The sequence below is a fragment of the Numenius arquata genome, chromosome 11 (genome assembly GCF_964106895.1).
Source record: "Numenius arquata chromosome 11, bNumArq3.hap1.1, whole genome shotgun sequence".
In the NCBI taxonomy this organism is placed as follows: domain Eukaryota; kingdom Metazoa; phylum Chordata; class Aves; order Charadriiformes; family Scolopacidae; genus Numenius; species Numenius arquata.
The window spans coordinates 39,833,071-40,121,428 of record NC_133586.1 but is presented as its reverse complement, the minus strand read 5'-3'; the positions used below and the strand labels follow the sequence as shown (position 1 = coordinate 40,121,428).

At 42.6% G+C, this 288,358-nt stretch overlaps 2 protein-coding genes across 4 annotated transcripts; one reads left to right on the top strand and one right to left on the bottom strand.

Annotated features, from left to right (window-relative positions):
- The first annotated feature begins 37,913 nt into the window (after positions 1 to 37,913).
- Positions 37,914 to 71,288, top strand: CNOT6 (CCR4-NOT transcription complex subunit 6). 3 transcript variants are annotated; one of them, XM_074155479.1, is made up of 12 exons: positions 37,914 to 38,120; positions 52,961 to 53,074; positions 55,373 to 55,559; positions 58,943 to 59,028; positions 60,146 to 60,250; positions 60,334 to 60,402; positions 61,847 to 62,004; positions 62,516 to 62,670; positions 63,633 to 63,787; positions 64,766 to 64,996; positions 66,292 to 66,494; positions 67,178 to 71,288. In XM_074155479.1, the coding sequence occupies exons 2-12, from the start codon at positions 52,963 to 52,965 to the stop codon at positions 67,388 to 67,390; spliced, it is 1,674 nt and encodes a 557-aa protein (XP_074011580.1). In that variant the 5' UTR covers positions 37,914 to 38,120; positions 52,961 to 52,962; the 3' UTR covers positions 67,391 to 71,288. The 3 variants fall into 3 exon arrangements, with proteins under 3 accessions (XP_074011580.1, XP_074011581.1, XP_074011579.1); XM_074155480.1 differs by lacking the exon at positions 37,914 to 38,120 and having other exon boundaries at positions 52,963 to 53,074; positions 60,146 to 60,235; XM_074155478.1 differs by lacking the exon at positions 37,914 to 38,120 and having other exon boundaries at positions 52,963 to 53,074; positions 60,146 to 60,235; positions 61,847 to 62,046.
- Positions 71,289 to 93,897: 22,609 nt separating this feature from the next.
- On the bottom strand, positions 93,898 to 283,194 carry ADAMTS2 (ADAM metallopeptidase with thrombospondin type 1 motif 2). Its single transcript, XM_074155475.1, has 22 exons — positions 283,107 to 283,194; positions 281,767 to 282,128; positions 213,432 to 213,591; positions 154,431 to 154,633; positions 143,180 to 143,263; positions 132,569 to 132,725; positions 131,568 to 131,673; positions 129,764 to 129,907; positions 127,693 to 127,825; positions 126,074 to 126,187; positions 119,021 to 119,166; positions 117,436 to 117,611; positions 113,329 to 113,462; positions 112,376 to 112,499; positions 111,683 to 111,763; positions 110,066 to 110,229; positions 108,732 to 108,891; positions 107,920 to 108,052; positions 105,421 to 105,628; positions 104,519 to 104,648; positions 103,379 to 103,468; positions 93,898 to 99,077 (listed from the first exon to the last, which is right to left on the bottom strand). Exons 1-22 carry the CDS (start codon positions 283,192 to 283,194, stop codon positions 98,614 to 98,616), a joined length of 3,561 nt encoding a protein of 1,186 aa, XP_074011576.1. The 3' UTR covers positions 93,898 to 98,613.
- Positions 283,195 to 288,358: the final 5,164 nt, after the last annotated feature.

Below are 288,358 nucleotides of genomic sequence, written 5' to 3'. Positions count from 1 at the left end.
ACATGTTACACAGATGGAGATTCTTTCAAAAACAAATTAGCCATCCTAAGCTAACCAAGCTTTAATAGTGCCCATTATACTGTGAGATACAAAATAAACTATTCAGCAATATTAGTTATATTTTCCCTTTTTTGTTGAAGTATTGCTTGCCAGTTAATTTTGTTTCATATGGACGTAATTGTTAGAGAAACAATACTATAAGGCAAAGTTCAGCCTACAAGTTTCTGAAAATGTTCATTTCCACTATTTGCAGTACAATATTTGGGGCAAATGGATTCTGTGCTGTGCCTTTTGAATAAATTTCAAAGTGTTAGAATACAGAAGCAATGTGCTTGTTCCCTCTGTGAATTTTCTGATGAAATATTGTTTGTAACTCTTTGAGGAATCATAAACTTTTCCAGAAATCAATGTTCAACTGTTCCAGTTCTGGTCTTACTCATGCTAGTAACAACCGAGTGAATTAATCTTTTCTGTTTGATAAGACTTTGTTATGTTCATTCAGCTCTAGCCTTATGGGTATGGAAATAGTTAGGTTCCTCCGCTTTCCTTATTTTGATTCAGGAAAAGAAAGAAGCTGGTCTTTTGATCCTGTACTGCTCTAAATGAAGCTAAACCCACAGGACATTTTGCCAGATCTTTTGTGGTAAAGCAGTATCCTAACTGCTTGCAACAAGCCTTTCTGCTTCCTTCCACAAAGTGAGACATCAGAAGAACACCATTGGGAGAGGAAGCTAACAAAAGGAAAGTATCTTTAGTGAAAATTATTTCCTTTTTCAGACTGTATTTAGATATCTAAAAGGTTTCCAAGAAAATGGCTTAGCATATGCATTTTATTCCCCAGCACCCCAGCTGTTAGCAGCTGGGTGCAGTGTTTCAGCAGTTACTCTTGTAGGAAATATAACAGTAATTTGAAATAATAGACAATAAGTATCCATGGACGTAGACAGGGAGCCTAATTTTGCAATATAGCCCCCCTCCACGACTTCCCTTTGAAGCACGATCCCACTAGCCAAGATGCTGAAGCTCCCAGTCTGCAAACCCTTTGGAACAGGCTCTGAGCAGCTGATTTCATGACCTTCAGAAAGTGCTATTAAGGCAGAATGTACCCCTTAAGGGGCACGAAATGCCTATCAAGTCTGCTTTCTACTTAGAGCTGTCTCCAAGGTGAACCCTAGAACTAAGCTTGTGGCATTTTCCTGTAGCTCTAAAGCACCAATTAGACCAGGGGAAGATGGTTCAGGGGTTAAATGGGCTTTAGCAAATCCTATCTCAATCTCATGCTCCAACACTGAGTTTTTAATATAAATGTAGCTAAGTCACTTAAATCTGGACCATTAAAAGTACCTGGGTACTGCCTTGCTTGGTATCATAACGCCTTGTACTGTGGCAACTTGGGAATCTTAAGTCCTGAGCCTCTAAAAACAATTCAGCAGCACTCTCAGCCCGCGGTAGCAGTGCTTTCAAATTACACACGGGAGGAGAGCAGTTAGGGAGGGAAGGATGTCCTTGGGGAACTGGGAAATAAACCCCACTAAAACATCAAAGCTACCCACGAATATGGTACATCTTTCTGATATGAAAGATGTTCAGATGATAAATCAAGCTGCCCGATACGTCTGTCTGACCTGATACGTGTCTCTGGCAGAAGAAAGAGGCAGTTCCTTCTGTCAGAAGAGCTGTGACCCCTCTCCCAGATGCCTGTGTGTCCATACCATAACCCATCCTCTCCCACCCCAACCCGTCTCATGCTCATGCTCTCCTGTAGTGCCTCCAGCTCTTCCTTGTGTGGATGCTCTCTGTTACCCCATCACCACATAGAAGAACAGATTCAACTTTCTGGTCCCTGCCGGTGACTATTTCCCTGACACGCTCTGCATGAGCCATGAGTTCAGATAATGAGGATCCGTCTGTACAAAATGCGTTGGGCTTTATTCTACTCTTGCTAGGAGTTACTTCAGCTGTGAAGCAAGGCTGAATTAATGTTCCTCACAAAATCATCTAAATATCAAATTTACGTTCCTGGCCCTTTTTGAAGTGTCTTGATGAAATCTAGTCTGGAAAACACTTCCCATGACTATGCCAATAACAGCTCTAAACGTTCTCGCTAGTGAAAGGACTGACAGAAAAAATGTAATTCCTTCCTAACTACTCACGCTGCTGTCTGCCTTTCCCCTTACGCGTAGAAACACAGAGAAGTAACGGGATCACACGTGTCTTAGTGACACATACAACTGAGCTAATTCAGGAAGAGGTTGTAGTCAAGATGGAAATGACCCATTGAAGTTGTAGCGTCAGGTCTTGCACTATTGGGAATTACATCTCATAGTCTTTTCCAATAAATATAAGCTCAACAGTGGAGTCAGCTAAGCAAGAGGTAGGGAAAAATTACCTACAGAAAGTCCAAACCATGTTCTAGCTAACAAATTTACATTTAAGTTGGCAGATTTGAAGATATGTATGGAAAGATAGGTATGCAACTACCAAAGAGCTGTAGAAGAACCACAGGAATATGCAGTCTCCTATGTGCGTTCACTGGAAAATTGCTTGTAATTGTGTTGCTGAATTGCCTATAGATCCTTACAGCAGAATCCATCTGATTATACAGAGAGGATGAACTGTCTTCTAGTACTGAACTGACTTCTAGTGGCCGTGATTTGATTGGGTTTGTGCTGTCTACGTCCATACTTTGGGTAACCTGGCTCATCTTCCGAGTCCTCCCTTTACTGGGTTATAAACCTGTCTAAACAGACAAACTCTAAGTGCAGCTGGGCTGGACTAGCAGCATAGATTCAGCCTGGTATTTGAAGGAAGGGTCTGCAAGGAAACTCATGAAATAGCACAATTTGGGAAAGAGCTAAAGCTGAACGTTCAGTTTTGTTCTCGGTGTTCCCAGTGAAGACCCATGGCAGAAGACTTAGAATTGTTTGAATCATCTGGGACTCTTTAGCCTGGAGAAGAGAAGGCTGAGGAGAGACCTTATCAATGCTTATAAGTATCTAAAGGGTGGGTTGAAGGAGGAGCGAGTCAGACTCTTTTCAGTGGTTCCCAGTGACAGGACGAGGGGCAACGGGCACAAGTTGGAACATAGGAAGTTCCATTCAAATAGGAGGAAAAACTTCTTTACGGTGAGGGTGCCAGAGCCCTGGAACAGGCTGCCCAGGGAGGGTGTGGAGTCCCCTTCTCTGGAGATTTTCAAGACCCGCCTGGATGCAGCCCTGAGTAACATGCTCTGACATGCTCTGGGCAATCCTGCTTCGGCAGGGGAGTTGGACTAGATGATCTTTATGGTCCCTTCCAACTCTAAAAAAAAATTCAGTGAAATTCAGTGAAATCCCAGTAGGGAATAATGGGAAGTTTTAGGATTCTGCAGCAGAAACAGATCCTAGAACACAGCTAGAAAGGTGATTTCAAGTAACACTGTTTTTAGATACTGAGTTTGAATCACTATCCAGAGGAAAACACCTCTGTAATATGTGGTGTTTCGTTATAACACCAACTACGTAAGGTCATCACTGCCTTTGCAGAAAAAGGTCTTTAACATAACAATGAGGATACACTTTTTAGACAAGATGGCAGACAATAGCACTAGGTCTGAAAAGCTTCTCATACAGACACCAGGTTTACAGCAGAGCAAGCCATCTTACCAGACACTAATTGTAGGAGGTAATGACTTCTTCCATGACATTATACATGGGGCTAGATTTGGAGGGTGGGAGAACTTGCATTATGACAGCTCAATAGCCTTTATGTGCAAATGCAAAATCTATCCGAATTGTTTTTTTTAATCTGACACCGCAGATTACACAGCAGTTTTGACCCTCATAAAAAGAGTTTTCTTCTTGATCTTCACCATTCGACTGAGCCAGTCTTAAACTTCCCCAGCAGGGCACACTGATGAAAACAGGATGAGATAGTAGGTTCTGCTTTCTGTACAAATCCAGACTTGCACATTAGCTAAACCATATTTGCTGCAGGGGAAGAACTGTTGATTTTTTTTTCTCTTCTTCTTCCCCATCTGTTTTTTCTTTTCTCCAGGGCATCCATTCTAACATCTAATCCTAACACTCTGAGCAACAACATCAGTGCGCGCGTGACGCCACCAGTGAGGTAGGATACTTATCAGGAACATCAGCAGCAGCCAGAACTTTAGCCTCTGAGCAAAGTTACTCGGTGGCCATCTGAACATTTACACTGAATGTTTTCTTTTTCGACTTCCACCAAAGGGTGTTTGTTTTTGTCCACTCCTTTTATTTCCTCAGTAGCAGCAGAGACGTTTTGAATAAAGCAAGGGGAATACTTCTGATTGTTTGGATTCTGTTCAAGAAGGACAGATTTATATGTTTACCCTGGAAATGACTTACTGAATCATACTTGTGAGCAGAGCCAGGGAGCCCCCCTTGCCTCCACCTCCCCCAGCCAGTCCTCAGGGCTCTGCCACAATGTGGTTTTAATTATAAGCAGGAGCCGCTGCAGCATTTTCTTCCTTACTACAGTATTTTTCATTATGCGGGCTGGAGAACAACTAGGAAAATCAACCTCTGTTAAGGAAAGAGTTGATTAAACCTATTGAGGGACAGAAGAGCTTTTAGACTCATATACGTGTAGTTGTGTTAAAGATGCAATGATGGATGAGTGTATAGTGCTGCAACGTGATATCATAAGGATTCATTGACAATGGACCTCAAGGCTCAGTTTGGATCTCTGGTGTCCCCCAGGTTATTGCCTGCAGTTCAGGCATATTTATTCAATTTGATTACTTAGGTGGTGATCCTACCAAGGAATGCTGCTTCGTGGCCACCTCAGAGCAAAAATGATAAAGTCCTTCTAGAAAGATGAAGATGTTGAAGAAATTCATCTTCCATTTAATCTTTCCTTTGACTTTATTTTTTCATGCCTTTAGTACATGAGGGTTAATCAACTCCAAGATATCTCTCTTGTTTCTGTCATGTCACTATAATGCACTCTGGAGGAATACCAGAACGTAAACGTTCACTCTATTGCCTGGAGGGGGAGAAGACAGAGATCCCATGAGTGAAGAAATAATTGCCACTTTTTGGTGACAAAAATAGTCATCCCAGTAACTTGCCGAGCAATTGTGCTTTCGCAAGGCTTTTTTTGCCAGCTGCATTCGTGTCACATTTGCTCTGCCATAAGGGATTGGAGCCCAACTGCCTCCTCAGCAAACTGTTCTTGTAGTTATATTATCTACCAAAAAAAAGCTGTGACACCGACAGTGAGATCAACCTCCTGCATTTCAGCCCCGTTCACCCCAGTTCCCATCCGTGCTTGGCACAACAGCGGCCAGGCCAATGAGTCCCCTTGCCGGAAAACCCCGGGAGTCTGTGGGTTGCTGTGAGCATTCCAGCACTGCCTTTCGCCCCATGGAAATGTCCTAATAAATCCCCCAAATAGTATCAAAGCTTGGAGGGATTTCTACCTCTGTAGCCCCTCAATATATATCAGTTTCAGAGGTTGATATATATCGAATTACTAGTGTTAGCATCACGGTAGAAGAGAAATTTCACGGGATGACAGAAAGATCTCCTGTTACCCTCTTAAGGGGAGAAAAAGTGAAGGGTTGTAGGGCAGAACTGCTCTTTGACATGTCAAATTACAGCCACAAGAGGTTTTCTAAAACATCCACTGTTGATTTGTGTGACCCTGGAAGCAGACATGTTTCACACAGCAGCTTTATTTGTGCCTTTCTTCAGCGTTCTCCTTTTCTTTTTTGTCTCTCACTCCTTCAGTATGAGTTAATTTAGAGGACGCTTTGCTGAGCGATATCCTGTTTTATATGATATTTTTACTTTAATGAGGATGAGAGATGATGAAGCTGAGCAGTGAACGAGTCTGTCTGAACTTTTGAGGTTTCCATGGGGATTCCTGGTCCAGGGCTCACGCACCCCTCCCAAGCAGTCAGTCATGAGGTGGTCTTTGATGCGTGAGACATGACAGAGTCGCCTTTCCACAAAACAAGACATGCCCAAATTCATACATTTTCTCTTCCGCTACTTCCTTTTCAGCTGCGGCTTTGCATGAGATAACCCAGTTCTGTTGGTTTCTAAAGAAAACACAAGAACTAGTAGATATAATGACTTGGGATATTGAGCAAGGAACCATTTACCCAATCGTAACCACTTGAATCATTCTCCAGATGTGCCTAGAGCATCCCTACCATGTTACATGAAATTTTCTGGGGCAGAGAAGATCAGCTGCCATGTCTCTGACAGAAACAGTGCTGCAGGAGCTCTTCTAGAGACACATTTTCAGTCTAATAGCAAAGCTTGGAGCAGTGTGACATTTCTTGCACTGGGTGGGACGAATGATATTTCATTAATCATTGCTCGTTTTGGAGTTACATCACTGTCTATGAAATTGAAAAACAGGGTATGTTGCGTAGTTTCAATAGGTTTGACCATCAAATTACGCAAGTCATCAGTAGCTGGGGAGTGGAACAGGCCACCCTTCTGGGTCATAACGCCCAGTGCGGTTTTTTGCCCTACCTAATATTTTTTGTGTCTGAAAAGGGCTGTGTCTAAGTCACACTGAAAACGACACAACTGAAAAATCGTGTCATTGGCTTCAACTTTACCAACGATGATGTTGAATATGCAATCTGTCCCAGCAAAAAGTCTTCTATTTTTCATGCGTTAAAAATCAGACGTGGAACTGCCAGAGTGAGGCCTGTTAAAATTTGTCAGTGATGTTTCAAATAACCAACATTAGGGGCTTCTGAAACTTGCCGTGTTTGTGAATGGGAAATACAGAACTAACGCTCTGCAAATTGCCATCACCTTTCAGCGTTACAGGGAAAAACTGGCCATTTTCAGTTGTGACCTTTGCCCGCTCCTGTATATTGCTCAAGTACAGTAAAATTAATACCAAAAGTCCGGATGAATTCTTTGAGAGATCCAAGCTATGCACCGCTGGGTACCCGGATCCAGCTGGCTGCCCCTTTGCAGCAGGGGGTCGTCGGAGATGTGGGCTATTGTGGAAGGAGCAACTTTGTACACACAGCAGAAGACAGGATCCTGCAGCAGATGCTGGAAGTTTCTTGCCAACCCTTAGCCCGGAGAGGCCGGCTGAGCACTTGGAGATTTGGCCAGTTCTTGTTCCTGTTGAAGTTAATAGATTTTGGCATCATTCTCGACGGGCAGCATAATCAGTCTTCCAGGGGGGTTTCTCCCACAGGTGTGATTAAGTCTGCGTACAAGCTCCTGAGTCAGTATTTCATTGGTCAGTCCTTTAATTGAGTTTGTACTTTTCAGACATACAAAATAAACATTGATTTCCTTTGTTAAATGGAGGGCAATAAACTGGGGTTGCATTCTTTTATTATCAGGAAATAGTATAATGCTCAAAAGTCAAAAGCGTGCGGTTTAGTATGCTACATCTAACCCTGGGATGAAAACAGCCCATTATTGATATCAGAAAAAGACTTTGCACAATAGTATTCATTTACATACATATTTACATTCATACATGAAGCAAGATGTGGCTAGCCCATAAAAATGTAGAGAATGATAAAGCAAGAGAAACAATATATAAAACTATAATCTTCCCCATCTACAATATTCAACTACATCTGTGTTGGATCAGAGTTTGGCTGCTGAGGATGAACTTTCAGAATATGTTGTTCCCATTTTTGTTTCTTTGGGGAATTGGGGAGCTTTTCCTCTGCATTTTCATGAGCTCTTCATTTTATATTGCAAAAAGCTGAGCAATTACAGAGTTATAATGTGGTAGCTGTTTAGGCAGGAGAAAATGCTATATGGCATTTTCTTTTTCACATATTTGCAAACTTCATGTGCCCACAAAGACTTGGGCAGAAAGCTCCTCAGCACATAACCATTAGATGGCTGGGAGGCAGATCCCCTCCCATCTCTAAAGTGGAAGAACTCAAGATGTTAAAGCCCGATATGTCACTGCAGCAGCCAAAATCATTAATTAATAGTTCCAACCCTGAAACTCCAGTATCCAAACATAGGCAGTCGGAGACTTTACTGTCACACCAGGAATGAAGCTGGGCAGTCCCTCTAGTAGCTTTTAGAAGAAATGTCTATCAAGAGGCAAGGGTTGAATTAATTATAGAAAATACAAAAAGCCAAGAGTACAAATAGCTGGCTGCATTTTGAGATTTTAAGACCCAAGACTCAGAATACATTGTCTGTTGTATAATGCTTTTTAATGAATTTCTGTATAGTCCAGTTCTCATCCCACTTTGAAGAGCAATCATTCACCAGGTACAGTGTCGAAGAGCTCCTTCCCTGGCTTTTGTTTGCCATTGACAAGACTTCATGGCTAACAGCTGACCGCGTCCGCTCAAGCCTTTCAAAGAGCGATCCTGTAGTTGAGAGATGGCAAATTTCTGTGTGCTCGAGGGCCCACTTCATTTCTAGTCACACATTCACTGGCAGTTCATGTAACCTAATAACCCCTGCCCAGATCTGCAACAGGCAATGTTCCCTGTGGCCAGATTAAAAGCCATGGGGTTCTCAATTCCAGGTCTAGCTCCTTCTCCTAGACCATAACTATATGGTTGATTAGAAAGCTGGATTTTAGTAACTGGGGCAGTTCGCTGAAGACTGTATCTAGGAGACCCTACTTTGTATGGTGAAACCAGCCTGCGGTAAGCACAGGCTCACAGCAGTGACGCTGGAAGTACCACACTGCAGTGCCGCTAGTGACAGTGTCAGAGTGGTTTAATCAGTAAATGTTTTCATCATGACACCGGGGGATTTTAGATCTGATCGTGCAGCCCAGGTAATGCTGTCTGCCCTGTCCTTTTTGCCCTGTTATTTTTACTTCTTTTATTGCTGTGGGAGGTCTTGCTGGGATGTTCCTGATTTGGAGATTGGTGTTTGCATCATTTCCCTTCCAAAACAGATTTGCTCTCTCTGTTGTGGTAACCAGTGAGACATTATAGTAGTTCACATTTGTTTAGGTTTGTGGATTTTTTTGATGGTAACTACTTACACATCCCCTTTTTGTAGCAGCTGTTTTTCTGTAACTTGCATCTGTGGCATGTTTTTGAGGCCAGGAGATAACAGATTTGTTGCTGAATGTAGACATAATGTACGTTGTCAAGACTCATATGCAGTGAAAATCTGCACCCCTTCAGAATGCACCAGGGTTTATTTGTTTTCTCAGTTTAAACACCCCTCACTGATCACTTGCTGGCTGGAGTTTGGCACCAATTCTGTGGCAGGATCAAGGGAGCTGATAGCTCAGGAATATCTGAATCACTAAGTCAGTTTTGGGGGTCGAGGATGGGGGTGCGTTTTACTCCTACGACTTTTTTAAGGCAATAAAGTAAAAAATTGTAGCAGGCTGTTATTCTCTTTCTTATGACACAATGTTCGGTCTTAGTCAATCTATCCCGGTAAACTGCAGCACAGGGGTTTGGATACATTCACGTGGCAAAGCCACAGGACAAACCAGCCAAATTCAGACTTCACTTCAGAACTGCCTCCCCCTGCCTCTCTGAAAAAGAGTGACATTCGGGCCTGACACCTGAGCAGCCCCTGCTATTCATTTGTCATATGAGGTTGTCCTCAAGAGCAGTACACAAGAGGATGTGAGAGCAAACCTCAGTTTGTATCTACAGAGAATAGATCCAGAGATAGCTTGCTGTGCTCCAGGTGACTTGCTTTGGAGATGTCCAAAGTGACTGGCACGGAAAGCAGCATGTGAGAGAACCAGAAGACATTCCCATGTAACTTACACTATTTGATCCACTATGAGCTTGGATATCCCAGTTGACAAAACTGCGCTGAGCTCTTGAAGTCCCACATTGAACCCAACGTGGTTCCTGGGGGCTTGGATCCAAAACTCTCCCATCTCATTGGCACAAGGTGGCTCTGATGAGGGATGGGCAGATCAAGTCCTGTGTCCCTTCCACCCCTAAAGGTGAATCATACATGGACAGAGCCTCCTCCTGCTTATTTTAGTGTTTTGAAATAAGAGCATTCATGGGTTTCATTGCAGAAGCCTTCCTTGCTCTCCACCAGCTCAGGAGAGAGGGGAAGGAAAGGTCATCAGAAAGTATGAGAAAGGCAGAAATAATGGATTTTAGGGGAGGGTCTCCTTCACTAGGTCTACAGTTTCATTTACCCTGTCAAGATCCAAAGCCTTCCAAGTGTCATGCATCAAAAGGAAACCTACAAGGAGAAACACACATATTTTTATTTTGCTTGGAATGGAGGATTTTCTTAAATATAACAGTCCACAACACTTTCATTTTGCTCTGAACCTGATTTCCTGATATTTTGTCTATTTTCTGGAAGATGATCATATTTATTTCCTTCAAAACTCTCCTTTAAATTTAATCGCTGCATTTCATACATGGAATAACTGTTATAGCACCTGAGTGTGACTGAAGTCTCATTCCATATTCAGATGTCAAAAACCAGGATAAACCCATATTGCAAGTTATCAAAGGTAACACCAATTACACTAACAGAATCTTTCCTTGATACGTGATTTTCTAAACAACAGGAATGTGGTAGATACCAGCTACCAGGGCTTCAGTAAAGCCTTTGGTTAAGTATCACCAGGAAAATCTAAGAAATTGGAGGAAATGGGTATTTATAAGGAACTGTTGATTAAGTAATTTCCCCAGCTAAAGAGAAAATACTGATTTTGCATTGAAAAGGGAAATACCAAACCAGCAGCACAAAAAGGAACTGCTGACTGCCCACGTCACATGGGGAGTTCCTCAAAGATGGATTTTGAGAAATGACATCTTCAGTCTAATTGAGTGAGAATGGACACTGATGGCTTTCTATAAATACTTGGAAAGATAATGCCTGTGAGAGAGAAGAGCTATGTAAAAGCAATTTTGGCAGGGGAACAGATGAGGTTAACTGACCACAGGCTGGGAATCAGGGGCTTTCTCACCATCTGAGCAGTGCGGTTCTGGAATAGCCTCTAACAGGCGAAAAACCCAGCTAACCGCACCACATATCGTGGCATTACCCAGGAGGGGGCTGTGCCATGGAGGAAATTATTTATTCCCAGATTTATGCCACTGTAAACCCTTGCAGCGTGTGCCACAGAGGTGGCAGCTGTTTTTTAGCCCTACAGGTATCACAGACGGAGGCACAGTGGGGTGATGCTCCAGCTCCTCTCCCAGTGCCCTGTTGTGTGCACCAGCCTCTGGGCATGGCCACTGAATCCACCCTCTGGCTCCTGCCTCCTGCAGCACAGACACATCATGTTGCAGCCTCTCAAAACCTCAGAGAGAAACCTCTCTCTAAAATAGGGCAAAACTGAGCTCCGTAGTGCCAAAGGGGTAAAAATCCTTGTGTGCTGCTGGCACTCTGGAGGCAGTGAAGGGCTGGCATGGTCCCCAGGGTAACCCAGAGCAGTCCCATGGCTGCTTCATGAGGATCTGCACAATGGCAGCCCACCATCCACCCTTTCTACCTTCTTCCTCTCTCTGCTCTCCATCTTTCTTCCCCAGGGTGTATTCACCAAAGGGGACGAGGATGCCCAGCACAGGGATGATGCCTATCACGGAGAGAGACAAGGGATTCTGGAGGGGCCGTTTTCAGCCTCCTTTGTGGTCCTTTCGTCACCACAGGAGTGGTGCAGAGAGATGAAATGCAGCTGCACATCCTTCCCTGGCCGTGTGGAGGTAGGGCCAGCACTCTCCCAGGCTGGCTTTCTGTGGGTGCTGTGTGCCTGGGAATGTTGGGTGCTGTTAAAAAGGGCAAGAGGAGGGAGCTTTCCCCAGCCCCTGCGCAAGGGTTACAATTTGACCCCGAAAACCAAAGAATGTGAAGTCAACTCGTGAGGATTAGAGATGTTAGGATTTGGATGTTTTTGAGTTTGCTCTACGCTTTAAAAATCCCACAAGCATGGAGGAAAAAAATGCACCCATGCAGTCTGGAGCTCTTCTGGCTTCCAGCTCAGCTCAGGATGACTGTGGCACAATCGATTCCAGATGCTGAATTTCCGGCAGTGGCTGACACACACACACACACACACACACAATTCCTCATCTCTGAAGGCTCAGACATAATCCCAGACTACTACAGACGGCAGAGACTGGCAGCATGAGAAAGAGAGACATTACGAACTCCCAAACTCATTCCCCCTGGACCTGACTAGCGCACAGGCTAGTAAATATTTAGGGTATTTTTAGGAGAGCATTAGCGGGATGATGTTCCCTGGCTGTGGTAGCCACGGAGGAGCCCAGCACGTTGCACCAGGAGCACCGGTTCACAGAGTGCTCAGCAACGTCATTTCTAGCCCCGTGGGACTGCAAACAGGATCAGGATCAGGCCTCCAGAGGTGGAGCTCAGTGACAGAGGTGGCTGGTTAACCTGTTGCTGGCTGTAGGCAGAAAATTAATGATCTGATTCCAATTATAAATATTCCAGAGAGGGCTAATGATGATTAATCTGTTGTTACAGAGTTGGTCTTTTATGACTTGTTATTTATTGCTCGTATGACTGTACTCACTCGTGACACCTGTTCCTCATGGAATCATCTATCACCTATTAAATCTTTGTGAGTAATTTAGTAGGGTAACCATCATGTATAAATAATACTTATGTTGCTTTTTAATATGATGAATGACACAAGATCAATTGACAGTGCATAACCAAAATTTACAGGATCAAAACCCCCAGATACATTTTACATCTTGCATTTTCTAAGGCTGCTGCCCACTATCAATAACAAGAAGCTATTAAACCGTAGCATCTCTCTGGCATGATGAGGCAGATCGTCTCTACTCCTCCCGTGCAACACAAATCAGAGCCTCTGCTGCAGACAATAGACTCCAGGAATACCCACAGGCAAAGGCTCTTGCTGGGACTCAGCACAAGGTCAGAGGAAAGCTAATTTTATTAAGAATTTTTACTAGGAAGATATAAACTTGCAATAAAATGTTAGCAACTGCTTTAGGCTGGGATTTTGCAGAACCTTAAAGGGCAAATAGGTCCCCAAATCCCACCAAACTGGTACCCGGTTCTTACAGGCTGCTCAGCCCAAACTTCACTCTGACTCATTACCCATTCCACTGCCATTATTTCTTCATAAGCTTTTGTTTAAGTTATTGTGCTCTTAATTTCCTGTTGCACAATCCTTTAGTGATGCCAGCAAAATATATTAATTCAGATTTCTGGATTTGCACTGGAACATTTAAAGGATTAAAATTAATCACAGCTTCTCATTGGCTAAAGGCGATCAGAGGTTTACTGCACACATTTCAGATTAATATTTCTCCCGACGACTGTCATTTGCCAGAGTCCAAGTGAAAATAAAAGGCAACAGGATCTTTACCAGACACGTAAATACTGGGGCAAACCCAAATCTAGCACCAACAGGTGAACCTCCGTTAATTGCAGTGAAGATATACTGGCTGCGTAGATGTTCGGCTCGATCCTGAGCAAGGAAATGTACTGACAAAAGTGAGACGGTACTCACTATGAGTAATGAACTCCCGCAGCTCAGGTCTCTGACTAAGGGCTGCATCACCAGCACCGTCACTATTTCATCATATCTGAACCTTTCTTTTTTTTTTTTTTTCAGCAAGAAACCATTTCTCCCAATAGATGTATAAAAGCAGGTTAAGTGGGCGTAAAACTGGGCAGGAGCAAAGGATCTGTCAGCAGAAGTATCAGGTTTGTGGGAAAGGCTTGGAGACACTTCGACATCAGGATTTACTTCTGACTTGACTCTGCCCCCAGAGCCTCTGTTATGCAAGATTTCTCTATAGGCTGCCCAGGAGTGTGCAGGAAAAAAAAACCCCAATAGCTGTGAAGCATCTGGACTGCCAGGAACATCTCTTTGCAGAGTAATTCAAGTGCCTCCAATGAGCCACACAGAACAAAGGTGACTTGCCCAGATCACCCAGTGGGCCCATGGCCAAACTGGAGCAAGGATTCCAGCCTCCTAAGCCCCAGCCAGCTATATGTATCTCCCGCTAAAAGATTTCTGTGGGCAAGGTGGATTTATGTAGAGTTCTTCAAACAGATTTTTGCCCCTGATTTATGCACAGTCCACCCTCACCAGTTTAGCAATGGAATCTGGCCCTTTTAGTCTCATTTCCATTGCAGACTAGCAAACATCTTAGAAAAAAGTCTGGTGTCAAGATGTTTGTTGGGGTTGGTGGTTGGTCAGATGGGAATAAGGGAAGTTAATTCCCTAGGGGGGGATGTGTGTAGTCCTAATTCTTTCTTCTAACCATATGTCCGGCCAGACAAATCCACAAACATGCAAGATGGTAACAACTTCAGCCAACAAAATTTTTCTAATTATTTTTCTGTGCACAAGATCTAGTGTTTCTGTACCTCAGATTCCATCCCAAGTGTGTTTAAGTTGATGGAAAGCCTCCCGTTGGCTGCAGTGGGCTCTGGGTCAGGGCCCTGGGACAAGCGGCTCCAATGGTTCCATTTACTTTAGAAATTCCACCCGTGAGTGCAACTCTTGTTGGAGGAGTCCCATTCCCTCAACATGAAACAGCTCTCAGTGCTCTGGTCTGTTGTTCCAATCAGTGCTCCAGCCAGTGACATTTTGGATACATAAATAATTACCCTTTGGATTCTGGAGGCATGGCTTTCCCTGCCAGCCATCTCCTGCCCCCTTCTCTTGTGTCTAGCGCTGGTCTATAGACCTTGTGTGAGCCTCAGGTGTGAAAAACAGGTCAGTTCCAAGGCCTGAAGTGGAAACTGGAAAACAAACCAAGCTAAATAAAATATCCAAGCCAGGCATTTTGTGTGTATGTAGCAACATGTGCTGTAATCCAGAAAGTCTGAAGTCTCTCCCAGACTCTAAACAACGAGCATCTTTACTGATGATGGGAGTCATTCAGGTCATTTTCTGTTACTGTACCCAGCACTGAAGAATGGGGATCAAACACAAAAGAACCACTTGTTTTCCAACCCAGTCAATATTTATAACCTCTGTTTTCTTCGTGGTGCTGCATATCTTTTTCTCCATTTTAGGGAATGCCCTGGAAGGCAGTGAGTGTTGACTCCTGAAGAGGGGAAGGAACTCTTTTAGCTACTGCAGTTTGATGAAACCAGCATTGCTGGAAGCTATGAGTAAGTCCAAGATGGATAGCTAATACCTGTCAAGATAGCCCAGGCAGCTCAGGGTGAGTCAACTCTTGTACTGGAACCAGTCAGCTGCAGGGCAGAAGGATAGGAGGGAGGGAGAGGTGGGGGCCGTGGTACTGGCAAGGGATGGGGGAACGTATCCTGCACCAGCAGATGCTGTGCTACAGCTGAAGATCTTCCTGCCCACCTTAGTAAATTGGTGGTTGTGTTACTGCCAAGCTTCAGGCAGCCTAATTTACTTTGCTTAGACACTGAAATGGCAATGCTGATCTCTGCCGGGTGCAGATGTAGCCTCAGACCTGAGTCCTGCCTGCATTTAATCTGGCTTCAGCCCAGGCAGGTGGCCCGAAGACTGCTTTGGGTTGCACTTGCCTTCAGCAAAGCAACAGGGAGGAAAGCAGATGGTGGTGGTATAGGTGGAAAGGAAGCGATGGCCTGGCCAGCCTGGTTTAGGTCCAGGTGGCATCAGGGGACAGGTATCGTCCCCATGGTGAGGAAAGAAATGACGGCTGAAAGCGACCAGAGGGAAAAGCTGACTCCAGCAAAGTGAATGGTAAAATTTCTAGTGATTGCACTGCATTTCATAAAAATTTCACTGCATTTCATAAAGATTTCTCTTCCGTGGCTAACATCCATGGTTATTAAAAGCCAGGTGTTCCACTAATTTTGAATAAAATGTGGCAGATATTTAAATTGATACAATTTGTTGCATTTATAGTATTAATAAAGCTAAAGCCTGTAAAAAGGAGGCATTTGGGGGAAATAAAATCCTTCTGAAAGTTTAGTTAACACAGGACAGATGTTTCTTCTCCTACTGACAGTCAGCAGTTCATAATAATGGAATTTGCTCCGTTTTTAATTAAAAAGGCTAGTGTTTGTTGAAAGGTGAATAATAATAGATGTTTGGCAAAGGAATATTAAAGTATATTTTTAAAGAGGTCTGTTTTATTTTCACACTCACAGCTGCTCATAAGTCTAAATCTCTGAACTGACTCTGCTGCTTTCGTAACTAAATATGATATATCCCCTTATCTTCTCACTCTGGAAATGGCTCAGCGTTGAACACCCCGTTATGCAACTTCATCTGCTCGCGGATGGACAAATGTGGGTAACGGGGGCTGGTTTGGGTTGGATTCACTTCACTTGCTGGAAAGCAACTGGAAACAATTTTCTATTCGAGTGCTACGCTTTGCCGTTTGACATCAGGCAGAATCGTGCCACTTTCCCTCCGAAACGTCATACAACAAACGAGACCGATGCTTTCCAGCTTCAGGCTGAAAGAGCCTATTCAGTGGCCCCTTCCCCAGCAGATCTGCCTCACGGGAAGGAGTCAAGGCAAGCTGCTCCTCAATGTGTGTGGTCACTTTTCTCATGCGCTGGAGCAGAAGGAGCATCTCAGAAGTTTGAAAAAAGAGAAGCCAAGCCAGGCTTGGCCAGTGCGGGGGGAGAGGGAAGAAGATAAATCTCCCAAGCCCGTGTGAAGAAGCTTGGCTGGTAACTGGTGAGAAAACCAAGGGGGAACCAGTCCCTTGACAGAGAAGACAGGGGCCGAAGGGCTTGCGGAAGGGACAGGCACTTGGCTGGGGACTGAGAGTCTGAATTATTGGTTGGATAAAGGGAAGAGATCCAGGGCTGATGGGCCTCCCATCAAGTTTTCCTGGAGAAGAAAAGAATCTCTCCAGAAATCCTGCCCTGACCTCTCCCTGTGCTCCTGCGCCCACCCGGAGCGGATCAGTCTCTTACCCAGGTCAGAAAGGGTTTTCCTTGGCACCCAGGATTTGATCCCGTTAGTTTTTGTTTGGGTTTCTTTTTAGACTTAGGGTTGGCCAGAAAACAGCATTACGTTTAGTGAAAAAAAAAGAGGTTTCAAATTTATTTTCTTTCAGCTTAGAAATGAAATTGAAACTGTTCAAGAAAATTAGCTCCCCCCGACTGACCCTAATAAATCTTCCAGCCAGCTGGAGCCGAGGGGTTTTCTTTGCCTGGTTGGGTTTTTTTAGTAAAAAGCATAATCAAAACATTCCCAGTCTTTTTTCTTTTTTGGGGGTAGAGGGGAGAAGATGCTTTCAAACTTTTTTAGCCACCTCTAAAGAATTCAGAGGTCTGGAAGTTAACACATTTCCTTGGTGAGGGTCAGCTTTCACCCCAGCCGGAACCAGCTGTGACTGCAGTTAGAGACAACAGATTGTGACAGAAATGCCCGTGACAGATGGCCCATATCTCTCTCTCTCTGTATATATGTATGTATACATACCAACCCTTACATTCAACCACCTTTGCAAAATGTTTCGTGACCCCCAGATGAATGTCAATGTTTTAAGAGCAAAATATTACTATTGCTTCGATGTGGCAGGAAAACAGCTTTCCATCTTGAGAGCTTTCTTAGGTAATGTGGAGCAAAAATAATTTAACTGCTTGCTAGAAACGCGGAAAATAATTACACTCAATTTCACCAAATTCCTAGAGAAAAAATATTTGGGTATTTTAACAGCTTTTAAATAAATGGACTGCCAACTGCAAACAGCTGAGCTCTAGAACAGAGAGCTTGGCTCACAGTGGCAACAAGCCCAGGGCTAACTGCTAATGTGGCTTTTATTCACTGCTTTTTTTCCAGGTATGGCTGTCATCCAGGATGATGATAAACTCTAACACCTTATAATTATTTCAGCAAAAACAACTTGGAACAACGCATCTGAAATTAAAGGGTACCGAAAAGATGGAAAGCGTGGTGAATGTACTTTCAATACCTCTTTCTATTGTTCTTCGAGGATAAAATTCTCTCTTCTCTACAATTTATATGAAGTGAGAGCAAATCTGACAACTCCCACAGCTACTGGACACCTCGTGTGTCAGCAGTCACTTGGGCTGGGATGTGCACAACAGACTCTGAACCGTTCTTCTCCCAGGATTATTGCTGGAGCTGGGCTAGCTCTCCAAAAAACTTTCTATTTACACTTCAATCCTCAGCTGCACATCAGAGAGCCTCTCACAAGGCCTGGGATGTTCCAGCAACTGCAGTCCATCACATGCATTTAAGAATGCAAAAAAAAAAAAAGATAAGAAAAGTTGCGGATGAGATGCTGGGCTGGGAATCGGGAGGCTTTGGTGCTGCTCCAGCACAGCCAGAGACCTGCCAGGAGGGGTGGGGAAGCGCTTCCTCTGCCCCACGCTCCCCTTCCACTCTTTGCTTCATATGTTTAAGAGCATGAAGCCTTTGGGAAAGCAGCGTGTCTGCGAGGCCGTATGCAGTACGGACCACTAAGCAGCTATGCTCTCACATCAAGCTTTTAGACACCAGTGAAATATCAACAAGAATAACTTGGCTTAGACAGCAACCCTCTCCTCCTCTTCATTGCCGCCAGCTGTGTAGCAAAAGCAACCTTAAATCTCTGCAGCACCTTCCCAGACCCAAAAGTCCCCCTGAGCCACCCTGAGCCCCGTGGGAGCTGGCTCTGGCAGAGGGCTCTGCAGCTGCGCCGGGAAGGTCAACAAATTCTGACATTTGTTCAAATAAAGGCTCCAATTCATTTGACTGCTGTGGTCTCTTATGGCTTCCTGAAATGGTGTGGGGGGCTATGTACATGCGTGTGCGTGTGTGTTTGTGAAAACATGCTGGTAAAAAGCTGTATAACATGCTTGCATTGTGCAGAGGGGGTATTCAGCATAAGTATTATTCCTTGAGGGGCTGCTGTACTGCAGAGAGCAAGGGATTGAGAGAGAGGAATTTAAGAGATACCTCTATTCATTTCTGAAAGAGGAAAGGAATTAGGATACGAAATGAAAGCTGAAGACAGGATTACGGCGGATGGAAATAAAGGGTAGGCACGTTGAGTCAGATGCCTTATTCCTAAAATCTTCTCCAATATTTTTAAAACAAAGTTAATGAAAATTTTTCTCTTCGGATCTGTTTTTGCTTCTCCCATGAGCTGTAGCATGCCCCATGGCAGACCTTGTTGTTTTTGAGAAATGTGAAGGCAAAGTGATGTATTAGGTACATTAGGAGCACTAAACGTCAAACCTTTACAGGACTTTTCTTGTAGCAGAACCTCAGGACATCTGTTTATTTCATCACGTCCAATTGCCATGGAGATGTGAACACCCTGTGTTATTCACAGGAAGATGACATAGCTATTCTTCTGCAAAACAGAAATTGCTTTTTAAGTATTTCCAATCATAAATCAGGAAAACACCCTAAAATCCCCGTTCCACCCATGGCCCATACTACCACACCCTATTCTGTCAATTTAAAATAAATGCCTGTGATAACCTTAAACGCAATTCGGACGTGTCCCACACTGAGAACGTCAGCAGGACAGCTTGCCTTCAGACCCCCGTTGCTGCCACAGTCTTTCTCGGAGTAAAGCAAGGATTTGCACAGGCAGCCCAGCTGCAGAAGCAACACTCATCCTGGCAGAAAGCATTTCTGCCTGAAATTCAGATATCGACCGTTCACGGTGAATACGCCAGAGCGACCCACCAGACCATGACTCTTCTTGGACAACCTGTCTGGGAGACAATTAATGCGTTTTAAGGAAGACCATTATGATTGCTCTCCAAGCAGAAAGCTGCTAATGGAACAAAATACATGCAGTCAGATGAGCCAGTGTCTAGGCTCTACCCTGCATTAAATCTTTCAGATCTGTCACCGACTGGTTATTTTAGCAATAATGTCATGTTAAATGCCAGAGGCCCAGGAATTTCAGCCCCAAAGTGTAGTCATTGAGTAACCCCAGCGCAGATGAGAGGTGAAAGGACAACTGAGACACCATCAGCAAGTGACACGTAAACCCTCAGATCACAAACTATTGGCTTTGTCCTTTTGGGAACATAGCTCCTTCAAAATACATGGAAATTTGTCTAAAGATTGCAAGCTTTTCTGCAGAAGCCTCCTTTTTCTGGTTTCCTTTTGTACCCCACTCTCCGTTATCTCAGCATGAGTTATGTTGTCCTACTTGCATTATCTAAATAAGTGGATGTCCCATTTTTATTTAAAAGCCACAAAATTATGCATCTCTCAGTCTGCCATTGAGGTATGAGATGATGTTGACTGAGGCACTACCAGTGGTGGCTGCACACACAACAGCATCTCAGGGAACACCAACACACTGCTCTGAAGTGGCTTTGTGAGCTTTAGTGGGGGATGTATCACTGCTGGGTCCCCCGATCTATTTGGATAATTAGAACTCAGCCATATTGGGAATTAATTCAACGCCTCCGGCTCTTGCAACATTACAAGGACAATTGCCAGGCACAAGGTTTTCCTTTATAAAACATAGCTTTAGTCTTATAATCCCAGCCTGATATTTCACCCTCCAGCTATTTCCCACATTTTACGATTAAAGTAGGCTTTCAATTAACTTGTCTTATGGATCAGATGCCACCTGCAGATACAAATACAAACAAGCAAAATGGAAGGTTGCTCAGAGGCTAGAGAAAAATCCCACACTTTATCACTTGTTCAAACCCTGCCTGGATGGAGGCTGTCGCTGATGGCTCTGGAGGAGGTGACGTTTAGTTTTATGTTCTTCCACCATTTAGCACATCTTCCAGAAGCACCGGCACTGCTGACTTCTATAGTACTATGGGACACAAAAGGGATCATCCTACAGACAAGTGACTTGTTCAATGGAAGAAGACTACAACCATGTATGATTATTCATTCTAAAGATATTTTAATAAATAAGCTTGAGTCTCATATTATTTTTCTGCAGGATCTTAGCAAGCATTGGCCTTCTTGTGCTCCCTTCCTGTACGTGTTGGCAAATGAGAGGGGACTCCACTCTCCTACACCTTCACACCATTGGGAAAGCAACTGTTAAAGTCTAAAATTGCTGGCTAATAATCTCAGAATAAAAACACACATTCAAGCAACTCCAGCTGATATGAATTCCAGCTGATATGACATGAAGCTGATCTATCTCACTGCAGTTTCCACTGGGAAGACTGCAGTGAGATACAGTGGGGTTTGCACAGCGTTAGCTCTTCCTCTGGCAGATGCGGCCAGGGGCATTGCCAGCTGAGCTCATTAGAGCCTTCAGCGGTGATGCAGAAGAAGAATTGCATAAGTCCATGAGATAACTTATCTATTCTTCTGGGAGGGAGAGCAGGAAGGTTTTAGAGGCAATGTAATATTTTCTAGTGGAGTTCAATCAGCGGCTCACAAATTTTTAACCTTGTATAGACTATTAAGCGGTCTGGAAGTTGTAAATGTCTGTATTCTGTTTTGCAACCTACATATGCAAAAATTGTATAATTAGGGAATCACTAAGTTAAAAAGGGTTGAATCCCATTCTCTCCGTGCCTTAACTGCCGGTTACCACCACAATGCAAAGGAGCACATGGATTTCAGCCCCGGTCTGCAACTATGCCAAGTAACCTGCCATGAAAAGATGATCGCAGTCAAATGAGGGATCTGTGTGTGAGGGAGCATTTAAGGTCAATCCCAACGGGATTCTTAAAGTGGAGAAATACCCTAATTACCCCAGAACTACCTTCACACACAAGGTTTCAAGCTATTTATAACATAGTTGAGCCTTTATTCATGTAACTTTCTGGCAGAGACTGCAGGAGAGCATCAGGTAATTTGCCTTCAAGACAAATGTGTGGACGATTTTCACACCTTGGCTTTGCTTTCCAAGATTCCCAAGAAGCAGGAGGAAGAAGATGGGCCCTCAGGGGCAGCTCAGCCTTGCCAAGCCCTGCACCGCTCCGGCCAGGCTGCTCTTGGTGCAGGAGCTGGCCACCCTGAGACATCTCCAGGGCTACCAAGGGCTCTTCACCCGCTTATGTCCACAGGGACCTGGGTGAGGCTTTGCCCCATACAGAAATGGGTTTGCAGGTGACAGGGGCTGGCTGGCACCTCTAGTGGCACCACTGGGTCCCTGCAGAGCTTTGCTCAGCTTAGTCCTGAGTTTAACCCAGCAAAATTTGGCCTTCTTGGCTCTGAAAGTTTTGTGAACAAACAGGTTTGGTGCCTGCCTGTCCCTGCCCTCCCTTCGTGGGTGAGTCAGGGTCCCACAGGGTGTGGGGCAGGGAGGTGACGGCTGCCAGATGATCCAGTTACCCGTCTTAGGGTCGCTTGTGTTTGCCGCTGCGTGCATGTTTTGATTATAAACAGCATATTCAGGCTCAGTAGTCACAATTAGGATCAAATCAGGATCCCACTGTGCTAAGGAGTGTGTTTGTCTGGAGACCTCTAAATTTATAAATGATGAGAGCTGGGAGGATGGATAGCATACAGTATAATAATGTTTTTAAAACATCCAGCATTTATGGGGTGTTTTTTTCCCCAATTAATACTAACTCTCCTTCTTTGGCTTTTTGCTAGACAACCACTAGCTAGTCAGTCAACCGACATTGCAGCAAAAATAAAAATCAGAATGGGATCTGAGGGTAAGGAGTCCTGGTCTTCTGAGTGAAGCCAGGGCAGGGGATCAAGATACAAGAGTCAGGAGAGAGGCAGGGGAAGGAGCTGCCACATTGATGGGAAAGGGCTGTATCACTTTTGGAGCAGGCACAGGGCAGGGGACAGGACGGCAACAGAAGACGCAGGTGCTGGTTTACAAAAGCCCTGGCAGGTGGGTAGGTACATACACAAATCAAAACACCTCCAAAGATCTATTAAGAACCTAAGGAAAGCCTGTTAGTTGAAAAGGAGGTATTTACCCCCAAATCGTCTTACTTTCAAATGAGATGGAAACAAAAGAAGAGCTTCGGAATTACTAGTAAGTAATAAAATGCTTGTAACAGGGTCATAAAAGTCACCCAGCTTGCCTACAAAGGCAGCTGTGATAACAGAGTTGCTTTTACTTTCCATTTCTTACAAGTGACTGAATGACTGTAGAGAATCAAGTGCTCTGTGTAATGCTCCGCTTTGTGGTTGGCACAGTCGAGCTGAACTTTTTATGGAGCGTAATGTCCTCTGTGGGGAAGCTCTGCAGTGCCTCACCGCCAGTGAAGCCAAACCGCAGGGCACGCCAGCCGCCTTCCTGCTGGTGGTGGTTATTGGGAATCAGACTCCACTATGCTCAGGACACTGCAGGAAATATCACACTGCGCATCTGTCCTGTGCCACTTCGCAAAAGTCATGGGCAACCTGATTTCTAAAAGACAAATAGTTTTACACCATTTGTTTTTAAATTGCTTGTTGTCTGAATCAGCTTCTACACTGTCTTCCAGTGATACCTTCTCCTAGATGCTGGGAAGTGAGGAGTAGTCCCTTGGAGTTACTATAGCTGTCTTGGGGAGTGGTGTCAAAGAGACACAGCACATTATAGTGCCCTTTCTAATGTTGCTAAATGCACAAGAACCACCTGTAACAGAGCTATCAGCATTTCAATTGATTGAAATGATGCCGTAAGGGCAGCTATCGATTAGAGGGAAGAAACAGGTTTATATGAGCAAAGGCAAAACCAATGATGACTTTGAGTTGGAATTCAGTGTGTGTCTTTGTTCAGACTAGACCACTACCACCCCTGGGAGCACCCAAGACTCCTGCTTTTTGGGTGCAGTTATGCCTACTGAAGCTCAGAGATCTTTACCCCACAGCTGGCTGCTGGACTAGAGCATCTGGGCTGATGCAGAAATCTTTTGATGAATTCTGTGGTTTGGGTTACAAAGCAGGCAAAAATGACAATTGCTTATTTCCCTGTAACATTTTCAAATCAACTTTCTATATATTACTAAGCTACATATGAGGCAACCGATCAGTTCTGTCTGGGAAAGGCTGGGATTTGTGTGTTCAGCTGTTACTAGTGATGCAAGAAGGAAAACGTCTGCATCAGTTCAGTCACCTCCATGAGCAACAGCGTAAATCAGACACTACGGAGCGGGCAAAACTTGTATTAAAAATCTGAGGATTAGGTCATATTTTACACAACCTTTTTTATCTTTTAGTGCATTTAAAAATATGAAGTAATCCTTTTAATCATTAATCTTTCAGGAAAAAAAAAAGCAACTATTTTATATCTCTCTATACTGGAAATCAGTTAGAGCTAGAAACAGAAATGCCATTTTTTTTTAGCAGCTTGGATATACGGAACATATACGGAACATCACTTTTCCTGTGCATAGCAGTACAGCAGTTGAAAAACAAAGGTCTCTAATGGACGCACTACAGGCCCTTCAAAATACTGTCAAACATTTCTCCTGCCAAATGAGAATAATTTTACACCATATAATATAGTGTAATACACCCAACAAACACACCCTATGACGCATCAAGTAATACTGCGTCATTAACAAAGTTACTGGAACCGATGCTTGAAGAATTAATTTATTTTAAAAATATGTTTTTTTACCCTGCACTATCTGCTTTTTCAATCTGACCTGAAGAGGCAGTCTGATAAATCTCATTTGAATTCAGCCAGCCCAGCACTAAAGAGGACTTTCTTTTTCAGAAGGACTTGAATGTTTCCATTAAATCACTTTTTTTCTTTCCTAGAGGCCTTTATAGCCGCACAGAGCACTCCAACACCTAATTTTAAGTACACAAGCACTTTCAATGAGATCAATGAAATTATTCACATCTATTGCGTAGGCACTGAAATGCTTTGTAGGGCCATGACGAGCAGCTACAAAGTAGGTATGAAGCAGATCCTTTGATCTGAAGCTACACATCCTCACACTTGAAGAAAGCAGGATTGAGATTGCAGTCTGGTTTTCAGCGATAACTGACAGAGTTCCTGAAATCTCCCATCAAAAAAGGGTATTTTTGCAGCTTGACTTTATTACTGCTGGGGTCTGGAGCAGATCTCCCCTCTGCATTCCTGCATGATAATCGCCTCCGTTCCCCCTTGACGTCTGCAGACTGGGCTGCTCCTCCTTTGCTTCCAACTCTTTCGTGGTGTTGAGCCAGAAGGTTACTTTACCTGCTGCATTATATTATGATTTTCTTCATTCAGTTCTGCATTGGAAGCATGCAGAATTCAGCAGAGCATTGGAGAGATACAGTTTGCAGCAGGGCCAGTTGTGTTCCTTAGTGGCCGTACAAGCCCCCAGGGATGTACACTAGAAAAATGCACAGAATAAAATCCCCTGAACCATTCTGACCTCCACAAGCATCACCTAAGCATCTCAAACACTTAAATGAAAGCTATTTAATATGAAAAAATGGCCTGAATTAGCTCTCTGGCTGAGAAGCTTTTTTTCTAACAAAACAAGACTTACAGGATCTGGCCTCTGTAGGGGAACTGGTAACAGAACCTCTCAGAAAGGAAAACCTTTTTCTTCTGGCTGGACCATACTAACCCCACAAATCTATAGTAAAAGCTCTAAATACATTTTCAGCTTGCCCTCGTTCAGATTCACTTGGGAAGACAGCAGATTTACAGTTTCCTTAGGTTAAACGTTTTTCAGCTGGAACCTGCAGACATCAAAGGTCAGTTGATGGATTCTTATCAGGCTTAATGGAGTTTTCCATGGGAATCTCCCAGCAGGTTACTATATCTCCACCATGTAGGGTGGAGTTGCTCTGTTTACTAATGTTCTCCTTAGCCCCCATCTATATCTAATAGCAGGACACTGTTTGTGAGATATCGGCTGCCTTGGGCAACAGCCAGAGAACTAACCTGAGACATCCCCAGTGAGAAGCCAGAGCAGCATGAGCCAGAGCTGATGTACAACTTTGCTAAGCAAGTGAAGGAGACAGCCTTTAACCTGCTCACCCCTCAGTCATGTTATGAGCACCATGTTCTTTGCCAAAATTAAGTGAAGCATCCCTTTAGTCTCTAGGCATGCACACTTTCTCACTTTGGCTAGAAAACAATGTGAAATGGCAGTCAAGGGAGACAGTGAATTATTGCACAAGGGAACCACCAGGGTGGGGGGTTGAATGGCAAAGCTTCCCAAATCAGAGAAAAACATGTATGAGCTCAGCTGGACTTTTAGACTGAAGTGCCTCTGTTCCTGAATGAGGCTCTGTGACTTGTCACTGGGCAATTCGTTTGGTTTTTTTTTTTGAAAAGACACAGCTTAGGAAAAAAGTTAAAATCATTTACGCCACAAAGCAAAACCAGAAAGATTGTCCCAGTCCCACCTTCATGCCAGTGTTTATTCACAACTCAGGTTCTTCTGCTGCGAGCCATAAAGGACACCTTACAAGGGAAGGATTTTGTTTAGTAGACCCTGGTCCAGCCCCCAATGTCACCAGCCCCAAGCATGAGAAGACGGAGGGGAGATTCAGGTTTTAGGTCCTGTTTACAGAGCTGGGCACCATCCTGCACATCTGCATCCCTTCTGCAATTAATAGTGTGTTCCCTGTTGCACTGAAATGAAATAAGAAAGAGCTGACCAGCCTGTCAGGGACATCTCTAATAGAGTGAGCCATCTGTACTCCTACAACGGGTGGTTCCTCTCACGTCACCACAGTGAAGGTTACTGGCAGGACACCCAGTCTACATTAGGACTTGTTCTGAGAGCTTTCCTATCATCCTGTCCTGAAGGGAATTTTACTTAAAAGCGCTGATATTTCAGCAAGCACCACCCTTCAGAAGAAGAATGTTGCAATTACATGTCAGTATCTGGCTAAGTTTGACCAGTAACTTCATATCAGGTGCTACTTCTATATTCACTTACTTAAAAACAAATTAAGTCATCACTAGGAACCCCCCTTCTCCTCCACTTAAAATGCCTTTCACAGGATCACTTACTCGCTAGTAATTTTTTGTTCTGTAAACTTTACAAAAAATAACTTAGAAACATGCAATCTCATTGAGGAACCATTCCTGCTATTGACATTTACCGTGTGATTTACCAGCTGACTGGGACAGAAAATTAATACCCACTTTTCTGAAAAAGTTAGGGTTTGGCTCAACTACAACTCTGGAAAACAGGATGACTGCAGTTATAATTCATCTTCTAGATTATCCAGATGAGAATTAATGCGGTTTTACCAGTAAAAGTTTAATGAAAGAAAAGGTAATATTACCACATACTGTAATAAGCACCTGCCTGAGACAGGTTTGCACTGAAAAACAGATGACACAGTGACTACAGAGTATCGAGAACTATTTTAAACTACACAGAACAAATTTCTGGAAGATTGGAAGTCTAGCTAGTTTCTTGGTGAATTCTTACTTTTTCTACATTTAAGTTGGGAACAGGATCCCAGCCTGCTGCTGCAGAAGAAAAGTTCTGGCCTGTCAGAATCAAGACATAAAGACCTCAAATACAATTTAATTACAGTAGGCTTATAGTTCAATCCTGAAAGAAATCTAAACAGTTCAGAATAAGCAGGGTGAAGTTGGGTCACGTATTCTTGTGACAGCATCCATTTCCTATAGCATAAAATGCTGGCATTTCTGCTCTCCCAACTATAAGTAGATACAGACAAACATAATAGATTAGATGTATAATGTTTTTTAAACGACTAGCCACACCTGAAAATACATGCCATGAAGGAGGGTTAAGCCTCCTGGTACACGTCAGCTGTGCTCTGGCCAGGTCTGACGAGGAAAGAAGCCAGTCGTTATCCCAGTGGCCAAACTGCAGATGTTCTTGTCCAGATGTGGGCACTTTTAAGGGCAACCTGAAAGCAATTATAAACCCAGTCAAATGAGAAACCTGAGGTTAGATCACCTTATTTTCATTTAAGACATTTCATTGAAGCTCTGCTTTTGAGGCTACAGCAGACTGTTATAACATGTAAGTTAATTATGGAAGTCCAGTTATTAAACAAAGAAAAAACAAGTTTGCGCCTTTATTGGAGATGAAAAATTTCCAAAGTGAGCAGTAAACAAAGTGTCTGTACTAAATAAAATCACGGGATGAATGTATTATGGGCATATGGGCTGAACGCTTCAAGACCGCGTCTGCTTCTTTGTCCAGTCCCATGCAGACGTTCTCACCAGGCCAACACAATGCACCACCTAATCACAAAATTTACAGGAATACTTGTCTGAAATAATTTGCATTGCTCTCGGTGGTGTACAGCTTGGAGGGAAGAAGGCCCTTTGCATTTTACCTGCTGGCTGGAGGGCAGACTCAACCAAGTCTGTTTGAATCGCTGCCCTGGCTATCGGCACACCTCTCGGGAAGGATTTTGGGCTGAAAGAGGCTCTTTCCTTCCAGCAGCACTGCTGGCTCATGAAACTGGTTTAATTCGGCGTTCCTGTGCCGGTACACACAGTGTCAGAGCTCGCTGCTTTTCCCAGCCCGGTGTCCTGCTTGCTCAGCATGACCTGTGCTTCCACAGAAAAATTATCCTGCACGGAATTACGGAGTCAAGCCAAGACAAGCTCTTTTAGTAGCAGGGCGAAGGAGCTCACGGAGAAGAGGTGTCTCTAGAAATGTCAGGGTGGAAGGGGAGGGCTTTAGCTTTCGTGGAAAACCAGCACGATTTGGAAGCCAGCCAGGCGCTCATCCTCTCTGGAAGCGATCTTCCCGCCCCCTGCACCTTTTTACAAAATAAGATGAAGCTTTGCAAAGCCTAATTCTTAAAAAAAAATAAAAAAGTAATGAAATGAACGTGTGCTACCACCTGCTGACCGTTGTTTGGAAGAGCAGCCTCCTCAGCAGGCTCTGGGCCGGGCGGTCTCCACAGCTCGAGGCCTGGTGTCCCGCTCCACACAGCTCCAGGCCGTGCAGGCACAGGGAATGGCCACCCTCAGGAGAAAGGAGTCGAGGTTTTGTTGAATTTGTGAGTATGTTTAATAAAGAGCAACATCCAGGACAGAATTAGGAGACGAGGTTGAAGGGAAGGTCAAAAAGGTGGCCACAGTGGAGCAGTTTCATGCGAGTGTCAGCTCCATGGCCGCACGTGGAGGCACCAAGACGGAGAAAGCAGCTCCGCAGAGCCAGTCCTGGGCTCTCCTGGGGCCCACCATCACCCACCGGCACACCACTGGTGTCCCGCTGCCCTTGCAGCCAGCCATTATGGCAAAAAAAGCACCAAAGTTTCACCAAATAAATACGGGTTTAAATAAACACATTTCTGTACAGGTCACTTCACTTCCACACATCCCCACCAGGTCATCGACTCCGAACTAGCAACGCAGATCTGAAGCAATAAATCACCTCAGGCTGGCAAGAATAACAGCCCAGAGCTCACAAATACAAAGAATGTATTTAATCTTTTTCCGTTGCTGTTGTGAGCAAACAGAGCGCGCCTGGCACATTAAGCAGCAAAGGTCCGGGCTCTTCTTCTGTTAACGTATTACCCATAATTATTTGTAAAATCAAATGGAGACCAGTGGAGTCAGTCTAGGTACTTAGCCATTCACCGCAGCCAAAGGACTCCCAGGAATCGTTACCCTCCTAAAGTCTTGAGGAATACTGAATTAAAGGAGAAAAAAAGATCTGGCCCCAATTGTCGTAACCAGAACCACATATGTCCTGAACCCGTAGTTACATGTGAGATATTACAGGAGAAAAAGAATGGAAAAAACTTCTGGACACGCCAAAAATCCACCTTTATCCTCCTCAGCCTGTGCAGAGGCTTCTGTGTTTGCAAGGGCCCTGGGCATCAAAGTTACACATCTCAAAGTCTTTACATCTGCTTTTTTTGCAACGTGTCACTGGTGCCACTGGTCTATGGTGCCTCTCGTCCGACACCCTCAAAACACCTCTACAACTAATTAATCAAGTACACTGTTTTACAAAGTTTAAACAAACTAATCCCTCACATACAACGTTATATAGCTGAGCAGCGAACTTCAAACACCAGCTCAGTGCAGAACATGTTATGGATTTGTCTCGAACAGCCAATGCTCAATCAGCTGTGCTGGCAGAGATCACACATGGAGTGTTTATGAACAAGAAACTGGGACGGATGTTGCCTTTTCCAAGCGCATGTATGAAAATAAAGTGTGGCTAAATTTAATTAATAAATTAATCAGATGTAATATTTTGATCAACTGCAACAGAAGGTTTGATTGCAGTTTCATCAGTTTCATCAGTAACTTCCCTGGCCTTCCCAAGCTCGTTGCAGTTTGCTCTGAAAGCAAACCTCCGCTAGATTGGTTTGGAAGTGATCATTTCTATAAACATGTTTAGCCTAGTTTAATCTGAAACCGTTCGTGGTCAGCCAGCGTGCTGGAACAGTAACTACCAAGGAATAAAAAGGCCAATCCAGCATCAGTGTAAAATAGAAAGCCAAAAGGTACACAGAGGAAAAGCAAAAAGGGGAATAAGGTAATGGCAATCCAGGCTTTACAAATACGTTTCAAGGGCTCTTCTCTTACTTTCCTTCTGCCATAAAGAGAAGAAAGAACAATCTACGGTGAAATAAAAATGAGCAAAGGAAGAAAATAACATGTGTGCTAAACCCATTTTTTTTCAAAACCTCGATGGCATTTCTCTCCACAGCACTCCACATCTCTCCATAGGCTTGAGCCAGCGAGCGGATGCTGGGTTACTTCGCTCTCATAGCATGAACTCGTACTCCTTGCTATTCTCAATCTGTCACATTCAACAATCACATGCGAAAATGACTCAAGCTGCCAGTTGTCTGCATGTCGTGCTCGTTGAGCATTTGCCAGTTCCTCAGGAGCAGGTTTGATATTGAAAGCCACACTTTTGGAAACGTGATTTACCCTGAGGCTGCTGCATTAGGCTCAAACATTTTGATTTTTATCCTACAACTTTTTGGGTTTTCTTTTAATCTTGCAGCCCAATATTTCTGGACACAGAGGAAACAACGGCAGGTCAGATCAGTGGCTTGTTCAACCTGGCATTTCTCCCCAACTGAAGGCATTTATTCAAAGTGCCTAATATTTTGGAAGGAGTGGAAAAACCCCTAATGCACCACACCAATCACCAGCTGTAAATGTTGGACAAATTTTCTTCCTGTCTCTTGCAGTGATCACCTGAGAAGCAGGCAATGATTTCCATCTTTTTCTGAGCAAACGTCGTTTCATTGTGCAGCCTTTGAGTCAGCATGGCTACAGAGACTGAGCCAGCCCCCTCCCCTTTGCAGCAGTGAATACCCTGCGTCCATTCAGCCCACCGAGGTCTCCCTGCCCTTGGAAACAAACTTCTCTTCATACTCTCAGCTCCAGTGCCTGCCCTCAAAAAGAAATTACAACGCCAAGGACGCATACTGTAGCCTCCCCTGACTATAGGAGCAGCCTACAGTGAGGAGCTCACAGATGTGTACTGTACAAAATATGCCCACACTTATTTAGGTGAATCCCATCCCAGGGTGTCCCAGAGCAACGGACCCAGCTCTGCAGCAGGGAAATGATGTGGCTCCATGAGAAGCTGCTGAGTTTTAGTATTTAATTATTTTGTCTGTGTTGGTGTTTCGCCCGCTACTATGTTGTCCCCCCACTCTCCAAAGCTGGTGTCCTAAGGAAACTATTTTGTTGATTCAGAGAATATGGAAATATCCACACTTAACTACTAGCTAAATTTATTCAATCATTCTGTATTTTTTTGTAACTACCAAATAAATAATAAGAAAGAATATTAGCACCTATAGTAGCCTCGTGATTAAAGTGTACTTTATAAATTCAGTGGAAAGTGGGTTTTTTCCCACACTAGAGACTGTCCTTAGCCAAAACTCTTCAGATAAATAATGTTCTCCTGTACAAAATATTCAGCAATGAGGACACAACATCTTGGAAATGTGTGACAGGTAGCAAAAGGAAGACTGTGTACAACTGTAATTGGAAATTGTATGAAGTCATTTACTGTTATATAAGTACAATTTGTGCCTAAGGTTTGATGCAAGATGTAAGAAAACTACAAAGATTGAATCTAAAAGCTTCATGCAACCATTTTATTGTTGTTCAAAGTAATTAAACTGAGTTACTAATTTACAAAAAGTAAACAATAAATCACTCATTCTGTCTCACAAATATCAAAAGTAAGGTCATGGGAATGATAAACAAAGTTTGCAATGTCTTCCAATAACGTAGCAAATGGACTTTTTGTTCAAGAAGCCTCCATAACTTCTCCCAATTACACAGATAGCTCTCTGAAAGCATACGGTTTGTGTAAAGCCTGCACATACCATATGCACATATCACTTCACTTGCCACTGAAACAGTTGTGTCATGGGTGGAATGTGGCAACTCTACCCACACACAGTAATGTGATACAACAGATGAAGATAGTGGAAAGCCGTGAAACTGCATGGAGAAATTTAAGTAGATTGAGTCCATCGCTACTTCAATGGGAATTAGATCAGGCCCCAAATGAGAATTTATGCATGACAGCTGGATTAACGTATATATTTCCTCAAAGATAGCACCTTTATAAGCTGAAGAGCTCCATAGTGTCACACTGGAGAATGAGTTCATTTTTTATTAAGAGAGAAACCATCATTTTGTAATTCATGGTAATTTCCTCCAGGACATAGGTCTCCTTAGCTATCTCTTTTGAGTCTGAATCCTCCTTAATTTGCAAGGTATGAGGCTGCAGCAGGGACAGGTTAGTGTATATTTGAGTTACAGTCCCCACATATTCTGGTTCATGAGTAGGAAACCGTGCAAGCGTAAGAGACCCAATTAAGTTAGAAGTTCAGCAGTCTTCCATTTCAGTGAACTATCAGGCATCAAATGATTATAGTATTATTGCATTTTTTTACACATGAACAACTGCACACCCTCTTTTTTTTTAAAGCCATGTCTGATCTGCGGTGTGAAATCCTGGCACTCCCGAAGGCTGGAGCTTCCGAGCCGTCGTATGAAACTACATCAGACATGCAGTGCCACGGCAGGGGGAAGCTTTACAACGCAGGAGCACAGATGGGATCAGCTTGCAAGTAAATATGTTTCTGTTGCTAGAGAAAAGCGTAGAGAGCAACAATGAATAAAGATGAAAAATAAGATGCTGACAGAAGGGAAAAATCCCCCCAGAAGGGGTACAAAGAGAAGAGGATGTGGTAGAAAGGACCAAAAAGCTGCACAGGTAGTTTGGGCAGCTGGCTTTCCACTAATGAGAATCCTCCTGTCTTACATCAATAATGCCATTATTTGGCATTTAACCTCTCGGTTGTGACTCCATAACTGGGCATTCAAGTATTTCATAGCAATTTTCACTATTCACTCACATACATAAAAGTGCTTCCCATGAAAGGCAAAGCCTTGTGCTCCTTTTGCAGTACTTTGAATGCAGCCAGGAGCTCTGCCAGTGTAATGAATGCATGCAGGTCACACCTTTTACTTTTTCTTTCACATCATTAACTTATTTTTAATATGAAAAGAAGGTCATCTTCTAGGAGAAAGGTAGCCAAGAGTTGGAGAGATGATTCTAGAGACAAAGATTTGTAAGAATCAGTCTGTAACTATAAAATTACAATGAGGAAAACAACATCATGGTTCATAATTCCACTTTCTTAATAGTGTTCAGATTTTAATATTTGATAAGGACAAGTAAGAATTATGGTATTCTTAGACCTGTTACTTCACTACTACAGTATAGCACAAATGCACACACTAAAAAATATTAATGACTAAATGCTCCACAGACCTGCAAGCTCGAGGCAGAGAACAAGATTCAATACACATTTTAAACTATTACAATCCTGACAACAAATCGAGTATCTAAATAATTATAACAGTCATCATGGCATACAAACACCTCAGGTGGTGTCAGCGTTAAGTAGTAGTATGCATAACTGGCAAAAAGGAGTTAGAAATTCTTCTCTCACTACGGCAGTCTTCATACTAAATGCAGATATTTCTAGAAAGAAAGATTTTGATAATATTCAACTTCTTTTTAAGTACTTAGACCATTTTTGTGTAACAATGCATATTAAAGTAACGCTAAGGCTTCAAGGCCCTCACCTATAAATTGTGCCATCCCAGGATTCAAATTCCTTAATTCAGCTCTGTTGTGGATATGGATAAGGGGAGTTTTCAATTAGCTTTTTACATATAAGTTTTCTGGAAACCACTGAACTTCATTCCATGCAGAGGAAAGCAGGAATATTAATTGCCTCAATGCTTTTTGTATGGGGCTTTCACTGTAGCTTTAATGCTCAATAAACATCAAAGATTTATCTTTACTATCCAACTGTGACAGAAGATGCTCTTACATTCACTCAGTAGATGGAGAACAGGCCATAAAACTTAAGGCTGAAATCATTAAGCATGCAATGATTTCAGATGTACAATAGGAGTGCTCCAAGTCCTCATTTGTCAGAGCACCTGTCATTTTAGGAATATCCCATGTTCAGAGCAGTGATCCCACTGATCTCAATAGTCATGGAAGCCATCCTGCAGTTCAGATCCCCGTCTCTCCGCCTGGATAGATTAGAAATGTAGACCATAATTGAGCTCTGCCCCCCTGTTTGGGATCCCTCTCCTCCTCACAGTTACTCCCTTCTTTCCGTCCCATAATTTCCCTGCTTTCCCATAACTCTTGCTCCCCTCCCCAGCTTCATTTCTTGCCTCCAGTTACATTGTTTTTTTCACATTTCCTGGGCACGGAAAGTAGGGGAGCGGTTTGCCTCTTCTGCAACCCCAGACACAAGAGCTTTCATAAGCCACAACAGCTCTGTACCTGCTCTCCCTCAGGATGGGGAGATGTCTCTTCAGCTCCCCCATCACGTACGAGCCACGCAGGATGAAGGGATACCTCTTTTACTACAAAGAATTTAGAAGTCAAACAAGCCTCTACTGTGCAACTGTATATAGATATTTCAAAAGAGCACAGCTTCACCAAATTTGGTGATTTAAACAAAGCAAAAAGTACCACAGCTCAGCCACAAAGACAACTCTCTACCGCAAGTTTCACATCCCTTTGTCAGTGCACGGAGGCAACATGACCTCAAACCAGCTGTGAGCGTTGGTGAGATGGACCAAGCAGCCCTCCCCAAGTCCTTCCAGCTTCGGCCTGGGATGCCTCCATAAAGGGGGGAGAGGGCAGGGGTGCTACGAGTTTTTAAACTACTCACAGCAAATATTTCTGGCTCCGGGTATATGGTCAGAAAAGTTGTATGGCATTCACCTTTGTTTTGTGGGACACGTGGTTGTGTGTCACAAGCAAGGTTTGGCCCAACTGGAGCCTCATTCCACAGCACAACTAGGTATTTTTGTTTAAGGGCTAGCGAATGAAAACTTAAGCTCACAGTATGGTAAATTTAACATCAGGTGTTTAAAAAGTGACTAATTTCTGCTCTAATCTGATTGTCTTTCACAGCAGTACTGTCCCGAACTCAGGACAACGGCACTCCATGAGACATAGCAGCTCCCGAGACGTATGGAAACTGCCATGGGCAGGTAAAAGATTAATGGGAAGGGCTCTCTTTTGACGGATGAATCTGTGACCTTGAGCAACAAGAGCGCTTGCACCAAGTATATCTGCCATGCGAGACAGACAAAATGAAAGAGGCTCATTTTACACTCTCAGATCTCATTAAGCACCCAGACCAGAAACACCGATACTGGCACTGGCCATCTGCTCCGCTGTTTGCCTGGTTACAGGTCTGATAACACTTACAGGGAGCAAAAGTTAATCATACGTACAGATGAGCAACAGCACTTCTGCACAGGAAATCCAGTGGAGCATAACAGCTTCTAAAAAAAAACCACCCACATACCTGTTTTTTACTTCGTTCTGTTGTTTCAAACCACACAGGCAAGCTGGCAGTTCAAAGAAAAAATGTTGACATAAAAGGCCGTAACTTTAGACTCTTCAAATATTGTTGGTTTTTTTAATAAATAAACTGAAAAGTTATCAGAAAGTTAATTACATTGAAATCTGCCAAATTGCAGGGATGCCCTCTTAGTTTATATAACTGGCAACGATATAGAATTATCTTTTAATTGCTTTTAAATTATTTCCTCTAATGCTCTTTTTTTTGCTTATCTCAGTTATTTGAGAATTACTAGTATTTTCTGCCATTCATTCTCCACTTGCAGCGATGAAGGCCCTCACCGTTAGATCTTTCCAAGTCTGCTGTAATGTTACCCCAGCATCCGTCCCCGAGGAATGAAGTTTCCCTGTGAGCGTTTTCCGAGAGACTTAGGACCAGCTGAATTTTCTTTGCTGAGCAGCAATTCCTGGAAAATCCTGCAACGTATTCAAAGACTTTTCCTACTGCTTTTGGAGAATTAGCTCTGAGCAAAATGATACAGTCTGTTGGGGCCATATCTGACCTAGAAAGTATTAACTGAAGAATGTGCAGGACAGCTGGTTATCGGAAAGAAAAGACACGCAGCCCGGGGGAGTGACATGGGGAGCTACTCGAGTTCGTCCTGAATGACTGTCAGCTCTCCAGCGCCGGCCAAGCCCGGGAAGCAGATACAGAGCCTCTGCCAGAGCCGTGCCGCATCCCGTAACGGAGCTGGCTCAGATATCCCTACCACAGGCCCGCGCCATGCGGCGAGGAGATAGTTTATCATCTGAGAGCATTTCAGATACGCCATATGATAAGGCTGAACAGAAATCTGAAGTATAGTAGGATTATTTCCAACAAAGTGCGAAAGGGCTCAGCTTTTCAACGAAGGACATTCTGTGATCAGCTCTGGTACACAGCGTGCCAGGGTCATCTTCTTCAAAACACTGCTCTTGATGGTCATTCCTGTTGGTGTTCCTCAGAAGCGTGACCAGGTACCACCCTCCTTTAAATCGTGTTAATTTACTGTGAGGGCGGTGAGACAGTGGCCCAGGTTGCCCAGAGAAGCCGTGGATGCCTCATCCCTGGAGGGGTTCAAGGCCAGGCTGGATGGGGCTTTGAGCAACCTGGTCTGGTGGGAGGTGTCCCTGCCAAGGGTAGGGGGTTGGAACTCAATGATCTTTAATGTCTCTTCCAACATAACCATTCTACGATTCTATGAAAAGAGAATGCCTTGTTGCACAACAAAGTGAGTGCCATTTATTTCCAGCTAAACATCCAGTTACACCTAAAGAGATGACTTCAACTCTTTCTCAGCTTTCCCAGTTCAGAAATTGGGTTGTGTATCCGGGATAACATCTTTTTCTTTACTACTCCTTTCGATGAGGCGGTACATACTGAACATGCGTTTGCTGCCACATCACCGATGCTTGGAACATTTTAACCCTCTGAAAATCAGAGGAAATCCTTCATTTGGAAGTTATTTACAATTTCGGCCAGTACCACACCATGGATGGCATCTCCCCACCATCACTTCACCTAGTGTCTCTCATCTTACCGAAAAGTCTTGTCGCCCAGGGGCAGTAGTAACACCAGTTAACCAGAACATCCTTTATTTTCCCAAATATCTTGGGACGCATCCATTAATTGGTTCAAAGGAGAAAAACGATGTGAGCCGTAACTGGAGTTTCACAAAGGTGCTGCTGGCAATGCCGGTGGCCATTCCACGGTAAACACTGCTCGTGCAAACGATCCAGGGCTTTTTGTTATTAGATTTTGCTATTAAAGACTAAAAGATACCCGTTCTTAAAAAAACAGCGTTCGGCACACCATCCACATTTTGCCCGAGCGCATCCGCTGCAAGTTTTGAGCTCCTGATTTGGACTTTTGCGGGACAATTTAAAGTTGGTGTGCTTATTTTTTATTTCTTTTTTTTTTTTTTTTTTTAAAAATAAAACCAAAACAAAACCCACAAGTGACTATTTTAATTAGGCTCACAAGTCACTGCTTTAATTAGGTGTCCCGGACTCCCTGCTTAGAAAGCGTTTACACCATTTCCACCACGGGTTTTACCAGACTGTCACCCACTTCTCTGCCTTCCTCCCCCCTCCCCCCCCCTCCAAAATCCATCCCCTGCCTCCGTTCCCACGGGGACACCCCAAAACCCTCCTCCAACTCCCCCTGCCCCCCCCACCCACCCGCGGGTACCCCCCGACTTCTCCCCTTCCTCCTGCCCAGGCCGCCCGCACTCCGCGCACGCTCCGCGGCCGCGGAGCGTGCGCGGAGTGCGGGCGGCCTGGGCAGGAGGGGCGGAGGGAAAGGAGGAGGAGGAGGAGGAGGAGGAGGAGGAGGAGGGCCGGCCCGGCCCGGCCCGCCCGCAGCCGCCGCCGCCGCCAGCGCCGCCATGATGCTTGTTTGCTTTCAATGAGTGTGAGGAGGAGGAGGCGGGGGGGAGCCGCTCTCCCGTCCGGCCCGCGGCAGGAAACAAAGAGCCAGGCAGGCGGCGGAGCGAGGGCGGCGGGGGGACGGGGATGCTGCAGCCACAGGTAGGAGGGTATTCGGGGAAAGAATGGGGGGGGTGTCTGTTATTTTTATTTATTTTTTTTTTTGGGGGGGGGGAAGTAGTACTTCGCCGGGGGGGGGGGGGGGGGGGGGGATGTACCGCTATGGCGGGGGGGGGGGGAGCCTCCCCTCAGAGTTTGGGGGTGTCACGGAGGGGGGGAGACGGGCCGCACCGTGTGGTTTGGGGGTGTCATGGAGGGGGGAGGACAGGCCCCTCTAGGCGTGAGGGGGCTCCGCTAGGGGGGAGGAGGAAGGGGGGGAGCGTTGGGCCCCGGGCGGTTTGTTGCTGCGGGGACGCCCCCCGGGCGGGGGGGCGGCGGGGGCGCTCCGCGGCCCTGGGGAGGTGGTGGTGGTGGGGGGAAATGTCTGGTATGAAGGCGGGGAAAGGGGGGGGGGGCGCTCCGCCGCCGGAGGCCGGTAAACACCCACCCGGTGTGCGGGAGGGAGCCGGGCCGGGCGGCGCCGCGCAGGGAGCCCGGGCGCGTTTGCATCGGGAAGGCAATTAAGCGAAATTAGTATAATGGCATCTGGAAGCCTGAAGTTTTTTTTTTGTTGTTGTTGTTGGTTGTGTGCCTTTTTTTTTTTTTTTTTTTTATTATTATTATTTTTTTTTTCTCACTGTGCAATCGAGTTTAAAATAATTAAACAAAGGCAGAGGGAAATGACATCAATCTGGTAATTGCCCGTCCAGCCTCAGCGCACGGTTTCCCCCCTGCCGCCGCCTCCCCGGAGGCCGCCTTGCGCGCACCGAGGGCCGGCAGCGCTGCCTGTCAGCGGGAGCGCCCCTCCGGAGCGGCCGGGACCCGCCCGCCCCCGCTCCGCCCCCCCGGCAGCGGCAGCCGCGGCCTCCTCAGCTCCGGGGCCCGGAGCGGCCCTGGCTCGTTCCGGCGGAGGGAAACGGCGAGGCCGGAGCGGGGGGGGGGGGGGGGGGGGGAGTGATTGGCAGCCCCGGCGGCCAATGGGGAAGCGCGGGGGGCGGGCCGCGCGCCGGCACGTGAGGCCGGGGGCCAGGCGCATGCAGGGATAAACAGAGGGGAATTGGGGCGGGCGGGCCCCGCGGGGAGGGGGGGAGGAGGGGGCTGGGAAACTCTGCCGTCCGAACAGCAATTACTCTTTAATTGAGCTGATTAGGAGGGGATTTCTTTTATTGCGTGTGTTGGGCAGGTGTAGAGGGACTGAGCACCTGAGCTGCGTGCAGGACATGGCCTGGAGGAGTGGGGTGGAAGCTCCTGGACCCCATGGTCTGCCATCGACCCTGCGGGGCAGCTCCCCTCGGTCACCCTTCTGTAGAGAGTTTCAAGCTTGGGGTCAGGCAGGGCTTTAGGAAAGCACGTATCTGTACACCTCTCTCTGTCTCGGTACACAAGTATATTGTGAACACGTATTTTATCACCAATTTTTCCACCGACATTAAAAATCAATATGAAACCTACTTTGCTTTGTGTAATATAATACCTTGAACAAATACAGTAATGCTTTGTGTAATATAAGAAATATACTCAGAACAAATACAGTAAAACAGGGTTTTGTTGTGTTTTTTTTTTTTTAAATTTTTAATACAGGTATTTGTATTTCCACAAACGCATAGAAAATTGTATTACTGAAAACGTAACTTCACAGACAGGTATTTACTTTGTAACTAGAGTTGCAGATCTGCCGGTCCTTCGTTTTGATTTCTGGGGCTTATTTTCTTAATCTAGATTTCTCCGCAATGGGTAACTAATTCAAAATTCAAGGGATTAAGAAATACCTGTGGTATTTGTCTGGCTTAAATACAAAGATGTGCAAGTGTCGACTGGTAATTGTATTGTATCTCGCATTTTTTTTTCATTCTAGAGCAGGTCTCGTAATTGGGAATTTATCAACATTTCCACTGGGGTAATTTTACAGGATTATCCGCCCTCTGTTCTTCCTGCTGGTTCATCTGGACTCTGTGGAGTTTGCTGCTAGCAATGAAGCCTTCTGTGGGGGTTTATTCATGCTATTACTGAAATGGAGCCCTTCGCATTTGGATTAACTCTTTGTTCACTTTTCACCTGAACCGCTTGGATCAGTCCATTTATAAAAAGGATACTACCATGCATCTCTTTTCTGTTTGCATTGTGAAGTTGAACTCTGAATACAGTCTTGATGTGTTCAGGCTGTTTACTTTGCTTGAATTTTAGAGGAAGAACTGAAATATAAAGATAGATGAGACTGTAATACTGCATGGGCAGGTAAATACTTCTGACGTTTTATATATGAAGACTTGAAAGCATGTTATGAAGGGTCACAAATCGAACGAGCGTGGTACCTTTCAAGGTAAAAAACCATTAAGGTCAGGCTCTCCTAGATATTAGGAAGGCATTTTTCTAAGCAAGTGCAGTGTTCATGATGGAGAACACCGTCTTTAAAATGGGATAGAGTGCTCCCAAAATCAAGCAAACTACAAATTGTTTCCCAACTGACAAAGAAAAGCATCCCTTTTTTTTTTTTTTTTAAAGCATGGCAGTGTAAATAAAAATGGTCCTGTTAATCGATCACCAGAAAGCTAAGTATTCTTGATTGTGGTGCAGTGTGTCTAATTATTTGGATGACCACTGCCCAGGAGGCTGGGTGGTGAACCAGAATCCCTCCTTCCAGTTGTGCAGCACCTGCTGCAACAGGCAGTCCCTGCTGCAGAGGCCCTGGTTCTGTTTGCTAACAGAATATTGAGGTTTAAAATTATTCTTGTGTTTCTTCATGCAGATTTGGCTGTACACATATATATGTGCGGTCTGTAACATTACATCCCTGGCTCAAGTGGGGCCGCATTAAGTGAAGATTGTACACGGTCTGTTTTTTTTTGTGCATGAAGATGCCTTTAGAATTGACAGAATATACAAGAATTGTCACTTATTTCCATAAGACTTTTTGCTAGGAGAAATGTGTAGTACTGAAAGGTTACAATTGTGTACGATGAGCTTGGAAAACTACCACTGACCTTAAAACCCCACAAGAATAATCTCAACAGACCCTACCTCTAGATTTTAATCCTAGTTGCAGGGGTGGAGGTTGACCCTTGCCCTGTTGCACACCATATATCTGGTTTGGTTTTTTTCTGTCTGTATATTGAGATTTTTGCACATTTTCTGGTGCCAGAATACTTTACTGGTACAATACTGAATCCAGTCTAAATTCAGACGACTTCTTCATGGTGTAATTTTGAAAGCTGTCCACATGAATTGCTCAAACTGAGTCACTGCAGGGTTTCATCTGTTTTGTATTCCCTCTTCAGTGTTGCTGCTTCACACTTGGAAGTGTGATTATTGTACAATATCCTGCAGGATTATTAGCATTGTATTAAGTGTCATAATTTATGCTCCTGCATTGAAATTGGACTGTAGAAGTCCACTCTCCAGGGAAGCTTGGCATCAGCCTGGGGACCCGCACTCACAATTTCTACATTGAGCAATTTCTGCAGTTGAGGTCTTGAAAAGTTTACAAATGCTTAGGCAGGTCCTGTAGAAAAAAAGCTGTTTAAATGCTTAACATGTACTTTTGAGCTACTAATTACACTTCCAAGATGGTGCTTATTTAAAAAAAAAAAAAAATTGGCAACAACTCAGATTTTCTCTTTTGTAAGACTGCAACACGAATCCTTTTGTTAATGCCTCCGAGGGCTTTTTTTAAGTGAAGGAATCAAGGAGGGACTAGGAGCAGAAAATATATACATGGTTGTTTACTTTAGAAGTAAAATACTTGCTGTTAGTATTCCAATTTATGCTATAATGGGGTGTTGCAGGAAGAGATATATTTTTTTTTAGCCTGGGAAAGCCGTTAGGTGTGTTACTGAGGCTGCCATCAAGATGTTGTGATCAGAGCCCAGGTATTTTGATGGCTCTCTTGAGCATCTTAGTTCATGTCCCTGATATGCAACCTTTGTTTTGCAAGTTAAGCAGCTTCCTACGTTAAGCCTCTCCTAAAGATGTTGTACCATTTATAATACCAGTATCTCCAAGGCCTCTTCGAGCTCCCCCCTTTCCTTAGCAAGGCAGCAGTTTCACTCTGAAGACTGGGGGTTTCTAGAATGTACTGAAGCAATCTGTGTGGTAGTTCATGCCATTAGGGGACGGCGTCTTGCCACAGTTAAGAGATGAAGTATATCCCATAATCTGTATACTGCATATCACAAATAATCTGTGCAGCTTTGCTGCTTGAGCTATTTTAGAGTATATTGATAAGCGAGGCATGAATGCTGCAAGTTGATGTGACTTAAATGGTGCTCCACAAAAGTACCTCTCTGAATACATCAGTTTGCAGAGTCGGGATCAGAAAAAAAACTCCCAGCACTAGTTGCACTTCACAGACAGATCCTTTCATGTGCTTTTTGGAACAAAACCCACGTTGAAATGACACCTACAAAGACAGGAAGGCTCAAAACTAAACTAAAACACAGCTAGTCTCACGTGTCTCACCTGTTGGAACAGCAGCGTCAAAATGGCTAAACAATAAAAAGTATTATGATGTTTTATGCCCAACTTTGACCATTAACACTTTTTAATGTTCTTTTAAGGAAGTTTTAGCAGTTGTCCACCCAACAGAAGAGCTTTGCCTGGCAAAAGCAAAGGTCCTGTGGACTCAGATTGAGGAGTTCCAGTGCTGCCTGTTAGTCTGCGAATAGAGGAGTACTTTCAGGGAGTTTTTAGGAACAAGTGATCTGTATGAAGAATAATTAAAACTAGGAAGGAATCCTGGCTTTGCTGAGGATTGTCATCAAAGATCCACCTCTGGAGGTCTGAGAACCAGTTTTACAGTAATTTTTGGTCATGGCATATGTGCTTTCTGTGTAGGGAGCTTGGGGCTTGATCACCCCATGGCTTCTTTTGGTGTAGTAAGTCAGGACTTTTCTCCAGTGGCAGAACTTGGAAAGCTGCTACTTTGGTTGCTCATTAACTCCGCATAATCTGCGTCAGTACAACCGTCGCTGGAGTAATGCTGGAAACCAACCAGTGATGTTGGCTGGAGTGGTGATTATTTTTTTTTTTTTTTCCAAACCACCAACAATAAACCCCAATTTTTTTTATCTGGGTATCATTGTTGGTTTTCAGCAGTGTCTCACAAGCAGCTGCACCAAAACAAGGAAGGGGAATGATGAAGTGGAACATGGGGACAGGACAGAAATCTCAAATTGGCTTTGCTGGGCGAGAGCATGGCTGTGGAACAACATTCTCGGGCTTGTTGGTTTAATTTGAAGTAAAAACAACCTATGAATAGTCTGGTTGCTTCTATCAGGATGTGGCTAGATGGGTAGAGCGGGAGCTGCATGAACAAGTTTAGTAACATCCTGAACTTCAGTTAGTTTAGCAACTCTAACATTAACAAGCATTTAAATATCTAGAAATTGGTTTTTTTATGAAAGCAAAGATTTTTGGATCGAGATACTCACATCTCTTGTCAAGCTCTCTTTCAGCTCTGTAGCAGGAATGCTGAAAATGAGCTCGCGTCCAAGCTTCATTTAAAATAACTAGGTTGTCTCTTACTCTGAAGTTCTATTGCAAGGCTAAGAAAGAGAATAATGTTTTGTGGGTGAAAACATGAAGTCACTGCACAAGACAGCAGAAACATGGTAATTATTCTGCAGATGCATAAAGGAAAATGCGATAAGGAACATTGTGGTATACATGCCAGTATCTAGAATAGCTTACCGAGTTGGACAAAGATAAGAAATTGTGCAGTAGTTCCTCTAAATGAGAATTAATGTCCCACATGTTGTGAGGAATCATAACTAAATTGCCAAATATGACTGTTTCGACAGAACCAGTGGAGTAAGAGTTGGTATTGTATAAACGTTTTGAAGTGTAAGACCATTCTCATTAGCTTTCTGAAGTCGTTTTTAGGTGAAGCTTTTAAGCCCTGATCTTACTGCCTATTTGCATTTTTAAATCTTGAAGCTAAATGTTTTAAGATGGAGCTCTTCCTTTTAAAGTTGATCTTTTCGGTTCCATCTTATTTGTACAGTATATAATTATGCAATGTAACTAAATTCTTAGAGTAATTAGTGAACCTGACTGATCTTTTAATGTATTGACATTTCAGAATACACTAAAATAGCAAATGCAAAAATCTGAATGTTGTATAGTACTCATTAGTCAGCCAGAGTGTTTCTAGGGATACCAGTTAAAGGTCAGCCTTTGCTTTGCAATTTGGTTTTGTGTTAATGTTTGTTTTGCATACAGCAGCCTTCTACTATAGGCATAATTACATACACTTGCTGATAATTAAGAACTATTCTAATCATCTGGACTACATCTATGCCACGCTGAGAAAATTTGGACGTAGTATTTCTAATCATTAGATGTTATGCAGGGTAAGGGGTGGGAATTTTGAGTTCTTTGTCACGAGTCAGATAAAATAGGTCTGTCTTGTAGGTTTGTCTAGGAGATGGGCCCCCTGTGCTTAACTGTGCCTTTTGTATTCTGACCATTTTGGAGTTATCTTTTTAACCCAGATGGGTTTTTATAGCAACTGGACATGGAAGTGAAAATTGCTTCTTTGCATTAGTGAAACTAGGGTAAATAAGTTTTTTTTTTTTTATGCCTTCCAAGGTTTAGGGGGTTACATGTACATTAAATGTTAAAATATGGAGCTGCAGGTTGGTTGTTTGGTAGGAAATTGCGATTGTAAATGGAGGGGAGGTATCAGGTTGGGCAGGAGGAGGAGGAGAGGTTTGGAAAATGGCAACCTCCCTACCCCCACCAGCCAGTTTGTGTTGTATGTAAGGACAAAAGAAACCTTAATTAAACTTGAAATACCTGCAGGTCAAAACTTAATAATGTGGTCATCTTAAAAATGTAAATTGACTGATTTTTGGACTTAAAATATAAAGCCTGATCTAGTCCTATATATAGCCGTGTAGTCTAATCAAGTCTTCCTGATTTGAAAACAGTGAATACATCCTTTGATATTTATGGCCCAGTTGATCTGAATCCAGGATGCTTTGCCTTTAAGTTTCAGGAGGGCTATGTCTCATGTTAGTCAGCTTCAGCTAGATTAAGGGGTTTGCAGGAATTTACAGCTTTATAGATTTTTTGAAAGACTATTAAAGCATTTGTCATCTTCTGAGTTTTCTGGAGTAGACCTTATATCTGCAAAATCAAATAACTCATCTGGTTTAGTCATATTCCAGATATACTCACATGAACTAATGAGTATTGACTTAATCAGTATCTTGTGTTTAGTATTACATAGTTGTAATGCATATTCACATCCCACTGCATTATCTAAGTCTGAAAAAGAGGAAGGGTAACTTGTGGTTTTGTATTGGCAGTCATGTAAAATTCTAGTTTTAGAAGCCCTCAAAATATGAGGAAGCAGCATTACTTCCCTGATGAAGCCATTAAATCTTAATATGCTAACGGCCACTAAAATGTGATCCTACCAAGTGAAAAAGCACTTGGAATGAGTCAATTGACTTTGTGTTGACTCAATGGCATTTATATATATATTTTTTTTTTAATTTAGATTATTCCAACATTAAGCTATAAATTGAGTTAAAAGGGTCTTGACACTTTCCCACACATTGTAGTTGAGTCTCTTGGGGGTATTTCAGGAGTCACTCCTGTGCTGCTCCTGTACACACAGCTGCTACGTGCCATCCCTCCCCACACTAGGGAAATTTTTGATTCACAGCATATATTCTGAAAGATTCAGGTGTTACCCTGTAACTTATTTCCCAATCAGATTTTTCTCAGTCTTATTTTTTCAATACTATATACTTACTGTAAAAAAGTAAATTACTTGAACAGCCTTTTTAAAATAAAATGCCAAGAGTGTTCGCACTAGTCAACAAATAATAGGTGTTTACACAACAGGCTTGATATTTACCTAAAAGTAGCATACTAGTAGAAAAAAATATCTGTGTTTCCTTGCAATGCTGATGTTTTCTTTGTGTATATTTCAATAGAGCAACCTTGTTCACTCCTGCAAAGTTAAACATAAGGTTGTATTTCAATAGCTAGGCAAGACATCAAATTTATTCAGCATCAAAATATTTGTAATTTTAGTTCTAGTGTGCTTTAGTATAGATTCCTCAAATTTCAGGATGCTTTAATTCCTTCAAATTTTTTTCTTTTACACCTGCATTTCGGAACTTTGGTTTAACTACTTTCACAATTGTGTATTGTAGCAAAATCTAGCCAGAAGCTGTATTCCATCGCAGGATGCACATATCCTTCCATATTATGGTGTATCCCTGCCAGTAGTTGGTGTATGTACACTCCAGGTGTATGGTAAGATTTATTTTTAAAAAACAAAGTTTCGATTTAGCATGTTCTAAATAAGACACTGATAGAAATAAGACTGACATGAAATTTAGAAGGCTTTGTAGGGACAGTATCAGGCATACAGGAAAAACATTTCATTCCCTAGGTTAAGTTTTGTGTCTCAGGGGTGGTGGTAGTCCCAAATAATTTTAAATAAGAGCTTAGCTGAAGTACATAAGTTTACTTCACGTGACACTTAGCTTTAGCTGGGAGGCGTTAGGCACTTGCTTGCTTCCTTTCTTTCCTCATCGTGGTATCTTGCCTATGAATATTTTTTCCATCATTTTTCAGTATTAAAGATCACTATCTATTTTGTTCCGTGTGCATGGTATAGACCGAGGGTAAATAGACTCATTGACTCGGCTCATCAAGTGTGTAAATTCTGCAGGGACTGACCTTTCTCATAAGCCTGTTGCAGCTTCTGTTGCTTTTCTGTGAGGAGAAGACAGATGTTGTACCCTGTCATCCCGGCCAGGGACAGTGTCTGTTTACACAGTGGTGTTGCTTCATTTGCCTGTACTTCAAGCTGAAATGTAATTAAGTTCCCATAGGAAGTCATAACTTGCCGAATAAAGTGCCACCGGTGACAGGAAGGTGAGAGCAGTAATCTTGATTCATTTTGGAAAATCACTTGCTTAAAGAATGGGTAGTAGGTCTTTTGAGTGGGAATGACCAAATCTTAAGTTTTGTAGTAAAAACTGAAATAGACCACTATGAAATTACCTTAAAGAATTTTTTCCAAAGCATAGTAGTTATCTTCGGAATGTATTCCTGTTCCCTTTGAAGAGGGTCACTGTTTGGAGTTTAAAGCAGCAATTTCTGTTCATTCTATTAAAGCCTAAGAGTAGCGATTAACCCTTTAAATACGAGTTAACATTTCTGATTAGCCTATATATTGCTACAACTTTAAGTTATCTAAAAAGCGGTGTACTTTGCCTTCAGTTAGGATTTCAGACTTTGCTCAGCGTTACTATTTAACTGATGCAGGGGTGAGGGTAGTTGGAAGCAAGATTTTGCTTCCTGCTGTGGGAGAAGAGATTTCGGGGAGGTGTGGCCAGAGACAATTATATTGTTGTCCCGATTCCAATCCCGCGAAGAGCTGTGCTGCAAACCCACACGTACATTACTGCTATTCAGGAATAATAATACGGGAAGCTTGGCTTCCTCAAATATATTTTTTTCCTCCTTCCCCTTAGATTTTGGGCAATTAATTCTCTTAACCATCTCCTTTTGTTACCAGACAAAAGGTTAGTGCTGGTGCAGGAGTGAAGTGGAAATACGTGGTCCTGGGGAGGAAGGAACTGCAGCAGGACCAGCTTCATGCCTTGTAAACCACAGTGCAAGTGGCTGGCGTGAGGGGGAGCCCAAATTAACTTCGAATTCAAGACATATCAGTTAATTTAAGAAACGCTTCTATTTATGGGGAAGGTCATTGGAACCCATTTTCAAATGAAACTTCGGTTTGCATGCAAGAGTTGCAAGGTTAAAGGCACAAGGTTACGATTGAATGATCTTGGATGAGCTTCCAATACTAGGGTTTGGAGAGAGAAAGAGAAGTCTCCCATAAGTGCTACCATTTTCCTACAAAAAGCTTTGAGCAACTTACTGGTTTATAATTAATAGGAAGTACTGGAGAGTGCATTCTATCTTGCTGTTTTTCTGCCGTGCAAGAGTCATTTGTTTGGCAAGTACTGTACCGCATTGATAAATGGAAAATTACTTAATTTATCTTGTTACATATCTAGATCTAGATTTGTATAGTTTATTCACCATTTTTAATTAAAGTAGCAATACGTTTGAGTGATTCTGCACTTGATCGGGTGTGGTGCTACTTTGTTTACTTCCCCCTGCTGTCTGTCTTCTGATCTACATCAGCTTATTAGTGATAAGTAATATCAAGAAAAGGGGGTGGGAAAAAAAAAATAAAATCAAAAGAAGTCATCAATATGCATCAAGAAGTTTCAGAAGGGGAGTTGTAATGCTTCAGCAAAGTCATCTTGAGATATTTCTATAAATACTCACATGTTTGTAAATGGGATTTGTAGATGCTGCTTAGTAAGTATTGAAATAGTTATTTCAGAATAGTTGATTAGATCAGATGAATTTGTATCTGAACATTAACCCACACTGCTCTCACTTGTGCCTTGTTTTCTATGAAGTTTTAGAATTCATTTTTTCTTTGCCTAATTTAAATCTTGATATAGAAGAAGCAGAGGTTTCCAGGAGAGTTTTTATAGCAAACTTTTATATTTATGTATAAATATAATGTTGATGATAAGGTTGGCCTACAGTAGTTATCTAATGTATTTAGTTTTGAAATGGAGTTAACTTACCTGTGGTATTATAGAAAGCACTCCAGGAAACGAAGAACTGCTGGTTTTTCTGTTGGTGTTTGGTTGTTGGTTTTCAGTTTTGTTTTTTTTGTTTTTTTTTTTTTTAAATACGCAAAAATACTTATTGCTTACTCTCAAGAAAACAGCTCACCTACCTGTTTTGGTTAAATCAGTCTCCCCACCATCTTCCAATTTCATAAAAATGGCAGAAGGGAAGTTCAGGAAAAAAGTCACTGTCTTTCCTGCCCTGTCCCTCAAAGCAGGTTCCTCAGACTGTCACCTCTCTATTTCAGAGGTGTTATTTATTGGTAGTTTACATAGTCACCGGAAGCATTAACTGCCTCATAGCCTGGCATCTACCTTCCACACGCCTATAGCCCAAGAGACTTACCATTTCAAAAGTCTTGTTGGGGCAATGGGCTGACCTCTCTTCATCCTTCTCCACCTGGCAGTGCAGCTAAAACACCATGGTCTTCAGGTACCTCCTTCTCTTCTAGGCTACCATCTCCTCCTGACACCATCCCCTGAGTGGTGCTGGGCTATAAGTGCTCCTCAGGAGCGGAGCAGCAGCTGCTGGTAATCACGGTATCCCTTGTCCAGGACAGCTCTCTGAACACCACCCAGCCTGGGCTCTCCACCTGGCTGCACTCATTGCTTTAACCTGGAGGGACAGGCAGCAGTTGGTCCAGGTGCACCTCAACCTGGGAGCTTATGGCTTTTGTCTCCAGTGGTCCCGAGTGAAGCCAGAGCCAGTGTTCCGTCGTTCTCCTGCTGTAATTAGCCAGTGTTGTCAGCTCTTCTTCTAACAGGTTGCCCTCCCTTGACTTTACAACCTTCCAGGTTTTTCTCCTCCTCTTTCCAATCCTCATCATCCTTGCCCTGCCCCTTTCCCCGAAGGGGCTTGTGAGCCCTGCTCTCCCTTGCCCTGGCCTTTCCCTCAGTGCCTCTGTGCCAACACAGGCTTAAAACCGTGTCTGCACTGCAGACTCGGAGCTAATTCCCCGTGTCAGACCCTTGGCGCTGTTGACCTCATCGGCCTGGTTCAGCCCAGTTTCTTTGGGGTAAGGGGTGTTAATTCTGCGTTGGGACTAAGTGTTCAGTGGGACTTTCCACCCTCTGTGTTGGCGTAACTGAAAATTACAGGTGGTGTAAGCTCTTCTGAAAATGATCGTCACGATAGCTTAAAGCTGCCGTTATCAGTGGCTTTGAGGTTGTTCAACATCATTTTATGGCTCTTACTTAAAATTGCTTTATTCTGACAAAACTATATCACTTAATCTGACGTTTGCCTCGGCTTTTACAGTTAACTGTAGCATCTCAGCAGGCTCTAAATTTGGATCTGGGGAGGTGAAGATAAGAGGAGAGACAATGATTCGTAAGAGAGACTGATTTTCTTGAACTGCTCTTGTGCTGTGAAATTTTGAAATGCAGTTCCAGGTATTGTGCTTGTGTTTTATGACGTCCTGTGAAATACGACCCAAATTTAGCCTTGCTGTCAGCTCCTGAGAAACCTTGAGCTCTACGAAATGGATAAAGGTGCGCTCTCGCTTCGTGTGACGGTGTCCTTGGTGTTCCGGTCCGATGTCCGTGATGCTGTTGGGCAGCAGCGGCTCCTTCAGCCAGGAGGCTCAAGAGCATTTGCTGCTTTTTTTTTTTTTTTTTTTGCTCCTGATAATCCTAAACAGCAGAGGATCATCTACTGGGAAACGCAGCAGTGAGAAAGGGAAAAACCATCAGGGGAACTTTAATGAGAGAGAGAGAGAGCAGTGCCGTGGAGGGACCGGGAGCACGGGGTCACCAGGATTCAGTGTTAAAACCTCCAGTTCTTAAGTTTCTAATTGTTTTAACGCACATTAACAAAACCCACTGAAAAAGTGTGTCATCCTCCTCCGGTGGTGAGGAGCGATACGCGGCTGGTACCGGCAAGGCTGTTAATTAGTGCGTGTGATTGAATGTGCTCTGGGGAACGTTGGTGTTTCTGTACTGAATGAAATTTCTGTCTCTAGTAATACCTGCTTCGTTTCTAGAGAAATTGGAACGTATTTATTAATTCAGGGAGCTGCAGGAAGGGAAAGCATCAAGTGACCGAGGAAGGTAAATGTTTCCTGACAAATTGGAGCACTCCTACATGGCATCGGTCTTCGTGAATTATATATAATTACATATAGCAATTTCAGAAGAGATGCTCCATACATTACTTTGCCCCATATATTATTGCACTCGTTGCATAGTTAATTGTAGGGAGAAGTTATGCTTTTACCTTTCCGGGGGTCATAATCCAGTCTTATCTCCTTTAATTAGCTTAGTTTGAAGAAGAAAGTGTTACACTTGGTGATTCCAGTACCCTGGGCACTCGAGTGCCTTCATTCTTCGAGGAGCTCCACCCAGCTGCTATTTATAATTTCATCCTTTTACCCACAATTCACTTTTTAAAGGGGAATTGCTTTTCACTGCAGAAAGCTGTTTTTGACCAGTAGTGGGAGTGGGAAAGGGAAGGAGGAGTGTGAATTAGTAAAAGAGCTGTTGTCTTAAAGTAAGCGTGTGGTGTCTGAAAGCTTTATTTTAATTTATATGCATAATTAACTGAGAGTTAAGGAGGGGGGGGGGAGGAAGAGGTATGTTGGGTTTTTTTTAACATGTGGAGTAAACATTATCCAGTAAATTCAATAAACAGATAATAAGTCTTGTTGATAGTCTAATTTACTACCAGTAATTCCTTGTTTATTCCCTATATAATTACAACACTTTTCTGATGTATTCACTTTATCCAAGATATGAAAAAATTAGAAAGCCTTAAAAGACCTGGTAGGTAGGTGTGCTTATGATTTTGACCAGTGTAGCTTCTTCTTTATTGAGTGTTTTTTGGCTATTGTTATAGTATTGTTGTAATGTATTTTATTTAATAATTGCATAATATTGCTTTTAATCTGTTTGTAAATGTGATTTGAGCCAGCATGGTTTAATTTCTCTATTTCATATAAATAATTATATAGATTGTTGTTTGTGCCTTTCTGTATGGATTTTGGATGTGGCAGTTTAAGATGCTAAAATCTTTGCTGTAAAAGCTCTTAGGTATATGTAGGGCAATGCAAAAAGCTTTAATCTTATTTGTGATAAATGCGATTTATATTGGAAGTCCTATATAACTTGAAAACATGGAGCTAATTTTTAAATTAATCTAGTATTGATTTATTTATTTAAAATCCACAAAAGCTGGTTTTCCTCCTAAACTGACTAAAACCCAGATGTGTTTCTCCTGGGACAGAGGAGAGCTGGCTCATGGTGTGGGAAGGGTTATGGCACAGGGTTTTAGGAGGGAGCCAGGAATGCCTTTTTTAATTTTTCTTCCTCTTCTTTGCAGTGAAACAGAACGAGTATGTTGATGTACAGGAAAGCGAGAAGGAGGGTTTTTTTGGAGAGGAATTTTTGCCACTTTTCTCTCACAGTCTGTGATTGGGTAGGGTAAAAAGAGACAAGAAACTTAATATTTCATGTAAAGTTATTAGGAATGACCTGAGAGAGAGTGAGAGAAATGGACTTAAATTTGTGTTAAACACCTGGCTGAAGAAAATATACCTGAGGTAGACATTTCTATCAGTGCTTTCCAATTGAAAAGAGTAGGATGAGGGTTGGATTAAAAGCTGTAGCTTTGCAGCCTTAAAGAATTGAGGATCTTTTTGAAACCTTAATTCTCTTCTTGGATGCTGAATTGTGTGAAGGGTTGAGAATTGCAGTAAACCTGGAACTGATAGATAGTCAAGGTTATTAGCAAATGTTTTCTTTATAGTTTGTATGTGGGAGAATCAGGTGGTGGTGATTGTCGCTTTTTGGAGTGTCATTGTTGAAGTACCCAGAGCCTGCAGTAGGATGGATTGATTTGAAGGACACAGTGACGTACCCATGAAAGGTGGCAGGACATGATGTTTATGTCGGTTTACACATTTTGTGAAATTACTGGGTGGGGGCGTTAGGCTGTTGTCTGCCATTCTAGGAGCGTGGTGAATCTATTCTATCTGTGTTCTTTTATCTTATAGCAGTCTTTCCCATGCAGTGCAGTTTGTAAATGGGCATGAGTTATCTTTATCTGAAGTTTTGAAAAGCATTTGCAGCGAACATCCAATATGAAATCTAACTGAAACGGAATTACCTTGTAAAGAATTCTCAGTATATAATATCATAATTAATTATTTGCCTTTTTTGTCTCAACAGGAATGCCCAAGGAAAAGTACGATCCACCTGATCCACGGAGGATGTACACAATTATGTCCTCAGAGGAAGCAGCCAACGGAAAGAAATCACACTGGGCAGAGTTGGAAATAAGTGGTAAGAAACTGAGGAATGGTCCTGAGTGATGAACTCTGATTTGTCAAAGAGAAGAGGGTGAAGGTGGGGATGATACATAGACATACGCTGTTACTTTAAGCATTGAACAATAATGTTGTATTAGTCCATGACAGTATAGTTTCTACTGAAGCAGAAGTTTTCAGTTTAAAAGCAGTTGTAAATCTTTGCTCTGTTCTTGATATTTTAAAAAAATAAAAAAAAAAAAAAGATGAAAAAGTTTCTCTGAGAACTCTGCTAGCTTTGAGATACTGTTTGACTTTTGGATCTTTTCTTGAAAACAAGGTAATCCTCAGAATTCGTAAACATGAATTCCAGCTGGTGTGGGACCATTCTCTCTTGATTTGTAGAGTAAATTCTGATTTTGCCACACAAAGCGTATTTACAAGGAAATTCAAGCAAATATTTTAAGAACTTAAAATTATTTTATGATGGTGTAAATTTAGGCTGAAATTTTGCTTAATTATGGATGTTCTTTAAGTGACTGCTATGTGATATTTCGAAATGACTGTCCAATAGAGAAATTCATGGAAGGAAGGATACAAAAGAGAGTTCTTTGAATTGCAAAGAGTCGTTCCATCCAGATCATTGAATCTGTGTCTTGCTTCAAGTGCCACGTGCCTTAACATGTGAACAGCTTTCTGTACTTGAAGGTTACAGATGCAGAAACCTAGTTAAATGCCGCTCCAGGAATCAGCATTATACATCAGCATTAGGCTTGGATATCCACTTGGACATCTGCTGCCTCGGCATAAGGAAGTGCATTAAGTGATGGCTCTTTGCTTTCATGCCTGGTAATCTCACTATAGGCTGATGCCAGCCAAGAGAGGTGCAGGCAGCGAAGAGGATGGATCAGTGCTGTTGATTGGAAATCCTTTCAGCTACAAGGGCTTTTTTGATCACAGTCACCTGTTTGCAGTGGGGGGAAAGAATAGGTGTTAATTAAACTTTAAAAATGCAAAGAACTATTGATTTCTATTTAAAACCTTTCAAAAGACTTCTTAATGAGTATTACAGTAGCATGAATCCTTTAAGAACTGTATGCGTTTGCCTTGCAAAATCAAATGTGACAATGTTTTTGTTTTATTGATGTTCACGCTGTCTTTTCCTTGCAAAATACTTGGTCATCTAATACAGAAAGCCACAAATGTTTTAACTGGTCTCATTTAAATCACTGAGCTTTTTCACTGCAGGCTCTTTTGTGCTGTTTGCTTTCTTATAACCCACTGGAAGTGATACCTGTATTAAACCTTTTTTTACCCGGAACTGAGTCCCAGATACACGTGTATCAGTGTAGCTTTCCCCTGGCACTAAATACAAGTTCTTTTATTTCGAGGAAAATCATTTAAGGAAAGGAATTATAATGTGTGTATGTTGGTATATTAACCAGACTGTTCTTAATATTGGTGAGTCATGGTGGGTTTTCAAAGGCTGTCACAAGTAACTTTTTGCCTTGGACAAACTGGTGTTGGTACTCTCCTTCTAACGCTTTCTGTGCAGTGAGATGACTTCTGTAAATAAAAAAGAAGCCATTCCTGGTGGGGAAAAAAATATCTTGGAGAGAAGAAATGTTTGAGACCTTCTGATGATATCTCACATTCCTTGCATGCGGCAATGTAAAAATCTTGATTCTGTCACACAAATCCGTGTTTCCACCCTTCAGTTTATACAAAAGTCATGCCGTTTTTTTAAATATCTGGCAGTAGTTTTTGCAGCTTTTAGTTGAATGCCAGATGGAAATCCATGTTCTCAACTAAGCATTTTAGTCACCCTAAATATAGTGCTTCTATCTGTTCTTGGCTGGATTAATGCCATAGAATAAAGATTTTTGGTTTGAAAGATGTTGTGCAGAAATAAGGGGCAAACCAAAGAAGCATCTTTCATTTCAAACATAAACTAAAATTGAAAAAAAACCTGTTTCTTACAGCTCTGCTAGTTATTGAGTTCGTGGTCAATTAGTAAATATGTCTTGTTTTTTATGGAACTTGAGAAAGACAGGTGTTTAAACCTCAGCTACTGATAAAAAACAAAAACAAAAAAACCACCAAATCTAAGCGTCCCTGGCAATACCTTATTCTGTTATGCATCGCTGAATTTTTTTGATGTATAGAATTGGCAATTAATGGAATTTGCATTGAATAAAATAATAATACTAATAAAAAACACAACAAAAACCAAACAAAGCTCACCTCTGCCCCATACATATTTACAAAATGTGTAACTATTGCTAAAGCTCTATATTTTAAATGTTCTCTTTTCTTTTGTACCTTCCTTCCACAGGGAAAGTGAGAAGCTTGAGTTCATCATTGTGGACACTGACCCATTTGACAGCTTTGCATCTCAGTGACAATTCCTTATCCCGTATTCCTTCAGACATTGCCAAGCTTCACAATCTGGTATATCTGGACCTGTCCTCTAATAAAATTCGCAGTTTACCAGCAGAGCTCGGAAACATGGTGTCACTCAGGTACGCATATTTTAACAGGAGTTAAAATTGTTTTCTTATTATCTTTGTATCAACGGTTCAAATTTCAGCATAATTTTTATGTTGTAGTAAATGAAAAGCATAAATTAATTCCCCTTTCCTCACTTCTTTTTATCTGTCTCCCTGAATGCTTGGTATAGTCTGTGGAGTTATAGCCATGCTGGGTCTTCTGTGATCTCCTATTCTGATGTATGACAGTACGGAATGAGCTTCAAAACTGCCCAGCTTGATAGTGATCGCCCGTTTTATATTTTTCCAAGTCAGGTTTCCTCTCTCACGTATCTCTTTTACAAATCTTTATGTGGTGTTTTTCTCTAAGAAATACTGATACACACAAAAATTGCTTTTAACAAATAGGTAGGAAGAAGGTCAGAGTAAACATTCATAATCACGCAAATGACAATTTTTTCCCCTTTATTCATCTTAAGAACTATTGTTAAGAATATTACTAATTCTGTTTACTTTATAACAACTGTAACTTGTCTAACATCATCTCTTTCCCACCTTTGCTATCATGTAACTGCATTCCTGTGCAAACTGGGGAGGAAAAAAATGTTCTAAAGGCACTTTTTCCCCTCAATTTTCTAATGCCAAGATGTGCATGGAATGATACCACATTTTGGAAGTGAAATGTGAATAGCAATGCCTATTTAGATTATAACTAAGACTGCAGTATTTCACTTTATGAAAACACTGTTATATAAGTATTTAAACGATTTATATCATTTAAATATTTACAGTCAATGTTCTTTTGCCCTTGACCCAAAGGAAGAGCCTGATCCTAGGTTTATTAGACAGTTACCAGTAGTTGCCTTCATTGCTTTTAATTTTGAAGATGTTTATGGACAGCTTTCTCAAATCCAGAAGACTCTGAGTCTAAAAGTAACGAGAATGTTATTAGAAGTGTAGAAGAAGACAATAGAGGAACAGACTGCCAGCACAGCTTTAATGAAACTGGAAGCAGAGCAAGTTTGCACATAGAAATATCAGTCATTGCATTTTCTTCTACTTTAGAAAAGTCCACTCTGTTGGGGAGGATTAAACTAGCTGATTAAATTGGTACTAAAAGCTCAAATTCCAAAGCAGTTAAAGTCTCAACCTTGGAGGCTGAGCAAAGGAACCTTGTTTTTTAAAGCATAATTGGCAGCTCGGTTTTGTAGTGTGCTGTATGGTTGTTTTTTTAAGCTGTGAAGTAGTAACACAAAGCTTTCTTTAGAACAGACTATTTCAATTAAAAGCAGTTATTAGTAATAGGTTTCTTCCCTCCTTTATCCATTTCTCAGTATTGTGAGTTAGCAATCCTAAATTTACTGGAATATTCTCAAATTCATCTGTGTACTTCATTAGCATCCTTTCATTTTCATCTGTCTTTTTCTTTTTTAAAATATTGCTGTAAACTTAATACTCATCACATGGAGTTAGCTTAGCACTGTGTAGTCATCAGTAGTGTCAAAATATTTTGCCTTCTTCCCAATACTTTTCCCAGTTTATTGGGGCCGATTCTATGAAGCTTCAGCTCTTCCAAGTCTTAAGTCTGTTCTGAGTAGAGAAGGCTAAATCTAGTGAATGTGAAATGTGTGGCTGAGGTCTAGGATCACACTAGTTTTTTGTTTGTGACTTAAACACTTGAATCCAGATCTCTAGATCTGAAGAGCTGGTGCATTAATCCACTGCACGCTTTCCGTCCTCAGTAATTGCAGCTGATCCCTCATTTCTTTTCACTGGGGTGAAAGTGAAGAAAAAACCCTAAGTGCATCCTACATGATGGCGCTTCGTAGATCTCTACTGCGCTGGAGTTCTACGTTCTGGGCTGGCTCTTGCTGCAGACACTTCCCATAGCTTTTGGGAAGTTGTTCAAACTGACGGTAATTCAACACTGGGCATTGCCACTGTCCTGAGCCACAGAAATCATTTGTGCTCTCACGCTTGAGGATTCATAACGAGTCTTCCAGCTCCCACGTCTGAAGCTCTGGGTTTGGTCTGTGCAGCAAAGCTCACCCAAGCCTGCCTGCATCTCCCTTTTTACTGCAGGTACCTGAAGAAAGAGGTGTCAGAGCAGAGAGCAGTTAAGATTTTTGATCTTTGTGGAAAGAGGAGGAAAAATAAACACCGTAGCATGTTATCTTGGAAAGCTGAGATGTAAACCAGATTCTCTTGATAATGCTTGAAAGAGCTGGTGGGATTTGCCGTGATCCCCTTTGTAGAGGGGGCGGGTTCTGCAGAGGCAAGGATCATTAGAGAAAATAATGCTTTCATCCAAGTGCGAAAGTGTAATGATACCTGCTACTGTGCCGTTCTTTCTGCTTGGTGTTTTTCTTTGAGAAGAATTGGGTAATTTTGTTTTGTAATTCATACATAACTTTTTCTAGATTTCAGCAGTGCTTTGAAAAACCCTCAGAGGAAAAAGTAGCTTCCTAAAGAATAAACTAGTAGCTTTATATTGTCATATAGAATATCATCCCTAAAAATAATAGCCATTTAAATCTCAAATGTCTGTGCAAGTGCTGAGAACTAATAGAGATGTTGCCTTCTTTTTTTTTAAACACCCCGTTCTCTTTTGTACCTGCTACATGCCTCACTCACACTTGCAAATCCTAGAATGACACACTGGGCTTCTGAGTTTCTTTCTAAAACAGGTGCTTTTGTCTATGGGATTTTATATTGAAAAAAAAACCAAAACAAAAACCACCCTGGATGTGTGTCTGGTGAGGACATAAGAATGTGGTGAGGAAAGTCTTCACTGCTTAGATGGGAGTGTGTTTAAGCAAGTGAAAAGCTCCTAGAAACTCCATTTTCTCTGCTCAGTTCATTGGGAAATCAGAATTCAGGACATGAATTCTGTTCCTGTCTGCATATTGTTTTTGTAAGTTAAAAAGCACATATTTTGTCTTAACACTGAAATTATGAAAACAAACAACAGAAAATTACTATTTTATATTACTGTTACGTGGTAATACCATGTTCTTACTGTCCTGGTCCTGGATTTTTTGCTTATTTGTTTTCTGGCATATAATTTCCGTTTATTTGACCTTTCATCATAGCCAGTTTCACAGTCTGGTTTGTCAGAGCTGTTACTGTTCATCACTTGTAGTTATTAAAGTACTTAATTATTGCTAATGTTTACAAAATGCCTCACAAAATTTTTAAGATGAACTCGCCAAACAGCTACTTTTATTTTGTCTATGTGTGTATACGTTTGAATACAGCAGATTTCCATAACTATTGCTGTTTTATCTTTGAGATTTTTCTATGTCATGCTTTGCTAGTATATTGTTTCTCTTTTAAAGTTAAACTTTTTGTACTATACTGCTGAAGACAAGTGCTGTTCTGTTTTCAGCCCTATATGATTCTTGCTCTGTCTACAGGGAACTACATTTAAATAACAACCTGTTACGAGTTTTACCTTTTGAGCTGGGAAAACTGTTCCAGTTACAGACTTTGGGTCTGAAAGGTATTACTGCTTTTTCTTGATATCCGTGCTTGATTAATGATCACTGCTTCCGAGATGTAATGGCTGTGGACTGCTAGTTCCTAAAACGTTACTGAATAGTAATCCCAGATGTAGCTGCTTACTCCGCGTTTATAATTATCATTATCAAAAAAAAAAAAGGAAAAAAACTAGTTTGGCAAAGCACTTGACATAAAAAGTGGTTCATTCCTCTCTCTGCAGAGTGAGCGGGAACTTTCTGTTGCTTGCACAGGGGTTGGATACGGTGATGCTTTAACTAAGAAATAGCCTGCAGTCAACTGTAGGTATTCAACCAAAAAGGGAACGTGCTTTACAAAGCTGCTGTAGGGTATTGTGCTCTTTATGCAAGCAGCAATATAAATATTTTTCCAATTTTTTTTTTTAAGTGTATAGATTGTAGCTATAAAATTGTTGACCTTGGGGGAACTTGTATCGCAATGTCAGGAGCACTGAGTGATGCAATACCTCTAAACACTGTTAAGTCTCAAAACTCTGTTTTTCTCCCCCTTAAAAGCAGATAATTGCAATGTGCATTGCCCATGAAAACTTCACAATTTGCTTATGCTTTTGGCAGATGATGGGGGCTCTACTCGGGTGTGACTGGTAAATAAAATATGCTGGATGTTTCACTCGGGTCGAGCAAAGTGAGCGTAGGTGGCTGCTGTGTTTGGCCTCAGCAGCTCTCATGGTGGTGTACCAGTTCTTCCCTACTGTCAGATCCAGCGACCGTCCTTGGGGTCCTCAGGCAGAAGACAGATGCAGTAGGGAATGTGGTTCACTTCACTAAAGCTATTCATAGAATCACAGAATGGTTTGGAAGGGACCTTAAAGATCATCCAGTTCCAACCCCCTGCCATGGGTAGGGACACCTCCCACTAGACCAGGTTACTCAAAGCCCCATCCAGCCTGGCCTTGAACACTTCCAGCGATGAGGATTCACACGTCTAGTGTTTTGTGGGATTGAAGACAGGAGATCTGAAACCTCTCCCTCATAGTAGATGCAGTATCTTTTTTTAGAGATGCCGGCTTTAAACACTGATAGGTAAGCTCAGAATGGTTCTGTATATTTTATTTAGTATTTCTGTAAATCTGTTTGCAGGAAATCCACTTACACAGGATATTCTGAACCTTTATCAGGAACCAGATGGGACACGAAGGCTACTGAACTATTTGCTTGATAATTTGGCAGGTACTGCAAAAAGAAGTAAGTGATCATTCTTGAAACATTTATTTCTGCTGTGTAAAATAAATGTGATTATCACTTGTGTCTCTTAAATGTTCCCATAGTTTCAACAGAACAACCACCTCCAAGATCTTGGATTATGTTGCAAGAACCAGACCGTACAAGACCAACAGGTACTGTAACATTTTTCTTTTTCTTTTTTTTTTTTTTTTTCTGTCATAGAAGCTGTGGTTCTTTACTATCTGTTTAAAAATTTCTGATGCTTAAATTAACCAATGATCTGTGCAGTGCTGACTAGCCAGCTAAAGTGGTTCTATCTCAATTGGAACACCTGTTCCAGATTTACTCATCTTTTACTATAAAGTAATTTCTTTTTAATTAATGTCCTCCTCACAGGAATTGAAACTGTTGTCCACAATTTAGTTAAATAGTTGAATTATAACAGGCTTAATTGAACGTTTCTTGAAGAGTAAAAAAAATGGAAGAACGTGAGCAGAATTTCCCAAAAATGTAGAAGTTTTTCCTTTTAAGTAACCAGTGTATCATCTTTGTCTCAGCACCTTTCTTGCTGTTGGGATTCTGGACATGTTTAATTGTTTACTTTTTTTTTCTGCATGAATTGTCTAAAATACAACCTTTTCTATTTACCTGCACACCAAAAATCTTACCAATTACTGCAGTGTCCTCTCTTTCAGGACTGATGTACATTACTTTCCCCTATTGATTTTGCTTCAGAGATCATGATGTTAATGCAGCTTGTCTTTTGCTGCCACCTGTTTATTTTCAAAATGATGGGCTTTGACCCCCAACAAGCCCAATATCGTTGCCTCAACTTGCTAAATCTTCAAACAATTGTCTTGTTTCTTTTTCCTGAGTTGTACTCCACATTTGAGAGGAACTCCCAATAAGCTTCCAAGTATCTCATTATTGTACTGCAAATTCCTTAGCGTTTCTTAAAAACAACCAACCAGCAAAACAAACCCAAAGATCCCTGCCACTGGATTACCTGTCAAGTTACCCCAAACTGTCTCGTTATCACTCCAGTTCCAAATGAAAACAGAGAGTAGATGTTTCTTGTCTTTACACCTGAATTGTAAGCTTTTAGAGGTGGAAACATTTGGGGTTTTATTTTGCCTGTCCTTTTTCATTGTGCGAAGGGATCCTTACCCTGCCTGTGGATCTGTTATACTTCGTGCTGGTAATAATTAAGGTAGATTTTAAATAATCTATTTTAAGAGTTTGCAAACCTCTGTATAGCTGGCAAATATGTGTGTTCAAATACACTTAACCTTGTTTTAGGCTTTTCACAAATAGAGCACCACTTAGCATAAAGTACATTTGGCTGCTATTTACTGCATTAACCATTTAAAGAGGGGGTTTGGCTTTTGTTTTCTAATTGAATGCTTGAAAACAGCTGCCATAAGTCCACACTTGTAATTGATCTTCTTAGAAGGACTAGCAATTCTTTTTAGTATAGATATATGTGCTGTGTTTTGGTTGAAGCAAATGAAGCATGAATTGATAAATTTGCAGAAGACAAAAGCGAAGAACAAAAAAAAAAAAATATGTATTTCTTGTTGAATGTATCGGTATGTAAGTAAAATTATTGTTCTGCAGCCTTGTTCTCTGTCATGTGTTACAACGTACTCTGTGATAAATACGCGACCCGGCAGCTGTATGGCTATTGTCCATCTTGGGCATTGAACTGGGAATACAGAAAAAAAGCCATTATGCAGGAAATCCTGAGCTGCAATGCTGACATCATAAGTCTTCAGGTAAAATATATACTGTTCTTTCTTTTCCTTTTCTATTCCCATGTGCTGGTTTCTCTAGATTAAATGTATTTACAGTAAATGGTCTGTTTTCAAAACCTTCTGGAAACAAAAGAAAAAAAGAGGTGGTGTTTAGTACGTTATTTGTTGCTTGACATCAAAAGAATGCTTTTCAGCCCACACAGTTGGAATGTGAACCAGCAGCTGCTGATCAAAGAAATGCATGTGGGGGTGTCTTTGTGCCTGTGTGTGTATGTGGGGCTATAATTGACACATTTTCAAATAAAGGGCTTGAGATAATCATAACTCTGGGGATTACAGAAATTCATTTATATTTTCTTAAAATAGGGATATTGCTCTCAAAGTTGCATTCTCTGAGGTACTTAATTCTTACAATTTTTTTCCCTTAAATCTAATTTGAAAGTGATTTACACTTCTGAAGATTCTAAATAATATCAATCTTCTGTATTTTGCTAATAGTACATTCTCGCTATATTGTCTTATAACTTTATAGGAGGTTGAAACGGAACAGTACTACAGTTTTTTCCTGGTAGAACTGAAAGAACGCGGCTACAATGGATTCTTCAGTCCAAAATCTAGAGCTAGGACAATGTCAGAACAGGAAAGAAAACATGTTGATGGTTGTGCAATATTTTTCAAAACAGAAAAGTAAGTGATGTGTTTTGGCCAAGCCTTCTGTTGTGTCTCACTCTCTTTCACACCATTTCTCAGGTCCATCTATAGCTCAGTTTGGCATTACTCGCCCTTTTTGTAGCCATTCAGTGTTTCTTAGAGAGCGTTCCGATCGTTAGAAAGAAATGGTTTGTACAAGAGAAATCATCCTGTGTGTAAGTAGCAATAGAAAATTTTACCCTGAAGTTCTGTTTAAGTTGGAGTTTCATTCTGTTGGAGCAATGCAGGTTAGGAGCTCACTAAATTGCGCTTCAGTTGTTGGGTGTGTGTCCCCCAACCATTAACAATGAGAAATGGAGTAAATGTCTTATTTTCTTGCTTTTTTTTTTTGAGTAAAGGAATTGATAATCCCCAGAATTGCTGAAATAAGGCCTCAGATGACACCAACTTTTTGATACTTTAGTTTTCTGATAAAGCAAAAGACAAGGTACTAAATGTCACTGCTCGCTTCTGAAAAATAGCCGTTATTTAAGAGTTGCAACACTTAACTCGTTGTGTCAAATTGTACTTGTACAGCTGTTCAGATATGAGGGTAATAATTTCCCTTCCTCCTCTTCCTTCCAGTCCTTTGTGTTCACAGGGAAATGTAGGTGCCAGGTTTGATACCTTTTGGCTTAGAAAAATTTAGTCCCTCTCTCTCTTAAACCTGCATCTTTGAACTAGAAACTGATGCAGATCTAGAAACAAGCACTCCTTTTCTATAGTTTCTCAATCTTTCTCTCTGGAAGTAAAATAATTTAAATGAAACTAAGGTAGTAGAAAATATATAAAAATTGGTAGGAAAAGTGTATCCTTTGATTTCAGTTTAAGATTTTATAAAATTATGCGATTGAGATTTTTACATTATAAATGTGTTTGAGCTTTAATTAAAAGGAGAATTATCTATAACACTTCTTTTGTATATGGCTGCTGAAAAAGATATGGTATTTCTCTTTCAGATTTACTTTGGTTCAAAAACATACTGTTGAGTTTAATCAACTAGCTATGGCAAACTCGGAAGGGTCAGAAGCGATGCTGAACAGAGTTATGACAAAAGATAACATTGGAGTTGCTGTATTGTTAGAACTGCGAAAGGAATTGATAGAAATGTCATGTAAGTCCTGTTTAGTTGAATTTTTTAATAGAGTGTATTTTGTAAATGAAAAAAAAAGACTTTTGTTATACTAAATCAGAGAAACTAGGTTCTGCAGATGAATATAACTTTGCATATTGTATGCTCAGAGAAGTTTATTTTCAAAGAGGTTTTGGGGAGAAGTCATATTGCTCCTTATTGCTTGAGGATTTTTTTTCTGCTTATACCTTTTTGCTTAAAAAACACAAAGACTTGAGTTTAACTGATTTTTTTTTTTTTTTTTTTTTTTGTTGCTTGAAGTTATGTACAGGTATCAAAGAATCAGTTGGTGGTGTGTGTTTCTGGATCATGTATCTGCATCATTTTAGCTTGTTATTTCCTTCACTGTCACACTTATAAACCTGTTTGTTCTGCCCTGTCATTCTTAATTTAGCAAAAGTAAATTGGCTTTATAAGTATCTCAGTGGGTACCTACTCAACTTGTGTTACATTTATCCAAATTATATTTTATTAATTCCGATTCTAACAAGCCAGCCTTTTAAGAAGCACTTCTAGCAAGAGAGGTAACTTAAAACGTGGATAACTTAAAATTCAGAGCTCATTGCCTGATGAGATACGAGCAGTGCCTGTTTACCATCACAACCTCAGGAAAACTGCTGTAATTTTTTAGAACGACACTGTTTGCCTGTAATTAGGATAATCTGCGTTAATTCATAGTATTCTTAGATACAGAAGCATTACCTATAACAAGGTGTCTGTCTGTTAATGGTCTTGAACGTGAAACACAATTTTTCCTAATGCTTTATATCAACTAAAACACTTAGGAGATGTAAGAGGAATTGTATGACCCTCTTAAATTAAATGATATTAACCTTCTCCAAGTTACACTGGTATTTTATTTTATTTTTTCATTCCCTGAAACATCTTGTTTAAAATTCAATAATAGTATTTTAAACTGTTGTTGATCATGTAAGGTAAATAATTGATCTTAAATTTTAGCTGGAAAGCCACATCTTGGGATGGAAAAGCAGCTAGTTCTTGTAGCTAATGCACATATGCATTGGGACCCAGATTATTCTGATGTGAAGCTGGTTCAGACTATGATGTTCCTGTCCGAAGTAAAGAACATTATTGATAAAGCTTCTCGTAGTCTCAAGCCTGGTGTTTCGGGAGAACTTGGAACCATTCCACTTGTACTGTGTGCGGATCTCAATTCTCTGCCAGATTCTGGTAAGAGTTCTTTGTATTTATTTATTTATTTTTGACTGTTTCAAGTGGGTAACAATTTAAATCTTAAGGTCTCACTTCTTTAAAGGAGTTTTCAACTTGGAGAATATGTTGTTTGATAGCATAAGCTCTAAAGGTACTAAGAGAATAGAAGGAAGAGAGAAAAGAGAGAATAGTTTCTTTTGTGAGCAACTTTAGTGCCTGTGCAGTAGTATAGCTATGTCTGGTCTTTCAGAAGCATTTTCATTGTTACCTTACAATACAGGAATGGAAAAGAAGAAAATATCATGATAACTGGGTTTTCTTACTTTTAAGTGTGAGAAGATGGTTCTTCTCTTTAAAGTTGCCACCACGTAATAATTTTCTGCAGCTCGAAATGTTTTTGGACTTCTGAAATTCACTACGTCTTCTGCCAGAAAGGGATTCCTCAGACCTCTTTACTAACATATAACTTTTTTTTTTGACTTGGTGGCAACTTTGTAAAATGCAAGAAAAGAACAGATTCAGTGATTGCCTTTTTGGCTTCCTCAGGTACCCAGCTGAAGTGCTGAACTCAAGAGCCATCCTTCCTTCGTAGTGATAGTTGTTCAATACAGTAATCTCCATTCCTGTCCCCCTTCCTTCTGGCTTCTGCTTGGCAGCTCCTAACATCTGTTGGGGTTGACAGGAGCAGTTACTGCTCAGCAGTACTGGAAATCTCATTCTTTTTGATCCCAGGAAGGCGAGTATGGCTAAGTGATACTGCAATAGCCAGTTCACGTGTCTGATTGTGTCTTCAGAGCAACTAATTGCTCCTTTTACCTTCTGGAACCTTAACACAGCTATTCTGAAATTGAGGCATGATCGTGGTGTTGCAAGACACAAACCATGTCAATTTGACTTTGCAGACTCTTTAAAGTTAACTTCAGTTAACTATTTGTGTTGTTACAAAAGTTGACTTTTTTGCAACATTTTAGCTGAAGAAGGTGAGGAGAGGAGGAAGCTGCCTACATAGCATCTGTGGAATATTACTTCCCCTTTTTCTGTCTTCCCCCTGTCAGTTCCTTATTAACCTTCTCTTTTTTTTTTTTTTTTTCCCTAGTCAAAGCATGTCTCTTTATTCTAGGTCACTTTGCTCTGGATATAAATATACGTTGTCCTGCAATATTTTAAAAGAACTACTGCTGACTATATTGTATATGCGTTAGGTTTAGCTTATATAGTGCATAATGTTGCATGTATGACTCAAAGCACCTACACACTCTTATTTGCTGGAGGCTTGTTAATACCTTCTTGTGTGTATATGTCTCCCCTAATAGGTGTTGTTGAGTACTTGAGCACTGGTGGAGTGGAAACAAACCACAAAGATTTTAAGGAACTGAGATATAATGAAAGTCTTACTAACTTCAGCTGTAATGGGAAAAATGGAACAACAAATGGAAGAATTACACATGGTTTCAAGTTGAAGAGTGCCTATGAGAATGGTCTCATGCCTTATACAAATTACACATTTGACTTCAAGGTAAGGACTTGGCTGGTATTTTGGAAGTTTTCCGTTTTGAAGTTCAACGAATGTGATTTGCTGTATGAAGTTGTTTAACAAAGAAGTTAATCTGGGTAGCTAACAATAAATTCACCCAGTTTATATATAAACCATAGCAAACTAGAGCACAACACTTCAGTCTCCTAGAAACCAAATTTTCCTTTTTCTTGTTAGTAACTTGTAATAGATTTGTGAGAGTTGGGATGCTGTTAACCTTCCGTGTAAATAAGAATTTTTCCATATTTTAATACTCCAAGCTAAATGGAATAGTACAAGAGGGGCACTGTCAACTGCAAGGAAATAACCCATGTTGCTACTGAAAACTCTCAGTGCTCCGTTGCCCAGGGAAGCAAAGATGGTTCTTTTCCTCTTCAAAACGAGAGGAATGTGATTTGAAGCTTTGTAGGAGGTTGGAAATTACAACCCACAAAAGCAGAGCAGAAGTGATATATTTTCTTTTGTTCTCCTAATTTATATTGAGCTACCCATGGGATGTAGGAAGCAGAAGTCTCCTCAGTGGATGATGTGCTGTGGAGAAGGAATGGTAGCCTTTCACTTACTCGTAATACTGAGCTCACCTTTTGTTTGGAACTTGAGTCAAGATTATATATTAATAATTGATTTTTTTGTTTTGTGGTTTTTTTTTTTCCTTCTCATTTTAGGGTATTATTGACTACATCTTCTACTCTAAACCTCAGCTAAACATACTTGGCATTCTTGGACCTTTGGATCATCATTGGTTAATAGAGAACAATATAAGTGGTTGTCCACATCCACTCATCCCTTCTGACCACTTCTCACTTTTTGCACAACTGGAGCTTTTGCTGCCTTTCCTGCCTCCTGTAAATGGAATCCATCTCCCTGGCAGGAGGTAGTCAGTACATTTTAGAGGGCAACCTCAATCTAACTTGTACAATTGTAAAATCTGAATATAGAGGAGTGAGGTATGGCCAACAGGGATTTTTTTTTTTTTCTTAATAATCTTAATCTTAAATCTAATTGTTTGCTAAAGACATAGTAAAAGCCAGGTGCTATCAACAGACACAATTCTGAGCCCAATATACTTTGTATACTGTTCGACAGCGATTGGTGCGTTTGCACCTTTCTTTAATACGTTACAATTAACCTTCCTGTTTCTTTTATCCAACGTGACATTTTCATGCCTTGAAATAGGGAATTGTAATACAGTATATTCTCTTTGCACAGTTATCTGTAGCACTACTTTTTTGAGGCCAGTAGGAACATCCACAGAACATTCTTCCGTACTTCACTCCCTCCTTTTTCAGACTTGTTTGTAAAATATAGAATTTGAATTTAGCCTTTATTGATTGTATATGAACAACAGAAAACCTGATTTATGAGATTTTGTACTTTAAAAAAAAAGAAAAATCAGATTTGGAAAATGATTGTATTGTAAACTAAGGCTAAATTTTTATCTGTTTTCATGTGTTATAAAGGCCAGCTTGTAAAAGAGGTTGTCACAGGTTTTCTCTGCTAATGATTTGCACTGTTAGGGTTTCGTTAGCCCTTTTGTACTACTTTTTATGTTCAATTGAGAACGTTGCTTTTAAAATCCAAACCTATAAAATCTTAATATCTTACAGAGAGAACTAAATACATTCTATCTATTTCTGATTTATAAAAAAAGAAAAAAGAGAAAAGCATAGAGTTCTCGCAGAACAGATAAGCTAAGCAGTGAATATAAGTAGACCTGTATGGATTGGAAGTTATTGCTGATGTGTATACACTCAGATATTTTTCTCATCTCTAACTTTTGAAGTAAAAATTTAGGGATACTTGTGTACAGCTTCTCCATTTCTGTTTTAAATACTTGTCCTATCTCCACTGTGCCTGCTTAAATTTGTTCTCAACTAGCACTGCCTGTGCATGCAGAGAGATCCTGTGCATCCTCTTTTATTTTTTTAAATAATGTTAACACTTGTGAAAATTTTATGAAGATACTTTTGTATAAGCTGTGGCATCTTTTTTTTCCTTTGTGAAGCATTGAATATCACACTTTTTGAACATGTTCAGGTTATGGGTACACAGTTTCTAGCTTCTAATACCCATGCACTGCTTCTCTCAGTGTCATTGCACAGTGCTGTCTTTCCCACTAAGAATTACTATCATGTGAATTCTCTTTCGTTTAAGTGTGTTCCTCAGTTTCAGAAAGTATAATTCCTTGAAGAAAAAAAAAACCCCAACCCTACATTTTCTATTGATGAAGCAGTGTAAAAATAAATGCATTTTCAATACAGGTCCCAAAGACAATTCTTCAGATCATTTTTTTAAAGTGACCAAGTCTTTATTTTAAAGTGTCAAGCAAGACTAAATTTATAGTGTACCCTCAGTGCCATTTGTGTCATGGAGCCAAGTATGTAACAGCTTACAAATTTAACTTGTCTATTTGTATCCTAAAAGGGGAGACTTTATCATCTCCTTAAACTAATACAACTTGAATAATCAATGTAAAAAAAATTAAAATGGAGCTAGAGAGCTTGGTCGTAAACAGCTTTTGTTTCAGCTGCGGGCAGGGAAGCAAAAGGACACTGAGCATTAAGAAAAAACTTTCTAAATATTGTGAATTTTTATATATAAGAGAGCGGATTGGTAATAATGATTCAAAATTTTATTGAAAAGTAGTCAGCACTTAAGTGTGCTCAAACTGTTCTGTTTGTAAGCTGAAAGTAAAAACTGCAAACAGTTCGGTTATGTAAAATGTACATTTTTAAAATTTCAATAGGAGGAACTTTGATCTTGAATCCTTGTCTGGGACCTGATCTCTTGGGGTTATTTTGTTTTGGTTTTAGTTGTGAAAACACCAAACATGTCCAGTTTATAATCAGTACATTGAAATGCTGGTAGTATTGCTGTAGTAGACTTAATGCGTAGTGTTACTTTTTTTCTGTTTGTTTTTTTGGGTTTTTTTTGTAAAGTGTGAATAAAAGGTGTTTTACTCATGTTTCCTTAATGATGTCTTGGTAATGTACATCATGACAATTTCCAGTGGTGATGAGCCAATTTAGCTTGTCAAACTGAGCAAACTATTTTTCTTTTCTGATTATCTGGATGGTGTAATGAGTCCAGAAAGCTTTACAGAAGGGGAAGGGAAGCACTTACTCATTTTGTATTTCTTAGAGGGGGATAATTTACTTTAATAGATGCTGGAGCTTGAGTGCACTTGTTAGATTCTAAAGGTTTGAGCTTTATCCAATACGTGTTCTCCTGTATTGCTTAGTCTTAAAAAAATATTTGAATTTATGACAGCATGTTAAAATAACGGCCCCTTGTGCTTCTGGAGACACAACTGTTCCTGCTTAGTCACCTTTCAGTCTAAGGGTCCATTTAAATAACCCGTTCCCTCCAGCTTTATACTAGTCCATCAGGTCCCAATTGAAAACCCACTGAATAGATTGAAGACACTCCTTTGACTTCACTGGGTTTTAGCTGGACTGCAGTGATCGCTCGGGGGCTGAAGGAAGGAGGAACATTTTGAGTATAGGGAAAGACCAGGTGGCACCAAAACAGAGCTGAGATAAACTTTGTGAAACAATCTTTCAAAGAAAATTTATTCCTGTGTCAAACAAATCTAACTCAAAAGTCTCAGTTTCCAGCTATAACATAGAATAAGGCAATAAACTGTGTCTTCACAAAATCAAAATGTTTGCTTCATAGTTTTTAACACAAAATGGTTATTTGCAATATTTTTATTCGAGGTGGTTTTGGGTGTTGCCATAACGTACCTTCAGTGTTCTTGTTGTAAAAGCACATACAGCAAAAGTCACAGAACATCCTTGGGTTTGGAAGGATTTATTTAGGTTAGACCAGGCTTTTTTCCACTTAAAGTACAGTCAGCCATATCTTGTCTAGTTTTATTTACATTTACCAAGAATTCTGGGTGTCAAAGTGTAAATTGAAATATACCTTTAACTAAAAGAATTGATTAGACTACAAGACTAATACCACAAGTTACTGCTTTTACCATAACACAAGTAGGGGGAGGGAAAGAGCATATGTTAGTGTGTGTTGTAATTATTTTGTCCTTTTAGCAGCTTTAAGGAAAAAAAGAGGTAAATTTGGCCAGCATCTGAGAAAACTCACTTTAAGTACATTGTACGTATGCATCTTTGATGCAACTTTAGCAAATCTCCCAAGTTTTTTTAGAGCAGAGTTAAAAAGTAGCTTATGGTTTGCTCTTTCAACCACACAAAACCTGTGTGAAAGACACAATAATTACAACACCATTGGGGAAAAAAAAAAACCCAACTAATTACACTGTAAAACTTTAAAAAATTCAGTTAACCGCTTAAGTAGCAAGCCTTTTTCATCCAGCCGGACACAGTATTTTTTAGTATGTTAACTGCTATTCTTTTCTTTTGGTTGCATAAATTTGTAATAATTAAGTGTCTTGGTATGTTTAAGTAGTGTCTAAAATAGAATATCTTAGTCTTTATTCACAGTACTTCTGTATAATGTGTAATGCACTGGACTAACTCTTGTTTACCATTCATGTAACAAAAACCAGCACATTATCTGCACTAAGCTCAAAGAATGTTGCATTTGTCTATAGGCAGCTCTTCAATAAGATAAATGGGAAACTGAATATGGTCTGATGGTAAACAAGGGCTTTTACTGTTCTCTTCAGTGGAACTTTCTTCTTGGTCAAATTTTAACTAGTTAGTATTATATTTATATACAGGGTCTTCTTTTTCTTTACCAATGTATTTTCCTACTCATAGCTGACCAATAAATCCAATATCTGTTTCAAACCTTCTTGAAGTCTAATTCATATTTTAACTTAATTCCTGAAGCTTTTCCTGAGGAGTTGCCCGTACAGCCAGAGTGAGTGAAGTGTGTTAGGGGGAAGATGGATACACGTAAGAAACTTGATAATCCCGGGAAGACTTGCCTGTACTTACTGTAACTTTCTAGATCTGCAGACTCAACGCTTGGGTTTGGATTGCAAAGTGAAGACCCGGTTAGAAATGTCTCCAGCGTTTGTGGAAAACCTGTGTCCAAACCTACTCAGGTCTCAACCCCGTGTCTTCACATCTGGCCGTCTTCTGACCTTCCTAAGTCGATAGGTAAGGTCAGTCGTCCAGTTGGAGGGTCCACAGGTTTGGTCTGTGGCCAGTAGAACCTCCTCCTTCCTTCCTCTTCCCTCACAACCCCAGAAAGCCCAAACTAGACTTGGAATCTGGCAGTGGGAAGGGATTCAAAGATTCCATTAATTTACCATAGAAGGGGAACAAAGTGAAAAATACCACGTTCTTTCTGGGGCTGTTCTTCTGTATCAGAGTGTGTGCATAACAATGCAGACTCTTACGTTTTATATGATGTTCCCATCACAAGCAGCAGAAAACATAAAAAAGTCTGAGTACACTTGCTGTGTAAAGTGCTGAAGCACACAAGACATCTCACTGGCACCCCAGTGTCTCTTCAGAGCTCGCGTTCGCTACATTGGCACCGCTTTGCTTTGAAATAAATGGTCTAGTTCAGCGTTTCCATGAAAACCACCCGCCCCAGAGCCTTCAGCTTGTTTGTAGTTTTAAAATTTGCTCTCTCGAAGCAGCTGTAAGTCCCCAACGGGGCGATGAGTCCATTGCAGGCTTCAGCAATGATTTCTCTTCGGTTCTGTCTCAGGGGTGAGATGTTCATTCCCACCATCACATTCCCGGTCTTGCCACTAGATGGTGCGTGTAACACAGGCTTCCTGCGTGAACGTATTTGAGAGCGCCCTCCGGAAAGCGGGGCTTGTAGAATTTATTCTTAAAGAGTATTTGTGGGAATCCAGGCCCAGGAAAGAACTTTTTCCAGTGGCAGCAGTTGGTCCATGCCAATTAAATACTGCCTTTAGAAACCCAGCTATCACGATGGGGATGAAATGACCTACTTGGTCCTCAATGGTAAAATCATTCTAGGGCCTTCGCTTCCTGCATTTAATCTACTTAATGTTACATTTTAAAATTAGTACAGTTGTCACACGATTCCAAATTGGGGATTTTGAGCTCTTAAATAATATTTGCTAACCTGGCATGTAAGCATTGGGACATCTGTAGGGAAACTGTGCTGAAATTCATGGAGAGCCTGATTATATGGAAAACAGCATCTCTCGCTCAAAGACAAAGATGTGAGTTGAGTTTGTGCCCTGTGGTGCTAAGTCAGGTAGGATAAGATTTGTCTTTCCTTAACTTGCAGTAGAAAAACTACAGCTATTTTAATATAATTGAATACGAAATCACTCTGGCCAGACTCCTGGTTCCTGTTCCTTCATGCCCCCCCATCCAGTGGCTCTTCGGTGATAGTACAAAGTTGGGTTTGTGCCTTGTAGGGTGGGAATGTCCCAGATCGGTGCAGGTGACTGTGTGGCATTTCTTTTGTACTAACACGGGTAGAGCAGAAGAACCTTAAAACATCTGGAATTGAGTCCGAGGAGAGAGAGAGAGAGAAGGAGGAGAAACTGAGAAAAAAGGTAAGTGGAAAGGGCAAGATTATGCGAGGTACATCAGGTGACATTTTGGGAGAAGCTGTACTTCATTAAAGGTGAGCGTCCTGGCCGCTTTCTTGCTTTTCATCTTCCCCTCCTAACCCAGAGGCTCTAATTGTTCGCTCTCTAAACGTTCACTTACTCTGTTTGCATGGAAAGCAGTAAAGCTAATTAAGCTATAGGGACCTTTGGTGCATTTGAATATTTTCTTACTCCAAAATAAGCCTTGTATTCTCACAGATTATCAATTTTTAAAAGGTAAGAAGGTATAATGTGGTGTGGATATTCCTGGTGTGGGAGTGGACAGTATTCATTTCTTTTAAAAATGCTAAATGTTTATTGTAAAAAATACGCATTAGAGAAAATAAAACCATATATACACTCTTGCTGGGTTTTAATGACCACAAAGATTTAAGCTTCAGCTTATTGTTCATAGCACACTATTTTTTTTCTAGTTAGTTAGTTTAGTTTAGTTTTTCTAGTTGGGTTTTTTTTCTATCTTTTTTTTTTTTTTCCTAGATTTTCTATTTCAAGGTACAGACTTCTCCCTTTAGGTGCCAATAGTGAATTAATTGCAGTTTTTCACTGTGGCTGTTGGTATGGATAGCTCTTCAGAGGCTGGATTTATTTCCCTTCATCCTTTTCAAAAAACAGCATACCGGCTAATAGTCTGCTTTTCGGCAACTGCATTCAGTAAGAAGTCTGAATTGGGTGTGTTGTCCGGTGGGAGAGGAGCAGGACAAACATGATTATCCTTCAAAGTGTGTTTTGATTTTCAGCTTCTCAGTTCATGAGTGTTCCCGTTCCCTTCGCAGTGTTTTAAGACAGTGTGTAAAACAGCTGAAGGTTTATACTTAGCTGCTCCCTGAGAGGCTGCGCCCCTCTATTAATGTGGGCTATTCCTGCAAACACTTGCATGTGCTAAACTAGAAGTATTTCTCGTGTAATTTTAGGTAATAGACGACAGGAAGGGCTGGGATTACTCTGGGTAACAATTTCTGCCTTAGGTGGAATCCTTCATCCAGGGACCAGTGAGGGAGGAGGGAGATGAACAAAAGGTAGAAATTTGGGTCTTGGCCCAAGATGGCCAAGAGGAAATTTTCCATTAACTCCACTGGGCTTTCACTGGGAAAACAGATATTCCAGGAGTACGAAAAATGAAGTTATCACATATGCATGTAGAACAGACTCTCCTCCCTGAGATGGATCCTAACCCACCGGACCCCGCAGGCGGGGAGGGCGAGTGCCTGACCTGCAGCACCGAGCACGGGAATTCACGGTCCGCTGAGCCGGGTCCAGTTCCCGGCTCTGGTAGGGTTGTACAATTCAATTAAGCTTTCGCATTTGACAGTGTGAAAACTGTGGTTTCATCATCTTCAGCAAACAGCCAGCCTTGTCGTTACATTGTCTTTGTATTACTCATGTCCTGTAGGAACTACTGAAATGAGTAGAGAGAAAGAGCCCACCCAGTGCCGCAGCACGTGCTCCTCATTCACCTCTGCAATTCTTTGCTGCTGTGAAAAATCTCTTTCTGTACAATTATTTTTTCTTACAGGTTTGGCTGGTGTCACAAATCCTCCTCCTTCCCCTGAGTAAGAATGATTGCCGTTCTACAGAATGCAAAAATAACTCCAAAAGCCAGTAACTTGCTGAAGGTCCTGGGTGTCCGGACTAGGGAGCAGATGACTCCTGTGGGTCACAGTTCAGGCTCCTCAGCCCTTTCTGCTCCCTCGTGTCCTGCAGAACCATCACCTCCTGGGAGCCTGAGCGTGTTGGGGGAGCATCACGAAGGAGCAATTGCTCCACATTCAGGTAGATCAAAAGGTATGAGAAGGGCAGGTGGCCATGTCCTGCCTGGAGTACCTCTCACAGCAGGTTAAACAATGTGCCTTCAGGTTCTCAGGTGGCTTGGTTCCTTCCTCTGTCTCCAGTGGGAGAAATGGGTGCAGTGCGGCACTTTGTTTTCATAGTGATTTTAAAAATACTCAGATATTCTGAAAGCAGTGGCTCCTTAAATATGTCTGCAAAGACCCTGATCCGTTGCACAAATCCGTGTTTTCTGTTTTAAGTACAACGGAGCTGAAATAGCTTGGGAGCTCGTGTGGCTCAGGATGTAAGTGCTTGTACCAGGAGCAGGAAAATCTCTACAATCCGACTGGTTTATTATGATCCAAGCGAGGAAACTACTCTAGAAAAAGAAAAGAAAAAAGATACGTGTGACAAAGTGCTGTGTAAATGTAGCCCTTGATACTGTTAATGAGAAAGAAAAGGATTCTAATAAATCCTAAATAGAGAGTTCTGTCTGATAGCTGGGTCTTTGCGGCCCCACCATGTCTCAGAGTCTGACAAAGTTGTGACCGATTGTATTAAGTGTTGCTATTCCTGGAGAGCAGGCATTGAGGAAAACGGAAAATGCAATACAGTTTTGCAAAACTGTTTGAGCTTCATTTTGGCATGAAGTTGCTAGAATCGACCAAACAGGATGGGATGCGACAGAATTTGGTGGGGAGGTTTGGGGTGGGTTTTGTTCCCTTGGCAATTTTGGCAGGAGTTGTTTTCATCTTTATTTTCAAATACCAAAATTTCCAAAGGCAACGGGCTTCCGAAATTTCTGCCGTGCCTGATGGGATGATATTTAACAGTTGATATATTTTCCTTTCTATCCCATACCATTTGCAATGGACTGTAGGAAGAAGGTTTTGTCTCTTTGGGTGCAGAATCCAAAGATTTGCACTGCTGGACTGAGATTACCTGGTAATTTTCTGTTGCCAGCGTTAGGCTTAGTGAGACGTTTCTCTCAGAATCCTTTTGTTGAAGACAGTGAAATTTAATCAAGTGAACGGATGAGCTTGGAGTGGGTTTTACTACCCTTGCTGTCACAGGCGGTGCTCCATGCCTTCTGGCATATTGTGCCAGGAGCATTTTTACAGTGTCAGAAAAATGTTCAAAGACTACAGATTTTTGTCAACATCTTTCTAATGAAAAAAAAGATTTTGGACAAGTTTATACTGGGCTGCCCCAGCTGCCAGCTACAACCTCCATGGTAGCTACCTCCAGGAGCTACCTCCATGGAGCTGCCAGTGTGTATTTGCCCACTTGAAGAGCGACATCCATGTTCCACTGGGGTTTTTGCTTTCCTTACCTGCAGCAAGAACCAATTTCTTCTCCTCTCTTCAGTGCTTGAAACCATTGTCCCCCCGACACTTCCCTACGATGCTGCTAGTATTGGCTTTTGGATTCAGCTATTACCCCTGCATGTTCTTCTGGTTGATGCTATCATATTCTTAAATAATTAATTTTGTTAATTATGCTTAGAAAAGGGTTTCAGTGTGGAGACCCAACCAGCTCATGTGCAGCCAGTTCATTGTGCAGCTTATTCTCTTCTTGATAAATGATTTGATCTGAAGCACAGGGGCAGCAGAGAAGTTAAAACTTCAATTTCCCATCTTTCAAATCACAAGGGGAGGGTCTCACCACACGCCGTAGTATGGACCGGTCATCACTGTGGCTCTCGGGGACCTCCTAGGGCAGGCGATGCTTTATTATTCTAAGGAAAGAGAAGAGACTTTGCCATAGATCCTGCTATTTGCTTGTTGCTATAAAAAGATTGGGAAGGGGAGGTGGGGAGGAATGTGTTTTAAATCCAGCTGGTACCAGCTCAGCCCTTCAGGGAAGCACAACACTTAATTTCTCTTGTATTTCTTTGACCCAGTTAGCATTGCACAAATGTTCCTGATCACAGGACTGTCTAATCCTCTCTCGAATCCTGCTAAATTTTATCTTGTTGACATCCTGCAGCAATTAATTCCAGGAGTGACCCTGCACAGCAAGAAGGCCTGATGCTTTCTCTCTGAACAGTCTACTTTTGATTTTCCATCTCTGTACCCTTGTTCCAACAAACTGGTTTCGAGCAGAGGCAGTGTTGAGCGTGATCACAGCAACCAGCATCTGAGGGGCGGGTTGTGCTGCCATCCCTTGAGAGTGGCACCTCATGTGCCTCACCTGCACGTCTACCGAGAAGCTTGGACATCATGGCATCTTGGCCATGCTGTGTGTCACCTCATAGCACCTCGCAGAAGCGGCACTGGGATGTTTCAGGGAGTCCTTGGGCTGAACCGGGTCTGGGCTCAGCAGCAGAGCCCCAGCTGCAGCTTCTCCAGCTCAGCTGTACCTGCTTCAAGGAGCCCAGACTCGTTTTGCCATCACTGCCAAATTGCTGCTACCTGCGGTGTCAGCTGCTCAGACATCCTTAAATTGGGGTCTTGAGTAAGGCCTGGGTGTTTCTGAGTTCTAAACTGGGTACGATCAAACCTGTGCTTATATGTGCTTGCCCTAAAGACCTGGCTCTGCTCTGAGCAAGGACCATGCTCAGGTTCCTTTGCTCTTCGTGCAAATCAGCCTTAATCTGAAGTACCCGGCTAATCTCGCTAATGAGGTTTGAAAGGCTCAAAGGCTCAGCAAGTCAGGGACGGCCGCTCGCCGTGTGTTCAGCACCCAGCTGACCAGGACCCGGCGGGCAGTTGGCTTTCCTAACCCACAAAAGCCATCTGTGAGCAAACGTCACAATGTTTTCTGTGCAGCTGGATGCTTCTGTAGCATGAGCTGAGGGGGAATGTGAAGAGCATCTCGAGCAAAGTTGGTGTTTCTTGTGTAATTGCTTTGGAGTCTGGACACTCGAGATGTGGCATCTGCCTTTCCTGAAGCTGAGCCACGAGCCAGTTTTTAACTCCACCTGCTGCTCCATCGAGTGAGTTGGAAAGGTATAAAACTTGCAGCCCAGCACGGCTGGTATAAACCAGAAGCCATTTTTCTCTCCTGCGTATTTGTGACCAAGGGAAAAATAACCAGACGTTCAGCTAAGCTCAACTGACTCGTAGATGTCATCTTCCACCATCAGATGAGATGTGGCAGGCTCCCTGCTGGCTACTTCTGCTTTCACCTTGCGTGACCACCCCGCTTCGCAGAACAGAGACTTGCTGATGGCAGGGGGGAAAAGTCACTGCGAGTTGTGTGAAGTGCAGGCAGATAAAACGTTGCGGTTAACACAGGGTTTTTGCTAAGCTCACAGCCGGCCGATGGGCTTTCAGATGGACTAATTTAAAAGCAAAGACAAAAAACAGTTGACAAAATGCTAACGCACACAAATAAGTAAACTAATAATTTGATTTCCCGCATCAGCTGCTGTTAAAAATCTGTGCTTTAAATGCAGCAGAAAATTATTCCCATTACAGGCCCATTCCAAAGCACTTAGGGACTCCCTTTGATTTTAAATGGCATTTGGTCAAACATTATGTAGCAACTAGATGGCATTTCAAAAATGCCCAGTTTTCCTACAGCTCCTCACAACAGTCCTCGGAATTGTTGCCTCCAGGAGCATTAATTCCAGGAAAGCTGTGATTACCAGGAATGTTATATCTGTATTTACACAACATGTATTTTGCATCGGCTCTAGCTCCTGCCAGGCAAATTAAGTTATACTTGAGAATCCCAGAGCACGGGAAAAGCCCACGAGCCCAAGATGTGCTGCTTCAGGAGTCATCACTGCTGTCAACTGTGGCCCACATAAGTGATGCCACCCACAAAAACACATGTGGGCTCTGGTGAGCAAGGCCAAGAGCTGTGCTTGAATGATCTGACTCTTCAAATCCAAGCAAAAAAGCTTTCAGCCATCATTTCAGATCTCTCTTCTGCCTGTGGTTACAGCTGCAAACGCAAACCGCTTTGCCATTAATCACGTTGCTGATGGGACATGCGAGCTTTTCATTCAAAGCTAAGGGATTCCTGCTTAGTCACTAAATGCAGTTTAACTTCACTGTGCACCATTTATCATTACTCTCCACCTAGGAAGGCTCAAAGTTAATTAAAATATGCCCTCAACAAGCAATTAGGCCCAATTGCAGGCACTTCAGGGCACAGGGAAAGCCTGATGCACTATCCACAAAGACTCTGCTTGAGCAGAGGGACCCTGTGTTCTGCCTCGGGCTGGGGTTTGATCCCCTTAAATTAGAGACTGTGTTTTTTCTTGGAGCTTTTAGAGTGGGATTTTTTTCTTAGAACATAAATAGCTGCTTTTATCCTAACTTCAGAGCTCACATTTAAAGACCTTTTTAGAAGCTGCTTTTCCTAACCTCGCTCACACACCTCCCGCATCTCCCTGTTCTTGCGCAGCCCTTAAAGCTGCTCCCGCTTGTCTCTGGTCATTATGTTCCCTCACTGAGAGAGACCGGCTCGTGACCCATCCCTGTCTGCAATCACGTTGCTGGCTCGTATTTTAGCTTCTGATCAACATCTGTCTTCCCGGCTGTCCGTGCTGGCACGGGGAGGCCCCTGCTGCGGTGGGGGTGTGTGTGTGTGTGTGTGTGTGTGTGTGTCTCCCTGTGCTGTGGCTGCTGGAAGAGTTTCTGAGCTGCTTCTGCATTGCACAGGGCTAATCATCAGAACCCATTAGCGAGCCACTGCTCCCTCCCCTCTGGTTTGAGCTGATCAGCATCTTTGCCATTTGAAAGACAAGCACTTGAGGAAAGAGCGGGACAGTTTTGTTTCTACCTCGCCGTCTCTGGTTTATAAATTCTGGTCGTGGTTTTCTGTGTCCAAATGTATTTACTGTTTGCAGCAGTAAAAAGCTGCATGATCATGCAAGCAAAATTGCATGTTACCCGGTAGAAAGCTTGTGAGCTGGTTGCGAAGGCTGAGACTGAAAGCTGCCGGTGGGATTTGGATACCAATTCCCCATTCAAATTAATCCAAATCCCTTTGGCAGTTCTGATGATCTCAATAAATGAGGTTTTTCTGCCAGTGACTTCAAATGCAGAGGCTGCCATGAGATTGGCCGTGGAAGCAGCATGGCTTTTATCTCACTCTGTGACCTAAATTCCTCGATAAGGTATTCTTTCTTGTCTGGGAGCACTTCTGAACAGGCTGTGACTTCTGCAGGTTTATCCCAGCTGGCGATTCCCCAGCCACTCTTTTGTACGGAGGACAAGAGGGAGAGCACTTCCCAATGGCCCCAGGGGTACATCCATGGGGAACTATGGTCACCAAGGGGGGGAGCGGGGAGAAAAGTGCTGTATAACTACACGCCATGTCACCTCATCCTGTTTATTTCCCTCTGGTAGGACTGCAGGCTCCCTCGGCAGCTCTTGGTCACCTCCTGGAGAGCCCTCGGTGGCAGGGGACCAGCGGGGCTGTTGCAGCAGCCGATGGCAGCAGCAGTGGGGCGAGGGGCTGCCCCACACACCAGCTCCTCGCCGAGGTGGCCCGGCACAGCCAGGGGAGATGGATGATGTTACACGGCTGCAAAACCACCTCATCCCGGGAGCTGCTGCAGCAGTTAATTGCCCAGCGGTTTCATAGGGGCGGATGTGCTCATTCCCCACAAAGGCGGTGGTGGAGAAGGTGAGGGCTGTGCTTTTCACAACAGGATTTGTCAAGTCTGGGGCCAGACTCTTTTCAGTGGTGCCCAGCGACAGGACAAGGGGCAATGGGCACAAACTGGAACACAGGAAATTTCATCTCAACATGAGGAAAAACTTTACTTTGGGGGTGGCAGAGCACTGGAACAGGCTGCCCAGGGAGGGTGTGGGGTCTCCTTCTCTGGAGACGTTCAAAACTCACCCAGATGCGTTCCTGTCCAACCTGCTCTGGGTGACCCTGCTTTGGCAGGGGGGTTGGACTAGATGATCTCCAGGGGTCCCTTCCAATCCTACCATTCTGTTATTCTGTGATTGCCTGGGTCCTGGGCACAGAAGGCCTGACCCTGACAAGGCAGAAAAGCTTTACAAGGCATCAAATGTGTGGGGAAAGAGCCTGGGAGCTGGCTCTGTCAATGACCTGGTGGGGCGAGAGGGTGTTTGGGTGGCGAGTCATAAGCTCAGGTGCTGTGGACCAGCCCTGCACTGGAAATAATCACCTGTGGTTCTGCAGTAACGGAAACAGCAGCTCAGTGGAACGGTTTTATTTGTTTTCTCTGTCAAAAGCATCGATACACGCAGTTGGCACAAGACTTGCTAGGCATTAGTGTCATAAATACTCAGAAAGAAATTAAAATGTCAGCAGGGCAATGAGGACAAGCATCTCTTAAATCCCAGCGTTGACCTGAGAAGGAAGGGAAAGATGCGGAGGAGGCAGAGCGGGCTGGCACCTCCCCGACCCAGCTCTCTCCATCGGCTCTAATAAATGCTGGAGCCGCCTTCGCTTTTGTTCTTGCTGGGTGGTTAGTTCAAAACCGAAGACGAGCAGCAGTTCAGCTCCACAGCGCTAATGAGTTCCAACAGGAGAAAAAATATTTGAGGTAAGAGATGTGAGAATGAGAAGCTCAAATATGCTCACCTTCGGATCCTCGAGCGTATTTACACTCATGTTGGTGCTGAGCAGAAGTTGCCTTCAGATTTAATCTGCTCGAGGGTGGTTTAGAAACCGCTTGTGAGCATTTTTATAATTGCAGCTTTCCAATGGTATTTCCCATCTTAGCTGCAGTTGGACAAACAGCCCGGTCCCTCTGCTCTCCTCTGTGCCAAAAAGATTTATTCCTAGTAGTAGTAATAATAATTAGGCTAGTATTGCTTTGCAGTTTTCTCACCTACTTCTCTTGGCCGGCTTGGAGAGTGCTCTACCAAAGGCGTGAGGTTCTCCTGACTGCAGCAGACAGTTTCTCTGGATGGAGGTGTCTCCGCGCAGCCACGAGGGATGACCATGGCCATGTGCTCACCACACCGCGCCGGGATCTCACAGCAGTCCGGGAATTATTCTCTTCCTACAGACATCCCATGCCAGCACTAACATCAACGGTGTTGGTTTATGTATGTGATGTGCTGGATGGTTGTAACATGAACGTGTGGTTTTTCCCCTGTTTCGGTCTGACAGCAGCAGGGAAAGCACGGTCAGGTAGGTGAGAACACAGAAGCACAGACATGAAGGGAAACCCAGAAATGATTATTTTACACTCGGGTCCTGTGAAGGCCAGCCCGGCATCCCCAGGCTGCCCCTCCGCCAAAGCCGCTCTCCTCGTCGTGCCGCTGAGTCTGCAGAGCTCCTGCGAGATCCCGGGGCTCCTGCACCCCAGCAGCAAACCCTGTGGGTGCCCGTGGTGTGCAGCCCGGCTGGTGTGGGGGCAACGGGGCAGACACCAGCGTGACATCTGGGTTTTTTAGAGCTGGCACGGCAGGTTGTTACAGCTCCAGGACAGCCGCAGCACTGGCTCCTCTCTTTCCTCCTGCCAAGGGTAAATCAAGGAGTAACGGTAACAGAGTTGTGCCAGGGGTAAGCAAGGGGAAAATCCCCACCCAGAAGAGTTTTAATATTCTCCATGTTGCCCTCTAGCAAATCCTCATAAAAGACTTCTTACATTTTTTTAAAGCTATTTCTTTATGGTACTGCACTAACAGGTGACCTATCTGGTGGCACCCTGGTCTTGACAGAATGATCTACAACAGGTCTCCTGGTAAATGTGTATGTCAGAGAGAGCACAGTTAGTCCTGTCCACGCATCGATCAAACTGTTCCTTTCAGAATAACTGTACCCAGGTGTGAGCAACATCTGGCTGTTTGGCATTTGCCAGAAAACACCAGTAGTTTGATGTTCCTGCAGATTTCTTCTACTCCTGAACAGACGGGGTTTATGTTCTCCAGCTCTTCTCCGTGCTCAGGGCAGTTCTGGGCAATAGGTGGGGGGAGATGCTTTACGAACTGTTGCCTTTCCAGAATGAGAATTACTTGCTGTTTCCTTAGTAGATGAGACTCTGAATCGTCCCTTTGCCCACTGATGAGGGATACGATGGGTCACAAAACTCTGCCTGACTTGCATGCACATTTCAAGCCATGTTTTCTGTGTAAGGACTCCAGGGAGAGCTTCTAGGGCACAGGGTGGTTATTTCTTGTGAATAAAATTATTCTGAGCAGCTACTTCTTCATACTTCAGCAATGGCTGGGAGCAAACAAGCTTTTACCTTTGCTTCTTTCCAGATGCATCTGTGCTCTGAAATCCAGTTACGACTCATGGCTTTTTTAGCTACCTGGAAGGACTCAGGGTATCTCTGCTTAGTGGGGACACCTCCCACTAGGTTTTGGTCACATTGAGTAGTTTCTCTCCCTTCTTTTTCATCGGTGCCTGTTGTATTGAGCAAACAACTCTGCTTTCTTACAGAGCAGCGCAAGACCGGGTTTCCCAGCAGCTTCCCTCTGGCTGAGCGCAGCGATGGCTCTTCACCGGTAATGAACATGGAGCTGTTTTCTTTCTGACTCTGGTTACTCCCTAGAACTGCTCCCTCACCTCTTCTGAGATACCTCAGCTCTGAGCAGACCCCTTCTTTCTGCAGTGGTCTTGGGGAGGGAAGCCTTGGAAAACTGAGCACTCGCGGCAAATTGGGGTTTCCTGTGGCTTTTCCTTTCATGGTTGGGGAATGAACTTCACTGTTTGGGGAGGAAGAGTTGCACTGTGAGTAACCAGCGCTGGAGCTTTTACCGTACAAAGAAGCCTTGGAGGAGCAGAGCTTTCCTGCATGGGTGTAAATCTGTGCCAGGGGGTCCTCTCTGGACCAGAAGTCGGCTTCTGCAGGTGTGACTTTTCCCAGCGGCACCACATTTGAGATGAAATTGGACAGTTTACATTTTGAGATTTCCTGCTGTGATGGGGACCATGACCTATCGTCAAGGGTCTTAAGGGTTTTTCTGTCCTGAACCTTACGGATGCTTTCAGGAAGGCCTGGGAAGGTGGGTCTGGCGAGGTGGCAGATGGATTGAACATAATCGTCACTGGAGTATGAGTCTGGGCTGGCTGCAGTGCTTCCAGGGCGCTTCAGGTTGCTGGTTGAATCTTCCATCGCTTCCTCATGGGTTTCACGTATGGTTGGGAGAGGCTTTGAAAGACTCAGTCTTATCCGGGGTGCCATGGCTGCAAAGAACAGACCAGACATGATCGGCATGTAAAAGCCAGGTAAAGAAATTCTGGGTTTGTTTCTGTAAAGTCCATGCTACCTGAGCCACCTCGTGTTTTCTTCTAGCAAACAGTGGTGTTTACAGAAACTCCGTTTTAAAAGTTTGCTGGTGGTACTTTTATACCCGTGGCTTCATAAAGAGCCCATATATACAAAAGAAGCCAAGTGATTAGGTGCAGTAGAAAACAGAAGGTTCATTAAAGAGATCAGCAACGGTGCTCCCTTCGGAAGCCATGCACGGGGCCAGCAGCTGGAGCAGTGTGGTGCAGGGACACTAGCTCGTCTCAGTGTCTGGGTTGTAACAACAAAGGACAAACTACTCTCCTTATTTAATATTTCTCTGCTGGTCTGTTCAGTCTGACAGGGCTCTGACTTCAGGTGGTGTCCGAACAGGCAAGAGCTGATCTCAACAGGAGAAGAGCTGACCCACCCCCATGGGGAGCATCACGGAAAGAGTGACGTTACAGCTGATCTCTTCTGGAAGCCACAGGTGACAATGTGCAAACACGTTCATTTTCATCTCTGCCAGCGGTTTATAAATGTAGTTATGGAGTGGGAGATCCTTCCCTAAATGCTTATGTAGAGTCAAAGGGATTTAATTCACGTCCTTTATATTCAAACAGCTATCCTCAACTCTTTTTAGGATGGATTGCCATCAAACTGCTCCCACTAGTCAGGTAAACCTTTTTTACAAATATTGCAAACACTGTGAACTGTACTGATTTTTTTTTTTTTTAATATATTTTTTTCCTCTCAAAATACTCTCCTCTGTGCTTTGCTTATCTCCCCCCTGGCAGAAATGACCACATAGCCTGGATCTTAATTTTTTTTTTTACTATCCCCCTCCAATGGAATTTGTATGTGAATAATCCGCTGACACAGTATAGCTTTGTTGTGTGATTAAACACAAAAGTGCTTTGCTAGCTATTTTAATGCCTTGCTTGTCATTGCTGAAAATAAATCTGGCTTTGTTGAACCTCCCTGCGACGCTGCAGATCACACACAGAGCACAAGTGAGCAGCTCACACCGAGCCCAGGGCAGAGCTCGCAGGGTGCCCGTCCCTCCCCCGGCGGCTGCTGGCTTTTACTGGTTTCCATCTCAGGTGCTACTGGTAAAGTCAACCAAGCTGGGATTTGCTGGACTGAGAGCAGGAGATGCTTGTTTTAAACCTTATGGCCTTTTTGTTTCCCTTTCTTTACCCTGCCTGCTCCTTTCTTCTCGTTTCTGTAAGGGCTTGCTCCTCTGCCTTTCCTCCCACCCTTTGCCCGAGCTCGGCTCGGCCCCCGGGCCTGCTCTGACCCCGGCATCGAGGGGGCAGCCGGATGCTTCAGATAATGTCACGTTGACTTACGATAGCGCTAATTGTTAACTAAGTCCTGTTAACGTGCCCTTCCTCCGGAAGGAAATTAAATTACCCATTTACAGTAAAACTCTTCCGATGGGATGGATCGGTTCCAGCCCAGATGCCATCCCCTTCCCCAAGCACTGCACCGTGCCGAGGTCACCTTCCCACCCACCATCCTCCCCTCCCGGCCACGCCTGGAGCATCCTGGACCCATCCTGCATCCTTCCCAGCAATATTTGGGATGCAGCCTGCCTCCGGACCCCAGCTTTTGCCATGCCCTCCCCTTACCTGCGCTGCTGCCGGGTGCGGAGGGATGGGCGGCTTTCAGCTCCCACGTCTCTTCCCTCCCTGTTTTGAGGACAGAATATGTGCTGTCTAAAACTAACCCGAGCATCAGGCTCCCTGCCTCCAGTCAGCTGATCCGGCTGCCTGTTTTGTTGCTGTTGCTAAATATAGCCCGCTGGCTGCCTGCCCTGCCCAGAGCCCGCATCTGGCAAACGCCGTGCGGCATCAGGGCGGCAAACGGGCACCGGGGAGGGCAGGGCCGTCCTGTCCCCCATGGGATGGTCCACCCCAAATCCCTGCTGCTCCCCTGCCTTATTATATGTCCTCCCCCCCCCCCCGTATGAAAGGTGAATGCGATGCCGTGGCCATGCTGCAGCAGGAGGGGCTGCTGATGCTCTGAGCTGGGAGGGGGGTGGTGGTGAAAAAAGGAGCTGTGGCACCACCGTATTTCATTGCTGAACGATGAATCCCTTACATTTTGAGATGCTTTTGCTCCTTCTCTGCCTTGTCCCATGAGCAAATTCATGTTGCTTTGCCAGGTTTGCCCAAGGGAGGGGTTGGGGGGGCTTACAGCATCGTTATCACCGCTCCTAGTGTTGTGCCGAGCTGTGCACCCACTGCGGAGACGTGGCGGCAGCAGCATCCCTGTGTCCCCCCCATCGTCTCTGCTCCCCTGACCCCTCTCTCCTCGCTGCCCCCAGCATCGCCCCGTGGTGTTTGGCTGAGCTGGCTCCCACCGAGCCCGACCACACAAGTGTGTTATGGCTTTGCCAGGGGGAGCGGGCAGCCTTGCGGGTCTCTGGGCAGCAGGGATTTGTCTTTGTTTTCTGGCTTATTAACATGCTGCAAACTGATTGCAATCCCAGGATAACGCCAGCATCCCTCCCCTAGCCTCTCTTGCAGCATCATGTTGGGTGGGGAGGCGAATCATTATTTTTGCAGCAGAATCTTTCTTCTGCTTTTATTTCCCAGTACTGGTCTCGGAGGGACCCTCAATAGCTGTTTGTTAGTAGGGAATAGCCACGCTGCACAGCATCCCTGTATGACCACGGACAAGAGCCTGACTCTGTTTCTGACCCTTGCTGCTCCTCATACTACCTGTCCTGAGCTGCTTGGAGGGATGGAGAGAAAAGCAGAATCCTAGATTTAAAATCATTGCTTTTGTTTTAATGCAAATATTCTCGGTGTTACCAGCGTTCGGGCTGGACTTGGCTTTGGCTGCTGATTTGGTTCCCCAAGACCACGCTCATCATCCAAGTTCTTTATTTCCAGTGGAAAGAAATAGCTCAAAAGACTTGTGCATCCCTTCAGGATATGGTTGAAAGCAGAGGTTAATTGCTTTCTGGACTTATCCATTTCTTGATCTTTAAATATAAAAGGTGTGCAAGCTTAAGCTGTTTGTCTGGACTTCTGATGCCAAACAGCTGAACTTGGCTGAAATGACCCTCAACCTTCACGCATTACATTTGCTAACAGCAATGATCAGCTGGGATCATGCAGTAGTCACAATCTACAGCTTAGATTTCTTCTTCTTGCTTGCAGGCACCAAAATTACCATCAAATGGAAAATAAAACCTCAAACCCCCGCTGCTCTAAGCAGCTGCAGTATGAAGCTTGGGAAGCCATTTCATGAGGAAAATCATTGATCTGGCAAAAAAATTCCACATGTGAAGATATGCATGGATACGTTCTCTTTATAAAAGTCTTTGAGATCGTTCCCTTCCCCTGGAAACTCCCTGCTCCTGGCTGGAGACCTTCCTCAAAGGCCATGTGGTCCGATGGAGCAAGTAGCACTGGGGCCGTGCAAGGTGCCAGGCTGGTTGTGGCCACCCCACCTGCGATGGCAGCGGCTCCAAGAGCAGCAGAATTAGGAAAACATCATCTCTAGGGGAATTTCAGGCTCGGTGTTGGGTTATCAGGTGTCTAACATGGTCGGAGCCTCTCTTAAAGCTTTCCCATATCATCATCCCTCTGCGTGGTTTTGGTGGTGTCGCAGCAGCCTCCCCTGGGAGGACGGGGCTGTGGAGACCTCACACCCACCCACGAATCTCTGAAGTGATCAAGGCCCTCACAGAGTGTGGTTAGGTAAGATGTTTCTTTATGAAACTACACTAAAAATCTGGGTTTGCCATAAAAATCCCTTCTATCTATTGAAATTAGTTTCTTCTAGAAATCTGGTGTTACTGTAGGAAAATCACACTTATTTGAATCCCTGTTATTGGAATTACTCAGTAATTAATACTATAAATGATTTGTTTTCTATCATCTTTTTTACACTGTTGATGATATGAAGATTAAAATATAAATTTAAAAATACCAGATACCGCTTAGAAGTAGCTATCATTAACCAAATATAAATTACAGCAATACCTCTTTTTTTTTATCCCAACCACAGCCATTCAGTTCATCAAGTGTTTGCTCAGAAAATGTTGCTTATAAAAACAAAAAAAAAAAAAAAAAAAGAAGATGCACCTTTGAACGCTTGTTTGTCTCTTCGCAAAACTCCCGTAGGTTTCTTGCAAGCACTTCTGAGGATGGCTCTGCTTAAACCATCCCGGTCTCCGGTACTTATACTGCCCCGAGAGAGCGCGGTGAATCAGCATTCCCGAGTGCATGAAAACCGTGACCAAATGAGATTAATAGCAAAAGAAAACAGCAACAGCAGCGGTGCCCGAGCTGCCAAGGAAAACAGGAGTTATTAGTTCTGCAAGGCTTGGGTGAGTGTCTGAGATCGGAACGCTGTAGAGTTGGGTTTTGGTTTTTTTTTTTCGTTTGGTTTTCTGTTTGTTAGTTTGTTGGTTTGATGTTTTTTTTTTTTTTTTTTTTTTTTGAATGCTTCCAGTTTTGGGGGAAGCCTTGTATCCAAACAGCTGAGCGGAGTTGCACAAGTGTAACAGGCAGTTCTCCTTTGGGCATTTTTGAAGCTTGTTGATGTTGGGATAAACAAACCAATTAATCTTTGGGAGCCCTAAATAGATACCAAAGTCAATTCCCATTTTGAGTTTTCTCAGGAAAAATGCCCCTTAATGCCAAACAGGGGCTCTGGGATGGTGGCAGGCAAAAGGCAGCGTCCACCTGATGGGGCACGAGTGTTGCCAAGGCTGCGTCATAAATAACTTTTGCTTTGGAATATTGCAAGGAATATTTATTTGGGGGTGGCGGGGGGGAGATCACCTTACGCTTTCCAAAGTGATGAATCTGTACCGGAAAGATAAAAGAGTAAAAGCCCCTCCAAGCCTGGTTCCCAAACCGGTACCCCTGCAGGAGCTGGGGAGCTGGGCAGCCCCGTTGGCTTCACTACCTGGATCGGGGTCAGACCCGATGGCACCAATGTGACAGCTCAGAGATGCCACGTTGCTGCTCTGCTTGTGCCAGCTGAGCCCTGGGCTGTGGGCAGCAAAATCCCAGTTTGAAAGAAATCCCAGTTTTCGAGGTCCTGTGCTGGGAGGCAGTGCCTGCTGCCAAAACCGGGTCAAAAAGACACTAAACAGAAGGTCCCTTCCCTTCACTTTCTGATTATGAGGTCTCCAAAGGGACATTTAGGGTGCCAATTTCAAGTGTTCTCAGTAACCAGTAGAACTGTAAATTCACATTTTTAAACTCTTTTTTTCTTTTCTTTTTATTAAGGCGTTTTTAGCCTGGTTGGAAGTCCTCTGCCTCTGCTCCTCTCTGTCCAAACCCTCCTCCCGGAGTAGCCTCAGCACCCAAAGGTACCAGCATCCCAAAGGGACCGCCACCAGCCCACACACCCTGTCCTGCCACTCTCCTGCCTGCAGGAACGAGGCTTTTTTGGTAAACTAGCAAATATTGTGATTGGAAAATGCTGCCACATTGCTCCCATGCTGCGAGACAGTGTCTAAACCCACGTCAGAGCGTGCCAGGAAGGGAGCGGTGTCAGTGCCGGGCTTTGCCGCAGCGTCAACTCTTGCCAGGGATGGGGGACGGGGTTAGAGTGACCCTGAGCATCTCCACGCCTCGGTGCAGTGAGCTGCTTCTCCCCTGCCTGTTTGTCATTAAAAGTTCAGGAAAGGAAAACAGTTTGACCCACTTTCTGCCAGATTCCACATGATTTGTGTCCTCTAATTATATCCCCCAGCCCGTTAACCTCCCGTGCATTACAGCGAGCAGCCGCCACGGTACGCGGGGAAGATATTCCCGTGAAACATTAATGAGCTGTTTTCATATTAACTAGACAGAGCTGGGTTAGAAACGTCGCACCCACAGCTGTTGCCTTGACTGCAGCTCACATGGTAACTGGGTTTTTGCAAGCCAGGACCCGGTTGCTGTGCAGACTGGAAACCCCAGTTGAGCACAAGGTTTGTTTGCAGAAGCTGAGCTCTCCATCCAGCTGGGAGCACTGGTGGAGTCCTCCAGAGAGGCTCGGAGTGATTTAGGCACTCTGTTTCCTTGGGATTTCAATTAAGATCGGAAAAATGACTCCAGGGACCGTGGCTGGGAGTTCCTAAGCCATGCTGGTGTCGTGGGTCTGCCAGCCTGGCTCCCATCGGCGCCCGTGGGGGCTTCGTTTTTAAAGTATTTTGGAGTCTCAGAAAGTGTTTGGTGTTTTCTCCCTGGGGACTTCCCCTGGGAATCCAGCCCAGGATATTTATTTGAAATAATACAAATATTTTTATATTTATACCGTTACTTTTCTGCACAAGGTTACATTGCACCTTTGTATGCCTGCGTTTTTCCGTACATCACCATAGATTATAGAAATGTCCATCTGGGCTCCAACCAAACACCTGACACCCCCCAAAGGGCCTGAACATTGATGCAGAGTCGTCCTTTGTGGACATGCCCCACAGAGAGACTGGGAAGCCGAGTGCTGGTCATTGTGGCAGGGCTCGGTGAGGACACCGTGCTGCCATCACCTGAGAGTCTTCTCCTGCCTAGGGTCCCATGAAAACCCCCGTCCCACCAGCAGCCTGGAGGGGCCGAGTTGCTCTCAGTGCTGCCTGACACCAGAGCCTGGCAGGGTGGCCCGGGGATGCCAGCGGTGGCCGGAAAATCTGGGGAAATCTGTACCAAGGGAAGCAGCGAGCCGTGCAAATGCTGTTAAATATTACAAGCAACAAGCCGTTCCCTCCGGTCAGGCCTTGCGGAATAATTGCACCTCACTTGTGCAGCTCCTTTCCAAACCCCCTCAGGAAAGGGGTCTAAACACATGGAGTTACGGATCCACCGCTCCTCGTGCTGACAATAAACCCAGAGGGACCAGGGCCAGAGCACAAACAGGCCGTGCAGAGGAACAGGTGGCTGCTCAGCTCCTGGGAAACCCGCGTTTGCTTCCCTTTGCTCTGAAGCCCTCAACTGCACAGAAGTCCGGCTTTCATTTTTCAGGCCCTGGGATCTCCATCCTTTACATACAGAGATCAATTTTCCTTTGGAAGCTGTCCCGGTCAGTCCCGGAGACACCCCCTCACCCCTGGCACAGCTCATAAAGGACCCGAACAATTCAAATACACCTGCCATAAATGACTTCTGTGCCATGAGAGGGTCTTTGATGCCAAACAGCTGCAGGAACATCCCCGTCACTTGCAAATGGAAAACGGACCCCATTTTGCTAAATAAGTGATTTATTACAAACTGCTCAGCATTTGGCTGCTAATCCAAGCTGCGGCTCACCCAAGGCAGGTTCATCTGCCCATAGCTGATGCATTTCTTTTATTAAAGAGCTTTGCCTGATTAAAAAAATTGCAAGATCAGTTTATGATAACCATCAATGGAAAACTCTGCAATGTTACTGCCCTCTAAACTTTCTGTTATCAGCTGGGGCTGTGCTGTGCTAAGGTGGCCTAAGCGCTTCCATAAAATAACTTAATTCTGGAACTATTTTTCTGTGGTTTGGGTGGTGGGGCTGATCACGGCTCTGTTTCTCCATTGCTGATGTCTGTATTTCTCTCCTGCAGGCTTCAGGCTTGTTCTTCACACCTGGCTGCTGGTAAGGCAGGGACAGCAGTACACCAGCGTCTTCCAGTACATCCACGCTGCACTGAGGACTGAGCTGAGCAGCTTTTACTCCATCCGGCCCTTCCTTCCACCCTGGGATGCAGAGAGCCCCGATCACCAGACGGAGGGATTTTTTTTTCACCCTGGTACCAAAGTCCAGCGGCTGTTTCATAACCGTACTTCTTGTACCCTGCCACCATCTAGTGGTAACTCAACTAGAAACTCTGCGTCCGGAGAGGAGAAGGAGCCTGAGCAGGTCCTCCGTCGCCAGCCTGATGGGAACCCAAGCTCTGCTCGGGGTAGCAGGGGTGCAAACCGCCATTTCATGGTGTCAGGCTGGTGGGAGCACTCTGCTGATGAAGCATAAAACCCCACAGATTAACTACGATGAGGTTTCTCCCCCATGTGTCAGCCTGCTCTGCTTCTGGCTGTAACGAGTTTTTTTTTAGAAGTGCGCTCGCACTTGATGTGGTTCCACGGCTCCGTCGCTTCCGTCCCAGCTCGGCTTTGGAAAGCTGCGAATGAGGGAGGGATGGTGGAAGGGTGGTGGGGGAGAGACCGCAGGAGAGCAACACACACACAGCCAGATGCACACACACACGCGGCTCCCATGGCGTTTCCAGGCATCCAGCCCCCAGGAGGGCTCTGAACCATTTTTTGACCCCCGTGAGCAACGCCAAGTGCTGAGACATCACCCCCCCGGGAGGGTGGCTGGAAATCACCCTGTGCCCCCCAGGCTGTGTGAAGGGGCAGTCAGATTGGCACGGCGCTTTGGAGGAGCTACCTTCTGCCTGGTGTTATTGCAAATAACCTGAGTAACTACTTTCCTGGCCTGGAATTGCTCCCTGAGCTGCTTTTATTATTTTTTACTTTTTTTTTTCCAGAGAGCGCTCGGCAGAGACGACTGTGAGATTTCCTCAACTGTTTGCTCATTTCTGCACCACAAGCTGTAAGTCCTTCTCCCAAAACATGAATATTTGCCCAGAAAGGCTCTGATTTACCAGCACAGGCTCTTTGCTCTGCCCACGCTACTTCTCACTGGTGTTAGTGGAATCGCAAGCAGGTTTTGGGGGGGGGGTGTTCTGCTGGGAAACTCCATCCCTAGCCCATTCCTCCTGTCTTTGCTGAACCAGCTGCGCTCCAGGTAACCCTGCAGCGCCTGTGACTGCCTGGGCACAAGCAAGGGCTCCCCTGGCACAGGAGGAAGGAGAGTGTATGCACACACCATACATTAACTCATGCCATATGCACGGGTTTGGCGTTTAGCTTGGGGCTTGCTGCCCACATATCACACGTGGTGGGTTTGCTTTTGTGCGGATGCACGGAGCCAGGCACGGCTTCGTGTTCGGGAACAGGCAAAACTGGTGTTTGTGGATGCCGCGGGAGTAGGATGCTGTACGGACACCGTCTGTGTGAACGAGACAGAGCAGTCTCCTTGCAACTTCTGTCTTTTAGGATAACGTTTCCTTTCCTTCCACTGCAAAAGAGCTTCTCCTGTAACGCACACACTGCACTGAGCTGGTGTTTGGACGTGTTTTACCCCACCTTCTCGTGTCTGGGTATGGATGTGAGACCCTTTCCCATGGCCACTCTAAAAATCTCTAAATTTGGGGGTTGGGAAGGCAAAAGCCAATTAAATATAACCCTTGTCACAGCTGTAAATTAGATACTACACCAATCGTCACAGTAAATGAAATCCAGGTTTTGGCTGCTCCGCTGTTTTATCAGGGCATTTAAGTAAGTAAATGTCTTTTCCATATTGAAAATGCTGAGGTGGTTCGTTAACTGATTAAAAGAACATGTTGGACTTGAATGCACTGCCTGGTGCTAACTGAATAATCAAGGTAAGCGGGGATCTTTCAAATCCTCAAGCAACAAAATTCAATTAGATGGGAGAGATTCAATTATGCTTTAAAGGGAACCTGGCCACGAGCGTGCAGGGTACGGCAGGAAAACGTATGCACAATAATTTCATGGAAAAGAGCAATTACTTTATCAATAGGACACGCAAAATGAAATTTGCTCATCAGTCCTGAAAAGAAGCCCAAATAACCGAGCCTTTTAAGGAGATGACACATGGACCAGGACAGGCTTCAGCTGAACGGAAAGGCTGAGAGCATCAAGCAGGTTTGAGTGGGTTTGATTGATTTCTGCGCAGTTATCAACCGAGGCTTTGGTCCACTGACTTCATATTGGGCCTCGGATAACGGTTGTTGTAACAAAGATGTAGGACTTTGGCAGCAAGTGTATCCCAATCCCTCTTCGTTAAGATAAAGTTTTTAGAAATTGAATTGGTTTTGAGTCTGAAGACGCTGGTTCTTCCTCCCCCAGCATCTCTGCATAACGTTACTTCAACGAAAAAAGCACAGGGAAAAGTCAAACACTTTGCAAAAGAACACAGACATTTGAATTTAATAAATTATAAAATTAAAGATTCTAATTTGTATATACATTTTTAATATACAAGAAACGGCTATTTATTGCAATTTCTGTTAAGGCATATGTAAGTGAATGGAAGTTGCATATAGATATTCAGATGAACATAGCTAATACTGTGCATTGTAGGTGAGTAAATAAGACATTAAATGCATTACGTAATAAAATAAAACATAAAACCCTTTGAGTACTGGTAAAGCACCATTTCTAGAATTCTCAAAATATCTGAAAGCATTCTATGGAGATGTTGTGAGACTCTAAATATTGAATGGATATATGAATATAAAAAGTGATGCATTCATAATAGATTACAGAAATCTTTAAAGGAATGTTGGTGAAAAAAATGGCAGCAGATTGGAGCCAAAGGAACCAGAATTGGTTTGGGATCTTTTTCCTGAGGGGCTGTCACTTGGATTTTAAGTTTAGAACACCAGAAAAATGACAATTTAGAAAGCTGCGTACTTGCATGGTTAGATTCCAAAACGCATTGCTTAATGGGAGCACATTGCTTTAGCTCTCAGACCACTGAGACGGTCTCTGCAGGAATATATTTACTTATAAACCTGCTTTAGTTTCTGAGGATTAGGTTACATTAAACTGCCACTCTCTGCTCATTATATCTCAAAATGCAGTACCTGGGCAACAGCAAAATGGTTACAGGAGACACACTACGATGATGCTCTTGCCCAATTACAGTATTGTAGAAAAGAGGAAAGAGTTGTCGGAGTCCAACCAACCAAAAAATGACCAGAATTTCTGCTGCATGACAAGGAACGAAGATCAGCTGAGAGCAAAACCCCACCTATTGCCTTGGGCTACTTTTTCTTTATCAGTAGAGCTCTGCTCTGTGTTTTCCAGTAGAAGTGAGGTACATGTTCTTAGGAAACCACCATCATGTGGAACTGCTGAAAAAAAAAAAAACCTTCTGAAAAACTGATGCCAACTTGAAAAGAAGGCATCTTTCCTGGTCTGAAGAACCTTTTTCTTTCTTCCCTCATGCAGCAAGACTGCAAAGAAAAGGCAGCTGGTGGCTCTGCTCTGTAAGGAGATGGACCAGACTGTATCCATCAGCGTCTCACTGTCTTGAGCAATCTAAACTGAAGCTGAATCACTTCAGTATTCCCCAAATAACAGCTAGAGAAATAGTCAGTAGAATTAAAACCAGCGAGAAAGAAATTAAATTAAATCTCCCAAAAGGTGAGACTGAGAAGGGAGCAAGCCCTTCCTAAATGCAGATGCCGCTAGGCATCGCACCGGGTCCCAAATGAACACCAGACCTAGCGTAGTACCACATCAGCCTTCTGGGAGGCTGCTCCTGCTCCAAGGTGCAGCAGAAGTTGCCACCTTATCTGGAAAAACGCTTTTGGTTTGTTTGATTGCAAACTGACTTACTCTGGAGAAAGAACAAAGTGGTCAAGTTTTTGAACTCCGAACCAGCTTTCCAAGTTCAGCCAGGGTGTCCATGCCGTGTGTGAGCGAGCACCCCCTGCGACTGACCTTGCCCAGCCTGCAGCAGTCCTGGCCGCTGGAAATGCTCCACGCAGAACTGCCCAGTCCTTTCCAAACGTTGGGTCTCCGCACTGGAACAGGCCTTTCCTCGTGCTGTTTGCAGAAAGGTCACTTGAAGTTGCACCCAATAAATTCCTGCCCCACTTGCTATTGGGACACAACTGAGAAGTCCTTTGGACAGAAGAGGCTATTTGTAAGATGGCATTTGAGCCGTGGGCATTTCTTCACATTCCCTTGTTGACTAAGCCTATTCCTGATGCTAAGGAAGAACAGAAGCTATTAGATGAGTTATCTCAGGCTTCCGGAGGTCGGAGAAATGGGTCTCCACAAACTCCAAGACAGTCAGGCTGGTACCATTCAGGCAACAAACTTTGACCTGCCCACCCACATAACGTCAAGCCCCAACCTCTCTCTATCCTTGGGTTTGTGAGGGTTTTTCCTAAGTTTACCATAGGCTTGGATGTGCTTCCAGGCTATGAAAAAGCCGGGGGTTGTGGTTTATTTTTTATTGTCCACAGAGCTAAAAGCAGAATAATAACTTGAAGGGGAAACAATGAGTTTTACACAAACCACGTCTGGGTAAAGGAAGCGTGGAGGCAACAAATACTCTGTCCACAGGCTGGGAGCCTGGCTACAGCTTGTGTCTCCCATGGCACAGCAGCTGGGATGATGTTAATTTAGACATGTCTTCCTCGCTTATAAGTAGCATGGTGGGGTTTTTTTCCCCCTTCAGTGCTCACTACTACGTTGCTCTGTTTTGCACAGACGTGACCTGACCCTGTGCTGTTACTGAAGCTTGTCCTGTCTTTAGGCGGCCACAAATCCCTTGGCATAAAGCTCTTGGGGCCGTCGCCGGGTTTGCCCAGGGCTCTGTAACGGCAGGCAGGCCATGGAGCGGGGCTGGGGCAAGCGAAGGCTACCATGTGGGCAACTAAAGACAAGCAACCTTCGACTGCAGGAAAATGCTCGGTGTCTCACAAGTTAAAGTCTGGGGTGAGACTCCTGCCGCTGCCCCCGCCAACTGCTGCTCGGCGCTGCCAGACTGCGGAGCTTTGGTTTTACTTTTCAAAACCAGAACAGATTACTTTGTTGCTTGCGCTGGCTGCTGCTTTCACATCTGCAGCCACGTCTGCTTGGCCCAGGAGATGTTTCCTAGTGCTCTGGACCTTTACCAGGACTTTATGCTTCCCAGTCTTCATGGTCTTCAGTGTAACTCCCACCCTTGTACCATCTGAGCTGGTCCTAAACACTCCCTCAAGTGTATCACCTTGGTTCTCTGTAAAAAGGCATGTTTGATGGCATCACACCAGCCGAAAACATTTCTTCTCTGCTTTGGCTAGTATCTCCATAAAGTATTTTTCTTAAACGAGGTCTTGTCCTTCAAAGACTTCTGGCCACAGTTCAGGCCAGAACAGTTCGACATCTCAGTGCTCCTTGCAGGCTCTCACCTCCTTTCCAGCAGGACCGGCTTGTTCCGAAGAGACTGGGCAGCTCATTCCGCCGTGGTGGTGGAGGGCAGAAGGCAGGGTCGCAGGTTGCCACACGTGGTTCACCTTGCAATACTTCTGAAGCTCTTTTCCAGCAGCCAGGCCACAGAAGAGCTTACACATTGCTGGAAACTCAGCACATTTCCCATCATTAGGTGTCTGTATACACAGGCTTACGACTGGCGCCGCTTCAAACTAAGACCAGCTCAGGCTGGAGGATGAGATCTTATTCTCAGACTGGAAAATCTGAATTAGTAGCCATCAGACCTACCTACTGGTAAAAGGAGGATTTCAGGGAAGCCCTGCTCTCTGCAGGAGGTTTACCAGCAAAGAGGAAGCAAATGGAAGAGTCCAAGCCAGGAGACAGAAGGAAAACTGCTCAGATGCCACCCGCAGCAGGAACCAGTGCAGGCCAATCTGTGGTGTTAGGGCCAAGCTGAACTCATCTTCTGATCTCCAACCAGGAACTCAAAATGAGCTATGAAAACCACAATGACCCTGAGGGGAAAGGAAGTACTCAAAGGGTTATCAGGTTACACCTCCTAAAGTTTCTAGCAGACCTGGTACTGTGCGTACACACGTATGTGTGTGGATGTATGTGTATATGTAAGGGCAATTGTTCACTTCCGCACCAATAAAGATGTCCTAAGGAAAGGAAAATAATACAAAATTATTTCCTCCGAAGTAACCTCATCCTATGGAAGTAAAAAAAAAAATTTCTCGACAAAGCACCAAAGAAAAGACAACAAGAATCCAGTCATCTTTAAGTTAAACAGTATGTGGGTAGAAAAAAAAAATCAGACCAACAAAAAAAGCACCAACCAACAAAGATCACTGAGGCTGTTGCATTACAGGAACTTAAAGACTATCAAAAATATGGATAATTGTAAACAGAAAGACTAGGATGGTGTCAAGTCCAAGTTGGCTGGATCTACCCTACTGAATGTCTTGCAATTATTCCAAAGTTTTGGAGAATCCTTTGAAACTGTTTATGGAAATATGTAAACTACTGTTTGCCAGTTTGGTTTTTTTTTTTAATTTACACATAAATATACGGCTACAGAATTTTCTATATATTTTTCTTACGCAGTACCGGTTAAGAAAGCTATGAAAGCACATGCCTGGCTGTGACCACAGGAACAGCTCTGCTAAAGTCAGCGAAACTCAGTCTGGCACGTCCTTAAGTACCTTCCTGAACCGGGGGCTGAGTTAGTGCCCGGGTTTATGCAACGCACAGAAACATCACAGGATCCATGACCGCCTGCTTGTCGGTGTTAAAGGGATTTATTATGTCTTGGGACTGTTTTCCTCCATCCTAAGTGTAACTCCCATTACCACTCCCAAGCATAGAAGACTTTAAAGAGCCCATAAACAAGAAACCTGCTAACCTGGCCTAGGTATTACGGTTTGTTTGGATTCGATGAAACGCTGTAATGATATTGCACTAATACTCTACCATACCCTGTAAACCTAGCCATCAAAGTGTTCAGATTAGCACTTATGAAACAATCTGTCATTTCCATTTATAGTAGGCTTTAGAATTTGGCATCTCTGCCATAGCACCACTTTGATTTTTCCCCATTTTTAGTCTCTACGACATGGGCAATATTATAATGTTGGTAACATCTCTATAAGAGAAAAATGTCGCTTGTGCCATATTTCCATTTTAGTTTATTTTCCTAAGAGTCTCTCTTTTCCTTTTCTCAGCAATCAGCTCCTGAATTCTTTGATTCCTTGTCCTTTCATAAGGTATCCTCCTCCGTGTAATGATGTTGTGCTGTGACACTTCGTTATCCAGCCCATCGATTTTATAGGGAACATCCACCGCATTGATTTCTGGGTGCTCCTCGGTTGCATTGGAAGGAGGTGCACGTGGTTTGGAAACAGGAGGAGGGCTGGTGGCAGACTCTGTGGTGGACACTCCCGTGGGAGGGCTGAGGGTTGTCAGGAGCTCCTCCTCAATGACATTATTCTTATTTACGTTAGAATCAGTTACATTGCCATCCTCTGTTATGTTGCTGTACATATTACAGGACTTGCAACACAGCTTATTGTAACCGGGAATGGAGCAGTAACGGGAGAGAACCTCCATGCGACAAAACATTGACTTGTCTCCTTGACAATGATCTTCTGAAAGAGAAAAAGGGAACAGATAAATAAAGAGCATCTTCACATTAATCAGAAAAAGAAACACAGCTGAAGCTTTGGCAGTGGGCAGAGGGTTTGGTATTTAAAGTGAGACAGGAAACTGGGAAATGAGCCTTCTATAAGCAGAAGCAGGCTTGATATTAAACCTAAAACTCAACTCACTTCAAGGGGTGCAAAGGCTGATCTGAAGTCTTTGTACCAGCCCCATCCATGCTATAGACCATAACACTAATTTCTGGCTTCACATTCTGCAAGTAGTACCACAAAGACCACGATGTGTGATCCTGCCATGGCTTAGGGTTCAAAATACACCAATAGTGCTTTCTCGTTGCTAAAGCTACATTAAGCCCTCCCAAAAGTCATCAAGGTTTATATTGAGAAACCTTTTCCCCCTCTCTCACTCCTTTTAATGCTTTTCTGCAATCTGACAGTGAGTAACCACGGTCGGGGTAATTTATATTATATTTATAGTCTTATTTCTACGTGTACCATGTAACTCTCAGAATTAATCCATCTCCCATTGGAGTGATTTTTTTCACCAGGTACCTCTACTCTGAAAACAGCAGCGTTGCCTGAGCACGCCCCTTGCTCGAGAGAAAAGGGGTGCATTTTGCGTAAGGCTTTTCTCCTCCCTCCTAAAGGGGAGCTGATATCCAAACTCCGGAGCGATGGAGCCAAGCCAGTCCACTGATGGCTGGGAGACCCAGTAACAAGTCCTGATTTTTGTGTCACTGACTGAAAAACTGTAATAAAAGCGACAGGGTGATAACTGATAGGGTTTAAGCTGTCAATAGCTGTTACGACAATCTGCACTATGATACAGGCGGCAGAACCTGATCTTCCTGAAATACAGGTGGCAAAAGGTAGGTTAAGGGGTTAAAGGGAGCTGGTCAAACTGCTTTACTGTCTGAGAAACATTAACAGAGGTCTGCTCAGAAATTACTCAAGCCCTTGTGATTTCTGCTCAGAGGAGGTACAGGACCGCATGAATTGGCAGCGGATGGATGGAGAAGGGCTAGCAAGCTTGGAGGGAGGGCTACCTGTCCTCTGTCCTACATACACGCTCTACAGCTCCTGTGCCTCCAGGCTGAAGTGATGGGGCCAGGAACTACTGGGAACTGCAGTGAAGGAAAAATCCCAACAGAGCCCATGCTGAAAGAAAGAGGAGTCGGAGGGATTGCAGGAGAGGAGGGGGCGAGGAGAAAGGCTGCCTGACCAACACTTGGCATAATCGGTAACAAAATATTTTTCTCTGTGGCCAGAGTGCTGAGACAGAGATGAAATCACTTCTGCCTCTCTCCCTGCTCTGACTACATTTCCACCTTACTCTTACAGTAAAGGATGAGTAACTCCAATTACTCGCCTTTATTTAGCGCGTACCCGATGGCAGACAGCGTGCTCCAGTCAGCCTGTTATTGGGGCTCATCCCGCTGCCAACACTGACTTACCCTGTCAGCAACCTCACAGCAAAGTAGAGAACCAGAGCAGATTCAGAGATACCAAGTGAGCTCAGACAGTGTAGGTGTCGCCTCTCCACTCATCCTCAGTTAACAAAATAGGGCATTATAGGTGTTTAATTGGCAAACATATCAGTCTAAAATAAACGAGTAACTGTTGCTGCTGCTATAAAAATGCTAGTGGTGGCTGAGGAAGGTGGAAACACCTTCCATCCATTGTATTTATGCCCCAGTTGTTGCATTTGTTTCAGAAAAGCAAAATTCTGGTTCCTATTTTCAAATGTGTCAATTCGTTTTCGTATTTTTCAAAGGCTAAACTGAGATGCTGCTGGACAGAAAGAACCAACTCCTGCCTTAGGAACCTAAGAATAGTGCCTTGGTTTTGGAGACATATTCAAACCAGTCTTAAAGAGCTGGAATTGTTCATACCTGCATGCACAACTCTATACAAAGGACTGCATGTGCATATAGAGCCTTATATACTTTTTACGTACCAGGTAGGGTCCCCTTTGAACATTTTGCCTGGTGTTGCACGACCTTAATGCAAGCTTCTCCAAATGGCTTGCAAAATAAAAGCCAAAAGATATAATATTTAAAAGTAGTTTAAACAAAGCAGATCTGTTCTTGGCTTTGTAAGAATCACTAAAAGGCCCTTTAGAAAAATGCCTTTTTTTTTTCCTATCAAAAATATGTAACGTCAAGCTTAAAACCACATGAAAATAAACCTGCATTATGTAATATGTTTGGTGACATCTGATAAGTTATATAAATAAACTCTCTAACTTATGAATGTCAAAATGAAATTCTTATCCTCTATCCAAGCCAAAATATCCAGATTTACTGAACTTTTATTTATTTTTACTTGCAGTATGCATGACAGACTGGAAGTATATCTTCAAAACATCAGTAAGAAAAAAATAAATCAGTTTCACAGTCACTTTGGTACACATTAGTCTCATAAAAAAATATTGAAAAGCAAACTGAATTGGCACATCTTTAATATTATGTTAAATACATACAAAACACTAATAAAATATCCCTGATAAACCAAAGTGCATATAGACATAGTGCACAATGCCCAGATACCTTATTGCACCATTCTCTATAGCCACCCATCTCTTGAAACATCACTAAACATTGTCTATTTAAAGGTAACAGTCATGAATATATTTATACAGTTAAACACCAATTATTTTACATAACAGTATTCAGTGCCAGATACGTGTCTTTGCTTTTTCACCTTGTCATGTAAATTGTTAACATGTTTCAGGAAATTATCATATTAACAGCAAAATTTAAATATGTGATCACATGATAATGACAAGTTTGAAGTGCTACACTGTTGAAGACCCAAAGATTCAAAAATGCCACTTTTCCAAAGAACATGATCAATGCAATAAGGTAGTAATTTGCTCCAAGACTGCGGTTTTAAAGTTGATACGCTTCTACTATTGGTACTGACTGTCACAAACAGGTTTATGACTTGTGAATTCCAAATCTCCAACACAAACACAGAAGGTGAAGCAAGAATTCCAGTTAAATTTCAGTAGGTTAGGTCACAATCCTGTCTTGATGAAGATATGGATATGCACTGTGCAAATTAACCTCGGATTAAATTTACTGCCTTCCAATAGTTATCATTCAAGTAAAAACACTCCATATGAAGATTAACTCAAGGTACCAGTGTACTGTTTATATTTAAAGCTGGATCTGGTAAATTAATGCCATTTACATTTCAACATTAAGGCATTTTTCTAAAATTCTTCTTCTAAGCAAAAAAAGCAATAAAAATTGAGGTAATTCTGTAGTAATTCACACTGTTATGTTTGCCAGTTGACACATCTATAGAGCATACACACACACGCACACATACAACCGTACCAGTCAAGTCAGACATGCACATGGTGAAAAAAGACCAAAGATGTAATGAGTATAAACAGCTCCGTGCTGAGCAGCTGGAGACATCGTAGTCGATGAAAACATCGTATTGCCTCCGCCAGGTTAAGAAAAACACCACCACGCAACCTTCAACACGAACCACGCCTGTTCTGCTTCGGTTTTGTTTCTAAAGTGAATGTTCGCAAAACTGGCAAAAAATTGTGCAACGGGAAAAACAAATGCGGCTTTTCACAAGGAAAAATATTTCAAACCATCGCCAGGAGTTTGGCGAGAGCAGATGGTGTCATAGCAGCATGGAAAGTACCGACAGAAAGCGAGCTTCTGCTTCCCAGTGAGCCCTCCACGGGTTACAAACATAAATGTGAGGGTCAAGAATAAAAAATGAGCAGCAAGGGTGAGGAAAGCAATGGCACCGCAAAGGAAAATGGAATGAAAAAATTCTTTCACTCATCAGACTACCCTGTCGGCGAACTGAAACTAGAGAGTTATGAGATTTAGGACTTTTAGATAAAGGAGAACTTTAGCACTACAAGGTGTCATTATTGTGATGTGATCACATTCACAATAAGTTCTCAGTTTTGCTATCAAACTGAACATCATGAACCAGTAAGAGCCTTTTTTCACCATCACCAAGCAACAAGCAAACCGATCCCAGCTCCCTTTCGGAGGACTGCAACATACCGTGGAGATCCAACTTCACACATCCAACACTTCAAGACCTCCACCACCAGTGCTACGCAAGCTCCAGAGAAGAAAGACACCGAGCACCAAGTGCCTGGTGTGAAAAAAAGATTCAGCCCAAGATTTAAACTTGGCAAAGTCAAGGGAACTTTCCGCATAGAGAGAAGAAGAGAGCAAAAGGCAAAGTCCACATTCGATGTGGCATGCATTTAAGGGCAAAGGCAGAGTTATAAATGGGTCTTTTACTTGAAGATATTTTCTGGATGGGGTAGTCTGGATCAGGTCTTGACAGCCATTGTATCATGTAGGTTTTCTTCAAAGGATCAGAAACGTTTCCTTGAATAGAGGCAAAAAAAAAAAAAGATGTGACACAACATTTATTAGCAGCAAGTAGTTGCCCTGTCAGAAGGGGATAAGCCAAGAGAGCGAGTGGGCTCCGATGGCGAAGGAGCTGGGGAAGGATTATGACCAGGCTGTGTAGTTTTGGGCAGAGGGTGCTGTTTTGCCAGTTTGCTACAACTTGTGCCTGAGACTTGAAAGCCAACACTGAAGACAGCCCGAAGGCCAATTTTCCAGCAGTATTTCTCACAGCAGCGTTAAGTATGTCCTAAGATACATCCCGTCTAATTTAGTTATAATACCTCTATAAAAACTTTGTATTGGAGACCATAATTAACAGCTTGGTTCTAATTAATTAGGAATCAAAAGCTACTCTGAGAAATACATCTGGAATAAAAGAAAAATATGAATTACTTAGTAATAGGAATACGTAAAATGATCTCACAAGTATCATTTGCAAATAGCTGAAAAGCTAACAAGGATAAAGGCATTAGTGTCCTGGATTAACTAGGGACAAATTTATTATAGCTTAAAAAATTTGAGTTAGATAACCCCTGAAGATAACTTGTGCTTGACAGAATGGAAAAGAGGTCTGGGACTGTCGCTGGAGGCGGGGAAAGCAAAAAGGCATCTTTAACATGATGCCATTGATTAGCCACAAGCCACCAGCCTCCTGCCGAGCCCAGCACGTCGCAGAGGCGCAGGGTCAGACTCGGGCAGTGCTTCTCACGCAGAGGAGTTGTCATCTGCTGGCTGGATACAGCCACCACCACTGGGTTGAGGTCTGCCCCAGCCTCTCATGCTGCCCTGGGGCAAGTGGTGCTCCCCACCACGAGAAGAGAACAACCATGTGCCCAAGAAGCCCATCAGCCACACAACAGCTCTACATTGGGAAAGTCTGCTCAAAACCAGGGCTGTGGAAAACCGTCACCACCAGGCAGATGTAGCACACAAGTATGAATTCAATGAAGGCATTTCAAATAAAGGCAATAAATACAATTATTTTTTTTCAGCAAGTAATATATGCTAGAGAAGACAAGCACTTACTTGGACATGGAGGTAGTCTGCAAATCCTTACAGTCTCTGGTTTATTGTCCTTACAAAGGCCAATAGCATTGTCCCTGGTCCGGCACAGGACTGGGCGATCCTGCGTCCCATTGCCACAGCTGACAGAGCACTGAAAAGAGATGCACCAGTTAGACCCCAGTCACCACTTGGAAACAATGGAGTAGAAATTATGTTTTAAATTTTAAACCACTGCCCTTGATTCAAGCTGACACGGTACATTATTTAAACCACTGCAGTACCTATGGTAACTAAATAAGAAGGAGCACCACTGCTTTTGGGTGGTTGGACTGGATGATCTCCAGAGGTCCCTTCCAACCCCATGTGATTCTGTGATTCTGCTTTTTGTGATATACCAGTAATTCCAAGACAGAGTTTACAATCTGAGCAGTAGAGAAACAATTGCAAATGTGAGGCGTTAATTCAGTGTGCATCAGGGGTGGCCTTTACAACGAAGATGCTTGCACCTTTGAATCTCCATGAGTGTTGGTGCCTAACTTTCTTAGTGCCCTTAATCACAGTGTCTGAAGACGTTAAAGTCTTCTTTACTTGAAAGAAAATAAAAGTGATAAAAAGAGTTAATTGCCCTTCTCTCAAGCTTAAGTCAAGAGGTCAGTGATTGTGAGCAGAATAAAGAGCAGGTAGAATTCAGCTTTCCTGATGCTGCCGCCTCAGATGGGTGGCTCACAGGGTCTGGATCACCCAGCATCACTGCAGGATGGCTTTACTGGCTCTTTCACCACCACCATCTCTCCATCGAACTCACTTTCTGTGGCATTAGTAGCAGTGAAAGCATTTGAATAGAAAGCATAGAACAATTGCCAAGATTTTCTCCCCTGAATTATAAGAAATTAGTTGCTTGAGACCTCCAGCAAGAGACCGACCTGTGACCAGGGTCCTATTCTCCACTGCGCTGGGCAAAGCTCCCGGTTGCAAGGCCTCCTGCCTTCTGGACGGTCATTGTTGCAGTACTTGGTATGAACAGACCGATTTGTATTATCGTGTAGGGGTTGGATGCATCGGACAGATCGTACTTGATATCCTGTTTTCCCACAACTTTTGCTGCAAGGCTCCCATTCTCCTGTAACCCATCTGGGGTAGTGAAAAGAGAAAAAGTTGAGTAAAATGTTCTCTCTCCTAAATTAGGCGAGTTCAGACTGTCTGTTGAACTGTAAGTCTTAAACAAAGGTTTAACCGGATGTTAATACTAGTTCTGATATGGAAAATAAAGAAGATATGAAAAACCACAAGCAGTTATAGTGAGGGGTTTTTGACCATGTCCTGTTTCTCATTATCTCGGAGATTAGCGTTATTCTTACTTTGCTTCGTTTGCTTTGATTTTAAGCTGGCCCTTCTGAGACTGCACATAAAAATACGGTAGTTTTTATGTCAAAAGCAGCCACCCAAGGGTGCTGCTGAGCTTTCCAGGTCTTGGTGCATGAGCTGTGCCTTGTGTCACAATGTAGGGAGACCTGAGCTACAGCTGGCTCCCACAGGAGTGAATCCAAAACATCTGGGCTAGAAATGGAGCTCCAGCCTGGCCCATATATGGATATTCCATGGACCACATGCCTGGCCATGCTACGCATCATCTTCTGAAGCACTGGGAAACCCAGCTATGCCGTTGGTGCTGTGTGTCCTGAGCTTGGGCAAATCGGGGTCCTCAGCGTCATAAATGTTTGGTCTAGGGGAAAGCAACACTCCACTGAAAATCAGAAGGTCTGAGTTCATAATGTCTAAATCAGTTTGGCCACTGAAAAATGAAACCCATGGTTTGTAATTTGGTATCGTTGAAAACTTTGCTGATCATCCGAACAGGCTCAAGAATTACAGCTACAAATTGTAAGGAACTTCGAGAAGAGCAACAAGGACAGACAGGACCAAAAGAAATTTATGTAGACTGCTGAAAGCTTGGTTATAATCAAGTAAGTGAAGATATACAGCAATCTATAAATATTTACAGAATGCAGAGATCTGCAAGAATGAAATACTGTTCAATGTAAACAGTATTCATGGGACAGACTTTAACAAAAGATATATACAAAAATATACATAGTCTGAAGAAATACCCTGATTTGAAGCAATTGTCCTAAAGTACTGATAAAATCCTGGGTTTAGAAATAGTCAAGGCACAAGGCAATGCACTAAATGCTCAAGTTAAATAAAAAGTGAAGTGGCAATTTCACCCAACTTTCTCTTTGTAGCCTATTGAAACTACACAGCTGCAGAGGAAGGCGAGCGCTAGGGAGCACAAAGCCATGAATCCCAAGGTGATTTCTGAGACAAATACAATTTTTTTCCCAACAGTGAAGAAGTAGCATATTAGTGTAGTGGGTGTCACAGAGCTTCATAAAATCTCTTAAATAATTGCCTCTCCTCTCTACAAGTGCAAAATGCTCCAACGCCATTCTATGGAAACAGAGGTGATTGAAACATTCAGGAATCCAAGTACTATTTAGGATCCTATTGAGTCTTTGTGGTACCTGGGACCAATTATATTTGCAGCTGAAAGAAGAATACAGTCCCTTTCCAGAAAGCCCGAGATACAGTTAGGTCATTACTTCAGTCTTCCAATAAATAAATGTTAAACCCTGACCCATGCTGAGTTTATGGGGCACAGCTTCTTGACTTTTCTCTATTTCAAATGTTTTTTTGTAAGGAAGTTAGGAAATATTGTGTGGTATGTTCTACTTATTTGCTGTGCTTCCTGGAATCTCGACTTGGTCCCCAGAGATAAAAGCTGTGATCAACATACTCCTTCCCTGTTGCAGTAGCAACATGAGGAATACGAGTCCCACATGCGGCAGGAGTAACCTGCTGCCAGTCAAAAAAAGCACCTGTAAAATGTGAATTTAAATACTTATAACACTTGACTGGATAGCAAAGGTGAAGGAACAACAGGCATACCATGCTGTATGAGGGCATCCAGAGAAATCTAACGGGTCAAATTTTTTTCCCTGTGTTTAAATGTCAAAAAGTACGCAGTGAACTTTAGGAGGATTTGTATTTGAGAGGCTGCACGACATTGGTTTCCTTATGTAGCACTCTGTAAATTTGTTCTTACATGGTTAATTCGTACTGTGTAAAATCAACTGGCATAAATTGAATTTATGTCTATTTTTTATTACCTCAAGATGTCCTAAACACAAATGTCTGGATCAAGACAGCACTTCTTTTCCAATACAACTTATTTCAGAAGTAATAGGAACCAGCAGTCCTAGAAGTAGTACTTCTACAAGCAGAATATAGCATCACATTCTCACAGTCCTGTGTCTCTAATGATGGATGGAGGTGAAGCTTAAGCCACCTTCTTTCAGGTGACAAGTGCTAGCTGGGTATAATGCCTGCTGCCGCCCAGCAGTGCTGCTGGGAGCGATGCTTACATGGGCTGGGAGCACTCCTGGAGGTTGCACACCCTGCGAATGGGCTTCGGCTTTTGGATCAACTCGCAGTAACTCCGATGAACCATCTTGTGGTCTGCCTTCCTCCGGCAGCCGTATTTCGTGAACTGGTAGCCTGGAGAAAGAGACTCCTCTTATTTTCAGTACTGGTAGATCTTACACAGGGCTCAGATTTCAAACAAAACGCAAAGGTTACAGTTGGAACTACAGCTTAACACACTACAAGAGGAACTGTAAATTGCACCGACTAAACACTTACTCATGTTGATTTAGCACCCAGGATTGCTCATACCCTTTATGTTTCACTACAGGCCATAACGAGAAAAACAACAACATCTAGTATTTAAAAAACCTTCTGCAAACCTGCACAGCCCCACTCACCGGCTGCAGCTTGCCCCTCAGCCTGGTGAACAGCATCAGGGTCTACATGTGGCCCCAAAAGCAGGGAGCTCACACTGCAAGATCCACACCACGGGATGCAGATTTACTAAGGGCTGCCCCATGGCACCCTCGCAGCTTGGAGACCCTCATCCAAATCTTGCACATTTGTATAATTTTTCAGTTTCATAAACATAAATCAGAAATGAGCCACCCCAGATCTGCCTCCAAAAACATTTAAGTCAGATTTTAAACTCCATTTGCTATTTATTTATCTATCTATTTTTTTAACCTAAATAATAGCCTCTCGTACTCCTGGTCTCCCTAATGTCTTGTGGCAACGAATTCCACACATGGTGTTCATTCTTTCAGTTTTCTCTCAATCAATTTCGAACGCTCTGGGGTTTTGTTTTTACCTCCTCCACAAGGTTTTGAACATTGGGACCATTTCTTTAAAGCCCATTCATATGACACCGAGTCCTCTTCCAAGACATTATTGTTATCTACATTCAAGGAATCTTCATGGATCATGTACTTGTAAGTCAAAGATATCTTGGCACCACCGTGAGGAATCACCTAGTAAGCAAAACAGATGTAAGGAAGAAAGATATGAAAGACTGATATCAGAAGCTAAGTGAGACGACGCGAAATAGAAGTCATCATGGCTCAGATATAAAAACATCCCCGGAGGGATTTAAGCTGCACTCAACACATTTTTTTTTTCCCCTGATGAAAAAGTATCTCTGTCCTTATGACACAGAGTTTCTAAATGGCGTATTAAGACAGACTGTTGTTGATTTAGACTGATTTTTCTTGCCAGCATTGGACTGACTTCACGATACTAAATTTTTTCCATATCCCATCATAAAGGAAGGAAATGTTGTACTAAAATGAAAATGGATAGTTCCACTAAAAGACAAGGCAAATTCAAATGCACAGATAACTGAAAGCAGTGAAGAAAATTGCTTATATTTCTGATAAAACACAAATATTCTTATGATAATCCTGGGAATTCTGTGAAACTTATTACTTAATCCTGACAGAAATATAAACTATTTAGAAAGAGTTTTTGCTATCACACTGCACTAAGACAAATGCACAAAACCAGGACTCAATGCAAGTAAAGTACAAAATATTGGTGCTTTGAAAACATAATATTTATTCCTCCTTTGACATTCAGCTGGTGTAGATCAACACGTCACAGCTGCTTTCAGAAGGATTCCAAATCAACATACCCCTACTCATTGTAGTCTCTCGGTTGCTGGCTTACAATGAAAAAAGAATATAGTTGTGTGGGTTTGGGAAGTGAAGAACTGGCTGTGTCCTGACAAAGTCAGCCTGGAAACACAAGAATCCTGCGTCTGCCTTTGCAGGATATATTTTCAAAACGTGGATGGGAGGAGGAGCTATTAGATCTATCTGATACAAACTATTTTGACCTTTTGTTAACTAATGCTCACATGTCAGATATGATTAGTAAGCTGGAGAGTCTCTACACAGTGGCCATGTGCTAGGCCATCCACAGGAAATAATCAGGAGAGCTGGTTGCTCAACACATAACCCTGAGTTGTAACAGCTCTTGTACAGAGCAATGAATTAGAAGGGAATTAAAATGCATCTTTTATTGTCTTATAATTGAAGCAGATGTCTTCTTGTAACCCACAAGAGGAATCTCAAATATTTTATAGCACATTATGGCTCTGTACCCCTGACATTGTGTTCTGTGGAAGACGGTTTTCATTTGACTTACCAGAATAACTATTCCATGACGCAGCGGCCCCATGGTCTGCACTGTTTCCCTATCGTCGTCATTCCGATATTCCCACTCCACACCCATGTCAATAAATACTTTAGAGTCTGGCACATAGTTGTCTTCGCTTAGAATGAATTTCCCCGTTTCACGGTTTTTAATTGCTAGGAACAACACAAGAAAAGTGAATACAAGAAATTCGCTTCTCATCTCGAGTTTTGTTCTGCTCTTGTCCCGCTGGAAGAAGCAGAAAAGGCCAGTGTGCACTTTCCCTCTTTTCCCTCACAGGTTTGCAAAGACTTTTTCAGGTGTTTCACTGAACTGCCAACGCTTTCCTGCTCAGCTCCAGGAACATCAATCGTCCTTTTTTTTCTTTTTCATAGCCTGCCTTGCCAGAGAAATGAGGCCAGCGCGACTGCACCGCATGCGTCCGTCTGCTGCTCCCGTCTAACAACTTCTGAATCCACTGGCCAAATCCGAGCCAATTTGACAGCCAGTGGGGGGGCCCACGGCTACTCAGCCCTTCGACATGTTGTAAGGCAGCTCAGAGGGCTGTTACTGCTCCACGAGAGAAAGGCTACTGGGCTAACCCCCAGCGGGTCCCCACAGTGAAAGCGAGACGCCAGACACTGTATTAATTCTCCTGCTCAGACCCAGCCCTGACACCGACACAGCCCTGCTTCACCTCCCGTGGCTTTGCAGGCGCCTGTCATCGCAGGCAGCGCCCGATTCCTCCGGTTCAGATATCATCAGTGCCCCATCCTTCACCTGGAGAGACTTCAGCCACCTTTGTGTCAGGACTCTTGGTTTTCTCCCCAGATGGAAAATTTGCTCTCCTCGTTAGAAGAAGCAGGGACCGTTTATTTACCACCAGATTTTAACTCCCTTCTCTCTCTAGCAGCTTCCCAAGCATCCTGCTCCCTCAGTGCTGGCCTCGACAGAGCAAGGTGTCCATGTCCCCCATGTATCGCTTGCCCCACACCAAAAGAAGAACCTCATCGGAATCAGCGAGCGATGGCTCTCCCGATCCCTGGGGCCAGGCTGCACTGAGCAGCGAGGGAAGCGTTCGCTGGTGAGAAGTTGGGATGACTCACGATACAATTAGCAGGCCATTCGCTGTGAATCTACTTCCAATTAGTAACAGCCTACTAGACACTGCTTCGCATTGATTACTGGGCACTGCGAGGAGCGGATTTCAATTACTTTCTAAGCTGCGGGATTGATCAGGCAGCCTTGTGTCAATTCTGTTAGCAATGGGGCAGAATCTGAAACGGATTTGGATGTAGCTGGGAAATGCCTGAGGATGGGAAGCACGTTACGAGAGATGCACGTGAAGATAATGCATTGCACCCCATAATGTAATTCAGCTCCTCTTCCAGCAGCTCTCACACATGCACATGCCATTGCAGGGATCTTCTGGCTAGGACACCAGGGAATACAGCAGGGAAATCAAATTGTCAAACAAGTTTCCTAATTTAACATACTTAAGGGAGGTACATGGTGTGGGAGGATAATGGGTAAACAAATGCATAAACACATTGTCAGGCTCCAGAGACAAAAATAGAGAGTAGAAAAAAAGTATTCTGACTGAAATTTTCCTACTTGTTACATACTTACCAAGATTATGACTGGTGGCGTCTGTTTCCTGTATAAGTAAATGTCTTGCACCAACAGGAATTTCAAACATCTTAATGTGACCTTTATTGTAGTATTTGAAAAGATAGTAACTGGTTAGTATGCATAAACAGGAAGAGTCTGTCTTAGGTTTTTAAATAAATCTAAGTTTCTAAAAGCAGGGTGTATTGCAGCAAGCTGAACCTAATCCAGCATCATTCCCATCCCTGTTTCTGTGCCAGGTGATGGAAAATAACAGGACAAAGGGCTTTGGGTCAGAAGAAAAATGCCTTAAGTATCATCAAGTGACTTTGCTTCAGACTAAAATGGGCTTTGAGTGCCATATGCACCCACAGAGCTCCTGTCTGACAGTGAGAGATGATGACATTTTATTGCAGCGCTCCAGTGGCTCGGACAGAGCAGCTGAGTGACATCAGTGGCACAAATAAGCTCCAACAAGGAGCACTGAAGCCCTCCTCTACGCATGCACAGGCCCTGAGATCAGCAGACTTAACTGACCACTGGACAAAAGCCTTACTTTCAAATTCTAGACACATCTCAAAGTAAAGTCCAGAGAGTTTACTGGAATTAGGGATGCTGTAAATGATTTGTGATTGCTCTGGTACTTTCCATGAAACAGAAGAGATCAAACAAAAATCCCCTGAATTCCCCAGAACAGACACCGAAAGCACTGACCTTGTTTCTTTGGTACTCTTGAAAATGTTCCTTTCACCACTTTGCAGTGGGAATTGTCTCCTCCACAAACACCACACTTGTCTTCCTGCTTCGTGGAACCTATGACCCTGTCACACCCGACTTTCTGTGCACAAAAGAGAAAACCAGTCATTCTTATTTATCCACACTTCAAGTCAAATGAGCCTTCACTTCAGATACCAGACACCAGACTTCTGCTTCAGCAAAGAAGTAGAAACTGTAGTTTTTTCCTGGAAGATCAACAGCTAAACAGATTTTAAAACTTCCAGTTCCTATAATAGCTGACAATCAGGTGATTATATTCTTATATTATGTTTCACAGTCGTCGTCTTACTGAAGGAGAGCAGCACAGTTAAGGAAAAGCTCTTAAGCCTCAGCTTATCTCAAAGCAGATGCTTAAATTCCAGGAGAATCAAGGCATCTATGTGAGGATAAACACCTCCACCAGTGCTTTGCTAAGTCAGAGCCTCTAATTCCGCTGAAAGATGACCTGCGGCAGATCCCAACTTGAAGGAACTGTCATTGATTTTTTTAAAAAATAGCACGATCAAATACAGAGAGAACACACATCAGCCATATCTTAACACTGCTTTCCTTGAAAGCTGCTGCGTATTCCTATTTCATTGTACATTCCACCCCCACTAAACCTCAGCAGGAAAAGCTTTCTTTGAAACCTAATTGTAATAGCTCATCTCAAAATACTGCATTAAATATTACTTGTGTAGGTAGGTGCTGTTGGAATTGAGTCACATGCAATGTGATGGCAACTGCGAATATCACACATAATATAGTGACAATAATCCTAAAGAAATCTCCTCATTGCCCAAAGCGTTATTATACTTACTTAAATAGTCGTTCTTGGAGAGAAACACTTGAGCTACCATTATAAGTGTTTTCACAATAATAAACTCTGAAAGGAGCCATCAGAAGCTTACCAAGCAGTCTCCCCGCACGCAGATGCTGTAAGCATCTTTGTAGGAGCAGCGGGTCCCATCGTGTACCATCCTTTTCATGTACACCACATCCCCTGTCTCCTTTGATTCGCAATACAGGTGGCACCTTTCCTTGGCTGAAAAATAAAATAACCCAAATTGTGCGTGTTCAGCTCTAAGGGTAGTTGCTGACTTTGTGAACAGCACTTTCAATAGCATTAGCAATCTCTTCTTCCTTGCATACATCACAGAACACAATACGGTACCCCATAAATCACCAATGCTTATCCCCTTTGAAAGGCTACGTGATCATTTGGAAACTGCTGAATCATAAAGCACCCATGTGTCATCATTAGCAGACAGTCTGAAAAATAACAGGTCATTTACTTTGATCGGGGGGCTTCTATTTAATCCTTTGTCGGATGATGCAATCTGGCAGAGGTTTCTGCAATCTGCTGCATGAGTACCTGGGAGAGATGCAGGTTTCTGCATCAGTTTCTCCTGCAGTGCACTTAAATCTGAAAAAAGCAGAAGTCCTTTTGCCATTAAAAGCTGCTGTTTGACACCAAGTGAATCTGGCATCCAAAATGTCTTCAGAGGCAGCCAGGCCACACCATTTCCACCTACAGATGAAGTTAATTCTCCCTCATTGTTGTATTTGTTTTTATGATAGTTTACATCATTAAACAAGATGAGATGTCAAAGAGATTCAGAAAAAAAAATGTTTTTTACTACTAACGTGCACAAACAGCCAGACAAGGGTACCTCTTTCTCCTAACCTGGTCCAAAGAGCTAAGAACAAAAAATAAAGCTGAAATGACTGGTCAGTGGCTGAACAAAGTTGTATTCCACCAGTGTATTTCGTTTTACCCACATCTCATGCTGTCCCCAGCCCCATAATAGGATTCACTATGCTTTCCTTGGCAGTGAAGAGCAGATGGTTTGTTCTGTTAGATGAAACAAATAAAGATTCTGCTATTTTAACATGAATAAAAGTTGGGACACTTTTCCCACCATTTAAAACAATGAAGGCCTTTCTGTTATCACAGTTGAATTAAAATAAATCTTCACAGGCCCTTTGCGTTCTTGCCCTGTACAGTTCCATGGCCTCTGCCCTCTTTTAATAAAGTCCTTGTTATTGCTGTTGACGTCCTCATGGCCACTGGGTATTGGTACATCAGAGACCTTTGTTACTGCTCCTGAACAACGCAGAGATGTTACGCTAAAAATGTAGGGTCGAAATATTAAAAGAGGTACTTTACTTCTTTTGTGCAGATTCTTAATAGGGTACTATTAAGATCATAATAACCACAGTATTTGTATATCTTAGAAATATTTAACTCTGCACAACACACAGACGTGTACACACACACACACACCCCTGGGTATGTACCCACACCCACCCCACACATACCATACATTCACTGCACACGACTAAATGAGCATATCAGAAGGTCTGACTGGGTGCCAATAACTCTGTGCAGGGCTTTATTTTAGAGAGGGTTCTTTTCCTATTGCCTCATGGGAACAGTAAATGTGCAAGCACCGTTAAATTGGACCCTGTTAATTGCGAAGAATTATTTTCTTTCTATTCACTGCTGTTGGGCACAGTAGAGGTACAGGAGCGTGGACATGACCATGTCGATTCCCTGCTTCCCATATGTTTCCTACTCATTTAACTGAGGCTGGGAGCTAACAGCCAGTGTCACTCTCCACTGCCCTGGCAGACACATGGCACAGGGGTACCTGAGCCCAGCGCCTGGGAGATGGGGTGCTCAGGGGGCTTGGAGCAGGAGAGGGGCCATGGCACAACGTGGCACCGGGGTGCTCAAATAACCCAGCTCGGCATCTTTTCTCTGGCCACGGGATGAGATGCTCCTCCCTGTCCCCATCACACACACAATGTGTCAGACACGTCCAGCTGAGCTGCGCGTCAAGCGTATGGGTTTATGTCACCTTTGAGCCACGACTGCCTTATCGGCACAAAGTGTGTCACTGATATGCCTTATCTTTACAAAAGGGAATTTCACATACATTAGAGTTCAAGCATAAGCCACCCTCTGACTTTGTTTTCACACAAAAGCTGTTCTCTCCAATAACCCCGCACAGGTAAATGTCCCTCTCACAAAGGGGGCTGCAGTTATACCACAGTTACATGGGACACCAGCGGTGCCCAGCGATCAGCGCTCAGACATCAGAGAGCTGGTTTCTGACCCAGAAGCCACTGAATTTAATGGAAAAAACATCTGATTAGTTTCAGTGGTCTTTGCAGCAGACTGCTCCAAAGGCTACAGCAGAAGCAAAGGTCCTGTGGGCCACAGCCTTCGTCCCCTCTCCCTTGTGCCAGCAAAGCTATTTCATGAAATTAAGCTGTGAGGCTGTGTCTGCGCCTCTGAAAATCCCAGATTGCACAAGAAGATGTGAAAAGAATGAGAGAACCCTGAGAACTGTTTGGGAAGAAAGTCGGGGAAATTAATTACACGGAATTTGCTATTAACTTCTGGCAAAGTATCCTTTCCCTGGAATGCAAAACGGTTCACCCAAAGTGACCCTTCCCCTCCCAGCGATGGGTGCCTGGCTGAGGACAGCTCGGGTACCTGCTCCTCTCCAGGCCAACCCTGCCCTGAAGGACTTGTCATTCAAACGATGTGACCAGGCGTAAAAACAACGGGCAGCCCGCGCTCCTCCTCAATTGTTGCCCTTCACCTTTTTATTTGCTAAAACCCCTTCTCGGCACGGTTTCATGCAACAGCACGGCAACAGCCTTCATGGCCCAAATGAACCAGCTGCACTTTCATTGCCAGTTAAGCAGAGGCGTTAACAGGAGTAGGAACATTTTTGTTCTGAGAAGCAATCTCTGCTGAGATCCCGGAACATCCGACCGACCGCGCTGGTTCAGACCCAGCACCCGTCCAACCCAACACCTGTCTCCGACAGTGCCAGCAGCGTTTGCAGGAAGATGTGAGAGCAAACCTCATACTTTTCTCAGAATATTCCCCAAGTAAACTGCAGCTTGGGGACTTCCTAGTTATGGCTGGAGCTTGGTGTTTCATAGCTCTTAATGGATTATGGAACTTTCAAGAATTTTTCTAAATCACTTTTAAAACTTTCTGGCACCTGCAGCTTCCTGTGGCAATGAATTCCAGTTTATATGCTGTGTAGAAATGTACTTCCTCTTATTTGCTTTAAATCTGCCACCTGATAATTTTATTTGATGCGCCCAGTCTTGTGCTATGAGAAACAGTGAATAACCATTCCGTGTTCAGTCTCTTCATGCCACTCATAATTCTGTAACTCTATCTTTTTAATCTAAATCATCACTTTTTCAGGGTGAAAAGTCCTAGTTTATCTAAACTCTCCCTAATTAGAAATCACTGCTTCTGTTTGCTTTATTCAAGCCTTTCTGAGTTCAACTGCGGGTTTTTTAGCAATGGGGGCAGCAGTGAGATGGGCACAACTTGAGTTACATTGGCGGAGCATTTAAAACGCAGAGGCAGATCAGTGCTCTCCATCCCTTTCTCCACACTCACTGAACAGATGTTTTCCTAAAGCTATCCCCAACTCCCACACCTTTCTCTTCAGAGCCCCCCTTGTGTACAGACCCATACACACTTACCATTTTTTATCCCCATATCCATTATTGACATTTATCGACGCCAAACTCCATTAGCCACATTCAGTCACATAGTGTCACAAGGTCCTTCTGCAGCTCTCACCGTGGGCCTTCTTATTCTAATTAGCCTGAATAACGAGCCTGTCACCTCGTTCGCTCCCTTTCCCAGCTCACTGCCACACACGCTCGGCAGCACCCATGCTCCCAGCACCCGTCCTTGTGGGACATGCCCCCTCGATGCAAAACCATTCCCTTTTATCTCATGATAACTCAGTTTAAGAGCAGTTACCGGGGAACAGGGTCCAAAGCTTTTTGAAAATCCAACTCCATTATATGAATCACATCACTCATACACTGACCTTCACCGACCACTCCAATCAACTCGTAACAGATTTGCGAGGCATCGTTTCCCCAGAAATAGTTTTATCCCTCCTCATATAATTTTCACTTGTGTTTGCAACCGATTTTACTTCTCATAGGAAAAAGGGTCCTCTCACCATCGACGTGTTCATAGGGGAGCCAGTGGTGTTTCGTGTTCTGGTACTCAAAGTAGGGGTCCCACTGCCGGCACTGCTCCTCTCTGAAATCTTCAAAGTCCTTGGGACAGTCCTGAGTGTTGCACAGCTGGAACTCGTAGCTCGGCCCCACGCATGTGCGGCCTCCGTTGGCAGGACTGTGGGGAGGAGAGAAACCCACGGTCAGTTTTGCCGTTTAATGCACGAATCAAGCGTTTGTCAAATCCTTTGAGGAGTAATTTAATTCCCAGTCATGTCAGTAGGCATTTGACGAAGCCAGCGATGTATTTCTGGTACGGAAAACATGCGTTTCCTTTAAAAACCTGCTGTTACTATTTAGCTCTTAAAAAGCAATTTCTGCAAGTAGAGCCTCAAACCACTTGATAAAGGCAAGAAAAGCCATTTTCTTGGTGCAGCCCAGGAAAGGCAAACACGAGCAGATGATGCAGCTCATTCACATTCACCCCCTAAGCCAGCAGCAAATCCAGAAACAGAGCCCAGCTCCGGCTGCATCCCCCGGCAGACATCCATCAGCTCACGGTCAGATCCGGCAACACACAGCTCAGGAGCTGTAGCTGGGTGTGCAACCTCTTCCAGGAACACAGAAAACATTTTAAACAGTACATTAGGCCTTTCCTATGTGAAAATAGATTTTACCACTGAAACTGTGCCCACAATTATAAGGGTCACTTTCATGTCGCCAGTGTAATAAAGGCTGAAATGAGAACTGGTAGATTTTTTGCTAACAGAACAATTTCCACCAGAAGATGCCGCTTTATGAAAGTTGAGGTTTTTTTCTTAATCAATGATGATTTTTAATACTAGTCAAGTTCAATCACTTTATCAGCAAAAACTGAGAAAGTCGATGTTAAAAATATTATGTCTGGTAAAATAATTTAATGCCGACAATTGTTTCAGTTCCTGCTGTTAGGATCTTGACATTTTATGGTATCACAATAAGGTAGCAATAATTATACATTTCATATCATTTGTACATACCAATCTATATTAAATATATTATACTCCCAGTGTTACTGAAATTAAGTCATTCTACATTATCTAGATGAGCCATATATAAGTTATCGTATTGCAATTCAATATAACTAAAATTAATTTTGGGGAAGGTTCTGATCTCTGAAGCTTTGTTCCAACTTGGTTTGAAAATATTTTTAGACCTTCTTGAAATATCAAAAAAGATGAAAAAAAAATTATTAAGGTATATGAATTAAAGGAAATCCAGGAAATCATTGCTATTATTTCATACTCACATATTAAAATAAGACGTAAGTAGGGCCCTGAACTTTTATTTATGCTTTATGCAATAGTGTAATAGCACTTTCAAGATCCTTGTAGCTACATTAACAGCTTAATGGATGGATAAACTGAGAAATAAAGAAGATTCATGACTTGCTAAGGGCCAAAAGTAGAATTCCTGACAACATGTACTACAGGTCAGATGTAACGAGCGCCACTCGACATCCTTTAGTGTATTACTGCACTAGTAATTTACCAAGGATTCTCATCATTCGTTTGCCCCAGAAGAACACACGGGTGTATGTATACTCACTGTGGGTTGTCACACTGCCGTGTCCTGTACTTCACCCCGGTGCCACAGGTGCGAGAACAAGAGCCAAACTTACTCCATGCCCCCCAGTGTCCATCCTGCTTCAGGATGTCCGGTGTTAGCCAGATGCAGTGACCTTTAAAGCAATGCTAAAAGAGAAAATCAGATGTCAAAACGACCAGATGATTAAACTATATCATATGAGAAGCTGTGGTACAACAGATTTCATTTTAGGCACACATTCTGGATTTTTTTTCACCAGGAGAAAGTAGTGAGATTCACTGTCAGATCGTGGCCATCATCCCTAACTTGGATTTTATGAACTTACACGTTAAATATGCACATACATCCTTGCAGGACTCAATCCTACCACGTTCGTTAAACTGCCCTCAGCATTACATGCCTTCACCACGTGTCTGCAGTGGTGGTTTCAACATAACTACATCTCGGAGGCTAAAGGTAAAACTCTGCCTCTGCCCCTGTACAGAGCCCGTTTCGGGCAGTCCTAGTAAGAGCTGCCACTGCAGCACCGTCCTTCCCGCAGCTCCGAATTCAGCACACATATTCCTGCAATAAATGTGACCAGTGAAACGGCATGAAATTAAAGCCAGCTCACATTTTAGACATTATTGCTATTAAATGAAGAACTCTTGCAGTCTCCCTGGAGATCTCATGGTAAAACTGACCAACACACCAGAGAACAGCCCTGGATGGTCCCACTTCTGCGCAGTTAATCATGCCCTACTAGGCTTTCTCTTTTCTTTTACCTGATTTTTAATACAGTCATTCCACAGAGGTTGAAAAACACAATTTGCTACATTCCCCAAACCCATAAGGTATTTACACATTTTTTAAAGGGCCTTCGTAGCTTCAGTACTGATACCCTCTACCGTCTCCTCTCGTTAAAGAAACCCGCTGATGCCTTTCCACCAATTTCTTCAGTCCCTAATCAAGGCATGTTTTCTTAGCTGAAGTCAAGAAGAATTTTTCGTTTTCTTAGCTGAAGTCAAGATGAATTTTTCTCAAGGCTCACAGATTCTGGCCCTTCCTGGTACTATTTTTGCTTTCTTAAAAGTCTACTGATGAAGTGTGGGTACTGGAAAATATCTCCAGCCCAACAAACGACTTTGCGTTAGACTGTCGCGGTTTGTCTGCGTTAACGGTGACTGTCGGGATAAGAGCTCTGGCTCAGGCGCACAGATGGCTATAACAACAAGTGCAATCAGTCATTTACTTTCCTTAACATTCAAGTCAACAACAACATTTTACACAGCTTAACAAGCCCTGGAACGCAGGAATTTGGCAGGCGACACAAGCTGAGCATATGGCTAACTGCAGGCTGCCAGCAAAAACAAAATCAGAAGATATATAACAGGAGAGCGTTCTTAAGCATAGAGCGATTAGTGATCTGGAAGACAAATTTAAAAGTGATGGCTAATCATTAATAATGCTGAATTTAAAGAGAGAATCATTAGTAAAACGGTGACAAGACACAGCTTACTGATTCGCTAATCTGCTCAATGACTGGTGCTTTATTCATGTAATTTATTTTGGTGCTGATTTGGTTGGACAAGGAGTAGAAGAGAGAGTAGAAATTAGGTTTCAACTATTCGTTCTTTCTCATGACTTCAAATATTCAAAGTCAAAACCTATGAAATAGATGAGTTACCACAAAGCCAATTATACCAATCCTGCTCCGGAGCTGTAATGGGTAGATTTTTCTTAGCTGTTTGACAGAACAAGAGATAATTCAGTAAAGCATGAAAGAAATGCAAAATGCTAATACGTCCTTTGCTTTCTTCAGTTTCGAAGCTCAGTGCTGTACCCTTCAGGGACTGTTTACTTATGGCTTTAGAGAGGTTGGTTTGAGCGAACAGTTGGAGTCGTCGGGCCCTGTGTGGCAACGGGACCATCCAGAGATGCAGGGGAAGCTGGCAATGCATCAGCTTGTCAATACAAATTTCAGCTGGGCTTGGAAGCAGATGAGATGTGACAGCTCCTGATTTGTTCTTGCTTAAACATCCTTTTATCAGGGTTCTGCATCCCTCAGGTGTGAGTTCCACAGCAATCACTGAATCTGTTTCAAGAGCCACGTAGCGTATGTTCATTATGTGATGATCCAGCACTTGGAATCCACGAAGGAGAGGGAGAGACATATGATGTTGTGTTTTCCAATCTCTTTTCCCTACCTTAGCCAGGACGTGGGTTTGCTACAACCACAAATAAACCACCTATTTGACACTGTGACTGGTCCCTGAACTGGAAGGCAAACATGGAGAAGCATTATTGACTTTGCTGTGTAAAGGAAAGAGCAGCACTGATTTTTACTGGAGAAGCTGGTCATATGCCGATTGGCGGGAAGCTGGGGCAGAGCTATTAGGAGACAAGCATTTGTGTAAAATGAGTCATCCCCAGCTCTGCCTTTTTGTTTGTGGATTAAAAGAAAGGAGCCTACATAAAACAAAATGATTCACAACCGAGTCTTACTCTGTGCAGTCCCATGCAAGAAAACGCGCGAGAAGGTAAGATCAGAGATGGAACAATCTCCAGTGTAATAAAGGCAGCTACAGCCAACCCTTCCTATTGCTACTACATTAACTACATAATGAGGTGGAAAAGAGCCAATTTCAACCACTATTCCCTTCATAAACATTTAAAGAGTGAAGCATATTAAAGCAATTTTTTTTTTTAAATGAGAAAAAAAAATCTGTGGGTAAATGCAAATTGTTTTCTTAGTGGAAGACAAGATGACTTCTTGCAGTCTTGCCTATTTTTCTGGCAAACAGGACAGTCCAAAACAAGTGCAATTTCCAATTTCCAGGAGAGGAAGCTTAAATCTCTTGCAGTAAAACATTCCACTGCTGTTTTCAGAAGTTCTTTGAAACAACTGCTGCGAATGCCAAAAAAAGAGGCAGTGTGTTCCTGTGGGCTTAGTGCATCTGCAAGTTAATTTTTCAAGAAAAGACTTGCAGATCTTCTGTGGGTATCTCCACCTATTTTATATCAGGCAGCAACTGGCAACTCTCCTATCTCCTCGCTTGACACCCCCGTTACCTGCCAGCAGTCCCTCACGCTGCGTCACGGTTGGTGGCCCTCAGCTCTCCCCGCTCTCCTGAGATCGTATCAGGAGAGAGTTACTTCTTTATTTGTATTTCCCATCACACGCAGCCTGGCCCGCTCTGCTCCATCTGTTTGAGAATAATTAGTTGCAAGGGATAAACTGAAAGCTCTAGCACTAAAGTCTACCCCGAGCCAGTAAAAGTTTCTTCAGGGGAGAATCAAGTATTCTCACTGTTTCTGTGGTGACTAACACAGCATACACTTACCCATCTGTCTCCTGTCTCCGAGAGAAGCTGAGGTCAGCTTTCTCAGTGGGAAATTATCTGGATTGCTTTGAGTACACATTAATGTTTTCAGAAACCTTTTTTCTCAGTCCATTTTTCTTCTCAATAATATCTATTTATTTCAATATTTAATCATTCCCTTCCTTTCCTGACAGACTAAAAAAAAAAATCATTCCAAGTTTGACTCGGATCATCTCATTAGCATGGTGCAAGCAAAGAGAAGACCTGCTAGGTTTGTGCCGGCTCCCTGGCACAGAAGCCAAATCCAAGAGCAACATCAGCTCGGTTGGCAGGGGCAGGCACCGGGCTCTTACCTCTCTCCAAGAGAAGAAAGGAAGGAGGCTCAGGTGGTGCAGACCTTTGTGTTAGTCACTGCAGCAAGCAGATGGACTCCAGCACGCAATCTCCTTGCATGAATGACTTTGGGTTTTATTTCTATCCTGTGGAGAGCAGTTAGCTACTTCAGCCAATATAAATGTCTCCCCAGAAGAATAATAGTTTAAAAAAATGGAACAACAAAAACCGAGGAAATATTTCTGAAGGTTGCATGGCTTCAGAAGCCTGAGGCTAACGGTGGAGCTGACAGAATTGTATACAAGTAAAGAGATTATCAGCTGAAAGCATTTTTTTTTAACCCACAGAATGCCATGCAGAGTTAAGCTTTGCACAGTTGTGCAAACCATGCATCTGCATGGTTTCATATAGCAATTTATGGAGTGTCTTTGACTTCACGTTAAGAGTCTGACCCTCCATGTGCTTAACTTTACACACTGGAGTTATCTGATGCAAGTTAATGTGACCGTTCAGATGCAGAAGTAACTCCAATTACAAAATTGACAGAATCTTCCCTCTTGCTGTTGAAAACTAAATCTAGTTTTAAAAAAAATCAGGCTGAGAGCAATATAAAATATTCTATTTCCTTTAGGATTCTATAAAAATAGTAGTTCGCTTCTCTGGCTGGGAAGCTCCAAAAGGATAATTTATGTTTCTATCCCTAAACCCAGCAAATGATTAGTTTGCTGCCAATTAACATAATGGTTGTTCAGTGTCTCCATTTGCACAAGGAGACTTATTAAGTTTTTGAAATGGCAGAGCCTCACTCTTCTGGCAACTTATTTCAAATAATCACATGCACAGAAGAGCTTACATACATTTACATATATTTACTTAAATATACATCTATATGTCTGCATACATACACACATATAGAAGCATTTGAAAGTCTAATCTTCCTTCCATTTCTGAGGGTCAGTGCCTAGGTCCAAGGCACAGCCTGGCCATGCAGAGACACAACCCTTATCAGCGTCCTTGCTGAAAATGTGCTACGGATCTCGTGTCTCCCACAGGTATCCTTGCCCCTTGATCATCAGTTAGGAAGAAGGCAGCTGGACAGGATTCTCAATCGCATCTGCTCAGTTTGGGAAGGCGAAGAGTCCCATTATCAGTTATGTGAACGCCAGGCTTATGTGAGAACATCCCCGCGCCATACGCCGCGTTAGTCTCCCGAACATCACTTTCGTTTCTGGCATTCGGTCCCCTCAGCTGCTGCAAAGCCAGGATGTTTCTTTGACACATCAGCAGTGTTGTGATTGGTTTGAGTTTAAAATAGGCCCTGGGAATTAGTGGTATGAAATCATGAAAACTGCAAGTCTCTAAAGTGGGAAACAAATGGATCTTTCTGAATCAACATCTTTAATTGCTTATGTTTCTGTTCTTTTCCTTTTCTGGCATTATTCCAAAGAAAATAGTGGATCAAGTTTGAAGTTACTTTCCTCTTCCTCATGTGCTGATGAGGTATCAAGGGAGATGTATGTTAAAGGAAGCTGCCGCACTGCAACTGAGTCCCAGCTTTGGGCAATATATATATTTTACGGTCCCTGTCCTTTCAGGTGAGAGTCTCTGGTGTTGTCCAAATTGATGAAGACAGTGAACAGGGAAAGGCCAAATCAAAGGCAGGGATGAAAAGGAAAGGAACAGATGGAAAAGGACTGATCTGATGTGCCTGTACTAAAACCACCGACAACTAATAAATACACTGGTCAAATGCTGAGCTCAGATATACTAAGTCAGTTGTATAACCTTCATAACTCATGCTACTTTTAAAAAAACTTTTAGCTCAGACTGCTGAGCCTTATCTAACAAAATGGTTTTCATTTTATATCATTTTTTCAGGTTCTCCTGGAAGGTTGCAATAAGTTTATTTATCAAAAAACTGGGACAACTCCTCTGGGAATAAAACAGTCATAGTCCTATCATCTACTGAAACTTCAGAATGTGCACATACTCTCTTGCATCTCCACTGAACTACAAAACCTGGCTGTCTGCACAGTTTGCTGAAGCCTTGGATCCCAAGTTTCAGTCCAGAGAAAATTTTTACAGCTGAGTTGCATAATATCCTGACAAACTGTTTATAATGGAAGCACTGACAGATCCTTAACTGTATGGTTACAAGTTCTTTTTTTTTTCTTCTCATTTCTGTTCAAATACTAATAGGAATGAACGGCTTGGGGGAAGAGGATGATGCAACAAGTTGGAATATAACTGTACATTTCTAGGCGTTTCATGAATATTTCTAACATAAAAATCAAGATATAGAAAAATGAATCCAAAGAAACTGTCTAAGATTTTTGATTGTAATTTAAAAATAGATACATTTTTAAACAAGAAATAAAGCTGTTATAACAGGAATAATCTAAAGAAGAGAAAACCAGAAGGGAGTAGTTTACATACAGCGTGACTTGCTAGGGAATTAATTTAGCATTACACTATGTTTTTCATAAAAAAGACATTTAAAACCATAACAGCAGCTGCTAATACGGTTCATTTATCGCATAAATGATGTCATCCATTGGGTTTTACAAAACCTCTTTCCAAGTAGCGACACCTTCCTCTCCCACTCAGCCACTGCATCCAAAGCCCAGGGAAGCCAGACTTTTTCAGGAGACTTCAAAGGACTTGGAGTTCAGATCCGCTATGAGCACAGCATGACCTCCACCTCCACAGAAGGATGACTGAGACCTGGAGCAGGTCCAGCATGGTGGCTGAGGGGTTGGAGCTGTCTGAGCCCTTGCCACCTCACACCTTCCCTCTGCAGTCCCTCGTGCCTCCCTTGAATCTCACCAAGCCAGCAAATCCACCTCCGCAAATCTGCCCTTCTCTCCTCACAATCCCTCTCTGCCGTCATGTTGGCTCTCTTGAGCTGGCACTCGACTCCCACATCCATCCTTTCCTTTGTGGCAGCCACAGCAGCCTTGGCTTGGCTGTCATCTCCAGGACCTCACTGCTCTCTGCAACCCCAGTGCCAGGGAGGCCAGCCAGCATCACTACAACATCACTGATACAAACACAACCACCCCCACCCTCACACAAGTCATGGGTGAGTGGAAATGGCCCCATTTTTGGCTCTATTGCAAAGACTTGCCAAGAAGAACAGGGCCATCTGCAGATACTTCCATGACTCTCATGAGTACAGGGTTCGATGGTCACAGAGCTGTCATGCAGGACACACCAGCCCTGGCCCCTGCCTCCTCCCCTCACATTGCTCAACAGCCTTACTTGCATTCATGAGTTTGCTCCACATCTTAGCGGATTTCAAGTCCTCCAGATTGGTTCTTCTCTTGTTCCCCTTGATTTTAAGGGGAACACCCCCAACTGCACACAAACACATGTGAACACACGTGAGAGTGTGCGTACATGCAGCACCCGCTCTCACCTTTCCTGGTGCACACATGGTCCCGTCCAGCGGAGGCCCTTTCTTTGTTTTGCAGAAGTAGGGGTTCTCAGGGTGGCTACACCACAGCTGCTTGCAGGGATCAAACGTACGGAACTGAAACACAAGGGAAAATCAGAGCGGACGATGCTTCGAGAGAGCTCCCACTGGAAACTGCAATAGAAGCTGCAGCAAGGTGTGGGGGGTGTTCCTTTCCTGGCTGTAAAATGCCAGCTGTTATCACTGATTTCTGAGGAACACCATGGTGTCTGTGGATTGAGCACTTCTGAGCTTCCACGCAAAATCGTTGGTGACTCTGAAGTGAGATCCCACCTGCATTCGATGGAATAGGGTTGGGTGAAAACAGTTTTACACTAGTGACCGAAGGCAGACTGGGGCAAGGGGGAAAGCAGTTCCTGTAGATGTTAAGACCCACACTGCCTTTTCTTACAGCTTCTCCAAATGGCGCTGCTTCATTTGGCAAACAAAATAAAAAAATCCTTGAGTGCTCCTGGGAGAGGGAAACAAACTGCTCAGACTGTGGCCAGCTGTGGCGATCACCCCCTCAGGAGAATGGAAGTTTGAGCTCCGGACCCTGATCCAATGAACAAATGGGCATTTTACCTACAATGCAAGAGCTTGTACGGGAGAGGATGAGAACCACCCTCCAGACAATATACTCAAACATGATGTCTGGACATGCTTTTGGCTATTCTGAACAAAGAAGAACAGAAAGCCTCTGTCTCCCAGGCTCCAGAGAGCAGCTCTAAGAAAAGACCCTCTTTGACTGGGACATTCTTCCAAGGCAGCATCAGTGGGAACTGTGTCAAGAGCTGATGCTTTAAAGGTTCTCATCCATTATCTAGAGACACCACTCAGCACACATATTCCTGCAGATGGGAATGAAAGCAGAAATGTTATGGGCTAGTAGCTGCCACACCGGCTGAAAATGTCTCTTTCCATTTATTATTTGTCCTACTTTGTTCCACTTATTATATTTTGTCCTGCTTGAGGAGCTGGAGGTGGCAGGCACAGCCCTGCTGCAGAAGACTCTGCTTTCTGAGGCCAATCCTCAGAGAACTGCACAAATCTTGCCTTGCCTTAAATTTAGTCTTTATCTCTTGTTTTCCTGGTACAAGAGTGCCAGCCATGTCATCAAGAGTCCTTGAGAGTTGCTCTACTCGCTGTCACGGTTATTTTGTCATGCTAGGCATCAAAATGCATCACACTTTCCACAGAATTGGATCATAAAAGCATGCTGCCCCATGTTAGCACTACAAGATGTGCCACCGAATCTATCTCCTTCACATCTGGGTGGGAGTTTTGTAGCAAAATAAGCAGCTGCCAGCAATGGGAGGCTCAATAATGCAGCAAGTTTGTTTGCTTGAAGTCTACAGCTATTTATGAAACTATAGAATAATTATTTCTGTAACTGCAGTTTAAAAAAATAAGACAGAGATACTTAAAATAACATATTTGTCAACATTCAGTTGTTATTCCTTGCCTACAGCTAAGCGGCACAGCATCTTTCCTTCCTCTACTCTGTCCCTATTGAGGACATTTCAGAGACACTTACAACGCTCCTAGATGAGAAATAGCAGAAGCCAAACTTAAGTACTCACAGCTGTGCACATCATGTAGCCCAAACCAAAATCAAAACGGCACTGCTCATTCATGGAGTAGTGAATTCCTGGCAGCTGGGGAAGGGAAGGCCAGTCGTGTTCGAAGGGATCATCACGCAGACAATCATAGGAACTGCAACAGGCAAAAATTACAGTAACAGATGGGGCTGTGAGACTTGCACAGTGTTTGTGGTTTCAGTGCCTTTTTGTTCCAAACAAAACAGAGCCTACGCTTTCTCAGGCACTGGTCGTGAAGAGCAGCTAATATTGCAATTACTCTCACGTTAACTTTATCATGTTGTATCCACCTTTAATGGATTCTATATACATTTTTTCTGAAGCCCTTCCATTGTAATTTCCATTCAGCTCGCAGGTAAATTCCTAGCAGTCTCCAGCCTCCCTATGTGAAAGGAATCAAAGGAAGAATCCACATGAGACCAAGAAGAAAAGAAAGTTTAATTAATTTTCCATTTGTGGAATTTCTTGCTGCCTGCAACTGTCTTTCAAGTGAAGTTTTAGAAGCAGAAGCCAGGGTAACCATCCAAGATTACCACTAGGCTTGCAGTTTTCCTGTGTCCTTGCTGAGAAGCAGCAACTTGTTTACAAGCATGTGTACTTTCCTGCCTGCATTAAACACTCAGGTTCCTTCCCTCTCTGGTTCTCCTGATAGCTCTCAGCTCCATCCGTAATTCGTACAAAGTTTCCTCTCTGTGTGATGAACACGGGAGTTTCTCCTCTTGTCCTAAAGCATGAGGACAGCCTGTAACGTACCAGAATCATGCTTGACTAAGTCACGTGGAGAACAGAAGACCGATGCTACTATCACTGAACGGTTAACGTGGTCTAATCGTTGGTTAATTCACCAGACCAACATGACCAACAGTATCTCTGAAATGTCTCCGAGTTATTTAACAGACATGAGGACACCATACACGAGTCTGTTCTGGCAATCATTCAGGTTGCCTGGAAGATACCAAGAGCTGAAAGCAGAATTTTGAGGTTAGATTTACTTCAAAGCAAACCATCGTTCTGCTTTGTTATAAGATATTTAAAAATAGCTGTATTTAAAAGAATGTAAAGCAGCCCTGTAGGCCAGATGATTTTTATTTAATGGCTAAAGCTCTAAAGGATCTTACTAATTGAAACAATCACACTTCCCTCACAGTATTTTTATTCTTTATTGGCATACCTAAGATATCTAAGGATAATAAAAATATTGACAAAAAGACTGTCTCATGTTTACTTCATGTAGTTTGCTGCATTTTTTCCTGCTCATTTTCAGTTTTTGCTAGCATCCTCGTAGTTTACCCATATTTTTCCATACAACTTGCACATAACAACAAGAAGTGTTTTTTTTCCTATAAGGAGCAAACACATGGTCATAAATGTGAAAATTTGTCAGGGAACTCCAGCATGAGTCTAGTGCTCAAAGCGGCAGGTTCAAAGGGAAGACAAGGGACACGGACAAAGCTGTTTAAATAGCTTTTGCACATAGGGTGAAGGAAAAGTAACAACTGAAGAATTAATTCTAGAACCACGCTCTTTTTTTAGATCTGTTAAAGTCAAGGAAACCCCTGAGCACTTAAAGGGAACAATTTCCTCTTAAGACAGCACCTTCTTATCATCTAACACAAGCAATAAATGGCCCTTGAAGCCAAATTTGGTATCTGTAAGACAGACACCATACTACTGGGTGGCACAGGCACTCCTCCAAGCTAGAGGCTACATCAGGGAGGGAGGAAAGTTAGCAATGAGGTTAGTAATAGTGTCTTCTCATAACCCCTGAGAGGACAGCATATATACTATCAACATGCAGAAAACAGAGAGATGCAAATTAAACGAACTGAGAAGAATTCAAAACAGACTGAAATCAAACTAATTGAGAACTTGCATTATTATTTGCAACTGATGGGAAAACATCTCACTCCCGATAGGATGGGGAGGATTCTTTCTTTGTTTTATTCAGCCCCATTTGAGTAACTAACAACAGGAGAAAGCACAAATGCTAGATGCGGAATTATTCTTGCATGCTTCCTAATCAAAGGAGAGAGGCTGCTTAACAGCTACTCACTGGAGATATCGATTCAGCTCTTGCTGGCTGCAACGAGACCAGTGGAAGCGATGAAACGCGGCTTGCACGAGGGGGGCCATGATGCTCCCCAGGCGGACTTCGTCCCCACATCTGTTCCCTTGACCGTCGTGCTCCATGCCTAAACTGCCCCGCACAGGAGAGAGCCAGCACAGTTACATCGCAGGTGAACTCTGAGAGCCCAAGTGCTTCCCACATCCCAGATGTCACCAGTGGTTGACTGCAACAAGGTTCTTAAGTCCCATGACCCTTGTCCACATGAGCAAGGTCATGAGAAATAAGACAGGGTGAGACTGAAGCTAAAGAGCTACTCTCTAGTAGCTCTGACACAGAACCATTGACCCTCGAGAGTACTTTCACGTGATCAGCTTAATCCACTTTTAAAATAGGCTAAAAATGCCTTCTTTGGACTGCTGTGCACATCCACATTTGTGAATTACAGCTCAATGAATCCATTTCTGGATTAAGGATCTAGTCCTCCCCCCCTCCAGAGTACTAACAGAAATTTATTCATACTCGAATCTGGAGTTTATCTAACTTTTAAAAAATCACAATTTAGCTTAATCTGAAGTAATTTGCAATTGTAGACAAGTCCTTTGTGTGGAAAAAAACAAAAGAAGCCACAGTGCAAGCTAGTTTAGACTGGCTGCTGCCATTGCCCAGTAGCAATCCCACATTGCTTAAATGTGAAAAAGCCTGGAAAGTGTTGGGTGATTTCTAGAAAATTACCCCAAGTTACACATATTTTAAAATTTCTTTTTGGCTTTATTATGAATATGTTTTCTCCTTCTTTTTCTTAGGATCTTATACTGCATTTTTTAATGAGCATTGTTTGACTAACATAGGCGATACCCGTCCATAATTTAAACCAAATTAACAGATGGGGGCTGAACATGATTTGAGGGATTACAAACATTCTTCAGTGGTATCTCTTTTTAGGCTCACTGTGTACTCTTTTTAATCATAATTCAAAAATTCTGGAATCAAATATCATCTGGGTATCAATTCTATGTCCCTGTCTAATTAAGATACGCTTACAGTGAGATTCAATAAACTTGGGCAATTTTTTTCATTTAAAGCCCGTAATAACTTCTGCTACAACAAAGAGAAAAGGGCCTGCAGGCTTTCTTAGGGAAAACAGAATAGATTGAAACTGTTCTGAAAAAGCCTTCTGGAAACTGTTGTTCTATCGAAGAGAAAATGGGAATCAGTGGGTGTTCTCTGAGAACAGGGAAACTGAAATGCTTTGGGAGAAACCACAGCTCTGACAACTGCTGCCCGGTCGGTCATTGGTTCTAATCACATCATTAAAGTAAAATGATTGCGCTTTTTATATGAAATATATAGAACAGTTGTAACCTCAGTGCTTGGCACCTTGTTTTGATACACTATTGTATTCTTTACCAGCAGTAACATATACAGACGATGTGCTTATTCAATAAGGATTGCTTTCAAGAATGATGTACTTCACTGACTCAATTAATTCATATTTCATCATTATGAGTACTTTACGTTTCCACCAGGACACTATAATACATCATTCAATCTACTCTCACAGCAGCTCTGGAAGGTATTTTGGTATTAGTTCCTTTTTCCATTTGAAAGTACCAAAATATAAAGCTTACTTAAGATCATAAAGAAAGCCCTGAGAGAGCCGAGACCCAAAGCCACAGCTAACCCTGAATATCGTTTCTTAACAGAAATCACATCTTTCCAATAACATCGGTATTCGTCAGTACCACAGACATTAGGATGTAGGACGCAGGATGTCTACAGTTCTACTCACACATGTCCAGTTTCATGAGCCACCACAAATGCAGATGAAAAACCATCTTCATGGTTGAGAGTGCAGCTTCGAACAGGATGACACATTCCAGTGACTGGAGCGTAGCCTGTGAGAAATACCGCGTGTTCCAGAAAATGAACAAGTATGGAAAGGCAATGTGGTGAGAAACTCTAGGACAAACATCTGTCTTCTGTTGTGACACAAATACAGTTGAAGAGGTCCTCTCAAGAGACCTCTGCCCCCCAATATTCAATTATGTGCTCCATCATCTACGGAACAGATGGAACCAGCCTGCTGAACAAATTAAAGCTATATTCGTAGCTCACGAAGAAACTGTTGCCACCTATAGGACCATCCTGCAATTGCCTTCTCCAAGTGCATGAAGAAACAGGGGAAAAGGACACCAATGCTTCTGTGTGACAGCTCACGAGGAGCTCGGTTCCAGCCCTCAGGGAACATGCGAGCAAAGCCCCAGCCATGTGCTGACAACCCTGATCTGGCCAACCCAAAAGGAACGGGAAAGCTCTGAGATTTATCCCCTCCAGAGAACAAACCCATCTCACGGGAGGCAGAGCCCTGAAAAAGGGAGAAAGTGGACAGCACTTGGCCCTGCTATTCCAGACCTCTCTGAAACAATATTTCTTGGCAATCCTGCTGGAACACGGCAACAGCTTTGGAGACTTTTTAAACACACAATCTATTCTTTAATCTCTGGGCATTTTTCAGGACTGTTTATACAGGGATCTCATTTGCTTGGCTTCAGTAAGAGCAAAGAAATAATCCAATAAATTATCCCACCAGTAAGAAAGGACAAAATAATAAGTGAAACAGTTACAACTGAAAATGGCCACATGCAGAGCTCCTGGGGAAAGAGAAGGTTGACCAAAACCAAGCAAAAGATAAACAATTAAACTTTGCATAACTAGCCTTGCTAAGTCATGAACAATAACGCTGCTCAGAAGTCTTGACATTTACAAAACAAAACCTGACAAACACCTTACCTTGCATGCCAGATGGACCAAAATCCTGCCTTGTGAGGAAGATCGCATGGTCGTGATATTCTGCGTGTCCAGTGTCAGGTTTCTGCTGCAAGTAGGCCCAGCGACACACATTTTCCAGGCTTTGCGAAGGGTTCCCAATCTCTATCAGACTCATAGACTGCATGTGCACAGGTAAAAAAAGACACCAAGAGTTATTTATTAAAAGCGTCGCAATGTTCTCCCCCAAATTGTTCAGGCACTTGAACGAGCATTCCATGTCCATTAAAAGTCTGTTCTTAATAAAGAGACAATTACACTTCAGAAACAAATTTCAGTAGAACAAGAAAGCAAGAAAATAGCTAAAATTCACAGATTAAATGCAATTTCTGCTTTTAATGGGGTCTAAGATATAATAAAAGAAAGAAAAAAGATATAATGAAGATAAATAAAAATATGGGTATTTTAATGGCAAAACTGATACTGTCTTGTGCTCTGTATGTTATTATTCCTATGCCACCCTGGCACCAGCTTGCAGCATCACTTCCAGTCTGGATATAGAGTTTCCTTTGGAGCCTGTGCCCCTGTTGGAACTGGAGCGGCTGCTGGCCAGTGGAGACTAACCCAGCGTGGAGAAGGGTAATGCCAAGGGAAGCAAATGGCAACGATGGATGGCCAGCACCCAACTCTGGTTCATCAGCCACTTTTGCCATGAAACCAAGCTGCTAGGGCTGTTTTGTCAGACGTTTGAACACTACTGGATGTTTTAAGTGTAAAAACTAAGTGTACTTTTTTCAGCCGTGTACTTTCAGCAACGGACTTTCCCAATGAATGTCTTCTAAAGTCCATTTCCTTTATCCCGTTCCATATCTGAAAATCGTTCAGAAGGTAGCACATGTGGTACGCCATTCTCCCTATAAAGTGCACAGGGTGGTGGACCAAGATCTTACTCAAATGAGCTAACGTGTGTTAGGTGCAGTACAAAGGATAATTCTCTTGAACAAGAAAGAGAAAGTATTTGAAAAATCCAACTACTACATTTGCCTTTTTTTGAAATACTGCTTTCTAAAGAATTTCCAGCTAATTCTACTTAATACTATGCATTGCTAAGACTTAGGAAAACTTATTGAATGTGGGATGCTATAAAATGTATGACTAATTGACCCATCCCAGGCCTTCCAGGATTTGTAAGAACTACATATGTGAACCCTGGCTTTTCATTTGCAAAAATTATATTACCATGACAACACTGTAATCATAACACAAACCACTACAATTTAGATGCTATACTGTACTGTAAGCCTTTGTCGTTCCAAAATACTTAACGTACAGCAAAATCTAGCCTGGGCCAAAAATAAGAGAGAAGTCATATAGTTTGTGTTTAAATACAGATGTATTTGACATGTCCTCTAATTGAGTGCATGATGGAGTACACAGAGTATTGACTACATGAAAAAGAAAATCCTCAAAGGGTTGTGGAAGAACAACTGGAATTGATAAAAGAAAAGTCTGCCAAACTGAGGTCTGATTTTGGCAAAACTGGGATATTACAATTCTGCAAATGTTCACAAAAACAAATTAATAAACCAAATAGAGGCACAGTTTGGATTCTGATACCACTGTGGAATGAAAAAGTTGTAATATAATCCCACGCTGGAGCATACTGCTTCCAGCCATAATTCCCTTGGAAATTGAACTAATAACCATATTTAAATGGTGGGATAGTTGTGGTGCCTTTATTGCATCTTCATATATTTATAAGAACAGACTTAAACAAACTTTGAGTGACTATTACAGGGTAAGATCCTGGCTCTTCAATCAAAAATACTCTTCAATCGAACAAGGTTTGACCATTATCGAGGTCTTTAGTAACATCAACCAGTCGTAAAAAAAAAAAACCCAAGCAAACAAAGAAATTATTTACATCATCTCTACCTTGTTCTCGTTTCTCCAAAGCTGCACAAAACAAATCAATCCCTTCAAGAAGCTCAGTGAGAAATCTTACTGGCAGATTCAAAAAGTGCAGAATGTTGTAAAATGAAGTTGAAAAATCTCAAGTTGTGTATCGTTTGCTAATAGTTCGTTGTCTCACAATGACCTCTTTCTTTACATTCTACCAAACGACAATCATCATTTTTGTATAAGATGCACTGATCAGAAAGCAAACAAAAAATACATGTTATCAACACTTGCTCTGTTTAAGGGTATCTCAATAGTCGCAAAGAAATCTCTGCATGATCAACAAACAAGAATGGAATACAAAAAAGGCACTAATTTCCAAATAACCTCTATTTTATAGGTTTCCTCTGTCATGTCACCTCTTCCCTATCCCCTAAACTGAAACCTTTACAGTGGACCCCAGCACAAAAGCAAAATACGAGTCTCCGAATGAACTAACACAGCAGCTTGCAGCACTTTTTTGATGAACATCGAGTCTGCCAGAGACTAGATCTGCCGCAGCGCACTCAGCAGCTCCCATGGTTCGGGCACTGCGTTGGCATCTGGCACGAGTCAACAACTGTTTTCACTGGGTACTGAAGTCCACTCTGAGAGCAAAATCACAGTCCAAGAGCATTCTCAATGCTTACTTATCAATACAGTGATTTCAGAGTTTGTGTTCAAGCAGGCAAAAGGAGAACTAACCGGTTATTGTGAAGCACTGAGGGGTTTTTTTGCATCCAATACACTGGGGAAAATGAAGAAAATCCCTTTGGCATAAGAAGGGAAACTGAGAACACACAAGTCTCTAAAACACGTTTCAACTGATGGCCTGATTTCTTTGCCAATGGCACAATTTTACATCAAAAAAGTGACACATGTAAAATTGAGCCTTACTGCTCTTTAAGTTGGGAAACGAGGCATCCAGTAGGAAATCAATTCTTTTAAGCGTCCATGTGCTACAGACATAAATAGCAAGTCGAGGTCCTGTGTCGGTGAGGAGGACTTCCAAAAAGTAAGAGGAAAAACTCAAGTCTACCTGCTGAGTACTCAAAGTCCACTGAGCACTCAAACCATCTGGCCACTAATTCCTTGCCTTTCGTCACTGTAATGTAGCAGCCTGGAAAGAGAAACTCACTAGATTCCTAGCAAATTTTCACCTGAATTCACACTTTCTGCAAGTTCTTAAAGACTTTCCAGTCAGAAAGGCTCCAGTAGTACTAACAGTGAGTACTGCACGGCCAGGGAACCGCTGACCTAGGGTCCGAGTCAATCCCACTGTGCTGCACAGTTGCACTGGTTCAGACCAAAGAACCACGTATGCCACAGTCCTCTCCTGATAGTAGACCATGGGATACTCAGGGAAGGGAATTAGAGGAGTGCAAGCATAGAGTAGTATTTGCCTCCAACGAACCTTTGGATCAGAGATTTCCTGACCAGACATATCTTTGTATTGCATTATTATTCACTTTTTCAGCTGCCTCACCTTTAAAGATAAATGTTGCTGTCCTGCAAGAAAGGAGCTTAGGAAATCATGGGATCAGGCAGAGCTTGTTACTAGACAGGGCACATGTAATATGTTTTGGAAGGACATTGTCCAAAAATTTACTCTTGTAGAGATATCAGATAACACTTGACAATATTTTCTGTTGGAAGTCAACGGGGAGCTTTCATCAGACTCAGAAAAGCCCAGCCCCTTATTAAATGGACAAAGCCAAAGGAAAAAGAGGAAAGGAGATTAACTGCATGCAGTAATAAGGACTATAAGTAAAGGTAAAATCCCTCTTTGTCAGACTGCAAACAGAGAAAGTTTGGGGGTTAGCAGGCTGTGTATGGAGAAGAGGTGTAGGTGTTACTGTTGGCCAGCAAAGGACCCACACTGCCAGGAACATGCAGGTCCTGCAGCTGGCTGGGAGCTCAGACCTGGCTGGGAAGGACCTCTTTCCAAACAGGACAGCAGGCCTGTGGAGAGCATTACTCAGCTGATCAGCAGGAAAACTGCCAATGGAAAGAGAAACTTTCCTTCTCACAGCAAGAAAAGCAAAAAATCTGTGGGCATTTCAGAGAATTGCTGATGGAAACAGATGGAGATGTTGGCCAAGAAGTGGAAAGACCTCAGCTCAGAGAACATCCCCCATGTGAGGAAACACCACAGAGGGTTACGAGGACAGACTGCCCTAGAGAACCAGATGAGATCCTTGTTCTGGGATACTCAAGATCTGCTAATGCCTTCCATTTTCCTTCTTTTTGATTCTGCCTTCATTTCTTCTTTACTCTATTCCATCTTAGATGGAAGCAGAAGAAAATATTAACCAAAAATAGAAGACAACCGAGTTGCAACTACCGTTCACACAAAGAGGCAAAGCAGGGCAGTAAAAAATGGTTGAAAGTCGTTACTACATAGATCCAGAGGCCTTCAAGCTTTCTTTGCTACCTGTCCTGTCTTTTGGGAAGTTACCAGTGTGATGTTCTGTTCTCCGTTATAAAGACACTGAAGAACAAGTCACTTATGAAGCTGACTATGAGGTCCTTCAAATACTTGTGGAGATTGTTTAGAAAGGAAGAAGTATGTCAAACTTTTTCTTTAACAATTTCAAATACAAAGTTATCTTAGAAGAAAACTGCAAATTTTGTCTATAGCCTACCCAAACTTTTAAAGAAAGTTCAAGTTGCCAGTACGTGTGAAAGGCGCACTGGTATTGCACATAGAATGGCAGCTTTCCTTAACCCACTGCTTTATTTGTCTGCCATTTGGCATAACGGGGTACAATTTTGCAATGGTGTTGATGAGCAGGTACTTGATGCTAAGAACACAAGAAATTTAGGTTGGTCAGAAGCTTGCAGGAAAAGGACCTTTCCTAACTCATCCATTAGGTGGTGCTCCAAGAGTACCAACGGAGAAGGCTTTGCTGCTCTTCAGTAGCTCCAGAAGGAGCAGAAACATGCTTAACTTGATAGGCTTCAAACTATGGTAGCAAAAGTTGGACCATAGCAGTGCACACATTCAGGAAACAATTTAACATATGACTTTCCCTTCTTGAATGTGTAACATCTCTGCAAAACACACTGTTTACATTGCTTCTACTTGGCACTTCTAGTGTTCATTGTATATTGGATTAGATCATCTATATTCTTCTCTCATCCTGAACACGACAAGCAAAAAGTAAATACATACAATTATTGAGTGTCCATGGTAACCAAACTAACAAAAATAGCTCATTCAGCAAACTGTCATTTTGCATTCAAAGGATTTGTAAAGCCTTCTTATGGCAGCAGTTTGTAAACATTTTTCAGTCTCTAGATCTGTATAAATGTAAGCAGATCAGGAATACAAAGTACTGTTTATGCTATCAGTCAGCTCTCCACTCTTCCAGGTCCCAATAAAACATACTGGGAAATTATAAGCTACGAGTCCAATATAATAAATTAGGCAATTCAACAGTTTCCCCAGATAAAAAATAAGAGGGACAATATCTCCTCTCATCTTTATCCCAACTCTAAACATAGGAAAACAGTGCAAAAACATGAACAGCAGCCAAAATGCTATATAATACGTAGGTTCTGGCTTTGCAACTCAGTCTGTGCAGAATTGGTTACAGGAGATGGCCAAAGGCTGGGGTCAAGAACTCCATCTTCAGACATGTTTGTACAGCACACTGCAAGATCAGGGCTTGATTCCGATCCTTGACCTGGTATTTTCAGGTCTTCTGCATCTGCCAATGTCAGTGGAAAAACTAAGGTACTCAACTCACATTGGTGACCTTCTAAGCCTGGGGGGAATCTTGTCAATGTATATAAACACCTGTTGGGAGGGGAGTAAAGACAACTGAGCCAGATTCTTCTCAGTGGTATCCAGAGAAAAGACAAGAGGCAACAGGCATAAACTGAAATATAAGAAATTCCATTTAAATGCAAGAAAAAGGTTCTGAGCAACCTGCTCTAGGTCACCATGCTTTCAGCAGGGGGTTTTGGACTAGATTGATGCCCTGAGGTCCCTTCTGAGCACAGCTATTCTGTGACCCTAATGTACAGCGAACCCTTGCCTTGCCAGGCACTACTGCTCTCAGCCAGAATCTTCGTCTCTTCCCAGGAAGAGATGAGTGGAGCACTCATCCCTTTCCCTCCAGCCAGGGCCAACAGCAAAGTGGTAAGGATGGACATCAGCTTCAAGGGATAAACTTGGATTGTCCTTCCATCTCAGCTGTGTCACCTGTGTCACCCTCTGGGAAATAGAGAGAAGAACCTGGCTCAGACCAAACCACCACGTTCCATCCTGGATGAACCAAGAACATCTTCCCTGCTTGCATCAAGCTTAGACATGAAAAGGTCAAATGGCAGAGAGAGAGAGCGCGCCATTTTATGAAAAGATCGAAGGTAGCAGGAGTTCTGCTAACATCTCAGGCATACACAATTGAAAAATCCTTCTCAGCTGAACAGTTCTGTCCTATGAGATTGTAGGCATCCACCCCATACTATCTTCTTCCTGAACTTAAAGCCATTTGGGTTTTCTTCCCGCTCCTAATCTTTTTGGAAGGCTTTCTGCCTTGGTGGTCAGGTTCTTCTTTTAATTTGACCAAGTTAACACATGGCCAGAGCACAACCACTTGTTCCGAGTCCAACAGTGGTTTATAGCCAACACGGGTTTTCTCTCCCTACTGGTTGCCATCCAGACGGGTACAGAGCAGCCACAGCACCCCTCAGCATATCCCACCCTGTTCCAGTCCGAATACGGGTGACTCGAGCTGTGCATGTTGCTCCAAAGGAGAGTTCAGTCGTGTCCTGCACTGCCACGTTCACATTTCCCCAGAAATAACCCTCACAAATCCTCAGGCGGCTGCATTTATTGAAACCCCTGCAGTTCCTGCAGAAGTCTTTTTGACTTTTTTTTTTTTTCATTTTTTCATTAATAACTGTCTTAATTACACCCACCCCAGCTAATGTGTGTGCTTTTCTCTGCCGCTGCGCGAGGGCAGCTCATCTGCAGACAAAGTCACCATTGTCGATGGACAGAGCGTGGGGCTGGAGCCAGGAATTTATGAGGTCTTATCCCCAGCCTGCCAGTGGCCTTCCGTGTGGCCTTGGAAAATAACACTTAACGTCTTTGTTTTTTTAGCTGTAAAATGGGAATAATAATCTTTATTCATCCACCTCAAAGAGGCGATGAGAGGATTTTATGCAGTGCTCAGGATTTAAATGTTTCCAAACAAATTTTATAATAACCAGCCAGGGTTTTTAAATCCATTCTCAGCTCATCTCTTGCCACCTCCTCTGCACTTGGTGATAGTGGTTGCTTTGCTTATTCCCCTGAGCGAGCTGGATTACAGAGCCGTTACAACCAAAATAGGTCTAAATGGAATAATTTGCCCAAACGTTGAATTATATTCATTGCAAATGTATCCGCAGTTTCCAAAATTTAGAACCAATCTTCCTACTACTGAAGGCAAAAAGGCAGAAGCGAGCCAGCTCATCTTTTTCCCATTTAAAGAAAAACGCACCGCACATACCCTGTTTACTTATTTGCAGTATCCCATCACATCACAAAAACCTGTGACTTTGGGGGGTCAGTGTAAGGAAAATGCAGAGAAATGCATGACAGCTTCTGAAGCCACCACAGATACGGAGCAGTCTTTGCAGGAATTATTTTTCTATCCTATTGAAGGAGTTGGTACATGAGTGGGCAGCAGCCAGGTCAAAGCCTTCACATCAGCCCCTCTGGTATCTTCATTTGTTTGAAGGACTCAAAGTGGGGAGTCAGGAAAGGGCTGGAAGCTTCAGCCTGCCTACCCCAGCCACAGCACAGCCACATGCTGCCCTCCCTTCGAACACAACACCCAGTGTCCAGTTAAGAGGTGATAACTTGCACAAAGCGTTAACTCAGTAAAACCATGTCAGAGCTTTTGAATTTGCCCCTGAAGTGATTTAAACATCACCAAGGAATGTCTTCCGTTTCTTCATCTTAGCAAGGCAATTAATGCAATTACTGAAATTATTGAAACTTTTGAATGTACAGCTGCCTGTGTTTGAAAATATTAAAAAATAAGTATGGAGTAGCTTCAAGCAAGATTCACTGGAAAGCTGGTTGCTATGCAACTCAGAGTATTGTCCATATTATTCTTATCAACAGATGACATATTGTATAAAATAACATAATCCTCTAAAAAAAAACCTACAATGCAGTAGAAGGCTGTTCAAGGGTGGAGAATTGGCAATAGCTCAGAGTGCTGTCATAAACCTGACATTGATGGTACATACTTCATCAATTACAGAAGCATAATGTAATTATTATGATTATTTAAATGGCACCCTTGATAATATATATAAATTGCCTACAATGAAGCAAATGAATCTGAAGAGATCAGCTACATGCTTTCAAAAGAAATGCTTACTCAAACAAGACTTGGATAACATTTTCATATTGTGAAGCCAACGAGGCTCCTTCATTCATGCACTGCCTTAACTTGTACATGTGCCCTTCCTTTTATTATGTACTTTGAATATGTATTCCTAAAAATTATTAGTGCTGGTATGTTTCAGTGGGATAGTAAAATATTGAGGGCTTTGCTCTAATTCCTCAGAACAAATTCAGAAAGTAAGAGCGATGCATCTTCTCTCTCTGCGCTTTTCTACTGCTAAATAATCCCAACCCTCTGAAGAGAAACCTCCTCACCTTCTGCTCCCTGGTACTAGTCCTCTGATCAGGAGCTTTAGAAATCTGAACATTAAAAAATGTATTCTTATACAGCCAGGGCTCCCACACCATCAGGTGGAGGAGCTCTGAAATGATACCTTTTACATTCATTTTACTTTTTTTCAGAAAGCCATAAATTGTCTTTCATGTAAATAAGAATCAGATAGAGAAATGCAAGAAAAATTATCTCACGGTTATTTAGGGCATGCTTGTGATAGCAGAATTTCTTCTTTTTATGCCCTGCTGAAACCAGCAGGATAACTCAGGGACTGAAACATTGTCCAGTGCAGATTATGGATCTAGAATCCAGAAGTAGAGTATCCACAAGCGGATTCCATAGCACTACCTGCAATGGCTATTGTTGTGATGTGGCCAAAGACCCACCAAGAAGTAAAGGTTCCCCTGGTCCATCCCACTCTCCTCTCTGAAGAAGATTAATATGAAACAAATAACTTTCAAATTATCAATGGACAACACTTTATGCTTTGCAAGAAAATAAAGATTCTTAAGGTGAAGACTCTATTGTCTGCCATCAGAAAAATGGCAGAAGTTATCAGAGTCCAGACTGGTGCAGATCTATAGAGCTAAGGATGACACACACGACAATTATGAAATACTTATGAAATAAGGACAGTAAGGAAGCGACTAGCCCATGTGCTAATTCTGCTGGCTTCTACCACTACTGCAATATCAGATTTTTATGAGAATTATTAGTCAATCTGCAATCCCTCAAATTGCTGTCATTACAGCAATCACGAGGGTATTTCATTTATTTTGTAATGGACTGTTAACTACACACACCATGAACTTTCGGTCACAAAATGGCAAATGTGACCTTTTATACCTTTTATTTTAGGACACACATCTGATTAAGCTTATCCAAAACATGTAACTACATCATCATCTACATCACTGCAGGAAGAGCGGAGATGGATCAATGTATTTAGTTCTCAGATGAGGAAGCAACAGAACAATTTATCCCAAATCCAGGTAACTGGTCTCCAACAGAGTCCAGACTAAAACTCAGAGGTCCCTCATTTGCCTCAGGGAGGAAAATTCATAGCTGGTGCCGAGTAGGGTAACGGGTGAACGTCAGCAGAGCTTCGCCACTGACACCACCTGTGCTGGCTCTTCACTGACAATGTTTCACCAACTCGCATGAACGTACACAGAGTCTTCGTCTCGCATGAACATACACAGAGTCACAGAAAAAGGGACGTTAGGTTGTAACACTCTGCTTCGGGCATGCTGCTGTACTAGAGAGCACTAAAACTGCATGCCCTTAACCACAGCATTTATCAACATACTTGAAACACCCTGTTCCCGTTTCCACGGAATTTGATGCTGATTTGGCAAAAATGAGACACGGGTACTCAGCAGTTCAATACTTTTGAAAACCATTTACCATTTCATTCCTCTTTACCCCAGTTTTGCCTGTAGTTGTAGTTTTGCCGTTACGTAGAAACAGCGAGAGAACACGCGGTATTCTTAATTACAGATCTGATCTCCAGAGCTCTTGCCTTCTGGCCCCTGTTCCACAGAATTTGCACTTAACATTAAGCACACGTGTAGTCCCACTAATGTTAAGCACAAGTTTAAATGAGTTCTTGGAATGAGGCTGTAGCCCTCAGCATCCTGCAGAACCGATCTTGTCTTTATTGTTACTTACACACCGTTCTACCACATCACCTCATGTTTTCTTCAGGAACCAAAATGTTCTCTACATTTCATGGATTATTCCAAACAAATCTAAAAAGACAGACTGCCAGAGCTAAGCAATAACTTAAAATGACACAGGGAAAACTCAGAAGAAATTGAAATTCTTTGAAATGTGAAGTTCAAATACATACAAACGTAAAAGTTCTTTATATTCATAGACAATGTATGAATAAAGGATGATGTATGAATTAAAATACAAAACCGATACATGTCACCAGTAACTACATTGTTCACAAAAGAATGAAGTTCAGAGATATTGATATCCTCCATTTCAATTAACCTTTACTTACCTTGCCGTAGCTCAGCAGGATTATCCTCACCAAGACAACGTTAATGTGAGCACCCAGGGACTCATCATGATAAATTTCATTAACCTGCAAAAGAGTTCAGCACTTTAACCACGGTGCTGGCAACAAGTAATGATGAAAGCAGTGATACAGCAGTACCTTTTATGCACTGTCATTAAGCCAAAGATCACTTCGTGATCATATATTAAAGGGGAAAATTCCACTGATGTGAGAGGGAATGTTTTCTTTTCTAAACTCTGGTGTAGCCTCCCAACAGGCTATAACTCAGGAAATCATTTCAAATCGACATATCATCAGAGACTTCATATTAGCAGGTATTTAAGTGCCAGCCCAAATGGATTTATATGTATCATGGTGCACCCACACGATGCAGCTGAGCTGATCTAACAGCTACTGCTGCTAAGAAGGAAGATTCCCAACTCCTCTCTACCTCATCCCAGCTGTGTGTGCCCGCTGGAGCCCAGAGCACAGAAATCCAAGCAAAATCCTGAATAGCTCTGCTGGCCAAGACCATGCATAGGGAAGGGGACAAGGGAGAAGAGAGAGAGGACCTCTCTCCGGAGAGCCATTCGCTGGATCGGCTCAGCTGCACCCTGTAACTCTCCCATCTGGGACCCATCACATCACACCCTGACAAGGGGATACACCTCCCCCTAAAAGCATGGTCAGCCACATGGGTTGCCCTTATTGTGTGTCAAAACTAATCAATGTTAAACTTTGCGAGCAGAACAAAAGCTACAAAATGCCAGCAAATTAAAAACTGTCTTCTTTTTTATAGTAGAGCTACATAACAGAACATGTACACGGGGAAATCACCCCAGGAACACTGAAAAGAAAACTCTTAAATATTTAGAATAGATAACGAAATGAGGATGTATAAAGATTACTTAAGAAACACCGCTACAAGCAACCTGGGCTAACATTAACTGTTAAAGAGGCTGATTTAGATATTCGGTGATGAAGACTGCACGAGACTCAGCCAAATGGCAGGGGTTTAGCTTTACAAATTAGAAGAGGCAGATGAGATTCCCTGCAAGGAATTCCCTTGGTAAAGGTTGCACCAAACTGGACTGCTTTGCTGGCTGGACCTAAATTGAATTTATTCCTACAAAACAGATTCATTACTACAAGCTAATAAGTAACTTTTAGAAAACCTTTCATTAGAAACATAGTAAATAATGTCCTGTTTCTTCAATCAGCCCCAGTTTTAATGGCCCATCTTTTATCTCTGTAAAAATCATTAAAACTAAATACATCAGTGTAGGTTTTGCTAAGCAATCCCCGTTGACATTTTAAAGTGAATTTTAATTCATTGTATCAGTAATTTTTGGAAATAAGAGCCTCATTTTATGCCTGGTAAAAGTCCAAGTTTTCAGAAGTCCCGAGCACCCTGCGGCGATGGTAAGGAGGAGCGGGGCTGAACCGTGGCTCCAGGAGCAGACTCAGACCCTGCAGGGCATCTGTCCGGGCACCTGGGGAACACGCTGGGGGATGCTCAGGATCCAGGCTCATTACCAGCGGATAAACAGATCCTTGGCTGGATGATGGTGGGTGAGAAGCCCGTGGCTATGACCGGCTTCGGGGGCCGCTGTTTTCATTGCAGTGTAAGTAGCTGATGTGTTCAGATCTGCTTTGTAAACAATACCTCTGGAAATTAGATTTGCACATCTAAATAAGACTTTAGAAGACTAACTTTATATTCCTGCATCAAAAAAAATCTTTTCCTTCTACTTTGCGGACCATTACTGAATACAGATCATGAAGAGGTAAGATATAAACACGCATTTTGCTTTACAAAAATTCTTTCACCCAGGAAAAAGACACTTGGGTGTTGTCAAGGGAGGCAAGGATATTAATCTGCCTCACTCTGTGTAGTGGGAAGAGAGAACACACATCAAGGATACGAGGCTGAAATAAGCTGTAAATTACCTATACATGAAATGCGTACTCAACAAAGCCTCCTGTGTATAGAGGACAGTAAACACAGCATGTAAATAAGTACTTAATTAGTTCATAAAGCATAATCCAAATAGCTGCACACCGCTCTCTCATTAACTTCCAGAATTTAACCTAAGCCTCCTTTAACAATAGCCGAGTAGCAGAACAACTGTATCGCTGTGGCGTGCCAAAAGGAAACTTGGCTTGAAAACGTTGATGGAACAGAATTGAAAGACTGTTTGACTGTTCATGCAAATGACATCTAACAAACAAACTGTGAATGAACAGAAAAGCACAAGCACTGTAAAGAGCTGCTTGGTTCTCTTGGGATACTGGATTTTCTGCAAGACAGTGGGTCAATTCAAAGCTCCGGGTCTTGGTTTCATTAATAAGGATGAGTCCAGCCCCTCTTCACGCAGGAGCTGAATCGAACCCTCTGCGCCTTTCTCTAAGCTAAACCCTGGTTTTACTAGTAGTGTCTCTCTGCACTTAGATAATACGCTGAAATAGATGCTTTTCTTTTTTTCAGCATGGCCTAAATTACACCCGTTTGTTTCAGGAAGTTATTAAAGAAATGAGATCCAAGCGACTGAATGTTGTACTCTCAAACGTTCATGAAAAGTGCACACACAGCAAGGGCCTCCACAATCCCTATCTCAGAGTCTCCAGATTTCCACCTGCCATTTCAACAGGAAAGTTGAAAATTAAGTTAATGCAGTTCGTATAGGGCACAAAATGACCAACCAGCCTGTGGAATCAGAAAGCTCCAGGCTCTCATCCAACACAACTGCTGAATTAGGTGCTGCAATGTTTGTTTCACAGCACAGATAATCAAACAATGGGTATATACTGTGTTCAGATGTCTATGTAATAAATACACGCTGGTGTGAGAATGATTACATAGTACTTTTACAGCACTGCACCTCCATGTACTTCAGTAGGACATCCTGGTTCATATCAACACAATTAAAAATCAGAGTGGATCTCCTGTTTCTTCCTAGTTTGGTAGGTCTAAAATTATGTTGCTGTGCAGGAAAAGAGAGTGCACAAAGACCATCCCAAAATCACAGCTCCTGAGCTGAAGGCAGTGAAGATTCCGCATTAAATCTTGCTAGATGTCCTACAGTGATTCAGCATTTATAGAGGGCAATGAAGAAGGCTGGGTAAATCTCAAGGAATTCAAAGCATGGTGAAATACTGTAAAGAGACTTTCATCAAGCTATTGTAGTTCACAAACTATTTTGGGATAACTTTGGTTTATTTTTCTGGGATATTTCAATCAAAGCAAAACATGCATTTCTATTTAAAGTCTCTGTTTAGAAATCAGGCTGGCAGAGATTGGTGCTACATCAGAAAAACAAAGACTTTCTTTCTTTCTTTCTTCTGTCCTTCTCTGCTCATTTTATAACTCTTCTGCCCTGAGCGAGTTTGAAGTCAGCACAGCAAGCACATAGAACACATCAAAAAACTCCAATTAAAGACAAGCTAAGCATCTGTGAGAGGCATCATGCTTTGTAAAAGAAGCACTGCAAAGTTTTTATTATTGAGCGGGGCCCAATCCTAAAAGGGAATTTTGAAAAATGCTGTAACACAAATAGTAATAAACAGCCTGCGGTTTTGCTAGTTTTGGTGCAGAGCATCTTACTTGCTGATGTAGCTGGTAGGATTTATAGGGAAAGTCAGGTGGTTCCCTGAATCTCTCATTAAACCAATGCGCAATAGCAGGAAGAATAATCCACGTATTTTGGCAAGTCATTGGCAAACTCATTCATGCAGTTGGAAGGAGTTCCCAGCTTGCAAAGTTTGTTAGTATCTGCTATGCAAAAGACAGCCCACTTCATCACAACTCATCCCCGTCCTGCTGAACCATAAATCATCGCAGCTGAGTCCATCCCGAGGCGCACCCTCTGCACTGCACCGTACGGTTGGGTGAGCATCACATCCTTGGGCTCCCCGAGCACACATCCCTGACGGACTTCTCATAGTTTCAACCCCTGGCTACCATCAACCTCAAACGGATCTGACCCAGCTACAGCGGCCATCAGAGGGCTTATCTAACCATTTGGAGAGGGCACAATACAGGATGCAGTTTACACATCTGGCTTTTCAGCCACCACAAATTGCTGATCCATGCAACCCAATTAGGCTGCTCTTTGATCACCCCACATCTTTATGTAACTACTGTTGCAGAAACTCCCGATGGCTACATGCTCTTGGGCAGAGCGAGGACCACGTGCGGATGTCTGCCGGAGCGATAGCAGAGGAGCTGGAAAGCATCAGTGCCTTCCCCGTGGGATGGCAGAGCTCCTGGCAAGTCATTGTTTGAGCCCAGCCTGAGATGCAGCTCATTCACCAGATCGTAATTATCTGCAGCAAAGCCTCAGTGCCTGGTGGGCATCCAGTGATTGTCTATTTCTGTAAGAAACGGCTGGTTTGAATTACAGAATAGGAACCAGAAATGTCATGGTGGATACTGAGAACAAACTTTTGTAATCTGACCCTCCCAAAAGCGTTCCCCTCTCACTTTATTTTTCTGTGTTCCCACTTCAAACGCCACTATCCTCTTCGATTTTCATCACCTCCTTTATGCTTTTGAAGATCCCAAACTAACATTTCTAACATTCCCAAAGCTTCATTCTAATCCCACAGGAATAACATTACATCCATTCCTTGGGTGCATAAACTATGGTCACATAGAAAGTCATCAGGCAAAATCCAGGGCTCCCAGTCTCCCTTTCTAGTCCTTACAAGGCATTTCCTCATTTCCTCAGAGAGGAACTCTTTTTTTTTTTTCTGAAATCTTTGTTGAGCATCACAAGGAAAAAAGAATAATGAAAGCACACAACACACATGAAACTTAAAGGTCAAACTGTGATCTCAGATTTGGAAAACATCTATCATTCTGCTCAAAACCACGGGCAGCAGGCAGTTTTAGAAGAGCTTGGCAATGTACACTATGAAATGGAGATAAGAATCTGGCATTTTGTATGCAAATACAAGTCCGAGCCCTGATTTACCTTCCCTGGTGTGAGAGTCAGTAGACGTTACCAAGTCCAAGTTAGCTGCTTCTGATCAAAATGAAAAACATTCCCCAGAGCAGATGTGTTGGCAAGGCACTAGGTAGCTTCATGTTACGGGTCTCTATCTCATCTTCGACTGTAACATTGGCTTTAGAAAGGTCATAGACTTTGTTTTCTGACTTCATGACTAATTTATTTTCCTTAGTTCCTCCCTCAGGCTCTTGGAACTCCTCATTCTTGCCCACAAACCACTGCTCTGAGAAGTTTCTCTAAACACTATAAATTACCTTTGCACCAAAAGACTTATTATTTGTTTGAATTACTGTCTCAAGATTACTTTAATAAAATCAACTATAGTATCATGAAATAATTAAGCAGATTCATTTATTATGTTAATACAAGAGACAGAGGTCAATGGAATAAATACGGTGACCTCTTCAAATCTACGTGGTTTGGTTAAGAAAAGCATCCAACGTTTGAAAGCTGATACTAATTATCCATACTCCATCACACAAACCACACTGCCACAACTCCAAAGACCCTGACTGCAACCTTTATGGTTCAAGTTCATGTTGGTATTTGGAGTAAAGGAAAAATCTTTTAACAGTAATTACACTCCACCTCCAGGATGGTACCATTACCTGTGTGATACTCTGTACTATGTCCAACAGGGCAGCAAGGTACATTCCAGTTAGTAATAATGATAATGCTCATCTAATTGACACTGGAAATAATACCCCTGTGAAAATGAAGTCAACCTGTAAGAGTTCAGAGAGGGTATTTCCTGTGGTATCTCCTGAACGCTCAATCACAAGTATAGCTTCCACTGTAGTGTGGCAACCAAGATAATGAACAAAAATAATCTCCTGAGGCCTTGTCATAAACTGTTCTTCTCACTAGTCACAGTTACTGGTTTATAATGAACAGTCTAAACGTGGAGTTGACTCACATACATAGATTTAAATTTTCAAACAAGCTGAAGTTCCTCAGATGAATAGAGCCTGGACTTGCATTTGTTATTTGTGGAACTTCTTAGAGTTAGTTCAGATCTGAAGTGTACATATTGAAATAAACTGATTTGAAATAATGAGTATTGGTGCCTATGAATTATTTAATTTTTGAAAATCCAGTCAATTCTATATTACTGAAATATTCTTCCCGTCTACAAAAACGCTTTTTAGTTTAAAAAGCACGATTCTGAATACAGGGTGCACCGTTATTTCAAAGTATTCAATCATCACTTTCTTTTTAACAGCTTGTATTAGACATGCTTTCAGGTTTTCATCCAACTGCCAGTTAGAAACCGATGGCATTTCTGCCCTTTCCTCTCATTAGGGACTTGCTGTTCTGTACCTGCAAATCTTCATCCCTCATCAGCCAGAGATACGAAAGCAGAAATCTCATCTATAATAGTAGTATCATGTACATCCTATTAAAGAGGACGGATAACATATTCAAAAGTGCCTCAGGGCCACAATTTCAAAGACATGTGTAGCACTGAAAGATGCAGGTGAAAGACTCCGGGGACTTTCCAAAGCCCCCAGCTGCATAACTCCTATTGATTTCAGTTATTCAAATGAAAAGTTATTTAATGTATTTGTTCCAGAGCTGAAGTTTCACTTAAAGTCTGGGAGAGACATAATCCCATGGGCTCATTTTTAAAACTGATTTCAAAGGCAGGTAAATGACTAAATACTCAGATAAATCTAGCCCAGAGTGAGGTGTAAATCCTACTGAGGGTCTATCTCCCTTTGAAATAATGGCAGTTGGGCACCTATCTACTTTGAGGAGACGGGTTCTAGCATCACTAACATTTTGGCCATATATCCATTACGCAGATGTAACAGAGGCTAACCCCTAAATACTGCAATATCACATCGATTACTGTAAAGGAATGGAAAGGAAATTAAAGACTCTTGCCCCTGAAAATTGTCCAAAAATTAAAAAACGTACATACTTTGTAAGCAAATTCTTCCAAAAAATATACAAGGATGGCAATTGCCAGCATTAGAAAATGAGGTAATTGAGGAATTAGGAATACTATGGAGGAAGACAGACAAAAGATACAAGAAAAAGGTAAAACGGGCCTCACCAGGAAAAAAACCCACAATTTGAAGAGAAGCATGAAAGTCAAAGACTTGAAGTGAAGACAGATGGAGACAATAGATTCAAAACCATTTGCAACTGAGCTTATTTCAGGAGTCTTTGCTACTTGGAATGGCTGAAATATTCTAAGTTCACATATTCTACCTCTGCCTGTTTAGGAAGTCTGTTTTCAAGATATCCATCCTGGATGTGACCCCAAACACAGGATTATAGAGGCTGAAATATTCACTCCAGTCAATACTGCAAGCCCACTCAGGTAAAGGTACTGGTGACTGCCAGGTCTGCTGCTCTTCTACCGCAGGCAGCAAATGTCCTGCTTAATCCTGAAAACTACTTTAAAGAGGGTTATGAAACGATCAGAGAATTTCAGCCCCAGGGCTGGCTACCACCAACGCCCACTTTAGCTCACTAACACCCATTCAGCACCCTGCTCCTCCTCCCAGAGCATCCTGCAGTGAAATCTTTTTGTTTCCCAAGGAACTAGATAATTCTCCAATTCTTCTAGCCTTGTGCTTTTCTAATATTTCCCAAACACTGGTACGAGCAAATAAAATCCCTGGGATTTTAAAATCCCTGGGATTTTTAGCCGCCTTCTTGCTGAAATTAAATTACCTTCCCTGTTCTTGAGTAAACTACAGAGCTGCAAGATATCGCCCAAGTATCTCTCCTCTCTTGCAATGCTCCTGCATGCTATAAATACAAAGTTAATTTGTGCAATGTGTGGGCTCACGCTTGGAAATGCAGAGGACTGTGCGAGCTAATATCCTTCCCAGGAAAAAACACAGCATGACGTACGAAAGAAAACGGTACAAGCGAGAGGCAGCCGAGGGTCTCTAAAGCGAAAACAATGGCATTTTTTCCAAAGATGGACTGAAGGTCCCGACGGTGCCGAGCAGAGAAAAGAGGGGATGTCAAGAGAAAGCAGAGTTTTTGTCTGAGGAAATAACTGGAGGATGAAAAGGGGATGGCAAGAGGCCGAGCTCACTGCGGTGAAACGGCTGGCGTACAGTCAGGCGATACGTGGCTGCAGCCCAAAGTGTTAAAAATCCTCTGGCGTCTATCACCATTCGTTTGGGACTGACTTCATTTCCAAACTTTGGGATAAATACTAGCACAGCTATTCAAGATAGCCAGGACACCCGGCCCCTGTTTTTTCTCACTTTATGGCTTTTAGGTGTGGACTGTAACACATCGCTTAAGTAGCACAAAACAGATTTACTGCGTAAGTCATTGCACTGGGCTTGAAAAAAAGATATTGTTTTGATTGGGTTGGTGGTAGGGTTCCACCCAAGATCCCTGGGAAAAGTTAATTAAGGACAACTGCTCATACCATCACACACAGTGAAATCAAGCAAAGTGGGGAGAAGCAGCCATGCTGGGAGTTGCTTCTGGGAAAGTGATTTCATGCCTCCAGGGCCTTGGGCATAACGGAGGGAGGATTCACCTGGGATTTATTTCATTTTTGGAACCACAGAAATTCAACTATTTGATCACCCTCTTATCTCCAGTAAATACTTCCACTACTTTATTTAGTTACTACTCATTCTTTGATTTTATGCTTACTGCCTTGTTACTGTACAAAGCTAATTGATTACATCCATAAAACCAGCAGGGTTCACACAATCTGATGGCTATGGTAGGGTCTTCCACCAGATTTAAAAAGACAGCTGGAATTTTTTGGAGCCGTCTCTTCTTTTTCAGCTACTCTTGGACCTCCACATCTCATTAGAAACATACTGTCTACATGTGAACCCTGACAGCTAGAGACCCCAAGGCTTTTTATATTATAAAATATACTTATATTTTTCTACAAAAGAAAATAAATACTCAAAGAGGTAGAAGAAAAATACTCAAGGAGGTAGAAGAGAGGACAAAGGGGGAGTCACTGTGTGAATTTCAGCAAAAGAGACCAAAGCAATGGTCTATACAGAAATTCACCTTGCATCCATCTAGCAACGAGGGCAAGAGCTGGAGGAGCTGCCAGCTGAAGTTACACTGCCAAGAAGTTCTGTGTTGTGATGTCCCTCAACACAATACAGGTCCCCAGCATCACCTGGTATCTGCAGTAACAACCCCTCCTCTTGCCTCTCTGTACTGGAGCAAAGCTTGGACAGCTGGAAACAGAACTGGTTACCAGCACCCACCCCTCTGCTAAAATACAGACTCTAACAACCAGCTGTGTTTTGAAGAAGGAAAGAACAGGACAAGACTGATGACTGTCAAAGACTACCCAGAGCCTCCTCGAGAGGCCTGGTGGATTTCAAACAGCTCTTCAGATCTTGGACACAAGGTAAGGGACACATCCTCAGTCCCCAAAAGAGATGTTTCCACCTCAGATCTCCCAACAGAACAACTACTGCCTATGCCAAGAGCTGCTACAGCCCTCTGGGTATGGTTACACAGGCTGCACTTTCTAAACCGCTTGCAGAGACAGAATGCTTAAGAGTTGTTATTTCTTACAATTTGTGTGTTGGATGGTTTGCTAAAATTAGGAAAAAGTATATTCCAGAGCTGGAACATTTACGGCTTCCTTACCGTTACTGTATATTTTAATTCTTAAAAATAGATTTAAGTGACATGATAAGTAAAGAGTCCAGTTTAATCTATTTCAGCCTGTTCGCCACATTCCTGGTTTGGCCTGTTTGGTTTGGTAATTTAGAGATGTATAAAAGCATCTGTTTCACTGTAGACTTTGTTTTAAGTCTCAGAGGAAACAAACCACACAAATAAATGAAATTCACTATGTCATTTCTGTTAGAATATATGTATTTACATTCATCAGAGCAGACACTAAGTATCCTATAACTCTAATGTTAGTGCAGACTTTTAACTATTTACGAAACTGTTATAAAAAATCAGTGCAACTGAATTTATATCACACCAGGGATTTTCTTAAATTGTATTCCACCTCTCATTTAAAATGAAAAACAGTGACATTCTACACATTGTTAAAAGAACATAATAAAAAAAGGAAAAAAACAAGCTTCATAATTAAAAAAATACATCTTGGGAAAAATACAACCCAGGCAAATATACCTAATAGCCTGGATTTCTGTCCATGTATCTGCCTCTGCGGTTTGTAATGCCAAGAAGTCAGCTACAGACACTCATCCTCTTGACATGATGGTAAACTTCAGCAGTCCTACTCTATTTGTCAAAACCAGAGCAGACGTACATTTTTTTACTCAACAATATTTCACTTAGAACTTACATTTACTGAACCTAATGTTTTTACAGAAGTGTGTTTTATTGAGAAGAGACTCCTGTTCCAGATGAGAGTGAGAAGGAAGAAAGTCATCCCCAAATGTTTTGCCTATGAAGGGGGCTACCACTCACTTCCATTTTTTGGCCAGAAGAATAAAACATATTTTGATTTTGATTTATAATAGAGATGATTTTTCAAAACTTGATTCTTTTCCCACAAAACAGAGTCCTTGCTTACTGACTGGGGTACTAGAGGGCTACTGTCTCTCCTGTGCTGATATTTAGAAAGAAAAAAGTGGTTCTTCCAAATATAATATTCCCTACTGTCTTTTTCATCACTACTACACTATATAGTCCGTTGCACAGACAATGGTTCTGAAGGGTAAATATTTAACTAAGGAGACCTAAAGATGTCAGTCATGGAATAAATACTAAATCAATTTAAGAAAGTTCCGTGATATACTGCATAACATTTTACTGTGAGGTGAACAAGGAGTAGGTAGGTGGCCTGGGACCTAAAGTGGTTATTGAAGAATCAAAGAATTTAACTGAGTAGTTTTAAAAATGTATAAGCCAATCGAAGTTTCTAATAGAACTTTATTTGAAGACAGTTCTCCAAACCATGTTTTTCAGCAGGGAGCTTAGGTTAAGGGAATATACATCTAAAACGTAATGACTTCCAAGAACCTGAGCCCCTGACCCTGTGCCCCCATCCACCAAAGCATACAATCAGGACTTTGAACATTTTAAGAGTCCCACAGTCAGCTTCTTCCTTGCCCCCTTTTTCTTCTTTTCCTTCTCCCCTTTTTGGCTTTTTTTGAAAGTGGCCTGGATTTTCCTCCTAGAATTATTTTATCCCCTGCCATGAGAAAAATCTGTTATGTCTTATTCAAATGGCTAAACCAACCTACACCCGCTGCCCCTTCAGTGCCTTCCCACAGCGCAGTTAGCGGGGTTGTACTCACAATGTTCATCAGGGTCAGCAGGTACTTCTGAACATGTTCTTTCCCATGGAATTGAACAACTGAGTCATCAACCCCCAGAAGGACTTCAATGTTGTAATCATCGTCCGTCGCATGCCTTCGATAGCGCTGCCTCGATCTATGCACCCGGTCTTCGATAAAGCTCACCGCGCCGTCGAGACTATCCAAATTAGTGAGGTTGGCGGCTGAAATCAAACAGACAAACGAGTTATCAGCCAAGAAAGGTTCAGGCTCAGGTCCCAGCTAAGCTGGTAAAAATTTGAAGTAGCAGCATTTGTTATGTTCTCTGGGTTATATAACAGCATTAGTTTCACGCAATGTCAATTAAAAATGACCTAAATGAGGGAGAAATCTGACCCAAAGGATTTTCATTTTGCAGAGTAAAAGCAGTATCTTCTACAAAGTAATATTGTGTAATAAATACAAGGCCAAAAGGATAGCAAGTCATACCAATGTCTTGATGAGAAGAATGGAGCTGTTTGCAGTAAAATACTTGTTGCTTAAAAGTACTTGGAACAAAAATACACCGTTCAGGGGTCTTGTGCTACCAAGGAGATCCTCCATTTCAGAACCACAATTAAAGGCAGACATCACACTTCAAAATCTGATCTTGCTGCCCACAGAATCCTATTCCAAAGCAAGTGCAGTTGCCAATATAGCCTTTTCCTATCCTGGTGGGTAGTAACAAACCAATCCCTCCCGCTTCAACACACTAGCTCCTTTCCTAGATACACACATGTATTTCAACATTAGAGACATGGATCCTCTTTATCACATTTTAGATAAGAAATTAATTTATAGCTACATTCACAATTTTTTAAACAACTTTTCATCCTTCATTCCCAATTTGTCATGTCACTTTGCATTGTTGTATGTCAAAGACCAATCCATCAGGCACAATAGCAGCCAACTTTATTACTAATGATTTCTAATAGTCCCTGTGATATGAAAAGCACGTTCTCTGACAGGACAGGATACAGCACCTACATACTGAAAATTAACATGAAAATATGGAATCTTGACATTTCGCCCTATAGAATAACAATGATTAGCATTAATACCATTATTATCATTTGCATTACAAGACCCCTGGAAGCCCCAGTGAGAACCTCTTGATTTCAGAGAATGTCAGGAAAAGACTTGCTCGGAGAGGTGAAGAAAGGCAGCCAGAGCACTGTGGATTGATTAAAGGCTCCCAGTGCTTAGTTCAGAGAAACTTAATAGGAAGCGAAGGGAGGAAGCTAAAGCCATCACCTTCAAAGCAGAAATAAGAAACAAGTCTTGGAAATGTTACAAAAGTGGATTCTCCATCTTCATTTATTGAAGTTTTCACATCAAAACCGGCTGCTTGGGAAGGGATGAATGAGTCACCAGATCACTGGGCTCATTACAAGAACATCTGTGCCCTTGCCTTGAGACTGCCGCCTCGGGCTGCCATTTCAGCAGGTCCCAAGCAATGTGCAGCCCAAGCAGAAACCCCCACAGCTCCTTGCTGTGGTGACAACAACGTACCAACCTGTACAGCCTCCAGCTGCCAGGATGGATGCACACCCAGCCTCCCTGGCCCCCAGCACCGCGTTCCTTACTGCCCCGTGCTTCAGGCTGTGCCTTGTGCGTGCAATGCCCAAGTTGGAGAGATGCTTGTGTCTGTGCCTCCTAGAAGAGACCTCCAGTCAAAGGACAGTCCCCAAAAGACACATTTGCCTGGGCAACTTTTTACCATTTCTCCACCGAGCTCCAAGGACATGCTTGAGACCCACAGCTGAAGGCAACCACGCTGTACTGGCAGAGCTCCCCTCGCTCACTGGACAGACAGAACGCCCCATGCAGTGGTCCTACATCCCCATGGAGTCACAACGTCCTTCTCCCGGGAGAGCAGGATTTAATGCAGCTAATAAGCACAACCACCATGTTCTTATTGCCAGCCTCAAGGCTCTCAGCAGCTTCTGCTCCTGGGGCCACAAGTTTTTAAAATTAGTCTGGTCAGAATCCATGATTCAGCATGAAAACTCACTCTTCACGCAGAGCCCAGCTGTCATTCCCAGGTTTACCGTGGAGGGAAAACAGGTCTGGGCTTGCAGTGATGGAGACAGCTCTTTATCAGGGCTCAAATCCTGCCAGGCAGCCAGCTCCAGCCCTACCTCGTGATTTGCTCCACTGGGAAAACCAGTGTTAATCCCTGCTGGTGCCCGGGATTAACTACCCAGCTACCACAGTGGTCTCAGGAGATTCGCTATGGGATCGTGGTGCAACCATACATTCATGATCCCTAAGGCAAATCACAGTTACTCTAAAATTTGAACATAAATCTTAAAAGCTCTCTAGAAAAGTAAAGGCTAGGCTGGTAAGGGCTGCAGGTCGTGTCCTCTCTCTGCTGCTCACAAAAACCTACAGTAATCAGCAGCCAGACAAAGCTATCAGAGCTGCTATTGCAGACCAGCGGTGCTGGGCAGGCAGGGAGAGCCTGAGCCCTTCAGACAGGCAGCGCTGCTGGCTGGGGGTGCTGTTATTTGGTGGATTTCGGTCGGCTGTTAAGGTATCTAGAGCTTTTGTGCTTTCATTTCTTTCCCTTATGTGTCAAAGTCAAACTAACTCCTTGTGCGGCATCTTTATTCCTGCTGTGAGTAAATCAGCCAGAGGCAAAATGTGATCCTACCACCCCGCATTTACCATGCTGCAGTGAAAACTGCCTGTCCTCCCTCTTTGCTCCTCAGCTCATCACTGTCACTCTATAGCCCTTACAGTTCCGCCAGCTCCTGAGAAAAGTTATCAGGAGGTTCCCTAGGAGTCATCTCACTGCCAGTGGGTGCCAACCAACTACTTTAAACTTTGCTTGGAGCATAAAAAAATCCCCACACCCACATTTACCTTCACGCTTCAAGTGTCACCCCCTCAAGACAACATGCCCAGTGGGCTCTGGTACCTCTGAGGCACCGACCCAATGTGCTTCCCAGCACAGAGTGAGCTGCACCGGCTCCAGCTGGCACTGGAATCATCCCAAGACCAGCAGCACAGCTCAAAACACTTTTATCAGTAGCTGCAAGATTTTTGATTCATATCCCAAGTTCCCACCAGGCATCCTTTCCTGGGAGGCTCTCCGGGGACAGGCAGGGATGTCTCCACACATGGCCTGACCACACATCGCACGGATTCCTCCAGTGCTGCTCTGCCTCTCAGTCTCTGGGATGATGACTTGTTGGATTTGGGGGCCCAGGCTGTATCATACCCATGTTGGATTTGCTCCTCAGTAACAGTTATATCCAAATCAAATTCATACCTGTATCTTACTGCAGAGGAAGCGAAACAGAGAGACCTCTATCATAAATGAGGAATATATCACATTTTGGTATCTCAGCTTTCCTCCGTTAACAACTTTGCTGTATCATTGTCCTGCTAACAATGTGCTAGAAAAGCTCAAGTGAAAAAACTCAAAGAACTAAATAAGACACCAAACTCCTTCACATTTTCCGTGTTACATTCCTTCTGATCACCCCTGCACTTCGCACAATAACATCCCAAAAGTCATCTCAAACTGCACTGTGTTTTACTAAATCGTCCCAAGACCACTCCATCAGATGTTCATTTTCAGCAACTCTTGCCAAATCAGTGCATCAGCCACTAATTACTGGTGCCAACTTTGTTCTCCATCTCCCAAGAGCAGACACTTGGCATTTGCAGGGCTAACAATAGCCTGTGTTGAAACCACCTCCTTGCTCCCGCTAGGAAAAATTCACATTTGTGAAAATTAACCACTGAGAGACAAGGTTGTACTTTTGTCTTGTGCTGCTCATGCAGAATAAATCAAAAGGACAGCAGCACTGTAACATTTCATCCAAAAATCCCTCAAAAAAACCTTTTTTTCTAAAGCCAGCTAAAAACTCATTGATATTTCAGTGATTTTCTTCTAACACTGCAGACAGTCTTTCAGTGAAGGAATAAAAAGTGCCCAAGTTGTCGATAGAAGGAAAACCTGTGCTTCTGGCTTAAGTATAAAATCAGGAGCCAGGCAGCCTGGCTTGTGCTCCTGCCTCTGACACAGACGTCCCCGCGGTGCCGGGAGATGCAGAAGGCAGCAAAACTGCCAAGGGAAAAGCACGTGCCCAACCCTGCTTGATGCTGCAAGCCTGGGGGGGTCTTTTGGGGTGTCCTCCATTTCTGCTTGCAGTAATGCAGGCAAGTGATCCCAACCGTTCCCAGGCAGCAAAGTCCTAGTTGCTTCCTTGGTCAAGAACCAGACAATGTCCCCAGCTGTGACAGCCCCAATGGTGCATTAACATATGTAGAGTACATAGAAACCAGAAGAGGAAAGGTCTTTAGACCGTGCAGGTGCAAATTACTTACAGCATTATATGTCATATAAAATCCCTCTGCTCTGCTGCCTTCTCCCGAGCAATGTGTAATATCCCAATCTTTTACCTGAACTGTTCCACTTTTCAATCTAGTGTTTTACTTCTTGTATCTGGGCTCTACCCGAGCTCCCACGTCCATGGGACAAGAGAGGTCTGAACACCCAGTACCACGGTAGCATCACGCAGCCTGGCTCCAGTGTTCATCTCTAGGTCAGGGAAAATTCACATTGACACAAACATCAGGTTTGTCTTTGCAGGTCTTCAGGAGAATTCTCCATCAGTGACAGTTTGGGATGTCTGACACCACCTTATTTTCTGGGAATTTTTGCCTTGCTCATTAATCTTTGATATCATGTGCTTTACAGAAACCTAATTACATGACATCTCCTGATTCCGCCTTACCCATCGTGGCAGGCAAAGCTCAAACAGATGCTGTGAGTTGCTGAAGCATGAACACGCTGCCTGCCACGAAAACCGCCTCTCCCCATGTTTTCTGTCACTCCCTTTAGGACATCCACCAAAAGCACAGTTCCTGGCATGCGATCTTGTTTTGTTTTTTCATGACCCCTTTCAAAAAGGCTCAGGGAAATACGGCTGCATCTACAGTTCCTATAGAGTCCCTTACTGCACTTTAATAGTACCAGCCTTAGGGTTTCCCAATCTCACAGCAGCAATATTGTCCTAATAAAGCATTTTTGCATTTTTTACCTCCTCTTTCTGGTAGGGACAAGGGGACTTTCCGGCAAGCCCACAGCAGAGACCAGGATAGGCAGGTGGGAAACTGAACTGCGTGTCATGTTCAGAGCCATCATCTGAGGCTTCTCAGCACAGCAACTCACTGGAATTTCTTTTCAAATATGAGTGTGCAGCATTCAGACCGGCCAGCCACCATTTCAAATGCAGCTTGTTTGCTTTTGCAGACACTTCATCTGTCACGGCAGGAGCAGACAAACACCTGAGCCGACTGCTGAGCACCTTCCCTGCAGCCTCACAAGGATAAGCAACTCTGACTGGATGTTTTGCTGCTGATCTCCATTCCTGGGACACACTCCTGAAGGGACTCCCGGCTTCCCATTCCTTCATATGGCTTTCTGTAAGCCACCAGCTTTTATTGATTTTTTTCCTTTTTTTTCTTTTTTTTTTTTTTTGTTTTGTTGTTGGTTTTTTTTTTTCTTTTTTCTTCTTTTTTTTTTCCTTTATTTTCTTTTTCTTTTTTTTTTTTTTTTTCCTTTTTAACCCCAGTGACTCAGACTGAACCCCAGTGAAGAACAGCTGGAGACTGTTCTGTTGCGGTGACAAGCATATCTGGGCGTGCAGCGCTGGGACGCCCAGCCCTGCTCAGCTGCAATGCAGCTGGTGGTAATGCCACCAGGAGCCTGGGACTCGCCATCCCAGCACAGGCGTGAGCCCATCCATCACTTGGTGCTGCAGACGCAGGAGGACCAGGCTGTGGGGTTGGAAGCAGAAGGAGGCAGGGTGGACTCGCTTTAGCTCTCAGCTTCCCACTGCTCGAGTACATCTGCACCTCTGGAAAAGTACCAAATGCCCTCGACAGCTTGACAAAGAACTGCTCTTTTGGGAATTGCACTTTAAATCACAAGTCATCCTTCTGTAGTGCTCCCTGCCACTTGCATGCTGTAGGCTTCTGTCGTGTCTGTCCTCTGTGATCAGCTGACTCCCCAATTAGCCCCCAATTAGCCTGTTCATGTATACTACCAAAATCCTCATTTGTCTTCCATGGTAAATTGAAGCCCAGCCCATGGAGACTGGAGGCAACAATGAACAGTCAACAAATCGTGCTCTTTATCCTCTGGCAATTTCTTCTCCCATTTTTAAGTTCCTCACAGTTTGGGGTTTTGCTTTTCATTCCAGTTGCACACAATCGTGATGTGTTTTGTCCATTTGCTAATCCATAGGTTCTCTGATTTTTTTACATTTTTTTTTTTCCAACTGTTTTTTTCTGCTGGTTTTACAGCCCTGCTCACCTCCCTCATTGCTTTCTGTTTTGTTTTCCAAATGCCCTCTACTTGCCTTTCTTATCCCCCTTAACCATCCTGCTCAGCTACACTGGTCTTTCATAATTTATAAATCCCTTTCCCATACTGAAGTCTGCATTTGGGCTCTTCTGCTATAGATCATTCATAAGAAAACTGGGTAAATCCAGCAAGGTGAATTAAAATGGAAGAGAGCTCCTGCGAGGTGCAAGCAAATTGAAAACGGTCTAAACAAGGGAAGTAAATCACACAAAATGCACTTGGTGCATGATACAAAGTTAGCCCTGTTTAAATAGCATCCCCAGGAAGACATTACCTCAACACAATTTTAAATTAGAACTCAATTTTCACAGGATTTGTGTAATTTCTTGAATCACAGGTTAACACAGCGGCCACTACTTGGTAGATCCTTAACCAAGAGCAATTATCACAGCAGAAATCTCTTTGGGTGTGTATTCAAATTCTTCCTCTTCCGCTTTTTTACATAAACCAAAAGCAAGACCAAACTAGTGGTTTATAGACCAGGCACGCACCAGGCATCCTCACCGAGGTTATGAATCCTCATCCTGCCCTTATCTGCAGAGAAGCAGTAATTTAAAAGGAAACTTTTGGGCCGCACGCCTTGCTAACCATATGATCTCATTACCAGCTCCCTGCCTCTTCATTTACGGTAATGCCATTTCGAGTCAAATCACATTTTAACACAGAGCCTGCTGCACCTTTCATCTGTCCGGGTGAAGTTTGCCACGGGTGCCTGGGTAAGCGGGGTTGGGCTCTAGGTCTCAAACTCCAGCTGCAAGAAGGCCAGCAGATGTGGCAGCTGAACTCCTGCTGGAATGATCTGGTCTTGGCATCTGCAATCAGGAGTAGTTCAAAGTATTTAAGAGTATTTCAAACAGTGTATAGTTAGGCCTTTATAGAGCAATTCTTGTAAACTTCCTGGGGCAGGAAAATTGTCCCATATTTGCAGAATGAATGCACATTCCTGCAAACACACAGGCACAATCACCGCTCCCATTCTTTCTTATCACCTACGCAACAGCACAGTGACTTTAAATCCCAGGACATGCTCAAGTGCCTGCCTGAGTCAGAGTTATAAAGAATAATGAAGCTGAAGCCTATCGAAGCGGCAAAATAGAGGAGAACTTCCAAAACTGAAAAAAAAAAAAAAAAAAAAAAAAAAAAAAATTGTCTTTTCCGAAGGATAAACCAATTAGCGCAGTGACAATGGCCAGGTGGACACCATGGCAAACGGCCAGGCGAGAGGCACTAAGAATAACCACAGCTAGATGTTGCCAAGGAGATATTTTCTGGCATGTCACAACAAAGAGAAAAGGTATTACAATACTAAAAAGAAAAGTTGAAAACTAAATTGATCTCATCAGGGCCACAGTCACACAATGAATAACGTAAAGATGAGAGATAATTGCACTGTTAAAAGATTAAGTGAGAGCAAGGTAATAGAATACCCCGGGCTAAAATATATTTTTTTTCCCTGCAAAATGGTGAAACTTATTGTGTTACAATTTTAACTTTCATATTACAACATAATAGCCAAAAAGGGGAAATGAAAAGAATGGCGAAGCAGCCAGACAAACCAGTCTTTGTGACCTGGTTGAAATGGAGCTCTTTGAGAACCCAATATAAAGTTTTTCCAACAGCAAAACTTATCCTTTGGAAAATTTTCAGCTATCAACCTTGCTAATGCAAATACAGGTTTCGCAATTTAGCACCAAATAATGAACGAGCAAGATGTTTCTAACTCTGTGCTTAAAAGTAAGCTCAAAAAAGGGGCAAAAAAAGCTACTCTGTAGAAAATTAATTTGTGGGCCAAGCTCTAAGTTTCACTGACTTAATTGATTGCACCTGGGAAATGCTTAGCTTGAAATATTTTAGCAAGTCACCGTAAACCGGCCTGTACTGCAGAGCCTGTGACTTGCCAAACATGTTGCCCAATTTCCCACATCCCACCCATTTAGAGACCCCCCGGATGCCCCGGGAACCGGGCTCCATCCCTCAAAGCGCCCCTGTGCCCAGCGCAGCTGTGCAAAGCGGGCTTTGCTTTAGGTGACTCACAGAGAGCTACAAAGGCAGCTCAACGCTCTCAATCTCATTTGCAGCTAACGCATAATTAATTAAACTGCAGAGGTCAGCCACGTCTCCATGTGGGCACTTGGCATAGGGCCACATCTCCACGGAGCTGTATGAGCCCCAAAGATCCCACCTGAAGTCCCAAACCTGAGCCTTCTCGTTTCCCTTCAAACAAAGGATCAGGATCCGACTCACAACTTAACTTTCCCCGACCAGGCTTTAACAAAGTGTTTACGGCTTATTTGAGCCCAAGTCCACCACTGAGATACTCAAACATCCAATCCATATTCCAAGCATGATTAAATTACAGCAAATTAGCACATTAAGTGAGCTGCCTAGCTGACCCCCTGACTTTGTAGGTGACATGTCTAACAATCCCACTTGCATTTTTAACATTTCATAATGCCAAACCACGGTACAGGACCTGAATAACAACAGGTTACAGGGGATGGCAGTTGTCTTTCCATAAGCCAACTATTCTGCAAGAAGGGGAAATTAAGTATAATTCCAGTTTAAAAATAAAAAATAAAAAAAAAATTAAAAAACACACAGGTTAAAAAAAACAAAGTCAGATTCCTAGCCAGGACAGAGAGGGTGAGAAGAGGGAGAAAAGACAAAGAAATGCAGACAATAACCATACAGCATTGGAAATACTACTGAAAAGTAACGGCTGAAGCAAATATGCATCTTTCCAACGCTTTTTAGTCATAACTACAGATCAACAAATCTTGCCTTTTGGTAACGCTTCAAAGTGGAATTATTCCATCCTTTTAAAAGGAGAGCTCTTTCGTCAAGTATAAAGTCTCACAAAGTTGTGAATGATCCAATTAAATGTTCTCAATGTCAAGTATAACAAACATAGTATAAATCTCATCAGTGTAAATAATGTATCACACAAACGACAATGCAAACAGCTCCTGTTCTATATAATCATAATGATCTTTTAATTAGACAAAGTAAACTATCTGCTTGCTTCACCTTGTAAAGAAAAGCACAGGAAGAAAGTTTTCCAAATTCTAAGGTGAAAAATATGTGCAACTTGAACTACCTTTAAGTTCAACCAACTTCTCAGAATATTATACCAGAAATCAGCAGTCAGCGAGGAAAAAAAAAAAAAAAGGTTAATTTGAGTTTCACAAGAAGAAAACATCATCCAGGCAGTCTGAGGAATGGCACTGCGATGTAGGATGCCTTGGCTACTTAACACTGGCAGGATTTGAATCAGAGCAAGGAGTTATAATTTTACCTATGTTTTGAAAATATCCTTATTGCTAAATCTGCTTGGACTTTCTGCAATAACAAAACCAGCTGCAATTGATTAGAGCCTGTAAGAAAGACAAAGCTAACTTGGAGGATGCAGGAATTTCTTAAACTTCAAAATGACAGTAAAAAACCCTGAAAGAAAGAACTAGTCTCTCTGCTCCAGTGAAAGCACACGAGGTTTATTCCCAAGGCGTTTCAAAATCAAGGGCAAAGGCTTCTTTTGTCATTTGTACAAGAGCCCTGAATCTGTCAGGCCCTACAAAAGGCAAACTGCTAAAACGCTGCCCTTCCCACTGCGGTGGGTGCGTGGGAGCCGGGGTCCCAACGACAGCGGCTGAGAAGAGATGCTTCCGAAATGCAGGATTTCTCACGAGCATGGATACGAGTACCAGGGATGGAGAGAGGGGCCAGGAAGGGAGGGAGGAAAGAAGCTGGATGGATGCATGGATACCAAAACCCTCTGGGGAGAAGGCAAATCAAGAAGCAGAGGTTGGAGCGCAGAGAGGAAAGTGAAAGAAATCACGGTCGGGTTTCCTGCTGCACTTCCTCACTGCCCCCAGGAAGGTGAAGCCGGGGCTTGGTGCCACCTCCTGCTCCCCAGCCCCGGGGACCTGCAGCCCCCAAACAGCTTCTGAGCTCCCGGGAGCGGAGGAACGAGAGCCCAGGTGTGCAGGGCAATCCATCTCCCCTGCGCACATGGGCAGGGCTTTAATGTTTCTTTTTCAAGATAAATCCAGCATTAATATCTGTGGATTTCAAAGGGATTAGAGGCAGGTCATCATGCAGTTGTTTAGTTTTCTGGCAGGTCTAAGATATTTTTAATGCATTTTTGGGTCAAATGGACTTGCATACTGAATATTTTTTTAAAGCGAAGAAACAAATCATTTCATTTCATCTAAAATCATGTTTTACTCATTTGATATGAAATCAAGCGCTTCAAGTCTCAATTCAGAGACTTGTTTAAAAATATAAGACATTTCAAGGGAAAAAAGGAAAACGGTTTGTTTCATGAATTCCTTCAACATTTTCTGGGTTTTTCTTTCTTTATCTGTGTGAAGTTCAGTGAAAATTCAGTATTTTGTATCTATTAATAAAATTTTTTACCCAACCCAACTGCGAGTGCCAGGCCTAAAAAGAGTTTCCATTTGCCTCTTTCCACCACCTATCCCCCTTCCCCCAAAGGAACGATCATCATTTCAGGACCTCTGTATTTTTGTCGGGTTATTCCCAGATTATTGATAAGCAGCTGTACTCAGTGCTGACTTGTCCTTCAGATTGGCTTCCAGCCTATTCAAACTGAAGTTGTTTGTCTATTAAATGAGATGTAGCCGGTAGGATGTAACACTCCTTGACAGGCGATAGAGAGCTCTCCAATAGGGATGGATCAGACCCACTGCACCTCAAAATAAAAGCCTTTCAAGAATTACGTAGCAAGGAATTTAACTCCTGAATTAAAGACAGTAACATCTTTGTGTAAATAAGGCTTAAAACGGTCTGAAATTGCATTTGTGTTCACTTTGCAGAGCATTATAAAATTGTGTTAGTATTAATGACTACTCTGTTCTTACTTCAGAGGACGAAATCAGACTTTGGAAAGTGAACGCACAACGTTCAGTAAGAAGGGCTGAGAAGCCTTTGACATATATTTATGTATGCACATATATAGGTACACATATATACAGCTACACACACATAATAATTGCTAAAATGAAAGAAATCTGTATTTTAACAAGGTATATGGTGGTTGGAGGGTTGGTGGACAACTCACTTGTTAGTCTTCTGATATGTTTGACTCCTTTTAAAAACATTTCTAATAGAAATGTTAACTATCAGAAACAACAGCAAATTGAGATACTAAATTTTTAAAAATTCAATTAAATTCTGTTAAAAGGGTGTTAACCCAAACTGATGCTGAAAAGGCTAGACAAGTCAATGGCTGTCAGAGAAACAGTAGAAGCTGTTAAGGGTAAAACCAGGCAGTTGCTCCAAAGCTTCAAGTAGTTTCTGCCTCCTGAACTGGAACAGTGTATAGAGACCATTTAGCCTCTAACCTGTTACTTTTGCAGAGTAAACGGGAAATGTCAAAGCCAACACCAAAAAAAACCCTTTCAAATTGCCTTACAAAGCAGTTGCTAGAGCAATCAAGAAGTTAACTGAGAGCTCTGCTGACGTAAGCAGTAAAGGCTATGAGTAATTAACCCAGTCTCTCTAAAACTGGTAGAAAACAGGGTCACTCAAAATCTGAGTTTCTGCAATGAGCTATGGGTTTTATCCAAATATTGAATTTGGATTAGTTGAAGTCCATCATACATTTCTATGCAGTTTACTTGATTCTATAAAAGCCTGTGATCAGTTAAACAGTGACCATCGGAAGAAAGGAAACAAATATGAAAACCTTCCACAAATCATCGACTCTAACATCACAGTTTATGTTTCATTTTAGGGACCAAAAGGTAAAAAGCTATCCACCAGTATATCCATCTTCTTTATTCTTCCAAAAACCTAAATGTTTATATAAAAATATTGATCATACAAACTCTGAAAATATTAATTATTAATGCATACTGTGCTAACAGAGTAGTAACGTGGTCCCCTCATCTGAAGTCAGAACAGACTCTATCTTCTTTCAGTTCTTGCTGAGCAAGAGAATATTATTCCTTCAGTTGTACAACAGAGAAATTCTTTGTATTTTCCCATTAGTCCCAAAAAGAGAAGTCTACAAAGCTAAACAGCAAAGACAAACACTAACTGAACTTATTTTAAAGAAATAAAGTGACATTTTGTAGCATGGGGGAAGCAAGGCTGCAGGGAAAAGTAATATTTTTTGGTAGCTGAAGAAGGCACGCTTTGGCTGTCAGGGTCTCTTCAACAGATTATTTTACAGCTTCCTACCTGTCTCCTCAGCAACACAAGTACCAAAAACGCTGCCTCATTCAGTCCCCCTATAGTATTCGTTCACGAAGATCTGAGACCAGAAATCAGTGCTGAAAATTAATGTTTTGTAGAGTCAGATAAAACAGCGTTTACTTGGCCAACAACAGTTCTATTGAATTATGCAATAAGAAAAAGACATGAAAGTACCACAGTCAATAAAGACCCCACTTGGATTTGGTGCCCTGGAAGACCCCACAAGTCCCAAACAATTATTTTGGACTTGCAGGACTCCTCATGATCTTCTGCAGTGTGGGAGCCGGACGTGTATTTTTTGAAGCTGATACTAATCAATATCCATCACTTTCTCACTGGGTTCAACTTTATAAGAGAAATGATATTGAGAGCCACTACTGTCCCCCTGAGCTTCAAAAGAAAGCAGAGGGTTGATGGTATCTAGGTGCTCTCATTGCCTGGTTCTCCAGTTTATCTTCACCTGAGCTCCAGGCTGCTTTCAGCGCAAAGTTTTCCATTTACCTTTCCTAGATTTCTCTTAGGATCAGAGAGTTTTAATTTATTACTTTTTCACTCTTTCTAGTCTACTTCTGGCTAATCATCTTGAAAATTTCTGAAGCATCCAGAAAGGTTTCTTACATTCTGGTTTCAGTCCAAGGTGCCTTAGTCCGAAACACTGCAGTGCAGTTGGGCAACCCTGACATTTTGCTGAATAACTGGTTCACCAAAACCAAGTTTTGATTGTTTGGAAATGTTTTTCAAATTGAAGCGCAGGCTTTTTGAGGGGTAAAAAAAAAAATATAATAAAATAGTGGAGCAAAGACTCGTGTTTCATTTCAGTGAACATATACTCCACGATATGAGCGTGCCCAACCATCTCGGGCTGCAGCAAAGAGGAGAAGAGGAGGACATGGAACCCTGCAAGCACCTGGGGGTGTTCATCGTCAGACAACAGAAGCCAGCTCTAGCTTGTAATGTTGCAAATTCAGTCCATGCCTTAGTTCTCTGAAGTATAAAGTGCATTAAAGGGGTTAGTTCACAGGAGTGGGAGGGCAGGGTGAAAAGGAGGGCTGCATCTTGCCAAAGGCTTGGTATCTCTGGGGGTACGACACAACCAGACAACACGAGGGAGCCCCCCAGCCCGAGAACTTGTTTTTTGCAGACTGTCTAGCTTTAAGCTATTACCTACTTCTTGACCCAAAAGGCCATGTGAATGGGAAGTTGTTATCCAAGTCTTTAGCAACGTTTCTCCAACTTGCTAAAAATCGGGGAAATACTGATTCTGAGCAGCCAGCTGCACCGTGGGGAGGAAATAAAACTCAACAAAAATACCCCGTACAGTGAAAAAAAAAAACACCACAAAATGAAAAGAAAGGAAGCAGAGCAGCTGGAAAATGGAAAAACCTTTTAAAGGTGAAACCACAAAGGAGGGGTGTCAAACTGCAGTATGAAATTAGTGCAGCAACCAGTACACATCGCATGAGTTTTGCTGCCTCTTCTGACCGAGCCATAGCTGTGGGCTCCACACCGGGGTTTTTGTCTAGGGGGCTAAATATTTTTCAGACAATTCCCCTAAAATTACATTTAAAAAACTCAACTGAAAAGCCAAGCAATGCCCTGGGAGACAAAATAGAACATCAGTATTTGGATCACCTAAAGTATGAGGAAAGTCGGCAAAGAACAAAATGTCTGAAGCATTAACCTGCCAGGATTATTTCTAAACGCCACAAATTTCAGGTCCATTTGAAGCCTCACAACAGAGAAACTAAGGCAACCGATTGAACTTCCTTCTGAAAAGATTAAAAAAAAAATCCTATGGAGTACAGCATGTGGTCTTGCAGATATGTCCTGAATTCACCCAGGGAGACTGGTGCCTGTTGCAGAAACCCTCTGTTTCCATTAATTAAGGCAAAAAGAGGGTAAAAAAAAAAAAAAAAAGTACTTTCTCATCCAGCTGCAAATGCAGCTCTTCTCTCTTTGTTTCCCAGTCTTCCAGGCCTGGATCTAGCTCAATCTAGACATTACCTACAGCTATCTATCTCATCAAGGCCAAAAACATGCCCGGTGGCCTGTGAGCAATATCCTGCCCCGCTGGTACGAGCAGCTTAACTTCAACAGAGCCGTGTTTCCACCTTCTCCTTGCGACTCAGAGTAACCTCCAGAAAACCAACGCCCTTCCCCAAAGACAAGCGATGGCAAAACCCCAGCAGGTTCTGTAGATAACCATCTGGGCAAGGAAAAGGTTCACACCAAAACATGTGTGTGAGGGGGAAGAAGGGTTGTTTGAGCCTGGGGAGAAGAGTTGCTCTCTTTGGCAGATACATGTAGGATATGTCAGTGGAACCAGAGCTGGGCTTTGGGAAGAGAGATTTGATGTGCTTCCAAGTGCTGGACCACTGATGGAAATGCCAGTGAAGAACTGCAAGAAAAGAGGTACTGATGGCACAAAAGTGTAGAGGTCTGAAATAAACATATTTGGGAAGAACAGGGGAACAAATAGAGAGAAAGGACCAAGTGACAAAAGCAGTGCCCAGCTCCCGGCGTGGTGGCTGCCGACCACCAGTGGTTTCACGCTCTCCTGCACAGCAGCTTGTCTTTCGCAGGCTCTGGGTAATGCAGGGTAGAACTGACTGAACATCTGCTAGAGATGAAAATTTCCTCTAGGAACCCTAAGCAGGTAGTGGATTGGCAGGTAATTGTACAGGAAGGAGCAGCATTAACCCTCTGCCCCTGAAGCTGGTGCTCAGGGCTGCTTGTTTTGCCACCAGCTGAAGCCTCACTGCTGCTCCCGACAGGAGCGAGCACAGCAGGGGCACCTCTGCAAAGGGACAGGATCACAGGTGGTGACACAAACATCTTGGAAGACCGATGAAAAATGCTGAGGAGAGAGACGGCCACAACAGACAAGCATGGTGGCAAGGATAAGGCTGCCAAACAGAGCCATTTAGTGTACGCAGGATTATTACGCTCAGCTGGCACCAGCACAGCTTTTCTCCTTCCCTGCCTTCCTGAGACACTTTGTCTTGGAATAATGTGCATGTACAGTAATACCACGGAGTTTATGGCGTATCCCCAGATTTACTGCTCCCTGGGAAAGCAGGGGCCAACACAGGAGTATGAGATCCCAGTTAGCATCCTCCGCTTCCCAGCTCTTCCCCTTGGCACCCCAGGAGGAAAGGGAATGAGCCTTCCAGTCCAGGCTGGGCTTTAGGTATAACCATCACGTAAGCAGCTGGTAGCAACAAGCTCTTTGCTCCCCAGAGCCAACTGCTTCCTCAAACTTCTGTAAATCTCTGCCTCCTAACGTGAAGTTAGCACGGCTCTGTAATTATGGATGGAGCATAAGGAGCAGACAAGCTGAATTAGGCTTCCGATTGCATGCCTAATTTATGTACAACTGCAGCAATTACAGATGCAAATTAAATAACTGTGCAGAAAATGGGTTTTATTAGCCATAACTAAAACCCAATAAAACTCAGTAGCTCATGCACATCTCTGCACTGAATGTGCCTCTTTAGAACGCCAATTAGAAATGTGAGAAATGACTGGGATTTTCTATTTCCTAATCTGAATTTAAAAAAAAAAAAAAAAAAGAAAGATAAACTGTCAGAGCACATGCCTTTCTTCCACAACAAAACGAACAGGAGCTCTAATTGCCAATTTCAGAGCAACACATTGTTTTACAGACAGCAGCTCTATGCAGCTTTTAAACACATTATTTATACTCAGTCTTTCATACCTGACATGGATGAGAAAAGTCTCATCTAATAAAACCATATGCTAAATGTAATTCAGCTTCAGAAGAGGACCGCTGACTGCCTGGCAGGTTGGGATTTAAAAGTTTAAACTCAAAGCTGAGGAGCACTGTGCTTAACTTCACAGCCCTTCTGAGATTTGGGAAGTTGGGGCTTCTCAGCATCATGTCAACTGGGTCCAGGGCTGTGAAAAGCCTCTCTGGATGTTTTAATGCTGAAACCACTCAAATCTTCTGTCATTCAGACTTAGCACGAGTGCTGCCATGTCTAAGGAGCCAGCGCTAACCTGTCAATTTGTTTAAAAGCAATAAAAAAAATTGTTCCCATTAAATCAAGGTTAATCCCTCCTGCACAGTTCTTATACAATTCCCTGCTATGTGTGATTAAACCTACTCCATCTATATGTAGCACAAACACCTGGATAAAAAGTTTATATATACCACAGTTTAACTACACTGCCTGTTTGCTTCATTCCTTGTTTTGCAAGGAAGAGGGGATTTTCCTGGCTGGTGTGTTACACATGTGAGTTAATCACTCTGGCTCGGATCAGCAGTGACCATCACCCCTCAGCATGGGAATCCTGGTGTGTTCCTGTATATCCACCTATAGACAGCAGGTCAGAGCATACCACCGATGCACAGCATAGAGACAAGCCAGCGTTTCCAGCCACAGGATAGATAATTCCCACTATGTATCACACATCCTTCCTTTTCCACCCAGCTGTAGGCATAGGCTTAGGGCTCCATGTATGTCCTCAGCAGGGTGGGATCGCCCGAGTCCCTTCCCCAGGATGCTCTGGCAGCAGCCAAACAGTGCCAGCCCCTGGACACCAGGATGAGACAGAAACAGCCAGCTTCTCACACAGGGCAGGCAGCAGACACCCGAAGGGGAGCAGGCAGCACGACACTGTTAGTGGATCCCCTTGTCTCCAGCCTCCCTTGATCTTGGCTTCTACTGGTGCCCTCTTCTCGCGCTGACATCCATGGATGCTCTCCGCTTCCTCAGCTGTCCCACTTCATGGTGCATTACTTCTGATAGAGCACCGTCCCCAACACACACAGCAATCATAGAACAGAATCACAGAATTGTCTAGGTTGGAAGGGACCTTTAAGATCATCTAGTCCAAACATCAAACTAACTCTGACAAAAACAAAAAACCACATCTCTAAACCATGTCACTAAATACAGGTGGGACTCAGTGCATAGGATTAGCAGGATCATTCCTATTCCTACGCCGCTTCCCAATGGACCTGGTCCTGCATGGGGTGCCCTCCCATCCACTGCCCTGCGCTTCTCCTGCCAGGCCACAGCATGGACACTTGTTCTGGATGCAGAAACCTCCTTCAAAATTTAAACATACCACATCCACTGACTTCCCCTTATCTCTTGTGGCAGTTATATCCTCAAACAACTCCAACAAATTACTTAAGCATGACCTCCCTTGCCTGAATGTCTGCCAGGTAGTCTTAATTAAACTGTGCACTCCCATATACACTCTCCCCAACACCCTGAGGAGAGGTTTCCATGATTTCCTCATTTTGTGTATTCCCTTGGATCATCTATCATTAAACAGCAATAATGATAAGCAAAATGAAAAAGACAAGAACGGTTCTGTATCTGCAGAAAGATAGCACACACAAAATAAATAACTAGATATCGGTTATTAGATCGGTCACTGTGCTCCTCCCCAAACAGAGATCCTGAGATGCGGAGCACTTCACTACAGCTGCTGAAGTAAAAGATTTTCAAACATCGTGGTGATGAACATCAAGTAAAATCCAAAGAAAATGCATTCAGAACAGGTCTTATGATAAGAAGGATAATCTAAGTTGCTAGAAGAAAAGAAGGACTAGAAGTATTGATTCTGTTTATGATTTAAATAATGGGAGCACTTACATGGAATCATTTTCAGCTTTCATAACTGACTCATATCAAAGGCATTATCATTTGATAATTAATTTTTTATGTTGCAGTTCTAGATTCAGATGTTCCAGAGTCCATACAAAAGCTTTAAAAAAAACAATCCTGAACGAGCCCACTTCCCTTCCCAAACCAGCCCCCTCCTCTTTAATCCGTGTTCGATCTCCTGCCAGTCTGAGCGGGTGCAGGAGCATCCTGCAGCCAGCAGCTGCACCCAGCTCCGCAAAAGCAGAGGGGCAGGCAGAGCTCAGCACAGGTGCCTCAGCACTCAAAAGGAACACCTTCTTTTTGAGGTGAACTGTTCTGGAAATGGGGATTTTATAACACTGGAAACAGCCAAAGGACAGAGACTGAACCTCCAAAGCTCCAGCTGACAGTCACATCGGTGGGGCTGTAACACAACAGCAGCAGCATCCTTGGCCCCAGGAGCAGGCTACAGAGCGTGTAACATCCAAGGGAGGTGAGCAAGGTAATGTAAGGCACAGGTTTATTAATCCTGTCAAAAAACAATTTATGGAGATTTAGGATTTACACTTATCCCATGCCTGATTTAAAAAGATATTTTAAGTCATGCCTTTGTTTCCAGCTGTATTTTGCAGCTGACCTATTTCTGTTCATAATTAACACTGGGGTTTTGTTTTACTCCAGGATCAAGATATGTATAGTAAAATGATATGGATTGTATTTGGACTGTTGCAACAAGATTGTTACCTAAATTCTAAATACAAGACTCTCTTGTTGCTGATGAGGGAGCAGGAGAAAAATCAACTTGATTTTGTGATCCACGCTTGACTTTACATAGCTCAGCACTCAAAGAAATGCTCTAACAGTGCAATGAAATCTGGCAGCATTTCCACAGCAATGCATATGGAAGTCCACAATGTCATCTCTGCAAAGTCATTTTTCTGAAGAGAAGTACACCCACAACTGAACCACGCCATCAAAAAATTCCTCCACTGCAACCTAGCCCAGGGAATGTTAGGCAAATAAAAACCCAGCTGGTCACACCACAGCTATCCCATTCATGTAACACAGGAGTAGCTGAAGAGAAAAAAAATGCTTTAAATTAGAACTAACGTTTTAATAATTCAAGAAACTACCTACTCCGACCTCTGCTGCTGGTGGTGGGTTGGCTGAGGACACCAATGTGGGGCAGAAGGTTAGGATGTTGGGGAAGGAGACAAGAGGCAAATGATGGAAAAATGGAAGGAGAAGAGTTATACAAATGTCCAAACTTTGCCTCCTTAAAATAGATGAAAAAATATGGGGATACTATTTTACAGAGCAACGGATCTTATGAGAGGGTAGTTATAGTTATTCACGGTGGTCTAGAGAACAGGAAACTCTATGTGAGATAAATGAACTACACCACAGTAAATGCCTGGGTACATCCATTTTGGATTTGGACCTTGTATGTGCAACTGGTGTGAAACCACAGACAAGACTCGCCATTGACATCCGTGGTTTGTGGGCAGCGCTTCCATTACCCAGGCAGGACACAGACTCACTGCAGCCAGAAGACCTACTGAGATCGTCTAGCTAGAAGACATTAATTTTCTTACATTGCACACAGTGCATCTATGTTAAAAATTAGTGAAGATTCGGGTACAGCTATCAATAAAGATGGACAAAAGTGAATACTATGTGCAAGAAGTTTCTGTGCACCTGAGGAAAAAGGTCATATCCGGCCTTCCAAGCAGAATACCACACACGGATACTTTGCTAGTGCAGCATCCCCAAAAGTCAGTGCATCACCAGCTGCAATCGATCCGAGCCAGGTTATGCAAGGTCTAGAGCACACTTCCTACAGAAACTTGCCAAAAAAGAAATCCTTTTAGTACTTAACTTGAGATTTTGCTAAGATTCACTTAATCTGCCTTCTTAAAGTACATTTACAATAGCAAAAATGATCAATAACTCCACCATTAAATTGAATTACTTTGCATAAGTAATTTGGGACAATACATTAAGTAAATGAATGAATAATCCTTGAAATCTACATACAGAAGGACAGCAGCTTTAATAGCAAATCTCTGCTGGAAGGAAAACCAGCAATTCAGAGGACACACTCAATCTACAAGGCAACTTATGAAAACCAGAAAACAATCAGTTTCATACTGGAAGCAAGTGGATTAGCTTTAAAAGACACCAGCCTAGCAATTTATAGCTATTACAATTCTTTTGACAACATGAATTTCCAATTTCAGCAGCCAGAATAGGTGAAGCTTTAAGCGCAAAGAGTTCATTGATTCAATATGTCTGTAAAGTTTAATTCTGAAAAATCGATCACCGTGCATTTCCTCCAACACTTTTTTTTTTGTAGCATCCTCCTAAACAATTTATTATTATTCCTTATTGCTAAAATAGAAACGGTGATTCCACCACTCTCAGCCCTACTAAATCATTATTTAATGCTGCATGGCCGCCCTCCTTATATAAAGGGATAGCTTGGTTTATTATGAAGAACATTATTATTAAACATTTCTCAGTTGTGTTTATAGTTGGTGGCTATTATTTTAAGAATTCTCTGTTTTCTTTGAATACATTTCCCGTGCCCCACCTATGTTGTGTTGAGCTCTTGGAATCACCTCTGAGGGAAAGGGTCACTTTTGGCTTATGAAGTATCCCTGAGCAAAAGCCAGAAGCTATAAACATGAATTTTTCATTACATTAATTGTCCTAGTTTAACTATGCAACATGACTCTTCAAGATAACCGATACAGAATTTTAATTGTGTGTGAAATATTCAGTCTTTATAAGCCCCTTTCCTAACCTTTTTTAGACTGGAGGGAGCTTCTGCCAACAAACACTGCCTCTTAGCTCATGCTCAACTTTCTTTGTAATTCACTTTCCTGACCTTTTATTTTGACATTTTCACCTCATATATTAATTTCTGCCTGCACTGAATACTGCAGCATTATAATTACTTACATATAAACCTTTCATCACATCTTTCTTTGGACTTTGTTAGAAGATGCTGTATATCAAATAACAGCAAATTTCACATTAATCAGCTGGCCTTTGAGAAGAACAGGCTGCCAGCAGCCGGGAGATGATCACACCTGGGTCAGAGGAGCCTCCTGCTTTGAAAGAGCAACACAGGGCACCCCAAAGAGAGAAACCAGCCTTCCCAGACCTTCCACGACACCTGTGGACGTGTCCCCAGCCTTGCCCTCACCCAGCTTTAGGGCAGCAATAAATTAAGCAGGACACTGAGCACCCTCCCTGTGCACCCCAGGAGCCCCACCACCCCAACAAAAGTTACCTTTCTCATCCTGCTCTCTGCATTAATGGATATTATGGATAATATAAACCACATTTTCTAGTGATTTTATTACCCATATCAAGAAAAAACCCACATAAAGCATGTAGGGTTTATTGTATATTTTTATCTGCAGCATATTCACACACAATCTATTCAAACGGGTAATTTGCTGTGACACACTGAAGCAGTCACATTCAAGAAATGTTTTTCTTACCTGGTTTCCACGCTAGGAACAAGGAACAGAAACTGCACAAGGCATAATTCAGGGGATCAGCTCTAGTAAGCCGGTGTCCATTGGACCTGACACCTCCTAAAACCAGCCCAACAATCCCCCTGAGGCCGTGCCACAGTAAGGTGGCATTCAGCAAACTGCTTTGTGTGTCCTTGAATGCACCAAACCACCACGCGAGGGTCTGACCTGCTTCGCTGGACCAGAGGAGACCTGTCCCGTTGGTAACAAGCACCCAATGCAGCAGCTGTTCTCCATGGTATTTCTGATTCTTTGGGACGGAGTCGAAAGCCTCCAAACTGCCCAGGTGATTGCAATATCCCACGGTGACTTCCACACTGATTTCGACCCTCCTCTACCTCGCTGGCTCCTCTTCCCACAGCACGGCGGTGTTTAAAGTAGCATCTTTCTAGGGACAGGCAGGTGTCAGGATGACAACCCACAGCAAGCAAGAGAGAAATTTAATTTCTCAAAGTCCCAGCCTAACTTCTTTATAGTCATGTTCCATAAGATATCATAAAAAGCATTTAAATTTTTTCCACAGCAGCTGCCTTCAGAAATTCTCTTGGATGCGACTGCTCTAAATACAATTCCAGCCCTTTTGGGTTTTTAATCTTTTAGTTGCACTGGAGGAATTGTAGGACCTTCACAGCTGTCACAAATTTTTGATACCTAGACAGAAGAGATTTTCAAATAACGCGTGCAAGCAGCACAGATGTTCTTGCACTGTTCTTCCAGCTTCCATTCAGCCAAAGCCTTAGTTCTGTTATTTACCATGGAGACTAATGAAAAACTCACCCAAATATGTGGGTGAATTGAAGTAACCTTGTCAATAGTTCTGAGAAGTGGGTATGTGCTCAGCAGAGCAAGAGAGACAGAAAAACACACCAAAGCCATTTCAAATATCGCACAGTGCGAGCTGCAGTCACACCGAAACTATGCGTCAGTGGAAAATATCCACAATTCTGTTCTCCATCCTTTTATTTTACTGGCCAATAAAGATATAACCCAATTGTTTGCAGGCAGCCACCGCTGAGTGTTCTTCATGTAGAGATGCAAGTCATTATCTGGTATCCTGAACATTAAACCGACTGAGATTCTGGAGAGATGCTCGACATACAAGATAAAATTGCACAAGAGAGAAAAAGAAAGATGCAACAGCTGATTATGTACATGCTGCCATATACTAAATACATTTTCTGGACTAGAAAAGCATATGGGGACAACATCACGGAGATGTTCATGGGTTGCTCAGCCTTTCCAGTTCCCACAAGGCATTTCAAACTTTTCTTCCTTCCCCTTGTCAAGGTCCTGTCTCGCGCCCAGTTTAGTCCTGGTCCTTAAACAAAATCTCCGCTCCAAAATTTACAGGCACATTTTTAACTCCTGACACTAATGAGAGATTTTCCCACTAACTTAGAGAGCCACGGTTTCATCCTAATCTTTGCAAAATAACCAAAATGCAACTAAGAACATAAGCATTGCTAAGCAGACATCATCTGTGCCAGAGATAATCCTGTTGCTGAGAGGACTGTGAGATACTTATCCCGTATTTGTGCTTTCCAAGACCACCAGAATAGTGTTTTGTTAGTTGACTTGGAGATATCATTAGCTGAACCGACATGCTATTTTATTGGTCTCAAATTCAAAAGACAAGACAGCTCAAAACTCCAACCATGATCTTCGCTTCTAACTTGCTAGGAAGAAGTGAAGAGCTTACAATCAATGTCCCACTATTTTTTAAATACCATTTCAAATCTCTCTCAGCAGATTATTTCAAAGCTTGATTCCAGCTCACTGCAGAGTGATGCTCTTGTGGAACTCCTGGTAATGGGAAAAGAGCAAGCAACACAATGGCTATTTATCAGAGCACATTGTAGGAGAGAACTTTGTGCCCATAAAAGCACAGCTGGGCCCCTTGGGTCTGTCCAGACACCAGCACTGCTATTTAATTGCCGAAAGCTGGAGGAACATTCAGAATCCTGGAATGCAACTCAGTAAATTAAACAAGTGAAGCTTCTCTCTTCTTTAACCATTGAAAGGAATTTTCAGCAAAATTCTGAAACCCAGGCAATACGGATGCTTTATTCCCAGCACAAGGAAACAGAGACAAACCTTTCCAGGCTTGGCAAAGGACAAACGAAGGACTCGTTTTGGGGTTTGCTGTGTGGTTCAGTGCATACCTGCACAGTCTGGGGACATTTCTGAAGTCACAGCTGCCATTCCATCGGCTGAGCCAAGTCTGGAACTTGGAGTGAAGCTCCAGCCATCTTCATACGAAGGATACAGTATGTCACGCCCAAAGTTACAAAACTTCATCTCTAAGAATAGCATCCTGCCCTGAGAATGTAGAAGCAAATCTATTTTTTAACTTACAACTTCAAATTAATCAAAAGTTGGCCCTCCAAGACACTTGGCACCATGTATTGCACCAGATATTTGTTCTTTCTGACTGAACAATTGAGCTGTTCTCTTCAGCCTTCCCACTTACACAGAACTCGCATCTTATGCCATTTTTTATTAGTTTGTTTAATAAATATGAAGGGACCTTTTCCTCTGCTATTCTTCATAGATAAAAGTCTCCTCATAGAAGAACTAAAGCAAATACTTCTAATCACACCGATCTGTTTTATACAGCAGCGTGACATAGACTGATTAGCTGCTCTAGGGATATCATCCCTGCTGCTGCTGCAGGTAGTTCCAAGCAAACCCACATCCTTAGGAAAGGCTGTGTTCCCCTACTACCGGACATGACAGATCTTAAGGTCCATAAATTATATCCTGTAGCTATCCCAACAGTTTGCCAATGTCCAGGACAAAGTCTCGGCATACCAGGCCACCTTCAGATACCTGGACAGCGGATGCTCAGCAGGACACCAGGCTTGCTTTGCAGAACCATCCCCCTCGGGTTGCTCCTGATGGGAATTGGAGCAGCAGTTCCAAGGAAAGGGGCAGGTGGCACCTCACAACAGAAATCTCTGCTGTTTTTTCCAAGTACTCTTCCAAGGGAAAATACATGTTTTATGTGTCCTTTACATTTCTTTATCTTCACTTGCTTGGATTTCTTTGAATTTAACCTCATTATCAGATACACTTCATTTGTGTGACTCCTAATTTAGGGATAATTGCATCACCCCTGAAACATATTATCTTTTTAGATAACTCCCAATTGTCACTTCAATATACATAGTCATTTTTGGAAATGTGTTATTATCAATCAAAAAAATACTCTGTTTCTTTTCTACCAAAGTTGGGAGTAACTGAAATCTGTTAAATTGGTTCTAAAGTTTAACCTGGGTTTTCTCATCTAACGTGAAATGCAGAAAGACGCTGTCTGCGTGGTTAATGAGACGCTATTTAAAACCAGGAATATATCCTGTGCTATCCCAACCCCATATATTAACTGAAAGTTGGCTCAGTAACAGCATAAGCATTTTGTTTTGTTTAGTGTCGGAATGGCCTCCAGTTAAGTGCAGTAACAGAGATTGTATTCTGCACAGAGGGTAACGAGCCCTGGGAGAGGCAAACACACAGCCATCGCCATAAAGCAAAACTGTCTGCACGAAAGTTTGCTGATCTCTGCTATGAGACATTTCCATTAAAACATGTGTCATAAAGCCACAGGTTCGTCCTGCCAAAACCAGGCAGCTAGACCGACTCGGCAGCGAGCAGAGCCGTGGAAGACCTCAGTCTCCTTTTAACGACCATTTCAACAAAACTTGCATTTACCCAAAGACCAACAGCAAATCTTGTTCTGCACCGTTTCCCAAGCCAGATACCTGAATCCGAACCTCTGCACTCATAGACTTTTCTCTATTTAGCTATAGAAGCAGGGGATAAATTCTTCTAAGACCTGAGTACTCATGTATCTGTTGGAAAGAGCACTCCAAAAGCAACTGATTTTTATATTCACCATAATATTCAACGAGATCCTTAACACTGACTTTACAGTAGGAGATAATATAAATTTAAGAGACTGAATTAAGATAAGGAATAAACAAGACAGAAGAGAAGGCTAATGCCATTTGTTACAAATACACAAAAGAAATATCACTACAACTTCTAGAAATGATAGATTACTTCTTTTTTTCAACAGGCCCCAAAGGTCAGTCGATTTGAATGACTTTGGAAAACGGGAACACGTTAAGTCTGAAGCTGAAAATCCACCGCAGAGAACGTCTAGACAGCGAGTCTTAAATCTCACTCCTAAATCACCCGAGCTGCAGCTCAGCCATCCCTGCCATGTCGTCATGGCGCATGAGAGACAAGTCTCGGCAAGGAGGAGTCCCCAAACACCGCCACAAAGATGAGCTCTGAGCACCTGGAGCTCTGCCCCGGGGGCAGAAGAGAGCTCATCCCTCCCTGCAGCAGAGGCACTCTCCATAAACGGTACCATCTCGGGATGAGATTTTTTTTTAAGGAGTCGGTAATGTTCTCCCTGAGCTTCCAGGTGGATTTAACAAGCACATCTGCAAGCAGCAAAAGCAGAAGCAGCAGCCAACTTTTTAATCTACAGATCTCAAAACACTTGCGAAAAAAAATATCACTACACCATGGTACAGAGAGAGAAAATGCAGCCCTGGGAGGGGAGCGAATGGAGAGCAGACATCCCAGCCCAATGCCACCACAACTCCCCCACCTCCACTGCTGCACGTTCTCTGAAGGTGCCCACTGGCGATTCTCCACCTTTAATAACAGCAGATCTTCCAGCTGTTCGTTTCAGGTATACTCTGAAAGCAGCGTAAGAAAACTCATCATCAAAAGTTTAGTGTCTGTTTTTCCCCACGGAAAAGAATACAAGACTCCTTTCACTAATTTCTAATTCCCCTGGCTTTACAGACCTCCTTCAGAGACTTGGATACCAAGTTGTGTTGTATTTTGTACACCAGAGGGTAAAAGCTGTAAATTGTATCACTTTGGGTGCTGTCTTCTTCAAACATGATTTATCAGACCCAGCTCACTGTGAGGACTATTATTCAGGGGAAGAAGAGTGATAAATGCCACTAATGACTGGCCTGAGAACACGCAGGACGAAAGGGTGGGATAATGAATAGTGTGGGACTCCTACCTCCTGGTCATGGCTTTAGACCATTAGACAAAGACATTGTTTTATGCTACAACAGGTTCAGACACGCTCCAATCTTTTGTTTAATTCATGAAAAATAGATTTAGCGGAGAAACAGACACGCAGGAACTCAAAAGTAACACAGCTTTTCCTTTTTCCTACTTTTTTTTTCCTTTCTTAATTTCTCCCTTTCATTCATTCCTTCGCTTGTTCTTCCTCCTCTCCCCATCAAACACATCCTTTTTTTGTTGTTGGATTTTTTCCCCTCAGATAAAGACAAAAAGAAGTCATCCCATGATTACCGAGCCTTAATCTTTGCTAGTCCTTGGTTTGACTCTCTCTAATTTCAGAAAAGATCCCGAAGCTAATAAACAATTAAACCACAGAGGAAAGCCACCTGGAAGATGTATTGCAGAAGGAATTAAACAGCAATTACTTTATTTCACTTTTTGGCTAAGCAGCCAGAAAATGCAAAAATATTCTGAGCAGTCTGACGGCTTTGGGATTCATGGGATGAGAGTCATGAATTTGGGAGCAATTGTATGCAAATATCAATAATTTTGCAGAGCTGTTCTAGTGAGGAGGAAAATATATAAATAATAAAAAATAATCTTAAAGAATAAATGGAGAGAAAAAGAAACTAAAGGGTGGTGCAGAAATCGAAATGTCAGAGAATGTCGCAGGCAGAGGGTAGGGATGGGAATAACAGATCCAGAGCAAATCTGCTGGAGATGTTAAGAGCTGGCAAAAGATCAAAGCGATAAGAAGCAGGAATGGAAATAACCTTTAATTCTGTGCCTATAAGAGGACGTGAAAAAAACCATTGCAGCAAAGGCCAGCCAAGGTAACATGGAAAGGGGCCTAGTCACGCGCTGGGAGCTCTGCTCCTCTCAGTCCAAACCTGAGTCTAAACCTTTTTGTCCTACTTTAAAAAAGCACTTCACTAAAAACATAGCACAGAAAAACTCAGAAACAAAGCTGAAATACTTCAAGGTTTTTTTAGTAAACCAAGGCTTTAATTGCAGTTTTCTAACTCTTCAGACATCCCAGCTCTGCGAAGATGTGTTTTCACTCCTCTTCCAGATACGGGGGCAAGCCTCTTCCACTGTCCATAAGGAGGGCTATTTATGGCACCATGTTTAATTAGGTGACAGAGCAGAGAGACAAATGGCCAAATCCTGCCTTTCCTCCCAGCACCCTGCTCCACCTCTGAAGACATTCAGAAAGCAGTTACTCATCAGACACCAGCTACTCGCTGTTACTGAGAAGTTGTACACGGCCCCAACTGACTGCTATCCGCTTAATTAGAAGACAAGCAATGAGTAGATTATCTTTTCATTTGAAATCTGGTCATTATTGCTTTGCTTCAGAGCAGGTACAAGCCTGCCCAGGTGCTCCACCAGCACCGGTCCTACAGCCCAAGTCCCCTTCTTGGAGTGCACACAAGCTCAGCCAAACCCTTATCTACTTGTCTTCCAAGCAGAGGAATGGAGCTTTGCTGGAGCACAGGGAAATGCTGATCTTCTCTAAACTTGAGCTAAGATTTTCTTGAATTCAGAAGAGTGTATGGAGCTGACACAGAATATAATCTCTGATCCAAACATGTTTCTGTCTTTAAAACACCTGTTTCTACCTTCCTCATCCTCATCACAAAGCGCCAAATCACTACCAGGGAATGGCTGAGGACTTTACAGCTCTGTCCCAATCTAGAAATCCCAGAAAAAGTCTTTACTTTACTGGAGTAACAAACCCAGTTTTGCAAAACTTGAGATGCTTCAAAAAACTTCGCTAAAACCTGGAGAATCACTGAGCTTTTTGAGCAGTATCCGAACTGAACCACAAAGAAAAACTGAGGTTCGTTCATCACTAATTAAGGGCTTAACTGACATTACCAATGCTTAGCATCTGTTCTTCCCTATTAGCTTCCAAGAACAACAACAGGCCCGCAAGATTATTTTGAGCTTGAGTTGAAATAAGGTGAACCATACCTTAGGCCAACAAAGTTTTCCAGAAGGAACAAACACTTGGTTTACTCTGAAGTCAATTCTAAGACACAAAGTGTTTACCCAACTTCAGCACACATGGCCACTGACCTGCCACATTTCCAGCAAACTGAATTCAGCTTTATTCTTACTTCTTCACTTCAGCAATTTCAATGTGCTCATATAAATCTGGGTGGTGATAAAAGATATTATGATAATGCCCATTCCATTACATGAGCACATTTTTTCAAGTTGCAAAGTTTTCCCCCAAGATTCTGTACAGTATTCTGCTGGTTACGATAGGGCTGATATCCTGGGAACCTGCACGATGCTTTCTCTAATGCACAGAGACAATTGCAATATACAATATGCAATACAATATGCAATATAAGCAATATAAATTTGTGATTTATATCAGCTTTTAGCAAGCTCTATCAAAGACCTCAAAAAGGCTAAAATGAGGCTCTGTGGAGCACAGAAGTTGCTCCACAGGAAAAAGTTAATCGTAAAGTGGATTTCTTGCCATATTATGGTCTAAAACTACACGGTGCTCACTAACATCCTTATCTGTAGGCACATATGGAGTTCCAGAGAACTTGCTATGATGTTTTATATTTAAAGGTTTATTCGGTCAGAGGCTCAGATGTCATTATTCATGAGCAAATAAAATTTCAGAACTGCAAGGCACTATGGAAAATGTCAAATGCAGTTAATCTCATCTTCACGTAAGTTTTTATCATCATTTCATCAACATCATTTAATTTTGTTGTTTGTTATACAGGGAAAAAAATACCACTCCTATTTTTAAATTGGAACACTCAGTTAATAAAACAGTATATTTATTTCTTAAGTTTTAAAAATCAATCTTGTTCCTACCCAAGCCAGCAGAAAATTTCATTGATTCCACTAGAAAATAGGTCAGGGTTTCAAACACAGGCCAAAAAAGTAAGGCTTCCCACAAATGTAGAATAAGAATAAGATGGCCTAAAGCCATCAGGTGCCAGATCACTTGCAAAGACTGGGTGGTGGGATGGGGTGGGACAGGAGGTCTCTCCTGTCTGGTTCAGGATCAGCCAGCTCCAGTACAAGGGGAAGGGCTCAGATGCTTTGTAACGCAGCCCAGATTTGGAACGTGCACCTGAACAGAAAGCAAGAGGGAATCTTGTCATTTTCTGCAAGGATCAAAAATTTCATCATTGAAAGGTGCTGCCATTTATTTTATAATGTCATGCCACACGCCAGTTTAATACACTTACGGCTGAAATCCAGCCAGCCCTCCCCACCACCACTCTGTCTCTTTTGCTTGAAAACCAGTATGGCTGGCATAAAAAAATAGTTGGCGCCAGGCAGACTTCCACCCACTGTGAAAAGGTCAGATACATCCCAGACTATTTTTTGTGCATATTTAGGCACACTCGGGCTTGATTTATGCCTCCTTTTAATTCAGAGAATTAAGAATAGCATAAAGTTACAGTACTTTAAAACTCATTTAGGAAACATCTAAATAGAAAACCTAATGACCTTCCAGTGACCCAAGACGGATTTAAGTGTGATTAGTAACAGAAATGAAAATTCATTTTCTTGTGATAAAGAACAGTCGGCTTCATTACTATGATTTAGTCTTAAACCAATTATATTTATAGTCTTGCTAGTGTCTTACACCATGTCTGGCAAAACAGTTTTATCTATCAAAATCCAAACACAACCTCGGTATCCAGGATCTTCTCAGGCAACAAGTGCTTTCTGGTGACTGAAATGTCTTCCATAAGCCTGAGTTCTCCAGCCAGCATGGCTCAGCAGTTTTTGAAAACAAGGCCTTTGCAAAAATATTGAAAAATTGAAATTTAGCAGCTACCTTCAAAAATGTAGGCCACCTGTTGCATTCAGTGGAAAAATAATCAGGATGCTCGTTCTCAAATCTTCAAGCAATCCAAACTGGCTATGAAATACGATTTCCCTTCCACAGATTGCCAAAGTCAACTGTCTGGTGTAAGAGATGCTCAGTTTTGAAGTTGCTCCTGTGAGGAAAGACTACGCGCTAAGAACAGCTTAAGGGGACTTGCAGTAACAAGTACATGCCAGGACACGGTCCTCCAAGAGAGAGAAAGACATGCTGCTACGTTGCTCTGCCTGAATTCAGATTTGAATAGGCATTCAGCATTATTTCAGGGGTTGAAGGGAGAAAAAGGGGGGGAAAAAGATTTAAGTGATGTGGCTTGGCACTTGTGGCGGCAGATGAACTAGAAAACAAAGGATCAGTGCGTACACCAGTAAAGCTTTGAGATACTGTAATGAAATTCAAAATCATGGTTGTCTACCCCAGAGTTTGCAGTCTGAGAAAGATTTCAGGAGCCCTTTATGCTGGGGCTATCCCATAGCAGCCCGGGGGAACACTAGTTGGACTCCATGACCTTAAAGGTCTTTTCCAACCTAAACGATACTACAATTCTATGGTTATCCTACTGGAAGCTTGTGTTTGCAGCTTGGCACGTTTTATGTACAGGAGATGTAGGATATCAAGCTGAACAGTGGTGTTCATAGCCAAAAATGTCCTGCAGCTCATCAGTGACTGAAAAATCAAGTCAGGAACCTATTTTCTGTCGAGGCATAAGAAGGTTTCTATTCCCATCAAACATATTTCAAAGCAATTCTAATATAGAACAGGAAAACAAATCTCTGTTGTTGCACTCTGTAGTGGGGAAGGTGGGGAAAGATTAGAATAATTCAGATTTAGTCCTTGAATGGCAACTATCACACTAAAAAGTTAGCAGTCACAAGTGGCCATAACAAAGGGAGCCAAAGCAATCATTCATCTCTTCTCTTGGTAGTCAAGTTGTGCATTTACTTCTCTCTGAAGAGGTTCCCTTTATTTTACATATATATTTATATTTGTGTGTGTCCAGGAAAGAGTCTCTCACCCATCCAGAGCAACAAATGCCAACAACCTAAAAATCTGCCACTGGAGGCTACCTGTCTCCCAGAAACTGTAATTGCTTTCTTGGTATCACTAACAAAAGGAAACCCTGTAACCTACATTCCAAGCTGTCAAATCGTGCAGCATACTAATATTCACAAAAACCAACATACCTCTTTTCTCTCCCTACAACATACACTATTTTCACTAATTAAACTATAGAAAATGAAAGCATTTTAACTGCCTTTTCATTTCTCAGACACATGTTGCTTTACTTGAAGAAAATATTTTTTTATCTGCAAAACATAGATTAACTTTAGGAAAACAACCGTGAAAGCAGGTTGGCAAATTTATATGACGGAATACAGACAAGACCTTTATTAAAAACGGCATTTCTAGCAATGAACCAAAAACTGTTTAATATTAAACTTTGTTTTCACATATCCAGAGGAAAGCTGTACCGCCCTCCCATACTGCCAAACATCCTCCTGCCACTTGCGTCATGTGAGTCAAAATGCTTCACTGAAATTCATGACAAAACAAGCAAGCAGAACACTACCACCGATTTGGAGGCCTGGATGGACTTAGATTATTGTCTCACCGAGTTTGCACACACAGGGGAGGATTCTGGTGACCTAACTACATGTGACCCATTTTCCAAACTAGTGGCCTGATGGCCTTAGAAATCCACCACGTCTCCTTAAAGCTGAGGTTAAATAGAGAGGAAAATAAAGTCAATGAAACAAATTTCTGGCAAAATGAAACAGAAGTAAGGGCTTAGCTGGCTGCTGGCACTCGTTGACTGGTTGTTTCACCAGGACGCGCACAAGAGATCTGTACATTAGTTGGGTGGCATTGCAGGTAAGCTATGTTTTGTGGGGGTCTTTAACAGCAACCAGGTGCCAGGGTAAGGAGCCTCCTCATTTCACCTTTGACTAATGGTTGCACACAGCCTAACTAGATACACAAGTGATACTCATCCATTAGCATTTTAATAGCTCTTCATGGGTAAATATGACAAGCATTTAAATACGACAAACATTTAGGAAGCTGCCCTCTTGGCTACGTAAGCTTTCATAATTCAGCAATATTAGCTGTGTGGAATAAGAAAGAGGAGCTGCAGGTTTTTAACTCAGAAAATGACGTGGGGTGGTTTGTCTTTATTCCTTTCTGGACACCAGCGATTTCTGTTTGACTTCTCTGTCTTTTCAGTAATAGTCCATCAATGGCCTTTGCTCAGGAAAGGAAAACTGGCCTTTGGGTTGAAAACCTGCACAAACTTCATGTACCCACCCCAGTGAGAAACGCTTTATATATCTTCCTCTTTGTGTATAACCCATCCTTAAGGACCATCCACCCAGGACTTCCAGTAGGAAGGTTAATTCACTCATGTACAATTTAGGAGACCTCAGCTTTCCTAAGCTTCTTTCCATCCTGGAACCTGTCAGACAAAAGGTTTGTCCTGTAAAAGCACTACATAGGTATAGTAGAATTTCCCTGACGTGCCCAGCTCCACGACAGTTGTCATCCTTACAACAGTCTCTACATTTCTCGCACACCTTCCCCTGCAGACAACCCAAACTAGGTCACTATCCTCGCAGTGAGTCATCCTGCCTAACTTTAGCATCAGATGCAGCTCGCTGTTCAGGAATCTACTCAACCTTAGACCCTATAAATAGTCAGCAAAGGAAAAAAAGGCATCTGCAGACAGTGATTCAGAAAAAGACACCAACCTTGATGCTCTGAGTCCTTTTCCAGAGGAATTTCTCCGTGTCTGCTGACTGTGTGAGACGGAAGCCAAGGGACAGGGGGTGGGCGGCTGTGTGTCAGAGCTGGGTACTATGCGGGGTGCCTTAGTATTATAGTGAAAGCAAAACCAGATAGTAATCTCCATTTTAAACTCTTGAGAGCAGGCACAGACAGACTATTTTCCTGTAAAACAGAACTCAAAGAGTCCATATGTAATAACTGTGCTCACACGCTTGCACTTCTTCCAGGATCCATGATCCTGGCCGATGCTGCCCCCGCTCCCCGGCTGCTCCATTGGCGTGGGCTGCGCTGGAGCCTCACACTGTGCACTGCTTCGGGCAAAACACACTCCCACCATCCACTCCGACAGCCTCAACAGCTTCCCACACATAAGAGAAGTTCCTCCCAGGCCCTCTCCTACCCCCAGAAGTCCACTTAATGGCATTATTCTCTCGATGAACAACTAAGCCCATTTCTGCGTAAGTACTAGACAGCCTAACGGTTGCCCAGTTTTCACAAGCAACAAAACAGGAGGTAGAAGCAACTAAAGCTGAGCAGACAATCTCTATCCAGGCCACGTTTGCTTCCACTGGATAGATGTTAGTACTTTGCAATTGTTTTCATTCATGGGTGTGACAGGGGACCTTAACTGGTGTGTTTGGTTGTAGCGTGCTGTATTATGAAAGCAAAATTTGCCCTTTTCAACAAGCTGAGACATTTAAGTATACTTTCAAAAACCAGAATATTTAAAAAGATTCAATTATCATTTCTTTTCAACCAGTACCTATGTTTTTCAAGTCCAGCAAAATTTTACAACCGCTGCTACATAACCCAACTGATTGAAACCGGGGTTAGTTAGCAATGTGCCATTTATGTATGCTAACGTAGAATCATAGAATGGTTAGAGTTGGAAGGGACCTTAAAGATCATCGAGTTCCAACCCCCCTGCCATGGGCAGGGACACCTCCCACTAGAGCAGGTTGCTCAAAGCCCCATCCAGCCTGGCCTTAAACACTTCCAGGGAGGGGGCAGCCACAAGTTTCCTGGGCAATCTGTTCCAGTGCTTCACCACCCTCACAGGAAAGAATTTCTTCCTACTATCTCATCTAAATCTCCCCTATTTCAATTTAAAACCATTACCCCTTGTCCTGTCACTACAATTCCTGACAAAGAGTCCCTCTCCGGCTCTCCTGTAGGCTCCCTTCAGGTATTGGAAGGCTGCTATGAGGTCTCCCCGGAGCCTTCTCTTCTCCAGGCTCAACAACCCCAGCTCTCTCAGCCTGGCTTCATAGGAGAGGTGCTCCATTCCTCTGATCATCTTTGTGGCCTTCTGCTGGACCCGTTCCAACAGGTCCATGTCCTTCCTGTGTTGAGGGCTCCAGAGCTGGATACAGTGTTCCAGGTGGGGTCTCACGAGCGCAGAGTAGAGGGGTAGAATCACCTCCCATGACCTGCTGGCCACACTTCTCTTGATGCAGCCCAGGATGTGGTTGGCTTTCTGGGCTGCCAGTGCACACTGTCAGCTCATGTTGAGCTTCTCATCCACCAACACCCCCCCAAGTCCTTCTCCTCAGGGCTGCTCTCCAGCCATTCTCTGCCCAACCTGCATTTGTGCCTGGGATTGTCACGTCCCAGGTGCAGGACCCTGCACTTGGCCTGGTTGAACTTCATGCGGTTTGCACAAGCCCACCTCTCAAGCCTGTCCAGGTCCCTCTGGTCGGCATCCTTTCCCTCTAGCGTGTCGACCACACCACCGAGCTTGGTGTCGTCAACAAACTTGCTGAGGGTGCACTCTATCTCACTGTCCACGTCTCCGACAGAGATTTTGAACAGCACTGGTCCCAATACTGACCCCTGAGGAACACCACTCGTCACTGGCCACCAATTGGACATTGAACCATTGACCACAATCCTTTGAGTGCGGCCATTCAGCCAGTTCCTTATCCACCAAGTGGTCCATCCATCGAACCCGTGACTTTCCAATTTTGAGACCAGGATGTCGTGCGGGACAGTGTCAAACGCTTTGCGTAAGTCCAGGCAGATGATGTCTGTTGCTCTGCCGTTGTCCACCAAGTCTGTGGCAGTATCATAAAAGGCCACCAAATTTGTCAGGCATGATTTGCCCTTGGTGAAGCCATGTTGGCTGTTTCCAATCTCCTCCTTATTTTCCATGTGCCTTAGCAGAGATTCCAGGAGGATCTGCTCCATGATCTTGCCAGGCACAGAGGTGAGGCTGACTGGCCTATAGTTTCCTAGGTCTTCTTTTTTCCCTTTTTTGAATATCGGGGTTACTTTCCCCTTTTTCCAGTCAGCAACATGCCTCACTCTGTCCAGCAGAGCAGACATGATTTATTTTTTCAGCACATTTTCATCACGCCACTCACAATACAGGCCATGGAGAGCAAGCTCTGTCTTATGGTAAATTGTAGTCTCTGTTAAAATGTCTCAGAAGAGAAATATCTGCCCTGCCCTGGGACCGTAGCAATGATTGTCATCAAAATTTCTAGAAAGTTATCATAGCAAAGAAAAACCTCAATGACTAAATATTTTACTCCATAGTCCCTTGATATTGGCTTTTAAAGAACAACATTTCTTGAAATAAGGAAAATCAGTCAAAGAAGCCTAGACTGGCATTTATTAAATACCACTTACCCATAGCATAGATAATGATCATTTAGGCCTTCTCCAGCAGTCTGGTGCTAGAGAACACTAATGATTTCACTGAGTTTTGGATTAACTCCCACTGGAAGTATTTCAGGGATCAATCACCGCCCAAGTATCCATCAGAAAAGATCTCAGATCACTTCAAGTCCAGTAAGAAACAGCAATAGGTACTTCTAAAGCAGCAGTGTCGAAGGTTGTCTTGGCTACAAAGGTTCTTTACTGGAAATGCCTTAATTAATGCTTGTCTAACCTTAATCCTGGTCCTCAGTGCTTATGTATGATACAGATGTTAAAAAGATGTTCACATACTCTTTTTTTCCACTGAACCCCTGACCACACAAACTATAAGCATGTGTAGACATGAATCAGAGGAGAGTAGTGAATAATTTTCTGTGGAATTTCTTTTTTCAAAAGTTGCAAAAGATGAGAAGTGCGTTGAAAAGGATCTAGGGAATGAATACAAAGCGATGCGCCAGAGAACTCAACTCCGCTCTATTGCACACAGCACAAAGGTTTTTCTTTGCAGGTACCACGAAGTATCTGCTCTTCATTTAGTAGCCATCTGGCTTGAAACATCAGCCTTTGATTTTCAAAAGCCTCAAGTGCGTCTCTCTGCAACTGGGCATTACAGTGTGTTTTGAACGTTTAAATCACTTCTAAAAAGGTGCCTCAAATGGGTCCATCAGAATGTGAGGGAAGTTTAAAGCTCTAACCACCGGTTACTCAGATCCCTCCTCTGTAAGATGGGGAAAAAACACTCTCTTCTTGCAGAGGGCTATGAAAACAGATGCATTAATGGCTGTGAAATGTTCAGACAGAGCAGTGATTAGCATCAGGGAAAAACCCTGGAGGAAGCTCAGTCATTACAGCAGGGTCTGAAAAAGGATCAGGAACGATGGCATGAAGGGACACCCTGGACAGCAAGAAGAAAACGAAATGCTGAGCAGATGCTCCCCTGGAGAGCCTTGTTTACTCTGTTCATCAAGCAGGACCTGAAGAGTGTTGCCAACAGCCAGTCTGGCTGAAGTCTCCAGTGTAACTTCTCCCTGGCAGACACCTGACACAAAAAACTTCAGCCCAAACCAGTAAAGCTTGGCAAATTTCTAGAAAAAAATTAAATCAGAGTTCAATAATAGGAAGCATCATGTAAACTCAGTGATAGCTGATACTACCCACTCTGCTTACAACCCTGCCATCTCTCAAGATAAACTGCCAGCTTCAAACTGCCCACACAGAGATTCATTGAGACGCCCGGAGGAACGTACCGCCTTGCTTTGTTCAGGGGAAAGTGTGAAATTCATCATATGCCTTTTTTTTTTTTTTTTTGCTTTTGCTTTTCCCCTTGCTTCAGACTGACAAGTGCAAATTAGAATTTCACACCCAGCCTCAAGCAGGGAGCATAAAATTCTGATTTGGGGGATTTAGGTAGATTTCTCCAGGATTACACGGACGGCAACTGGCCCAGTCAGTGCCACCGAGCTTGCCCTGCCCTGCCCTCTGGCAAAAACTTCTTGGTGCAAGTGTTTAACCAGGAGAAAAATGCAGGTGTAGCACCAACAGCATTATTGCACATTCATATTTCTATTTTTGATGATAATAAATATTGATACTGTAAAGTACCCTCAGATCAATTGCATTGGGGCCATAGACACTACACAAACGGACAGCTGGTTCTCAATGTCAGTGCAGTAGGGCCACCAGAAGGTATTAGCATTGAAATGTATGAAACAATACACAAATAGGATTGAACAGACTTTTTTATTGGGCTGCTTCTATAAACAATAAAGCATTTGTTATTTGACCATTTTTTAGATATTCCCTGTCCTTAGAAGCCTACAGCTATTTCCTCTCTCTGTGGAGGCCCCACCAATCTACTCCATGTTCTGGGAACGGCTGAGGACAGCAGAACTATTGCCGAGATGCTGACCTTGATCTCTTGGGCATGGTTATTCCATACCAAATTCAAGAACACTCCCAGCATTGCTAAAGATAAGCCATCAAAAAGAGTAATAGGACAGAAACAAAAAAGATTGAGAAATTTTGGTACTGTAAGGTATTGAGCAACTTCATCTCCTTTGTTACCCTTTGCCCTCTGTTTCCTTCACCCTCAGAGACCTTTGGAGATGCACAGTGAACATCAGCTCCCCGCGTGCCTCCTATTTCCTTCACAATTTTGTGGGACAATTCAGCGGTCCTTGGGAAGTCCTATCTCTTGTTGCAACCCTGTGTCACTTCAGTACCAACAAAGAGCAGCAAATAAGGGAACAGCTTTAGAAAAATTCAGAAGACGCAATTTACACGTCAGAAGCACACCATAACACTCAACCAACTGGGGGGTCCTGGGAAAGTTCCCAGTAATCTCAGAGGAGCCACAGCTTCACTCGGGTTTGATTGTTCCAAACTCACTACTGTCTGTTGGGTAGAAGCCTGCATTTGGCACTGCAGCATTTCTGATCATCAATTTTTGCCTTTCCAATTATTTTATTAAGAAAAAAGTAATTTCCAAAGCACTGGGGTGAACAACATTAATGCTTTCAACTTCACATAAATTCAGTCTTATCCCCATTGCCAAACTACTGCAACACAGCAATGCTGGATGAGAGAACACGTGTAGATGTTAGCAAGTGCCGCTCGCTTCTGGATTTTTCATTACCTTGAATGGTGAAGCTCCATTTTTATAACATTAAATTCCCACCAGTTCATGCTGACATTCATGATTTAACTGGCAAGGACTGCAGCGAACTGCTGAGCAATCCATTTAAAGAAATAGGTTGGATATATTAGCTAGGAATTTTCTGGCACCAGTTCCTATGTTTTGGTTGGTATATACCGCAACGCACACATTCAATGATCTATTTTCCTCTTTGCAGAGAACAACATTCTCCCCATTTTTGGAGACACTCTAGCACATGGAAAATAAAGGGGTGGGACTAAAGTCAACTCTCAGTCATGCTGGTAGATATTTAGTGTAATCTCAACGAAGTCAATGGCTTTGGAGAGTTTTGCACCATCACTAGTGTATTTGAGAGAAGTTACTGACTCAGTAACTCCTAAAAAGCCTTTGTATGACACAGGCCTAGGAACTGAAACACCTGCACTATTAACGTTTTTGTTTGTGATTATATTTGCTTAATTCTGAAAATTTTTAAAATACAAAGTCAGGATGTGATGCCACTCTGACACCACACAGCCACAACACTTCTGGAAAAATATCCCTTAAAGGAAACAACTACACCCGATGTCAGGACAGCGCTGCAGGACTAACGGCATCCTCTACATTTAAATATTGCTTTATCCCAATTCCAAATCTATAAAAACCAGCCCTGCTCAGTCAGGATGTTTTGATCACTGAGACTTATTCAGGAATACAAATGTATGAATAAGAGTCATTCCTCCTTCCATACACCACCAAACCACAGCGGAACATGAACTCTGCTCAAGGACACACATTTACTCAGCTGATGACTATGCTGCCAAGCTGCCTACCCATTTGCTTTATTTTTCTTTCTTGAGGGTGTGGAAATCTTTGTTCACTTCAAGGCATCCTTCTGGTTTATTGTCCTACATCGCTCACTCACCTTCTGGGTGATGATTATCAGTACAAGCAACAGTGTGGGTCCTGGGATAAAGGTGCCTTATCCCAAGCAGAATTTGTCCTCCCACAGAATGAAGTTACACAACGACACAAGCGAGGTTGCATCATTTTAACTGCAGGAGGTTACATTAGTACGATTTTTGTATTTACATAAAGATGAAGATGAATAAAAAAAAATAATCATCTACAGGAACTAAAAAGTACATCTTGATTGATAGATGGCTGAGACAACCTGATAACAGCTTATGTGTCTACAAAACACTGGCACATGGAAGGGAAGGAATTTTTTTTTAAGAAAAAAGTGGGGGAGGGTTAGCTGCAAAGGATAGATTGTGAGAAATTATTAAACTTAGACCCAAGAAAACATTTTTAAGCAGTGAGATCATTTAGACTACAATGTAGGCTCCAAGTGAAAATTGTTGAATTTCTTTCTCTGTAATTCTTTTAAATAAGTCTGAACAATGCACAGGAGGGAGTGGTGGTCCAGGGCTCGGGGCGCCCTGAAGGACCACAGAGGTTGTTTCCATAGTAGACAGAGGGTACTGATACTGCTACACAAGTGACCTCAAAGATCATTTGGCTTCTGAATCATAAAGGATGATAAACATCTCACATTCTAATCACATTTCTAAGGTTTTGCTTACACTGAAAAATCATACATCAGATGGTACGCAGAGCGGCGCGGGGCAGAGAGACAGATGCGAGGAGAGAGGAATCGTTTGTAACCGCCACAAAGTGTCCCTCCGCGGGGAATCCTGCATTTCTTGGGGCTACACAGAAATTATTAAATACATTTCCTACCCATTTGGTCAGAGGAAGTGAATATGCAGAATGGAAAGTAACAGCCTCTCAAGACGAGTAAAATTCGAGAATACCAACCGTCAAGAAACAGACTGGAAATACCAAGCCAAAACAGGACTTTCCTTTTAAATCAGGAAAGCGTTATCAAACACTCAAAGCTAGGAGAAAAATACAGCCAAAACCAACTAATAGCAAGGAAAATGCTTTCAACCAATGGTCTGACTGAATGTTTCTCCACGCTTATGAAGAGAAAGGTTGGTATGTATGAGTCTGTCCAGTCAAGACCTTAGAGCCTTCATGATAAATCAAAATCATTTGCACCAAAATTTTCAACATAATTTTAAAATTTTTTTTCCCTTCAGCTAATTATTTGTTACTTGGAAAAGTCACTCCTGCTTTGATAAGAATGGTTACAAAATCAAAATAGGCTCTGGTTTTGGCCAAAATCTATTGTATTTTTCCAGAGGGGGGGAAAAAAAAAGAAAAAAACAGAAAAATAAAAAAAGAAGATATACCTTTGTGGGTGGCCTCCTGCAAAACTGGCAAAAGAAACCCACTGCTTTCCAGTTTCACTTCTATATTCAGGCATGTTTGCATAACTTTTGCATTTGGAAAGGATCTTTCATATTTCAGGGGAAGATGCTTCTAGTAAGAAAAAAAATCTTTACCCAATAACAAGTTCCTTTTGTATTCTTCATTTTTGGTTTAGCAAAGAAAGCTTCGTCTTGTTCAATAACACAATCTAAAAACCACTGAAACTTGATTCTTATCAAACACAATCCTAACAAAGCTCTTGAGAACAGTACATCCTTGAGACTAAGGGTTAGACAGTAGTTTCTTCATCCAGGTTTCCTCCTACTTCTGCTCTTTATCTTCCCAGAATTTGCCCAGGTGGAATTAGGGAACACTGGCTGTTTGTCTCACATTTCTGGATGTCCAGATGTCTGACCAAGCCTCTGGTGTTTTGGATCACTCCACCATGCAAGAGCACCGGTCATGAAGTAACCAACTCCACAAGTGCAGTAAATCTAGCGCAGCTGCAATGTACTGGAACAAGCGAGCCACACACGTACCCAGTACATTTGAGACATCCTTCAGTGCGGTCTCACACGTGCAGAGCATGCTCTAAAGTTTCCTGAGCACACGCAGCAAGCAGGACCCAAGTGGTATGTACTGGGTTTACAGGAGGTGGACCAATGGTGCAGGACGTGCACACCAAGTCCCCCACATCTCGCATATGAAGTCCCACAGAACTTGGACACTGCAGATTCATTCTGGTCAAAGCACACACAGATCCTTGTTTGGAAAATCCTGGGCAGAATGGTGACACCCAGGGTCTAACAGATTTGTCCAAGTCCGATTAAAATGCATCAAAAATCAGGTGACACTGAAATTGTTCCTGTAACTTGATCATTTAGCCATAAGGATATATACTTCTTGCAAGATACAGCTAAATCAGCAAAGAACAACACTTCAGATTGAAAGGCAGATTGGAAGAATCGAGTTTTTTGACACTGCTTAATTAAGCTATGCTGCTTTTCGCACCAGGACTGCCAGCAGAAGGCAAAACATATTGCAAGCATACAGTTCTCTCTACAACCAGACACTAAATGGCACTCCTTCTTCACTTCCTCACTCTTGCTACGTGCCGTTCCACCTTGTCCTACCAACCATCCTGACAAGGAACCATCATGCACCGGGCGTGCACCAGAGCTGCTCTTCCCCAGGAATAAGGTGAGTTGCCAGGCTGCCCAGGAGCCAACGGAGCCCCTCGGAAGGGACAGGGCACAACACATCTATACTCTAAGCAGGACAGTTTTCTCCTGGCAAAGGGCAAGAGCACCGAGCAGTGAAAGCACCTGCAGCAGTGGTGTGTGTCTTTAGACCCCTCCGCAAAGGGAGAGCAGATCCCAGCCCGGATCTGCACAGCAGCCCCCTCTTCCAGCCCAAGCTCGGCACTTCACCCGGAGCTCTTGGCAGCACTTCTGAAACATCCTGTTAATCACTTTGCGGTTTTTAAGAGCAAAAAGTGAAATGAAATGAAGTCCAAGGGCTTATCCTGACTTTGTCATTAAGGTAATTATGAGGGGGAGAAACAAGAGCAGAGCAGCTAACGGGTATACAGAGGTCAGAGCAGGAGCTTCAAAGCGTGGAGATGCCTTATTGATTCTCCCTTCAGATCCTGAAACCAGTAAAATTCCCTCCTTGAGATCCTTTCTATAAAGGCTGAAGACAGTAATTTCTCCTAGGTATCCGAAGAACTTGCAATTTGTTTTGAAAAACCAGCTATTTACATTTATTATACAGGAAGTGAGAAAGGTATCTGCACATGCTGATTTCTGGCAGAATAGGCAGAGATCAATACTGCAAGATACTTCTGGTGTTAAGAGCACGGGGAAACGTGTTTCAATCCTTCTCAGCTCTGACGGAACTGAGAGCTGCTTTGCTTGGATTTAATGGCTATTTTAAGGTTTGGGGAGCAAGGATTTGAGCCAAATTTGTTCATGAGTGAAAAGTTCTCTTAACTATTAACACGATGATATCAAATCCTTACCAAAATTTTACTACAAATTGGACGAATATGAGTAGCCTCATGCAACATAACATCTCGACATACAGCAGTCAAAATATTGAGGGAGTATGACTGGTTCTGTGAAAAAATGTGGAAGAGAAGCCAAAAAGATACTAGGATACCTGGGAACGATGGAAATCACCAAGACATCACCTGGACACCCAAATAAGTCTCAACTAACTGGCTAGAAGTGGCTCAGCTGGATGAGACAAAAAGAGAGGAGCTGGAAGAACAAACGAGTAACAACAGAGCTGAGGAGTAAGAATTTTAGACTTCTTACAGTTACACTCTAGAAATTGAAATAGTTTTGGTGAACTGAAGAAATGTACAGGAAAACAGCCCAATGCTAATTCTATCCATTATTGAAATCTGTTGAGCGGTTTTCAGAAAATTGGAGCAGAGGGATGAGAGGAAGGTACTGCCACATGAACACAAAGCAGTGATTTTTGGAAAATACATAGTGGCTTCCTTTCCCATAGTATGTCCTGCATATTGGATTAAAAATTGTATGTATTGAAAAAAGTATGAATGGAATAATGAGATTAAGCACAGTGAAGCGCATGTCCCAAAAGAGGGGCTACACAAAGAAAATTCAGAAAATTATTTGATCAAAAAAGCACCAGAAGGAATGAAGGTGCGATTATTACTGACAAAGCTTAACAAAATTATATCCCAGCTCTGAATGCATCTGTAACCAACACTGGAGGAAGGCGTACCTGACCAGGTGATAGGAATAAAGCTGCACTCATTAAAAAGAAAAAGGAGCAGCTTCCTCTGAAAGCCCAAGACATGTAACTTGGTCGGCTTACGATCTGGAAGCTTCTTATCAGATTCATTAATGACGTATCGGTTGAACTGGTTGAAACTAATGATGTGTTTCATGAGATGAGGAAGGGTATTGACAAAGCATAAGTGGGAAGGGAGGGAAATCATCTCATGGAGGCCCAGCTGCCAAAGGCAGAAAGAGACTCTGCCTGAACGCTGAGCAAATCACCTGAATGTGTATGACATTGTACACTTTTATGTGCTTTTTTTTTTTTACAGACATTACAGTTGCAACAGATGTGCTTTCATCGCTTAGCACACAGGCTTGTGACAATCTATGCACGGGATACATTTATTTTTCTTAGTGTTTTGCCGCTGTATTTTCCAAGGGGCTCTGATAATTTTTCACAAACAATGAAAGATGTTGCTGTCTCTCAACAGACATAGAAGAGGTGTCAGGGAGAGAGGAACCATGTGTGTGGTTTCATTAGGAATATGTAGGTCCATTCCATCATGTCCATAGATACACTCCGTCACTAAGGATATCTAGGTCATATTCTCAATTCTTAACATAGCTTCAAGTTACAAATTAGCTTCATTGTGTTCAAATCAATCTCAAAGTAAATCGCGAAACCCAGAATGTACAAAATTAAGCAGAACAGAAGCAGACAAAGACACTTTGCAATTCAGGCAAATTCAGCCACCCGGTTTCCCACAGCCTTGCACTGGGTCTGCCCCCACTAAACTCACTGGGAACTTTTCCATTAAAATCAGTGTGAACGGGATCAAGTACATGGCTTGGCTGAACCTTATCCACTTGCCAACAGTAATTTATTATTACAAAAGCAGTTCCCAGAAAATGCATTCCTATAAGGTCTGTGAGAATTAGCTATCACATAACATGCGCTGCCTACGGGGATTTTGAAAGAGACACTGTAATTTATTTGGTGGGAGCACCGTTCCATCTCACATTGCAAAGACTCTGAGCTCTCCTTTAAAAACTTCAAAAAATTGAAAAGAAATAATCTTAAGGAAGAAATGTGGCCTTTTAGCTAAGGGATTCTTTCTCCCCGAGCTTCTTGGAAATGCCCCCGCCATCACTTCAGAGACAATCAGGCTTTCCAGTTGTCTGACCCAAGACCCGTAAGGACTGTAAATCCTACTAGCGCAATCAATCTTATCTGCTGCAAATCTTCAGAGCTTAGACGCACCAGCTTTCTTGCAAGGAACGCTCTGCCCTTTGCCCGTGCTTTCTACCAGGCTTTCAACGGCACAGAAGACCATTTAATTCTCTTCAGGACGTCTGATAAGAGGGTCCCAAACGGAACAGCTGGCAATCAGTTATTACGGACCAGTAAACACCTCCATATAGATCTAAGGCTTAACTAATCCAGGTCATGTGCCCTTCCCACCCACATCCTACCATCATTGCCCACAGCCAGTGTAACAGCAGCATGAAGGCAGCCAGGTGAGGCTCTCTAAGTCTGTTAGCACCTCTAATAGAAGCATAATAGAGCTGCTACAACATTTTCACAATCATCCCACTTCTATCACACATCCAGCCACAAATACAAACCAGATCCACAGCCAAAAACCAGCAGAAATTAACCCCTCTGGGCTGTCACTTGATGTTACTCACTGCCAGTGGAGTCTTACACAAAACTTCCACTTAACTTTCAGCCCAGACCTTATTCTGAAGCCTGCGTTTTCTCATCTGCATTTTGTTGCTATGCTCTTGTCCGTACGTCTTGCAGCAGACTGATAGATTTTGCCAGTCTTCCAAAAATATTCTGCTTCAGTAATTTATGACCTGCAGGTCAATATCTGAAACGCTACAATGGGTTGCCATGGAAATGTCAATACCATCCCTTTCTCTGCACAAATGTAATTGGGATATCCAAGAAAAATACCTGGAAATTTAGAAATTATATTCAAGTCATCTTATGTTGACTCAAAATCAGATTTTCCCCCTTTGTTATATTTTACACTGGAGATTGAGTAGCATTTTAGGGCTGCCTAGGACATTTAACACCCCTAGCTAGAGCCTTTGGGCTGCCTTTTTCTAACCATTTCATGGTTTAACAAGTCTCCAGAGACTCTGCTTAAAGAAAAACAAAGCAAAGAATACTTGAGCTTGCAAATAGAATACAAAGTTAAAATACATGATTTTCAGCCTGCTCTTTAGTCAGGTTTCTTAACAGGGATTGGGAAAAGGCTGAGTTGATCTGGTTGGAAGAACGGTCAGCGAGCCTGTGAATGAGGACTCAAGCCCAGATTTAATCTATGGCTTTAGACAATACATCATTTTAAGCTCAGATCCCTGAAAGAACTGATTCCCCAATCCCCATGAAATCCATTTTTTGATGTATTGGAAATAAATCTGCTTTAAAAGCCACTGAACAAATATATTCAAGCCCCAAATACCTAGGGTTTGGCATGCCCAGCTTCAACATGAAGAAATGGGTGTGAAAGCACCGAGTCGGAGAGAAAATTTCTGTAAGATGGGGAACAAACCTCCACCCTACTCCACAGGGAGAAAGATATGAATGACTGCGGCATGTTCATTACTATTAAAAACAGTCTTCTCTCTAAAAATGGAAAACCCTAGAAAGAAACCCAGTAGGACGAATGAACTCTGAACACTATGATATAGTGAAGCTCAATTAGACAAACAGGATTGCTGCCCACTCAGCAATACAAAAGGCAGCTCATAAGACGCAACTCTCAGTGCCTGTTAATTTCATATGTATTAATAGTCAGTCAAAGGCGATTTCTCATGTCATTATTTAATTACTGTTGCTACCAGTCATACCAGATGCTTTCCTAGGAAGTGGCCTGGGTTTGCTAACCTATGGAAGAATGACTTTTCCAAAATGTCACCACTTCCCACATCCAAAGACCCATTTAAAACCCCACATCACTTTAAACCACACAGTCAATTTATTCCAAAGAATTAAAAAAAGAGATCAGACAGAGAAAACAAACCAACGGTTGATATTTCTTTAAAAGTTGAAAAAAAAAAAATCCCTACCCCACCAAGGGAAACTTTCTGTGCTGACTTCCCTGCTAAGTGCGCGAGGTGGTTTTTGATGGGAGGCGCAGGGATGGGCACTTTTGGAGGCAGCTGCTTCAGGCATAAAACACTTCTCGGTGTCTCTCACCATTCACGGTCAGCAAGCACCTCAACAACTGTTATATGCCTCCACATGTACAACAGGAAAAAAGATCCCCTTGACAGGCAAACAGACATGGCCACAAAGTACACAGATACCTGACAAGATTATAAGTTTTAAAAATCCCCACAGGTGGCAGTTCACAGAAACCACTATTAGGCTTTTCTTTTCGGGTTACTTTTAGGATTGAGCATGTCTTATGTGTGACTCATTCTTTGAATGACAGAATCCTTCCGAAAAATGTTCTGTAAATAATACCCCAATTTTTAAAAAGCTACACGTATTGAAGCAATGTTAAAATATTAGAGTTACCAGAAAAAAAAAAAACACATACCAAAAGCCATGTCTCTTTTAAAATTGACAGTCTGTAGTGGCCAAACCCTGCAAAATGGAGCAGAGCCCAGGGAAATGAATTTTGTTCCAAGGACAACTGTCTGAAGCCCAGCAGTGCTAAAGAAAGCGATCCTTAGCACGGCGAGGCTCCTGCAGCGTGACAGCCTCCGAGCAGGCCAGCAGTGAGGGACAGCAGAGCCTGAGCCGCCAAGGACCACTGCTCCCAACTCCTCCTCAACACTTAGCCCTTCGGGATCGCCTCTCCTTGCAATATTGCCTGATGGATGTGCGAAGGGCTACTGAGAAACCTTCTCTGAAGAGCTACCTACCTGTGGACCTGGCAGCTCAGGAGTCAAAATAAAACCAATCTCTAATCCCATTGCCATCCAGATTGTGATTAATAATTTTTCCCCTTGAAAGCACCACACATTGCCGGGCAAGCGAGCCGTGCCAGATGGTCCGAGCACACACAGAGAGCTGGAACAAGTAAGTGACTGCACAAAAAACTCCCAGATAAAAGGAAGAGCAAAGATGCATACCAGGCTTTTAATCAAAGAACCTGCTGAAAAATAAAGCATACTGTGTTTAACCCATTAACAAGCATGGCAGTTCCAAGAGCTATGCAACATCACAGAGTAAAAGAGGAAACTCTGTTTGAAAGAGACTGTGCCCTTCACATGGGAATGGGACAAGTGTACAAGGGAACCGGGTGCCACTCCCTATGAGGGTCTCTGAAGACACGTAGCCAGAAGAGGACATGGGCATTGAAGAAAACACTGCAATGATGCAGTTATCTGCCTTCGCATTGTTTGACCATGCAACAGCCTCCAGCTGGTGACAGCATCCCTTTCAGCAATGCAGCTAAGGCAGCAACAGCTGGCAGAGGGACTGTGTGGCCAGCGAGAGAGAAGGACTAGTCTGTCATCAGTACAGAGCTAGACTGGATTAAACTAATTACCAAACCATGCCCTTGTTCTTACTATGACAGTAGAGTTTCAGCAATGAAGAGTCAGGATGCAGGTCGGTGCTGGCAGTGCTGCAGGTTCGAACTGGGCAAGAGCATCACACCATGTCTGGGATGTGACTGAGTCACTGAAGCAGAGAGTGGTCCCTGTTCACGTGTGGGCCTTTTACAGAAGTGGTTCAAATCCAAGAAGGCACTTCTGTATTAACAAAATTATCATTGTTTGGCTTAACATTGTTTGTCCAAGTCAGTCCTGCAGGCAGAACATTTAAAATCTATAAAATCTTTAAATCAAATAAATTGGCAATTATTAGGTAACAACTCCTGAGGTTTGTATTCAAATGAGCAGACAATTAAATTCAAAGTATTACCCATAAACATGCATATGAGACATCGTGCCACACAGTTTGGGACAAAATATGTTGAAAAACAATTATAAATCAATCATTTGTAACATCATCATTTAGAAAAATCAGTTTGATGTCATAGTTTGCAGTAACATAGTTTCTGCTACCGCCTTAAACTTATCCCACTGTATCAAAACAGTGTTTGTGCTTTACAGAAAAGCACAGATTTTCAAGAAGAAATGAATTTACTACTGTGCCAAAGTGCAAATTCAAAGCAATTGAAATCAGAAATTTTACTGGCTTTTTCCTGGGCTGAGATCCTCTTACTTTTTATAATTTCAGGAAAGCACAGGGGAAAGGAGACTTGCACTAGCTGAAATGAAAGTTAGCACTGCTATTGCTTACTTTTCAAGTAGAAGTTATTTTTACCTAAAAAGTCCAGGCAGCCCCAAGCATTGCTTAGGGAATTCAAAACACAGAGAACACAAATAAATAAGCAAGAGTTACAAAACAGCTACAGAAAGTTATTACCCAATACAGGCTCTAGCTATAAACCAAGGCTCTGTAGACTAATACACACCAACCACCGGGTTACTACAGGCATCCTCCCCAGCCTCCCACTGAGCCCAACACATGCTTTGCTAAAGCACGTGCTTTCCTGCTCATCACTGCAACCTGCACGCACCAGGGCAAGAAACAGGCCCAAAGAGCTGCATCTCCCTCTCACCTTGTCTACAAAAGGCAGGTGAAATGCTCTGTATCCTCTCTGTCTGGCCAGATGACCCAGCAGGTAGTAGTGGTGAGCAGTACTGGTCTGTACTGCTGCATCTCACCAGTGGAGTTGGACTGTGATTGCAATGGGAAAAGGAGCAGGACAAGCAGTCCTGGCGATACTGGGAGATGGGTTTTGGGCAGTGCATAAGGCAGTGATTAAATGCATTATATCATGCATAACCTACCATATATATGGTGAGCTGAAGAAAACAGCCCTTCAGCCTGGGTTTTTCAGCCTGGAGAAGAGAAGGCTCTGGGAAGACCTCATAGCAGCCTTCCGATATCTGAAGGGAGCCTACAGGAGAGCCAGAGAGGGACTCTTTGTCAGGAAATGTAGTGACAGGACAAGGGGTAATGGTTTATAAAACTGAAAGAGGTATGATTTAGATGAGATAGTAGGAAGAAATTCTTTCCTGTGAGGGTAGTGAAGCACTGGAACAGGTTGTCCAGTGAAGCTGTGGCTGCCCCATCCCTGGGGGTGTTCAAGGCCAGGCTGGATGGGGCTTTCAGTAACCTGGTCTAGTGGAAGGTGTCCCTGCCCAGGGCAGGGCGGTTCGAACTAGATGATCTTTAAGGTCCCTTCCAACCCAAACCATTCTATGACTCAGCTCAGGCATTAGCTACCCAGGCTTTCACTGCAAATGTGCCCAATGATGACTGTCTACGCAGCACCAGCTCTGAGGCACTGAAATACTCTCCCTTTAACCGGTGTTGAGCTCAAGAGCAACACCACATTTGCTTGTAGGGACATGCTTGGTTTACAGTAGCCACCATTAATTAAATCAAGGCAGAGAAAGATCAAGTGATTTCTTTCTCATTCTTCAGCTGCATCTCACACAGCTATAAAGGCAGCGACCCTTCCCGTGCCTCTTCTGCAAGCCCAAGATACCAGCAGCGCACAGCATTGCTTCGGTGGCCGGCCACCGAGGAGCAGATTTCACACAGCTGAGAACAGTCAGAACCATCTGGAATACATTTTTAATCCTTGGACCACTTCACAAGGCCTCACATGTGGCTCTTCTGTTGCAAGAAATGACAGAAATTTAGATGTTTGAGGGATATCCATCTCCCTTGCAACTCTGGGCTTGCCCATTGCTTTCAGTTGATGATGCCTGGAGCTTTTAGCCTGATCAAACCACTTTATCATCATTATCATGGACAGCAGACAAAATTTATGCCACGTTTAGTCAGAAAATATTTTAAACAGAAGATGTTTATCGGCATTTTCTACTAGAGCTTATTTTAGTGACGCATACCAGATGCTATTTTGCGTATTGTTATTAAACACAGAGTTTGAATCCCATGGTACAAAACAGCAAACACTACATGCTACCCATATTTTTGAATTCGCAGTTCCAGAATCCATTTCCTAAACAGAGACAGGGGTTGCAGAACACTTTCAGTTCGTCGGGACAGAATATTAAGGTCTTTCTGTGAAACAAGTTTCTCCCCCTTTGAGCCTGGCAGAGACACCAGAACCCGCTGGATCGTTGCCATCCTCCGTCTTTCTCAGCAGGTTGGACAACATGAACACAGCTTGTAAATAAACAAACCCCAATAGGACGACACTTCGGGGGAAAACTCACCAGTAGATGTGAAACTGCAGAAAGCGTGTGGGTGTGCACATGCATTTTCATAAGCAGAAACTCCTCGCACGCCTGTGGGCGGCTGCACACACTCACACATGCAAGCGCTCGCACAGGCTCCGAAGGCAAGGGCTGGCTTAGGAACCGCTGCTCCGCTGAACTCTGCTCTCACACTGGGCTCTTACCAGCAAGAAACAGCATCAGCTTTCAGGAAAAACAAGGTTTATGTTACTCTTGTCCAAAAGGCAAATATTTTGCTCTCTCTTTCCTCCCAGGAGACCGAGAGGCTAAATTCATTAAGGATTGTGAGATCAATGGATATTATAAGGAAGAATAAAAAACCAACCTTAATGAAATCTGTTGCAAAGTGTTTTGTCTCTATAAACGTGTCTATAAACAAACAAGTGTTGACTAAATGTAAATATAAACAAACAAGTGATTAATCAAGCTTAGTTTCACACACCCCTAGTGCTGAATTAATTGATAGAAAAATGTGAAAAATAAAACGAGCACTTTCCCCATGCTTTCATCAGCGCTTCTCACAAAAATTTTGCAGGAGTAATTGTATGGTAACTGGAAACTGTTGTTTTATAGACTAGTATCAGCTTTATTGTCATTTTGTTGGGTAATATTCAACTCCAGCTGTAAGCTGTTCACAGCAATCATTTAGAAGAGCTTTATCACAGTGTTTGAATTTAACAGAGAGGCTAAAACGAACTCTTCAGTTCAGAATTAAATTATTTTTACCTTCACTAATGATGCAAGCAAATCAGTGATATTTAAGCAAGCACAAAAAAATCAAGTTGTTCACCTTTAATTCCTGCATATATGAATGGAAGTAACTTGCTGCAGTAACTTGCCTCATAACCAAAACAGGAACCCACGAACCCACCTCCATTCAGAGTAAAATCCACTTAGCCTAAGGTACGTATCTGAATCCCACTGAAATCAATTTGACTTAAATACCTGCTTAAAGTTAAGCATGCACTTAAGTGTTCCTTCAAAGTCTATGTGGATCTCAAACTACGTAATGAGAAAGGTGGGGACAAGTACAGAAACTGAGCTTCTTAACATAAATTTACTATGTTCCTGTACTCCACATCCAGCGAGAGTTTATTAAGGAAGGATCACAGTTTTGTGGAGCAGGTGGGAGAGGGAGATGACAGCTCAGGGCCAGGAATCCAGCACAGAGCCTGCCCGTGGAGCAACTCTTGGCTCCAGCCTCCCCCGGCTCCATTGTGCTCTGCATCGCTCCCTGCCGTCCCACCAATTTTACTTATCTCCAAGAGGATTTCTGTTCCTGGCAAAACAAAACGGTGCTTCAGCGATTACAGCATTTGATGTCATGAAGAAATAATGATGAAAAAGTATTTGATGCATGTTCAACCGTCCAAAAGTGTTATTTAGCATCTGGGAAAAGACGACGTTTATTTAAAAGCAAAAAATCCTTTGAAGTTGCAATACACTTTCCGAAGTACTCAAAAATTCAAAAAAGCCCACTGTAAAAGTAGCCCACACAGCTTTCCTGTGGTCCTGGTACGCGTGCGCATCACCATGCAACTTTAGTTACAGGAGCACTTCCCTTCCCCCTGCCTCCTGAAAAAACACAGCAAAATTACTAGCATTCAAAAAAAAAAGTTCTATTATCTTCATTATAATTTTACTTCCAGGCAAAAGAAAACCGACTGTCCCAGAAGCATGGGACAGGTTGACTTTTTTATCCGAGACCATTTGGTGGCCCAGCTAAGGCCACCCGCTGGGCAGATCTATGGTAGAAAATTCCATCAACTCTAGAAAAACAAGGCTATTCCTTGTATTTCACACCAAGCATATGCAAGAGCATTGTTCATTAGCATTCACCTAATCATCCCAGATGATTTATTGCACTGTTATAAAAATAGAAACCTTTAGATTTATCCTAAAGTTTCATATTAAAATGGCTGTAAGAGTCTTATTTGCCTGTGCTAGCGAAGAACTGCTTCACCAGCTGCACCTACAGCCGGGAAGGGTGACATCCAATGGCCAAACACCACTCTCTGGAGACTTGTTTTTTCATGAGTGCATAACCTTGCTTCTTATTAAAAATGTTGAATCACAACTGAATTCTCAATCTTTTTCTTCCCAGAAAAGCCGCATGAATCTGCAATGTGAAATTCAGAAAAAAGCCAAGACAGGAGAAAGACAGATGTATTTATCATGCACAGATGATGTAGGAAGGAGACAAAAAATATTGTCATCAGTACCTTACTGACTGCAAAATAAGGGAACAGTAATTAATCAGCAGGAGTACAGGCTGAGAGGAAATATTGATTGAATTGGGAGAAACTTCAGTTTCCTCAAGGAACTGTTCCCCTGCAAAGGTAACCAGGAAAGTTTCTGTAAATTAGAATGGCAACCAGCCAGCCTGCAGCCAATCTGAGCGCCTTTTCAAGCAATCCAGAAAAATATACACCAGATGCACATTGGTTTCTAAAAAGTAATTTAAATACATTAGTAAATCAATGGCATCGACAGTTTGATGGGATATGACGGAGGAGTCTTCCTCTGAAATACCATCTTTAAAACCTGCAAAGCTCTGGCAACCGAGTTGTTACAACTTTATCATATTTTTAACTTTTTCGTCTTTTCCAACAACTTCTAGTGTTTGATGATTTCAGCTTAAATCAACATGGGTTTCTCTCCTGCTGAATTGGTCCCCAAGCCCTTGGGACTCCCGAACATCCATCAGTGTGAAGAGGAGGAAAGGCTTTTGTCTTTCTGCACCATGGAGGGGCAGGAGATGCCAGTAACAGGACTAAGGAGCAGCTCTGCTCTGACCAGGTTTGGGTATCCAGAAAGGAGCTGGTTGCCTTTATCGAGTAGAAGCAGCAACTTATTTCAGTCCTTTTACCTGACTGGGATGTGTTTATGGCCAGGTGATGTCAGCCAATCTCAACGTAAAAAACAAAAAAAAAGGAAACAGTAATAGACATTAGAAAAACATAAAGGACATTTTTCATCCCAAAAAGTACATCACAGGGTGACACAAAATGATCGCATCTTTCAGCACCAAGCCACCACCCCTCTAAAGGTCTGACCACAAGCAAACCCACATATTGCCCTTGGGAAGGGGTCATGAGTCTCCAGCAGAGGCTGTGAGTCTATCCGTCCCGTCACCACAGAGTATATTCGTAGAATCATAGAATTGTCTAGGTTGGAAGGGACCTTTAAGATCACCTAGTCCAACCATCAACCTATGATGGGACTTGTGTCAGACTGGGTCTGGCCATTTCAAGGGATTTAATTAGCAGTTAAAGAAACAACAATCTGCCCAGTTTCAGCACATTTGGAGAGGTACCTTGCTGTCTTCCCTGGTAATAAACTGTTCTTGGCTAAAGCCATCTTTCATCTGCCCAGTAAATAAAACTGTTGACTAAAGTTGAGTTTCTGTTTCTCATCAGTCAAGCAATAAAATAAAGCTCAGAGCAGCGTATTTGGACAATGATTTTGAGAGAGAAGGCAAACCTTAAGGAAGTTTTAGTATAATCATTTCCTCTCAGTTGATCAACATAACAGACGCAGTAATTTAGCTGGGGAAATGCGATATAAAGCTTACAAGCCTGATAATCTGATTGTCTTTAGAGACAAAAATCAAGCTGGTTTTCCAGACCCCACCATACCCATTTATTAAATTCTTCCCATCTCTTCACCTAACATCTAAAGAACATTTAAGCAAAAATCCATCAGTTTCAAGGAAAAAACCAACCTCCTCTAGCTTGTCTATTTAATTCTAGTTCTATCGTGTAGGAAGTTTTACTGCTGTCAAGCAATATTTCTCATCTTTTTAAGGAGGAATTCAACTGGAAATATTAAAATATTTTCAATATGCTGCTTATTTTTATCTAGAGGAAGATAAATTATTATATGCATGCAAGTAGTAAAAGCGGTTGCCAGAAAAAATAGGATTTATTCCCACCATACCTGCAATACATCAACCACTGCATGAAAATATTTCTTTCCAGAACAATTAGCCTAATTTGCAGTGAGCTCACACAGACTTTCACTCTGCTGCAGATTATTACTTACCTAAATTATGATGTTTACCTTTTTCCAGTGCGTTAACAAATAGTATTGTTTGAGAGGGGAAAAACAGGTAGAAATACCCTTTACTCTGTGATTCTCGCAAACACCATATGATCCTACACCAGTCAAAACACAATTATTCAGGCTGCCAAAGTAAGTATTTACTTTTCCCAATATTCTGATAGTGTTTTACGTAAATGCAAAAGCAAACCTGGTATGGTCTGAAATCAGACTCCAGCTCTGCCACTCGTTTCATGCCCATCTTCTCCCAGCACATTCCACTACATAAAACCCAGCACATCAGCAGAGCCTTCATAAAAGAAGATGCACACCTTGATCTCTCCAGGGCTTAGGAGGTTGTGGGTTTTGTTTGTTCATAGTTTTTAAACAGATGGAATAAAATCTCAATTTCCATTACTATAATATAAAAGATAGATAATAGCATATGGAAAACGCTAGAAAACCCCTGCTGACAGGTCCACCTCACCGTACCTCTTAGCAAAATCTGGAATTTACTTCCACAGTTGGGAAAACACTTTTTTTTTTTCCTTTATGAATGAATCCACCCTCACAACCAGTCGATGGATCTTCCATTAGTCCTAGGTGTTGTTTTGGGTAAGATCAGCTGCCCATCAGCTTCAGAGACCTCTCTCCTACTGTCCTGCAGCTCCATGTTGTAGCTCTCTTCATGGGCAGCCATGGGGACATGCACGTTGACTTGGGGTACTGAGATCTCCAACAAGCCACCATCCAGAATAGCTACATTTAGGAGACTAGGTCCCTATATAGATTAATTACCAGGATAACTAAAGCTAGAGAAAGTTTTCCCTCAAAGTCTCAAATAAATGACTAGAGACCACCTGCTCAGGCAGCACATTGGGAATGAAGAGCTCCTTGGTTCTGTGTGGAGGAGGCATAAAGAGCCCTCCGTAGCACCACACAGCCCCATGCCCTGCACCACAAAAGGTACCCTGTGCCCTGTTGGCATCTTCTGCTCCACAGACCCAGCCCCACTTCTGCAAGTGGAAGCCTGAAGAGATTTCCCTAAGAGCAGCATCCTAACAGACCCACCAGCTGTGAAGTAAATCCCAAAGCTCTTGCACTATGCAAGGTCCCAGCACAAGCCCCAAATCCTTGAAATGACAACTCACCCACCCAACCCCAAGTTCTTGGAGATTTCAATTCCTTCACCTCCTGTTCCACTGGGGAGAGAACAGCTTGTTCTATTTCTTGTGAAAAGAGTGCCAAAGATAGGAATATTTATAAGGAATTCATATCTATCTATCCAAACCCAAACATTCAAAAATCATGACTCACAATCCCCTCCCAAATCCTGGGATTAAATTAACATATCATGGGATTTTGAAAGATGTTTTCTTAAAAATTATGGAATACTATATACTTTGCGTTACTCGTTATTTAGGATATTTACACAGTCAGAAACTACAAATTTTTTATCAACAGTTAAAATAGGCAGAAGCTCACCTGGAGAAAAAAAACACCACACATCATCACATATTCATAAGATTCCTGGAGGCTGGACCTTTAAAAATAGTCCAAGTGTTACCATTCATCACATGTAAATTTATGGGACTTGGCAACAATGCAGTTGTCTCCAGGGATGGTGGAAGAGAGGGAGTGCTCTTGGTTAACCTCCTTTTTTTGTTTTGTTTTAAATAGATACAGCATGCTGAAAGTGTCCTAAGTATTTCCTAAATAAGCCCATTGATTAATTTAGAGCACTATGGAAACATGCAGCACAGAGCTTATCAACGCCCAGTCACTAAATATTTTGACGTTTGTTAACCAAAACTAGATGCATTCTGGAAAAAGACAAACTGGAAAACAAAATCACAATTTTTGAAAGCTTGTCCTTTCCACGCCTGTCGCCTAGAGCAAATCAGAAGTGGGAAGCCAGGTTTAATAAAAAGTAGATGAGAACAGACCAGTTTTGTAGTGGCCGTTGCTAGAGGCAAAGAGAATTTCATGGGGAAAAAAACCCTGTATAGTATATTGGGGTTTTTTCCAAAATAAAAACTAATCTTTAATCAATTTTACAAATCAAAAGATGGTGGATGGAAGGGAAGATTACTAATCTTAGCATTTTTTTCCAGACACAGTCAGCGCCATGTCTCAGCCTGGCCTGCAAGAGTTCAGCCTCCCTTTTGCTTTTTAATCCCCCAGCGCTGGCTGACGGCTGTTATTACTCTGTGCCTTTGTACCAGAGCCTGCAAACTTCAGTCCTTACCCGGGCACACAGCACAGGTGAGGTGACAGAGGCAGATGTTTGGTGGCATCCCACACCACACGTAGCTTTGCTGCCGGTCACGACAGGCAACCCACGAGCAGCTCCGCCGTCACTCCAGGAGAAGCCCCGCAGCACGACGCTGCGTTTCAGAGCGGTGGTTTCAGATACCGCTGTCAGAGCCTTCCTCTAGCAGGTACCACATGCCAATAACTGGAGCTGATCTACAATTTATGCTTTTCTGTGTACCAGACTCCTACTCCTGAGGAATATTTACCATCCAAAAACAAAAATACTGCCATAAGGTGTGAATAAAATCAAGTCTCTTTTGTTTAAGAAGCAGCACAGTGACTGGCTGATATTTTCCAACACTGCAATAATTTTATAAACATCTACTAACAGAGCAACTTCCATCCTGTGATGCTGGGATTGTGGCACTTGGACTCCTGTGTCCCCCAGCTCTGCTCCAGAACAAGCACAAGGGCAACCAGAAAAGCCCAACACAGCACTGCATCAGTCACAAAATTCATGGGTTGTTTTGATGGCCAAAGTGGAAAAAGAAGTTAGTTGAACGCTGTTGCTTGCTTCCTTTTTTCTCCCCATTCCAACATGAACATTGAGAAATTTGTATTATTCACTTGGTTCTAATTTCAGTGCCCCATCTCTGTGACTATCTGTTCCTCCCAGTGGTTTCTGGGCATCATTATATGCAGGAGCGATGGCAGTTTTTACAACAGGTACCATATTCTTTGTCTTTTGAAAATGATTAAGGGAGCATAGTAGAGGGATAAGGATCATTGCAAAGATTTCTACAAAGGACAAATCTAACACACTATTTTATACTTACATTTTACTGCAAAAAGATAATACTAGGGCATGCATTGCAAATAATTCTGCAGTTCGGTACACACATTTGGAACAAAAATGTAGCAATTTTGTTGTTTCCACTCAAACGACCCAGTTAATCTCAGTGTTAACATCAGCTGTCAAAACATCCACTTACCAGATTTGCATCCCTTATTTATTCAGCAAAAAAGGGGCAACATCCAAGCAGTTACCAGAGAAAGAAAATACTACATTGAACTACATTCTTGTTATTCCAGAACTGTCTATCACATACTTAGTAGGTGAAATTCCATACTTGGAAACACAAATAAATTAAGAAAGTTTGTGTTTGTATCTGAAGATATCATTCTTTCCCTGTTGGAATTAAATCCAGCCCAGCGAAGACACCGTGAGTGAGAAGCCTGTGCACCGTGTCAGCTTTGGTGTCCTTGGAGCAGCCTTCCAACATGGCCTTTACAACGCCAGCGCTGGTACCTGTCCCCGCTCATCCATCCACCGTCCCTGCTCCGACGCGGGGACACAAAGGGACACAGGACTTTATGCTGGCTGTCTCCGGGGCCAAGCAAACTCTTTCAAGCGTACACGCAGTTCCACCATCCTGGAGATAGTTTTGGCTGCTGCAATGCTTGCTTACCCCAGGTAAAGTGTTCAACTCCTTCCTTACCTTTTCATCCACAGAGGGAGAAGAACACATTTCCATTTTCAAGGATAAAAAAGCCAGAGAGCACATCACATTGGCTACATGCCTTCAGCTACACTTTATACATCAGCTGACGTGAACATCTCTGCCTTACCTTTATACAGGGTATCCGCGCTCTCAGTAGGAAGCTGCTTCTTGGCAGCTGCTCTGCGATAAACCACGTGCGTTCTGCCTCCTCCCTCCTCCTCCTCCTGGGCCCCTTTCTCCAGAGGTTCAATGAAGAACTCGTCCTTGTCTGTGCGAATCATGCCAGCCTGCAGCGACAGGGCAGAGATCGAACATCTTGCGTTACTGCACATACAGCAGACGTTGTGAGTAAACAGTTACAATATGCTTAAGCACACTTTAGTGCTCTCCAGAGAGCAATTAGGATGCAGAGAGGAAACCAGGTGAATTCTTTATTAGGACAAAACAAAGCTTCATTTCCCCAACTTGACAAGAAAGGACAAAAGGTACAACCCTGAACCAAAAGGACTTCTCCTCAAACCACACAAGCAAAGTACAGGTCTAAAAATCTGTCTAGGAAATACACTCTCCATTAGAAACCAGCTACAATGAAAGTTACTATGACCTTAGCTATCTGCCAGCCCTAGACCACTCCAGTGTTTACTATCACTGCTAAATAAAGGATCAGTTCAGTGCCATAAGCTGGTCCCAATGTGCAGTTCAACAGTCAAAAAATGGGGAATCATCCTCCTTCCTGTTCAGAAGCAAGATGGAAAAGTACTACGTCCTACATGCAGGCAACACAGCTTTGTTATTATTTTCCCCTTGACACAAAGGGTTTCACTGACAAAGTGCTCTTCCAAGAATTAGCCACGACTGGTTTAGAAAAGGTGTCAGTAGTGCATTGCTAAGAGATAAGAACTTATTCAGACTGGACCAGACACCCTGGTATGAAAAAGAGAGACATCTGCAGTTCTACAGAGCACCTCAAAGGAACATCCTCCAAGCAATTCCCACTGTGTTCAGGGGAAACCCTCATAAAGGTTGAAAACTTTAAAAGAAAATGTCTTTTCATCATCTTCATGCAGGTGAAACAACTTGGGCACCTGGATTGCCTGCACTGGTCTCCTCTTGCAGTCCTGCCCTACTGCAGAAGGTCACAGCAGCCAGTATCTGGCTTGCAGAGATGGTTGGCTTGAATCAGATTTTCTGCATATGTTTGCACATCTGTGTTTGAGAACTTAAACTAATGAATTCTTAGCTTGTAAACAGAAAGTCTTACTATTAAAGTGAAAGAAATTCTTTAGATTATTACTGAGAGAAGCCCCAGATCTCACCTTCAGAAGCTCCTTCATCACACTCTTCTCACTCTGCCCACTGATGACCCTGGAGCCACTGGACTTTCAGACTGGTCACAGAACATTTTGACACCCTGACACACTTCATCTTGCTCTCTGAGCTTCTGGGAGCCTAAATCCTCTGCTGGGTGAAGCCCTGCCTGAAGTTTCCAGGAGAACCAGTTTGTCTCCTTTGAACCCAGTATCCTCACTTCAAACAAGTATCATCTAAACACTCTTATCATATCCCAGCGCCAACGTTCTCATACAACACATATTTTTCTTCTACAGCAGCAAACTATATTCCTATTGCTATAAATACAGTATGTTCTTTGGTTCCCTCCTTGGAAAAATGTCAGGTTCATTTGTCATGTCTTAACTCACATTAGGCAAGATTTCCAGTCCCAGATTTCATATATATAATGTATACAAAAACAGATTGAAGAGGAAGGATTAAAGAAGCAAAATTACATCGAAGCAATTTAAACTGATGCCATCCTGCCTGTATAGAGGAAACTGAATTTGAAATCCTGTCCTGTTTCTTCTTATCTAATTTAGATTCTACATCAGACACAAAAAAAGGTGAGACAGGCTCAGCAGCTCAAGGAAGCTAAGACAACCAAGGAAATAAGTGCTGAACCCAGAGAGACAGCAACTGATCTTTCATTGTAAAAAGGAATACATGAAAAATTCAGAATTGACGTAATACTCCATTTAATGTATATTTTAATTGTATACACACCCCTTTCTTCTGGATATTAAATATTATATCCAGAAATTGTAAAGTCTTTTTATGAGGAATGCACAACTAAAGATCAAGAAGGAACAAGGATTTGCATGCTCAACTGCACAGAACAGGATGCACACGCCATACATACACCCAGGAGAAATACACACAGAGCTTGACTGTCACGTGAAAAAAATGTGATTTTGCTTTTTGCAAGTAAGCTAAATGGTGGCACACATGTTCATATCTATTTCTAGATTTATTAAACCTACTGTTAACTAAGCAGCTAATGCCAGATCTTAGTTTAAAACACAGACCATACTCCAGGATCCTGGGAAAAACACTGCTGTACACTGGACGCAGGAGGGAGTACTGATGGGAGTTTGGAGGAAATTAGATCTTCTAAGAAAATTAAGAGGTAGGCAACATCTACAATCAGCAGTTGAACTGATTAGACAGCAAAACAACTTCTACAGGTGAACTTTAGCTTCCAGGGCATGGTGGCCTTTTGGAAAACATCTGTTCAGAGTGAAGACTCCCCCCCGAGAAGGTGAAGGCAACACCCCGGGGGACAGTGTAAGACCAAACTGAGGAGGTATTTGAGTGCTGGTTCCCAGGACATAAAACCAGTGGTCAAACGCTGACATTTCCTGCAGGTCCTTGAGCCTGGTGCTGGCCCTTTTGCAGGCAGAGGGATTCATGGGGCACTGAATATTGCCCAATAGCAGGGCATCCATCAGGGGCTTTTATTTCACACTCTGCTTCTCTGACAGACACGACCGCACTCTGTATACCCTGATGGCAGTATCCTCCCTAATCCTCTTGGAGGAATTTAACCTTAAAACATGGATGAACATTTCTTTTTTTCATTTTAATCTTGGACTAAAATAACTTGGTCTCTTACACTGGAATTTCTCTTTTTCTTTAGTCTTGAGAAACACATCAATTATTTTTGGTCAGAAGTATTAGGAATGAATTAGTGTGTGTCTGAATAGTAAAAGAATTATATATTTTTATATATTGTATACCCTACCCAGTCTTTGAATTAGCCAACATATTCTCATGAAATAAAATAAGGCCGTTAAAGACTTTAAGAAGAAAATTCATTTAGACTGCAAGCCAGAGTTCTACAGCAATCCACAGTTCAAGCCATCTGCCTAATAATACACCCATAGTTATAAATGATTCATTAAGAAATACGTGGGGCTCCTGAATGTCTCCACCACACATTTCCTTGCTGCTTTGAGCCAGGCATTTAACCTCTTTACTTCCATTTCTCCACCTCTGAACCAGCAGAACAACAGCCTTGCAGGATAATTACAAGGGCTGATTTGTTATTTTTTTGCCAAGTTCTTGGAACATGAAAAGCTCAAGATGAATTGCCTAATGCGTTTTTTTTCTGATAATACTCAGAACACCCTCAAAAAGCCACCATGAAAGTGAGATTGCTTTTAGACATCAACTGAACACCAGTGTTGAGCACAGCCAAACAAAGACCGCTCCGGCAGCACGGGTTTGCCTGTGCCCTTCACCCATCAGTCCTGTTCTCATCCACGGATGCCAGCACCCTTGTCCGAGCTTGGCATGCCACAACAACTGTCGGACAACCACCAAGTTTATAAGGACAACAGAGAGCATTAAGTTGCTGCAATTTCCCGGAGAATGCCTTTGGATGACTAAAATAGAAATACCATATTGTTTGAACAAATTTGTGCCTTTCCTTCAACAAAGCTTAGACTAGAAGGACTTCAGACAATTCTTGGGTCATCCTCTGGACATTTACTTCAGAGGACGTGAAAGCAGAATTAAGGCTTTCAATTATCAGTTTTCTCAAGTTCTGAACAGAGGAACAGTAGTTGCTTTTGGCTCGCAACAGTATTTTTTTAGCCTATACTGCTTACGGCCCATCCTGGGACTGCCAGATGTCTAGGAGTTACAGATGAGCAGTGACGCCCCTGCACCACCATCCTGCAGTCACACATGTGCTGTTGCAACTCAGAACTAGATGTGGGACCAAGTATCTGCTGTGGAAAGGACTTCCAGTTCTAGAAAAAATGCTGAGCTGTTACCTCTTCCCCTCCTCTTCTGGGACTTTTAATTTGAAACTAAAGTGAATACGGGGAATATTGCTAAATAACGATGGCAGCAGCAACCCTGTCCTGTGACTAATAAAAATATAAATTAATTGAAAAAGTGTTTGCCTTTGGAATGCACCAAACTGTAGCAAAGAGTCTACAATATCCCACTATTTCCCAACGCGGGACATCCCCAGGCCTTCCTTGCAAGGGTTTTCAGATCCCAGCTGCAAATTACTCAAGTCAAGCACTGCTTAGCACTCATTAATATGCATTAAAGAATAGAGCAGAAGACACTTAATCAAAAGGAAACTGCAGTTCAGAGAATCAAAACCTCTACTAAGGTTAGCAAGGCAGTTATTTAGAAGCGAAAGCAACACAGGAAAAAATTCACAAGGAAGGCAGAGAGCAACTGGCCTGTCTAATGAAGACAAGAATTACATCGATACACCACAAATGAGTCCATTGCAATACACAAGGCTGGGGGTTAGAGCGCCACTAATCTCTTTTGGAGGTATCAGGGCTCCTGTGCATTCCTGAAGACCTGCTTCCAAAGCTTGCAAGGACCACAGGATCTACAGATACCGGCAATGGTGGTGGCCACATGGACCCTTCTCTATCACTCAAGCTTTACAAGGCAAGTCCAGGCTGCCATCAGGTCACCATCTCCACTTGGGGCTTTCCGCCCAAGGCAGTTACACTAGTCCCATCCCACAATGGAGACCTCCTCTCTAGCCCAGGAGACCTGCCAATAGAGCTCAGCTGAAAAGCTGGTCTCTTCTCCAGTCTCCTCAACATCCCCAACTCTTCTTGTATTTCTAAAGGCATTCTTTAAAAGCCTAATTTGACAGAAAAACTGCCTGACATATTTAGATCTACAGAAACCTCCAGGTTTTAGAGCATTAGCTCCTGTGGATAATTAAATGTCTCGCTGGCTCTGCACTTGGTGAGCGACTTAATTGTCTCCTCATTCCCATTCCCATCACAGCTCCCTGTTCTAGGCTGTAATGAAGTAACCCATCTTGCTGCTGCTTCAGGACTCCAGAGCCTCAGCCCATCCTGTAACTGCAAGTTTAATTAATGTTCATTTTCTTCCTCATTAGTACAGCTTTACAAAGTTTTTCATTGCCATAGAAAGGCAGATTTACTTCCCAGTCTCCAAGCACATGATACAGAAAGGAAGCTAAAATTAAACGTGAACAAACCTGAAATTAATAGTAAAAAGAAAAAATCTGTCTTAATTAAATCAGTAAACTACAAAAACAGAGTGTTTCACAAACTCTTAGAAACAGTACTTCTGTAAATAGAGAGCACTATTTTTTTTGAGCGTTTTATTCTGAAAAAGGTAACCAGCCACACAACGTACCTGTGCATGAACAAATCCTAAATATAGTCCTGAATTTCAGGTGATGTTCTTGAGACCAAAAGGAGGTTTAAACTATCTGGTATTTAATCCCAGTGCCTGGGCTGGGAGCCTGCACTCCCCATGATGTCAATGAAGCCTCCAGAGGGGAATCTGCAATATGGGATCCTCCCAACAATCAATTTGCAAAGAAGCAGAGAGTAGAGATTTACATTTCACTGAATCATTGCCAAAAATACTCTGTAGATTACTTGAAAGAGAAAATATAAATATTTGTAGAACAGCATATTGGACAAGGTCTTATTCTATTTTTATATCAATGTGCTTGTGCTCTAAATACACACGACTGCTATGCATTGGACCAAAAGTAGCACTAGTATAGCACTTTCAGCAGTGAATTTGAAAGCAAATTCCAATAGTTATTTATATTTATTATTCTTCTCTAGGTCTTAGAACCACAGGAACATGCTTTTTCCAAACAGCCACAGATGTGTCCTCCCACCATTGAAGTCAAGTATGGAAATATTATTAGTTCAATTACATTAGAATGGACCTGATGCCCCAGGAGCTCCGACGACTAGAGTGAGATCTCCCAGGAAGTAAGGACATAACACAGACCTTCCAAACCCATCCCTGCCCACACGGGATCTCTAGATCTCTAGAGCTCTCAGCATTTCCAGTTCTGCAATGTATTCATTCCCAATCATACAGTATTATTGATTCAGGAAGAGACACGCTTGGTGGCTTATTTCCATTTAGCTTCATTCATATAGATAACAATGAAAAAAAAAAAAGCTTCTTATGTTGTATTTGCATTCGATTCTTTGAGAACATGCCTCAAAATACTGAAGCGCTGCAGAGGAAGAATTGTGCAGTGCTGCAAATTCATCTTTCTTTACAGTGAATGGAGGTACTGAAGGAATCGGAGCAAACATTTGGAACACATTGCCACTTATTGTGCTGTATCTGCTGCTGCCCTAAAGTTACATGGATTTATTCCATCACAGGCTGGATGGGGAAGGGCAGAAAAGGAAAGTTTTTAACTAAGCATATGTATTTTTATTACTGTTAGTCTAAAGGAGTACTTTTCAGCTTTTTTTTTTTTTCAAGTCAGTTTGCAATTAAGTTGCTTTATTTTCACATATCCTCCAAAAATTAAGGGGGAGAAATAATTATTTATACACATAGGAATTACACAGACAGACTGACAGAGAGGCAGAGCCTGCTGGGTAACCCTGTGAAAGCTGCATGTGACTTAGGGCCCCTATTTATCCTCTGCAGAATGGGGATAAGGTCACATTTTAACACATTTTGAGATCAACTAATGAAAAGCACCATACAAGATCTATTCGTACTAAGAGTGCTTTCATGATAGGCTCCTTTCGTGCAGCCCTTGTAGCTCAAGGGAGGGTGGGTATCCATCCATTCATACGTCTATACGTTTCCACTGCTACCAAAAAGTTTTGTCCCCGGAGCCCAGCTTAGTCACTCCACAATTGCAGGTGTGATTAATAATAGCAGTGGGACAAATCTGCAGCCAACATAACCTGAAGTTGAGAGAACTGCATTGGTTTATAGCAGATGAGAATCTGGACCCAAATCTTGCATTTGTACAGTATTGGTATAACTCATTTTAGAAAGTCAGAAGGGTTTTCTGTGGTTTTTAAGAGACACAATAGTGAGACAGACCATGTCTCATTCTCACTGAACCATCAAGAAAACAGACACAATTAAAGTGATTTCACAAAGCAATGCCAGCAGATTTCAAGACAAGCATCCTGGCCACAGCGCTTGGCTTTTACCAGTGGACAACACTAAAAACATTGCTTCCAACTTCTCTGCCTTTACAAGAAAATTACCAGATTCTCACCTCTGTCACTCAATGCCTGCCCGGGACCAGCAGCAGCACAGGAGACCAGGGCCAGGACCCTGAGCATCACTTCCCTTCAGTAAAATCTCCTGCCTCTGTCCCCCACAACCTGCTCCATCCTGGCAGTCACTCACCTCGGAATGCAGATCACAAGAGGTAAATCTCATTTTCAAAAGGTTTAGGTAATACACGAAAACACGGCTTTCCGCAAAATGAGTCTCTGCAGCAAATACAGAGTACAGCCTGCATAAGCATAACAGAGACTCGGGAGCAGGCAAATTGAGAGCAGAATTCCCTGGAGATGCTACACAGGGAGACAGCATCGCACCTTCACCAGGTCGGCTTCCACCTTTCAGATGCCTCCGCCCCCAACAGCGGGAACCTCATTTCCAAAGAATTCAGCTGCAAGAGCTGCTACAACTCTGTAGCTTTTTAAACAGAGAAAAGCGGTTCTTTTAGCTAAAATAATGCTTAAGCAAGAACATTTTGGAAAATCTCTAGGCTTGATGTCCACAGGTATGTGTAATTCCAAGTGGGAAAGAGGTGAATTATTAAATAGCTGTTAAGAATGAAAATGATAAATGCGACAGATCTTGCAGACTCAGGGGATTGTAAACTTGATTGCTGTTGTTGCAAGCAGGGAATAGTAATTGCAGTTCCCTGCAACAGAATTTCTCAATTTTAATCTTTCAGGGAGGAAAAGCATGAATATCAAGTCCATGAATTTGCTAACAGCAAGATCCAAAAGGATTAACTTTCCCAATTTTAACACGAGGAACCATTTGAAATGAAGCATTTCTGAGGTCACTTTGACAAAATGCATAGTTGAGTTGCACCCTCAGCAATAAAAATGAACTGACATTCTGCAAGAAAACAAAAGCAGTCCGACTGGAAAGCTCTTCAGCAAAAACTCTCACAAAATGAGATAGTTGCTACACAAGTTTCTTTTCAAAAATATATTTGCTTAAGGCACAAATCACCACCCACTGAAGTCAGCGGGTGTCACATTCATAAATCTCAAGGCCAGGATTCATAAATGGATTCATAAATATTAAAGCAGCTTAGTCTGACCTTCTGCATAAGACAGGCCAAAGACTTTCACCAAAGCATCGCTGCAGCCTCCCAAAACCAGGCTTCATCCTGAATTCAGCAGGGCTGGATCAGATCCATTAACGGGTAGGAAACAGAGTCTAGGTCTTTGCTACAGTAAACAAGGTAAAAGGATCCAGACCACAAACTGGAGAAAAAAGGTTTAATATATTGAAAAGAATATACATATTTAATATATTACATTCATCCGACTTGAAACTTAGCATTTAAAGTAATTTAAAATTACGTTAGAGAAATCCTGAATCTTCACTTTAGAAGGTGTCACTGCAGCAACATTTCCTATTCCAAAGGAGCACGAGCTGCAGAGCACAAGCTGCCAGGCAGCAGGAGCCAGCTCTGGCCTGGGCCCTTCCAATCTCCTCCTCCTCCTCCACTGTGCTCCACCACCCCTTCTTGCACAGCAGCCCCAGCGCCCACCCAACCACACAGTGAGCAGGTTTGGGAGCCAGACACCAAATCACCGTCTTAGAAAGACATGCACCTTGGCAGAACCAGGACTCCCTGGTCCGCAGCCCCTGATGTTGGCTACTCCAGTGAAAGCAAGACCCCCAGCAGGTCAAAATTCCCACCTGCGAGAGCATCTCACACCGACTTCTCACCGTTCCATGCAACAGCTCAAAACCCAAATCCAGCCACAGCTCCAGGGGTGACCAATGCAGTTACTCATGGCTTGGAAATCAGACAGGGTCCTTCTCTGCTAAATGCAAGTTTTACTTAAACTGGATGCCCATAAGGGTGAGGGGAAATAAAAGCACCAAAAGTTTGCTACAGCTGGGCTTTGTTTTCCTTTGCACATCCTACAGAGAGGCTTATTTTAACCTTCCTTCTCTTACCCTGTGTTGGAGGAATGAGCCTGGAAAGGGGTTATCCAAATGAGAGCACGAAAAACTAATGAGAGATGAGCTTTCAATTTTATACCGCACTCACTTGTAGGCTCGCAGTACAAGATGTCAACAAAGTGCAAGATTCAGTACAGAAACTAAAATAATTAATCCCTGGAGGAACAGGCTTATTAAGAAGGATTAAATCAAAGAATTAATGTGCACTATTTGTCTATATGACAAAGAGGAAGGGAGGCATATGATAACTCTCCAAGATTTGAAAGCAGAGAGAAAAAATAAGAATCATTGATGAAAAAAGCTTAGACATACTAGGAAACAAACAAAAAAACCTCTGATATAAATTTTAGCCTGAAATGTTATAGGCAGTCTTATGCAGCTTAAAAAAAAAAAAATCTCAAAAGCTTGTCCTTAAAAATCTTCAAATTAACATTCCTTATTCTTTACATTGCACTAGTACCTGCAGTTCAAGGAACGAGGTTTGGACTTGCACAATTAACAAATACATTTTAGCAGACTTCTGAAGAAGGAGAATTAAAGAACATCAGCTGAGCCCAAACCAGGCTCAGGGAATGTGGCAGTCTCTGGTGATCTGTGTCCTTGGAAAAGCAAAATCAAACATGAGCAGGGTCTCTTCTGCAAGCCCCTTGCTTGAACGCAGGGAGCCCGGCCTGTCCTGAGGCTTTGTCCCGACCAAGCCAGCAAGGCAAGGGGAGTTTCAGGGCAGTTGGAGGTTGGCTGTAGCTGGAAAGAAGCTGGAGGCTCTCCATCTCTAACTTCACGGGCCAGCCACAAAAATAGAAACCAGACAGACCACCCAGAGACACCTGAAGCAACCTCCTCACTGCTACAAGTGAAATCAAGCACACTCTCATATAAATGAATACTGCTCCTTAAGGGCAACGCATACGCATCCATATGGCAATCTGACTGCTAGAGCAAACGTGGTGGATCTCACAGCATGTCTAGAGGGCCTCTTAGGGCACTAGGGAGGAGTTGCTGCTCATAGTCATTGTAGGCATGAGGACAGAGGTTCTGGATGTTAAGTTGCAAGTTGAAAGGAGGAGTTTCATCACAGCATTGTTTTAATGTTCCCAGTCTGATCAAAGGACAAGTCAGAGAGACAGTGCATGGGTGAGAAAATGAGCTGTGGATCCAGTGGGTATGGAAATAAGAGTTTGGATCACTGAGCATCGGGAAAAACTCTGGAATGGATAAAGTCTGTACAGGAGAGATCAGCTTCTCCCACATCATCACTGTATTGTGTACTGGAAAGGCTGTAAAGAGTAGTTTAAATAAAAGGAGAGGAGGGTACAGAAGTGCAAGATTGATGTCTACTATAGGAAAAGAACAGTATACAGCAATACCGTCGGCTGCTTGACCAGGAAGACAACAGCAACTGAGATACACTGAGGTAGAACAGAAGTGCAACAAGGGCAGGAAGCACACAGTACATGGGAGCGCATGGGAGATGTCTACAAACCCTATGGAGACTGGGCAAATACCATCTGGTGGTGCTGAGGATGGATTTTTAGGTGTCATTAATGATTGCTTCATGAAGCAAAGGAGATGAAGCCCTCAATTGTGACTGAAGAATACCCAGTAGCACCAAACCCATCGAGTTTGTGTTTGATGTCCTGGCAGGAGCAACAAACCCCATAATATTTCTGCTGTCATGTTCACTTCCAGAAAGGATGACTACATAAGAATAAAGAAACTTGTTAAAGAAGAATTAAATGGGCACCTAAAAGAGAACCTCATTGCAGGTAGTATTGAGCTATTTAAGGTCAGTGTATTGAAGGCCCAGAGTAAGTGCATACCATCCACCAAACAAGTTCAGAAAGAGCAAATCCAAGTCAGCATTGCTAAACAGCAAGGCAAGGGAGGGTTATTGGAAGCATACAAGCGCTCAAGAGGAAAAAAAAAAAAAAAAAGAAAAGAAAAACCAGCAAATTAGGAAAATCGAAAGGGTCATAAACTGGCAGATTAATGGTAGAATCACAACAAGGCAGCCAAAAGTCTGAGAAATAACTTGCAAAAAGCATAAAAACTAATCATAAAACCTTTCTGAAACATCAGGAGCTGAATACTCAACAGGGTATCTCTAAGGCCAACAGATCATCCATATAAAGGAGCACTCAGAGACAGTATTTATTTCAAATATTTCCCTCACTTGATCACCTCCACTTTTTTGTTTGCTGTTTGTAGTTTTCTCCTCCACTCCCTTCAAGGCTGCAGCTACTAATAAAATAATTTCATATTGGCTGAATTGAAGAAGAAGAATGTTCCCTCTGCCTGTTACTCAGACTATGGCTCCAATAACCATAAACTTTTCACCAAACTCCTAGCAGCACAAAAGAACTTAAAATACTCACATGCACACACCAAAACTCTAAAGGATGCAACCACAGCTAGCTAGTAACTGTTGAAACACAAAAAATTAACAAGTGTTGAAGTAGCAGGTAGACTGCTAATAACATTGTATTTTGGAATACAAAAAGCACCTATACTCTTAGGTAAAAGTTAAAAGAAAAGTGCCCGTTTTCTCAAAAAAGTAGAAGTGAAGCTTGCTGGACGCAACATACACCGAGTTAAATGGAGCCTATAAAAGATGCACTCCCTGAAAACAAGAGTGTGAAAAAAATGGAAAGAGAGAAGCCTAAATCAGCCTGTAAATCTTTTAGAACTACCAGAAATCAAATTACACACCATATGTCAGAGGTCTAGTATGTTCACACCAGTAGAGTTGGGTTAGGGCCACCACCACCACACATTCTGGTAAGTTTACAAGTGGCATGTGTTTATTTGGACAACACTATTACCACAAAAGATATTAAGGAAGTTCTTCAAGAGGCGGTTTCCGTATTTTACACGTCTTCTATAAAACGATGTGGCTTTCTTATTTAACATTGCCTGTAAATCTCAGGAGACTGCTTTAGAATTAAACAGACATTATTAAGTTAAACTACTAGGCAGAGAGAAAAAACCATCTGTAGCTCTTGAGCCAACAGCAATGCTTACAAACTTCTCAAAGTCAATTGTCCAAACATAGTTGCAAGAACTACAAGCCAGGAATCTGGATCAGAGGAAATATTATAGTGAGAAAGCCAGTTATCTCCCATTATTAATGCAAAAAATGTTAGTTTTCCAAAGAAATTATCAGATAATCTATATCAGCTCCACCATCCAAACCAAAGTCAGCTTCTGCAATCATCTCCCTAAGTCCTGCCCAGAGAAGGAACAAATACCTAGCGCAGGGCAAAACATAGCTGCTCTGTGTTTCCTCAGGGCATCCAGAATGCTGCTGAGGATACCCATGGGGTGACACAAGGGCATCTAGGGCCTGACAGCAAACCATCCCTCATCCAGAAAACAGAGGTTCCAATCCATTCACGTGCACCCCAGACCAGACAGATGAACACACTGGCGATAAGACATGGCCATATCAGCAGTGAGGCACTGAGCTTCACAATGAACTTCCAACACTTCTGAAAAATTACAAAGCAGGTCAACCAAACTCTCACTTTTCCACTTTAAATTTGCTGCTAAGTGCACAATTCAGGTTAGAGATAGCACTATCAGGAGTCCAAGAGACACAATTCAGGAAGTTGAGGGAATGAACACACAGGAAACTATCAAATGGAAGCTAACACTGACAAAAACCACTAAAACGCTTTGGCAGGAGCACTTAACCAACCTACACATTTTAAAGAGTCCTAAATTAGCTACTTCCAACTCAGGTGAGGGATGGATGACTATGGCAACAAGTTCAATGAAGATTTCCTCTCACTCTGCAGTCAAAGTCAACCAGCACCAAAAAAAAAACAACCAACCAAATGGATGTGTAAATATGGGATAAAAAAAGACAAGACAGATGGCATTATTATTCTGTTACACAAGTCAGTGGCAAAGCTGCATTGAAAACACTGGATTCAGAAAGCCTGCAAATATAACCAAACTGAAACATTTACAAAGAAGTTGAATGGTAACGGCCAGGACCTCAAAACCACTCTCATTCCATCAGGGAAACTGAAGGCATCAAATATTTGTTTTGATATGAATGAGAAAGACAGAGGAAAGGAATTAATGGTGCAATAATGAATACCTGAAAGTCATCTCTTCATTTCACAATAAAGAGTAAGAGAGTATCAATTAAATTAAAACATGATTTCCCCTGCCTCGCTTTGCCTAAAACAAATCACAAAGTAACTCCACAGTTTTCATTCTCCAGCTGACATCTTATAGCAAATTAAAGACCTTTAATACAAACAGCGAGGAGCCTCAGAAGCTCCAGGGTGCCCCAGAAAGAACAGAAGCAGGTCTGGACTTCTTGGTCTTGGACTCCTGCCAGACCAAAAGACTTTATCAAATGAAAATGCCCAGAGGATCCTAAAGAGAAAAATATCTCTTTTAGTTTACTTGCTTAACTAGTGATATTACTTCATATTTACGGGTTGAGTTTGTACTGGTAGCTTTTTGTTTTTACAAGTCTATGTTCCAGCTGACCCTGGTTTCACAGTACTTACACCTACTGTGACAGTTTTACAACCTGTTGTAGCTGCCCCACGCAACACAGCCAAAGCCGAGCTGTTCTTTTGGTAACACCATCAGGTTTCATAGCTCTCCTCCAACAGGTTTCAAATTCTATTTAGGTACCTCATCTCTATAGTAACTGCCAGCCTTACGGAGCCTCACAGCATCGTGCTGGAGGAAAGCAATCCCCCATCCCTCACTGGGGAAATGGGAGGCAGGAAAACTGGATGACTTGCCCAAGGACATGCAGGAACTCTGTGGCAGAGATGGGAAACCAGATGTTCTGAAGGCCAAGTCCATAGCATGAACCACAAGATACCCTTTCCTCTCCTACCAGCAAAACCTGATGCTCTAAGCGGCTCTCAGCACCCGAGTCACATCCGACCGTACTGCGGTTCTCAGTTTACAAAACAGGAGCCTTAAGGGATACGTCATTACATGCTCCGTCCCTTTGTCACTGCTGCAAAGAGTCAGCCAACGACCAACCCTCTCCTCCAGCTTCTCACCCCCAGCACAGCCACCAGCCCCGGCCGGTCACTACAGTGTGATGAGGAGCTTAACACAATTAGACTTTCATAGGATTTATCTGAACTCTGGGGAAGCAGGAATTTCACAAAGCTATAAAGGTTGTTTTAAAAAGTTTTCCAGATTTTATCATTTTTCACACAGTCTGCAGTTCTCCTTCCTGGCTTTTGAAAAACGACACACAGCTGTGCTTTGGATCACAGCTGTGCCTTTTGGCAGCAGGCAGAGGAGGCCCAATGCTCGGCCAGGGTAGCCAGCATCACCACGAGCCGCTCGGCATTTCTCATCAGAGAGGAGGGACCGGTCCCCCTCACCAGCACAGCAGGGTGCAGCATCATGGGCTCCTGCTGTATCATAGCATTTCTGAACTATTAAACACCCATTGGGATCTGCTCTCCTCAGTAGAATCAATGTGAAAAAATGAACACACGCATGAAAGGCAGTGGGGAAGATACAGGAGAAATCTCAGGAGTGTTGGATTTCACCCCATTTTATGGCAGTTTTCTTTCTTGTATTTTCTACTTCAAGTTTTTGTTTTGTTATTTTGGTCTGTTCTGGTGTTATCCAGGCTCCTACCAATTCTCAGCATCTTATTTTCACATCCATCTTTTCCCCAGATTCTGAACATATTTTCTGCCTTTTCCAAAGAGCTCGCTGGGTTTCATGTAGTTGCAGAACAGATGGCACAACACTTAGATTTGCTTTAGTAAACGGACAAATGCGATCGCTTTGTTCTTCTCCCCTCGCGTCTGTGCTTGGTGGAGTCTTCCTCTGTGAGGCAGGTGGCCAAGGACAGCGATGCTGTGGCCATCAGCTGGCAGCGGGGCAGGACTGGGCACTCACTGAATCTCCCAGAGCCGAACGGGCCCTTGGGCAGCAAAGGTGGGTGCAGATGCAGCATCTCGTAGTGGGCAGCACAAAAACCAAATGGAAACAGCCACCTTCCCCCTAGGTCTAGAGGAACAACAAACCTTGGGAAAGCATTAAAGCACAAGGGGAGGTGGGGAGAACGAGGAGCACAAAAGAAGATGATACGCTGACTCTCCCAGAAGAGCCCGAGGACTAGTACTGTCATTTTTAGCCATATTTCAACCTCTTAAGCAGCCTTCCATCAGTCAGAATTACAGTATGTGGAAGGAACCTGTTCCGTCTTGGAAAGCCAGAGGCCATTTAGTCTCGTGACAGCAGACTGATCAGACCCAGCTTTTTGCCCAGAGTATGGAACAGTGAGAATTAACCCCTTGCCTGCCAAGTGCTTTCCTGTACGCAGCAAAGTCATCCTTAAAAGTTTTGACTGGTGATGGATGAAACAATCAGTCTCTTTGAAAATCCAGGCATGGCTAGGTCACATCATGCCTGTATTAAAGAATGAGTGGCGTCCTCTACTATATAAGTGGTCTCTCACATGCCCACAAAGTACAAATATATAGGGCCCATAGTGGTATCTCTGGGTCTCAGTTAGGTGCCCAGAAGAAATACAGACCACAAGTGCCTCATGAGAGAGATGATGAGTTCAAATCTCCAACTGATCACATCAGCAATCAGGTCTGGGCTGTGAGGACATTTCAAGTCGCCCCTGTTTAGTCTTCCTAAGAAGGCTTAAAATTAAATGGCAATCCTTCTAGTCCTCAGATGTGATGCTCACCTTCCTCCTACTCTGGGCTATCAGCCTTTCCTCCTTTTCCACAGAATCACCAGCTCATTTCAGAGGGACCAACGGGAAGTACTTCAGCCCACTTTTGTTCATTAAAGAATTTTCAGATACCCATTTTTGGTTGCCATTTGGGCTAATACCCATTTAGAAATATCATAAATTACCATGAGAAGGAACTGTCACTTTTCAACCCATGGGGATAATCGCAGAGGAGGAAAAGAGGAAGTATAAGGAAGGTTAATTAGCCCTGAGGCCTTGTTTCAGGAAAAAAACATAGCACATGAAGAGAGGGATTATTAAAACACCTGTGTGCTCCCAGAGCTCAGATTCCTCCTGATTTTACATTGGGTTTGTGATCCTTGACATACTACATTTGGGATGTTTTTGCTTTATGAGCCAGCATTAATACAGACAAAATTTTAAACGTACTAACACATCCTTAGTTATAAATGCATCGGTATGTTCATGGGAACCAAATGATTTTAGCATGAACCAACTTGTTCATCTATTACATTCACGAGCGTGTTTTATTTGTAACAGTGGTCACTACTGGTAACGACACTTAACCACAGCTCTGAGGGAAACAATCTTTGGTGGCTACATCCTACCCTGGGCAAAGAGAGGGAAGAAAAGAAAGCAGAGTAGTGAAGGTCAATATTTTTCTATCAACTTTTTTTTTTAAAGGGTTTCCTTACAGAATGTGTGCTGAATTTTTATAGTTTATTGGAGGAAAAAAAAAGTTATTTTAGTTCAGCCTTGCAGGAGATGAAAATATTTTTTATTTATTTCACTCTCTCCAAGTTCCTTGTATCTCTCAAGAGTGAACAAACTTTTGCTTTTTTCCACATCTTGCAAAGATTTTTAAAAGTTAGCATACTGCTTTAAAATTAATTGCATTTTTAAAATAAGAATAACTTCAGCTTTCTTGCAGGCAGCTACTGAAGTGAATCACAAGATTATGCAAACCACAACCAGTATTTTGGTGCCAAAAATACAGCTCAGCAGAGAAATGCATAAATACTGGCCAAACCATGGAAAAATAAGGGTTACAGAAGTAGATAACAGAACTCTCCTTTCAGCAGCTATTCAAATTTCCTTCCTTTTTAACTTCCTTGGAAAGGAATCAATTAAGAAACTAATATTTCTTCAGTCTCTGCACCATCCTTTTTTATTGCTTCTGTCTCATGGGGGAAACTAAAATCACACCTTAAAAATTCTCCTAAAGTTTCCTTTCAGAAAGCAAAGTCCCTCACTGTGGCCAGAGCTCTCAGTGCTCAGCTCCTGCACCCGAACAGCCATGGGGCTATAAATGCAAAACCTCAACAACTACAAAATTCAGGTAGCAGCTGTTGGTCTTGGGGACTCTGTTCTTCTCCAAGACCTGCATGCGAGTAGAGCAATCAAGACACTTGGCACAAGTGAGAGATGTGGGCAAACAGAGGGTTTTCCGATTTCGCAAGTGATTCATAGGGGAAAAATTGCCGAAAGATACATTTACTTTCAAATTCCTTTTTGCGCTTTGCCAAGGTAAATTTGGGCATTTGCACGTTTCTGTTCAGTACTTGTATAAATTTTATAGAGGGCTAAAATTAACATGCAGGGACTCTTAACTACACCTCATTAAAAAGAGCTGAAATACTTTTTTTATGCATACAAATATTTAATTGTAAGTAAACTTACTTTTCAAACCTGGACCCAACCTTTCCTCAGTGAATCACGCACACAAAAAACAGCCAGATATCTGGGCATGTGCATGTACTTCTAAAACAACAGCCAAGGCCTGATATTAGGAGGCCCCTGTGAATTTACTGGAAAAAATAAAATAAAAAAAATCATTAAATTAGAATATCAGTACCACAGACCAACTTTGCAGAGAAAACACACATACAGATCAGCACAGACCGTGTGATCACATTATCTGATGCGACTACAATGTTTTTTAAAAGCATTTGATTCGTATGGAAAACATGTGGATAGAGAAGCCTAGAAAGAGACTCCCCCATCTGCCACCTTTTCCTCCAGTAACTCCCATCTCACTCACTAGTCAAGCTGAGCCTGCAACACTCCTTAGCAAGAAAAGGATTAACCTCTTAATCCCTGCTGGAAATGCCTAAACCAGAATAGCCAACATTCTTGATATCAAGGCTCATGGCTGTAACCAAAGGACACTGTCCTTAAAGCAGGTCCCTTCATGCAGTACACACCTACGGGTGTCCCATCTCATTCTGCCACTGTACAGAAGAAAAGTGAGTTAATTAGCTGAATTTTTTTCCATTTGTGCTCCACTGATCTGGTTTGCATCTCTTCAGTTGAGCAATACAGATAAGATCTAGGTCTCCTAGAGTGAGCTAATGGTCATTAGTAATACACGTAGGTTTACTGGAATTTGTTCTTCCTCTTAGTTGCTTACACTTGGGTCAAAGGTATGCACTGAAAAAAAATACATAGATATTTGTATTTTTGTCTTTTTGTGCATTTCAGACAGCCCAATGTGCCTCCCCTACACACCCCGTTTAAGGATATATAATATCAAATCAAAACAGGTTATGTTCATCTCATCTACTACTAACCAAGAATCTTCTGTACAGATTTGCATAGATGTTTACTCTGTGAAAACCTACATATCAAAATCTACTGTTAAAAGCAATATTAGATACCTACGTAAACAGAAAAAGCAGGAAAAACTCTGCAAAGCAAATAAGCAAATGCTAAATAGGTCCCATTATATTGCTCTGACTGTTGCAGTGGAAAAGGGAGAATAAATATTGAACATGCAGTATTATCATTTATTTTTGCTGAAGCAGCTCAGGAGTAAAGAGTTAGGCAGTGCATAAATACGCAACCCACAAATTGCTTATGATCAAACTACAACCCTGCATGCAAGGACTAGATGAAAAAAACCAAACCAGGAGTGGGGTAAACATTGGGCAATCAGAAAGAATTATGAGCTGCCCAATACACAGCAGCTGGAGAACTTGAGCTGGCCTCACTCAAGCCTAGTTATCCAGATGCACGTGGCTGAGACAGCATCGTTCACCCACACAACTCGGGACACCGCAGCTGCCTCCTGAAGTTTGCAGATAGAATCACTGAATCGTTTAGTTTGGAGAAAGACCTTTAAAATCATCGAGTCCAACCGTAATACTCACGGTCCAGGGCACAGAGCCCCGGAGGCTCACTCCATATGGGAGGCACATGTCAGGCTGAGGGCACAACCATGCAAGAAATGATGAAAAAGAAACACGGGTTACAACAGATTGCCAGTTATCAATTCAAATGAGACAAACGATCCCTGTGGGCAATGCTATTTCAAGAAGTGTCTACCTGGCAGGGGAGCAGCTGAGTCCGGGAGCATGGACTGCCAGACTGTGCTTTCCTGAAGTTGCACTCTCAGTGCGCATCCAACAACATAAAATATAGTTGGGGGTAAATGACACACATTTCTTGAAGTTCTTATGGGATTTTAAATTGCATTTATAATGATAACTTCATCACTTGAGACAGACTAGAAAGAGAGGCAACGAAACAGGATGTTTCACAAGGTCAGCATCGCTTCCCAGCTCGCGGGAGTCCTCAGCCTCAGCACAATGTAATAAGGAGGGTGCAGCCAGAGTGATTAGAGCCAGCAAATGTGGCACAGACAATGTGCAGCACCTTGTCAAATAAGCAGCAGTGTACATGTCTAATGCCTTTAATTTTGTATATTGCAATCTGGTGCTTTAATAAAGCCCATTATAATGGGACAAAAGAAAGATTGGAGCAATTTCTGCAGATCAGTGTGCTTGGAAGCATTGCATTAGCTTCCAGTTTTGAGAGAGTGCAAAGATACATGATTTTCATTAGCTGACAAGTTTTGTGAAAATTACAGAAAAGATACTTGAAGGTAACTGGTTCTTGCTCCTGTGCGATTGAGTCAACATTATTTAAAAAAAAAAAAAACAACAAACAAACCACACACCAAAAAAAAAAACCCCACACCAAACAACCCAAAAACCAGCAATCTATTTATACAGAATTTGATAATCTCTGGGCCTGACATGGACTTTTTCTGACCCATTATTTGGACCAGCGAAACAGAGGAAAAAAAAAAAGTCAGAGTTCCTCTTTCACTCACTCTGCAAACTTAGGCCTGAAGGAAGTCAACACTAGAGTCTGGTGATGTTGCCATGATGGAGGAGGCCTTTATATATTAGTTACTATGAAAATCAGAAGTTAAATTTCAGAGTAGGTAGTAAAAATTTCACAGTTTAGATTTGTTAATGAAATCCCTTCATCTGCCTTCTAATGAAATAATGTTTTGGCAGAATAGCTGGCCAGAACAGGAAATCCTGGCAAATACTGCAATATTCTCGTACACTCATGAATCAGAATACTCTGGAATCTTAATCAACTCTTTGAACAAATCAAAAATCAGCAAGTTCTGATTATCTAATCACAAAATGGAAAAATAAATCCTGGAATTTCTGTGTCCAGTGCAACAGTTGAGCTTCTGAACATCAACTGCTCACAACAAATTGCTTGTGAATGAGCTACAAAGGAGGACTGCTGACAGAAATTATTTTGTGCATAATTTTAATTAACAACTAAATTCAAGCAAGTCATGCTTTATTCCCAGGCAATTCACAAATAGAAAAAGGTGACATTCATAAAATAAATTACTCTTTATGAATTATTCACCCAGTTCTAATACCTTTTTCAGAATTTCCAATCTGTTCGCTAAACCCTACTGTGAGAAGTTCAATACCATATTCATTAAAGTAAATTTAACGTAACTGAACTCTGAAGGAAAGCATACAAGGATCGGTCACTACAACCAACTGTTCTGCATCCGAAACTCCTGTTTTACACAAATGCAGAATGTGTTGTCTTACCTGCAGTTTAAAAGGCATACCAACACCTGGATTAGAAGTGCTATCCTTCAAAAGAAATTGAAGATATCTGGGCATGACCTACTGACCTACTTCAGGACAGTCACCAGCAGACTTAAAAGACATTGCTCTCTCCTGACAGTGTCTGGCTGTCATAAATCTCAGGATGCAGCCCTGATCACAGACGTTTTCCCTTGCCGCGTGAAAGAACATGCCTGAAGTGAGTCCCAAGGTAAAAGAGTAAGCTTTCCCCGTCCTGACTCTCCCCTTACACTAAGCCACCACCTCAGTCTGGCCTCCAACAACAGCAGGGAAGGGGCATGCAGGCTCCTGGAACAAAAACTGTCTCGGTCCACACTGCCAGGATGCAAACATAGACCCTCCAGTGACTCATGAGCATAAAACCTACAATGGAGTCAAACACACCAAATACATTCACTGACCTTTGCTCAGGAAAAGCAGGATGGTGATGAATGAAGAGGAACTGGAGCTGCAGCTATCTGTATTACTCACCGTTGAGAATTCGCTTCTCCCCCATTAGTAAATACAAAAATATGTAGTTTTATTGGCAGCCAAATAGCCGGGCTGTAGTCCTCAGAGGATAATCTGGCAGTCATTGCTGCAAAGTTTCTCCATTTGGTTTGATATTAAGTTAAATAAGATGCCTCAGATCTCTCTCATAACACACCAGATGACTGTTATCTCCTATGTATATTAGGATGGCTGTTTTCCCAAAACCTAATGTATCATTGTAACTAGCATATGTCAGGGAATTGCAAATCAGCACATTACAGAGCATCGCCGTAGTCCCAGCCCTGAGAACAAAACACAGTATTGTACCAGAGGACAGGACCGTACGTCAGCAGAGAAGCTTCTGCTCCGCTGGGAAGCTGAGCACGTGCTGCTCTGGGCATACTGGGATCCCTAATGTCAGGCAGCACTGAAGGAAGGAGACTCATGATGCAAATTTAGATTATTTCCCAGAATCTCAGCAACATTGTCAACGGTTTTGGTAGCTCCAGGAAACCCATGGAAGTATATACAAGCAAGAGACGAGACACGATTCTGCATTACCTAAGAATAAAAGAGGGCCCAGGACAGGCAGTGATGTACCTCAGAGAGGCTTCTGTCCCTCCAGGTCACCAGGACAGAGGGGGAAGCCTGTGCTCACAGAGGAGAGACAAGTGATGTTGCTATGCTCAGTGCTTCTACACATAGGTGATGGAGAAACAGAGGAGGGGAGAGCAGAGAGGAAGGGTGGCTCTTTGAGAGGCTGGAAAGGGGCTCCCCCATCCACTTCCTGAGAAACGTCAACATAAATTACCTTTGTTCTCAATTAAATAAAATAATTTTCAGTATCCAAGTTTCCTCTCTCAAAAATGTTGCCGTTTCTTTTTTTTTTTTTTTTTTAAAGAAAACCTAAATTTTACATACACATTTTGGAGAAAATTTAGGATTTGCTCTGGGAAAAAGTATTCTTCCCAGAGGGAAAACGGACCCAAAAGTTCCATCTAACCCTAACAGATCTACAACCGTATTCCCTCTGCTATGTCACCACCATGACCCTACACAGCCCCAACCTCCGGTTTGCATCCACGAAACATGACTAAGATGCTGGAGGATTAGTCTGATGACTCAAAATTCTAGACAGTGACCTCTGAGAGCAGCACTGTATCAACACAACACACTCTGACCTACCAACAGTTTATGCACCTCTTGAACAAGGGCACGCTGCAAAGGCAGTCAATGGAGCAGAAGAAAAACAGGCCCCACAAATTGCTGACCTGGTCCCTGCTGCTGTGTCCTCTCCATGCCAGTCTAACACTTCAAAAAACATTTCCCGTGGAATCTCGGCAGACCTGCAGGTGAAAATTGCTTAAGATAAGTCTTCTGTTGGCTGCAAGCAGGAAGGAAGATGGAACTTGAAGGCCCACAACTCAAAACACCAATGGGAAGAAAGACAAGAGAAAGAAGAGATGGGAAGGGCAAAATGGGAGAGAGAACAAACCTACAGTAAGGAGCAAAAAGGGTCCCACAGAAAGGGCTTGAGCAGCAAGGAGCAGAACAGGGTTTCAATTGAAGCGTCACAAGTGGTTTGCTATCCAGCAGCCACCACTGGATTTTTAGAAATGGAGAATTTATATCACAGGAAACATAAGGTCATGAAAAATGACCCTGTAAAGGCAAGAATATCATTCAAAGTTCCTTCCTCGTAAGTTTGTTCAGTGGCGCGCAGTGACAAGACAAGGGGCAATGGGAACAAACTGGAACACGGGAAATTCCATCTGAACACAAGGAAAAACTTCTTCACTTTGGGGGCGGCAGAGCACTGGAACAGGCTGCCCAGAGAGGTTGTGGAGTCTCCTTCTCTGGAGACATTCAAACACCACCTGGATGTGTTCCTGTCCAACCTGCTCTGGGTGACCCTGCTTTGGCAGGGGGGTTGGATTAGATGATCTCTGAAGGTCCCTTCCAACCCCTACCATTCTGTGATTCCTCACCACATACATGCCCGTAATTATTTTTATTATTCTTACTTTTTTCAAGTAGCTAGAGAGAGAACCAAGCCCATCGCACTGTTCTCCGAGATAGTTATTGCCTGGGTGCAGCAACACAACACATCCAGCAAGAATGACCCGCGGCAAGTGAACACTCACACACAGTTCAACAGCTGCACATTGTTTTGAAGACGAACAGAAACAGACAAAATACATTTTGTGTTATTTTAATATCTACATATATAAATATATCTAGTAGGTAAAGGAAATCGAAATCCAAAGCGCTAGCAGACTGCCAAAAGCAAAACAACGTGGTATTGCTGTTGGCTCCAAAGAAAACGGCTTGCCTACCTTCTTCCAGGAACTTTAAAAGATAGTGACAGAAAGCAAAAGGAGAAAAAAAATATATAGAAATAAGACAATTACCATGTAAATTGAAAACACATAGGGGATCCCATATGTGTATCACATACTCCAGCTCATGGCACATATTGGTCCTGTAACTCATAACTTCAGGTCAATATTCTCTACTGTCACCATTCTATCCCTACCACACATCTGCTCTGGGTATTGTTACACTCCACAGCTTATTTGTTCACGTAGAGACAGAGGGAAAGACCATCTGTAAGTAAAAGACAACTAACAATACAAAACGATTTTCCCTGGAAAGCTTCACACATCTGAGATGAAGTTCTTATCTCCACTCCAGGAACGAGTTTTGTGCTACCTGAAGGAGCAGGGCGGGAAGGTGTCTGTCCCAGAGGAGCCTCTCACTTGTCATCACAAGAGGAGAGAGGTGAAAGCTGATGTGACCCCATTCACAGCTGTTAGCCACATTTGAGCTAACCCACAGCATTTTTTGTGAACCAGATTATTTAGAAAAAAGTAAAATTGTGTGTTCTGACTTGTGATTGAGCCATGCCTCCTCCTCCTGGGTTAACCAGGCTCTGAGCCTCAACAGCCCAACAGAAGGGGCACAGTGGATGCCGGGCAGCGTGAGTCATTGCAAGAGGACCACTCCGCTGCCCCACTTAGACATCGCTGCAACTCGTTTGAAAACAGGGCTGTGGGCACCAACCGTGAAAGGAAGTCTCAAAATTTAAAGGGAAAGTTTGTGTGAGAGATGTTTCAGGTACTTGGAGTAGTTTGGGAAAAAGTCAGAGCTTAGCAGGCTTCCTACCAGGTAAGGAGGCATCACAAGCCAAACCTAGAAGGCTGTGCAGAATAAACAGATGTAAGTGCATCAAATAGTGCCTCAAAGTTGATGCACATAAATTAAATTAATAGGGTCATCTGGAACAGGCATTTGTTCGTCACAACTTAATCCTACCCAGAGGATGAGCGTACAGCAACTACACCCACGTTACTGCCAGACAAGACCATTCTGATGAAGGCTTGATATGCTCTAGCTAAGCCCCAGTAACTTCACAGTTTTAGTTAGTTTGTATCAAATTTTTTGGTTCTTCAAATAAACAACCCTCAAGCATTGTTAAAGAAGTCTTAAGGCTACTACACCAAGTAAATAAATCATCGTATTTCAAGGCAAAAAGCCATCACCCTCAGCTTTAAATTGGGATGACTGTGTGCCTGCTATTAATGTCCATGTGCCTATGACTGGGACATTTGACTTTGGCCATTCTGGGGGCAGAAAAACTGACTACTGGGAAAACAGATGTTAATGGATACGATAAAGCACTTATTCCTGATGGGCTGCAACAACACAATCTCATTTACGTACAGTGCAACCCAGCTCCTCCTGCAATCCCCAGAAACGCAGTGCAATCACAGCTCCTGCTCCACAGCTGTGTTTCCTCAAGGAAGAGGAGAAGGATCAAGAATGCGAACATGCAGAATTCCTGTTGGTAGAGAGGCAACAAAAGCAAGATTGTACAGTCTGTGAATTCAGACTGATAATCTAAGTTTTTGCCACCACTTTTCCTCTCATTGCACCACCAAAATTAAATGAGTGTGGAGCCAGTTATAAATTTCCCTTCATAAAACCAGGATTTGTTTTCCTTAAATGCACAGAGCTCTACCATCCTTCAATACATGAAATCTGCAGCCTTTGCACTTTAAGGGACATTAATTCAAATGAATACAGTCACATACCACTACCACATATTACGCTTTGTTTTTACAGATGTACATAGTTTTCAAATCGAAAGATAAAATAATGCAAACATAGGCAGGAGAATTAGTCAAAGTCAATGTACAGGTATGATATATAAAGCAGGACTGGTGTGCTGAGAGGACTTTGCTGTTCTCTAGGGAAAACTAACATAAGAGAGTAGAGCGTGCAGCTTGAGAACATCTGAATGGCTGAACAGAGTCTCCTGTTTACATAAATTAATAGATTAACCTTTTCCAAGGTTTGAGTTCAGCCAGTGACGTGTAAATTCCATGTGACTCACAAATCCTTTGCGTATGACCCAAGAGCATAGGATTTTCCATCCCGGATCACAACTTGGGTCCAGCATTTTCCTGTAGTGGTGATTTCTAAGAAGGGGGACAGAAACCCTTAAAACGCCACAATCTTTTTTTCAATCCATCCTTCTAAAGACATGTGGGACTGGTCTGCCTTGGGAACCTTGTTTTGCAGGAGAAAGCCTGGGAAAAATGCAGACCAGATGGAAATAGATAGCTATTATGAACCATCCTAAGAAACACGCAGTATCTTCTCAGTCTGAGGTCAACATCCCCACAATGTCCCCACTTGGCATTTCTCCTGCAGAATGGCAAAATATCTCACCCATTCCATTCCCAATGTAGGCATTAGAATAAAAGTGGGAGGACTCCTTTACAGATGGCAAATAGTCTATGTTGCAACCAGAAGATGGTAAGAAAGATGGGAAGCAAACTCTTACCATGGCGGGAATTGCATCTAGATTCTGTATCCCTCAAGGAAAACACTGATACCCACCTCCACTTAGTTTTCAAGCCTCACGCAAGCCATGGAAAACAAGTAAGATAAGAAAAGACTCATCACTCCATGTTCCACTGAGACCGAGCGCTATTTACTACAAACAGGGACACTTTGATGGTTGCCCCACTGCCAGAGTGGAAAAGGCACCCTCCCAGCAAGGATGGGCATCACACTCGCTATACGCTAATTGGAGGAATCGTCTGCTGGCTTTTTTAGCTGGCCTTGCAACCTCTTTGCACACAGTCCAAACACTCCTTGCGGGAAAGCTGGCAAAAGCCCCAGAGAATTACAAACTGATGAATTTTGCTTGGACAAGAGAGATTGCCAGAGTTAATTATGAACCATTATTTAGACATATTGGTGAGGAAGACATAACAATCCTCAATACTCAGACTTATTATCAGGCCTGCCAAATTCATGCCTCTGGGTACAACACTGCACGTAGACCAAGAAATTTCTTCAGAAATTGGCACTGATGAAATTTTATGAATAAGCAAAACATCCCATTAGCAAGGGGTCTCTGAACATCCATTAGTCAGAGCAGCCACAAAAGCATGGGATGGAGCAGCCTACATAGTCACTTCTTGCCCTGTCCCAATGACATGGATCGTGAGAAACAGATTTTCAGCCACAAAAAGACCCAAGAATGTTGATAAGCTTGGGAATAAGCTGAAATTTTGCACTGTTAACTAGAGGGATTGGGGAAATGATTCTGCACGCTGCCAAGAAATTAAACCAAATTTAATTTCCCATCTTGGGCTTTTTGTGTCTTCTCAACTTCTTGCAAATCAGTCATTATGCCAAGAAAATATCTTAAAAATATCACAACGAATACAAACCCCATACTGCTAAAGCAAATGGCGAGTTAGAAAAAGAAAACATTTTCTCCAATGTCTGAAAAGCTTTGATGCCAACTAACAGAGGATGGGAGAAGTAGTATAATAAGAAACTGAGAAAGGTTAATGCAAGGAGAGCGATGGGATATTTGGACAATATAATACAGGAAAAGCTACTGAGAACGGCATTAACAGCAAAGCTCCAATCCACTCCTACCAGCAATAATCGGGAGTGTTGATGGGACTGGGGAGAAATGTGCTATTTTTTCATACTATATGATGAGTAAGATTAAAGGCTTGTGCTCACCGGGCCAAAGACAGACACAGAGTTTGCAGGCCTGTCGGTCTAAAAAGAAGACGCTAGAGAAAGATATGACAGCAGTGTCCATGAGCCTACTTATTGCCTGCACAGCCCCAAGGGTCCCCAGTCACAATAACATAAGAACAAACATTCTCAGTACCCTGAGACTCCAAGATAAAAGCTCAGTATCCTGCTTCCAAAGGTATCCTATAACTGCTTCTTAAGAAACTATGTAAGAGTAAGGCAAGCAAGTGATGTTCTCCAGAATATACTTCCGGCTTCCAGCAAAGTGCTAGCCAGGGATTTCCTGAAGCAGCGCAAGTGACTGGATACTTCCCAGCCCTTAATCAATTTTTCTTCCATGAGTCTCTGATAACTTTTTGAACTCGCGCAACGCTTTTGCGCTCACAGTATCACTCAGCAAAGAATTCCAAGGTTTTATTGTGCTATGTGCCAGCCACCTTGTGTTTGTCTGAAACTGCTCTCTGTAAGATTTGATGTCTCTTAGTTGTTATATAGGAAGAGACATGGAATGATGATTACCTACTTACCCTCCCCTGACCACTCATGATTTTGTAGACCTTGATATCTCCGTATCTCCTTTCACCTCCCCTCCTCTGGAATTGTTCCGCCCTTTGCACCATTCCTTAACTGCTGTTTGGGGTGACCATGTACCTGTCTCATCCTATCCCACTCCCAGGGTCCAAGAATAGAGTTTCACTGAGTTCCCATACCGACATACAGACAGTCCGACCTCCTGAAGCCTCAGATGAGGAAGAGTTCTGTGGAAATGCTACGTATTACCACTGCAACTCACAAGCTCTTCCTCTCTACATGCAAAAAAACCAAAGGACATTTCATAGCTTTCTTTTATATCATTTGGTATTACACATCACACCTCCTGAAAACTCACTGCAAAAACCCCCATCTACTCGTTTAGTCTAAATTCAAGGTTAAGCTCCAGTCTGAATACAAGAATTGCAAGTTACAATTCAAGATGACAGAACTCTATGGTTGATGAAAAGTGACAGACAGCAAAATTAGTGGTTTATCCTACACAACCACAGTCTCTTCTATCCCAGCGAAGTCTTTTTTCCTACCACTATAAAGTTCAAGCAATTCATGCTTAGAGGAAAGAACTCATTTCACAATTTTATCACTGTTGTTATGATACCAGCAGGGGTTTCTTTTAAAGCCTACTCTGGCAGGAGCATAACTCCCTGTGATTCTCTCCCTGCATTTAAAACAAAACAGCTCTGGCTGTTGTGGTTGCAAATAAATGTTTGAACTTTAACGCAATCTTAGAAGCTCAGAGAAGGCAGCAGATATAAACCCAAACATGATGAGAAATTAAACAACAAATCTGAGGATTTTTAACCAAATCTCGTTTTCTGAGCAATTGGATTTAGTGCATGAACCTCCCTCTACGCTCTAAGGATTGTCTGTCTGCTTCCTAGCGTTGTGCCTACAGCTCACGCAGGCTGAGATTAAGTTTAAAACAGGCTCTGCGGGTATTCATTTCACCAAGAAACTCAGCTCAGGTTTATCAGGGGCAGGGGGCCTTGGGAGGAGGGAGGCTGCAGTTACAGGTTGGTTGGGGAGGTTGCAGCCTTTCCATCATGCTCTTGCTGCCTCAGCAATCTGTTATCGATAAGCAACTCTTATTTTAAAGCTAGTGCATGTAGCCTACACAAGCTGTATTAAGGGCGATGCACCTAAATCGAGTTTAGGAGCGCTCCAGGTTGGATTTAGCAGCTCAGAGCTTCCCTCCGCTGCTTTCCGTGGTTCAGAGTACAATTGAAGCATCTTCGTCATTCTGTACATCAAACCAAGTTACAAAATAAATTCACAGGTACTCTGAAATTCATATGTAGTTGGTATCCAACTTGCATGTATTCATGCTTGTTTATATGAAATCGTTGCAAGTTTTAAGCCTTGACAGAAGATGGGAACCTAGAAACGGAAAGAGATGCTCTAGGAAATTGGTATCCACTTACAGTTTGTTTACATTTGATTCAGAACTTCTTTTCAAAAGCTTCTCCGAATTATTATTAACAGCTTTTATACAATGTAGAAAACATACAGATCATTTTACAAATATGAAGAACATTTTCTGTCCTGAAAACTTAATCATGGACTGAGTTAAGTCGGACTTAGATTTCACAACCACCTTCTCAATTTGACAATGTGAATGGCAATATGCACTCATTTGAACAAAATGGCTTAGAAGTCAGCTAAATACACATTTATCTGCATCAAGCAGGCATTTATCTGACAATCTTGTCATGAACAAAACTTATTTATAGCAAGTGAAAAAAAAATTGGAGTTTGAAGATAAAAGGCTTCAAGCATTCAGAGTTATAAAACTGATCTACAATTATTCTCGGCAAGATCAGCGGCACATTCACCAGCTATATTTCGCGCCCAGCTCTGGGAATTGACCTTACCCATCTCCCATAATTTGTTTTTGTCTTATGACTTGGCAAACTCTTAGCCTGTCACTCACTTCCACAAGCACTTACACGCTTCCCCCAGTACCGCATTCAGGCCTCAGTGGTTTCCAGCCACGTCTGAACACATTCACAAACGCTACTGAGAAATTCCCTCAGATATTTCAAGGTAACTCTCTGAGGAAACACGCCAGCCATGAGCGTGCATTTTTTTCTTTTTTTTTTTTTTCCCTTTTTTTTTTTTTAATACAGATCACATTACATTGCTTCCACACCGCTTATTTTAATTGTCTCTCTTTCTAGACACACTGTGATTTGGCAGAACACTGCCCAGCTCCTGTTCTCACGCCAGGCTTTTACATTCTGTATGTTCCACTAAAAACAAAGGCGCTTTCCCCACCCTCCCCCCTCCTCCATTTTAAACATCATGTGTTTGAACACACATCAGTGCCCTCTCACAGGTAATACAGCCCAGACTCAAGAAAGCCATGATGGAACCACAGGCTACAACCAGCTCTTTAAGCTGGGCAGAAAATTTCCATTCCACCTGCAGCTCACCACGAAAAGCCACTAAATGTTCAACAGTTAAGACTGCATTAAAAAAAAACCAAGCCTCTTTACGAAGCCTTTCCACTCTGATGGAGACTGCTTTACTTTTTATAATATAACACAAAGAAAGTCTTTAGGTATACATACTTGTAGGTAGGATGTTGAAATGGCAGCCGACCATAACTTCTCCAGGAAAAAGAAAATTGACTGAATATCATTAAAGCAAGTGAGCTGATGAGTGGATGCTGCTGGTCATTAAATGCAGTTTCCACAAATTGTTCAAATTTAGTTCTTCATAAAGTAAGGTCACAGACAGTACACCACCATCCTTAATTGAGTTCTGTGATTGCTGGAGAACCACTTCTGAACGTACAGGAGAATGGAACCTCAGCTGAACAAACCACCTTCAAGGAAACAGGACCAAACCACTCAAACTGAGTATAAAAATGCCATCCTTAATATAATTAAAAGATCCTCACTCTGACATACCACGCCCAAAGTCATACCATCACAGACTCTTGAAAAGTATAAAAGGCCGTGTCATACAACACGTATTCAGTAAAACAGATTTCATTTGGAAAGCCCCCAGCAGACAGAGGGGACATTCAGCATTTCCCAGCTGCCCTCTGCATCCACTCCCAGAACTCACATGAAGGTGTTCCCATGGGATACTAAGTTGGAAATTAGTATTTGGAAAGGGAAGTCTACTCTCCAATTTTGCCACTTTAAAGGCTGCTTGGTCTTTCTGAAGGAGAACGTCATGTTCATGGAGCTGCTGGATAGGAGAGAATAAGGAAAGAAATATCTTTTCCTGAAGACCTTCTGGTGTGGCTTTCGGAATGTGCCAGAGGAAGAGGAGTTCTCCCATCCATCTTGCCCAAATGTCAGCACTGACATTCCTATGGGTTACTGCTTTGGTTTAAAGTGTCAGCATATCATCATCCAGAAGCTCTTAGGAGCTGCATGAGCTGCAGCCAAAGCAATCTGGACATCTGTCCAGAGTGGCCAGATATCCCTTGTGATCCCTGACAGTTTCTATTCATTTACATAAAAGTCCGTAAGTAACAAAGAAGAAAAAAAATCCAACTCAAACAAACAACAAAGAAAAAAAAACCTAACACCCCCATAAACACATACGCCTTAAGAGCCATCCAAAAAGCCGAGACAGGCAGTACCCCATTTATCTGGAGAATCTGATGACTCCTGACATGTAACGCTGGACCTTCTAATCCAGCCAATTTGTAAAACTACAGGAATTCATTCCAATGCTCCACAGCAAGCACGCTCCAGCAGAAAATCAATTCCAACAAGCAAAGGACTGTGGAAAGCACAGAATACTTATTTTAGTGTTTGGTGAAAGCTGAGGTGGTTATTAATTTTTGTGTTACCATTATTATAAATATATTTTCCATTGCATGCATCTAACAAATTTCCAGGGAAACAAGGAGTCAGACTACACAGAAATAATCTTCCTGCTCAAAGGTTTGCTACTTTTAGTAATCTTTGTGAACCTCTTCAAAACAGGTCACAGCTCCCAATGGATGACGGGCTGCAGAGAGAGGACGACTCTAGCAGTGCATTCACAAAACCACACAATTCTTCTAGACACAGAGCCCAGCTCTTAATTACCCTACAGCTCCATTCTATCTATTCTAAATGGTTTTTATACTGGCAACACTTATTAGTATTAAAAAAAACAACCACGCTTTCTAGGTCTCATTTATGGGATAGATCCAAATACAAAGCCATTCCTTTCTCCCACCATTAAGTCAGGTTTTGCTGCTTAACACACCACTGTTTCCAAGGAGTTCAAATTTTATAAGGAAGTCTTAGGTTTAAATCAGGACAGATCAGAATCCCAGATCTACAAATACCAGATCTTGAAAGCAATCAGAACCCTAAGTCAGACTGGATTCTCACCTTGAGCTCACAATGTAAATGGAAACACTTATACTCAAAGCAGATAATTTTCTCCACTTCATTCTGTGCATTGTCCATCCACAGCAAACAAATGAGAACTCGGGGGAAAAAAAATCCTACCACATCCCCAATATTTGCTGTCAGGCAAACGGGCTGTCACAGCTCCAGGACACTTGGAAGGTGACTGTGTCAGGGAGAAACTCCTCCTGCCGGGACCCTGCCTGCAGGGTCGAGCACGGAGCAGCGCTGAGCCTGGGGTGTGCTGGGCAGCCCCATGATGGGAGTATACCCTGGAGTCCACATTGAAGGAACTCTTCTATAACCCTTACTGATTATTCAAATTACAGCAGTATTTTGAGGAACTGAGCATCAACCAGAGCGCTGGCTCCTCCTGTTCCCAGCAGGACCAGGATACGATACAGAAGGAACCTAACAGACTCCCAGACCTGAAATCAATTTGTAATTATACAAGTATTTGAAATCTATTGTCTTCTAAATTGTAAGCAACTGTACGTTTACTCTCCTGGTTTTATCAGAAGCTTCACAGGATCAGGTTTTAGTTCCCGCCTCTAAACATACACCATCATATTCATACAGGGGGCTTTTACGAAAAAATTAAATAAAAAAGCAAACCGTTAGCCCTCACAATATGTAAACATCAACTTGAAAATACAACAGAAACTGTATGCTCAGGGTCAAGAAACAAAAAGATAATGTGAATAACTAAAAAAAGAATTTGTAATTTATTTATTTATTTTTAACATGAGCCTGTAACTGTGGGGGGCAGAGCAGGACTGAGCCAGAACAGGTTCAGGGCCTTGGTGCTCAGCCCAAGAGCCATCTGGATCAAAGGTTACAGAACATATCATGAGGCCACATAAGCATTTGCACTTTAACATGCAGAACCTCTCCTACACCAGGTTCTGTCCAAATGTTCTGCAAAATAGCTCTTAACAGTAATGATATCTATAAAATGTATTCATAAGGCATACTCATATGGCAGGGGGTTGAGATCTTCAAAGGGCTTAGTGACTTTCACACTGTGCCAGAAAAGCAGAGAAATCTTAATTTTTCCATTTGTTTTGCAACCAAATAATGACTGTTTAAACTTATTTTTTCCTTTCTGCTTTGCTTGAATACTGGAATATCTTATGTACATGAAATTGGCTCTTGTCTATGATCCCTGTTACACTACGCACAATGAATACTTTAAAAGAATATTTAATTCTAGGCCAATAATACCAGCATGCCACAGTGAGCTTATTTCACAACATCCATTTGTGTTGCAATTTTGGTTGGTTATTTTTCACACCTGCTTGGTGACAAGGTTATGACATAAAGAACTCCATCAAATTCCCCTGCTGAGGCACAACAAACTGCAAGCAGTGAGAGCACTATAATCAGGATGTTTAATGTTGTTAAGTATATATGTTTAATGGAGCCTAAATGGCAAAATATCATGTCTCCCACATCGTTCCCCATGAATTCAGGTAAGCGTTAGGAGCAATTTGCTTGTCTGGAAGCGAAACATGCATTTTTCTATGGCAGCTTATCTTAAATTCGAGCTTTCAACCTTAAGGGGTAAATAGTGTAAGGATTTAAGAACAAATCTCAGTAAAACACATGGAAGATTTACTACAGACTGTTTGAAAAAGTAAGAGGAAAGAAGGATTCTGACAGAAAATTATTTAGGTCAGTAGGATAATTTATTGTATATGCCCTAGAATTTACATTGCCACTCGCTTACTATACGTATACATTAACAAGTATACTATACTCATACATCATAGTTCTGACATACGTACTTCTCAAACACTTTTATAGTCAATAGACATCTTTATAGTGACACAACCACATCCACTTTTTACCCTCTCAGTGTGACTGCTTCTCAGGAAGGCTGTCCCTTATTCTCATTCTAAATCTGAAATAAATTATCCCACCCTTCATTTTATAGATTGCTTTTGCTGAGCTGGAACAGTTGTGTGTGTTATACAGCCAGGCTCTGGTGATTTTTAACGTTGTTTTGCTAGCCCTTGAGAGTTTCTTGGTAGCATTTAAGAGAAAATGGAAAGCCTATATACTGTTTTATAAACCATTTTGATACACCGAGAAACGCAAGCTTGGGCCACAGTTAAACAGTAGCGAGAAAGCCACATCACATGGCTCCACTTCAAGAATATTTTATTTTTTTAAAACTGAGACATAGTGGAAATGCCTGTTAGCAACAGACAGTGGGTCAGGTCCTGATCACATCTCAGCACGCTTCTGATAGAAAGACATCTGATGGGTTCTAAGACTAAAATAGCAGTAAATGATCCAAACTCTGAAATTTACAATATACAACAAGGATTTTTAATGGACTTACTGTCCCAGAGGGACATAAACCAAAAATCAATTGGCAAGTGAAATCAGATCACGGAAAAGAGCTCAAAGGACGCAGTTTCTTGTGGCACGCTGCACTTGGTCTTGTAGCTGGTAGAAAAGTATGCCTTGACATATACTCTACCAGGGCACCCACGGATTTAATCTGGAGTTCACATATGACCGAGGAGATGTGTCTTCATGGAGGCACAGCCCACAGCATCATCCTCACCTACTGCAAACAAGAATTATCTGGAAAGCCTGTGCTGGCTACAAAAGCCAAGACAACCAACCATAGGCACAACGGCACTTCTAAAACTGTACGACTGATTCAAAGTCACACCCTACCATTAGTCTGATCGCTAGATCCAAATCCCATCAGCCACACTAGTAACATCCCCACTGGTCTCAACAGGGTTAAATCAGCCTAAGAGAAGACATCTTTTCCTGTGTTTTTAAGGGCCAGCAACCTTACCTCTTTCTGCCCATGTCATCTCTAGTACTGATGAATGAAACCACAACCGTTTCAAACCACTCCATAAAATTAGCTGCATAACCCTTCTGCAAAGAAAAGGGCAAACACACTCGAGAGTTCTAATTCTCCTCATACCTCCCAGCTGCCAACCACACAAAACACTCTCGCTCCTCAGACGCACTTCCATCTTAGCCAAGTGAATTTTAAGACGAATGGTTTTCATCACATCTTTACCTTGGTATCAGGTAAACAAGAGGGCCATGTCACAGTGCCACCTGAAAAGGCATTTTACTGTTAGTATGAGAAAATTGGAGGACTAACATACTCCCCTTTGCCCCCCAGTCCACTTTCGAATCAGTTCCACATGACTCCAGTAAAGAGAGACCATCTGCAGGAAAAGAAGAAATTTTGTTCCATATTTTTTCCATTAACATCCATGGGATTTCAGAGTGCTTCACACTTCCTAAAATCAGGTCCAATGTCAACATTCATACTTATGGAGACTAAGGAAATTCCTCTGGCTTGCTCCGCGCTACTCAAGTGTTGTGCTGAGAGGTGAGCAATTCGCTTGAAGTCACAAATAGGGGTGATAACCAAACTGTTGGTAGAGCTCCTGAAGGGACTGCTGTTAAAACAGCACATACATGCTGGTAAACTCACTCCAAAAAAGTAGTTGATCAGAAAAATTACTTAGTAAGTGCTCTGCAAAAAAATTTATTATCATTTTCATCTGTTTTCCAAAAGCTCTGGTAATGAACACATGGACTACAAAAAAAAAGTTTTGTATCTCCCCCTTCTTTTGCACTTAAATTTGCTAATTATCCCCAGCCCAATAGGCATCTCCCTAATTAAGAACTAAATCTCTTGGCTTGAAAGGACATCAGCCAGTAATTATTACTGCACGCTCATTTTCATTCTCTGCAGCTTTCCATGATGTTTGTCAACACTTCCTTTGCCTTTGGATATTTACTCTTGGCCGTTTTCTTGATGATGAGTTACCTGTGAGGAGAACGGATGCCACTTTTATTTAATTTTATCTTTCTGTTAGACTCCTGCAACGCGCAGAGTCTGCAAAATCAACACAGCGCTGGAAGTAGCGGGTTTCGGTTACTGCAGTTTCTGAATGAGCAGGAAACTCGTAACGACTTGTGGCTTCACGTCTAGGAGACGGAACTCTATCCTCCAACTCACCAGGCTTCCTAAACAGACACGAGGTCGTAAAAAGGAGCCCTCAGGCTCTTTACGTTCACGTAACAATTTCAGTGACCACAGCAGAGTTATTGCCTATTTTCATTAGTGCATGGCAGGGGGTTGTACCTTCTCCTGTCTTCATCCTGCAATACTGAAGACTCTTTTCAGATTAAAATTGTTTAAGATAAATATATGTATCATGAAGTGAATTTCAGCTGAATTGTTCCACTTGCTTCAGGAATTCACAGTAAGAAACATTATTGGCAAAATTAAATCCTATACCATTTGTAATCTCCGTGGTCAAAACACATTTTTGATTGTAGAACCTGGCAGAACTACTATGGAGACTCCTACACTTGGTGAATACTCTGTTTAGAGGGCAGTGTAGTGTAACGGCAACACAAAAGTCTGGCTTTGTCCGAGCCCTGCCACTGACCCTTCTACATAATTGCCACAGATTGCTGGTTTGAGAAACGGAGATCACAAAAGGGACAACCTCTCACAGGTGCCGCAGGGAAAGGGATCATGCAATAGGACTGCCCGCACCAGCAGCAGAAGGCACACAGCAGCTCAGGAGGTTTCTTCCATTCCACATTCTTAAAAAAAAATGTAATTGATGTAAAGGTCTTTGAGATGCTCAAATAAAAAGCATTCATTGAAGGTCTCTTTATAGGGAGTTCCCTATAGGGCATATAAGGGAAGGAAATAATTTTTTAAAACGTCAATAAGAATATAATCTGACTAGTGTTCTTACTATTTTAACTTTATCCAGATTTACCTTGTTCAAAGCAGACCAATAAAATATGTATTCTATTGCAGCAAAGTGTAGGCGTACAAAACAAACTGTAACTACAAGTTAAGTTCTAAAAAAAAAAAAAAAGCACACACCCAACCAAACCCATGACGGATATATCTGCAGCCTATCATTACTCCAGGCACCACTTCCAACCCGTTCACAAGCCTTTCCTAAAATCAATAGTTTTTGGTGAAGTTCCATCACAGTAAGCTGAGCTACCCAGAGAACTTTAAATTTAGACAAAATGGTCAACACTGTCCTTCTGCTGCTTTCCTATAAAAGCCAGGGCCAGCTTCAGTTTTGGCTAATCCAGTTTCAGAAGTTCTTGAAGTTTACAGGGAAATCTCCTCCACGCAGAGCAAAGCCGAGCTGCGTGTGTCACGCTGGAGGACGACACCAAACCCAAGAGTACATTCTGTGCAGTGCGAGTAATCTGCATGGTCTGGATGTCAGCGCTGTGATATGCGGTATTTGGCCGTAACAGCCGTTATTTCAAAATTGAGATTAAAGCCTCAGCAGGTAAAATAAAATAGGTAATGCTGAAGGTTGTGAAATCTCAGTTTGCGATTCATATGGATAGATAAGGTTCTGACAATTGGATTATAAATAAGCATAAGAAAAAAGCAGTTGGGGGGGGGGGGGGGTTGGTTCACTTTTTTTTTTTTTGCTTTTGGAGGAGGATCAAGAGGAGGAACCAGGCTGAGAAACTGCCTGCAAATCTCAGTGCAACAAGAAAGAAAAAAAGAGACCCACACATAAAGCCAAGAAACAAATGGGTAACTGGAGAGCAAAGAATCCCTCCCTCTTTCATCATCCTCTCCTAAGTTTCAGGCAGACCTTCCCTGAAATTGTAGGCTGGGAGCAGCGAAGAAAGAGATGGTGCATTTGCAACCCTGATGGAAGCAACAGAATACATCAAAACAGCTGGAGGCACAAATGCACTAGCTGGGACAGCAAGCCCACTGCCTAACCCGACTGCCACAACTCTCTACCTTAGCCATAAATTAGTCTCCTAACAGGCTTTCGGTCCCCATGCTCCTCCCACACTCCTGGGTCTCCCTTTTTTTAATACATATCTGCAGGGTATGCAAATACACTTAAGGAACAAATGGCTCTCATCTGCTCCTGGCTTTGGCAGCGGGAGGCACCATCATCACAGAAGAGGTAGACCGTGCCTCTGGGAGCCAAAAGGCAAAATACACCAAGAGGAGAGAGGAGAAGGAATTCCTGCACCAACCTCCAGCAATGCTCTGCTGCTGGTGCATCCCATGCCATCACCAAGCTGGGGCTCTCCTGCTCCTTCTGCTAATAGCACAGATGCTCCACACGACCCCAGGCAATGGGAGGGACATGGATTTGGCAGTGCCTCACTGTGGTCTTTTTAATATCGTATATTTAAAGCCTTTCTGAAATCTCCTTTCAAACGAAAGCAGAGCAAGGGATGGGTAATTAAAAATAAAAGGAAGTTTTCATCTGTTTCATCATGATCAAAGGAGAAGGTAAAGGAGCGTGCGAGTCCCGAGGGACCCATGTTCCCCACCACTGCACAGTCAGCTATTGTCATAAAACACGGATCTGTGTTTTATTCAGGCAGTTTTGCTTAACAGGATATTCTAAGATGCAACATCTCATTTCCATGAGGGGCCTCAGGGGACAGAGTAAAAACACCCATCCTAACCAAGTAAAGAGCATTTAAATATCAAAGTAAGAGGAAAAAAAAAGGTAGAGCAAAAAGCTTTGTCCAGCTACGGAGACTAATGAAAGACGACCCAGGTTCATTTACCATCAGCTAACTGAACTTTCTTAGTGTAAGTAGGGCTTGCGATAAATTGGGACATTTATTCCAGATGACAGGACTAGAGTAAACAAATAGATGCTTTTTAATTTCCCCTTTTACTTAGGGGGCCATAAAAATTCAATGGCAAAGAAACTGCGCAGGGGAAGACATAGAAGACTTAGATTAGCACAAGAAATATAACATTGCCATCTGAGCAAAGGTTTGCCTCAAGAAACAAAAAGGGGCATTTTTAGTCCAGAAAGGCTCATCCTTAGGGAAAAGAACAAAGACTTTTACCCTGAACCCTTGTGCGCATCCCTGCTCTTTTCTGCCGGCATTGCTGGTGTCCTGAGCACCCTTTCCCCTCATCACAAAAGTAGTGATGGCTTAAAATCCTTTTGCATCTTGTGAGGAAAACAAACCAAACACCATCACCCCTAGTTAAACTAGAACTGGAGCACTCAATTGTGTGTGTGTAAGTTTGGCTCTTCAAATCCCTATTTGAGCACTTTAAAACGACCTCATTTCAAAATCTGAATACCCAACTGGCTTTCATTCCCTTTAAATTGCGGAGCTAGATTAGCCATGGCATTGACTGCAGCTTCCCGTGTCATCAACCCGAGGGGATTACAGCCTTGAAGTCACCTCTGAAGCAGCACTTCTAATTCAAAAACAATTAGGGAAGAAATTAAGAATACCTTAGATATTTTACTCAGGGATGAAGTATCACCACCCTGTCTCGCTCAGCAAAGCATCCACCAAGCAAAACCAGTTATACACTCATGCATAGCATACCTATCTGCTAAGCAGGACCACCACGATATCACAGAGCACTCTATCCCACCATCATTTAAGGAGAAGGAAATCAAGCAACACGCTAACATGCAGGTAACAAGGACTTTACACAGATCATCAAGTCATGCTATCTATAGGAATTGTTTCCCTTATTAAGGATAATGCCTTGTTTAGTACATGGAGTTATATCAATTTTTCATGAAATTTTAGCTTTTTATTGCTGTTTAAGCCTTAGAAATCAAAGTTTTTTTCCAAAACCTTTCCCTAACTCAGAAAAGAGCCAAAAGCCTTAGGAATCTACTGTATACTGCACTTCCCCTCGCAGCTATCTCTTTTGAAGGCTTTTTTTAATTACAAAAGGAAAATGGCTTTTGGAAGGCACAGGAGTGGTTCAGCAAATTACTGCCTAAAGCACAGCATAAAACCCAATGCTGACAACTGGCACGTTCAGACTTTTGGGCTTAAAGGTCAGAAAAACCAACTGTAATGAAACATGGTTCGATTTCAAAGTGCCAAGTGACAGCTGTGGTCCAGAGTTTTTAGTCAGATGTGCAGGAAGACAGGCTCCAAAAGAGGAGAAATTGGTGCGTGCACATCTGTCAGAACAGCATCCAGCAATTTACTAAGGGCATAATAGGGCCTTAGCTTTTAAGGCAATATAATTGGATGTGTTTGGCCATGGTTTTAAAAGGCAGCTTTCAAGATATACAAAAAAAAAAGAGGTATCATATATGAAGCTTCTATATAAGTAGTTAAGAAATCCACTGTCTCGGGTTTGGATCTGGTCCAAAGCCTGGAGATGACTGTGGGAAGCCTCCCTTGACATCTGTGATCAAGGTCTGAAGAGCTACAGTGTAGTGAGAGAGAAGGTTGCACGGAGCGATCTTTCAGACACATAAATTTAAATTTCATTTTTCATATGGGGGGAGAGGGAAGAGCTCTATCACTCTGGAAGAGCTTGAGCCAAAGATAAATACTATTATTAAAGAGTAATACTAATGCATATGATTGATCCTGCAAAATCTTAGTCATCACCAAAGTAAGAAAAAAAAGCCAGTGAAGAGTCTGGAACTTCACAATATAACTTTTGCTTTTCAGATTTTTTTTTTCTGATCATTTCTTATGATGATCAGATGTATGAGGCACCTCTGATAAACGCAAAGCGATTTTTTCAAATTAAAAGTAATGTTTTTGTTCTAGATCCAACTCAGCATACATTTTGTGTTAGGAAATGCTGCCAAATCTCATAACTTAATTTGAAAAAATGATCTTTTTCCGTAGTGTAACAAATTGCTACATTCCAAGCACATCCTACACAGCATGGCCAAATTAACATAGTCTAATAAAGCTTCGCAGATACCGTTTTCCCTCGGCCTGGCAAGTCAATATGACAAGGATGAATGTTGCCTATGATGCTATTAGAAATATTTAGAAATGAAGGTACAAAACGTGGACATGAATAACTCAATGTAAGTAAACCCAGTAGTATAGGACACACCTATTTATCTTCAAAATCATATTCTTCGCCGCCATTTTTTAACGTCAGAGCCTATTGTCCAACAGATCATTTGTAATTTTGGCCTTTTAATTGCAAGCTCGTCTCTTTTGCATGTTAAGTCCGTACTATTTCAGGGAGTTCTGCTCCAGTCTTTCCTCATCCCAGTTTACACGCTTGCATAATGCAACCTTATTAAGGATTACAATCTGCTGTAAAAGGCTTTCTTCTGCCTGGAACTACAGAGAGAACTGAACTAAGGCTGGCATCATTTCAGCAGTAAGTCAGACTATTTCCAGCAAGGCAAACTAAATAATTTTCTGTCCTAATTACTCTGGATAATCTTGAATTTAGCCTTATGCCATCTCTCTATGTAGTATTTAGCCATGAACCGGAGACTTGCTAACGCACCCTGACCTGCTTAATTGGAAGCTGAATCATAATTGATATCAAAACAGATATCAGAGGAAAACGTTAGCCAGTTCACCAAATTTCCCATCCCTTCCCATGCCTGAAAAAACTTCAACTGACTCATTAAGAAATCACTTCAAGAAAGGAGATATGGAAGAGCGGAGACATCCTAATTAACAGAACAGGAAACACATAATCAGAGGGAGAACCATTTTGTGCAGTGGATGCACTGTCAGATTTTTTTTGAGGCAGGCAAAGGCTATGTTCATGTTCACGTTTCCCTGCATTGATGGTACAGTTTTCTCAATACCACATACGACTGTGAGTTTAAATAAATCTGCCCAACCGTCAAGCCTTAGTAATCTGCCTACCAAAGGTAGATCAGTTTAAAAAAAAAAAAAAACCACACTTTCAAAATAATCTCTTAATCTCAGCTCTTGAGATTATAACCTTCTCCTGTTTGTTTCGAGATGTTTTTAAAAAAATATTTTTGCTCCATCGCAGAAGGATCTATTTTAACCAGAAATAGGCCAAGACTAAAACATTTCTTCCAAGTCCTTAACAATTCAGGTGGGGCGTCCATCCAAATCTGTTTTGGATGCAAGTCAGATCCAAAGCTTGAGAAAAACTGTTTTCTTGTTCCAGTTCAAATACAGACAAAAATCTCAAAATCTCTCTTGAGACAATGAACATACGCCTCAGATGAAACACGATTAAAAATACTGTTCTCCCTTCACCTCTTGCTTTAATTCTGAGTAGCTGGTCCCACCTTGCCCTCCTGCAGCATCACACCCAGCTCTGCTTTGCTTCAGTGTCACATGGGCTGACAGCAATCTCCTTTTGCCAGCTGCAGACTTTCCACCACTTTCTGCTGTTCCAAACCAGATTTAACACTTTAACAAAATATGGTTTAGTCCCTTCCATTTCCAAAGTAGATTTCCACAGATTAACACACGTGGATTTATGATTGATTCACACAGGAGATTTAACTTGAGAAGTTCTTCCCTTTGCTCTCTCTTTCTGTAACTCCATATTCTCAGCTACAGGAACTACATTAGAATAGAGTTACTTCCAAATCCATTAATTAACGCCTTAATCCATCCCACAGGAAACTAGCAGAGGATTCTTCCTCTGTAAAACCCTGCTGCTAAGGCAGGCTGATCTACATTTACCACTAGTTTAAAAGCAGCAGCTTTTCCTCTTCCTTTACCCCTCATTCTTTTTCACCTCCGCCTCATAAATAGAGTTTTCAAAAAAAACCAAAAATATAAAATTAAAAAATAAAAAAAAAAAGCAAGTCTGACTTGCACACAGTTTCTTAGAGGGTGACCACCTTTCTCACCCCACCAGCTGCCTCAGAGTCTAAGCAGCCCAGATCAGACACGGGTCACGGCAGACACCTCCCCACGTCCCGCACCAAGTCCCTCCAGACTAACCGAGCCAGGTTCTGGGAACGGGACAGGTAAAGAGGCACAGACCAAAGTTTTCTTTACTCAAATGTACGTGCTCTCCTCCAAGGCACTGGAAAGAAACTTGTTATTTGGGCGGTAACTACCTTCCTCTTTAATGTTATAGGGAAAACGGGTTAGCCCAATTCCTTAGAAGCTTGAGAGTTCAGCATAACATATAAGAAACACTTTTTTTCCTACAACAATCTGCTCTTTGGCACAGCCTCAGAATACTTTACTGCCACGTCTTACTTTGAAATGGGAGGATGCCAAGAATGAGATAAGTGCAGACATCCATGACTGGGAAACACAAGTAAAAGGCCTTCTCCAGAGCCAATTACAGCCTTCAGCAGAAAAGCACTTCAAAAAAAAAAAAAAATCTCCAAAACTAAACAAACAAAGAAAAAGCAACAGTAAATTTGTCTCTCTGTATTCCAGTAGAAACACAGCATGTATTTCCTTAGATTAAAAGACTCCCCTTTTTTTTAAATTAAAATCTCCAAAATATCCAGCCAAATTGAAATAAAGCCTTTGTTTCTTCAAAACTTGAGTCTGAATTCTCAAAAAAAAAAAAAGAATGCCTATATTATTACATTAAAGAAGAGATCATTCTTTATCTGCTATTACCCATTCAATGAATGGAAATCCTAGATTAGAGCAGAGACTTGCCACGAGATATAACTGCTTTAGTGGCCAGATTTGTCTCCCGTCAGCTCCATTTAGCTTTTGCCTTCCTTAAAAGTCTAGTAGCATTTTATTGTGTAGTTTTATCAGCAGTTTTTCCACTACTAAATGTTGTAATCAAGATGAGGTAAAAATGCCCGTGACTACAGTGTCCATTTGAAACCATATAGTTTGGCATATTTCCTTTTGAAAAAGGAAGAGTTAACTTTTGTCAATTAGGCAAAACATGGTATGAATATCTTATAAACCATCAGGAGAGAAAAAATTGAGTGAAATTAAATAAGCCACAACAAGTAATTGCCTATTTAGATTCAGCTTCATACACACTTAAGACTATCAAGGATCCCAGACTGATCCATTCTGCAGCCACCATTCTTGCCCGGTTAGAAAAATCCAAGTGCATAAGGCCAGAAGCTTGCCAGGAAAAGCCAAAAGAAAGGTAAAGGCCAAAAGGTAAACTGCAAAAGGGACTTCTTTTAATGATACAGAATCACTTTGAATCTCCAGGGAAGACCTCAGAGAAGGAGGCAGAAAAACATCCACGTAACAGAAAGACCCCACCAAGGTACCAAATCACCCAAATAAAACTGCAACTGAAAACAGCTCTGAAATCTCTAATCTCAAGGAAATGTGTTTCAACCAAGTCAGTCTTAACAAAACCAGAAATTACCTTCAAACAGCACTAGAAAGGTACTTTAGCTCCTCTCCAATTGCCGGACCAGTTCATGTTGCCTCATGCAAGGGCTCTGGCCACTTCAAAGTCCTTGGCTCCACATTCGCTTCTCTGCTACAACAGTGATGCTTATCACTGCTATTGCACAGAGAAGACTTAATTTTTTTTAAAAAGCATTAAAACAAGTCCAAAGCATTTTGAAAGAGATCAGAAACAAATTCAGAAGAGGACACTGAAGTCCAGCACACCTTCACTTCCTCAGGAGCCTACAACGTGGATCCAACAACTCACAGCTCAGAAACTCAGCTGTGTGGGGTTAAGTATTTAAAGGTATTTACAGATCAAGGAGGCAATTAGCAGGATATGCAAAGCCCCCCAGCCCCAGTGAGTTAAGAGACTTTAAACTCATTGGAGGGCAAGCAAGTTAAGACAACAGCTCACTTGCATGTGGAATTTTCACTCAGTGCCATGTCTATCTTCTTTAGTTCCCTATTTAACTCTACTAAAATTTGCACTTTGGACCAGATTATGGAGAGGGTAAGAATATATAGAGTACTTCAGAAAATCCACTGTAGTCTTTGGTATCACTGGAAGTTTCACAGTTTCATTTTCCTGAGAGGTTGTTTTGGGTCTCAGACAATTAGGCTGGCTACAGGCACGACTACAGGAGATTCTGCAATTCGTGTCGTACAAGAGATCAATCATCAGCGTCATAAAAGTTCTTGGTGACATTAACCATAAAAGGCAAAGGACCATAGCAATATTTTTATGAACATGTGCAAAACCACTCATTGCTGACAATTTAAACTACCGAATTAACTTCAGCTGATCACCATGAGCACTGCAGAAGCAGCTAACGCTCCCCAGGCCTCTCTCAGCTGCTGTACCGTTCGCACAGCGGTGGTGAAGTGGCAGGAGCACCAAGGAGAGGGAGAATTCAAAAAATTATTGAGTCGGTTTTGTTGAAAGTTTCCACATAGAGGAGAATTTACCTTTGGCCTAAGACCAGGAATGAAAAACTCTCAGTCCAAAATAATGCTTCGGCCAAGGCTGCGAACAGCTTGAAAAGGGGGCTTCTCGTGACAGTCTGAGGACTGTGGTTAGTCTGGCATCTGCTATCACATGTTTTACATTTTCCTTTCTTAATGATATTATGCTCCCTGTAAGTACTGAAAGTAAAAAAGATTTACTTATTTTACCCAGTTTTCCCATATGCTCTAGAGGTGCATTGGCACCATTTGCCAATTTGGTCCATTTTTTTAACATTTTGGGGATTTTGGATGTACAATAATTTAAACTATTCAGACCAAATTTCATTTAATCAATATTTTATGTTCAGTTTCTGTGAGTTCCACAAAAAGGATCAACTGTCTTTTGCAACAGCTGGTACTTGGACTATCTTGAAAATACAATATAATGTTACAAGTATAGTGAAATATAATGATATACACAGACTACTCCAGGAAACCTCTCTTTTCCAGTAGTTTCCATGAATCTTAATCCAGAAACTAAAAAGATTATTTTTTTCCAAAGAAAAGAGCAATATGTACTTGGTAAGGTAACTATGCAGAGGATTAAAATAAAGGATGCATGCAAATACATTGCTGAATTGGAGCTTTTATGCTCTCTTAAGCCCTTCTCAGTCTCTCTTAACATGAAATTATCCTGAGAGCATTCTCTAAAAACCAATTGACTAGTAGGGACCCAAGGCAACCACAAATCCGAAAAGAAAAACGTGAACCTGACACTTGAGAAAAATAAAATTATTGTTATATATTATTTCATCTGGTAGTTTTTAATTGCACTGGCCCAAATAATTGAGCAATTCTCAGTTTCAGAATGGATGCAACCGCTATTTTATGTAGGCAAAATAATGCTGAACTCAGCCAGGGTAAACTCTTTCGAGCCAGCACTGTATTGCCACTGCAACTGATTTTCTGCATATGGGAAGAGGAGAGATGCTTTACCTACCTCTTCCCCAAGCAGCTGATATCCACGGTCTGGGGAAGCTTAAAAGAGGGAAATAAAACACCGTCACTGCGGGAGGAAGATGGATATGCAGCATTTGGAGCACTTTCCCTTTGCAACCTTGTAATTCCCTCTCCAACGCCCCCAAATCTACCCCCTCTTCATGCGGGGAGGCCACGCTGCTGTCTGTTGGGAAGAAGGAACCTGGGGAATTGCAGCTCGTCAGCCGCTCAGCGGGTTACAGTACCAGGAAGGAAGAATGGTAACAGACACACAACAATAGACACCAACACTGGGTCACAGAAGTCCTTTGGAAGAGGCAGCCTCATTTCCTACACTCGGAAGCAGTGAATGTAGTAGGTAACGCTACGTTTAGTTTGGGACTCAATATGCAGAAGAGGCATAAGTGAAATAAGAAGACGAATCAAAGAAGGGGCAAACACTTTAGAAGAGTTCATGTAAGGACAACGCTGGAGAACAGACAACGCTTCTTACAAACCAGGGGCAAAAAAAAGGGACTACTGAAACTCAGCCGCAACAGAACAGAACTTTCCCAGTCCTCCAAAGAGGATTTGAGGGTGGTGTTTATTGGATTACACCTCAGTGAGCAAAAGATGCAGAAAGCTAACAGAAAAGAGCAATATGTGTATTTACACACCTAGAATTTCAAGAGAACCAGCTGTATTTTGAAAAGAAGGAAAGGCCACTCTCTTGTCTAAAACTGGATTTAAGGAACACAAAGCTTTATATTATTTGTATTAAATGTTTGCTTGGTTCAGAAGCAAAATAGAAATTCTTTATCTGAAAATTAATGTCTGCAAAGTGACCAGAAGGCTTTCCTTCTTTCCAAAAAGAGACGTTTTATATGAATTATCTCATTTCCTGATTAGCAAACTAAAAGTATGAAATTATTTTCCCCCTGGCTACATCCCAGCTGGATCAAAGCACTGGCCCAAGAACATACTGTACCAGTTTAGTTATTGAGAAAGTCCAGGAGAAATTCAAGCATCTACTTCTCATCTCTCCTGATAAAGATACCAACCCAGGAATGTAAACATAGGGCTGGATATGTAAGATACGGCCAGATATTTGCCCAGATAGTTTTATATCCATTTTTTGTTGCACTGTTACTCCTTCACCACAAACAGTACCTGCTCTGCTTCTGCAGCAGAGTCCGTGTCCAGTTCTAGATGACAAATCACCAAAGTTCATTACACCATCGCTTCTCTTCCCAGCTCTCACGGGGAAAGGTTTGCTCCATACCTGGAAATACCTTTAATGAGGACCAAGGGCTACAGCTTACTGGGAATTTGGGGGGGGGGGGGGCAACTCATGGCACAGGGACACCCTGTAAGCAGCATGTATGGGTGGGGGGCTTGAGCACAATTCCTAATAGTTAAACATCACTGCAATATCTATTTTCAGCAAATACAGAGGAAAGAATCCACACCCACATCTTCTGGATGTACAGAGACATCCATGAAAGGAGTCTCCTGCTCCAGGCCACAATGTCAAAAATCAAAACAAAACAAGCCGCTAACCTGTTTTTATTTTAACAGGGAGATATACCATTGGAGGAAGGGTTTAAGGCCATGACAAGTACTTCTGGGTAAATCAGCCCTCTCCTATGTCATCATGTGACAGATAAATCCAAATACACACTGACAGCCAAAATAGGAGAGCAGTATTCCTCTCTGCTGCAACAAATAAAGCTATCCTTCAGGAAGGTATCTGTATAAATACTCCAATAAGTGAGAACTGATTACTATCTTCCAAAGAGCAACGTTAAGATAGGCTTTAAAAAGAGATCAATAGGCATTTTTTTTATTAGTCACATTTTTGGCAGTTTGCCCATATCTGCAAGTATATATTTCAGAAGCTCAAATCAGCAGCCAAACCGTGCTACACACAGAAAAAGGAAGACAGTAAAAGCACATCTCATAGAATTATATTAGTGCTCCCTCCTACCTACAAGAGAAAGTTTTACAATTATGTCAAACATTTTTCTTTACTGCTCACTGGGATACTGTCCCTTCTATTCCCTCCTGGCCAACCACATCTTTTCTGTTCCCCTTCCTCATTCTTTTATTTCATAAATGTTTTGCAAATACCTTGTCAGTTGGTTTAGACTGCACTTAACCTTCACTGGGTTTAAATACGAAGAAACAGAGCAGCAGAGAGAGATCTGGTGTACATAGAATCATAGAATGGTTAGAGTTGGAAGGGAGCTTAAAGATCATCTAGTTCCAAACCCCCAGCCGTGGGCAGGGACACCTCCCACTAGAGCAGGTTGCTCAAAGCCCCATCCAACCTGGCCTTAAACATCTCCAGGGAGGGGGCATCCACAACTTCCCTGGGCAACCTGTTCCAGTGCTTCACCACCCTCACAGGAAAGAATTTCTTCCTGATATCTAATCTAAATCTCCCCTCTTCCAATTTAAAACCATTACCCCTTGTCCTGTCACTACAATTCCTGACAAAGAGTCCCTCCCTCTCCGGCTCTCCTGTAGGCTCCCTTCAGATATTGGAAGGCTGCTATGAGGTCTCCCCGGAGCCTTCTCTTCTCCAGGCTCAACAACCCCATCTCTCTCAGCCTGTCTTCATAGGAGAGGTGCTCCATCCCTCTGATCATCTTCGTGGCCCTCCACTGGACCCGTTCCAACAGGTCCATGTCCTTCCTGTGTTGAGGACTCCAAAGCTGGACACAGTATTCCAGGCGGGGTCTCACGAGCGCAGAGTAGAGGGGTAGAATCACAACTCTGCTGAACGTGGAACAGCTTGAGAAGCAGGTGCACCTGAGAAAAGTCAGGGAAACGGCCCAAAACCACCCAGTGCAGAGAATCAGACACACAACCCACAGACAAACAACCCTAGGAAAAAGACTAAACTTTGAGTTAGTTGTTGGGTGAACCAGCCTCTGAGCTGGGAGCAGGAATCTGTGTCCCGTTCCTCGGTTTATTGTGAGTTCAGTGAAACAGGACTTCTTACGATCTTTGTAAACGAGCAGGAGGTATGAAGAATATCTGACTCCATCACCTTTCCCTGACTTCAACTATCTGCAAGAACCCAGTTTTTGGCAAACCTCACTCAGGTCCAAAGAGTGGCAGTATGTGTAAATGCTTTATAGTTTAAAATGTCATATGTTGATGCTGACAAGTTCAAGACACAAGAAGAGGTTGCTATGGAAACACACGCTGTATTGCCTGGAACATAAGGCAACATTTTACATTAAAAAAGGAAAAAAAAAAACTTGGACAAACAGTTGTCAAATTAGGTTTTGGGTGGGGAAAAACTAATTTGTCATTTGTTGTCAGACAGAAATATTTTCATTTAGAAATAATGAAGCTAAATGTGATGAAAGCATTTACATTATATTTTGGGTTGTTTCCCTTGCCTCCCAACAAAAAGTCATTTTATATGGAAAGATTTTCTATTGCAGACCATGTACAGGAAATCCATCTCTATATTCCTACATGCTGGAGTCTCCACCTAATTTTCCTTTTATAATTAATGAAATCACTTTAATGGACAGTCATGTTCTTTGAAGAGTTAATCCTGTAACTCTTCTGTAACTTTGCTTACCTGTTTACCCACACTGGCCAACAGAACTAATATAGGAATAGAATTGATCAGAAATGCACAGAATTGCATCCTTCAAGCAGCTCTTAGTTGCTTTATAAACCCCCTTCTCTAACTTGTCACTGCTGCAAGGTGACGCCTGCCCTTCTGGGGTATCGCTGTGCAGTGGCATCCTTCAATGACAACCTCTTCTGCTTCGTTCCCCTGCCCTCTCAACAAGCACAGCAACAATTTTTAATTCCCCAGGCAACAGTTTCACTCTGCAGGCTCCATCAAAAGCCTGATTTTATTTGGTGTACATCACAATTCCCACACACCCACTTCCTCAAAAGAAAAAAAATTCCTTCCAATTAATCTTTCTCACATAAAACTTATAGCCCAAAGATTTTTTTTCTAGAAACTTCCTATTAAGTAATGACTGGATTTGAAATGGAAGGTTTTTAAAAAAAAGGAGGTGGGGTTCTACTTCAGACACTTTATTTTTGGGAGCAGAGAAGAAAGTTTGAGTTGTTTTGCCTGAGACTGATTCCTTCATCCTTTCCTATTTTGAGTGTTCTAAGAAATCTCATTTTACTAGGGCTTTTTTTTTTTTTTCCCCTGGATTCTTGTCTATCGCAGAAGTGACAAATCGACAAATCTACAATTCAACTTAAGTATCGTCAATCTGCAGATGATGCAACCTTTGTGATTTTTTCAAACAGGAGACCAAGATATGCTTATAATCACAGAAGATGGCATCATGGTATCATGATGTCAATCCACATCTTTTCTTGATAACTTTAACAAAAATCTAAAACAAATTCTGGGCAATATTTCTTCATACATACCTGGGCAGCAAAGATGGGAAAAACCGTGGTTTTGCTAACTGAGTTTAAGAGAGAGGATGTTAAGTAGACACCAGAAAGCCTGGAGACAAACATCTGAAATGGAAATAAACTTGGGAACTGGCATGAGAGCACTACCCTTCCTCATAAATGCATCAGCAGGCAAACAATGCCAGAAAGATGGTTTTACAAAATTTCTCATTTAGGGTTATATTTTCAAAGACACCTAAGGAGAACTGATATCCAAACACAGATGGGCACCTACTCTCCTCAAACCTTCAGCCTACATGGTTACAGCTGAATTCCAACATATCCGGCTTGTTTAAAATGCGGTGTTTTTCCAACCATCCCACTGTCATAAGGAAACTCCTGTAAAGCTTGTTGTGAACGCTGCCCTCGGTGTCTCTGCAGCACTGGAGGCTACTGAATTCAAGGGCTACTGCTGCCACCCAGGCAAAATGGGTCACAGCAAAAGGAGCGAGGAACAGCATTTCTGAGTTTTAAATGTCAGGTCATTTTTGCATCCACCCAGCAGTGCATATAAATTCATTTATTACTGTATTTCTAATCTACCTGTACATCTGTGGCTAGTTCTATAATAGCCTTTTTTTTAAATTTCTTTTTTTGTCAAATGTATCCCACTTTTTATGTAGCCCTTCCAAACGTGTACTATATGAGCTTTTCCCCTTTCTGTCTACTTATAGCATCAGTAGCACTGGAAAATTGTTCCTCTTTTCTTTGGAATCTAGAAACTCTGTGTTCCTTAAAAACCTTACAAGAATATTCAAGCAAAGTAAGTGTAAATTATTAGCACCTGACTTCAATATTGTTTAAAGCCTATCTTTTTCTTCTGTCACACCTCTCTTCCCATTTTTTTCTTATTATTACCTTCATTGAATAAATGTGTCTACGGAAACTTGTGAATAGGCAGGACAAATGTAAGGATCTTTATGAATTTCGCTCTCTTAAAAATACACAGTTGTTTCTATTTCAAAAGGACTGAGGCAGAGAAATATGGAAAAGCTCAACTGTGAAGATATTGAGACTTTGGCTGCAGTTCACTCAACTTCACAGGGTACATCACAACAGTATTTGGCTCTCCTCTCTTCTGTTTTCTTCGCTGCTAATGGATACTTTACTATTTAATTAGTGCAGCATGATCCAAATCCCATCAAAGTCAATAAAACTCTTTTCATTTATGCTAATGGGCTTTGGACCAACTCCTGAATTAGTACCAGAATCAAATAAAACACCCTCAGGAAAAGAACAGATACACCAAGTTTACACTTTAAAGTACAATCTTAAAACCTTCCAAAGGTTTTTACTCGCTTCAGAGTAAATCTCATTATCGAACATCTCATAAAAACAGCTGGACAGCCCTTTTTTGTCAGCCTGATTGAAGTATTAGAAGGAATCTAAATGCGTGTGCCGCTTCTCTGTGAAAAACCTTCCCACGATGAGGACAGCAAAAGGTTACATCTTCCTGAAGCTATTCCTGCGGCTCCTGCATTGTGTGGGCATGTGAGGGTTCACCCTGTGGGAAGATAAATTTGGCAATACAACTGTGTTTAAAAGTTGCCCCCGGACACTTGTTATTTCTCTGGCACCGCCTTAGTTGTGCCAACACAGCTATCTGTCGAGCTGCTTTGAAGAAAACTTCACCAACGTGATTAACCCATTAAGGCTGTTTGGCCAGACAACATCCAGACCCGACCAAGTGACATCAAGACGGTCAACGCCCAACTGAAGAAGGCTCTGTTGAGCGGAGCAGGCAGTATTGCATGTAACGCAGCTGAAGTTCCATAACCACTTCAATCAAATTAGCAGGAGAGAGCACCAGCTATTTTTATCCTACAGAGTAGAGAGGAGGCTTTCTGCTCTTGGACTATACCCTAGTCGCTGCAGAAATTAATGAACCACAAAGCAAGCAAAATGATACTATGTAAACAGGGATATTAAACCTTCTGCTGATACTTTTGACCTATTTCGGCAATACCATCCAAGTCACTCAAAGCCACTGCATCATTTCTTGCACAGCAGCATGCTTTAATTGACCGGCACATTAAACATCAAAGCTTTTTGCAAAGTTTGACCACAGAAATCACACCCCACCAGTGCTGACTCAGCGGCAGAGCCACAGAATACTTTTTCAAATTCCCAAAAGCCCAAACAAAAGAACCAAACCTGTGCTGTTGGTTTGGACAGGGTTTTTTATTTCACACTAGTCAAGCCTGGCAGCGCAGCGGGCTGGGAGACAACTTTCCTTGAAAACAGCTTTGGCAGAATGTTAATAGAGATGGAAAAAAATTCAGGATGAGGACGAGAGGTGCTTCGGTCCCTTCCGGGCTGGAGGTGTGAACCTTTCCTGTGGAATCAATCACAGCAGCTCTGGAGGGGACTGTCCTGCAGCACACAGGACGTATTGGTGACGTGCACACGTGGCTCCAGCTCTCTGCTCCCATCTGCCCAGTGCCTCTGGGCAGCCCTGACTCATCTTATACCGTAATGTGTACTGGTTTGTGAGATGAAAGAAGTTCACTTTGCTCTCTGATGGAGTCAGTATTCCAGTCCTGCCCTGCAGACTGGCACTGAGGATAAATGGGGACATCACTTCTTGCTTCATTCACCCTTCTGGAGGTACTTGTTAAAGGAGAACATTCACTGAACAAGGATGTGGTTGTGAATGGCCAAGAAATACCGTGTTTTCTGCTCATTCCTGATGTATGGGCTACTTATAAGCCATTCTCATCACCGCAGCACTCCAGTGCCAGGGCTCAGCATCTTGCCCTGCTGATACTGGTCAGATGTCTCTAACGGCTCTTTCCTTTGACCTTTTTTCTGACCCGTCCCTTCCTCTCCTCCATGTCACACACAGAGACAGTCATCTCGCTGCTCTGAACGCTACGCTCATCCACAGGAACCACAGTGCATTTTTCTCCAGTGAAGGAAGTATTTCCAGCTCGTGAGGAGAGCAGTACCACGCACCAGCCCAGCAGCAGCCTGAGGGGAGGTAGACTTTGAAACAATCTGTGTAGCTTTGGAACTCAAACCCGTTAGCTGTGGTGGAACACATTAACCGCCTCTTGGCAGCAATTTCAAAGATGACCATTTGCTCCACATTCCTCGACAAAGGAGCGATGCTGACAAGGTCCCTGGCTCTGTGGAGGCGAGGAGTGAGAACCTACAGGCTCAACTGTCACCTAGAACAGCTTCAGGGAGGACCTCATCGTAAGGAGAAAGCTCCCTCCACACAGACTAGAAAACTCAAGTAATTAGGTCTAATCTAGCCAGCGCACCGTGCTGCCCTCTGGCACTGGGTAGCGCTTTCCTGTTTCAAGAAGCACCAAAAATTATAAATAGTATATTGGACTACCTGTGCAGTTCTCTTCGCAGAGTAAGTCTATTCCCAGAATCAACCGTATTCTTCGCTGTAGCTGTCCTCTGACACTGTGGCCAAATGCAGCAGATAAAGTAGTCCAGGAAGAAAAAAAACCTCTCTTTATTAAGGACTAAGCCAGGTTCTTAGTGATATTCGAGCTCTAATCAATACCTGAAGAGTTTGGAGCAAAGGTAGTTGTCTGCCCACTTTTGTCTCTCTGCTTTAGCCCCCCTTTACAAGGCTGGGAAACACGGATGCATGGATGCTAAGGAAGCTTATGGAGACCAGCTACTGAATAACAACAGGACTCTCTACATCAAACTTCAGGCAACCTGCACTCCTGCTATGGCCAGTGCCAGTGGTGATGGATATTCTTCTGATCAGTATGACAGAATGCCCCCACCAATATTCACTAGATGCATCACCAAAGGATGAAATTTAACAGAACTTTGTTTAGTGCCTTTTCAAAAGGCTGGACAAAAGGCTGGCAAGGTAGCATGGAACCAAATAGGCAGCTTTATGACAAGATGCTCAATGTGTGTTTCTGTCCCTGTGTTCTGCTCCCTCATAACACTGCAGCATCACTGCGAAGCTGTAAGGTCACTTTTACTAATTAGAAGCAGTCAAAAGTGCAACTCCACTGAAGCATCTTAATGCAATTTCAAAACTTCCCTGAGTTTCCAGCTTGGTAAAATGTTCCAGCACTTTCTAATCCACGTTCAGTTGCCCTCTTTGAATGCTAACAACTCCTCCATAAAGCAGCCTATGAAAGATCAGAACTTCCTCAGAGGAGACAGGGGTCAGTCTATCTTCATCATTCTTTCCAAGGATACTTTAAAGCATCTCATGATTTGTCACCAATAGCATCTAGGTCACTAAGCAGCCTCTATATATGAGGTTCTGTCTGTGACTCTGCCTTTTTTAGTTAAGAATGTGATGTCCTAACAACAAAATAAAATTTAAACTTAGGGATTTAGTAGACTCCTTGCAAATATCAACATAGTATTAAGTTAAAGCAATGGACTCAGTGGCTGGAAGAGGACTAAACTTCAGCTGATAGGTCTCTGACGTCAGTGAAAAGCGGTCTTAATATAAACAAATATAAAATAAAAAGAGAAAAACCCAACTATTTCCCACAGTAGGATAGCTAGAACATACCGTAGGACTTGCAAACAGTGATTCAATATTCCAACATTATATCCTCGGTTTAAAGACTGCGCGGAGTTCATTCTGGAAGTGCACTATAAAAATGTTACCTAGGCACAAACATTTCTTAAATCCACATGTCAAAGCAAACACCTCTTTCAGTCACCCCAAAGGAACACAAAATTGCCAGAAGCAGCTAAACCCCTAAAAGATCTAAGTATATCCACCACGGATGAATTTCACATTACTAACATTGTGTTTATTCAATAGTTTTTACAGTGGTGTCATGATTTCTACAGGCTTGCATGATAACATGAAAATGTCACAAAAATTACATCAGAATGGTCATTCAGAGACAGGAAGCCACGAGGCCTTCAGTGAGCCCACGCTTTTGAGTGAGAACAGCGCTCACAGCTGGGTCTTTAACCCATCTGCCCGTTCATGACCGAGGACTCTGAGAACCTTCAAAGAAGCTGGGATCCCTGGTCTCCTCTTCCAATGCATTTCATGATTTCCAAGTATGAAAACAAACCCTGAATACAAAATCTCATGTTAACAGTGCTTACGCATTCATGGATCTTGTGTATTCTGCTGCCTCCCATTAACAAGTGTATCTCTTTGCAAACCATGGTAGCCTGCAATCCAGACTGTCGGAGGAGGGCATGTCACCAGAAGAGTGTGAAAACATCTAATTACATAAGGCCAGGTCCTCAGCTAATGCAAAGTGACAGAGCTCCCAGAAATCCACGGAGACACGATGATGCAGATTAGCAGAGGTTTGGCTCATTATAATTGAATAGACCCAACTTCTAATTTTCCCATCTAGTGACAGATTGTTGGAATCCTGACCAGCAGAATCTCAGAGGGCAATGGGGAGTTGAAATTGCATCAGAGAAAGTAAACTCCAGTTTGGCTAAAAGCATATTTATGATCCAGGAGTTTCAATTAGCTGTTGCTGAATTATCACAAAAGTCTGCTGAACAGATGTGCAATTAGAGGTTTTCTTATGTTGCTCTCTCTCATGACTTGGGGTGATTTTTTGGTTGGGGGGGGTTGGATTTGGCATTTGGGGGTTTCTTTGCAAGTGATGCTAGTTTTATTGAGGTCGGAGCCAATAATCTCAAATAGCCAGAGAAAGCTCTTTCCACCATCACACTTCCAGCAGTGCAGAAGCAAAGAGGGGCAACCTCTATAAGCAGGAAATCTGTCTCCTTTCTGGCCCCATCTTTATAGGAAGAAAGACAGCAGAGCTGTCAGAATGAGCCTGCAAATTCGAGGCAGCTGGAATTGCCTCATCCTCCTGGCATGGACAAGCGGAGGGTTTCTCCTGATCCCTCCCCCTCGCTTAATGCATCACCTCTTCTGTGGTGGGGATGTGGTGTGAGGCAGCAGGGGAAGAAGGTTTAGCAGAGCTATTTCAGTTTTAGAATCATGCAGTTCTGTCCTGTTCCATCCAGCAAACGGGATATAAACAGCAATGGGAAAAGCTGCACTTGAGCCTCTCGTACTCACCTCCCTCATCACCACCGCACCAGGGGACAAAGAACAAGGTGAAAGACAAGGTTATGATGTGGAATACTCCAAGGCATGCTTTTATCCCAGATTTTTTGATAATCAACCTGCCCATACAATGCCAAAGGAAGCCAGTGAAACTAAACACGCTCACTTTAACCGCTTTGGAACAAATCCAAAGATCAGCTACCGGCCATGAGACCTCCCAGGCCTTTGTGCAAAATGATGCTGGACCATGACATATGAATTGACATAAATCTATTTTTTCTGTATGATTCTCTGTTTAGATAAATGCAAGATTATGCTATATTTTCACCGGTTCAGCATTTTTACTCTATTTTATAAGATGGTATGATTATTGTGGGCCTTAATTTGACTGAAGAGAACGAACAAACAGCTTTATTTTCATAGTAAATTCATTACCCTTTCCTTTCGAGGATTTTAAATTAATTCAAAACATCTTGTAAACTGTCTTGTCTTTCTTTGCTTGTCTATTACTTATCCAGACTGAGCTTCATATTCCTCTTTCAGAGTGGTAAATCGTCCTTTGATTAATCACACTTTTATACTTACTGCTTATGTCAGCCTTAATGTGCCGTAACTTTGCAAGCGAATGTAATATTGACAGACACCTCTTGCATTTATTTGGGGATTAAACATGTTGGTTTACTGATGAATGGTGAATCTGCCATTTTCACAATGAAACCTAAAACTATTAGCAAACTCTGATTTCAAGCTTTGTTATAAACCTGAAATCAATCCAAATTCATCCTTAAAACGTCTTCATCCCTAAGCTCTCTATTGGTATTGAACTGAGATGGTGTAAAATTTGTGCTTCTGGGTTTTGGGGTATTTTTTTGCTCCCAATAGGTAAAATATTGTGACCTTAGGCAGGTTCACACTGTTCTACAGGGAGGTGTTTTGAAAAGTTTCAAAGCCATATTTTTATCTAGCTATTACTTACTTTAAGTATATGAAAATTTTGAGACATTTTCAGCCTTGCAAGCTTTAAAGCCTGCCAGCTTCCAGTATAACTCCTGTCACGTGAAAGAGTGTTGGCACGTGAAAGACTCTTGGCCCAGCTCAGCTGTCTTCATCATCAGGTAGTGATTTATTTCTCAAAGACTGTTTTTTAAATACATTCTGGTTTGCAGAATGCTTTCCAAACAACATCTCTCACATTCCTTCCACAGCTCCTCTGCTCGGGGAAAGAAAAATGCCTAGCAATTTTAACACTCTGAAGAATCAAAAAGTATATTCTCCTGCATATGAGTTGGATGAACATGATTTACCCAAAAGCCATGGTTTTAAACAAATAAAACCACTATTAAAACAGTAACCACAGCCTGTGCTGCCACCTATCCTTAGTTAATCTCTACGTTTTCTGCAGGCTCTTTTTCCACTCCCAAACCCCCGGCTCTGTCGTGCAAACAGGTCTGCCCTTCAACCGATGTCATGGCCGTGGGCACTGGCCCTTGTACCAGCCTTGGGAGCCACACACCTGACCATGGGAGAACACGCATGATGCATCTGCTTAGAGCGGGTATTGGATGTCAGTACTGTCTTTTGCACATGGGGGGAAATACCAGCAAAAATAGCAAGTCTTCGGAGCAAAATCTGTGCTTTCCCCTCTTCCCTTCTAAATTCTATCATTTTACTGTACCTGTATTAAAATGTAAATGGTTTATTACTATGTTTAGCTCTTGAAATATTTTGACTCCCAAGAAAATAAACCTTTTCTTTCCCATTGGACTTGCCATATTATTTTGACCCTCTCCATCCTATACTGTACAATATTCATTCTATCATGCCAAAAAGCAGATGTTCAGAAGCACAACCTGAAAAAGAAACTCCTCCTACAGACCAAACTGTGCAAGAGTAGCATCAAACCTGCAGTCCCTGTCCTTTCTGGTGCGCAGTGTGAAAGTGCCTTTGGATGGGCTTGCCCAAGGGAGCTAACACATGCCCAGAGCTCCACTGGACAGGCTGGAAGCCCAGCAGCTCACAGCAAGAGAAGGAAGCAGGTCATTTCTTGGACTGCTTCTTGTAATATTGCAAGCAATGGGGTAAAAGAACAGAGGTCAGGAAGAGCTGCTGGCCAGTCTGCTGGTTAGCCATGCAGGTTCTTCTCCATGCATGTCAACTTCATTATTCTTACAGTGGCAGTAAATCAGAAATATTTATAATTATAGAATATAATTATATTATATTAGAAATCATTAATAAAGGCTTAAAGGCTCAGGGCCTATATCAAGATGTGGCACTGTGCCATCCTAAAGTCTCAGAAAGTTATTTTGATTTTATGTCTTTTAAAGACCAGTATAAATGTTGAGTATATGCCAGGTATTTCCTTCTAGTTTTCTTGCTTCAAAAATCTTGTAGAAATAGCTCACCATCGTTAAAAGGCAGTATCAGCAGCCACCTACAGTCAATACACCTAGTGAAGAGAAATAACTTACATGCATTAAATTAGCTTTATCTAGTTACAGGTAGAAGGAGCTCTTCTCATCCACAAAGATACCAATGACGTTCATCAACTCCTTCTCATTACAGGATTAGTAGGTTTCATGCTTAATTTCAGTGGAAAATAGATTGTAATCTGTCCCCTGAGGTCTATCGGGCTAGAGGTTAAATGCTGGGAAAAAGTGGTCTGACAATACAATGAAATTCAAACACAGAGGTGGCAACTACAGAAGAAGTTAAAGGGAATAACAGTAGGAAGGAAGTTAAAGTGGCTTTATTTATAGCTCACCGTATCAAAAGAAAAGTGATAATACTGTACTTTACAGGTGTAAGAGTCAGAAAGTACCACTGACCCTGGGCAATTTCAACCTCTGAATTCTTTGTGGAGAGATGCACAAGTGAAGGATTAATTGTATTTATTTATTTTGAAGATAAAGGTCACAAGTGCAGCAATAAAGAGGCAAACCATTAAATTTGATATAAACCAATATGAAAGGAATAAGAAAGAATATAAACCTGATGGGAACACTGATAAGCTGTAACACACTTAAAGTACCAAGACCAAAGAGTTACAGCAAGTTGTGCAAATGGGACTTCAATTTTAGCACAGCAAAGTTTTGGAAAACAAACAGATTAGTAGATACAGTCCTACAAGGAAAATGAAAAAAAAAAAAACTCAACCAAAACGAAGTATATACACTAGTGGTCAGGGCGGGTTCTCTCTGTGGCACCAGAGAAGCTAAAATGATACCACATTCAGCAACTGAATCTGCCCCACTTGAGGGGCATCCAGCCCACGTAACACATGCCAGTGGACAAACTCCCTCAGAAGTACACACCAGTCGGGAGAGATCCCCCTCTCTCGCTTTGTTTTTACCACTCAGCCCCTTGCTTAGTGCTTCCGACTGCTTCTCCCACCCTCCCTTCCACCGTCAGAATGACTCTTCTCGTCCCACAGCAACAAACTCCACTCCTTTCTGTGATCCCATAACACTCCCCTCCAATGGTGGTGGAATTTTACTGCAAAGTACAAAAAAACCCAAAAAAAACAAGCAGAGCTACAAAGCAGAAAGCCATCATCCACAGAGCAGAACAATCTGTTTGTCCAAAGCTGCAGTTCCAGCTTCCAGTGCTCAAAGGCACAAGTCAAGCTCCCTTAAATAGACCCATTTCTAAATCATGAGAATAAGGATGTGGTTTCACAACACAGCCTGAGTCTATCTCTTACCAGAGGAGCAATCTCACCCTCCCTGCGCCCAGCTGAGGGCGTTCCCACTTTCATCCCTCTGCCTATACAAATGTCCGTCTCACCTCACAGAGAACCAGTTCAAGCTGCTAAACTGGCAGACAGCAGCTTGCTGGTTTGGCCACTCACCCTCTGGGTTAACATATGGTGGAGTAAGATGAGCAGGGGGCCGGGGAGGAATGGGGGCACAGCACAGACCAGGGAACAGGATTACTGCTCTCAGCAGAATGAGGTGCTCAGAGAGACTCACCTCTACTGTAAAACGATGCCTTCAAAACAACAATCTTGGGGTGATTTTCACTGGCCTGGTGATTTTTGAGACTTCAAGAAACACAACTTACATTTCTTTGTCTTTTCCTTGAGGGAAACTCTTACTTAAAAACATTTATTTTAAAGAGAAAACAGTTACTTAGAAGAAAAAGGAAAAAAACTAATGCTGAGATTCACACTTAATGACTCCAGGAACTCAGATTTGAAGAAAGTACCAGACATTTTGAGACCTGGGAATAACTCAGAAGATCTATAGCAGAGACTGTGATTTAGATATGAGAAAGCAACGTGCTCTTCAGCACTTGAAGAGGACACTCTTCTTTTCAATGTTACAGTTTAATGGAACGGTGCTGAAAATAGCGTGTGAAATGTGGGCCTTTCATTTTGCAGACTATTAAAACTGGGAACCCGCTGTGTCAAGACTCTGCAAACAAAGATGGATTTAAAACACACACAGATAAAGGGGCTCAAGAAAGCAGATGTGATACGTTAAAGAACTTAGTGAAATTTTGGAAGAAGGAAAGCAGTAAGGGGAGAAGGTGATCTGAAATAGAGGGTGTGCACATCAGAGCTATTCATAGGAAGCAAATGCAAGGTTGTGCAACCTCCTACAAGAGACAGAAGACCTGCTCCCTCATTCTCTGTTTTAATCAGACCCAGTATGAGAAATGTCCTAGTGTGCAATTAAGTAGTGGCATGACCTGTTTACAAAGCAACAGTCACCATCAATAACAAGTGCTCAGAAGTAGGTCGAATAAAATACTGGTGTGATTTGTGGAGAAAAGGTCCTGCTCCGTGCAACAGCTAGAATTCTGGTTGATCCAAAAAATATTTTCCAACCTTCTGTAGCAAAAGATAAACACATAATTAACTCAAAACGTGGGAATGTCTTGCCATATGAAGGAGTCTGTGCTGTTAAATTCTCAGGGAATAGCGGCACACCTTTCCGCACCATGAGGAAGCGCTGAGCTGGCAACTAAGTAAGCCAATAGCAGTTTTCAAGGGACACACCTTTGGAAGCTGAAGAGGGACAGATTTCTCAAAATAGGTGTTCTGCTTACTCCAGAAAGTAATTATGACCTTATCAAAATTAGTTACTATATTTAGATCTTTCAAAATGGAAAGTAGAAGGAGCCATTAGGCACATTTTCTTGGATGTACATGGTTTAATATTCTGGTTGGAAAATTAGTTCTAGTGTGATGGAAGAGAACAGTGCAGCTGAGATACTACCACAATGAGGACAATGCAACACAAGGTCAAATAGGGCATAAGGAAATACCTATCTTTTATCCAAAGGCCTACAACATACCATGAAGATACTGGTTTTGATTGCCTGAGGATATTCTGTCCAGATGGTGTCCATCTGTATGATGTAGGAAATGACTTTGCTCTCCGATAAAACATAGGTGAGATGATCCGTGCACAGAAGATGCAAAGAAAAAAAATAGTACTTACTGATGACAGAGTCTCTTTTGAGGACAGCAAAATGAGGATAATTTACTCCAGTTAGAGGCTGAATCACAGTGTTTACACTCTCTGTGTTTCAGAATATAACATTTAAAAGGGAAAGTCTCTGCAATTTACACAGCAGAAGGGGCTGTGCAACTAGGCTAGTGTTGGCCAGGGCCATGAACAGAGAAACCCAAAGGATGGGTTATGAACCAAAGTCTCTGTCCTGTGAAAATATATGATATGCTTGAACGTTAGGCATCAAAATAGCTCCATTGCTTTCTCTCAGGCAATGCAGGACTTTTATATCACGTGTGGATGTGGATGTGTGGATGTGGATGTGGATGGGCAGGTGGGCTCTGATTGTGCTAAAATTTACAAACACGCTTGGCTTAAGCATGTAGAGACCCCAGCTGAATTCAAAAGACCATGTGGGTTAATGGAGATCCCACTTTACTCATCTGCAGAGGAAGGGCTGCTGTTTTCTTCAAGAGAATGGCTTTTAAATTTCATTCTATAGTGTCACAGGAATTACTTGGGTTTCTCCTGCCACTGTATTATAGTTCTACTTGTCCAAAAAGAAAAAAGCCTACAGTGGTTTTTGCCATAACACAAAAAACAGATGGCAATTTTGGTTTGATTTTGTTTTAATTTAAAGAGAAAACGCTCCCAAATGAAGAGATTATAAATGCCAAATTTTATCGACTAAAAATGGATGCAACCCAATCATAACATAAATGCTAAGAACTTAGAATACAAAAAAACAAAGAATTACTGGAATTATTTGTAGCACGCATCTGTTTTAACTGTCAGGCATTTGACCTGACCAGACTCTGAAGACAATATTGTGCTACCTTGAGTTCTGCTTTTTTGCTACATCACAAATGAGTGTAATCCAAAAACCAGATAAAACAGAAACAGAACTAAATTGTAAATCCATATGAAAACAGGAGATGGATGTCTAAAAGGAAAAATAACACAGTTATATAAGCATGTTTGTCTTCTGGAGTATCCACTGTGAGCAGATGCTTCACCCTCTTATCCAGGTAAATTACATGGTCCACCTAGGGTGAGTTAGATTCAACTTCAGCTCCGTGGCCAGTTTCAAGAAGGCGTCCCTGTCAGGAAGGTATTTAAGAATATAACCTTGAAAATCACTGACTTCAAAGAGCTCAATCTCATGCTCAAAGTGAGGCAGGATTATAATAAGCAAGGATAGATTTCACAAGGTGTTTAAATGTCTTCAGGAATGCAGGGAACTTGGTAAGATGGAGGGGAGATATTCCTCCAGGAATGAGAACGGTGGGCATTTCACATGAGTAGTTTGAATTGCTCTCAGGAAACACCATTGACTGAATCTGGAACCTGCATTCCTACATTTACATTTACATTTACATGATGTGCCTAAAATTGGATTATATGAATAATTCCTTGTAAAATAAAGACTTCAGAAAATAAAAATATTTCACTATGATTTTAAAACAGTGAGGAAAGTATTAATACAAACAATGTATAACAAAGTCTTGGGGCAATTGACAGACGTGCACTTACATTAACAGTAGTCAAAGCACCAGTCAATCCCTGAAGATTCATGACTGGCTATCAAAGTGAATGTATCACCATAAACCCACCCAGGTCAGCCCAGTCCTACAGTTACTATTAGCATTGGGCGAGTCTAAAAAGCATTGCTGGCTTCCCAAGCATTTCTAGAAGAAATAGCATCTGGGCAAGCAGCCAGCCACCAGGCTTCTCTCAAACAGTTTGTGAGGGTTATTACAGCATACAGTAAAGACTGAAATGTTGTAGAGCAAACCCTGCCTATTTTATGACATAAGAAGAAATACTTATGTCCATTATACCAGTAAGGCGACTATGGCTTGGTACCCCAAGACATGTAACGCTTACAGTTCCATAAGAAAACATACAATCATAAATGTCCTGAACAGCTTACTTTCTGTATGTCTACTTCTAATAACTTCCCATTTTGATGACAATATAGGGACATTTTTGGACAGCTGATATTTTAACTTTTAAAAAAGGAAGAGGATTATACTAATGAAGCAGAGCTAAGACATGATGTTGTGTTATTGAAACTGATGTTCCTCTATTTGCTTCAGTGGGTGCTAGATCATACTGATTATTCAACCTGAAGCCATGATCCTCAGTCTTTCAGGATCCTGTCAGTAAGTCTAACTCTGCACTGCAGCCTAATTTAATCATGTGCTCATCAGCCATACCAGATGTAGTGTTCGTATTGTGTTTCTCCAGTATCTGCTTGTGTTTAAGTACACATTCTAGTCCACAGACTACGAATGTTATGAAGAGACTGGAAGAGAGTTTATGTCTCTACAGTTCCACAACCAAATACTGCCATCCTGTCAATCTGAAGAAGACACTTTTCTCACATCAGCCTCAAGCATTGCAGAAGTATTTATCAAAATAAGAAATCCAGATGCATAAAACGTTCCTCTACAACGACAGGTTCATCTGCTGGGCTGAAGAAAGGGAGTTCCCAAAGTTAAGGCAATAATATGGAAGAACTGCCATAATTCTACCTCTTAATTGTTTTATGGCATTTTTACAGCCTCTGAGCACTTCTCCTTCATAACTAACCTTTGGAGAGGACAGCCAGCTCCACATCCTCCAGCTGCGTCCACAAGTAAGGATCTGGCCAAGGACCAAGAACGTACTCAAAGTGCAGTATCTTCCACAACACAACTGCAGGCCACGGACAGCTGACTGTATTGGTCCTGCCCACGCAGTGGAAAATTAGTTTGAATGCTATCACGCCAACCAAGAAGATACCAAGTTGTCCAGAGTAGTTTTATCTTAAGTGGGAAAGCTTTCACGAAACTTTTTTTTAATATGGTAAAAATCATATCCATAATTCAGAGCTGTTAAAAAAACCTATTGATTAGTTTTAACTTTCCAATAATTTGCAAAGACCCATTTCAGCTCTGAAAACACACCTAGATTGCATACTTCAGAAGTTCTCTTCATCTGTCTCTGATTTGATTTTGAGATCAATAAAACTAATTTTGTCATTGACTTTGTTATAGAAAACTGGGAGGACCCAAACTAATTATGTATCTCCTCAGTCTGGGCAGCAGATAATTCTGTATATGCGTTTACTGTACCTTTTCATTTTTTTAGAGTTATTGCAGATTAAAAACCTTCATCATTTATAGTACAGTTCAAAAATCTGTTTGCAGATCTACTATTTTCATCTAAGTCCCTTCCAGTAACTTCTCATTTTGGCAATACCAACACCACTAGACAGACTCTTCTCAGACAATAATTGGAAAATAAGACAAAGTTGGCAGTAAAGTGCAAACCAAAGGGGATGTTCAGAGGAAATAACATCAGAAGTTGGCAAGGTGGCAGAGGCATTCACTGACTTGAACCAGATTCAGTCAACAAAAGGTTGCAATGTAAAGAACAAACTATGAAGCTTCAATTCAAATATTTCAGCCCTAATGTCTGGATGCGAAAGCTGGAAGCTCACCAGAAGCATAGACAGATGTCAAAAGCAAGCACTTCAAGAAAATACTAGGAATTAAATGAAGCAAGTTTATAACAAGCAACTCTAACACTTGTCAGTTGACAAGTCAGTTGTCAGACAGATCCACCATCCCTATCTCCAGAGTAACCTAGAAAAAGAGGTGGAAATACTTGCGATATGTTAGGAACATTGGCTGTGGCATGTATATTGTTAGGCAACTGAAAGAAAATCCATGATACTACTGAATTTCTCCACTGAAGTAAACTAGGTGTGAAGAAAAAAAGGGGCACAGAAAACCAGTTGAGAATAGCTTTGTCCGTGTCTTTGTTGACATATGAAATACCAATAAACCTGAGAATAACATAGAGCCCGGTGGTCTCTAAAAACTTCTTGCTAGAATGTCATCTAAGAACATTGCTCCAGAGACTCCTCAATATTCCTTGCAAACACAAGAAATAGAAAGGTAAACAGAGAGACAGTTAAGTGCAGTATTAATTTCAGGGGCTTAGTTGCTCATTATTGCTGTCCATGGACCAGTCGCTTTTGGGGAAGCACTTCCATTTCTTGGAGTTTGTGTAATTCTATTGATATTTGTTTTAAACTCTCCCCCTACAAGAAAGAAAGAAAGAAACTGAGATGGAGGGAATGGGTAGAGATGGAACATAGTACCCAAGGGATTGGAGTTCAATTTGTTGTTCCGCAACAGATTTACTGCACAATCTCAGGCAAATCATTACAGCCAGATGCTTAAAGGTATTGAGGTAATGCTTCCTGCAGGAAGGCTTCAGTGACCTGGGCAAAACCAAATATGGTCCCTACCCTGCAACATTTACAATGTAGATAGGCACTGGAGGAAACAGTAAGTCATTTCCAAATGTATTAGCAGAATCACAGAAGTTGCCATGTGAAAACTGGCGTGACATCCAGATCAGAATATGGCAGCTCCCGCACTAGACCAATTCTCCTGCTTCTTCTAACAAAAACAAGAATACTGGAAAGAGGCAGGTACATAGGTTGTGGATACAGATTGAAAACTAAAATTCTTTATCTTTCTGGATTCTAGCCATTTATGAGTGCCATTGAATTGAGACCTGGCTTCATTCCTTTGCGTTTGAGAAGTTACTTACAAATGCAAAAGGAGCAGCATTTTATAAACACTTTGTCATTTACACATGAAACACGAGGCCTTCAACCTTTGGAGTCTTATCCATACTTTGGCTTTAACTCCTGTTGTATTTTATCATGACTCCCTTCTCCCAATATAAGGAGTCCACACTCTGGCTGACATTGGAAGGAAGAGGGAAGAAGCTCCCCCATTGCCCTTACAGTCACCACCTGAGCTGGCGAGAAGAGCCAGCACAAGGCAAGCAGCAGCCGTCAAAACATCTTCCTCCACCTTTCAGCACAGAGGAAGAAGAGCTTTGGCTCCACCCCAGTTCTGCAATGCCCACAGCAAGCAAATTTTGCCTTACACAAAATGATCTGTGCTAGGTATGGGGAGAGCAAAGTTCTTCTGCATCCCCACTAGAGGCAGCCTGCAGGCGCATGCTCTGCTTTCTGAATTGCTCTTTTTGCCGGTATTCCTCTTGCCCTCAGACAGCTGCCCACATCAAACAACTGCAACATTAAAATCCGCTTCTCAAAACAGGACTGCACATGGCTACGAGAAACCACAGGAAAGGAAAGAGTAAGGGGAAAAGTATTTGATTCCCTTCCATTCTCAGATAGCCAACATGCTATCTCCATACATGTTATCTTCTTGGCACAGCAAATGAACAACCTCCTATGATTAAATAAATAGAAATACAACGGACTCATACTGGCTTTTTATGAAGAGAACAGAATGCATTAAAATTAATTAATCTCAAAATAATGAATTCTAAAGGGTATAGCAAGAAAATATCGGCTGGAAAAACTGTTCATTATCAAAAATACAGCCCTTTTCTCGCTAAACTAATTGCTGTGCAGTAATTACTGTTCAAATGATACTATGACAGTTTAGGATGTCAGGGACAAACAGTTGTAATTTGACTGCTGAACACGCACTCCAGAAGAGAAAGCTGCAGCAAGTTTTAAAACACACAGCCTTGCAAAGTGTATCACAGAGAGCTGTTTTGCTTGTAAAACTCAAACTCTTTTGCCACTTTCCGTCAATTACTTCATTAGGCACTGAAACTCACCGAGTGAAAGATCCATGAAAACAGACTCCGAATAAATTAAAATTTTCCAGGGCAAAACCATATTTTACCAATCATACATGTTTCCAAGGCAGTTCAGCCCATTATTTGGGATTAACTCTTCTAAAATTTCCCTTGGCAGACTGGAAAAGTGGATGAGGATGCCGAGAACATGCCATTTCATCCTCTTGTTTCAAAGCGTCAGCCACCTCAAGCAACTTTACCACAAATGAACACAAATCCTGGCTTCAGCTGCTCTGTTCCAGAGTAGCTACCACCGAGCATGTGCTCAAACTTCTAGTGCCGCTGTCTGTAAAGAAGCGCCTGGTGCAGCGCAGCTATTCCCACACAAGGGAACATTAGTTAATTTGCATTCACAGTTACCATATGAGGTGTGAGTTTCTGACAGTCCACACATTTTATATTTAAAGACTGTAGGAAATTAATGTAATTATCTTTGATATAATAACAAAAGTAACTTACCAGCCCATCGCAATTGCTGATTGCGACTGAAGCGTTTGGCAAATCAGTGATATCCCCAACATAGAGGCAATTCCCATAGAGAGGTTCAATGTGAGTCTCATCAGAGTCCTCCTGCCATTCAACTGTTGCTCCAGGGGCCACGAGCCTGGAGTTTGGCCGCAACCTGAAGTGAAACTCTCTTCCAAAAACAGTGACATTGTAAAATATTTGCTCATTTGCTGCTCCGTGTTGCAAGCCCTCCGCAGCTCTCCTGAAGCGTGCTTTTGGCGGTCCAGACACCAAGTGGGATAGGAACCTGCCCTCTGAATCGGTGCTGGTGGGGATGACAAGGCTGTACTCCTCTATATTCCTCAGAATTGGATCTTTACAGGGAGAAAGCAAGAGAGGAGAGAGATACTGGAACTAAACATATCCTGATGCCACGGGATTTTTATTCCATTATTCATTAGCACAACAGACACTTACATAAGGCAGATGGACACTGCACTCTGTACAGGCACTTCATTCACCGGCACGAAGTGTGCAGAGTTCATTCAAACTTGCCTTTTGCTCCCCAAAACACCAGACGGCAGCGTGAGCCTCCCCACCCAGCAGGGACCCCACACTCCTGCCCACGCAGCAGGGATCCGCTACTCTCTGCCCACCCAGCCGGGACCCCGCACTCCAGCCCACCCGGTCAGTGCCCCGGTCGCCTCGGGGACTTTGGGTCTACCCGGGTGGCCAGCGATGAGGAGAGGACGCTGATCGACTTCGGGACTGCTCGGAGGGGCAGGGGGTAAGGGCTTGGTGTGCAGGTGGCAAGCCTGCAAGGGAAAGGCACGTCCCTCAAACTACCCCCGGGGCAGCGAGGATGAGTCGAGTGGTGATGTGGACGCCACGGGTAGCGACCGGCAGCGGCGTCAGCGGGAGCCCCGGGAGTTTAGGACGGCGGCGATAGCCGGGGCAGGAGGAAGAGGAGGCAGACGAGCTGCCATGTGCTTCATCCCGCACGGGGAACTCCAGGCATCGAGCCCTGCCCGCCGGGGCTCGCTCCATTTGGGGGACAGGCAGCGGGCGGCCGCGGGGCTGCGGGCACCGGCGCAGCGCTGGTGACAGCGTCCCTTCCCCGCCGGCGACGCGGGTGCCCCTGTCCCCGTCTCTGTCCCCGTCCTCGCCTGCCGCTTGCAGGAAACAACTGGAAACCCGGCAAAAGTAGCCGCAGAAGAAGTTCACGGGGAGCGGAAAGCCGCGGGGCGAGGAGCCGCGACTTCAGACGGGCGGGCTGCAAGGCACCGGCGGCGGGGCAAAAGCGAGCAGCCCAAAGACGGCGGGGCGGCCGCGGCGTGTCGAAGGAGACCTACCTCTGTCCCCGGGGCGCCGCAGGGCGCCGGCGGGCAGGGAGAGCGCGCAGCAGAGCAGGACGCAGGCGATGCCCGCGGGAGGGTCCATCGCGGCGGCCCCGGCCCGACGCGGGGGCCGCCGCCCGGGCTGCCCGCAGCCGGCCGAGCGCCGCGCCTCCCGCAGCCGGGGCGGGCCAGGCGGCAGCCCCGCTCCGCGCCTCTCCGCGCCTCTCCGCGCCGCTCAGCGCTGCCCCGCGCCCCGCCGCCCGCGCATTCGCCCAGCCGCAGCCGCAGCGGCAGTGGCGGCCGCGCTCCCGGCTCGCAGCGAAGCAGAGACACCAGGAGGCGGCGGGGGTATAATACTGGAAACACAGGGCGTGCAGGAGTGAAGTCAGGCTGATTGACAGAGGCGCTGCCACACGGCGCAGCCGGGCCGAGGGGAGCGGGGACTGCCCGCCCCGAGCACCGCGCCGGCCCCGTCGCCGGGCTTCCCCGGCCGGGACCCTCCCGCTCCCGGAGGCGCGTCGGGACGGGTCCTGGGATCGGGGGTGGGAGTTGGCCAAAAGCGGTTTGCAAGCAAGAAGAAACACACGCACACACACACGCACACACACAAGCACACCCGCAAGGCTCGGAGCCCCCGGGGCCCAGGGGCAGTGCCCCGCTGCCGAGGCTCCCGCGCTGCCCCGTCCCGGCTCCGGTCGGTGAATTCACATGGAAACCGGTGGTCAAAGAAAACCAGAGCCGGACTCAACAAACTTAAGGCACCTCGGCATGAGTTTCGTTGGAGTCTTGGTTCCCGTTTAAATCAAGGACCCAGATGGAAAAAGTGCCACCAACATAGGCAATCCGTGATCAGAGATCCTCATCGGATCGAACAAGTTACTCTAAGCAGCCATTTCACGGGAAAAATTGTTTGGACTATTTGCTAATAAGACTGAAATTACTTGCTGCAAAGCCATCTTATATTAAATATCTGCAAATGGAGAGATAGACCCTGAAAGCATTCAGGAATACTATAAATACAATATAGAAGAAGATTTTAAAAAATAATTAAATAATCAAGAGTGGCCTTTATGGAAAAAAACAAGTTATATTGGTTTCCATATGGCCAGGATAAATGCTGTACTGCTTATTCCTTACAGATAATGTATATATTTACTCAGCTGTTACATTATCGGGATCGTTTGCTGTTTTCACCACTTTACTCTTTAACCTTGGAGAATCCTCATAGCCCTTCCCGTGCTCTCGCTGTCCTCACCACTCCAGGGCCTGACCTACCTCAGGCTGGCTTGCCCTGTATCTGCATGTATTATACCCCTCTGGAAATTCGCATGCAATGGCTTCCTGCAGGAAGCTGGTCCTCTGCCAAGGAATTTTCCTGGGTATCCTTAACTATTCTTGCTCCTGTAGGACTATGGGTCCAATTATTACCTTCCATCCCGATATTATGGACACAAGTGAAAGGCATAGAAGAAAAATAACAGCTACCTAGTCGTGCTGAATGCCAACGATTAGGTTTTACAGACCCCAGGCCTGATCAATTATAGCAGGACGTGATTCTCTGCTCGCTTCGTTTGTTGTTCTGGTTTGGTTTTCCCATTTTTTTAGGCTAAAGATAAAAAAGGAAAGATTATTCTGAATAATGGAGTAGATCAATTTGTACATTACATTCAGACATCCCTTTACTTATCTTTTTAAATGACCTCTGCTTGGGATTGCTGTCTGCACCGGGCTTCTCCCAGTTCTTCCTTTTGGTTTGTTTTTCTGTTGGCTCATTTTTTTGTTTTGTTTTGTTTGTGAGTCCATATTGAGCAGCTTCTCTTACTTAAAATCTCATATACTTTCATCAGTACACAGCTGGTAAAGTTCCAACTTCATTTTTATTGGACTTGTATTTTAAGCTGATGATGTGGCTTTTTTATGTTCCATCCGTCCCATCCTGCTCAAATTGAAATAACTTCTGCTCATAAACTTGAAAGGGAGAGGGGTTGGCCCTATATTTGAAATCAAAGTTCTTATTTGTATATGGTGCATCCAGAAAGAAATAGGGAGGCAGAGTATATTATAGAAATACAAAACAACCCAACTGATAGTTCTACGAATTAAGATGGATTTTTGTTCTTGAAAAAATTGGAGGTTAGAAAATATGCTTTAATGTGGATAACAGCTGTACTGCAGGGTAATGATATAAACCAAAAGAATTGGTAACTGCCTTCATGTAGAAGTTTATTTCTACACCAAAATCAAGTTCTACGTGCACGTTACCATCTTATCACCTGGGGCCAAGACCCAAAAGTTCCATGGGCTCCAGGGGTTTGTGGAGCTGTCTTACAACCTTCTTTAAAATTTTCTCTTAAACAAAACTAAACTGAGAACAAGTGTCAAACAATGAATGGAACCAGATCTGCAGTTGGTAGAAACTGTGCTTCTGCTGAACTCGCTGGAATAAATCCTGATCCCCCACTGAAGGCAGTGAGAGTTTTGCCATTGACTTCCAACAGCGCCAAGATTTTCTGCAGTAGATTCCTGGTGCCAATTTAGACCGACTGAGGATGTGCCACATGGTGCAGCAACGGGCCCATTATCCTTCCAGAGAAAAAATGGATCCATGTTTGACCCTGAGGAGATGGTCCAAAGCATGCCAACCCCCACAGAGCCTGAATGAGTGACATTCAAGAAGAGAAGTCCTTACATCCCTGCTCTTACATTGCTATAGCAGAGAAATTCAGGGCAATGCCCTCCTCAAAACTAGTTCTTCCCCATTTCCTAAACTATTTGCCCCAGATTCTTGATAGAGGCAGCCAAGGTCGCTGCCTGGGTTTCCATGGTAGGGCCTTGCCATGGCTGTCTCCAGCAGGATGCTTCAAATTCTTTTTTAGAATGAACTAGAAAAACTCAACGTGAAATGTATGTACTGCTGCATTACTCATAGTCCACAAACCTCTAAATTAATTGGTGTGAATGAAGTCAGGTCATGTTTATTTTACTAGAATGAAGGGAGAAGGACTCGATACTGCAACTCTGCTCCGATAGTTTGTTCTGAGGATATGCCTGCGCTGCTGCCAAACGTGACCACAATCATACAGATGTTTGCCTTTGCTGGAGGCAGATACACAGAAAGGAGAAAATTATGCTCAGTGTCCTGAACAAAACCCCAGTCTGAAGAAAAGGTGTTCCAGCAGCTTATGCTGAAATACCCAAAGTAGCTTTAGAGAAGCCAGCTGAGCTCCGAACAGCACTGTAACTGAACCAATATGGAGTTCAGCACAGACTGCCTGAGTGTTTACTCGGATTTACAGATCTTTTTGTGTGCACCAAGTTTGTGCTATCAGTTCCTGTTCTAGCTAGGGTACATCTGTGTAAACTGCAGTCAGACCTTCCCTGCGGAGATGTTCTCTCAACATTTAATTTTGTTTAGTAAAATGAAAAGATCCTAAGCTTAAATCACCAGCTAGTGCTCTGGAAGTGTTCAAAACACATATAACTGCACATTGCAATGAGAAACCTTGTATCTGAGACTTCTAAGATCTCTTGCTGTTTTCAAGGGAAAATCAATCTTTTCCCCGTGTCATTTGGGGAGATGCTGGACCACAGCATCTGTGCCTTCTCCAAAGGGAACGCCATCACCTGAGCAGGTAACATACAGTCTGCTCACAGCCCTCATGATCCAAAGTGGTCCAAGCTCTTACACGAGAGGCTCCCCAGAAAGAAGAGTTCTCATTTCTGACCTCCTAATTGGGAATACAATACCTTTCTGCAAAAGGTCCGGATGTTGCCTGCATTATGTTCCTTACGCAGATCATTGTCTTGCTTTCACCCTTCACTGGTATGCAGGCTTTCTGGCTATGCACCATGATAAAGCTTAATAAAAAAAAGAAGAAAAATTAAAATAGCATGTCAATTAATTTCCTCCACAGTTGACATTTGCAGGCTCTGTATTGTTTGAACCCTTTTGCCATTACATGGAAGTATTATATACTACCAAGAAAAAATGCATGTATTTAATGCTGATTTTGAAGCTCCTCACTTCTTCCCGGCTCAACTTCGCTCCTGATTTTCTCTGCCTCCCAGTGGTGCAGGGGATGAAGGTGCTGGTCAGTTCATCAGAGGTTGTCTGTACCGCTCCTTCCTCCTCACACTCTTCACCTGCTCCAGTGTGGGGTCCTTCCCACACGAGATAGTCCTCCACAAACTTCTCCAACATGAATCCTTCCCGTGGGCTGCAGTTCTTCACAAACTGCTCCCGCATTGTCCCTTCCATAAGGTGCAGTCTTTCAGGAGCAGACTGCTCTGGCGTGGGTCCCCCACAGGTCCTGCCAGCAAACCTGCTCAGGTGTGGACTCATCTCTCCATAGGTCCACAGGTCCTACCAGGCCTGTTGCAGCACAGGCTTCCCATGGGGTCACAGCCTGCTTCAGGCATCCCCCTGCTCTGGTGTGGAGCTCCTCCACAAGCTCCACCATGGACCTCCATGGGCTGCAGAGGAATCTCTGCGCCTGTGCCTGGAACACCTCCTTCTTCACTGACCTTGGTGTCTGCAGGGTTTTTGCTCTCACATATTCTCACTCCTCTCTTCAGCTGCAGTGTCCATTGTAGTTTTTTCCCCCTTAAATATATTATCCCAGAGGTGCTACCACCATTGCTGATTTGCTCGGCTTTGGCCAGCGGCAGGTCCATCTTGGAGCTGGCTGGCATTGCCTCTATCAGAGATGGGAGAAGCTTCTAGCAGCTTCTCAGAGAAGCCACCCCTGTAGCCCCCCCAATACCAAAACCTTGCCACGCAAACCAATACACCTGAGCACAGTAACAAAACGATCCATCACACACAAAAAATGGACAAATATAACAATTAATAAATTACCAATTTATCAAGCTCTTTCTAATAATTTCACTTCCATTCTTTTATGAGGAAAGAAAGTGCCAAAGAAATATGTTAATGAAAAATAAAGTGATAAGAAACTAAATGAAAGCAGTAATACCCAGGCTGGTCACTTTGATTCCTGGAGTAAGAAATGAGGTAATATTACAAAAAATATGTACATCTTTATTGGTAACTAAAAAAATGCTGCCTACAACAGGAGAGCTAGTGATTGCCTGCATAGAAGGGAGGCATCTCCTCTGCCTGCCCAGCCTGAGATTTCTGAGAACCAGCTCCTCGGCCCTTGCCAGACGCGTTCAGACTGGCCAGGCAGGCAGGGCCTCACAAGACTTGGGTGATCTGCCGAGCCAGGAGCAGCCCAGGACGTGCCCCAGAACTTCAGGGGCTTTAC

Bases quoted from the DNA above. Each gene is read 5' to 3' on its own strand.
- CNOT6 (XM_074155478.1), top strand. From the start codon at position 52,963: ATGCCCAAGGAAAAGTACGATCCACCTGATCCACGGAGGATGTACACA. The intron at 63,788-64,765 runs GTAAGTCCTGTT...CTTAAATTTTAG, and splicing joins GGAATTGATAGAAATGTCAT to CTGGAAAGCCACATCTTGGG. The intron at 66,495-67,177 runs GTAAGGACTTGG...TTCTCATTTTAG, and splicing joins ATTACACATTTGACTTCAAG to GGTATTATTGACTACATCTT.
- ADAMTS2 (XM_074155475.1), bottom strand. From the start codon at position 283,194: ATGGACCCTCCCGCGGGCATCGCCTGCGTCCTGCTCTGCTGCGCGCTC. The intron at 131,674-132,568 runs GTAAGGTGTTTG...TATTTCTCACAG, and splicing joins TGGTCCATCTGGCATGCAAG to GCTACGCTCCAGTCACTGGA. The intron at 129,908-131,567 runs GTGAGTAGAACT...TGTGCGGGGCAG, and splicing joins GCTCATGAAACTGGACATGT to TTTAGGCATGGAGCACGACG.